This window comes from Paralichthys olivaceus, chromosome 11 (genome assembly GCF_024713975.1).
Source record: "Paralichthys olivaceus isolate ysfri-2021 chromosome 11, ASM2471397v2, whole genome shotgun sequence".
NCBI lineage: Eukaryota > Metazoa > Chordata > Actinopteri > Pleuronectiformes > Paralichthyidae > Paralichthys > Paralichthys olivaceus.
In genome coordinates, this window is record NC_091103.1 from 22732428 (window position 1) to 22989181 (window position 256754).

Genomic DNA, 256754 nt, shown 5'->3' on the forward strand with positions numbered 1-256754 from the left:
TGAGGAATAGTTCAGGCAAGACTTTTTAATCTCCCAAAGAAAAAATATGCATTTGTGCAAATATATTCTTTCCATATATGGAAGTAAAATAGTGAACTGCAAAAAGGAATAAGAACTAGAAAATGTAAAAAACTCAAACATTTTATTTTTTTTATTTTGAGACCAACTCAACTCAATCGAGTGAAAAAAATCATTAGTTGTACCAACAGATTTTTTGTCCGTTGTGATTGTTGTCTTCTATGCTTATGTTTGTATTGTAAGTTCTGTTTTTTTCTGTGTGAAGTAAATGAGTTGGCACAAACTTGAGACTTCTAACAATAGTGTCACTACTCCCCCGGGCAGGCTCCAGACATCTCTCACCATGAACAGTTTACTTTGCCACAGGAAAATGTAAATGTCAAACCATTGCAGGGCCAGAATTTATATCATGGATTTTCACGTTTTCCTTGAAGAGAGATGAGAGCATGTGGACACAAACACACACAACTTTGTGTTTTGTCAGCACATTGAGGGCGACAAATGAAACTTAAAAACTAAAATTAGTCGAAAAATACGATGCCAAGTTATGGGCTCACCTGTTTGTGCATGCACCTTCACATGGAGGCTGAGTCCCTCTGCGGCAGCCGCAGTTACAACATCGCTTTTTACTTGAAGGGTATTGCAGTGGTGCAGTGGTGTGGATGGTGGTCTCTGTGTTGATCTGGTGACCCGGTCCAGGGTGAACCCTGCCTCTCACCCATTGTAAGCTACGATTGGCCTCAGCCCTTAAAAAGCATAAGCGGTATAGATGATTGATGGATTTATTCATCCAAGAAGAAGAAACTGACTTTTGTCGGCAGCCATATCCTGACCTTTCTTTTACCCTCACATCAAACATTATCTACCTTACGCAACTATTTCATAATCTACACTTTAGAGCCGTCTGAAAGGAGTGAACTGAAGGTTTTTTCGGCCTCTTGGCCACGTTCTGCTCTCCGCTCAGTGCCTTCCTGTTCAACAACCATTTGTTTAGAGGCAAGACACAATGTCCTACTTCCTGAATGCCAGTAAAATGATGAACAATTCATTACAAGTACAAATGAGCAGTGAGAGCAGTCCTATTTGTGTGTGTGTGTGTTATATCGTCCCTCCGGTTGAAACAGGAATAATGTAATTCGTAGATGCACATTATTTAGGAAGAACAAAAACAAAGTATAGTTGCGTCCCTATCCAAGCTGCTCTCAGCCAATCAGGAGAACACATTGTCAACATGTACGCTGCTGATTGGTGGAGTAAGTCAGCTGGGATGAAGTCGAGGTTCTCAGGTCAGTTCTTATTTGTTTTTTAGGTTTCGTGTCGGGCCTGAGTGTGAGTTACCAAGGCGCTGAGACATCGTTCCTTGAACCACAAATAAAGTGAGAACTAAACCACCACCTGAACTCCTCCTTTATGCACCGACGCTACAGTTTTATCATGATATACAATGTAAATCTAATTGGGAAACTTCAGCCGGTCCAGTTTGACACCAACTCCACTGAAGCTAAGAATATCTGAGACATGTACTTTTAATCACAGAGGTCAGGGTGCTGAAGTAACGGGTGTGATACCCCCGGGGCAGTCTTTGTCAAGGGCAGTTTGAAAAGTTAGATAATATTCTTCTCCTGTGGTGGAACACGTTTATCCGTCCTTGTTGCGTCCTTGTGATTTCTGAAATTATATATATTTTACTGGAACACATTAAAAAAGAAGTCTCGTCTTCTCTGGCTTCCTCACTGAGACAATAATCCCCCTCAGTAGATGCAGGAACCTGCTGCCTCAGCAGCGCCGCTATAAATCTATGACTAATTACTTTAGTTTATCAAGACACACCAACTGCCCTCTAATTAGCCAAACAATGAATGGTAATGTCTTGCTTTTCCATTTGGGCTGTTTTACACTCACTCACTGCATCAAAACGAAGATGTGAGTATTCAACCAAAGTATTTCCTATTTTTCAGCGTATTTATGCAAACAAAGCCTGCTCCCATATGCTGTTACGTTAATTATGGAACAATTACGACTTCTCTGAACAATCCCTCAAAATTAAGGGGCTGTCTTTTCACGTCCGCAGAACAGAGGGGGTGTGAATTTTTGTGAAAATAATGGCAATACTTATTTTATGTATTTTTTGAAAAACATTATTTTTCTAACGGTAAAAGGCTCTCCTCCAGCTGCAGGTGATTTGTACATCAGATTTATTTATGCAGCCAATTCCCATTCAAGCTCCTTTTGTTGTTCAGCATAAGAGACACTGAAATAATAACATTTTTTTTATTGGACAAAACAAAACACCTGCAGTGTAACCTGGGAGTTGGCACAGTAGCTGCTTCTGAGAGATGTCATAATTTAAAAAAATGAAATAAAAAAACAGGGTCAGCAAACATTGTTTTCAGCTCAGAACAAATTGTGTATTTTAAACACCAACATTTTGTTTATCTGTTTATGTCACTGTATATTTCCCCCTTTTTCCTGTCAGATTGATAATACTCATTGTTAAGCGGGAAGTAAAAAGCTGGACCACTTGGTAGAAGCCTAGTTTTGAAAGTTGTCATCTTCCTTTGTGTTTTTTTTTATGCAGATTTGATTTTTTCCGACAGCCTCCCCCCCGTCCCAATAAAAACAGCTTTTACTCCACTGGGAAATGACTTCATCAGAAAATGAGAGCTATTCCTGATGTTCTGTTTCATGACTCGAATTGAGACAAAAACATCAGCATCACTGCACAAAAGGAACATGTCGGATAAATACATTTTTCATATTTCCAAGTGTAGAGCAGTAGCCACAGTGAGCGAGTGAAAGTGAAAGCTGAGGAGTGTAAACAGTAGAATTATAATTTAATTCTACTGCACGAACATGTTCTGGTCTGGGGTTTGTTGCCAATAAACAAAACATTTGCACATGTACGACGACAGAGTATGAAAACTCCTTGTAAGCCAGGAGGCATCAGGGAAATCTGAGTCACCCGATAAAATAATTTCCTTATGTGTGTGTGTGTTTGTCTTCCTGTTTTATATCTAAATGATATTCAGTGTGTCATACAACAGCAGAATTCAAGCTTTTATAAAATGGTCTTTCAAATAGAAAGTGACTATGAAAACCTGAGGTTAAAAACACTTTTCTTTCCCTGACAGCAATAAGAATTGTGTTTTCATGCTTTGCCTGCGGTGCTGTGTGTGTGTGTGTGTGAGGAAGAGGTGTTGGAGGAGGTGGGTCAGTGATTTTATCAGTTCTACATTTAAAGAAAATGTGGTTATAAAAAAAGAAAACAAGTCTGTTGGTGAAATGTGCTAAGAATAAATAAATAAAAAATCTGCAGAACTTTAAAGTGTTGGGACTGGCAGGCTGATTTGTGTGGGTAAATGAAATGAGAGGCCAGGCGTGTCACAATCCAAACGCACGACGTGGAAATAAATTCCCAGAGGCTGATCTACATAATAGTATTCATAATGGGCCCAAAGGTTCTGTAACCAAAATAATTCCATCAGACTGACTTCAGGCTCTGTGTCTCAAACTGAAAACACACGATTCGAAAAGAGGACAGGAGGAAATAAAAGTCTCGGCTGCACTTCTGTTGTCTTTAGAAGAGACCACTGAATCCCATTCTTCTGTCTAAGAGTAGAACAGAACCACATTTATACAAACACTGACTCCACTCCTGTTTGTTGAGCTTAGAAATCTCAGAAACACTAGTATGGATCCTCTTTTTCCTCACCATGTACTGCTAGTATCACCTGTCAGAAGAGAACGTGTCATAAATTGTACAATTTAATAGTTTTAAAGCCATAAAAACAGGGAATGTGACAGATTTATGAAGTCTGGGATCTCATCCTCAGTCTGGGCTGGAAACTTCTGTTTTTGTCTGAGCACTTCACTGACTGTCACACATTCAAAACTTCCACCGGTGCAACAGCAACACAAACCCGCTCTCAACTTTATTCCCTTCACCAAAAGTTTGTGACTAAAGCTGCAGTCAGATGTGCACTGAACTCGCCGAAATCATCCGGAGGAGCTGTGTGAGAACAGAAACGTCAGGAACTCATCCTGCCAGCCCTCTGGTATAATGTCCGGGAAGAGAGTCTATGTGAGGATACAGTAGGAAAACGTCCGGAACATTCATGGTGAGCGGGTGTATTGATCGATGTTAAAAATACAATTATGTCAAACTGAGAAAAAGACGGAGCCATACATGTAGATGCTGACAAATATGTCAGATTGGAAAGACAGCAAGATTTAAGAGTTTAAGACTAAGAACGAACGCTGGTGAACAAAAACACCTGATTTCTGCTGTGCCTTAAAGGCTAAAATCACTGGCAGCTCATTCTAACCATCTATACATGTGCCTTGTTTCAACACGGACAACAGAGAATCTCCACTGAGGACGACCTCGACCTTTATGACTCAACTTTGCCCTCATCTTCCATAAACGTCCGCTCTCTCTCAACACACTTTGCCATTATTGATTAAGCTGCTTCTGTAGATGATGATTTTAAAACTCTATTTTCCAAATCCTTGTTATTCATTATCACCGTCATTCTTTTTAAAGATGGCCCCAAAATCAATAATCCCTATTCTTTCATGGACACAAAGTGCTAAATGATAAGTTGTCAGACATTAAGCTTTTGTGAACACTTTCAGTGGACCAAACTGCTCCCACACGCTCGGCTTAAACAGGAACTGATACTTTGCGATGAACAGATTTGACCTTAGGTATAATTAGCCTAATAAAAGCATTGGATACGCTGTCAATATGATTTGCATAATGTGCAAAGGCAGCTTCATCACTGAATGCAAACAGTGTCCAAGTGACTTCAAAATGCTGCAGTGACATTTCTCTGGGTCCTTTGTTCACACCTGTCAGGGGAAATGTGATGGGAGATGGCAGCTGCAGCTGCGGCTTCTGCCTCCAGTAAGTCCACCAAGACCAGCAAGACCCCACTGGAGTCCTGCTCTCATCGACCGCACACACACACACATGCTCACAGTATGTATCCGTGGAAAATAGAAAAAAGAATTTCACCTTGTGCGGACGGGATTAATTTCTTACTGCGTCAATTCCAACATAATCCACATAGATCAGAGCAAGAATCAATGAATTGTCGTTTCTCAACTGCACAGGCTCAGGTTACCAAGGAGACAATAATGAAAAACACACAGCCGAGTGACATTAATTCACATTTCACAAATCGTCATGAAAAAAGGCTTTTCAACGACACGCAAATCAATTTCTTCTATTTTTGAAATATTTCTCATAAGAGGTGAGAAAAAAACCAAATAGAAAGTAAGCGTGCGGTTACAGTCGACAGCTTCTTGCTTCCAATGAGAAGCTACAGGCTGTGAATCTGTGAGGCCGCTCTGATATGGCTGCACTTCACAGATTATTGATTATCCCGGTGATGTGTATCTCAGTGAAAATGACTTCAACACTGAAAGCCATGTAATGAGTCACTCTCACACTGGCACCGAGCTCCAAACTGGTTGTGTTGCTCTCCGGTGGAGGCAGCCGACTCTCTCACAGGGCTCTTAAGTCTCATTTTTTGGAAAATAATGCCTCTCACATTTCCAACATGCAGCACTGAGCTGCTTAAGGTGCTGGTACTGCACATTTTCCATTTCCCTCCCTTCTGCAGGCCAGTTGTATGAGACGTTGGCCTTTGTGTGACCCGTGGAAATATGACACTATGAAAACCATCACCTCAGGTTTATGTCTGTCGCTGAGCGCTGCAGTCGCGGGTGCGTTTTGTCATCATAGCGTCCAAACGAGACCCAAGCCTTGAAGGAAAATTCGGCCTCGCTTCTTCTATGGCCAGTTGGTTTACCATTCCTCGCACCATTTGCTTTTTATGATTGGTCCACCATTTGCATAACCGGTGGATAGGGGCATGTGGACGTGGACGATTAAAGACGGAATCTGAGGCTGCACAGCAGATGTGGTCTTCTGTACCGACCATTTCTTTTACGGCTGTTGGGAAAATGTGAGTGTCGCCGGTGTGGAAACAGCATGAACATGCCTGCGCAGGGGAAACTAGAAAACACATTAATACAGTTTATGTTTTAATCTCATCTTCGTTAACGTGGGTCTGGGTAATTTTCTTATCAGAGTTTCCTCACGTCGTACGAGGAAGGTGAGGCCCAGAGGAAAACTGGAGACAGGTGTTTCATTTTAGTGGTTTATTTTTGGATTACACACAGGTTTCATTCAGGGAGCGGAGAGCTGGACCTCAGCGGGAATCAGCTGCGTTTTAACTGCAACAACCTTCGCCCGTGTTTATCCAACACTCAGGCCCAGAATGTTCAAATTATCAGTGAGAGGAAACAGATGGAGTGTGAAAGCAATGTGGAGATATCGCTTCTCATCAGGGCCCAGCACAGGTAATGGGAAACAGTTCATGCATGGTTCTTGGAAAAAAGCCCTCTGCCTCCCATCGGCTGCGGTCGTCGATGTGAAATCTGACAAAAGGCAGGATTTTCTTCTTTCCTCCAACACACACGTATCTGGAAGGAGTAAGTCAAATTTCAATGTAATGGTAGGTGTCAAGTGAGAGTCGGGCTGCATGCATCAGAAATGGTGTAGCTGTCAGAGAGTTGTCTCTGATTGAACTCCGAAACCAATTTCTGCAGAACAAGTTGTCTGAAAAACAAAAATTAAGAGCAGAGAAATCATTTCCCTTCAATTCTGTGTGATTCATGCAACCTGATAACAGACACAGGTCTGCTCTTTGTCTTATAGGATTAAAAGATAATTTGTTAGTTGTAGCCATCGTGATTCGTTGCTTCGATCGATTTAAAGCACAATTAGAGATGTTTTCACAAAAGACAAGAGCGAATATGTGAGGTTTCAATAAGGTCGTTCATCAGTCCAAGTGACTCTGCCATTACTTTGAACACTTTCTGGCACATAGTGTTTTCCTCACGCCTCTCCTCACAGTCCCAGTGATGAAGTGTGGTGCAACCACAGGACAGTTTGTTCTCAAGGCAGACAAAGAGAAACACTGCAGTAACTCACATTCAGATTGAACATTTACCAACAAAACACAGAGTTTGAATTTTGTGAATTAACCATCTTGTTTCTTGCAAACATTGCAACACTCTTCATGAACTTCTATGCTGTGGCTGCTCAGTTTCCCCAAATTGTCCTTAATTCGACTTCATTTTCAGTAACATACAAAGGTAAAATGCACTTTTTTGCCATCAGAGTGCACTGTGTGTGTTTCCTCTGCACCAGGGGTTTAGGTTTTTGTTATTAAGATTCTACCGTAAGACTTCAGACCTCAGGGCTAAAGGATATTGCCTCTCGGCTGCAGAACTCATCCTGCACAGCCTCGATCTGCTCGTAGGACTTTCTGTTCCCCTGTGAAGAAATCCTCTTTACCAGAGCCATGTGGTGCTTGAGGCTCAGGGAAGATGAGAGCCGCAGATTTAAAATTTACTCAGCAAAAGAAAAAAAAACAAAAACTTGTTTAGTCAAACTAGCCAAAGCAAACACTAGGGTGTGATTGTTTCCATCGACGCTCACGAATCACGCAGGGAGATCTGAGTTTTTCCCCTGCTCGCATTAATGCAAGGTGAAGAACAAAAGAGAGAGAGAACAGTCTGCTGAGGTAAAACAGGCCATCACGCTTCCTTCTGGGCACCGAGCTCAGCTCCGCCTGCAGTGAGTGGGAACGCTCCAGGCTCCCTCCTCGCCGCCGCACACTGGCAGCTAACTCCCGAGCCGCCCAGCCTGCTAACAGGATTAGCCCCTGAGCTCCACTTGTTTCAACAAAGTTATCAAGTTTAAAAACACAGTCTCTCTGTGGCGTTTGCAACATCTAAAGATCAGCCCTCAACTTTGACAAGTTAATTAATAGTCAGGTTTTGCACAGCGTTCCTCGAGGCTTGCTTATATTATTATGGCACTTAAATGCATTTACCACAGGGATGTTTTTTTATATTAATAGTCTGTGTTTTATGTGCTGGTGGTCGACCACATGTTCGCAGGTGGTAATGAATATTTATCTAAGTAACAGGATATGGTGTCATATCACATTATCATATAATTGAAGTCATGAAATGTAACGTGGTGCAACAAACTTACTAAATACAGTAAGTACGTAATTAAGAATGATTAAATATACATTGAAAATACAAAATCAGTGAATATGAAGGCATTTCCACACCTTGGCTTCACATTGTAAATTTAGAAACGTATAAGACTCTTGTATAACAAACCTAGATGTCCTGTCATCGTCACCTACCTGAGCTGCGTCTGCCTTGACATTGATTGGTTTGTAGATGGGCGTGCGTGTGATGTCGGCGTGTTGACAGTTCATCAGTTAGTCTTTCCATTTGAATGGAGAAAATGAATGAGCTGGGATATTTTGTAAATTTTGCTGCTACAGAAATAACATTATGGTTTTACTACCAGCATCAACAACTTCAGGCGCAACTCTACAAAAGCTCGAAATTCACCATATGAACGTCCTCATCCTTCAGCCATATTGTCAGAGGGGAAGACCGTCATGCGTACAGACACTTAGCAGTAGCGTGGCTTCATGAGGAGTTCAACTTGGTGAACTTCGACCAATGACATCGAGTGTGTGTACGTGCCCTCATCTTGGGATCTCTGCTTTCACATCGTTTTCTTCTTCTGTTGTGTAATTTTGGCTCAACTTCCTGCAAATGCCCAAAAGTTTGAAGCTATCCAGAAAAGGGTTTTCACGCTGAGAACAAATTATATTATAGTTTAACTAAATCTTGGTCAGTTAGTCTGGACCAGGTCTGCACCATTGTTCGACGCATCTTACACACCTGATGTTTTGGTTTGGGCTAAACCAAAAAATTCAGAAGCCCTGGATCAGACAAGATATGTTTGAATTAGCTCTAAGAGAAACTCATATGTCTCACGTCCATGTTATGTGGAATATACAGTAAATAAAAGAAAATACAAGAAATAAACACAAAATATTCCCTTTATTTTTTTTCTACCTTAAGACTACACAGGGTCACCGATGTAGCTCTAAGAGGTATCTACATTTGCATTTTATTTACAGCTTACTTTGATGCCTTCATATTTACATAGTCAAAGAGAAGCGCTAAAAACACAGTGTTGAGAACAAACCGAAACTCAAAATGAGTCCAAAACGTTAGAAAAAGATACAGTCTTATGACGCAACAGTTCTCAGTGCAATATTCCACAATGCAAATATCCTTCATTCATATAAGGTTGAGCATACATATTTTTTTTTTTTTTTGGAAACAAAACGTCACTTAATCAACCAACAGCAGAAAATGATAAAAAAAAAAAAAAACGTGTACTGTTTGCTTTAACGTTTGTACAGATTGAGACACTCAATCATGCTCCCACCACCTCTACACACACAAACAACTTTATATGTTTGATGGAACAAACGATGAGAAGAGTGTGCAGTGGCTTGGCATAGTTACAAAAAAAGTACCAGGAGTCAAATCCATTTCACAATTTCCAAAATGGTCTTTGACTCCTTCTCACTTTTTTCACATTAAGCGCATTTTTGAATGCGCAGATTTTTCAAATTGTCCTTTGCGGTCTCCACTGAGGGGGTGAACACACGTGTTTAAGAGCTAGATTGTGTCCACCTGGGCTATTTTCAAGGTTGCCGTGTATAAACGACCTTTAGTCTGTAAACGGGAGCAAGGAGACCTGCAGGTCTGATGCATTTCAGCCAGCGATGGGACCAAGTGGACCCGCATTCTGGGGAATGAAAGCACTTTCGGATGCTGACCTGTAGGCAGCTCTTAGGGCAAAGGCAATTTGTATCTTTCACCTCAACCACAACAGAATGCGGAGCCTATCCATCTCCGCAGCCAATGTGTTAATGTGGAATACATCCCTAATGAGACTGGTTTCTTTAGTCATCTTGTTAACTTCTTAAACATATTTTCAATCTGTATCCGACTGGTCATCGTGGCGAGGAATACTGACTCAAGCTCGATGATAAAACAAACACTGCATTTCATATGAGATCAGTAGAACGTAGCTGGTCTAATAAAAAAACACAGTAACTGATTTAACTAAACCACCTGTCATAGTTTATTCCATGTGTTGAAACACCCTTAAGTATTGTTCAAGTACAACAATTAACAATAAAAGGGACAATAGTTCACATTTTCTTTAAATTCACATTTGTTATACTGTTAATTCATATAGCTATTTATAAAACAAAACTAAAATGTAATTCAAAACCATTCCTGTAAAATACTTTTTGTCGTTTAATACACACATGAACGCCACAGTATTTTCGTTGGCTCCTCGCTATTTTCATAATTGAGTTGATTGACCACAGTCAAATAAAAAAGGACAATTTATTGTTTTCTTTTTCTCTTACTTGGATTAAAAAACGATTCCAGTCAGAAAAAAAAACCCACGCATGAAATAAAAAAAGTAACCTCATATCCCTTTGTTGGCTTCACCATACATTGTAAGCATGATTAAGCAGTTTTGTTAATTTTGTAGTTCATGGAGAAGGCGGTCGACAAGCACGATCAGGACAGAGCCTTCCACGCCAGGACCGCGGATGAGCATCAGGCCTCCTCTTCAAAAATGACAAGACATCACAGGAATGAAGGTGCCTTGACAAGTACAGCTCGTGGTGATGAAGGGCTCTACCACCAACAGAAATCTCTCTCATCATTTATGGATGACTGGGGCTATGAGGGTTTCAAGTATAAAAAAGAAGTGATTAAAAGAGAAGGAATCTCCTTGGCTGAGGCGCAGAAAAGGCAGAATGGAGCAAGCTTGTGAATAACAATCTGCAAGTCTGGCACCGGAGTGAGCCAGTGAACAAAATGCATTACCAGTACTCCTCTTGGATTCCTTTGAACAGAATCACCATCAGGGATGAGGAAATGGAGTCACAAAAATAAGTCACAGACATCGCAAATTTTCATCCTCTAGCAGCCGCACTTGAAGGGCAAAGACTGTTAAAGAATCTTCACAAGGAGAAGGGCACTCTTCTATTAATACAGTGCAACTGATTGCAACCATGTTTTTTCTTTTTTCTTTTTTTTTTTTTTTTTAGTTTTAACAGTATTTTAAAAACCAAGTTGAGCACAGTCAAAGAAAAAAAAAAGTGGTCATGTACACAACTGTCTTTGGCAAGAAGTCCCATGTCCTACATGTGAGTCCGTCCCTGCAGAGCCTCATGTTCATGTCACCTTCGGCCCATTTCGCTCTGTCTCATGAAATGAATGTTGTTGACACTGTCCGCCAGCTCCGGGTACTGGTCAACCGAAACCACGTAGTATCCGTCGTAGCCCTGCACCTTCCCTGAGCCCAGGAGTTGTTGTTTCTCTCCCTCGGTCCAGGTTCGCGAGCCCTCCTCTCCGTCCCTCAGTCTCTGGCGCTCCCGGGCCCACGCCTGGGTGACAGCTCTCTGCCGGGCCAACTCCAACACGCGAGCCTTCTCCTCGTCCACGCTGCTGCCGTATCGCGTATTCAGACACAGGGCGCCATACTGCAGCTGGATGTCAGTAATGCGCCTAGTCCTGCCATTGAGAACTGTGTTGACCTGAGACACCGTCACATTGACGCCGGTCTCTAGCGTGCGGCGGCCCACCGTCATGCCAATGAGGGCCAGGTCTCCCTCCACTGAGCCCAGTTTGACAAAGTAGTGTGTGTCTGTGCCTGTGATAGTGAAGTGCAGGTCTTGAAGGTAGAACGCGTCGTTCAGCACTGCAGCCATGCGGCGCCCATCTTCGTTGGCTAAGCTGATGATGTCAGTGCTGATGCGACCTTCTCGGATGGCGAATTTCACCCCCTTCCCGAAAATTGAGCCGCCAGAGGCAAAGATCTTCTTGCTCTCCGATTGAGGACATCCGGCACTTTTGGATCTGTAGATTTGGCCAAAACGCTCCAGCTTCACAAAAGCCTTCAGTTGCCTCTGAACTTCACACTGAACGCCCAGCAAAGACTGCAAGACAAAGACCACACACATTTATTCATTTAATATTTATAGACACACAGCCTTTACGTACACGGATTAAAATATAATTTCTGTCAGATTGACACAATATCCCGCCATAGCTTGTTTGGAGACGTTCTTCTTGACCAAATATTCACCTCTGATTGATTCACTCTGACCGTTCAGACTTAGACCAGAAAGGTCACAGTGCAGTTAGTTTCTTTTTTTAATCTTTCATTCAGGATATAGTTACAGTTCAGTCTTTCATTACTTTATATCATGGACTGTATTGATCGCCCCCTGGTGGCTGGCTGCTGTATAGATAATAAATCCTCAATGTTAGAGCGAATTTGGTTTTAATTAGCTCATTTGTTATTTGATGATATAAAACTTCCTACATAGTTAGTCTGCAGGATAAATAAATAGAAAACAGGTCAAAATAATCATCCACTTATATAAGGTTGACAGATGCGACCAATTGGTATAAGGTATAATAAAATCTTACAGGTGGTACGAAAAGACATCTCACATGTGGATGAAATATCTTAAATACACAATGTGCTGTATATAAATCATTCTGTAATTGTTTCACATTCATCATCAGGAGCAAACCACAAATCTGTGATGCTTTGAAGCCGTTAATGAATCACACACAGTGGAGGTATGGGCAGGGGTGTTGCTCAGCAAATGCAAATCTCTCTGATCATTCGTGACAGGCATGATATTTTCAAAAAGGGTGAAATTAAAGTCTGCTGACGGCCGTGCTGCACCAAATATGAAGCAGGGATCAGTTGGTAGCTCGTGTACGGTGTGGATCTCGTCCCCTGCAGATGGATGTCTGAGTTCACAGGCAAAAACATCATCAACATGAAAAGCTGTTGCTGTGGCGAAAAGTAAAACGCAAAAATGAGGAGTGGAAAATGCTAACTATCCCAATAGGGACACCTGCTTTTCTCTCTTCAGAGTGTGTTTACATGATCCGGTGCGGCCCATCGATACAAATCTAACTGTTTACACTGCAGTTATTTCCGATATTAGATTCTGCCTTGGTTTAACACAGCTGGAAGTTTCCAGTGCCTGGTGTATTCTGTGCAAAGAGCAGGACTCTGATATATGCTAATGCTTCAAATACAATAACCGCAGCGAGCACAGCAGAGCTCCTGACACGTGCAGCAGGTAAACAGCATGCTGACGTTTTTCAAAAATGCTAATGTCGTGCTTTTACAGGCCACGTCTCTCTTCCTGTGGAGTTAACTTTGTAGTTATAGTCTCATGTGGCATCACAGGAACTCGCTGTTGCTTCTCACTGGAATATGCAGCTGCCGCAGTTGACAGATGTGCATCAAAGGTGGCGTGTTTAAAAAAAACAGTTTGTAAAAGGGAAGCCCGTCTGTACTCCCAGACAACTACTGTTGACCAATATTTTACATAATATTATATTACCATGCAAATGAAAGACAAACACTCGGATCTAACACTGGAATTAAATTTTATTTTCCAGTCGAGTGGTTGACCACAACTTAGGGATCAGCGACCCCAGCGGTTTCGTCCCCTGAATTTTGACGCTCCCGGTAATGAGTGTAAACAAGAACGTTCCCTTCAACCAAACTTAATCCTCTGTCCTACTTATTCTCAACAAGAGACACTCTTCGGGAAAAGAGAGACATCTTAGCGATATGAAATGGAAGCTGGCCAACGGTGAGACGATCGCCTGAACACATCTGTGCGGCACAAAAAGGCTGCTTAAAGGCTGCCTTCTCGCCGGCGCCCGAGATGAGAGGCTGCGAGCGTACTGAGGAGTTTTTGTCAACCAGTCACATTCAAAGTCCTCCTGACAGTTTTCTTATTCTGTCTCACTGTGCCTCCGTTAGACGGAGACTGCAGGCCGGGGGACAGGGTGGGGCTGAGCTGTGTACAGTGACGAGCATATCTGCCCCCCCGCTCCTTGCCGTGACACCACATCAGATCCTGCATGAAGGGGAAACATATGACAGTGAGGGGGGCAGCTGTGCTCTCTGTCCCCTGACGAGCGACGGCCTGGGGGGACACTTCAGACCATGCCACTCCATGTTTGTTTACCGTGCCAACAGTGTGACCTGGTCAGACGTCCCGGAGGCATCAGGAGGAACGGGGGCAACGTCCTCCACTTTAGTCAAACAGCCTCCCGGGACACTCCCAGAGAGGCATCATTCACATAGCATGGGGCGCAATCAGCCTCCAGCACAAGCCAGAATGAGAGATCAAGCCTTGTGCAGCACAAACCTCATCTGTCTGGCCGCTCATGGCATTTTTCAATCTGGGTGTGGATTCAGCAGCGCGGCGGACTAGAGGCTTAAATGAAAAGCCACGGAACGGCAGGCGTACTTTTCTCCTGTTTAAAATAAAATAAAGTGCCAAGGATGCGCAGGATATACCATGTGTGGTTTTGAAGCTATTTACGCTTCAAAGAATCTATATTTGATTAGGCTGGTGTGGCCATCTGCAGTGAGAATCAACATGACATTAACCAGCACAGAGCACGAATGAATGAAGCAAGAACTCCACATAGGGAGAAATCAGGCCTGGGCACGTACGTGGGTTAAAGCCTCATTATCTCAATCTTTCCTAATATACCGTTTACAGTTCGTACTTCAGAGGCTGACGGACGAGCTCCCTCACAAACACAAGCAACATCTTAAAATCTGGGCTGACGCTGCTATTTAAAGCCTCCATTAGAGGATTTTTCAGAGATATCACAGTCGATCACAGATATTCTTGAACACATGCTTGAACGGCTGGGGCAGAAAAATTAGCTTTCAGGAAATATTATCATATCAACTTGTGCTTAGTGTTTCGGAGTGAGGCAAACTGAATATGTGACTAATTCAATTTAGCAGGACACAAGTCCTTATAAACCAGAACGGTAGGAATAAAATGTATGCAACCTGGTGTATCTTGGCTCGATGTGTGAAGTTAAATTATGGTTAAAAAAAACAGAAACTGACATGTTTTAAAAGAGTGATGTCTTTACTGATTAAGAAATGCAAAAAGCTAAATTTGCCTTCTTAATCATCACATATGATGAAATGATCAGCTCTGACTCAACCATTGATAAAGTCAGAATTGCAAATGCCTCAAAAAAATAAAGTTTTGCATTTATTCTTTCTAATCTACAATTCTATTCCATCACACAGTATCTACTCTCTCATATTTGAAATGGAAATTGCCGGGATGTCTTTGGATTGAATTCGATATTCACTCTGTTGCTGCTCCTTTGTAGATCGGAACCTTGGGTGAGTTCAGAGATTCTCTGTGGACTGTCAGGCACGAGCAAGTCCCAGGGGGCTTTAACAGTTACCCCCACTCCCAGAAGCTTCTACGCTAGATGAGGACATAACTGGACGTTTCTACAACTGTCTATTCTGTTTTATTCTTTATCGCTGCTGCTTCTTCTGTTCAATATGCCTGGTTGGATCTCCTGTTTATTATGGATGGCTGGTCAGATCAGAGGTCACAGATTGAGATAACCTTGTATTCTATCATAAGATTTTAGGCTCATAAATAGACAAGAACATATTTTTTTATAACAGCAAATCCCTGCTGTGTTAAGGTGGCAGCCAGAGTGTCGCTCGACATGACTCTGACCTCCTGATGGGTGGCATTCACCAGTCAAGCTGTAACCAAACCCCAGACAACAACATTGGCCTCTTTAATAATTCAGGGGAGTTGGGGGCAACTTAAAAGGGCTGATAAACGTGGGAATCAGAGCATGTCTACTACTCCTCAGACCTTGGCTAACGGTGTAAGACTGAGATGAAATCAATGGGCAGTGGTGGAGGGAATCGAGAGCGAATTTCCCTAATGGCAGGACAATTACAAGAGCTGTTTAGCCTGACCCCATTCCCCAGGATGAGGATGAGGGGCAGGGCTCACTGGGCTGTGTTTTGGCCTGATAGCTGGCAGCTCCTCCGGGAGTCTGGGTTACATGGAGCATGTCTATTCTCTAACCGTGCTGAAAAGGGGGAGCAGGGCAGAGGTGGAAGAGGGTGAATCTGTGGTAAGACACGGAGGAGGAAGAGGTGACAGTGACTTGATTTACCTTGGTGCTATCCCACTCCTGGGTCTTGATCTGGGTCTTGACTAACTCGTAGGACGGCTCCATGGCCTCTGTGTTTGGTTTTCGATAGCCGGGGATGACGTTGTACAGTTGGAAGCCGAAAGTTACCAGCCAGCTGTTAACATCTGCAGAGGAGGGATTGGAACAAAAGATCAAACAGTGATGTACAAACAGATGATCTGTATAATTAAAACCAGTTACTGAGTATATGCATGTATGGTTCGGTACATAAATATCACAATGGAGTATGTTTTTTGTTCTTCTATTTTTAAATGAAACACTAGTTTACTTTAAGTCTATAATACTACTGCAACTAGCTGCAAACTACCTTGACAAAAGTTAATTCAAAAACATTGAAAAGGGGCTTGAATTCTTTCAGCATGTCTTTAAAACCTGTGTTCTGCTGCTGCTATAGAAACACCTATGGTATTTGTTATTTGAGTGTGGACACTGAACATTTTGAAATTATATTTGGGTTTGGGTTGGATTCAGTCATGTTTGCTGGGCTATCTACTTGACTTTTTACGCTGCACGAATCTGTAATTAGGCAAAACATCGGGCTTGGATCTGACACTAAATACTGAATTTCTGTCGGACTGGGTCGGGATTGAACAGAAAATGACTTAAAAAATAGAAAATGAAATCAGATGTTTCATATCAAAGTTTAATTGTGTTAATATATCTTCTTCAGTTTAACTCCCTTGTTATCAATTAGAGCAATATTTTTTAAGTTGGTAAACAATTTCCTTTTTTCAGGGGTTTTCACTGCATTCGGAAAGTTTCAAATTGAGTTCTGCACATGTAGTATGCCTGTACCATCACACCCCTGTATATACAGTTATAGGGTTATACTGTGCATGTTGAACACTAAGGATTCATTTGACAGTGGAGATTTTGCAGTCAAGTGCTTGTGTCCTTAATAAACTCCTCAGTTGCTCGGAGCACTTGATTTGTTTGTGGAGGTGGACAAGCTATAATAAACACTTCACAGACTCATGTCCACTCCTGCAGGTGCCACACTAATGACACACAGCTGGGGCCCACAAATGCCAAAGTGATATCTGCGAGTGTTTGCTGTGCTGATGATTACATACTGTAATTTGATGTCATTTCAAAGCAGCCGAGACATCGACGCAGGATTTTCTAAGGACTCAGCAGGATCTTCTGCTTAAATATATATTTTTTTCCTCTAATGAGAAAGTGACATGTCTGAAATGTCAAATCCGTGCGATCCTTTTAACGCGGGTCATCTAATAGCAGCTGCGTTTGTAGGTGCAGCTGCCAATTCCTGGTGATAAGTTGTCATTAATTCTGAGAAACACAGAAAAGGCGACAGACATGACTGGAAGATAATAAAAGAAAAGCGTGTTACTTCAGAGCCATTTGTTTCGTGCCCCTTTCAATGTGTGTGTTATGGACAGCAGAATCATTGCCTTGACACTTTTGGGGGTTAAGTTTGTGACAGACTGGCAACGCCACACTGTCGCACCTGACAAAGCTTTTTTAATTAAGAATTTGTTTGAGGACAATGAAAGGGCCTCGGTAATTCAGTGAAAAGAATGGAAATGTCAGTGCCATCAATCACAATTGAGACGGAGCCACTACAGTATATCTAACAGTCTGCTTAGCATTCTAATGCCAGTCGGCCCCTAATGGTGGACTGTGAAGCCGAGCGCCTCTCTGTTTGGCAGAAGGCTAAATGGCTTTGTTGATCAGAGAGCAGGAGCGAGCTGGAGAGCAACCTGCACAAAGAAGTGACTGTTCTTCTAATCATTGTCTACAGGTTAATAAATGAAGGATGACAGGTTAAAAAATGTCATTATTTCACAGCCAGCATGAGCATTATTGAGAAAATATCAAGAATCAACGGAGAGAATTATATATCACAGTTGTGCACAAGATCTGGCTGAGGTTGTTCGGTTGAACCGCAGTCGTATTCAGTGAGTGTCCTTAACAATGCTGTTTAACTTGCAGCCAGAGAGGTTGATGCGACCGGCCCTGGCTGACGTTTCTATGGATCTATTGTGCTCTGCTTCTCCGCTGGGGTGCTTTCACTGCCATTTACCTCCTCCTTGCCACAAAGCAACACAGGACGATGTGATATTTCTAGGAAGGGACCTGAGTGTTCAGCAACAGAGGGGAGGTCGCTTTGCCGTACAGCATTGTTCCCTTTGAGCACTTTCAAAACCATAGCCACTGGGCACACGCATGCAAAGCAACACGCACATGCACGCAGACAAACAGCAGAGCAGAAAAACAAGCTCTGTGTCCCAGTGAGGAAGCTATTGGAAAAACCCTCTCTCCCACACTGCACTTCTATTTTCAAATTTAATTTTGGCAGGATTTGTTCTTCCATTTGTGGCTTGTTGTTTAGAATAAATAAAAATTCAGCTCCTGAAATGAGAAAAGTTTGCAGAACTGGGAGAAAAAGGAGTATCACACAGGTCTGAGGCTTAAAGTGTGATCCCACCATTACGTTTAATTTCATCTACAAAGATCCACTATATCCACCAAGGCCCAAGAGTCCCTTTATTAAGAAACCACATTTATATTTACTAGATCCAGATTTTATCTTTTATCCTTCCCCTAAATATGCCAGATCCATGAATTATTCTCTAAGAAATCAATGTTAAAGATGCAAAACGCCCTATTTGCAAGGTTAAAGAAAGCACATCCGAGAATCCTCCCCCTGAGCTGGGTTCTTTCCTGACCAATACCACATCCTTCCACCAAGTGTATTGTAATAATCCATCCAGTAGTTTTTGTGTAATCCTGCTAAATAACACATAAAACGAAAACATAACCTCCTTGGTGGAAGTAATGATATGATTCTAGTAAAGCTAACTTAAAAAACTGCCATTTACTGTATATACTCTGCTTCAAACTTATCTTCAGTTACAGCTGAATACTTTACAGAAAATCCTGCCTCTAAGTAGACTCTGCATGAAGAGTTAAGATTTTGGCCTTGACAAGTTTGCTGCTTGCTGCTTTGCAGAGGATGGCAGCTGTGGTATAAGAAATTTCAGTTTTGATACCTGTTAACACATTTATTTAAACTTCTCTGGGTTGCCAAGCTTCCATCCTCTGCGAAACAGGTTGGGTAGATATTTCTCTCTGTTGAACAGGATGTGAACTCACCAGTCATGTAGCACTTTATCTCCTCGTTGTTGCTCAGAGGATTGTTATTCTTGAACATGTACAAGTTGAATGGCACGATGTGGTTGCTGTTGAGCCGTTTCCAGATCTCGTGGTTGGGCGTCGTCCAGCGGCCAGCCAGGACATCGTAGTCCCGTCTACCCATGTGGACCAGTTTACTGAGAGGCTCATACAGGCCCCCCTGGTAGCCAATTATTAGCTGGAGGTTGGGGTTAGTGTCGAGGTAAACCTCCCCAAAAGCTGTGTGGAGAACCTGTTTAATCATCAGGCCTGAGCCACTGAACACAGCCAGGGGGGTGCCTATGTTATCACAGGCCACATAAAACTCATCCCCGCTGCTTAGCTCCATGGCGAACAGGTGTCCCTGCAGGTCATAGTACAGAGAAGTGATCTCGGAGCTGGAATGATTGTACATGTGTGTAACCCGAGTGGGGCTGGATAAGTCAGCATAGAAGAACTGCAGGTGATGGCCTGCGCTGCTCCTGCTCGAAACTCTCCTGCCCAAGCCGTCGTAGCGGTATTTGATGCTCCAGCTGCTCACTTTGTTGTACACTTTGATCAGCAGGCCGGCGGAGTTGTACTCAAAGTATTCATTTCCTCGCTGCTTGAGGAAACCGTCCTCATCCATCCTGTACTGGACGTCTCCCAAGCGAGTGATCCGGTCTCTGATATCATAGCGTAGTGGCGTGAGGCGTGCACTGTTTCCAGGGCTGAGGAGATGCAAGTTGCCATTGAGGTCGTAGCTGTATCTCCACAGAGGTTTGTCGTTGATGGAGACGACCTGCAGCTGACCGTCCGCGTCATACTCATACGTGTAGCGTGTGGTGTTGGCATAAGGCCCAACTTTCAGCTCCTTGGCCACCACTCGGCCCATGTTGTCATACTGCACCATCATCCAGTACATGAGCGAGCGAAAGATCTCATATTGTACCTCCTTCACCCGGCCGTAAGCATCAAAGTGCTTAGTGTGGGTCATCACGGCCGTGGTGATTATCTGATTGATGTCGTAGTAGATTACCCCAAATTTGCCAAACTGCTCAGTTTTGCCGGACACGTCGTCATAGCGATACAAGTCGATCGGCAGAGGGGTCTCATTGATGACAGCCTGCATGCTTGTGACTCGGAAGCTGTTGTCATAGACGTAGTCAAATCTAGCGTTCACCATGCCCTCCTCGCTGAATCTGAAAATCTGCCGGTCAATCAGTGGGCCGATCTGACGGTAGCGGATGGTGCAGGTGAAGCCCTCGCTCTGCAGGTTGACCGTCTTCAGCATGCCTGCCACCTCATCATAGGAGAAACCGATGCGAGTGGTGTCGTAGAGAATCTCCAGCAGCTTGGCCAGCTTGCCATATTTGTAGATGACCCTGCGGCCCGTGCCCAGGTAGGTCGTCTGCAGCAACTGATCGTTCTCACTGTAGTCCTGGAGCACTGAGGCGTTACCTTCAGGGGGACGGTAGGTGTTTCTGTAGTAGCCGATGGAGCGGGAGGTTTCCAGGGTCTGCCGTGCCACGTTGGGCATGGTCACAGAGGAGAGTCTGTCGTTTTTGTCAAATTCAAAGATGTACTGCCTCTGGCTGTAGAGCAGTAGTACCATGGACTGTAAAGAGGCAAGAAAAAAAATACTCTGAGTAATTTCATTTATAATTACATTTAACTAGAATGGCACACAGTAGAGCGAAAACCTCCGCCAAGGCCCAACAGTCCTGTTATGAAACCACAGTTAAATTCATTAGATCTTGGTTTTTCATTTGAATCTGCACCAAATTGCACAAAATAAAAAATAAAAAACAAAAAAACACTATCTTGCAATGTTAAATCCTGGATTCGCCCTCTTATCTGGATCTACAACACATTTTAAATGGGTTCCTTGTTGCACCATGCCCCATCCCTCAACAACATTTCATAATGTTATTTTTACATAAACAAGCAAATATAGAAATAAAGTATATTATATGATTTATATCACACAAAAAAATTACAGCATACTTAGGTTAAAGTAAAATTGAAACTTGAAACCTGTGAATGTTCCAGTCACTCAAGCTGACCAAGGATGAACAAAATGTAAAAAGAAACAACATATCACGTTTGCAAGTCTGACTCAGACCAAATTTAATTTCCATTTTGAAAGTAAGGGTTGTTGCTATTCCTCCAACATTAGGATTTTCCTTGAGAGATTATCTCTCAGACAAGCTGCTACTTGTTTCTTGGAGCTTTTGATTCAAACAGTATAAAAAGGAAAATCAAAGGTGTTTCTTGTCATTTTCAGACAAATAAATGAAGTCTTTAAATTTGTTCTGTGTTTGTCACAACATGTGACCGTCATCTCAGCAGTAAGAGGTTACTGAAAAACCGACGATAAACAGTGGACAAGGTGACGCTGTGCTATTTTCATATTCCTCGTCTACAGTGGAGAATCGCAGCGCTTCACCTTTTCCTCAACAATCTTGGCTTCAATTAGTAAGTAGAAAGTGACATTTCATTCTCACAGGTTGAACTCTGCTGTCAGACTAGAACAAAGTTGAACATCCGTGCTGCACCAGACAGGTTATAATTACAATTCTGCTGATATCTGTTCTCAAGGCTGATAATTCGGCACAAACAGTGCTGAAGTATTACAAGTTAACTTTTAACTCCAGTCTAAAGATTCCCGTCAAGGTTCTTGCCCCAACACATCTCCACATTTTAACGGTACAACTTGTCCCCATCATCTTTTATTACATTTTTTATCTTGAAACCATTTAATCAACGTTATAGTGCAAACAATTCGTACCTTCTCAAGGTATGTGTAGCTCCACGATTTACCATCAGCGAATATCTGGGAGGTGATTCTGCCGTTCTGGTCATACTCCATGCGAACAGACATGGTGCCTCTCTGGATACCGGCCACATGCCCCCCAGGGGAGTAGGTGACGTTGACTCCATTCAGACGACTGCTTGGCGCCCACAGAGTGGGCCGTCCAGCATGGTCGTAGTGGATTCGTAAGGTGAACTTCCTGTGGTCATCATAGACCTTTTCTGTTCTGGTGATTCGATCAAAGTCCAGTGACAGCAAGTTCCTGTTATGAACCTATAGAGGAGAGGAAGCAGATAATAAGAAAAATGTAATTAGACCACATCAGCTCCACCACGAGGGAATAAACATGTTTGGATGCTTGAAATGAGAGGAATTGGTGCCTGGCTCCTCCAAGGTGGGACCTTATGAGGAGAGCTTTAATCACAAAGTGATTATTTTATGTTCTTCTTTCTTTTCAGAGCTTTTAATTACAGCAGAGAAGCTGTATCTCAGGACTGCAGGAGCCACTGAACTGATGAAATTATAAGAATTACCATATTTCTTTGTTTGTATAAAAATTCAGCAGTATTAGGGGGAGTATGCCTATTCATGCACAAAACATTAGAGTCACATTGATCATTAAATTCATTTTCCCTGCTCACTGAAAGGAATTACCCGGCGCAGATGACTCTCATTTTATTTAGCCATTTCTGTAAATTGGGAGAAAAAAAATCAATTCTCCTGCCGTGTGACTCAGAAGATTGTTTAAATGACACTTTGCTTTTTTTCGCTCTTTTGACTGCGTGAGGCTGCACACAGTGACCCTTCGATCAGAGCCAAACAGTGCTCTCAACAGTGTCTGGGTCAGAACAGAGACAAATCCACTGTCTTCCACTGATTTCAGACACTGAGCTTTCTTCTGAAATTATGTGGAGGGTCTGACTGTGGGAACACTAACGTCCGAGTCAGTTGCTCCGGACATTTTCCTGTGTTGTTGTGAATGCGCCTGACTGAGCGTTATATGGAATAATTGGAAAAATTTGCTTTCGGGTCGGAACAAACTCAGAAAGTCTACATCATTTTACAAACAGCTCTAACTAGTAGCTTATGGTGAGAGCATGTTAAATGTTATACTTTTGCGATTTGCAAACTGTATATCAGTCACAGTTGATTCTTTTTCTTTGCTCTTCATTTAATTCAAATATTAGAAAGAGGTGTCAAGGTGTTGGTTGAATGTCTAAACATATAAATACAACAGATTTTGTTTACGGTGTTTTTTTTTTACCATATTCCAACAAAAAATCTAATCAAAAATACAAAGTTGGAACAACAACCCTACAACCGAGGATATAGGACCTTTAAAGGACTATGTGAATGCACAGTGACCCCGCTGCATAGTTCGTATGTGAAAGGCAAACTCTGGAAAATGTCTTGATCCAGTTGTCTGCAAAGTTTCTAGAGTTATTATCTGAAAATGGCTCATGTTTCCCAACAGCCTCTGTGAGCAGAAGCTAGTGAAGAAATACACAAAGAGAAGAAAAGAAAAGGACTTTAGGTTGTAGGTCAGAGTGAATCCTCAAACAATCACTTACTTCATGTGGTAGATTTTGGAAGATGTCTCTTAAAACTACTCGGATTCTGTACTCTAGTCATGTTTTTTTCCGGTGTGCTACCATTTGGCGAGCTGAAATACTTGGCAAGGCTTGAAACCATCTTAAGGCGGCTCAGAAAGCTGCTTCTGGCTGCCGCCCAGACACATGCCACGGCGCAGGCCGAGGTGGGTTTGCTGAGAAGCTGCACTTTTTCAATTTCATGTTGGGAAAAAGGATGCTTAGGTCTCTCATCTGTGAAGGGACAATTACACCAGAGGCAATTAAGGTCACTGATACCTAATTGAGAGGATTACGTTGCACTAAAAGCAACAGATTCATGAGGAAAACGATTGTGTGGTGTGTGAGTAGCACAAACAATCTGATCCCTGAGACTAGAGTGGGGGGTCTAGGAATAGAAAGGTGGCTCACATTTGTCATTATCCTCTATTTTACCTTCACATACAGACTTCACTGACAGAAAAGAAATTGCTACACTTGTTAGGACATTTCTTAAACTACTTAGATTCTTACAGATAAGTGAGTAAGGCAGTCATAGGCAGCACAGGCCCGCCACCTGTCTTACAAGATTGTGTTGAGATTGTTCACAAAATAAAATAAGGTGTAAGAGAGAGAAAGTTCCAAATGCCAGAATCGGGTTCGCCAAAGACTCAACAGGGTGAAAAAAAAAAAAAAAAAAAAAAACTCTTATAGCAGAGTTCCCACAATCCCTCGAGAATGAAAACCCACTCAAGAGGAATCATTTTAAATTGGACATCGACTCGAAAATGAGCTTCTAAAAGAAAGGAGACATGTAGGGAAAAAAAAGACTATTACATTACATTAGACCCAGAATATTACATCAGATCTACTCAAAATAAAACATTACAGACAACGTCTCATCTCTCAATCAATACAAGCAACGATGTTGTCGAGTGACATTCTCAATCTGTCGTTTTACCAGTGAAAGTGTCTTTGAACAGTTTCATGATTAATTCAACAATTACTCGTTCTTCAAAAACATCAGTTTTGTTTATTCTATCACTGCAATCAAAGAAAACTCATTCTAAATTCTCTAATTTCATTTGTTGCCATCTTGTACTTCTTTTGAACAAACAGCCCAACATTATAAGACGCTGTGATGAGACAGAGATATCAGCCAAGTATTCTTATGTTTTTATAACTTAAAATAGAAACAATGGCATGTTGGTTATTACCAAAGCGCCCGCTCGAACACTACGACCTGCTTTAAGGTATACGGCACACAACAAGGTGCCAAAGTTAGCAGCTATAGCTCTAAAAGATTAGTAGCTTGACATTCTCAGTACGGACATCATGGCAGAGCAGCCGAAAAACTGAAGAGGAGCTTGGTCAGAGGAAACAAAGACGAGAAACAAGAGAACAAGAAGAATATCTGAGCATTTTTATCAGAAACTAAATCATAACTTCTGCTTGTTTGCTGTGACCTGGTCTCCCTGCTTGATGATGGGCTGTGTGAGAAATGTAGAGGTTTAGCAAGTAAGTTTAGCAATTTGATTTCTGCAATAGATTTGCAAAGAATCACTGTCTGATCCCAAAAACCTTATCAGGTTCTTTGTCTTCTGAGGTGGCAGGTTTCTTAACACTAGCTCAGACTACAACTCTAATTTACTGGAGTTAAATTATTCCACCCAACTGTAGGGGTAGCCCTAGTATAACAGAGAGCAAATCTTGCCTTTTGTCCCTTTAAAGCGTTTGAAGATTCTTGCTAGATTAATGTACACACTACTTTAAGAGGAGGGCTTTCTTCTGAGGAGATAAACCATTATTGTGCCTTGGCGGCGTAAATCATGATCACTGTGGTGAGGCAGGGTGTCACTGTGGAGGGGGACAAACGGAGCACTGTCAGAAACCCACTTACCCTGAGGACACGAGGAGCAGAACACGAGCACACGCACGTGTAGTTCCACAATGTAACAAAGTTTACAGTCTGATAAACAAACAGCAACAACCTAAATGCTTTGCTCTTTGCGAGAAGAACAAGGATCTGTGCTTTGCTCCTTTTCCCATGCATCACTCTGCTCTGCACACGAGACAACCCCCTGCCTCACACAGTGCCTGCCACACACTCACCCAGCCACCCACATAATATCACTTGACATGCCACTCAAGGTCGCTCAATGATCCCAGCTCTGTTCATCCCCTCTGCTCTCGCCATTAGGCTGCTCCCATTTCCTATCTCGCCCCCTGGGCCATTGTCTGTAACATACATTAGAAGCTTTCACTTCCAAAGGGACAACAGGGCCATTAAATGAACAGCCAACGACAGACAAAGTGGCACCTCCCCATTAGCTGTGTCACCTCCCAGGGAATGTGGAAGACAACTTAAACCAAGTTGTTATTTGCCTGGGAAACCCAAGAAAAACATAACAGACAATCAACCGGGATCCTTTACTGCTTCTACAGATATCCAGATGTTGTATGATTAAACATTAATCGAACGTAACCTTGGGAAGATGAATGGAGAGAAAAATAGATATGTCAGCCAATATATGTGAATTTGAAAAAGAATTGGCAATGATTCCTAACTTGTCGTTATCAAACCCCTTCTAAAGGGGTTTTCATATTGACAAAAACATAAACACAGATACCAATCTGTCTGTGAAAGCCTCATATTGGCTGATTTTTATCGGCCAAGCTTGAGTCACTGGACACTTTCAGATGAAAGAAAAGAAGTCTGAGTTAAAAAAATGCAATTTGTGTAGTGTGAAAAGCTCTGATATGATTCAGGAAGTTAATTTTGTAAAACATCTGAGAGACCAATAAATCCCAAACACTGCACAGCACTTTATAGATATGATATATATATTTATGATATTTTAAATCTTGCAAACTTATCGCAGTGAAAATAATTTACTGGTTTGTGTCAATAATGATAAGATATAAACAATAGAATTACATTATGCATGTTAAAATTAACAATGTGTGTTTGTAAGTGATATAGATGCATTGCATTGTGGCCAGATTCAGTTTTCTTTCCTCAAATGATTTTGCATTTTAGACCCCTCATGACACATTGCAATGCAAAATGCTGAGTCATTTGTTCAAACCTAAGATAAAGGCTGCTTCAATCATATTAAGATTCATTTGGAGACACACAGCACAGTCAGTCTGAAAGTTGCCCTCTTACAAACTTCTCCAGTGAACAGGTTCTATATGTGTGAGCCCTCAACTCAGACTTATGCTGAAGAATGCAGAAGTTTTTCATTCAGGGATAAATTGCAGAGAGTGCGGTCACATCCTGGAATTCAATTCCATTTTGAACCAGATAGAAATTTTCCTCACCCTCATCCATTTTTAAACAGTCACCTTGTGATCCTTTTAAAGTGTGTGTGAGCACCAGTCACTTTTAGCGAAGCTGGCACGCTTACCCTTAATCTGCGTCCATAAACAGTGACCTGGCCGCGGGCCTGCTCCTTCCTCTGCCTCCACTCCACTAGGTTGAGGCCATTGTCGATGGCCAGGGTCACGTTCCTCTTGCTGACTGTGGGGTTGACGGTGCCAGCCAGCAGGTGGGGCTCGGTGTGCAGGGAGACCTCCATGCCATTGGCCAACACTAGCCGCAGCGAGCCATCCAGGCCAATGAAATAGCTGTTGCGTACTTGATCTGCAGAGGGAGCATGGGGGAAAATGATTATAATTAGGATGGGAAGGAGACACACAAACACACAGAGCCTCTTTGCAGCTGATGTAGGAGGACTAAATCTAATATTCATCCCGGTCAGACACAAACATAATGACCCAAAATGGCTGCTCAGCAAAAAGAAAGCCATTAACAGCAGTATTCAACTGAACCCCTGCAATAATATTGGGTCTGTGACAACAAAGATCAATAGTGAGAGGTTTCCCAGCGTCAGTAAAGTTTTACAGCTGTTGCAGCAGCCTCGAGGATATGGAAGAATGAAAACTATCAAAGATTCAAGCTTGCCTGTGGCCACAGAGAAAGCAGGGCGAAACAGCAAGAACACACACACACATGCACGCACGCACACACATGCACAGACACACACACACTCAGTCACACTCAGGGGATAAATCTGAGCCTGTCTGTTACTGTCCCCAGGTGACGACAGCCTGTGTTCCAGCTCCAGACCAGTGACTAATGTTTCCACTGAGCATCTCATGTACATTCATCAGAGATGTCTCCTTCTCGCCTCCTATCAGTCGACTGACAGGGACCAGGACGAATATTATTCTCATTAAGAGCAAAGCCAAATTAATGGCTTGTCAAACATTAAATTAATTAGTAGACTTCATTTAACAGAAGGAAAAAGAAAATCAAAACATTGCACTTTAATTTTCTCATGTTGACATGTCAGGGCAAAGTGGCTGTGACGATTTCTTTATTAATCACAGAGAATAACAATGAACTTCACAGGATCCGAGGCCGTTTCGTGTTTTGCTCTTATGCACCGAGCGCCACAGGACACATTGTGATACTGAGACAAGAGAAGTGGGCGGAGGAGGCAGGGATGACCTTGCACTGGCCCTCACCTCGCTCCATCATGCAGACACCTTGGACGGTTGACCGAAAGGCCTCTGGGACACACCCGGCCAAAAGGAGGCCTTTGAGACCAGATGAAGCTGGAAATACTGCTGAACTGGGATGTTCGTGCTAATGCATACACACAGAGCATCAGGGGAAGGATCTGACCTGTGCTGACATTTAAATGGGGCTGTAGTCTGCTTAAAGGAAAACAAATGATAGAACAGCACACCTGACCATCATTCTGAGGCTCAGTATTTTCAATTATCAAATACAAATCAGGACATTACAAAATAACTGTCAGAATAAAGAATTAAAAGTGTGATGGACTGAATGTTAAGATAATTATGACGTATTGAAGACTGAAATTAATTCTATCAAATTTGAGATTTTTTTTACGACCCTGCAAACCTTAGTTAGATGAGAAAATTAAATAATACAGTTGTAGTTCACTTAAATTATTATTACAGTAACTGTTCATGCTACTAACAGCTACTCAAGTGGAATATGATGATATTATTCCACACTTGGATCTCAGTTTGATTGATGATTTCAGTTTCATTTCATTTCAATATTATATTCAGCAGTATATTCACATTTGAAAAGTCATGTTTGGCTTTTATATACAATATATTTTATGATCTTGTGATGAGTCTTCACCTGGAAAAAAATTAATCTGCAATCTTTTGAATTTTATGGTTATCAGCTTCGCATAACGACACAATTAACCTTGCGGTGCGTTGAAGCTCGCACGGAGGAGGACAATCCCATTAATAGATGACCAGGAAGGAATCAAGGCAGTGCATGCATGTGTTATGTGATCACCACAGTTGCAAGCGTACAAAGCAGACAACAGTGAATTAATTAACAGCAGAGTTCCTGGCGCCGCTCCTCTCACAAGCAGATGTCTAAGACAAGGTCACAACGCGGAGGTGACCGCTCCTTTGTGCAACAGTGGAAACTGGAGAGTTTCATCTTCTGTCGCAGTGAGTCAGTGGGACAAGAGGGTGGAGGACACATTCAAACACAAATCAAACATTAGCAGGTATAAGGATGCGGGTGGAGCAGGTCCAGAAAATCACTAGGTAATCAGAACAGAATCTGTCCATCCTCTGTCTGCATCTCTCGCTAATTGTCCAAAACCTGGAGGGCCTGATATGGACAAGCAGGGCTGTGTTTTATGACAGAAAATCAATTCAATTTTCCATTTTGGTAAATGGAAGTTGCACAACGTATTTTTTATTAAAAACAGAGCCGCAATAAATTTGACTGTGGAAAAGCTCTGTGACTGATAAGCAATGAGTCATTACATCTTCATTTGAAGTCTGTTCACTCAAAACACACAGAAATAATTACCTCCGCTAAGGAGGTTGTGTTTCCATCAGTTTTTGTTTGTCTGTTATTTCGCAGGATTACGCAAAAACTATAGGACATATTACCACAAGAGGAAGGATGCAGAAAAATGGATCTTGATAAAGAAAAACTGTCTTTTTTAGGAAACTGGTATTTATGAGTGTGTGTAACTTGGTCCGGATCTGGATCTTAAATGTGATTTTATCGGGGGACTGTTGGGTCTCAGTGGAGATAAGTACTCTCTGAGTGCCTTTCTAGTTCCTAATCTAACTCCTGGTTTAACCATGCAGGAGGTTGACGTTCTATATACTCAGGGATCTGTATCCGAGGCCAGCCTCCACCACAAAACAGTAACAAAATTGACATATGTTTATGTACTTTTTATTAGTACAATTTACCATTTACCAGTTTAAACAATCTGCCACACCAGACTGTGTCAGAGGGCGCTTGTCAGGAATCCCTTACTTAAGGAGGCTCATCCCTTATCCTAAATTATTCGTCTTCGGGCGTCGTACAAAGAGCTATTGGCCCTTGCAACACACCTTAAAGGATCCGAAAAGCACATAAAACCCTGCTACAATGGCGACTGGGGACAATCCCTGACACTAAAGTCGTTTTCAGACACAGCGTGCACAGTGTGCTCCAGACCTTTTCTGATTTTTGCCTTTCACATATGAGGAACGCAGGAGGAGATTCTGGGGTCAGACTCGTTCACAACAACAGGAAAATGTTCGGGTTGTTCTGGCGAGAAGTGGAGCACCATGCAGGAGGTAGGACATGACAAATAAATTCTGCTGCTCAAATTAAATGTTTTTCTCTAGGCACATGGAGGGTGGCTTTGGCTCGTACTGCCACCAAGTTAGCCAGCGTATATTTACTGTATATAACATCATTGTCATCCTGAGGTATTCTTTTTGCATTTTTCAGTTTCCCTTGCTTTCTCACAATGGCTTATTTGGACTTCATCTGGAGTGGTATTGGGGAGCTGGCAAGGAAAACTCCACAGATTGTTTGGAGCCACTGACATTTCTGTTCTCATGTAAAGTAATTTCAGGAGATTACTGAAAGTTCATGTCTGAAAAATGCTTAAATCTTTTAAAATGAGGGTTGCTTTCACAAAATATATGTCAAGAGTACTTAAGTCTTTTATATAAACAAATAAAAGCGTGCAAATTGCAGTGCTGGAAGTTTATGATATTTACAGTCAGTAAGAATAACTTATAGATAAACAGCAACAAAAATGTTTTATAAAACACCCTAAACATCACCAGCTCCACCTACGAGCTACAGACACTTACCCTGCATGAGTGTGTAGAAGGTGCCAGAGGCTGACAGGTTGGTGGTGACGGTGATGTCCTCTTTGTTGGAGCCCTCCGCCTGGATGCGGACTGAGCTGTCGGCGTCCGTGCGGTAGCTGCTCACTCGGCCCGTCGGGTAAGTGATGTTTGTCAGACGCCCGTAAGTGTCATACCTACAAAGAAATACACTGGTGAGCCAAAGAAAACGGGCATGTCATCTGAAGCTGTGTGTAAACAGTAACGGTAGCAGGATAATCTATAGGGCTTTGCCAAGATAAGACATTTACCAGTCAGGGGTGAGATTTGTTAAAACATAAAGACGCCATCATCATCATCATAAATGCTGGTCAGGTTTGCATAAAATTCATGAAGGTGCATAAATGTGACTAATGAGTTGCTCTGTCATCTTAGATTTACTGTGATTATGAGTTCTGTAGGATAAACTGATCAAGCAGTAATTACTGTAGGAGGATTTTTTTTTTTTGCAGAGCCTGAGATTTCCCTCTCGGTGTCACAAATTGTGAAAATGCGTCAAACGCCGGCAGTAAACACGACAACAAATCCATCGATGTTGGCAGCGCCAGGTAATAAAACTCACAAACTATTGGCTTTAATCACCGGAGCACAATCAGCACAACTCGTACAAAATGTGCAACTTCGTGAATGAGTTGAACAAGTTTGAACTTTTCTAGCGCTTCCAATGGATGAGACATGAATATCAATGCTGCTCAGGAGTAACCTTTAAAGGACGGAAGCACTTATTGACAACGAAAAAAGAAAAGCACACACCTCGTCACATTCGGAAATCTGCTTATTAGTTTAAAGATTAGCGATATCTCCTCATCTCATGATACAGTCTATGAAACAGGCGCAGTGAGGTGCGACTCCTTCAAGAGATCTGTCAGTTCATCAAAAACAGGAACATGAGTGGCCAGATTGTTTCATTTCACTCAGAGCACATCAGCATGAAACAATTTGAAATCTCTCAGATTGCCAGTGTTCCAGAATAGGAGTGAGTGAACGGTGCGTTACTTAGAATGAAGACTTTTATCTGCACGCTGAATACAGATTGGAAAGCCCTCTTCGATGTTGCCGCCTGCCATAATAAAGCCTCTAATAAATGAGATGGTGGGTGCTGGTTTACGGATATTTCCTCAGCGCTGCCATCTCAAATATCCAATATGGAGAGGAAGAGTGAGAGAGGAATCATCTCCCAGAGATAAACGTTATCTGATTTCAACTGCAGGGACTGGGATTCATAGATGCATTTCAACCCCAGCCTCCCACTTCAGGAAATACTAAATAGCAGAGTCATTTATATCTAAAGCATTTGATTTCTTTTGATACCGCCTCTATTTTATCGGCGAGTCATTCTCCCTCTGTAACAATCAAAGTTTTTGCAGCGAAGGCAAGACGAGTTGCACGTTATATGCCCGGTACTTTTAACTGGTCCATTCATTTGACAAAAAGGGTGTCCCTCTTTTACTGTCAACTCCGCACAAAAGACTGAGGCCACAAGAAAGAAATCGCAGTCTTGAGCGATGCTGCACACCCCAGCTTGATCACTGACCCAAACTCTCTCCGTCTCAATTAGGGCCTTGAGCTGGAGCCATTCCTCGGGCTTCACCGCTGAGCCGTAATGGCCGTGCCTCGGCTCAGCTGCCTATTAGCTTACTTTCTCTGGACATGAGGGGCATGCGGGGGCAGCGTTCTCAGCAGAAGGAAGAGGACTGCTTTCCCCACGGATGGCCACACAAGTCCATTCAGATTGCATCACCCCTGTGTCACATGCTAACTCTATGACCTTTCACGCTGGCGCCCAACAATAGGCCGGACACTTCACATCAGTGTCCCCTGAAGCATACCTAAACTCTGCTTTACACACAGTTACTCTTATGTTTTCACTTCCAGTTGCTGCCTGTACATTTCAGAACACATGTGGCTAATGACTATAGAGACAAAAACATACAGGCAAGTTGATTTACATGATTTAGGTGTTACTGTTCCTGATCAACTGAAGAACATATTCTCGAACATATTCTCGAACCCAGCAGCTAATTCATATCTGCTGCTTAACAGAATCACTGCCCTGTTAATTGGAGGCAAAGAGAACAATTAGGCATCCTTCAGATGATTTAATAGATTTACAGTAACCCCTAAGTGTGAGCACTTATCATTACAACAGAAACATTAGGAGGTCAGCGGAGCATCTGCGTTTACAGTAAATGTCAGAGCAGATGAGAGTGTCAGGGAAAGTAAGACAATGTACCAGATGTCTTTTGTTCTCCAGTCAATCCTCTATGTTTCACTTCTGCAGTCATACAAATTGATCTAAATCTATTGGCGGCAGGACAAGAACAGTGCACTAATTAAAAAAAAATTAATATCGCTTAAAATATTTAGCTGTGCACTTTGTTGAGCGGAGATAAATCTGGATGATAGCAAATTATTGTTTTGACCCTCAGGTGGTGGCGTGACCTCCTAATCCAATTATTCTGAAAAAAAAAACTCTACGAGGTCCAAATTAAAACAGGGACTATCTGAAGTATGGAAGCATTTCACAATTTGAAAGAGAATAAAAATGGGAATTAATATAATTATAACAACATAATTATAATACTACAACTACTAGTAGTACTAATAATAATAGTGATAGTAATAGTAATAATTAGAATGGTGTTCAGGAGAGCAAATATATGTGCCAAGGCCCAATAGTGCAGTTAAACCACATTAAAAATAACTAAATCAAAATTTAAAAAAAATATTTTCATATGAATCTGCACCAAATTGCACAAAATTATTAATATCAGTCTCCTTAACTAAATATTCTCTGAGATATCAACAAAAATGTTGTTAAACGCTCTATCCCGCAATGTTAAAGAAATTGAAAAAGAAATATGAATCGAATCTTTACCAACATTTAATGAGCACTCTCTTGGCCAATACCGAACTGCTCTATGATAAGAACATAACCTTTAAGTGATAATAGGGCGATGGCTCTACAACCTAAATGAACCTTTGCTTTGTTTCCCTTACATTACCAGAGGCTTAAATTGACTCCTTTTAAACAAAGCATTTTGCATTTTGTATCTTGTTCACCCTTTCACTCACACACACACACACAGACACACACACACATACACACAGATGGCGGTGGGCTATTATGCACGGCCTATCAGGAGCAATTGGAGGTCCAGTGTCCTGCTCCACTCAAGGACACTTTGAGTGCCCTTGAGCATGTGAAGAGGAGGATCTGCAGATTGAACCACCAACCCCATGATTAGTGCATGACCTGCCATCCCCCCTGAGCCAAAGCCAAACAATGATGCAACTCTGGAATAATATGTGTACACATCACAGTATCCTCTTTTTCTTTCATGTTAACTCTGTGTTTGAATAATACATGTGTCTTTCAAACATCTTGAAAATGCTGCACTTGTTTTCTATTTCCTTAAAGTCAAGGTGACATTTTATTTTCAGAGAAATTTGAAACATCTCTATCATTGTTTGCGTTGCATCTTACAAAATCCCTTTGCCTTAACGGTGCTATGGCAACTCACTATTTTCATTACATAATGGGTAAGACTAAGCTCAAAGGTGATAATAGCAGCCATTTACAGAGAAATAATTCACAATTCCAACCACCCACTGGATTTGTTTAAGCCGTAGGCAATTCACTCTACCTTGAGAAATGCCTTTGCATGGCTGCATTTGTGCCATTTCCGCTGCGTCTTTTTTTTCAGTTCAAGCGTCTCGGATGACAACCACATCAAACACAGGTGATAAATGTCTACCCAGACTAAACAGAGCACCTGATTATGTGTCAGAGTGTTCTATTCCTCCAGCGAGGTGTAACAGATGTCTGACCAGCCAATCTGCTTAATCACACTTTTTTGGAGTGACAACCAGTTAGCAGAGGTTCCCTCGGTACAGCATATTAGGCTAAGGGACAGATTGCTCAGTGGAAGTCACAAGAACATGAAATCCAGGGTTTACAAGCTGCAGCATGTGGGAGCATCTGACTGTTCCCTCACAATGTGTGGTTTGCCTCGATCAATTACTACCTCTGTCCAATCTATTATTTTCCTGTACCCAACAACTCCAAACAAGCCATGGTCTGGATGCTGTCACTGCAAGCAAGGGTGCAAATAAGCAACATATCATGCAGTAATCCTATAAACAGCAAATAGGATTACACCCATACTAGAACAGGTCCTGTATTCTGAGTGGCATAGACATCCAGACATAAGAAGGTATGTCATGTGCCAAAAAACTCTGAACTCTTTAACTCTAAAAATGTCCTCACTAAAGCATCATAGCATTTAGTGCCACAAAAATACAGAGCCTGCAGAGATATTCTATAAATGACTTTGTATTCAAGAGATCTAACAGATCTATTTAGTTTCTCTCTGTGGCAAAGCACTAATCTATAATCAACTGAACTAGGATCCAGACTCAGATTATGTGGATTATAAAGGTGTGTTGCAAAAATCACTCACTCAAAGAAGGTTGTCCATCCATTTTCATTCGTCTTGGTTGCAAGAAGTCCTGAGCTTCCGTGGTAGGTCATCACAGCTAGTTCTTGACCCTGGGCGGCAACAGTTTTAAGGGCAGTGTTGGTGCCAATGGTGAACCAGAAAGTCTGTCCGTCAGGGACCATCAGCCACAGGGGCATTCCTGTCGTGTCTCGTCGGATGATCACTGTGTTCTTGTTCTTATCAGTGATGCTGCTCAGATCCCCTCCTCCTGTGTATGTCAAATTGTAGAGGTGGTCTCCTGTAGTCAAGCTTTGTGTGAAAATGTGGCTGCCGTTTGAGTCGAACAGATAGAGTTCGTCATTAATGGGAGAAGACACCTCATACATGGTGAGGGGATTCAGATAGGGCTTGTTTTTACGCACATAGCGGATACGAATGTTGCCCAGATCTGCGATGTACAGCTCTCCATCTGGACAAACTGCCAGCGAAGAGGGTGCATTCAGCTTGGCATCCTTTGCATAGCCCTCGTCTCCAGAGTAACAATCACAGTTGGCATCAGTCTTGCAGTCACAGCCACTTGGTGCCCCTGCAACCAGCGAGATCTCTCCGTTCGTGGACACCTGTCGGACTCTGTTTATTTTCTTCTCATCTGACTCAGCAATGTACAGAATGCCATTGTGGGACACAGCTAGGGCATTGGCGGACTCCAGGGTGGCGTGGATGGCCACTTTGCTCATTAGGAAATGATCAATCCCAGGCACTTGGCAGTGCATCGGCCGGCCTGCTACAATACGAACTTGATGGTTTGCTGAGATTTGGAGCACCACGTTGTTGTCCAGGACATACAGGGAGTTGTCCATGGGACTCACGGCCAGGTCTGTGGGCCACTCAAGACGCACCTAAGAGGAAAACAAACACACCAAAAACATCAGCTTCAGGTCACAAAAACAGACCATGCCCTCATCGATCCACACATTTTTCACTTTATCAGAGGGAAACAGTCCCTCAAGGGAAGAATCACGTCCTTCCAAAAAAGATAGGCTGCTGCGAAAAAGGTGGGCAAAGCGTAAACTGGACGCAGATACATTTTTTGAAATGATTTATTATCTGATGATAAAAGATGGAGAAGATGGAAAAAAAGAGGGGGACCACAAAAACATGAAACTTAAGATCAAACACGATAACAATAGTGGCGAGGAAGGGCAGACAAGGAGAGATCATTCAAAGGATCAGATTAACTGAAAGAAAAAGCACCACTTCAATTGATCATGAGAACTGTGGACACCTTAGGACCGGGCGTCTGCATCATTCACCTCCACAAAGTCACTGTTTTCCCTCGCTTTGGGTTATTAATTTTGTAATGACACGAGATTGCATGAGTCCTTGAAAGGAAACTGGAGCACACTTACCAAATGAAAGTCTAGCCTGCCTCTGGCATCCTAAATTATGACTTATTGTTCTGCTAACAATGTATCAGGCTTTTAACAAATTGGAATGATTAGATTCATCCAATTTACCGGTCTCCCTCTCACTTATGATCCAACAGGGATCTCTTAGGAGCATAATATGAAGTGCTATATTTCAATAGAAGCCTTGAGGGCAGCAACAATGGAGGCTGATTAAAATCTGGACCAAAATACAAAAACAGGTTCAGATCTTAGACACAAGAGCAGCGTTAGCAGTGTTTTTAATACTTTGTCCTACCACTGGGAAATGGGAAGGTGAATGAATTTATGTGGCTTGCTACTGCGGTTGACTAATTTGTCATAACGACCTGGAAAGGCAAATTGCATTGACCTTTATCACTAAAAATGAGGAAATCTCCTGAGCATCAGGTCATGAGCGCTTTAATATGAAATAAATTGCTACCTCGACCACCGTATCATGCTCCTTAATTATGTTTTTTGGAATAAAAAGAACATTTTAGATTAGCCAAGTGAGACAGATTTACGAAATAGAGCAACGTAAGTGCATTGTGTGAGCCAGTAAAACGTGAGCGGCTGCCTACTTACTGTGTGTGGTTAAAAATGCATGAAAAATGTGGATTTGAGAAATGTGAATGAAATATCTTAATAGATATGTGATAAGAGAGAGGAACCACACATATAGGTTTTGTAGAGAGCTATAAATATACTTATTTAGGGAAAAAGTACATGTTATGATTAAAGACACCCCTCTTTTATCTTATTCACCAGTTTTCTGTTGTTTCACAACATTTCACACTGGAATTAAGTTTTGCACTCTGCTTCAGTTTTATTCTCTTTTGTCAGGTTTTTTTTATGTAGAAAAAAAAACAAACCACAGAAAAACTAGGAATATGATGAGTTGCCACACTTTTTTATAATTATATTGCTTCTAACTAGACATGGGTTGTATTGCTTTATTTCATTCATTGTCTCATCAACTTGTTTTAATGTGTGATTGCACTGCATGTAATTTCTGTTTTACATAAACCTAATTATTGCTAAGACATTATTACCAACAAGCAAGTAGATGATAACAACAAATTAGTTTAAGATTGACCCCCTATATAGAGCTCTGCTTGGAAATGATGAGAGAAATTGATGATTTCTAATGTAGTTGAAAATTCATGTGGACTTAAGATAACTTAGATCAAGCTTGTATGTGCCCTTTGACAATGGACACCCAACATAGCAGATATATTTTCTGTCCTCTTTTGTTTGTTTGTTTGTTTTTATTGACTGGGAAAAAGTCAGAAGTCAACTTGCTCACTACTTCTGGTTGTGTGCTCAATAAATATGAACATTTAAAAAAAAGCTAGCAAAAGTTAAGGTTGATGAATAACATTTCAATAAACATTGCTATACTGCACCGCAGTCACAATATCACATTGAGCAAACAGTTGCTAACAGCCATTTATTGCCTTTTATTTATCTGCTATCTGCAAATAGTCCTTATTTTAGACATTAACGCAGTGGCAATCATTTTAAACTGATTGTGGATATGATTATTTGAATCACTGCTAATCTTTACATGTGGTCCACCCTTGATTGAAAAACAGATTTGAGCCTCCCACAGCTCACAGCTAATATAACCTCACAAAAAGGTTTTAAATAATACGACACATCTTTAACATCATACAACAAACAGGAGACACGCTGAGGATACATGTCGTCTTTCAATGAGCAGAAAATGCTTTTGTTCGGGAAAATGATGGAGAGACTTTCAATTTCTTAAAACCTATATCTTGTCAACAGTGGTGGTTAAATATTTCATGAACCGGAGTGTGGAGTGGCTCGGGGGAGCTGCATGTAAGGAGGTTTTCACGCCACTCTGACCGATGAGGGGATATTTCCCGAGCTGCTGTCCCATATGCTGTAACCCGATCATACCCTCCCCTTTTCTACAGCGGAGCAGTTGTCAGTAATGTCTGCCACTAGCAGAGGAACCCAAAATGTGCTCATCAGCTGAGAGAGCTGCCATGGAATCGCAACTACTCAACACACATGACTATTTTTAAATGTATTTGCACCGGCATTAGAACTATAATGACATTTTCCATTAGCAATCTCTCCACTCTTTGCTCATACCAGCATGATGCCTGTCTGAAGAAAAGTAATATGTCATTATTGGAAGCCCCTCTCATATTTTAATTGAATGTCACAGTCAGAGCTGTGATAAAGCTTTCTGAAGCTGCTTACACCCTTGAAATATGTTCAAGAGAACTTGTTTTAAGACACGGTTTTTCCTTCTATTTGAGTTTGAACTCAGCGGGGGGACGGGGTGCAGAGAAGATTTCCAAGACTTGAAGCCAAAAATGGAGCAGATTTCTGAAACAGTCAGGAACCTAAGGCCTTGGTGAAAACAACTGAAAAGATTCTTAAACAAGGTCAAACGCTTGTCCACTGATAATAAGACATTCGAAGAAAAGAAGGTTAAAGCGACAGACCTGGAATTATGAGTGAATTTTGCTGCAGTACACTTCCTGCACAGATGGCAAGATAACAATGACCTCATCAGGGGCGAGAGGGAAATCTGACATTATTTTTTTTTTGCCTTAAACAGGTGAAGTACAGGAGAAGTAATGACCACTATGATGAGTCTTCTCTGGAGAAACTCCGGTCCTAAGTGAGGGGTTGGGGAGTGTTTGAAGTAGGAAGCTACAGCGTGTGCCCTGGATGAATTTTTAATGGATGCTTTTTACCGTCTGAGTGTCTCTGCTAGTGCTGGTGCGATTTGTCATCGTTGTGGAGCTGCAGTCTCCCTGTGTCCTCTCTGCTTTGGCACTGGGATGGCGAGCATCTATAGGCGCTTGTGTGTGTGTGTGCGGTGGTGGTGGTGGTGGTGGTGGGGGGGGGGTGAGTTAAGAGAGCAGCGAGCAGGGGTCATGATGGGGATGGAGTTCCCTCGGGCTGGAAATGGCCAGCTGGAGGCTTTGCTCCCTCCGCTGAATACTTCATTTCAAACAAAAAGCCTCCAAAAGACGTCCTCATTGCCCCTCAGGACTTTTTTTGACAGCTATACTCAATAACATACACGATAGGGCAAGAAACAATCAAATCCCATCATTACAGCCAAGGAATGCTCCTTTCATGGGAGTGAAACAAAAACAATTACAGATACTGAAGACAACACATACAAACACACGCTGCACAAGTGTAGTTTTTAAATCACTGCAATGACAAATATGGCAAAACAACCTTCAACTACATTTTGAGGAGAAAACTGCTGCAAGTGTAAGAACAGTAAAAGGTCTGTCTCGTCACCGAGCGGAGACCGATGTGACCTCGGTGCAGCGTCCTTGCCTGGGGGTGTGTGTTCTGTCTGGTGTAGCAGTATGGTACATATGTGCATATGTGTGTGTCTGTATATGTGTTTGCATGCATGAGTGAATATGTGTGCGTGAATTGAGAACACGTGAGGTTATAGGTCATTGTTGTCCTCCCCCTACAGCTATAGGTCAATGGTCCTTTGTGTTGTGGGGATGTGCAGCCACCTGACACAGGCGTGGGAGCTCCTGGGACTTTCAGCTTATCTTCATACATTGAAGCTACGTTCAATTCCTGTGATTTCCTCCCGTCTGGACCGAGTCCAATTAACTGCTCATTTTCATTATTTATATGTATTTGTGTGTTAACCATAAGATGATTTAAATTTTTATAATGCACCAAAGCCTGCACAGCTGTGTTTGGGGCTGCCTTCCTGAATTCATTATCTCTTGAGCCAATTAAATCCATCGTTGTGAATCCAGACCGTCGTTAATGCAATGAATTTAACATCCTCCTCTCTAGTCAGAGATGCAGGTCTTTTAAAAAATATAGCAACATCAGAAATTGAATTTATACAATAAACACATATAAGTCAAATATACCACATGGTGCCTGTCTCTAGTCTGACTCAAAGATAAGAACTTTATTTTGTTCTTATTATTTATTTGACAAGGAGAAAAAAAAAAAGAAGGCATATTTAAGGGACTGATATCTATTTGTAAAATTTGGAGCAGATCTAGTAAATTTAAATGTACTATGTATTGTACTCCTAGTTTTGCATATTGTATATTCATATTTTCTTGTTCTTGTTCGTTTCATTTCTCGGACGTCAACATTCATGACATAGCAGAGACTTTACCCACATTGGTGTAGGTGAAAACAGGAAACAGTATTCAGTTTGAAATCTGGTAGTAGAATCCCAACAGAATGCTAAATGCCTGTAAGCTCTTACTTTCTTCCTCTGTATCTTTTGCAAGTGCTGTGAATCTGAAAACTGGCATCATGTAGCTGATAAACAAAAACTAAACGCAGGGCTATTGGATCCAGGCTCAGAGTTTCCAACACAAACAAAAGCTCTTGTGTCCCGGAGACCAGGGTCAGTCAAGGAGAGCGGTTTTGGCTGAGAGACAGGAAAACACATGCTGGCTGCGCAGGTCAGAGAGGTACCTGAGAGATGTCCATCACAGCGTCGCAGCTGAGGGGTCGGGCAGAGGTCAGGTCATTGAAGCCCAGTAGAGTGGAGATGATGCCATTCTGATCAATCCGGCGAATCATGGTCCCATCCACAAAGAAGATTACACCGAATTTATCCACCGTAATTCCTGCAGATAAAGTCCCACAGTGGACAGAGGAGTAAAAGACTCATCAGTTATTTTGTTTATCTGCGAGCTAATGTGAGGACTGAGCACCGCTAATTGCAATAAAGGGTTATTTGTTAGGGAAGAAATTAAAGACTAATCATGGCAATGAAACGAATCAATAGCAGGGAACAATTGAAACATCAAAATAGATGAATAGTACTGTAGGCATTGATTCAATTACAGCGAAAATTCCATCGATGCAGTTTCTTTTTTGCTCTCGGCCTCAAACAACAATGAAGCGGAGAATAGTAACTTAAGCTGTTTGCATTTCTGTATTTTTCCATTACAACAGGGTCTGACGATATTTAAACACCTAAGAACATGTTCAGCTTTTAGAGCCAAATGTTCTGTTTTCAACTCAAACCTGGACTATACATGTTGCCCATCTCAGAGGGACTAGAGTGTTATTTCAGTACATATGAATCACGACTTCATCCCAGTGGAGGACAAAGAGGGAGCATGTGATCTAATGACTAATGCATCATCCAAATATGGAAGCAACAAGAATAAAAAGACCCCAGGAAAACACATGGAGAGGCATGCTTTAAAAAAAAAAAAAATTATAATAAGGAGGGAAGAGAAGGGTCTATACTTGATGAATCGACTTGACACACTACATTGGTTATAATAACATCCATTCATTACCTCTGGGGTTAGTGAGTGTAGCCTCAACTGCCTTTCCTCCGTCCCCGCAGCGAGTGTCATCGTACGGGAGACACTGGTCGCCGGTGCCGGCCACCAGCTCCAGATTCTTGGCCACATCTTTCACGATGTTCAGGGATTTGACCTTGAACACCTTCCTGCTGCTGGTGTCTGAAAGGTACACGGCACCGTTCACCGGACTGGTGGCCAGATAGTACTTGTGAGCGGGGCTGTTGCTGAACGAAGGAGGGAAAAAGAGAGGAAGAGGAGGAGGTCAATAAAGCTGGAGGGGCTACAGTGCTTTCAATAAGAAACATTGTGTAATACAATTAAAATGGATTCAAAAGCCATTTAGAGAGTCAATTGGGCACAATTACAGTTTAAACCAATGACACGGAAAGAGAAAAAAATAGAATGAGATTAAACACGGCAAAATAGAATGAGATTAAACATGACATAATGATGGAGCTTATAACTCATCTTCAAGAGTCAGCTTAGTCAAAAATCCCTGTTGTCAGGAGTGAGTGTAGTCCTCTACTCATCTACGTACACTGCATGATATATGAACATACTTTTTATGTACAAATACACGTCTCTACTTTATTTCATATCATTGAAGAAGTAGTGATGTTGAAGGGAATGCAAGATGGCAAAGAGAAATGAGGGTTTAGTTGGACTCTAAAGACTCTATGACAGAAATCCTGATTAAAATTCCTCCCCTGACCCAAGAAATCTCTGCGATACCATCTGAGAACACGAAACACACACAGTCACACAGCAGCAGAGAACCGGTTAACGCTGGAAGGAATACACACATGTATGTTTTCTATTTCCCCTGAGACTTTTTTTTTTGTGAAACAGAAATGTACCGCTGAAGCAGCAATCCAAACATATTATGTATCCATCAGGCAGCAAAAAAAAAAAACATCCCTTTAAACTCTCAAACCAAGTCAACAAGGTAATCCTTCACACACACAGGAGGTTTCCCAACCTGACAGACAGACTGACAACAGAGCCAAATATAGCCAATCCCTGCTGTGGTGGGATGTATGCGATCTGCAGGAAAACTCTAGTCAGGATAGGTGTCAAACAAACAAAAGACGACTGCAGACACGTCCATAGAATTACAAATGAAGTGACCGGATTTCTTTCCGTTAAAAAATATTCCCCCAAACTCTGAACCCTCACACTAAACCCACTTTAGCCTCAACCTTGACCCGTCAAGGGAAAATTAAAGCATGACACAACACAGGATACTGCTACTGGTGGAGGTTTAACAAATCTTATTTTCAAAGATTCGACTAATAGATTATACGAGCTTGCCTGTGACTCATAAATACAGCACAAGGCCCAAACGAAGGCCTTTTGTCTGCAGGTGTCAGGACTGTAAAAAACATCTGACTGACGCAGTTACATTAGTTGCTTTGCTGATAACAGAAATACTGTGGCTATGTAAAAGATAGCCATGTCAAGGTCAGGCTCAGAAAATGTTCCAACAACTATTTGGCTACTCGATAAATGCATTAATTTAACTGTAAATGTACAGTATTGATTAGTTAATTTAATTTAATTGTTGTAAATTGAGCATCTTTGATTTGTTATTTTTTTATACTGGTGGTCAGCTTTAAAGATAAGCAGAGTTATCAGGTCAGGGTACGACACAGTTCTGCCAGACCTGATAAGCATTATGGAGAAACCTGTCAGCAGGGCATCATTCAAAGTGGATTAAGACAGAATTTCAACTATAACCTTGAGCTTATGGTCGACATGCCTGACAGTGCCAAAGCTTATATTTTTATAACACAACAAGATCACCAGACTGGTGGGTCTGTGGGATTGTCAGCTCCGGCACATAATTTTAAATGACAATTGACCTTCATTGAATCAGTGATGACAGTGAACCTCAGGCGCACATGTCAAAAACCTGCCCACTGACCAAACTGACTGATATGTTGGTTTATAGTTCCAGGTGCAAGTGCCGGGTTCAGAAAAACAACTGCTGTGCATTTTTTTTTTATGTTTCGCACATCTGTTATAAAAATGAAATGAAAACACCAAAGCAAGTGACAACATAACAGGAAGAATTCATTGGTAGTGATTCCTCATGACAAAGTAATGGAATTGATGCTTGATATTTTCCTGTTTAAACATAAACCTTATTATAGATAACTCTAAAAAATAAAACAAAAATACAACCAAATATAATAAACATAAAAAATCTATTAAATTAAATTTAAATGTTTATACGTACATAAAATGTAAATGCATATCTTTTCGGCATTGTTTATTCCGTAAAATAAAATATATAATGTCAGCAAAAATATATACGCTGATACATGTATGTCTGTGAAAGGCTCATATCAGTTCATCTTTATAGGCAAACCGATAAACATTTTATTAGCTGTTCTGGTGGACGGACATGACGAAACAAGCAGAAAACTCAACCTACAGTGTTTAGGAAAATCTTAACTGTGGATGGGGGTTCTGCAAAAGCCTGATATTTATTCACAGATTACATTCAAGAGGCCAAAACATATAGACTAATGCTTTGTTTTAAAACATGCATGTGTTGACAGGGGCCTCAGAGTAGGTCAGTAGCAAGCAATAACTGGATTCTACTTTGCATTCTATCTTCCATGTGCATTCACCTGATACCTTATCAGCTCCCAGTTGCATGTCGAACAGTTTCGGACCCCCGTGGTGTTGGAAACTATGAGGCACTATTGCCTGACCTTGAGCTACGGCCATATTTTCCATCTATATTCACTGACAACATCTAGTTTGTAGAAGATAATTGGATTTTGCTGCATGCTGGTGTGGCAATGGAGGAAGCGTGCTTGGAGTGGATGGGGACACCCTTAGTAGGGGGTCAATGAACATCACGGTGAGATCACCCACCAGCCAGTCCTACCGAGCTCACACATGAGCAGGAGGCAGCCACCCATTTTAAACAGACGCATGCTGTGTTTACCAGGATATAGCTCCTTTATAATTTGCAAATGTGTTTGGAGTGCTGAGGCCAAAGGAACAGAGCGCTGACATTTCTCTAGTCTCGCACTAGTGAACAGATCGTGTGTATGTATATGTGTGTGATATTTATAAGCTCCTGTACGTAAGATAACATTTTGTTCTGGACAAAGACATTCAGGAAGTGAAGAGATAAGGTAGGTGCAGAAAGAGAACTAGAATAACCCGCCTGCATTTGTATGCCTCTGTCAAACACTTTTTAGTTTCAGACTCATATGAGATCACTGTGACCTATGACCACTGAAATCTAATAAACTAATCTTTGAGTCCAACTGATCAAAATCAAAACAAATACTCTAAAGGCAGACATGTTCAAGATGGTCACCGTGACCTTGACATTTGACCACCCAAATCTAATCTATTAATCCCTGAGTCTAAGTGAATGTTGGTGCCAGTTTTGAAATAATTAGCTCAGGGTTTTGTTAAGATAACATGTTCAGAAGAGAATAAAGGATTGGTGAGGTCAGGGTGACCTTTGACCTCCAGATAAACCAGATGTAATGAAATTCCCTTTAGGTTCCAAGATCATGATATCACTGTGACCTTTGACTTCCAACAACCAAAATCTGATCAGTTCATCCTTGAGTCAAATTGAAAGTTTTGTGCCAATTTGAAGAAATTCCCTCAAGGGGCTCTTGAGATATTAGGTTCACAAGGCAGAAAATGTGCTTTGTGAGGTCACAGCAACTTTGACCCTTGAACTTTGATCACCACAAATTATTCACGTCATCAATGAGTGCAAATACATTTTTGAACCTAATCTGAATTAAATCCCTCCTTGAGATATTGTGTTCACAAGAACAGAACAGACATCCAGCCACTGTCCGCTGCTGCTCTAGAGACATTAACACCAATAAACTGCATCTGACTGTGTTATTAATCTGGTCATTTTTGAGGCCAGTGACCAGCATCACAAGGTTTTCATCTTCGGTTTGACAACATGTTCCCCTGCTGGAGTCGTGACCCTTTAATAGAAAGTCAATCAATAATCCTTTGCCGGAGACCTGATATCTAAAGACAGCAACCAGAGATTTCCCCTGCTGCCTCCTGCCATGGAAAATTAGGTTTCTGCATCTTAAGCCATTGATACAATCTACAGTGAGGCTTTGTACACAGAAACTTTATAAATCACGTCTTAATCAGATTTTATATCGACACCGTCAGCAAGACGATTTAATTCAGCGACAAATCATTATTTTTAGGGCGCTTTCAATACTTTTCAAATATTGTTCCTTCAATAGGAATTAATTCATCTTGAAACATTTCTCTGACACTGCCAGGAAAAAAGAATGATGCCTTTCATGAAGGTTGGATTTTTTGCCGTGAAGTTGTGTAGCTCTGGATGCACAATAAATGACATTATATCAGACAATACATGACTCTTGTTATTATCCCTGAGTGAAAGTACAGCCTCTATTGACTCAACAATTAACTGTATTTTCTCTCTGCAATCACATTTACAGACACAAACACACAGAAGTGAATAAGCCACTGAATCCAGAGATTAGCTCAAAAGACGTAGTTATTAAACCCCCAAAATCTACAGCTTTATGAAGATGGAAGTGATGCAGTCAGTGTTTTAATAAAGGATATTCCTCGCTGCCTGTCTGAAATTGACTCAAAAGGTCACTTCGATATCAAGTATGTGGACTGTACAATTTTTCATAATAATTTGGACAAATGCCGGGCAGCTTACCTATGCCTGAAGTCTTTATTTCTTTCAGTTTGACAAAAGCAGCAGAAAATGAGAGAGGAAGAGAAAGGAGAGGAAATGTTAGTTGTTAGTAAAATAATTAATTGAGAGAGAATCATGCAAGGCCTTCAGATTTCCACTCAAAAACATCTCTGCTGACAAAGACAAAGAAATTCATCTTATACTGGAACATTTTCCGTTAAGACCCCATTACATCCTCTTCATCCTCTATCAGGGCCAAGCTCCAGCTGATACAGGTGGACCAGAGAGGCGAGACCATCAATCCTGGGGCCTTTAGGGCATTTCTCTCTATCTCAATCGACCTCAGTGGTTTATGACCTGTACGCGAGCCCATCTGAGCCTTGGTTCTGAGTGAATGTTAGTAGACTACTCCTCCGTTACCTGAGCTCCAGGACACTGGTGACATTCCCTGTGGTGAAAATCCTCCTCACGTAGTTGAAGTCCCCCACATACAGACTTCCATCTGAGCCGCAGGCCAGAGCCACGGGGGCCAGCAGCTTGTTTCCATCAGCCAGGCCATTACAGCTGGGGCAGGAGATGCTGCGCCTGCGCCCGTTCCCCATCACGCTGCCGATTACAGGAGGCTGCTGGGAGATGAAGACGTTCTCCCCATTTCCCATGTGAAGAATGCCTAATGAGGACACAGGAAAGAAACAAGTAACACCTGCAACCTGTTTAAGTTGAGCAGTTTTAAGACTAGGGGCGAAAATTGGAGGCAAGATAAAACCAAACAAAGAGCAGTGTGTCTTGGTGGTTTTTAGGGCTGAACCCTGAAAGTCATCAAGTCACACAGCGTTCAGCCGACTGACAATCTTCACGTCCAGCCTTGTTTGTGTATTTTTTATGTTTGTTGCTACTTCCAGGGACATCTTGGTCCCTGGAAAAATCCGGGGCAGCTTCTCCTGAGAAAAATAACTTGTTAAAGAAGTACAATTACACAGAAGCTCAATAGTGAAACTAGAGCATCTAAAATATGTCACATAAGGAAGGTGTTGAAGTTGAATTTACATTTTCAGAGGTGCTAAAATGACTCTCCATATGTAATAATATGCAACATTTTTAAAATTAATAATGTAATAATAATAAATTATTAATGTTGTTATTTAATGTTATAAAACTAGCTGTGGCAAAAAGTACATTCAACAGTTTCAGTGTGAAATGCATAAACATTTTTATAACCTCTTCTTTTTACCACAGTGATAATAAAGGCTGCACCCAATTAGTTTTTATGCTTACATGCATATATTAATTCCAGCTCCACAACTTGTTTATGCAATTTATATTACTTCATTAGCTGTTGTCATTATTATCCTGTTTACATAAAATGAATTCTTATTCGATTATACGGAGGAAATACTGTCGGCAGTTTTACTTAAAAAAAATAAATATTTAAAGCAGTAAAGTTACATCCTGATTCTGGCAGCTACAGTTCCAGAAATATGCAAATCAACTTGGAATCTGCGGAGGACAGATTTCCAGTCTGGTGTGTAGAGACGCACAGAGGGCTTAGCAAATATGTTTGGAAATTTCGTGTCATTAGATTTAATAAATAAACAAAGATACTCGCACTGCTTCATGTGTGTAATAATGTGAGGTGCAATTAGCGAGTGGCGAACAACAAGATTAAAATGGGACGCTAACTGCATGTGGCCCTGTTCCTGCTGGATGGGCGCGAGAGTTTGAGAAGCAGAGGCTATTCCAATTACAAACTAATACTGCAGGTGTCTGGCACCTTATGTTTATGCACACGAGATGACAATTTTAAAAGAAACACACAGATTCAATGATTTTGAATAGGTGTGTGTGTGCAGCTCTGCCAACTCATGCCATGGAGATTGCTCTGAGTGACTCATGTTTGCATATAGAGGTGAAACACAGGCACAAACCAAAAAGCCCTCTCTGAGCTAGAAAATTACCACACAGGCTCAGAAAAATTGACTTTCCTCAAGAAAAAAATTGCATCGCGCCCACCTTTCTACCTCCACCAGATTTGTGCGGCAACAAAAATGAGCAGCATGTGTGCGGCTCGTGTGCAGGCAATCAAGCACACACCCACACACACACACGTGCACGCTATGCTTCCATTAGCGTTGCCAATCTTCTCTTGGAGAGATTTCAGATATGCAAATGCAAAGATGCTCCTGCTGCCCAATCAATGTAATCATATTTGAAATTCAGCATCTGCATGTGTGCGGCATTTTTTCTGCTCCTGATGGTTTTTGGTGACCTGAGTTCTTTGAGCAGCACAACATTTGGTCCATCGGAAAGGATCAGCCAAGCATCCCCTTCTCGGAACATGATTTAATCTTAGGGGCTGCTGCTGCTCCGACCGCCGCTGCTGCTGGGAGTAGCAGACTGGTGGCAATTAAATTAAGGATGATTCTAAAAATGCTGGGCATGTACACGACACTGAGGTGCTAAAGGGTGGATGGGCTGGAGGAAGCAGCGACGGAGTTGATGCGGGGGCAAGTCGCAGCTCTCTCCTTCCTTCTGGACAGCACAGTCAGACACAGCAGGTTTAGTGCGATGGATCAAAGTGCCACCTTCTTGAGCGCTTTCCATATAAGTATGCCTCATCTCCTCTGATGAGCCCTTTGCAGATACAAACACACCCGGCTCGTGACAGGCGATGCCCAAAGTTTTTTCGCATCGTCGTTCCCCTTCCTGCCTTTCAGGAGTAATTTGCTGGCAATAAGAAAATTGATCCCACCCTCACCTAAAAACGGACAGCGGTAATAAAAAAAGTGAGACCTATCTGAGGGCACATGGAGCTGCTGAATTGAAAAAGCCTCAGAATGCTATTGACAGGGAGGACAGTTCAATGTTACACTAAAAGCATCATCTAAAAGGCTCTGCGTGGACATGGTGGTATTTATGTGCACTCATGGCCACATTCTGAATGATATGTGTAAAACGTGACAGGGAGCAGATAAACTTGGGGCTTGCAGCACAAAAAATGTGGCCATCTTAAACTTAAGTTAAGTAAAAACGTCATAGTTATATTACATGTGTTTCAAATGTAGCTTAAATTAAATTATTGTCCTTATATGTGCAATTTTCCTCATATCTTATCATTCTATTTCAGAAACCTTTATCTTGCTTTGGCTCTCATATCTCGAGAACTGTTAATTCTATCGGCTTCACACTTGTCATGTGTATCGTTAAGGGCCCAAGGAAGTGTAGTGTTGAATCTGGAATGATTTGGACACATGATACGTTCACTATTAATACACTCTGAATGAAGTGGGGATGCAGCTTCCGGGTTCTGTGGTCTCAGTCCTGCAGTCGGGCTTAATTATATTTTCAGAAAGAAAACTGCAACCAGGTGATGCTGGCAAACAAACAGCTCATTCCTAACAGGCAGGTTTCGGACTACTGCATCAGTTTCTATAAAAGGAATCCGCATTGTGCTGAGACAAATTCTTAGAAGATTCCTACAATAACATGAACTGCACTGGAACACAGGTGTATTTACTTCTCTATGAAGCCTAAAAATTTAACAATGGAAGAAATAATGTGCTGATTTTAAGATTTCTTGCAGTTATTGTAAATTATCTCGGGAGTTGGTGTTTTGATGAATGAGAGGCTGAGAATGAGAATTTAAAAAAGAGGATAAGGTGCTGACTCACCACTCTGGATATTTAAAGCATGGTGCTTGTCTATGGTCCATCCTCCCAGTTTGGAGGCCGTGATTTCGTAGCCCTGTAGAACAGCTGTCCTCTTCTCCCACAGAATAAGATCTGGACATGACTCGTACTCAAAACCCACAGATACTGGAGAAAGAAGAAAAGATAAAACTGGCTTTAGTGAACTGCATTGTGTGTAAATTAAGCATTGTTGTATATTCAATTTATAATGTACTTACCAAAGGCTTCAGACAGGCCATAGACCTTCTGGCTGTAGACATCAGCCTTGTCCCACACAAAGTAATACGAGAGGTTGGGGGCAGCAGGAAACCACTTTCTGAACAGCCGGCCTTCCACGGCCACCATGAGGTGAACCTTCATCAAGTTGAAAGGGATCGTGGAGTGGGTGAGCGTCACTCTCAGTATTGACTTGTACCCTGGGGTCCTGCTGCTTAAATAGCCCAGTTTCATATCTGTTCCTGGAATAGGCACTTCCTCCTGCAGAGACTGTGAACAGACAAAAAAACAACAAATGCTTATCAATGACAAAAAAACCCCATAAAATCTAGCTGATGGGCACTGAAAATGCTAAACTGAAGAAACTATTGTCCTCGGGGTTCAAGTTTGGATTAAAAAGTGATAAGTCATCTTTTTTTCAGGCAGATTATCAATTTGTCATTTCTTTGGTCAGTGGCCACTTCCTCCTTGGTCAGATATTTTTCACAGCCTCATCTCCAAGTGAATATTTGGACCCGAGGGAAGATTAGAAATATCAATCGGAGGACAATTACACTGATGCGTTATGACGGATTTGTTCATTATGTACTCCAGTGAGTGTCTTTCATAATTGATTTAATAATAGCAGGTCCTTCATTAGGACAATAGCCTTCCCTGCAATCCATATGAAGAAGACATCACAAGAGCTCCCCTGAGCTCAGACATTTCATATTCCGATAATATTCAAGTTCATTTGGAAATTTCAGCCGAGGTCAGACCTTTAACCTCTCGATGATGCAGGAGTAGGTCAGCAGTCAGGCAGCGTACAGGGTTTGCATTCAGGATCAAGGGTCGACAGCACAGGTTTGGTTGACCGACTCTGCTCTGCTCTAATTAAGTCACCTTTGGTCACTCGTCTCCACGGAGCAGAACAGGATGACAATTAAAACAACTACGCACAGACTCACTGGGCATCACGTACGATCTGCTTCTCTTTATCAGAGTGTAGCTACGCCTGGTTAACCGATCAGAATCCCCCTTTTTTGTGGGAAATTTGGATGATGCCCCTGTAAAGTGCAGTTACAGCTCAAGGAAAGACAAGGCTGCTATAAATACACTGGACTGCATACTAAATTTACTGATATGCCATAAATCTTATGAAGCAAACTGGGAGACAAAGTAATTAGGGAAGGGCACAGAAATGCCTGCTAGACACAGTGCAGCCACACATTCAGCTGCACGCTCAGGCCCGTGCAGGTGTGTTCTTGTAGCAACAAGACAAATTACATGTAGTCACGAGGACAGATATCAAAATATATACAGTCAATATAAAAACACAAATCCTTTCAATTGGTACATGTGCGCTTAACCTGGGAGCCTATAACCCTGGAGAAATTAAAAACGTCCAGTCGGTTTTTCTCCGCAAGGTAATCATCATCACTCTGAGGCCAGACAGTACAATGTACACTGTAAATTGTCCAAGTTCCACAAGCCAATTACACCAGAGAGATAAAATCACAGGACCGCCCTGAGCCAGAGTTACTATCACACTTGTGCTTGATGAATAGTCTTCATAGTCTCTCCCAGATGTGTGGCATGAATCATTTGGAGGAGAAACCCATGTGGATCACAACCTGCGGGGCAGTGGCAGAAGTTAAAGCGGGCGGAGAATCACCTGGATTTCGGGCACGACGGTCCCCCGCTCGGAGCAGGAGCCCGCAAAGGCGGTGAGCGGGGCCGGGGACACCACAGGGCTGGGCCGGGTGAAGCTGCTGAGGTCACAGCTCGGGATGTCATTCTCCTCATGCCGCATAACGATGGTGTCCATGACAAAGAAGCGTCCCCATGGCAACCAGAGAGTGTGTTCCTGGGTGATGAATGGAGCGCGCTCAAAGTGCAGGGCTATGGCTATACCCCCATTGGTCACCAAGTCAAAACTGGAACACAGACATGAACAATGTCAGGAATGATGAATGTTAATTCACTCACAAGATGAAGTAAATATATTTCAAATACATACAGCATGCAATGCATGTAATATGCTAAAATGGAAAAAAGAAACAATTTGCAGGGAATATAATGAATAATTTTCTAATTAAGTGTTGTTAGAGCATATCAAAGAGTAATAAATTCATATTTTGATCAATGGAAGGCTGAAAAAGGATGGTGTTTTATTGTTCAGCATTATCTTTCAGGCACACACAGGCGGGAAATGCAAGAGGATGATTGATCACAATCTTAGAATCACATCTCTTAATTAGCGTTATAATCGGTTTTTTTTTTTTGAAGTACAGTAAATGCACGCTCTGAGTTCAGATATGACTGTTTCACTTCTGTGTGTGTGATGCACTGCTCCTGTGCTCACATTTATATGTGGGAGAGAGATTTGTGCTGCAGGATGGAGGCAGCCACCACTTCTCTATCGATCTCTGAGACGAAGGCTGTCCACTCTAACATCAGTCTAAAAGCCCTGCAATGCAATCCCATCTACTGTTGCATTAAAGGGCCTCTACCTCTGCACTGACCTGAGTGGGTCTCAGCAAACAGGCTGAGCTCTGGCGATTTCATCACCTCTAACTGCTGCACGGTGACAACGGCATGCACCTGCACAGGACTTCTGCAGCGCTTGTCACTTCTCTTTAAGAGCCAATTAGCACCGGGTCACCCAAAGGCTCAGGGGACGGGGCCTTATCCTCGCATGGAAAACATCCTTTACAGGTAAAGAAGCAGGTCCAAATAATGGCCTCTAAACGGGCAAGCTCCCTCTTGGTTTAAGCTCCCATATAAAGAATCTTCTCAATCTAACTTCCCTTGAGGGTGAACATCTGATTGGCTGTGGTGATAAACAATGGTTTGTTCCGCCCTTGGTGTTTTGCCCTTGGCTCGGTATGAGCGAGTTTGCCCGGCAGTGCGGAGGCTGCGGCGCTGATGGGGGCTGTGATAGTGCTGCCCTTGTGCTGCCGTGATCCGTCAGCGAGCCATGCAGCTGTAGCCGGTCAGTCCGCATGACACCTGGCTGGCTCTGGCAATGCACGCTTAAAACACTTCTGGACAGATACCCATGGGCGGCGCGGCCAGTCGATGGCGAGATTCACTGGTCGTTATCGATCATGACAACAGCCTTAAGCCATGTGACAAAACTTATTAAGCTACCTACAACAGCCTTGCTTGCTTGTGCCCTTGGGGAATGCATCAAGCTTTAAGAGTTCACCCTGCCAATGAACTTGGCATGCCTCATACAAATTATACATATTAATTTCTCAGCCAATGTATATTTATTATGAACTGGGTGGCATCAAGGACACAGAGTTTAATGAAAAAGAGCTGTGCAGTGTCAGTCCACAGGATAAAGGTGTGGTGGGCACTTTGGAGTATGTATGAACGAAATGGGCGAAATAACCAGAGTACAAGTACAAATTAAAAATATTGAATCTCCTTAAGAAACTAATATTTGGAACTGCACCTAATTATACACACAACCTAAACATGGCTCATTTATTTCAACAAGATCCATGAATTATTCTCAGAGAAATCAAAGAAACTATTGAAAAACACCCAATCTTGCAATGTTAAAGTAAAAAAAAAAAAAAATTCTGATCTGGATCCACACCAAAATGTAATGGGTGTTTTTCCTGATCTATACTTTATCCTATACACCAAGTTCCGTGGTAATCTGTTCAGTAGTTTTTGAGTAATCCTGCGAACTAACAGACAAATAAACAAACGCACCTTGGCAGAGTTAATCATTGTTGTTTTAGGATGGATCTTTTTAAATCAAGTCATCCAGGGTAAGCTGGTTTGCTCTTATACATCATGCCTCCTATAGAAGTCCACGCCTCACCTAATAGTGTAATAAGCTGGACTCCATGTCAGCATTTACTCATTATTGGAGAAAAGCATAAAAGGGAATGGGTCTGTCTTAATGCTCAGCCAGGCAGAAAATGGCTACACAGCTGTAGAGAAACTAAACTAACCTCTTTTGTTTAGGCCAGAAAACTTTTCTAGATAGTGGAAAAGGTAATTTAAAAAACTAAGCCCTTAGACAATAAAGAACACATCATAAAAATGAGTTGAGACAGCTTTCCTATTTCTAAGTGGCTGAACAGGTGCATTTCTGATTTCACGCTGCACTGAGCGTGTTTACAGTGATTGCAGGGGAGTTGCAGGAGACTGGGCATGTTTACAGGGGAACCTGGGAGATGGAGTAGTGTTTACACATATGCTGAAAGAGAAGAAAGAGTACTGAGCTCTGCAAAAGAAAAACGGACTAATGCATAAGAAAAATGGGACATACATAAATAGGAAAAGGATGGAGATGAGGAAAGCCAGTGCGGTGGAAAGGACATGAGACCTGGGCTCAGGGAAAGCTCAGGAAGTAAGTAAAGGAGAAAAGCCCGGAAAGGAAAGGCTTAAGGGCTGCAGGTGATTAGAGGAGGAAGGGCGTGAAGGGATGGAGAGCGAGAGAAATGAGTGAGGAAGGTCAAGCTGATGAGGTGAAGATGAGAGATTTCTTTGGTAAAACTAGAAAGAAGAGTGACAAGAAGACGGAAGCAAGAATGATCAAGATCAAACCAGCGGCAAAAATGTGGGCCTTTAGAGTGTCAGTGTCAGATAAAAGTGTCAGGAGGAAGTGGGGCTCGGAGAGCAAACACCAATTCATGCTGTGCTGTGATAGAGGGGCTTGGTTCGCCACAAAGCTTCTGTAACACCAACTACTATGAGAGATACGAGGGATTGGAGGTTGGGTGTGAACTGAATGTGTGTGCAATCTGATCCGGAGAAAAAAAACTGAAAATAACAGAAGCTATAGACACGATATTACTCAGCGTTTCTCTTTTTCAGTCCAAGAAATGCAGCAGAACCAATCTAAGGTGCTGGTCTGGTTTTTTAGTGAGGAACTTGTGAAGCTACAAGCGGAGTCGCTGAGAGAAAGCCACATGACGACTTTTTCCATGTGATATTTTTAGAACTCTTCGAAACAACAATTTATCTTTCTCCAAACGGCTTCTCGTGGTACTGCAATGAATCAACGAGAACCAAGACAATGAGTTTATTGACAAGGTCAGCGGCTTCTTGCAGAGGCAGAAGATGTATGGATTCGTCTGAAGAAGATAGTGGTAATGATCCACGTCAATCAGCGCAGTCAGTAAGTGTTATTTTATGGATGCAGGTCTAAGACAGCTACATCAGTGATTTAGGTTAGGGACGGAAATATTGGTTCATGCATGACATTGATGGCAAATCAAATATTAAGTGACAACAAAAGAGGAGGATGCACAGTAAATTAATCACATGTCTATGGCCTTAACTTAAATGTTCCACTTAACTCTGTAAATCCTCCATTGTCAAATAAATAATGTCCATCTGCACTGTTCTTCATAGCCCCAGTGAGCTGCTTTGAATCGGCATATTTTATTCTTTCCCCTCCCTTGTTGCTACTGAAGCATAACTTATGAGTGTACCAGAAGGGCTTTGTTTGATTTCTCTGGGAATTGAGCCGAGAACTCCAAAATTGGACCAAATGAAAGCGCAAAGCAGATCAATGGCTGCACAGTTTGCTGTGGCAACTGTGTGTTTTTTTCCTCTCCCTGCCGTCATTAGAATTCAGCGCAGCTAAACAACAATAATGTAAGCATCACTGTAACGTCTCTGCAGCGCATATTTAGGTGGCAGTTAGTGTATGTCTGTGTGTTACTCTTACCTTCCATCCTGCCGGGTGATTGTGTAACCATACGACGGGTTATTGATGAAACTGATGTTGACTCCGACCAGTGGCGTTCCGTCCGAGGTCACCACTTGTCCACGAATGACACAAGCATGACTGTTTGGGAGTAAGAAGGACCAACAAAGTTACAATGATGAAATAATTACAACACTTATTTACAGTAGAGTACAAATAAATACAATTCCTGCAAAAAATATCCGCCCACCTGACATATGGATAAAATATTTAAAAAAATAAAAACACATATCAATAATAGGTAGTTTAATGAAGCATAAACAGAAAGTCAAAAAATACCATAGAGATGAACTAACACCACAACAAAACTTTTCAGATTCAACAAAGTTTCATGTATTGAAGAGCAGGATCTTGGATGGCACTGCATTGTAAAGGCAAACAGTAAGTATATGATTGCTTCCTTGCACTAACAGAAATCAACCAGTGGGAAACGGTGGTTGTTATCAAAAGGAAATACTGAACACAATAAAAGCAAAAAGCTCGAACAGAATGAAAACATAATAACACCTCCTAGGTTTTCTCTGAGGGTTTTTCTATCCAGAATGGTAGGATAATGAGATAAGGAAGCTTTATTTTGCTTTTTGCTCTAATTAAAAAAAAAGGAGGATTTATCTTTTCCATTACAGAATGCAAGAGGGGGAAATAATAGGTCTGCAGATTGCACCACTTGCTTGGCTGCTTATCAAGAACCTCGACAGATTTCTAGACTGACATCGAGTCTCCAGAAGCTGCATAAATTAGATCTGATCATCGGTCCCCGCCAATCAATAGTGGGACGTCATCCAAACTCAACTCCTGATCTCAGTGAAGTGATGAGACCAGACCTCGCTGTATCACATCCCCCTCGCTGAGCTCTGCCCTCGCCATTAGCGAGACCCAACTTACGGTCAGCCATCGTTTCTGTAGTCGTTTGCAAAAAATCGGTCCCCTAACAAATGCCTCGCTGCCACTTCTTCATTAGACCGTGGCTATTTTTAATACGTTTGGGTCTTAAACACTGCCACATACTGGAAACAATTAACACTAGCGTGTTAGTAGCTGCCCTCAACATGTCCTTACCAGAGGCAAGATCATTCACCCCACACTATCCTGGTCCCCAGGAACCCAGTTATATGTTAATTAGGGCAGGTCTCCTTCAGAAGACCTTGGCCGTGCACCACTACACTGTTAACAAGCGAGGAGATATTCTTCTGAATCCTTGAGTTTATACCCAAAGATCTTTCTAGATTAATTTCCATAGAATTACTACTAAATTTAACCCAGCGTTAGCCTGGGTGTCTACGATTAATCATTCATGCCGGCAGTTTATTTTAGAGTCATGTTTGAAGAGGCAATCATCCACATTTTCTTCAGACAGAGCTGAGAAAGTGGAACTATCTCCTTGCTGCCTCTGTGAACCACATGGGGAGATGATTCCTCGCCGTCAAGACAAATGATTTAAATATTGACATCAAATACAGCAGAGGGGAAAAAGCAGCAAAGGAATCATGAAGCGTTCGTTGCAGAAACTTCTCCCCCCTCATGTGTGAGATTTCACTCGTCCAGGAGGCTTCACAAAGTCGAAAAGGACAATATCTCCAACCTCCAGTTTATCGTTCATCATCCACAGAGGGCAGAGTGAGGACATGCAGTGAAAAATAAACAGGTGAAGCCCCTGGACTCAGCAGGACATCATCTCTGCTTTGGCTTCTTTTAAGAAAAAGTATTATGGATGACAAGACTTAGTCCAGTCAATTCTTGAGAAGGATTTTGCCGCGCATGACGCTCGTCTCTGCTCCACTAACTTTCTGACATTAAGAACTTGCACCATTCGAAGAAACAGTTCTGAGCAAAATCTGCTTTTGATGTCGCAACAGGACAAAAACATCAGTGTTTCCTTTTTCTAAGTGGCGGTGTAAATCACATGCGATGCCCGGTCGCTGTTGGGCATCGTATGTTGAGAGGAGCCCGATTGATATTTACAGCAGTAACTCACTACTTCTTGTAATAATTTACCACAAAGCACAGAGGTATGGCGGCAATACAGTATACATTTGTCACAAAAATCAATTTTACCAGCATGGGGAAACTATAATGCTCTGTAGTATTTTAGACAAAATTAAAAAGGTATGTTCAACTTAAGTATAGAGATCTTTCAATGAGCAAGGCTAATAAATGATACCATCACTGCAGGACCACAAAAACATAATTACCAATGCAAATGACTTGATTATAGGGTAAACCCTGCTGCAAATATAAGCGTGTCACTGCGGCACACTGTTGGAGGCAACAGAGGAGACGCCAGGGTACATTTTCAGCTCTGCAAATACAAAATGCTGCTAAAAGCCACTGAGAAAAAAAACAAACAAGAGATTTCCTGGCACTAACAGTCTAATGCTAATAAAAGAGTTGTAAATAAAATAATAAAAGTGCAAGCCTTTAAATTAAAGGGATGGCTTCTGCCTTGCTATTATAAACCAGCTATCAATCTTTGGCCAAATTGTTCCACGGACAAAGTCCCTGTTTACTATTCTAGTCAGCATCAGTTGCAGGGCCTTGGCAGCGTCGAGTATTATGTGTCACGGTGGAGAGTCGAGACATTTCATGCAGTGGCAGATGCTTTATTTAGTGGCACCTTTGCAGCTTTTTGTGGTGCGAAACATCAGAAATAGCACTCCAACATGTCTACTAGCATGAGGAAGTGGTTAGTGGATCAATAAAGAGATGATCGGGTGACGAGGGCAGGCGTATCAGGAGGATGCTGAGACCGGGCCTGGAAGGCTCATCTGAAGCCCAGAGCCCCCTGTCACAACTGCTCATATCTGTCAGTGGGTGGGGAATGAATACCAGGCATGAATAATAGATCACCACTGATATTTTTAGGTGAGCCCAGGCCTCCAATCTTGCAGCTCATCTCTGGATTCTTGATCTTACTTATTTATGACTGCATCTTTTTGTGAGAGAGAAGAGAAAGAGTACTACTACATCCTGCAGCCTCTTCCTCTGTCCAGTGAAGATCTGCAAAATGTTGAGTGGTTCTTGAAAGCCGCGGAAAAAAATGTCAACGAGGGAAAATTTCACAATGTATGTTACGAGTGGTTCTCTGAAGCATCGGCCGACGCCGACCGCAGAAGGTTAAGAAGGAGGCAGAGTTTGAGTTGGATGACAGTCTGATCCCATAAGCTGGTTTCAGAAATGCACTGAAGTCTGGACATTATCCTGAAAGGGGCTGTTGGTGAAAACACATTTTCTGGATCTTTACCTTCCAGCCCCATAATAAAATGTCAAGAGCCCATGTGAGAGTGCAGCAGGAAAATGTAAATTCACAGCCAGCAAGTGGATTGTGTGGATTATGATTGCTAACAAGTGTCGCCTCTAACGTTATCATTTTTTATTTCTTAAGCTGCTTTCAGAAACACACCAAAATTTTCAGAAATTTTCGAGAAACACCATAAATGAGATTACAAATGTCCGAGTCAGTCGCTATGAACGTTCCCTGGATGTGATCCCCGACTTTTCCATGCACTTCTGGGGTTCATGTCTGAAATTAGCTTTAATTAAAATGATAACAAACTACGGCATTAAAGACCAACATGTACAAAGCAACAGCTCTGCTCGAGTAAAACGAGTGACATCTAGAACCTTCATCTTGAGAGAAATGCAGGTATGTATGCCTCGATCATCATCTGCTTAGTTTGTGTGATTTCTCTGCTGTTTTTGACGCCATTGTATGACATTTTATCAACGGAGAGAAAAACATTTTCTACATTCCCAACTTTCCACTATTTTGTTGTGATTGTTTGTTTCTCAGTATAATACACAGAGATGAGAGGGATCCATAACCAAGTGAGATGCAAATAAGGCGACACAGCCTCGCAAGCGATTAAAGATGAAAAGAGAAGGAGACAAAGGGAAAGGGAGGCAGGGCAATCTTATGGGACTCTGACAGCCATCCTGCCTGATATGAAAGCGTCTCAGATTCCATGGCTGGGGTGTCGTGAGCTCTGCCTCTGGGAGTGGGCCTCAGATGGATTACAGTAAGAGTAATCACAATACATGAATATGAGATGCCTCACTTGCCAGGGAATGCTCTTTGCTTTTTGCCACATTCTATGTTTGTCAATCATCATCTGTCCATCATCCTCGGAGCTGTGTGTGCCACCAGTCCCTGCCCATCTCAGCCTCCATCGCCCATGGCTGCCTCCCTCACGCAGACATTTTGTTTCAGGGTTGAAAAGAGCAAACATTTTACATTCACTGAGATGTCAGTGCAATAACCAAAGCTTTGTAATTGCACTGGCCGACATAAATAGTGAACGCCGCTGACTGATCGCACCTGAAAAGTCTCTACTCATGTGAGGTTAGCTCAGATGCAAATTCAAAGTGGATCGCTGTTTAATCTAATGGAAATGAGCATAGCTGCACAACTGTGTATACAATCAAAGTCAAGCATACAGAGCAGCAGAAATAAAATGTGAAACGTATTGAATCCAGCAACAGACGGTATGAGTGTGGTCTCAATAGAAACTGATGCATGAAAGACCATTTTGGACATGGAAAAAAAAAATTCAATTTAATATTGATGCTAAAAAAAACCTCCCCATGAAAATAATAGCTTTCGTCTGGCTGCAGAATCTCACACTGTGCGGGTGTCGAGAGGGAGGAATGCACAAGTCACTCACTTGCCATCGAAGGGGTTGGCTCCGGGGATGATGTGGGTGCTGTCCCTGCCCACAAGGAAGCGCACCCGCTCGTAGAAAGACTGCAGGTTGCTCTGTGCGGAGGACATCTGTGTCTCCTGGATGATGTCCAGGGGGTCCGGGGAGCCCACGCACAGGGAGGTGGTGTGACAGGTTGCCTGCAGACAGCAGTCTGGATCCATGCAGTCCACCAGGCCATCTGACAAGGTCAAACACACATTCTCTCATTTAAAAAAATTCCTGGACACACCTGGCAAAAGAAACCAAGCATATATATCTGAGTCACCGGGACGGCATTAAGTTTGACTGCTGTTTGACTACACGACTGCATGAGCTAATCCAGGAGAACATTCAAAAATCCAGCAGTGCTCGTTGTCATTTTAATCTGTAATTTAGATGAAATGAGCTGCTGTGCGACGCACTTTACTTTGCTGAAGTGGGTCATCGGACTCCCTACTCTTTGCTTTCAGGGTCTATCTGGCCAGATGGGTGATAAAAATAAACCCTGCTGTCAGGAGTCAGTCAAATCCCCAGCAGCACCCAATCTTCACCACTGAGAGCCCCGTGGTCCCTGCACAGTGTCACGGGGAGACAAACAGCCTCTGAATAAATAAGGGATGCTAGTGCATAGCTTAAGCCCAGAATAAGATCTGGAAGAAAGGAAGTCACGTCTGCCACTTGGCCTCGAGAGTGGTGCGGCCCCCTGGCTGGCTCTGTGAGTGTGTGTGTGCCTGGCTCTGCTCGGGGCGAGTTAGAGGGCAGAGCCGGGACTTCCTCCTGGGGCCAGCGAATGCTCTGTGCTTTAGGCCCGGCTAGTTTGCTTTTTAATAAAAACCTGGTGTCCAGGTGACTGACTGGGAGCCATTCCTCATCCTCACCTACAGAAGAGTACAAACGAGCCTGGAAAGCATAAAGCAGGTACAGCATGGTCCATTCTATTGTCTAACGGAGTCTAGAGTCCCTGTTGCTGCTCAGCCAGTGTCAGAAAAGGTAAAGCTACACCGATTGTGATTTTACCTCCATCGTTGTCCTTGACGTCACTGCAGGCCGTTTCCATAGAGGTGTCACAGCCAGTGCCCCTCCAGCCCAGCTGGCACACACAGTACCAGCCATTGTTACCCAGAGTGCACCTACCATTTCCATTGCATAAACCAGGACAGCCCTCTGTGTGACAAAAAAGGACAAAGACAGGAGTTGGCACAGAATATCAAGTAAAGCAGGTTTAATGGGACACAGATGAATACTGTTAATATAATTCCAACAATTAAACGATGACAACAAAGCAGCTTGTTGATGACAATGAATTGTTGCTAATATTTCTTCTGCTAGTGAAAAGCCATTTTAAGATTTTAAATGCACGAGGGTGGCTATAATGACCCTCAGCTGAAGTTGATTAATATCATGAACCTTTTGTGAAGCTTCTAATATCCCTTTGCAGTAAAAATCAGATAAGAGGGATCTTCTAAATCAATATTCACTTATTACTACAGTAGATTGGCCTTATGCTACTAAAGCTGGGTAATGAGGGTGCTGTTGTATATATGATGGCGTTCTTGTTCATAATTGGATCTGTTTTATGTGATTTTCCAATGTGACCATCATTGTGATCACAGAATTACCGCTGCTGTCGTCGGCAAAAAACTAAAAACAGAATGGGCTGCAACAAAACTGCATTAGTTATTGAAAAAAGATCTATATCAGTCCTTGCTCTCCTGTTTGATAAATCGTCTCCAGACTCTTGTTGGGAAATCAATAAGATTATCCTACAGGGAAAGTGGGTGTTTTGGTGTTAACAGGAGCAGAATGCAAAATAAAAAAAGTGGGAAGTGGATGAGCCTCAGACGCATTATGCAGGGGAGGGAGGGAGGGAGGGCTTGGCTTGCACTCGCTGTGTTCCTGGGCATGTGACTCCAGGGAGGCTAAAAGCAGGCTGGAGCAGAACGACAGGTGGAACATTCCTTTGTTTCTCTCCGGATAGGTCTTCACAAGGGCATAGATCAGAGGATTATCTCGCCCATTTTTTCTGGGGCTGTTTGGAATTTATCTGGTGCGTCTCGCGTCCCCCAGCTGGAGCAGAGGCCGAGGGTAACATCTCCCGATATCAAACACACGAGTCTGTCACAGTTTGTGTTGTTAACAAGCCGTCTTGATAGAGAGAATGCTAAGCTGACCCATTTTATCAACTAGAGAGAGCTGGGCGGCCGTCTTGATGCTCTTACATCACACAGGGAGAACGGGGGAGCAAGAGGAGGAGGAGAGATGGGTGTGGTGAATGAGAGACATTCATTTAAGTCAGAGAGATCAGTGAAAGGAAGAAACAGTGATGGGAATTAAGTATTTAAAAAGATACAGGTAGCAAATCAGCACCAAGAATAGATGTGAGGTGTTGTAGATCACATGGTTCATTTACATCAGCTGCATTTTGGTTGTTGTCGAGTCACAATACGATGACTCATTTGAACAACCCACATTTATAAATACTATTGTACATTTAATCCTCATAAAAAACCCAAAAGCAAAACTATTCTTGACTTTATTTGAACAACTCTGTAGTAACATTCCTAACGTGTGATTCCTTTTTCATCTGTTACAGAAAAAACACTTTAAATGTTCAATGTGTAACATTAAGCACTGGTGGTCTTTCATTTCAATCAATACAATAACAAAAGACCTGGTTTTATGATGTTGTGAAGCAGCAGGGAATCATGGGAGATGATTTCTTCACCTCAATTGCCAATAAAAATCTACCTGATGCAAAACAGACGCAAAGGTATTTAATTCATGTTACGAAGCAAACGGCAATGAATTACTGGATCCATTACGAGTGACCTAGGAAAAAAACAGCTAACTGGCTAATTGTCTGACAGCGTGTTTGTCCTTCGTCACACATCATTTCCCCCGGAAGTTACAACAGAGACGGGCAAAGCCAAGGGTAAAGCGGATGTGGCGCTATTAAAAGGCGATCAAAATGAAACGTCTTATTACCTGGAATTAAACTGGGGACATTTTAATGAAGAACTGTTACAATTTATAACTTTAAATTATTCAATTGTTATACAAGTTTAACATTAAATTATTAGGACACTTTTAGCCATGTTGAATGTCATCATGACAAAAAAATTGTAAAACACGGCAATAGCAATTTGTCACTGGGCAGCCATTCATTTACACTTTACACATTTACTAAAGAGGCAAAATAGGTTTTTTTGTGGAATTGTGAATAGCTCCTCAGAAACTGAATCAATACAGGTGAATAACAAAAGCAGCATGCACAGTTTCACGCTTTTCAACAACGGGGATGAATTGTGGAGCATTAAACATTTTTAAGAAAAATAAATAATTGCATCTCCATTTTCCTTTTGTTTCCCTGAAGAATAGGACTGGCTGTTGAAGGCTAATGCCGTTAGATAGCGTCTTGCCTCCTAGACACGTTCACGCATTAGCTGTCCTTTTATTGAGCAAATGGACAAAACAACTCTGGTTAGACCAGTGGAGACAGATGATTAGTGCGCTCTGAATGTTTATTACGAGGACAAATAAAGATCCGCTCTCTGCTGGCAACGGTTCAACTTAATTGGCAGCCCTGTCAGAGAGGAGCCCCTGCTGAGCCCGTCGTAAAACAGCTCCAAACGTGAGCGTGCAAGTGTTCGAAGGACTCCTCTGGCAGCCGCTCTAATGCCAGGTGGTCCATTACCAAGGACACAGTGAGAGTGAAAGAGGGTGCTGCAGGCGGAGAGGCAGGGTTGCAGCGCAGCCTCCACCCCCTGCTTGCCCTGCACCAACCAGACCATGAACTCTTTTAATTAGATAGGATGCGGCCTCAGCACCTATCAGGCCCCGCTCACAGCTGCACACTCATCCATAATGCATGGCACAGGTTATGAAGCCCCTTTCCCCAACATTTCCCGCTATTGACAAAGCGAGGCTGCACACAAACCAAAAGTATTGAAAGCGGCACAACTTGACTCACCAGGTGCGAAAGTGCTAAGTGAAGATAACGTGTGACGACATGGCAAAAAAGTTGATGGCAGGTGGAAGATCTTTAGAATGAGTCAGCAACCGGGGGTGCGTGAAGTTTGCATATGTCGATGTAGGGGGAGGGCATGGTGTGTGTGCATGATTTGTTAATGCCGGCTGGAGTTACAATGGGAGGAAGGCAAAATTGAAGGAAGGAGGTATGCCATACCTTTCACTACCTTATCCAGATAGTGAGCTTGGGAGATAAAAGACAGGACATATAAGGGAGGTTTGAACAGTGCCACTTCTATGACAAGACAGCAAGCCACGGTGTTAGTTTACATTACAAAATGTAAAGAAGAAAAAGAAAAGTGCAGTCATGAAGCAGAATCATGCACTACAAGCACAACAAATACGATCCAACACAGAGGGAGTGGGATGGAGACAGAAAAAAGACGACGGGGGAGAGTGTGTGGAACACAGAGAAAGGAGAGGGAAGAAGAGATGAAGAAAGAGAGAGAAAGAGAGAGGGTGAAAAAAGTGATATGTTCAGAAAGAACATTTCAATCTGTCCCCATTTATCAACTGTCAGGATCGGCAGAATATCTCAGGGGAGTATTTCAAAAGCAACGTGATTGATGCACATATTACCGCCCTTAAATCTCTCAAGCAATATCAGACAGGAGGTCAGGATGTTCGACAAAAAGCACTTTTAATCTCAAACACCTCTATAGACGATGAGGTCACCTGAGGCTATGCCGGGGCCATGCTGGACCTCCCGCGCCCCGCAGCTTGGGGCCCGGGGCCAACGCAGAGCTCTCAATAATGAAAATTGATTTAAATTGAGATCTTTGGCTTCTTAATGGATGACACTGAGGAATATTCTTGTCGAGGGAGTGGGGATCTCAATATGGCACTTATAAAAGGCCCATCAATTATGTAAGGCCAGCATATAAAACATTCACAGATTGAGTCGAGGCTCAGTACTCGGGCGGCTCTGCTCCAAGATATGCATGAGAATAAGGCGAGAGGAAATAGCTTCATCTTTTTGAATGTGTGACAAAGCTTTCACCTTTAAGACGAGCGCTCAGAACTTTTGTTCTGTGTATTAACTCAGATGTGTGAAAGTTGCAAATTTCATGTCCATTAAAATGCTGCGGCAGAAGAGGGAGGAGGTGGCCATTGTGATCACACTTCCTCTGTGATGCTTATGTTACCATGTTAGGCCACAGCTGTCAGCCGAGCCACAGTGGATCTATTACTTTAATGACAGGATGATTTTTTTAATCATATAGCATTTTACACATATTGTATATAAGATTTAATTGAGTTATTTTACCATTTTATTCATATGATGTAGCTTATTTTAAGTAATGATTGCTTGACATTTAAATTGCTTTTACAATTTACAATTATTCTTTTGCCCTTGGATATATAGTGGAATGAAAAAAACAAAAGTACTATAATGGAAATACTCAAGTGTACAAAATATCTCCAAATTGTACATATTTCATTGTTCATGTCGTATGTTCATGTTCACAGTCATCTTAACTAAATAAGTTATCTAAACAATAATCTGCTCTTTCATTGTTTTTAATGAAGGAAACCTGTACATATTATTTTTTATATTTATATGTTTATTTGTTAAATCTCCCTAAATGTCTGATTTGTGTGAATGCTTTGTGGTTGCTAATTAATCTTGTACTTTAATTAGATCTATTCTATTTTGTAAATGAACTTGGTTTCTTCCCACAAGAGAAGCAAAGAGGATAGAAGAGAAGAGATGAGAATAGAAGAAAAGAGAAGAGGAGAGAGGAGGAAACGCGGGATGGGAAAGTTGCAAACTTGCAAAGCAGGCATCTGTATGTCCTCCGGATGATCTCCGCTGATGTTCACAGGAGGTTTGAGAGTCCAGACTTTGAATATCATGAAGATAAATCACTCGTCGAAACTGTCAAACCTCAGAACATCCATCAACAGGACCCAAAAATATCTTCATGCTGACCTGGCAGTGGGCCCTTCAACATAGGTCAGAGTTCCAACTATTGCTAATCTATGAGCACAGCTTGGCTGCATCTGTTGTTGTTGTATTTACATATTAGCACTGATTCCTTAGGACAAACTAATAAGCTATAAAAAGCAATATCCCCTCTTCAGGAAAGTACTTTTTCAATGTATAGTAATTCAAACACTTTGAATATCGAGTTGGCTTCAAAAAATATAAAGAGCCAACATTGTCAACCATGAATCACTGCTGGTCTGCTTTGCTTAGCGGTTATGAAATCCTCTTCAAAACACACAATACTAGAACTTCCCTCTCTATAAACAGTGAAAACTCTCAAAACTTTGGATTTAAGTCAGTGTTTTCAAGAGAGCTCTTGACCTCCAGTCAAGGTATTGAAAACTTATCTTTGACAAGCCTTTGCAGACAACTATTGGTTTTAAAGCTGGAGCTGAAAGTGCTGGTCGGCCTGCTCACAATGACTCACACGTAAGCATTTGAAATTAATAGTAAATGGAAAAGGGGGGAGGAAAGAAAGAGATGACGAAAAGGATGAGTTAAAATGAAAGGACACCTTAGCACATTCCCACATTAAAATGCAAGAAGGCAAGCCTCAGATCCTTGAGTAAACCTGTTCATGCTTTACCGAGTTGCACAAATTCAATTAAGCATGCTTTTCCCTCTTCTCCGAATGGACCCTTCCCCTCACACCCAGCGCTTCACACACACTGGCAGACAGACAGCCCACGCCTTTGTTGGCCCCCCGGACCCCCTTTTCAAAACACACACATACATTCCCCCACCCAAACCCAAAACCTCTTCCTACCAATAGTGCAGTGTTCTCCGTTCCAGCCCGGACTGCATTCACATTTGCCGTCCTTGCAAGTGCCATGCTCGTTGCAGCGAGGGTGACACGCCCTCTGGTCACACCCAGTGCCCATCCAGCCGTCGTCACAGCGGCAGGTGCCCGACACACAAATGCCATGGCCACCACAGTCCGCTGCACAAATCTCTGTGGGAGACAGGGACATAGAAAAAGACAAAAAAAAAGAGGAGAGTGGGGGAAGACAGACACAGAGGAGGAGGGGGGAGTAGAAGGATGGAAGGGGAAGACAAGGCGGTGACAGGACAAGGCAACAAGGGTGAAGAAAAGACAAATCCAGGAGTTATTGTCAGGGAAAGGCGGCCACGCTTCACTACCTTGTCTGATGGCAGCTGAAAAGAAATTCCTGCACCTCATAAGGGGCAATCCTTTTTGACAATACAAATCTAATAAGTCCATTACAAAGTAAAGACATGGATTGTGGCGACCTTTGCAGACTTATTCTTCCCCCTTGCCTCTTCTCCTTTTTAAATTCACCTCTTTCTGTCACAAAGGAGGTAAAGAGTAAAAAAAAAACATGGCTGGAGCCTCTCGTAGGAACAACATCAGCGCTACCATTTTGATTAAACTGTACATTTTTATTTCCTGTGTGGTTCAGTGTTCACAGCTTTGCCATGGACTCAACTAAAGGATAGAGGTGAAGCTCTGCAGAATCACATCTATCTGCTGGTTTTATTCTACCTATAGGAGCAGTGTGCCAGAGGAGGGAGCACATGCACGGAGGGAAGGCGACTGAACGGCAGAGCCACAGTAAAGCTTGGCTGGTGCCATTGTGCAACAGCTGAAAGACCTCCCTGACAGGCTGAGATAGAGCCGGGGACATTACCCCCGTCTCATGAACTCGAGGGACAGTATGACAAGACCAAGACTCAAAGAAATTAAACACTGACAGATTACTTATTAATCTCATTGAAATGTTAACCTCTTTATTAACCATTCTGTTACAAAAGAGGCTTAGCCGTATGGACAGCGAGGAACAATAGCCGTGTATTCCTGGCTTATTAGCCAAGCCAATTCAAATATGACCACAGGGGACCAAACTGGAGGTAAAATCTTTTAATAAGTCAATTACTGCCTTTTCACTGCCTATTTTGTCATACAAATGAAATTTGAAGGGGTACTTTCACCCACAACCATAACATGACATTACCAGCTTAAAAGCCTTTTTAAAACTCATTCTCCCCCTGCTAATTACAGCCAAGCACTTTGTTAAACTATACAAATGCTAATTTTACATCTGACTTGTGATTTGGATGTACAGCGTACTAGCAGCATTAGAATATTGAAGTACACACACAAAAAAATGCTGCTAATTAATCTTTTTCCGATAACCATTAATTGAGGAATAATGCCTGAAGACAATACTCACACAATGAACGTCTTGAGTGGTTTCATTAGCACATATGTCGACCTAAAATGTAAAACCTGACTGTACTGCATCCTTCCTCTGAATTATCAGAGCAAAACATGCTGGTCAGGGAGAAAACAGACTCAAACTAACAATGAGACAACTGCTCACTTGGAAGAAAAGGGGGGAAACCTTTAACATGATAAAGTTGCAATTACAGCCTGCAGGCAAACCCTCATTATCCGCGGTGAGAGTCGTCCACGGTGAGAAATACCCCCATCCCCACGGTGGCCGTTACCATTTGCACTAAAGGAGCGTGTAAACAAACTTTCCTCTGGGTGGGAGAATGGCAAAAATGGCATAAAAACACACATATTAAAGGACATAAAACCTCAGGCATTGTTTTATGGGTAGTACCAGCAGCACTACCGACCGCGCACACCCAGGTTGTACTGTTCCGAAGCAGCACGAGAAAATGAGTTTGTGACTTAAAAGTATTGGGGAAGGGGAGGATTAAAGAATCTTGAACGATATATTAAAGGATTTCCGTCTTTTTCGTGACCTAGTCTCCAAGGTTATAGGCTGCTAGCTGTACTACACCAGCACCGAGCTTAGTGTTGTATTAGAGCACAGAACGCTCGACAATGAACAGGATAAAGGAGGATAAAGAGCCAACTCATCATCATTTACAGAGCTCTTTCTTTGCGAGGCAGACTCAGACTAACTGCCCATTTCCCTCAAAATCCCCAGGATTACCTAATAGGTCATTGTGTCTGCTTCCAATATAAAGGGATTCGTGGATCCGAATTCCCGCTGGACTGACATTTCACTCCAGCAAAAAACCTAATTTCAGAAATTTTCTGTGAGGATACAAATTGCGTTGTCCGCAGCTGGAGGCTGGAACTGTATCAAACAGAGTTGATGTGATATTTACACATCAGAGGTCTGTTCTACTGTAGCTATCTGAAGCTTTTTTATAACAGACAGAGAATAACAATACAAAGTAAGAACAGTCTGATAAATATTTTTATATGGTTGATATAGGTGTAAAATTATTTAATTGACCTTAAAGTCAAAGAAAAGAAAATACTTTTTGCAAAATGCCAGTTTTTACATATTAGGGAAAGTTTAATCGTTACGTGTTGGTCTGTGTCAATGACCACGAACAAATCACATTTGGGCAATGAAAAACATATGTTTGATTCATTGTGAAACTGTAGTGGGTTTGATGCTGATCACTCAGGATGGATGTTAATAAAAGGTCTGAACAGGCTCTTATATTTCCTCAACACCTCAACAATCTACCAACAGGTTCACTTGAGGTTCTTTAAGAAAAACATCCTTCTTTGGTTGATGTGAGCTGACAGGCTGCTGGCAGAGCCCAACCTAAATCTTGCGTGACTTCGCTTCATCCTTAGAGCCTAAGATGGTATATTCTGTGCGTAAAAAAGTGTTTCTTACGCTCAGCCGAGCCTCGACTACGTCCCTGTGGACAAAATAAAGACAACGGCCACAATCCTCCAGAGCAGAAGAACGTATCATAAGCTGTGAGATTTGTGTCTGTATAAAGAAATCCGCAGCGCAAGAAGGAGCATTAACTTGCATGACATCATTCCTCTGACAACATTTCCTTCGTCCCTGCCAACAAAGCATGTGGTGAAAGTGGCTGAAACCATTCATAAGAGAACTAAATTCAGGGCAAACTCAACCAGAGATTGATTGCTAGCTGTGGACCTCTGACTGATCAATGATGTAAATAATTGAGGCTTTTGTGTGACAATTTTGTTTGAATATAATCTGAAATATTTACTTCTGTGAGGAGTGATTGCCAACATCATAATCAATCAAACAGTGAACTAAATTTTGACAAAAAAACGGAGGGGGTTGTTATCGGAGATGAAATCACAAAAGAACATGTTGTTACAAATATGGAAGAGTAAGACATTGTACTGGATACAGTAAAATATTGACTGTTTGTTTGAGAAAACTATTTGTCTGGAGCTGAGGATCAATACAAAAGACAGATTACATAACTGAGAAATGTCTAAAACTACTAATAAAGCAACGGCTGATGTTTTTATCTCCACAGCTGTGACTATACTGTATTAGATCTCAGTCTTTTTTTATTTCTTTATTTACCCAATTTATAGGTAAATGTACAGTGTGTAGTATTTAGTGATATCTAGTGTCGAAGTTGCATGTTGCAGCTGAACACCCCTCACCTCAACCTCTCCTTCCAAACATGAAAAAGAAACTGTGGTAGCCTTTAACTGTCATAAAAACTCAAAAAGTGTTTAGTTTGTCCAGTCTGGACTAATGTAAAAAACATGGCGGCCTCTGTAGAGAAGGTCCCCTCGATGTAAATATAAAGTATTTAAATATAAAGGGCCTTTTCTGGGGTAAAGAAAACTACAATTCATACAATTTAGATGAAACAAACTAGTGAAAACATCATTCTACATTAAATTTCTGCCAATAGTTCCCTTTCACCTAAATCTTACACACTGGACCTTTAAAGTATATTTTCCTTTTTATCCGATGCTCCTTTAACATACATCATTAAACAGCAGCTGAATCTATAGGCACCTTACATGGTAGCACAAATGTTGTTTCCACTGCGCAGAAAAAAATGCAATGTTCTCTGTGAATGTATTTGTGTTTTACAACTTGTTTGGAGCTGAGTTAGCACCAGTCCTTGAAAGGAAAATGTTTGCTCTCAGTCGAGGGAAGCACTCACCTGTGGAGCAGTCATGGCCTGTCCAGTTGGGATCACAGCTGCAGGTTCCGGTGTCTGCCAGGAACGCTCCGTGTCCAGAGCACTGGTCCATGCAGGAGGCCCTGGGGCTCTCACATCCTGGCCCTCCCCACCCCACAAAGCAGTGGCACTCTCCCTGGACGCACACCCCTCGCCCTGAGCACGTCGGATCCAGGCAGTCCACTAGAAGGGGTCCAAAGACACAATGTTAGACACAACAGTCACCCGCCGCGACTCTCTTTCAGCAGCAACCTGTCGTCTCTGTTTGAGCTTGAGTTAAGTGACAAAAGCGGAGGGAGGACACAGAACAGAAGATGGTGCAAGGACGCTCACTTTCTTTAAAAAAAAAACAAAGAAAAGATTTAGAAACAAGCAAATTAAACAGCTGTTTTCACTCAAGTCTCGTGGCACAAGTCTACAGGTACTGCCCACACTGCTGCTGTGAGTTTCCCATCATTTCAGAGTGAAAACTCATCCCAAAAAGAAAAGGTACCTTCATATGAGTTTGTTTATCTAAAGATAAACTCCTGAAATGTGAGTTTTTCCTGCCAGCACACATGAAAAAACTCTAGATAATGTCTGAATGAACTTCAGGAGATTACCCTGAGGGCTCACTGCGAGCGAGTGGGAGCGTTGATGACGTTTCTAACACCTGATTGAAGCAAAACGAATAAATGAATGAAAAAGAGGAGCCACACACGTAGAGAACAAGAGGTCACAAATATGTCAGGTTGTAAAGATAACGAGATCCAAGGCGCAGTGTTCATGTGGTCTGAACAAAAATGTGTGATCCCTGCGGTGGAGTTGCTTGAACGCTCCAGAGATTGTCCTGTTGTCATGAACGTGTTTAACCGGATTAACTCCTGCTGCGTTCTTCATATGTGAAAGACAAAGACCCCACTGAATGGACATTTTCTGAAAATTGCCACACCGAAAACTCTTCCCAAAAGAGAAATTGCCTTAATAGGAGCTTGTTTATCTAAAATAAAAGCCAAAGCTGGAAGTAACCAAAACGCCCATAAACAGAAGAAAATAGGGTTAAGTGAGTAGGAGCCTGGGGCAACATGAGAGACCTTGAGAGTGTGCTCGCTTACAGAGGCCTCGCACTGGCTTCCCTTCACTGTATCACTTCAAGTTTAATTCGTATGCAAATACCAAATTAAGGTCCGTTTCTATAGCTTCTCTTCCCTTGACTTGTTGTTAACTGAGCGCTCTCATCCTAAGGTGCAGGGGTTGTGGGAGCGTACAATCACAATAAATAACATTCTTTCTACCAGACAATATCTGTACGGTACACACAGATGGCAAATGGGTGCTGAGCAGCAGCGATGTCTCGCCACTGAGAGCAGCGGGCCGCGCAGTGGCAGCTCCCCTTTACCATGACATAAATGGGTATAAAGGCCGTTATGGTGAGACAAACAGGATCTCTCGCCTCTTAGCAGATGGTTTGGGCACAAGGCACAAAGATCAGAGGCTAACTGACAAGCAACTCTCTCCTGGCAATTAATCATCGTGGCTGAAGGTCGCACGGAAGAAAGGTAAAAATGTTAAAGGGCCCTCGTCCGCTGTCCCCTCCACTCCTTATGGCTAGCACTTCACCCGAAATAGAATGGGGGCCTATGGATGTCACAAACCCCCATTTATCAAACTCCCAGGGTCCATTTTTCATCCTGAACTGAGAGCCTTCAAGAGCTGACAAACACAATGGCTCCTTCAATCTTATCTGGTCAAGCTTTATCCAGAATCATGAATGTGGAGTTCCTCAGGGATTCACATCAGACCGTGAGTCTGAATTTCAAACGACAAACATTTCTGATTAAAGCAATTCCTTACATCCATGATATATATAGGAAAAATCCCCTAATATGTTTAATGTGATGAGTAACAGGTGTGGTGTTTCTATTATGAGTAATATCATTACCTCTGCCATAAGGAGGTTGTGTTTTTATTTGCGTTTGTTTGTTAGTTATGCAAAAAGTGTCAGATGGATTTTCACAAGATTTGGTAGAAGGATGCGAAATAGGGTGGGAAAAGACGTCATTAAGTCATGGTGCAGATCTGGATCAGAGGGCAGATCTAGGATTTTCTTTTTCTCTTTCTTTAAAATTGTGAGATTGGATGCTTTTCTACATGTTCATTGATTTCTCAGGGAGAACAATTCATGGATCTTGATAATAAAAAAGCTGCTATGTTTAGGGAGCTGATTTTAATGAGTGTGTGCAATTTGGAATGAATTTAAAAGTGGATTTATAAGGGGACTGTTGGGCCGTGGCAGAGGTATATTTTTAAATGTCAAGCACCAATGAGCTATGATGGCATTAGTGCAGCCACCCACAACCCCCGAGTTGCCTTAAATTTAGGATACATTACCGTGACTTATTAAAACAATCACCTTCTTCGCAGTTTTCCCCTTTGTAGCCCGGGTTACAGATGCAGGTTCCCACGATGCAGGTCCCATGGCTGCTGCATGTGATGTCGATGCACTGGTTGGTGGGAACGTCACACTCTGGGCCCTTCCAGCCGCTGTGACACATGCAGCGACCTTTAAGGTATTGACCATTCCCGCTGCATAGCACCGGACAGGCGGCTTTGAAAAGAGCAGACGGCACACATCCATTTGAATGGACTCCTCCAAGCATGGCTTCAAAGAATAGTGAGATTGTGCTAAACGCCTCGATCTGACAATGAGCTTCAGAGCCAAACGACTTAGAATACAGATTCTAGAAATATCACTATTGTGTGGCTGTTAAAATAAAATAAAAAAACAGATGGATAAGAGATGTGTAATGATGCAACTAAAACAAACTACTTCCACAAGTACAGCCTTGATTTCAATAATTGAAAGAACGAGTCTTTACCAATCCTGCAATTTAAAGCTCTCTCTAAATTTATCAAGAGATCTTTTACATGTGACACAATACTGCTTTAGAAGTGACAGAGGTAAGAGTGAATCATGTGTAGCGGCATCGTCGGATTTCAGAGGAAAGATCTGAAGAACAATTAAAAGTAAATGACAAATTAAAATGTCTCTGTTCGTGTCGTGCGGTGAATATAATCCGATCAGCAACGCGAAGCGCTGTGTGTGTGTGAACGTTGATGAATTAAAAACTTTTACGACGGTGGGATGAACTCACCTCGCCCACAGTCAGGTCCTTTGAATCCCAAAAAGCAGTGGCATGCTCCAGAAACACAGTCGCCGTTCCCAAAGCAGTTACTGGGACAGTCGTCGATAGATTCTGCAAGAGGGCAATCAGCAGCTTTTCTGAGTAATGTGGCATGAAAAAATAAAAACTATTTTCCTCCAACACATTTTCTCTGGCTTGATTATTATTCTTTTTATTCTATTGACAGTGATAAACACCAGCCTCCGATCCTGTCAACATTTCTGTTTCCTTCGCAAAAGCATTTTGAGTGTTACTAATGTTAGAGGGAGAATTGACTAAGTGAATAAACAAGTGTTGTGATCATCTGGGCTTCAAGCGGGAGTCACGAAGCAGATAAATGCTCAGAAGTTGCAGAGAGTGGAATAAGATGCTCACGTCGTTTGACAAACCTAACTCTGCACTTTCGACACAAGTAGGTGATTCAAAGCTTCAGCTGCACTGGTACCTCCGTCTTCCCACTGCAATATGTCATGTAAATAATAGTAATTAGCATCTTTTATAGCATACAATGCTGCTTAAGGTGCTTTAGCGGTGGCTGAGACGTCTCACACAAGTGCAAAAGTGACAACAAAAGCCACACAAGAGGAACACGACCGCGACGGAATTGAGCAACAACTGATGTTGACAGTGAAAGGAGCAGCTGTACCGTAAAACCTCAAAAAGACAAGCATCACATTTTAAGCGGTGACTGGCTTTATCACAGTAGGTAACTCTGCTTGTATCAATGTCAACACATTTGTCACTCACTTCCGTTAAGGTTGTTTCCATTGTGTTTGTTGTCACTTTTGCTTTTTGTGTTGTAGTGTCTACATTTGTGTTTTCCTTTAATGTGCAACAGAAGGGACAAGACATAGGAAATTTAATGATGTAAAAAAATATTTTCAAAAATCAAGGTTAAGATAACGATCAAAGAAAAAGCTTTTTTTTTTAAATTGATTAAATGCAGGATCATATAAAAAATCTTATGTACTTGCAAAAGCAGATCCATCATATAAACACACAAACAAATATGTTATATCAGGCTATAGAGGAACCTTGTCTAGCTCCATTTTGGCTAAAATCAAATAGTGTGAGATTTAACTAGATTGAAAAATCACTGGTGTGATTGATTTTAGGAAAAATTAATTAAAGTAACAAGAGTGAGAAATACAAAAATACTTTATTCTGTTCTTCTTCATGGAACACTCAAATAAAACTTTGTTCAGGCTGTACTGATTTTGCAGTGATGAAAGCCTCTGATCAGAAATGTGGGTTTTTAACCGCTGTTCAGCACAACAGCTTATAAGACACTGCAATCAGTTTTTCTAATGCTTGAACCTCACCCTGCAGTCGTTCTTTTTACTATTCAAGTTCTAAGAATATCATTGTTTCTCTCCTTCCAAGAAAAAGCTGCATAGAAATACACATTTCCTATAAATAGAAACCAGTATTTTCAATGGGAGCGCTGCCTTATTTGACGTAACAGTTTTCACATCTTGTGCATCCATTGGTTGTGATTCATCTCCTCTCCAGTTGATTGTGTAGCTTTATTCTTTTTTCACAATCTAGGGCATTTTTATCTAATGCAAACAAGAGCATTCAGAGCCCTCTCCGCCATCTTGTCCACTGATTTAACTTAAACTCAAATTAACAATGAAACCTCATTTCTACCACCGTGTTCTGACACTTGCTTTTATTAGGAATAAAAGTGACCAGTGATCTCTGAGGAACTCGACAGAGGCATTTTTTTGAAACACGATGCTCGCTGAATTAAGCCTGAAATGGTGCTGAAAAATATTCAGTCTTGTCCATTGCCTTCAGGCAGCAGAGGCTCTGAGGCAAAACTTACTGAACAAAGGATCTCTTGTGCTCCACAAAGGGCTAGAAATGTGAGCCATGGATTCAGCTTCCCTTTACTCTAGAGAGTCAATCATCACTGAGGATGCAACTCAAGACAGAGAGAAAAGACAAAGAGAGAGGGGGGGAGAAGGAGACGGAGGCAGACCAGAGGTACAGTAAAAAAAGAGAGCTGGGAAATGCTGCTGATGTCTTCTGTGCTTCTGGCTTGCCTTTGCCATGTTGGGTTAGTGAGGGGGAGACTATCCTCCGGCGTGGTGCAGGCAAATCAGCATTTTACTGGCGTTTTGATGGCTTGCAACAAGAACATCTAACTACAGTGGGAGGTCTGGGCTTTTCTTTTTCGCTCAAAGCTCGGGAAACCAGCGGAGTGTGTGTGTGTGTGTGTGGGTGGGGTGGTGGGTGGCAGTTAGGAAAATGAGGTGTGGTGTGTGTGCATATTTGCCATTAGAAATTCCTCCCAGAAGTGCAATTATGCAGGAGAGATTCTTGGCGTGAATCTTGCAGCTCATGCACACAGGGACAAAAAAAACAAAAAAAAACCTAAGTGGGTTTGTAATTTATTGCTCACCTAGCGAGGCACGGAAAGATCTAACTTTCAAAACTGCATTTCACTGACATATTAAGCATCAAGGCAGTTATTCTGTTCCACGTTAATGTGCCTCTAATTAAGGTTATCTTATCTTTATCTATCATGGGTATTTCTTTGGTGAACAACAAGCCGAGCCAGTTTAATTGAGTAATCTGCTCCCATTCTGAATGCTGACGCAGTTTAGCAGACTTCACACTCCCCATGTCTAATGTCTGTTTCCTCCGAGAGCAGGATGGGGAGGCCATGAATATCTCTTAGCCACACACTCGACATAGGCCAACGCATAAATCATGGATTCAAGCAGAGCTTCATTGAAATTCATTACCCTTCATATCAGGGGAGCTAACTATTGTGTGAGTCTCTGCAGTCGGCGAGGACAGAGTAGTGCGCAGTAGGCAGGTTTAATCAGCGTCTTGCCACGCTCTCCGAGGATGCTCAGCACCTTTGAATGATGGGCTGTTGCGTACAGAGTGAGACAGGATGGGGTAAGACGTTGGTAGTAAGTCTTTCTTCCCTTTGCCTTGCTCCGCTGTATGGGAAGCCATGTTCGGGCTGAAGCATGTCTGGCACCAGGCAGCAGGGACAAATGGCTTCATGCTTCAGAGAGAGACAAAACATTCAGTACATCTCAGATTGCCACGGAGCCACTGCCAAATAATGAGGAGTAACCCAAATTAAAGACGGGGACACTCTATCCCCCAGATGCCTCATGGGCATGGCTATGTGCAACGTGTAAACCTTCCATTTAAAGTGCAACTTCAGCCTCAGCTCAGAAATGCACTCCAGCCTCTGCATCATTTTGAATAATGGTGAACGTAGCGTTAGTCAGAAGGCCAATGTTATAATATAATAATCTGTAAAGCTATGTAACTGCAATGACATAAAATGTCCATCAAATAAACAGACATTGTCATACCTACAAATGATGTCCTCTATTCCGGTGTGTTTTGGCACTGCAGTGACATGTCTCCCTTAGAGAATGTGTACTGTAGGGAGGTGCCAAAGCCAAGGCTACACTACTGGAATAAGACCAAACCACATTTTGTAAATAAAACCAATTTCCTGAGTCTGATAATGAACCCACCCACGTTTGATTAGGGCAATAAATTAAAAATCTAATGATGTGGAGATGTCCCAAACAGTCGACTCCATCCCCCCTTTTCCACTGGTCAAAAAAATCCAAAACATCTGCTGATTTGAAAGACAGCGGGGTGAGAGAGCGCCTCGGTTGTTGGTGCATGTGGCGCACCCGGACAAAAAGACCCACAAAAAAGCCTTTACTGGAAATTTATTTTGTAATCGTGTTTATCCACGTTTAAAAATCCTGCATATACCTGCTAATTTTGTTTTAAAGGAGTGTGTTGCAATCCACCCACATTTGGTTAGAAGGCGTTATAAATTTCATGACGCAGAGATATCCTAAATGGTTTTAAACATCGGCCAAGAAGGTCCAAGATGGTTTGAAATGCTGTTTGATCCATGATATACATATTTCTATCCATCTGGTAAGAAGACAGTTAATGGTCTTCATCACAGTACATTAATATTATTGAGTTTACAGCCAACACATTTTGTGCAGTATTAAAGCTCACGATGCCTCACTGACGGTCAAATAAGACATTTTCTCTCCCACCAACACTGCTGCAAACACACTAATATAATTTTACTGCTGGTGTCTTATAAACAATGCAGCTTGTGTCTCTCTGTGCGCCTGTTCTGGATATTGCTCACATATATTTCTATACCTGGGCTACTCCATTTGAAGGTCAACTCCATCCCTCCACGGCTCAATACAATTCAGGCAGTTGGTGAGATTCAATTTCTGCTGAAGGGCACTTAACCGGTGACCCATTTTAGAAAGGGCCCCTCTGCCTCCCTCTGAGCTCCTGTGGGCAGATCAGCTCCAATACAAATGAACAGACGCAGAATTCTAGCTCTGACTAAGTCGGCCCCACCCCATCCTGTCCCTGTCCGCTGCACAGAATACCTTATCTACTTGTGTTTACCGTGATGCAAACCACAGGAGGCCTTCGTGGACGCTCAGCCAAGATGACATATAACATGACTCCCCCTCCTTGTGTCATATCATATATTACGTATTGAATTACAGGCGTTGTTGGCACAGCGAGGGGGGGGGGGGCACGGTGAATCTCTTGCCTGTCTCCACTTGGTGTTACATTGATGTTGAGGACAGCTTCTCATCGATCTGCTGCCTGGCACAGCCCCTGTCACAGATGGACTCTGGCCCAGGAGCTTTTAATTAAAGAGCATGTGAGAACAGCTCCCAGCTGCCGTCCCTGTGAAAGTCGACACCTCGGGCCCTCTCACACCTTGCTTGATACAGCAGTGCTAATCAAAGGCGCTTTAGGGAGAACAAAGAGGAGCGCACAAACCGAGAATCACCTTCACAATAAAAAAAAAAGACGTATGTTTGAAACCCAGCTGTGTGCTGCGTGCAGTCAGTCAGTCAGAGGAGGGGAATATCTCCCAGACTTTGATATATGGAGAGTAGATGGAAATTGGAGCAAATCGTGATCAAAAATGGCACTAGCAGGAGGGTACAATCATACTTTGAATTGTATGCAAATGGTTCCCAGAAGCTGGACCCCTGATTCGCTTGGAAGACACTCAGGCTAATGAGGATATTATGATCTCTCAATGCTCTACTCTGGGGCATGGCAGGGTAGCACTGATGTCCTGATTTTTGTAATAGTCAACTTCACCTTGATTAACCTGCACTTTCCTTGACTATTGAAATCTGCTAAAAACGGTCTCTGACTCATGCCCTGAGTCGGGGCTGTTGTGCAGTGCTGCTGGTTGGTATTATAGGGATTATGTGGGTTGCTATTACAGGTTTCAGTGGCGGGTCATGCTCGGGGCGCTCACCTATGGCAGTGGTGAGGAAGGAGACGGTTTCGGTTTCTTTTCCGTCGTTGTAAATGGCCAGGTGCCAAATGCCTGAGTCCATGTACTGGATAAAGCCTGTGTCGTGCGTGGTGATGGGCACAAGGCTCCGCTGCATCGCCACGGGCCCCTCCAGACCATGGAAGTCCTGGGCGAGAAGCCGCCGTCCATCCAAAAGCTCCACAAAGTCAAACTGTGGACAGACACACAGAAAGTGAGACAGAACGACGGACGGACCGCAGACATGCCATTAGAGTGACATGTGAGACTTGAGTGCTTTCAGCCGTCTCTATAGCGGTGCATCATGTGGTCTGCATGAATAACTCATCATTCCAGAGGAGCTTGAGTAAGTCCTGGAACATCATGGCTGGATAGGCTGTGTGATCATTTTGTCTTCCACATATCTTATGTGAAAGCCTGTTAAAAACCATTACAGTAGAAAAAAAAGAAAGCTGGGGTAAAACATTTTTTACTTACTGTTTACCAAATAATGTCTGCAAAGATTTGCTTCATATCAACAGTGACTCAATGAATACCAATGAGGCAGCGTTTCATTTTCATCTGCATAAAGAAAGAAGTCTTGACTCCTCTGCCACTCCGTGTGCAATCAGTCACAAAGCGAAAACCAGATTATTTTCTTTGAAGTAAAAATAGAGGGAAGACACAAACATGATTTTGCTTTGACTAAGAAAATGAATCACACTGGACATTAGTGCAAACACACAAAAAGAAATAAAGCTATGAACAATATGTTGAATTACAGTTGCATTTACAGCACAAATGTAAACTCTGTGAACCGAGCAGCCAGACGTGATTAATAGTGTGATATATCTGATTCCGTGCAGCACATAGATGGAGAATTAGTGCAAAGAAAAATCTCCTGTTCTTGGCCCCTTCGCTCTGTGTTTTTTGTGTGATTCATTGATGATACTGAACCCTGAAAGAAATTTGCCATAAATCCTTTCTGCAACAAAGAAAGTGATTCATAACACAATAGAGAGATTTATGAATTGGTTCATAACGCGCACCAACACAGTGAGATGGATTTTTTTTTTAACAATATTCCAATTCATATTCTGCAGCAGATGAGGAAGAATAGGGAAAAGAGGCTGAATCCTTGTACGACACAAGCACAGTGATTGTAAGTTGTGTCACAAAGAATCATTTTGTACAACTTGCTGCGGTTTTTCACAAACAAAACATAATGATTTCCTCACTGAAAAACATTGAAATGTGCCAAGTTAGAGCAACAAAAACATTTAGATCTGAAACTCTCCTTAGATCGGAATCAACACAGGCTGCATCCATACTGATATGTTTTAAAACCCTAACCCTATCACGTGAAGATTCATGTACAACGGGCATATGTGTGCCGGTGTAAACAGGAAGCAGGCTGTCTAAGATATGATGAGAAGTAGGATGAGGAAATCATTTTCTTGAACTGATGATGAGGTCGAACTGTTACAGACGGTGAGTTAGATTTCACCGCTCGTCCAGATGACAACGCAGCTACAGAGTTTTCAAACTAAAACAGCAGCGTTTTGAAACGTCTCTGTTTTAGGCACTTGAAAACTCTGCAGTAGTTTGGACGACAGATGTGCACGTAGCAGCAGTGATGCCTTTGAAAACGTGGAAGTGTGGATGCAGCCAGAGTATAACACTAACACTAAATACTGCAGAAAGATTCCCACCTGTGTGTGTGACGGAGGTAGACCTCTCCTTCCGTAGATCCCAACTAAGGCATCTTTGCTCAGGGACACGTTAAACTTCAGGTACATGGGATGATCAATGAAGACCTGGGACCTCCAGAAGATACCGGGAGGAATCTGCTGCGCGACCTTGCGTCCCACGTCAATCTCCCCCATATCTATATAGCTGTCATCTGGGAACAAGCTGTCCAATTTGCCTGCATTGCACACAAAGTAAATCGGTCAAAGAGATCACGCCATTAATCCAGCGTGTGGAGGGCAGAGAGAGTCAGTCTGCTGGAGCATGATAGTCTGACCATATCACACATATTCAATCACATCTCTGACAAGCAGAGGAGGGAAATATAATGAATGGTCTGACTGCTGCTGCCAGAAAAGTTTGTCCGGATTTTCCGATGAAGAGAAATAATAATCTGAGATTGTAGTCATGTCCTCAAGTGTTTTTATGTCAATTCTTCGGAAATGGAAAAACATTGTGAAAAACAGGTCACACTAATTATATGAAAACACCAACATCCAACATTTTATTTTTGTTTCACAAATCTCGTTCATTGAGGTAAATATTAATGAAAAGTTCTAAATAAGGATTCAGAAGACCAAACATATGGTGTGGAGATTGCACTGAAATCACAGCTGCTTCAATACTGTAATAAAACACATTTATAATTTAAGTAAAAATAATAAAAGTGATTACAGTAGGGAGGGATCTCTAATGCTAGCGCCCGCTCAGGTAGTCGCACATTCGCTGCCAAAAATGTGCTCATACGCTCCATAATGCAACTTATATTGGACTCTGTGGAAATGGCAACATCTGTTGGGCTGTGTCGATGAGCTAATTCCAGCCGCGATGTCGACTAAAGCAGACGTCCTTACAAACTACCCCCAGGACTCGGTGGCAGACACGGCTTTAGGTTACACGTGGCACGGCAGATGGCGGGCTTCTCAAAAGTCCATCAGCAGCAGTGGGATTTATCCAAGCAGACATGACACACTCCCTTCTCTCAGATCTGGACTTTGCATAAGGCTGCAGCACACGGGCTCATTTCCCCCACGTTGGGTTGTGTGTGTATCGATGCAGCACATTAATAGTGCACTCATCAGCTTGTTTAAATAAATCATAAGCCGAGGCCTGGGATAATAAGACTCATGGTTAAATTAAATGATTATTGTTCTTGGATGAAAAGAGGACTCGGATAAAAAGAGCTACACTGAATATCAAAAACTGTGCACATCTGGATCACCTTGATTAAACATTTAATAGCTCCACATTGGTTCTGGTGGAAAACGGTGCAGAATGAGACTTATTTAGAAAACTACAGCTATTGATTTCATATCAGCAGCGGCTGCCATGCAGGGTCTAAGCTCAGCTGTTGTCATGCTTGCTGTTTGCTCAACACACTTTCTGCTGTCTGTTAAATGAGAGAGACAACTCCTGGATTCATCTATATGGTAATGACCCCATCTTCTACCTATTGTAGTCTGCCAGTAGCAAATCACTCGGTTAAATCTGGGGCCCATTTGCTCGAGAATGGAACAGAGCAAACTTTTCTCAAGTTGAGCAGTTGGTACCGTGGGGTGAGCACATGCTTTCTTTCGCTGCCAGGAAAGGCAGCCCAGGCAAAAGGACATGAAAGGATCACATCCGTTCTGAAGGGGGCCGAGTGGCTAATCCCCCTCCAGCCCCTGGATACTCAGTCCCTTAAGCTGTCCCATTTTTTCTCTCCAGGAACAAATAACACTTTCCCACTTACAACAACTTTCATAGGATTACAAAGCAGATCTCTTTGCATACCAGGGAGACGAGCAGACACAATGTGAGGCTGGACAAGAAAATCATAAGAAACTCACTGGAGCTGCAAAATGTCATCTGTAAACTTGAAGATTTGAAAAACTTTTTTCCCCCTTGTGCAGTGTTTTCTGATGTGTATGTAACAGCTTGAGATGCAATTGGTCCTGAAAACAAAAATCTGCTGCATTTAGGATAGTTTATTTATATGGTTATATCCATAAACAAAAAAATATTGCACTTACTTTCATCTTTTCCTTTACGGTCCGGTATTTCTACACCAGTGTTGCCGAGTGGTGGCAAGCTCAGGTCAGTAGGGAAAGGTAGGCCACTGGTATTGTCCTCAGACAGCTGGTACATCTGTCTCTGCATCGGCTGCAGGTGCCAGTTTAATCCGAAAAGGTGCATGGCTGAAATGTTCAACATGAGGCAACGTCAGAATTGATTTGCTTTTAAGTGGCTTTAAACATATTTCATCATTTTCCAGCTATCTGAGTGAAAAAATGCTCTCCATAAATTATAAAGAATATATGAGAAAGTATTAGGGCCACGTTGAAGGAAAAAAACCAACTCATTATATACAAGTATAAAGTTGTAAATGAAATATAACTTAATACGATGGTCTACATTCCACATTTAAACACAGGCGACAGGCTTCTAAGGGTGGGAATCTGTAGGCACCTCATGACTCAATTCAGATTCAAATCAACAATTTGATCATGAAACAATTATCGATGCATGTTGATGAATTTAATTTCCATAAATGAGTAATTGTGTGGCTACTGGAGTGTGCATCTTCACTAGCCTATAGATATTTCCCTTAAAAATTACAAGTATCCTAAAAAACGTTATTCTTGTAAAACTACAACTGTATTCCTATAATATGACTATTTTTGTAAAAGTTTCCCTTAAAACATTACAATTTTATTCTTCAACATGGTCCATCTTAAGACAGCAACACCCTAAACTCTTGAGTTACACTTGCAGTATTTTTTGGAGGGTGCAGGGAATGTAATTATCCAAAGGTGACAGCTGAGAGATGGAGGAACAGAGACTTTATTCCAAAAGAATAAAGAACAATGCATGGTTTAATGGTTAATGGCATCTTTTTCAAAAGTGCTGAGGAGTTAGGATCAGAAGACGAATGACCCCAAGGGACAACATCTGTCTCACCAGACCAGCATCGGCATGAACCATCCCCAGAGCCCTGTCATTTTTCCTCACCCCTTCTACCTTTCAATTCCCTCCACAAAACTAAGGGACAAAAGGGGAGAGAAAAAAAAAAAAACACATCAGCAGGAAGAGACGAGGGGTGCTTCAATGTGAACTCAGTGGATGAAGCATGCTGATATTTTACAAGGTCGACAAAAGAAATGTCCTCTGGAACAATGGTGGTGGAGAGCGGGACAGAGTGGGAGGGGCCGACCATGACAGATCACCAATAAGAGAATGGACAAGACGAGCTTAGCGAGGCAAAAGCCCCCTTGGAAGTCAACAGTCAGCAGAAAAGGCCCAGGAACTCAATACGGCTATTTTGTTGGTTTGTTGCTTCTCTTAAGCTCCTCAGGTACATAACCACACAATTCAATTATCAAGAGAGAAATTATATGACAGGTCTAGATTGAGGGTATGAGTAAGACCTCTCAATGTTGTTTTCTTTAGATGCATTATTTTTATTTCTCTCTCTGTTATAAGAGCATTGTTTCAGGCCCTTCATTCACTGATGAGACAACAGACAGGATCACTGTGTCAATCATTACTGGAATATTGGAATCAGAAATAGAAATACACAAACATTGATTTGTTGGTGGGACTCAAGGCTTTCACAGATATATTATAATCCCACTGATACAAATCCTTAAAAAAACTGTGACACCTTATACTTACTGAGGTTTTATGCATGGACAGATGAATAAGTATATTTTTAAGTAAAAAAGGCTGATTTATGCTGATTTTCATAAACAGTACACACACACACACACACACACACGTCTATATGCATGTATATGTGCACATCCCAATCAAGAAATCTCCATTAAATAATCACTGCTCATCAAGTCCTACCCCCATCATTAGTCACATCTACAGTTTGAGCATAGCTGTAGCATATTTTTATGAATCTATAAACAGAGCCAATGAACAAGTTAAATACAAAAGTCAGACAAACACGTCAATTCCCAAAGTGGTAAGAATGATGATTTTTAAAATCAAGTTTCTTCATCGACTTTATCACTCGATGAAACTGCATCATCTTATTTCACTCAAGACCTGTTCCATTTTCCTGGAGCTTTTTTAAGCACGTTTAAAGAGAGAGAGCCAGGAACAAGGTCGTAGAAATGACAAATTGGAGTCAAACCACAGACTCGCTGCAGAGTGCGGCTCGAGTCACAATTGTCGGTTTGACCTTGAAAGAAAAACTAAGCGAGCTGAACCTGACAGACATTCTGTGACAACCTGATGTTTCGCCCGGTTACAGGCATGTGCAGAGTAAAAAAAATAAAAATCCATTAATCAGCCAAAATGAGTGAATCAGAATATAATGTGTCCAAACCAGTCCTAACATTCTGCTGAAGGAGCAGCTCCCGTGAAATGCACACTAACCACTCCGCCATCAGGTCCTTCTTCCTCCTGCGCTTTCAAACACTTCCTATTTATGTCACTTTTAAGATTTAAATACAACCAAATGTATTATTCATTCATTCATCTTACGTATGACGTCATTATTCCTGTTGTGTTGCTCAGAATTGTCGAGCAGCTTCTTTATGGAAAAACCTTCCCTGCTGCATCTTACAGCAACATGCAGCTGAATCGTGTGCTTCTCAAACCAAGGACGACAAATCTCAAGAGGAAAGAAAAGAGCTGGAGTGCATTGATTGATCTTAAGACTTAAATAACAGCAACAGACCGATGTTCTAACATGACTGTGCCATCGTGAGAGCTGGAGAAAAAGTGCTATTAACTTCAAGTTGACCATATGAATGTAAAAAACAGCAAATCAGACCAAGCAAGGGGGTAATGGGTTCTTTCATTTAGATATCTATGAGCAATATTAAGATTCAGTATGTATGTTCGAAGATATTATATTTTTCTGATGCACTCTAGATAAATGAAATGTTTATCGAAATATTTAAATTGTTTTGGGATAAACCAAAGGTAGCAATAGCTTGGTTAGTGTGGGAAATGCAATATAAACACTTGAGTGAAGCCGCAGCATGAGCATCTGTGTCCGTCCAGTTCCTGTTGACGTGAATGTGTCAGCAGAGAGACGGATAGCTTTGTTTGTCATTGCGTTTGCTTGAGTTAAAAAAAAAACATTCCTTTAGATTTGTAGCGCTGCGTTGCCTGGTGAAATGGAAAAAGAGTTAGTGTGTGTCGCTGGCAGAACCGTCGCAAAGTCACCATGCAGGCTGCCGTTCCAAGTGTCCTAGTAATCATGTCTTTGTGAGCCTCGCTCTTCATCCCATCCGTCCCCGAGGCCTCTAATGGAAAATAGTTGCAGAGGCCTGCCTGCCTTCCCCCTCCCGTCCTTACAGATTTACTTCAGCGCCTTCTTGGTATCTGTGATATGCAGAGCACTGGACCTGAGCCAGGGAAAAGCCTCCTGATTTTGTTTTGCTTACTTTTCAAACTTTGCAAACACTGTGCAATGACACTCAGAGGGCTGCCGCAATTGGCTGCAAAATGAAGACAGGTTGTTGGAATAACAAGGTACTTCTAATGAGACGGCCACTGGCAGAGACAACACTGACCTGTCAGGACTAGTGCACTTCCTAGCATCACCCATTTTGTCCTGAGCACATGTTGTGCCCTCCTTTCGCTCATCATTTGGCAGGAAGTTGGGTCACGCTATGTGCCAATTAGGGAACAGAGGTACTGTAGTAGGGAGACTTCTCCGCCAATTTGAGGAAGTTGCTGCTTATTGCTGTGGGTCATCTGCCAGCATTCCTGAGCTTCTATCCTCTGATCTGAAGAGCGCTTTCCAGCTATGATGAATAGAACCTATATTTTTTTCATCTCACTGGTCAAGAATCATCAAATACAGCAAACATCATGAGGTACTTCAAAAAAGAAGACGGTATAGAGCACAGTCTCATATGGCTTGGTGTGAGAAAATATTTAACCATATGGGGACTTGATCTAGTTTAAAAAAAGATGAGAACTGGGAAAAAAATGTGAATATCTGAATTATGTTGCCGGCCTATGGTGTAATTTACCAATTTCTGCAATGTCCTATTGACACAATTTCACATTTCCAGGTAAAAAGTTGAGACGAATTAAATCAAAGCCTCACATCTTGAGCACCACATAATTTCACAACTGCCGTGTTGACTTTCTTCGAAATAGAAAAAAAAAGCAATATAGTGCAGACTGATTGGAATATCACAATGTCTGAGTTCTGGCTAAAGTGTTTTCTTTCCCCAAAATTAGGTCATGTCTTAAATTCTGAAACATCTAGGTTGGGAAGAAACAAATCAATGCAAAGACAGCATATTGAGGCTTGAGTCCTGCAGCTGCTGCACGTTTCTCCCAAATTCATTTTTACCTTCCAATAAGGTTGAAATACATGTATATATATTTGAAAAAAAAGATAGAATAGGTAAGCTGGTTATGCTTTATCTGAAGTGACATGATGCATCGGAGGAGTGGATGATTTCAGACAGGAAGCGATAAAAACACTGGGATGACTAGGTGAGCATGTAAAACCATGGCATGGTTTCAGTTTGCCTGTGCAACCGGAGAATTAGTTCAATGCAGCTTGAAGATCAGTGTCGTGAGAGAATCTCTAAATACACCAAAGTGTTTCAACCCTATCACTGTGTACAAAGACCAAAAACTATTTTTATACTCGAGCTGCTTCAGATTCATATGCTCTGACCTCTGATCACATCACAACAGCAGCAACCTCCCTCTGCCACAGCTCAATGTGAGACGCGGGGTTGTGTCAGTGCGTCGTGCTTGTTAATACACACATTTGATTGAGCACATGAACACACTAAGTGGCAGTGTTAGGTTAATTAACATATGAAAATGTTACACTAATGCTACATGCTTGCAACAATATAAAGCCGACAGTGGAGTGCTGCATGCTTGGCAGCGAAAACACACACTACCTTTCACTTGTTATACATAAAGTTGGCGCCGTAAATCGTTTTTAGGTTTTTATTAGGTTTGTATCAGTCTTTATAGAAACATGTATTACATATAACTTTGTTTGACCTCAGGAGGGTTTATTTGTCTAGTATTGTTACTGATGCTGCTACTGTGGTTTCAGGTTTCTTTTACTTTTTTGTTTTTGGCTGGGCACATCAATCAACCAATCAGATCAATATAACATGTATATATATATATATATATATATATATATATATATATCTACTCCATGATGTCTGTCTTATTTTAATCTTCCACTAGTGTATATTTTTTGTAAAACATATTTTTATCTCTCTATTATTGCAGTTATTTATTTTCATATTTCTTCTGTCTGTCTCTATTGCCTGTTCTTTATTACTTACTAAATGGAGCCCCCCCTGAAAAAGTTGTTTTCACTTCAGTATATTGTAGAAACATCTGGAATTTCTGTAAAAGGAACCATAACGAGGGTTTTCATTGTTTGAGCTGATGTTTGCCAGTAACAGAACATTGCAGCTGTGTTAGACAGAAACATGAGCCGGTTAAAAATATAAATTTGAAGTCATACTGCAGGACTTTTCTTGACCATTAAACAAAGTCATTGTATGGACAGATCCAAGTTTTTGGATTTAAATGACTTTTGGTCTTTAGATATCAGTAAGATTGATGTGACCTTCATAATAAAAGCGGTGGAGAATTCCCTTAATGCTCCAGTATTCCCTTAAATGTCCTTCACAATTTTTTCTTTCATTTAAATTACCGTCAGTATTGATAAATCTAGACTCGGCAAATATCACAGAGGGATCATGGAAAGTCAAATCAAACAAGGATGTAATGTTAAATCAATGAAAGCGACAAACAGGTACAATCTGTGATGCAGAGGAGATTTTTTTTTCTGGGTTAGATGTTCATGCTTCGAATTTTTTTTTTTTCTGGGGCCCAACCTCTTTGTCCTTGGCTGGATACCCAGAGTGAATGGAGGCGAACACAAGGGGATAGCGATGACCTTAAAATGACTAAAATATAACAAAATGTGCTAATGAGTGAGTGAGGAGCTGCAGTTGTACAACCCCCAACCTTTCTGGACTTCAAAACGTGTCCATCTAGAAAAGCTGTGACCAAATAAAACCATGCTGCAAGTCAAAACATCTGTCACGAGGCATAATTGGGTTCATTAGACATCTCACCCCGAGTTCCCAATTAGAGGCCTCAATAATTAATTGCACTTCAAATTAAATGTATTTTCTCATCAGCCTTTAATTAAATATGGCCCTCGTTCTTGATTGGAAATTCCGATCTTCGGGTGAGGTTTGGTCTCCAACATGTTTACTTGTGGTGCATCGGGAGACGGTCTGAGTTTAGCAGGGTATAATTACACAGGCTGATTAAGCACTATCAGGCGGATGGCGCTCGTTGGCTTTCGGCCAGGTCACAAGCCGTAAACAGTAGATTCATACTGTATCTCTTCTTCTACAGCCAAACCACACTGCTGCTGCCAAACACAAGCCAAAAACCAGAGCACGGACACACCCATTGTCATTTTAGTGGACACGTAGATTTATCACCATGAGAAGCAACCAGCTGATTCCTCTCATTTTTTTTTTCCTTTTTTGTACTCCAGCTCTTTCCTGAATTCCAAATGAAAGAATCTAAATGGCTCCGGTGCCAAAAAAATGAATAATCAGGTTTTAGTTCGTTTGGCCTCAAGCAGAAACGATAGCTTTTGCGATTGTTATGGCATAATACATATCTATAACAAATGTCCTCGATGAAGAATTCATTTATCTCAGTGATGAAGGCCACACAGAAGGATCTGTGCTGTTCTTTCATTGACTTCATGCAAATGAACTGCGACGCTCTAACCATCCCTCAGTGTGAAAAACTTTCTGTACCAGAGTGAATTCAACAGTGAAACCATTTATATGTTAAACAGGTACCCACCGCCAATCAGACATATATTATATGGTAAAATATATTAAATAGAAGTGTGTATCACCTCCTTATTTGAATTTGTAACAATGGACCAGGCGCAATTTTTTTCACTTGAACAAAAAAAAGGGGGACAGCTACTTTCATCGCGTAGATCCCCACATCTGTGGAGCCGTCTGCCACTTGAAGCAACAGAGAGGACTGTTCTCTGTGACGTTCATTCAACCACTCAAACCTGTTTGACTTCACGTTTTTAAGATCTCTACTTGGTTTCTCTTCACTCACTGCACTACAAAAACCTCCATGTGTCATCCCTCCTACTCTGGTCTTTCATTGCATCCTCATCTCCATACTTAGCCAATACCATAACAATAATTCAATCCGCATGAGGTCTACTCTTCTACGTTGCCCATATCCCCAAACCTGTTGCTATTAGACACCATTTTCTCTTCCTGATTCTAATTCCTAGACTTTCCAGAGAATGAATGTCATAGAAGTTTTTATATAATTGGGTTCGACACAAATAAATATATCTAGGAACCTGCAACAATTACTTCCTTTCCATAGCTTGAAACTGAAGTCTTGTATACACATCACCATTTTAGTAATAGGACTTTCCAGTTTGAAATATTAACAAGTTGCTCACTTGCTCTTAATAACACTACGTTAACAGAAGTCACTTCTTTTTCACTGCTTTTTTTAGAGTGAAACTAATACTTTAAACACGTGGTATTGGTCAGTGAATAAGATTCACATACCTGGCAAAGCCCAATCTGGCATTTTCGACAGTATAGGAAGCATTTCTGATGCTGGTTTAGGAACATCTGCAGTTGCTATGTGACTTTAAACACCCCTTAGGTCTTTGCACAGGCAGAAAGTAAACTCATATTTTCATAATCCTCCATTCCTTCTCTATATAACCGCACAGTAAACCTGTAAATCCCTTGTATTTCCTTCTTTTGTTCCTGCTCTCATTGATTGATTTAACAGCAGCGGTTCTCCCTCTAGCCAGGTAAATCCCTGGGAGTGCTGGTTTTTAAACCTCGGCATTTGGGAGGATTTTTTGTTTCTGACACAACTCATGAAGCCTTGAATTTGCTTGAACTAAAGACCCACTGCATTGCTAGCATGAGCAGTGATCGGCAACAATTTTGAACAGTCCAGAAAGAAAATCCATAGGAAATCCAAGTGAGAACAGATGAACTTGTTTAACCATCTGATCTTTGAAAAATATGGAGAAACAAAATTATAGCAATTACTTGCAGAATCCACTTCCATGTACTTTAAAATTCCCTTTTCAGTTTTAATTTATTTTGAAGTTAATCCACTTCTTTTTCGTGTCTCTTACTTGTAAATAAGAGATAAATAAGAGGCTGTGTTATCAGATATGAATATTATCCCCTTGAGGAATAACATTAGTCAAAAGAGCAGATGTATCAGTATCATTTTCATATCACAGCCAGCCGTCTGTACCCAGCTGAGACCTGGGTGCACTGGTCTGGCATCCTCAAATCAAATAGGATGAATATTCTGCGTGTGCCATCTTCTCTTGTGTGATGGCTGATGTCTTTTTAATTCATTCCCTATCTGACCTATTCACATGAGCAAGAAACTGGATTACTCATCTCAGATTCAGTCGACCAAGTCTATGAATGATAATGATATTTTGGACGAGGAGGGCTACGAGTCAATCTGCGAGACCCGATTATAACGCCGCTCGTACAAAGAGCGCAGCGAGCGCAGATTCAACAGCAGTGAAACGGATGATGGAGGAAACACAATGGATTCCACCTGTGTCTGCAGCTAAGTGAGGGGTGGGGCTTGGGGTGAATAGGTGGCCCTCCTGGTGTGTAGCAGCAGGAAAAGGTGACTCACCAATAAAGTAGGCCAACAGGAACAGCAGTGTTACTGAGATGAGAATGGCACTGAGAGCAGCACACTTCCAGTTGCAGTGCTTGTAGGGTTTCTTCAGGCTGAAGGCAGGTCGGGAGAAGGTGTTGCGAGGCAGAGGGCGCGGGGGAGGCGAGTACACCGTGCTGGAGGTCAAAGGGTATCCTGGTGATGTTGTGCAATACATTGGTGAGGTTCCACCTGGTTTGAACAGGAAGTGCCTGGAGGGGTAAGAAAAGGGATATTTTCTAAACAAAAACTCACATTTCTATTTCTGCAGGATTGCTATCATCATGATGTTGTAGGTTACAGTCTATCCAAGTGCAGTCCCATCCACTGGTAAGTAATTCTGCTTCCAAGCACTTTTAGTACTGTTGCCATAGTCACGCTTGTGCTAGATTAGTAAGAATACTAGAGCATATTGGGCTTTGCTCAGTCGAAGCTGTGAATCAATATTAAATCCAATTTATAGGACTAGTGACCGCAGCTGGCTCTTGTTTATGTATTCATGCCAGCCTGGTGAGGAGTAATTCCCCGTGACTATGTGTCAAGACTGTCCAGAGGAGAGATACGGTATATAAGGTTGCAGCGCGAAGTTGAGCAGATTCATTTGCCCTTGATGAACACGGCTGGCTATCTCTGAAAACATGTGTCGGGCTGCATGTCCAAGTGCATATGATCAGCCCATCAGAGAGTCAGTGGCAGCGGCGCTGTTGTCACGGCCGTTCTCCTGACAAGTTTACACGAAGCGCTCGAGCGACAGTGACATGTACGTGATGGAATGTCACATTACAATGTATGATGTGGAAAGTCACTGCGAGCATATTTTATTTATAAATATCAGGACAAATCTCTGACATATCCTGTTCTAGCAGTCGGAGATAACATGGGCAACTGTACTTCATAAAGCGGTCATGTTTCACATTAATCAAAAGAAATGGAACCTGACAATGTGACTCTTTTCTTTTTTGTATTTAACAGGGATGGGACGAGTACAGCAAAAGATTGCACCACTGCAGAACATATGACATTGACGACATTTCAAAACAGTGGATGTTTGATGGGAAAAAAAGCACAGGCACATTTGTTTTCATGGCAAAGCAGAATCTGACATTGGTGTGAGTCAGATAGCAAACATGCAACATACCCGTCGTTGTACGGGGCATCGTGGTGAGCTGATGCCAGAATGTCCATCTCAATGAGGTTGTCCTGTAAAGTCTCTAGGAATGTCTGCTTTGCTATGTTTCTACACACAGATGGAAAGATGGAATATGAAGCTAGTTTGAGATGAACATGCAAGAAAACACAGAAATACAGTGTGTGCAGGGGTGAAGTGCTATTTCTACCGGAGCGCACCTATGACGAACAAATGAATTTGGAAACATCAATTTGAAAGGTTACTTAACAGGTCAAGTTAAGGTAAAGGCCTTAGCAGAGGCTACATCCATACTACTACTCTGATATGGATACCCATAATATCCACACTATTCCAGAGTTTTAAAGCCACTAAGTTTGGAAATGCTGCTGGTCTCATTTAGTTTGAAAACGTTGAGGCTGTGTTTCAGACAGACAGAAACACACGTTTGGAAACGATGACATAGACACTCACAACCGCTTGCTGATTGGGTCTTTCTAGGTCGCGAGATAGTCTCTTGATTGATAATTCAAGCTTTTATCCCATTACCCTCTTCCGGAAGAAAACAACCGGCATTAGCCTTGGCTACTAGTGTAGAGCGCAACATGTATAATCAATTACAGACATTGCTGACCCTGTTGTCTCTAACAGATGTTGTGAAGTCAACAGGGCCAAACCCTTAAGTGGGGATGTAGCCTAAACTAGCAAAAAAATAGTGATCTATGTTTTCATCTTTACTAGTTAATGTTATCTAGGTAGGAAACAATTATTTAATTCACCTTGCCACTCAAAGGCCGCCAACAGCTAGCGGCAATAATTAAGGTGAAATGTTCTCTTGTAAGTGAATGAGTTGATGTTGTGAATCAATTAATATACCTTGGACGTCAATATGACCCTTTCATTTGTCTTAATCATCTCTTATTGAATTAGATCTTTAAGCACTTTAAAATATATATATATGGATATATATTTTATCATAGTTTCATCATAATGCAAATATAAAATGTCGTCATTTTGGTGCGCACCGGCAGCACTACACACCACCCCCCACTCCCACCCCACCCCCGAGTATGTGATCACCAAGCAACATCGACAACAACAGACAGATGGAGATCAAGACAGACAGTGTGTGGGGGGGTAAGAAACCAAGGCCCTTATGGAACTACTTCTACAAAAGTGTGAGACAAATAACATCTAGCTCTCTTGTTCCCTTCATTTGGGCACTGCCATACCTGGTTTTGTACGAGCCCTGCCCTTCTCTGCAAGCGTCCTGCTCTTCTCTGATAAACATTAGAGTATTCTGGCTCCTTTAAGGTTGTGATTGGGAGAAAACAATGAATCACTTACAAATAAGAACTTTATGATATGTCTCACTTATTTCAGACAAAACAATTCTAATACCTTACTTTGATTCTAAAATACAAATGAACTGGCTTTCACATTGGATGGTATCTATAAGTACAGTTGTTTCCTATTTAATGGTTGCAGCACAAAAAAAAAGAAAATTCTCCCATAATCCCGTCTGAGAGCTCCGTTCCATAAGGAAACACTGCAGCAATGCAATGGAGAAATGATCCATCCACATGCGGTGGGCAGGCTGAACATGTTCAGTGTTACAAGAGAAAAGCCTTGTTTTGTTTTTTCATCTCTGCCCCATCGAGGCCGGTCGTGAAGTCTGTTCATGGTCGCTCAAGCTTGTGTTCTCGGGAAGAATGCAACTTTTAATGAAGAGTAGAGAGAAAAAGAGATGCCTGGCAGAAACTGTTGAGACTGGAAAGGCCAGCCAACTGCTGGCATCTCTCCAGTGGCAGAGTGGGATAAGACCCACCAGCACAGAATTTATCAGGGACATTCAATTCCATAAAAGTGACGAGAGAGGGCCATTGCAATACGATTAACTAAGAAAAAGGGACATTTAATATTTTAGGGTCCGTGTGGATATTACTAATGGTTTAAATTTCATTATTAGAACTTTGGTAGTTGATCCTTTTTTCAAGGCAATAGATCATAAGAGACTATACATGTGGTTTAAGCAGCACTCTCTCCTGTTGCAGATCCACTCTCCTCACCATCTGTTTTCTGCTCCACAGGGAATACCTGTGTAGGATTAACTCGGAGCTGGATGACGCATAATCATTCATTATAGCACTAACTGTCCTTCTACCAGATGAAATTGATGCTCATTATCCTGTTGACTGAACCGTCCCACAAAAACTGTGGGAAGAGACAGTGAGTCTGTTCATTGCTGCTTGTTTACTCTGCCAACTTAAGTATCAGCTTGTTGCTGCCAATACCAGTTTGATTTACAATAAAGAGTTTAATACACTAACTTTTAATAGGGTTGAGCCCACTGGACCGAGGGTTGCGCGATATAATGATATGTATTGTGTGACATAATTTTTTTTCTATTTCGTTTTTTATTTTTTGTTCATTTTGACAATAATTTGTGTTTTCCATGCACCATGTTAGCAGGCAACACAAACAGTGATAGTGAATTTGACTCAGAACAGGGAAATACCAAATAGGTCATCTCCAAGAACTGGCTTCTTCTGTTGCATGGAGGACTTCTGGGCATTAAAGTCTGAAATGAACCTGGTAACCTCTGGCAAATTACGCCCCAGACCTTTTACAACCTACGTAAGGATCTCGTCAAACAGAACGGAGAAAGTGAAATTACCTTTGGTCACATTGCACTGCCTAATATGGATCAGTGTTTCCCCAAGAGGGGGCCACAGCATCACTGGGTGACTTGAGGAACACCCAAAGCTGCTACAAGATCATATCATTATAATTTATGATGATATGATACATTTTATCCATATTTTCTTTGTTTTTAATCTGTGTGCTGTGCCTTGGTATAGTATTGTATTCTTATTAATTATTTACTTCATTGCTGCCCATCTTCACCAAGACTTCCTGGCAGAAGAGATTTTATATCCCCATCGTCCCAAATAAAGGATAAATAATTTAAATAGAACATATCAACTGAAAAATGTAACAAATGTAAAAATCTGAACATTTAAATATGACATCTCAGTGTGTAGTTGTCATATCAACATATAACTCTTTTCCGGCTTTTTCAGGGGCTCAGCAGATGAAAAATATTACACGCGACATAGAGCTTATAGAAATGCACCTCAGACATTGTCATGGTCTGAGACACCTGAGTGTGAGCTGACCAGCAACACTAACATCAGACTGAGTGCTTGGCTAAGAGCCACATTTCGGCTGCTTGTGGATATCCATAATTCAGCATTGACTGAGGTATCCCCAACACCATATATGTCGAGAAACTGCTTGTCAGAGCTGTGCACTCTCTACCCTGATAGTGTGTGTGCAACAGCAGGATCAACAGTCCCTGTTTTTTTCACCAGGAAAACAATATTTAAAGCTGTTAAAACCGACTATGTGTGCTGTGGTGAGTGTTGGATTGCAAAGGGAGTTGGAGAAAAGAAAGAAAATTCCTAAGAACGGCTGCTGTGCTTTAAAAAGTTTGGTAAACACGTATAAATAATATAAATAATGATTTTTTATAGCAAGTTCCATCAAAGACAAGGTTTTACTGTCTTTTTATTCAAATTTGCTCAGCGGGCAACCTGTTCACGCTGAGAAGTTGGGTTTTGTTCAGGGAGTTTTTCTTCTGAAAGCAGAGTAACGTGATCATCAGGAGGGTTGGGATAATTCCACCTTGCTATTCTTGATTTCATACCACCTCGCAGTAAGACCAGCCAAAGAAATACCAACAGATATTCCCTTTGTTACAATAACACTTGACAGATCTACTTCACACAAGGGCCTCCTATTGAGAACTGTGCTAGAGCACTGAATACTGATTAATATGAAATAAATAAAACTTTAGGTTGACGTGCAGGAGCTCGGAAAGTAATTTTCCAAGAACTGTTTCATGTTGAACGTGATTAAAATTACACTGCTGTTTAAACTTGATTGCTAACATCAGACTAAAGACCCCAAAGCAGCACTTTTTCTCTTGTTTGCCACACAATCATGTTCATCACAAATGTAGGCCTTTGCCCCTAGCAGGGTATTTCCCATTTATTGCTTTGCTCCTTGTTAGCACAGTGGTAACTCAACATGGAGCAGACAGCATGAAAATGCTGCGTTCAATGGCACTGGGTCAAGCTCACAGACTTACAGATGCCGACATGTCTACACGTCAGGAGAAGAGCTACACGGTACCTTGTTTCCAGGGGGATGTTGCTGTTGAGCAGCCAGTTGTCCTGTGCACTGCCGGATTCTTGGCCACTGGCCGGACCCTCGGGAGGAACAGAGCCGTCTGTTGGCGCGGGGCTCGGGTTGCTCCGAGGCGTGTAGTTGCCCCTGTTCAAGGAGTTAATGGAGGCCGCATGGTGCTGATGATTGGGCGAGTGGGAGTGGGAGAGCGGTAGAGGAGGTGTCCGTAGCCGAGAGTGGTTTTGAAAGACTCCGTCTGAGAGAAAAAGAGGAAAACAATAAAACACGTTACAGGGAATAAACACAACTCGTTCACCAATGTTTTTCAGGCACTTTTGAGTCTTGGTTTTCTTTGGAGGCTCCAGCACATCGAGGGGGGCTCTGGATGTTGCATACGTGTGTCTGTGTGTGCAAGCAGGATTATTTACAAGTGCCTCCTGGTGTTTCTTTAACTCCAAGAGCATCAACTTTGGGACTGATAAATGATTAGTTGTGGTTTCACGAGCAGCACATTAATTCCCGCCTAAAGACTCTTTCGACTTGAGAGCCACAAATCCCTCTTAAAAAAAACAAGTCCTTCCTCCACTCATTATTTCTCCAAACTGTTCTCTATCAGAGTGTGGCCTCTGCCTCCCACAGAGACCTTTGAAAGTTTACTCAGACGAGATAGTGGCCCCTGTGTAAACAGACGAGCTGGAATCTTCTTGAAACTGACCAGTTCTTCACGTTTTTTTTTTTTTTTTGCATTTATTCAGCTAGGGGAGGTAATTTGAGTCTGTGAAGTCTTTTTATAGAAACAGTCTAGCCGCTTACAGACAGGGCCAGCAGGCTTTCTATTTTCTTGTCTTCCAACTCTGAGCCCGATGTTTTCTCCAATTAGAGGCACGTGCGGCATTACAAAACTCGGTAGATCGCCGAGCCAACGTGGTTGAACCCAACACCGAAAATATTTTAACATGTTTTTTGTTGTCTGAATTTGCCTCATGTCAGATATCCTCCATCCGATCAGACATGAACTGAAATCTGGACATTTCTATGAGGTGCTGTATGTGAGAATGTACGAGTCAGTTGCTTTTGATATAATCAGGAACATTTCCTGCAAGGCCCCTTGTAAAAGTACAGAAAATATCTGTGTAGAATACAGCGGGAAAATGTCACAGTGAGCGAGTGGGCATGTTGATGATGTGACGGATAAGGTAAGAATACAAATATCTCAGGATGAAGAAGAGGAGCCATACGCGTAGAAGACAGCAGCAAAGATTGCAACTTAGAAAGGTGAGATTCACTGGGTTTTGGTGATTAGTGTCGAGGCAGGTGTTGATGTGCAGTAAACAGAAACACATAATTCCTGCAGCAACACCTGAATGTTCTGGACACTTTCCGGAGTCGGTGTCAGAGAACAGCCTCTGTTTCATTCTGCACTGTGCAAATTCTCTGGTAAACTGCAGCACATTTAAGCTTTAAAACAAATACACAACAGCACGCAGCTATTTGCTAAAAATCAGCTGCGTGTTATTGTCACATTTGCAGTGTTCAGCCTGTGATCTCATCTTATGTCGTTTTATCAGCCCAAATTTACCCTTTTTATGTCTTTTACAAGCTCCGTTGTCACTTTTCACCGGAGGATTTAAAACTATTAGATATGAAGTGTAGGAGAACAGATTGTACCCAGAGGTCTTATATGCACTGTATCTGATACTCTCCGCACTTCACAAGATAGAAGACCAATGTCCTTGTGCACTCTGTATCCATTTATTTCCACATCTGCTAAGCCATTCATCAATCAATGAACTGGCTTTACACAGAGTTGAAAGAGTGGCTTTTCTTTAGAGCAGCACGCCTCCCTTTATTTCACAGATATCCACAACACTAAATTGCCAATTTACAGCAGAAAGAGTGAAATACAGACACACACAGTTAGGGCTTATTTTGTATAATCAGCTCCTTCATTAAAGCAACACCTAATCATGCCAGTGAAGAAGCTGAAGAGTCAGTTCAGGGGTCAGGAACTTGAAGCTGCCATATCAACAGGTGTCAATCAAGGCAAATAAATGCAACTGCTGGAGGTGGAAAGACGGTTTGAGGAGAACAAACTGGCACTAAGTTTGAGCGCCCAAGGCATTTTGGGGGAAATGGAAATCGAGCCCATTGTGTTTACAGGTAACGAGCCAACGAGCTACTCAGCAAAGAGAAACAAATGTTGCAGTTAATCCTCAAGCAGCGACTGAAGCCTCTTCCTTTAAAGTCACAAATTAACCAGTGTTTCATCTAATTCTGTACATTTCATTCGTCATCAATGGAATAAATAAAAGCAGAGAGTTTTATTTCTCACCTTCAGACTAGATTTTTTTAGTCTGGTTCACAAATTTTTCAGGATGGACCACTCATGGGAATTGTTTTATTTCTTTCCATTTTGGAGCGAGTGCTATATTCGGCATCTGTCGCACTGACAGATGGTTCCATACTGAGCACAATGCTGCCCTTGTAATTAGCTGAGACACTGAACGAGGGAGAGGCTGAGAGAGAGAGTGAGGTATGCCTCCGTCCTGTTGAACAATAGGCCGATGTACAGTAAAAGCAAACAGTTGTTGATGACCTCCCTCCTACGCGGTAATGTACCTGATCCCTAAAGCCATTAATAAGGTTATGCTAATTACATTCGGGGACAGTATAGTCATATGCTGAGAAATACATCACAGGGACAAATGCATCACTGGTCTGGAATGCTTTTACTGCCTGGGCAACAAATACTTTACCTCCTATGATGATCCAGCCCAAGTGCGGCAATAAGTAATTCAGATTTTAGCTGCACTATGGCCTCAATAATTACCACAGAAATTAATGAATATATATATATGATTTATATACCATAAACGTAACACAACAATAACACCTGTTAATGCAGGTCCACTATGAGCAGGCATAGAAAAGCATTTAACTTTAATGTAACTTAAAGTTTTTTTTTCATGACCAGGAGCAATTTTTGCAAAGAACATTTGACAACATCTGCACAAATAAAAGAAAATCTATAAAAATGTATTCTAAAGAAATGAGAGATTGTCACTGCACAATGACATTTTCAGTGGAGCAAGCTAACAGTTGCCTGATTGGAAACACACTTTCAGACTATTAGTTTTAAAAGTATGATAAAATATGATGAAAATAGTTGAACAGAACAATTTTAGACTAATTAAATACAGGGAAAATATATAAAATAAAATAAATATGAATCACAAATATAAAATGTAATAATTTTGATATGTAATAAAGGAAAAATATTGACACATGTATAAATATAGAAATGTTTATGTAAATAAAATATTTTTAAATTGTTCATATAAATAATATATAATTGTATTCATTCTTAATCAAAGCTAATCATAAAACTGGTCATATAAGCAGCATAAAGTTGTGTTGTATTTGTATGTTAAGTGCTATGAATGTTTACTCAACTGAAACGTAATAGCCATGAATATTTGATTACAATACAAAACATTTAAATTCAAAAGTTTCCTGGTGAAGACAAAACCTACATTAAGTTCAATCATAATATTTGTAGTTTTTAAAACTATGTTGTACATGTAGTTTCCTCCAGATGCTTTACAGTCTGCAAAACAAGTTGACTTCACTCGCTAAATTATTTGCATATAAGCCATCACCATTATAATACATAGTAGAAGATGTTCTACAGAGAAAGAACCAGATAAGCACTGAATCATAATTTGGACACATTAGCTGACTGTATGTTGCTTGTCCTCGTCCAAACAATAACCCTTCAACAGCCACATAAGTACTTGTGGTATATTTTTTTTTCTTACACAACGATGAGAAACACGACTGTTTATGAGACAAAGCTCGGAGCAGCACGACCCTCACAGATGTGGTGAGTCAGTAAGAATTTTTCACCAGCATTCAAAGGACAGAAGGAAAATAAATGGTTTTCTATTGACCTGCTTTGCACAACGAAGCGGCGGAAAAGGAGATTAATTTGTTATCAGAGACAGAGAAGGGGGCTTCGCTACAATGGCCAAACCTTCACATGGCATTCAGAGCAGAGACCTAAAGAATATCCATTCAGTCTGGGAATGTGCTTTTTCATTTTTCTTCCCAACAGATGCGTGCACCGGTTGAGACCTCCTGATGCTATTCCAGACAAGTAATTAAGGCAAATCCACTTCATTAGCTGCCACCCCCCACCCGGAGGGATAACAGGAATGTCTGACTAATGGTAAGATGTTATTATTTCAAACGTGTGAGGTATCAAGTAGCTTCATTATGAAATGAATCCTGGTAACTTTCCAGACTGTTCATGAGGAAAAAAACGACAAATCAAATAAAAAACACCAGGGTATTTTTAACCATATTATAACTGATGAAAACTAAGGGATTCATTTAAAGGTGAGGGATCAAGTTATTTGTTTGTTTGGCTGATTCTGTGTTTTCTGATAATGTCACTATTTACTCATGAACCACTAAAAACTGGCACATGTATCTCACGACTGTGAATTCCTTGTTTTGGTGCTCATCCAGACATACAACTAGAGACAGCACTCATTCCTGCCAGGGCTCAACATTCCCCTTGTTGAAAACTGTAAGTTCCAAATTTTCAATTGGATCTGCACCAAATCCCATGAACTCATAAACATCCGTCCCCGATTCACGTCATTAAGACCAAGGCATTATTTCCTGGTAAATTGTGAAAAATGCCAATAAACAACCCATCTTGCAGTGTGAAAAAAAGTGAACAAAAATCCCCAAATTGCATGGCTCCTTCTTGGACCATGTCCCACATCGCCATCTTCCATGAAAATCTGTTAAGCAGTGTCTGCGTATTCCTGCTGACAAACAAACTTACCAACGAATGGACAGTGGAAAAAAAATAACCTCCATAGCGGAGATAATAAAATAAAAAAAACTTCCTGCAGTTGCGGCTTTCTGAAATCTCTCTACCTTTAAAATTTGCAAGTTGAATGTATTAATTTAATACATCAAATACATAAATTATATCAAGATTAAAGACTGCATTGTTGGGATTTCTCCATTAAATCATATCCAAAGGTGATTCAAATAAACAACTCCCATGTATTAAATATTTCAAAATGTCATAAATATTATAATTAATCTGATTCACCTCAGGGACTGCCATACTTCTCTTACTGGCAAAATGTGCTTAGTACATCAAGTTGGCCAATAGCCAGTAGCCTGCAGCTAAACTGCTGTGGCGCAGTGAAAGCTAAAGTATGATAAAGCTTTTTTTATGAGAATAAGTTAGTGAAATCGCTGAGTTACAAAACCTGAAAATACGCTTTTTCTCAAGAGATGAGTTAGTAAGGAAAAAAGTGGGACTACATAAAATCACACTCTAAAACCGACTTGTCAGTAATGATGCTGCTCTGCAGCTGAGGAGCAGATCTCAGCCGTCACATCAGCAGCGTGTACTGTACGGTCCTGCATGGCTAAGAATCAGCAACAGTAGTCATGGAAACAGTTCAATATACTGTAACTGCAGCAGTTAAATGTGTGTGTACAAGATCAGCCTGTCTTTTACTGGATACACGTTTTCCTTGTATATTGAGCTACCAGATGGTAGCACTTGTAATTATGCAGCACTGTCTTTTTAACAGCAACAACGATTAGCTGCATGCAGGGTGTGCACGTGCTGCTCAAATAATGCTCAAACATGAAATATAAACTTGCACTGTTGGAATAGTTCTCCACCTAGAATGGCCAAATTTGGACTGAATTGCATTTTTTAACTTGAAGACTACACATGACAAATATTAAGTGGTGCAATTTTGGCCTCATGCATATTGAGGAACCCTTGATTGTGACTTAGTCTGCCTCTCTGTGCAGTATCCAGAGAAAAGGTCTATTTCTGAACAAGGACGGAGGATAAAATCACAGAGCCCTGATGGTCACACCTGATGAAATAAAGTGATATGACATGCCCCGGACACCCGATCAAAGCAATGAGGTGTGAGCCATTCGATGCAGAATTAATCAAAAGCTATCCAGCACCCAGATAAATCATTAAATCTTGCTTACTGTTATAGTGCCTATGGCTAATCATAGGAGCAAAATTTCCAGTTGAATACCGTTTGTCTATAAAAATACAAATAGAATTTATCATGAAGGCAGTGGAGCTGCACTCTCTGCTTGCTCCCTGTAGCTGGCTCTCTCTGCTGGCCTCCACGTTTCCTGCACTGTCAGAGGAGTCTGACAGGGAAGAGCCATGCGGGAATAGTAGCATGTTTCTCCTGGACTCATTTGAGAGGTAACAAACAACAAAAGGTGGGTTTAACAATCAGCTCTCCACTGGTTCTCGCTAAGAAAATAAAGGAGAAAAGGACCTTGTGTAATTTGACTTTAAGTTCACCTTCATTAGTACCTGGAGGAGGGAAAAAAATGGCTTTTGTATAACATCCTGTCACCGGCTTTCACAGAGGACACCAAATGAGGCATGAAACTAAAAAAGAATTCGTTTCATGCTATTTATTCTAAGCGCATGTAAAAGAGTCCTTGCAAGAGTGAATTCAAACACAAACAAAATAAAGTATTTTAAGGGATAAAACTCTCTGAATCAATTTTCTATATTCCCAGCTAAGGTCCACCACAGTTTGCAACCTAATCCATTAGGTCCCAGCATCTGTCTCTCTCCACCTTTGTGAGATCAAATGGATTTTCTGTCAATTTGTGAGCTGCCTTACCAAGAACAAGACAAGTGGTTACGTATGCTCTGCTGTGTGTGTCACTCTGCTGCATATCCATCAAGAGGTTGAAGATTTTGTTAGAGGGCACAGATGGTCCGCAATTATCATGGAATGAAAGTAATGCATCTCAATTTATGTCAATGAAAAGAAGATATGTAGGTATGCAAAATGCATTATCCACGGTCTCTGTGCGCTGACGAACTGCCAGTTGAATGGAACTGGACAAATTGTCTGTTGGTCTCAGTTTATTGATAACTTGACAACATCAAGGGAAACAGATTCCTTTTGATATGTCAAGTCAAAACTGAAATTGCACATATTGAGAGAACACAGGGACGTGCCATGCCAGTGCCATGTGCTACTCATTAAATTATTATTTAGCCTCAGATAGCTTCATCCCTCATGGTGTCTGTGGCTAAATTACTTTCTGGTGTGACCTCTTTTAACCAGATTTCCCCCCGTCCTTGCAGACACAGGGGGAAGATTAAGCAGTTCCAAATGAAGACTTATTTGAAATTCACACACAGCCGCGTCCCCGAGCCTCACACCCAGATCGGCTCAGCATTCCTGCTTGGTCAGCTGTGAGGTCGTGGTGCGTTTGGTTCTTTCACCAGGGAGCCCGGCCGCGCTGAAAGCCAACACTGGCCGACCCCATGCTGTTCTGCATTAAGAGATGCTAATGCTAGGAGGTTGCAGGGGCTCAGATCTTTGGGCTCAGCGTGGCAGCGGGCTCCCACTGGCAGCCTCCCCGGGAAGAAGCCCCTCAGAGAAAGCCGAGGGCCGCGGTGAAACACATGCTTCACAAAAGGACTGCAGGCTTCAGCGAGCAGCCTCGTCAGGCTTACAGAAACCCCCGGCTCAGTGTTCCTCCAAATGAAAACAGGGCCCCCACCCACCCACCACCTCAAAAAATAAAAAATAAACACTGCAGCCTCGGAGGCTACTAATGTGAATAAGGACATGCTGCTGAAAGCGTTTACTTATTCAAAATCCAGCAGAACATTTTAAGTCCTGTGTGTGGGCTCAAAGATGACCTTGAGCAAATGTAATCTGAAGTGATAAAAAGCCACCTGTTTTCCAGTGCAACAGATACACCGTTAGACAATTATTCCAGGTACATACATTTCATTCTTCGCGTTTGTTTACCGACAAAACAAAAGTACATATTTCTTGTAACGTGTCAACATTGAATTTGAATATTTCTTAAGAAACTGACCCGTGTGTCAAAGAGATCTGATTATATATTCCAGTCATCTTTTTTTCTTACCACAGTGGCTTTTAAATTACTTTTTTTTTTTGCTCATGTAATTCCAACTGAAACCTGACATGCATACTTAATTCAAGATTCAGCACACTTGGCACCATGCAGGGGTTTCATTTCCACAACCAGAATTCCAACGTCTGCATCAAACAGAAAACATTAGAATTCCTTTTACATATATTTGTGTTGATAATTCAAGAGAATTGGTTTAATCTTGTAGTTGTGAGTCCATAAGCCTGGTCTGTTCCGAATCTACACCACAACCCATGTTGCTCAAACTGGTTGTGTCACATTTTGACACAGATTAGTCTTTTGTAGCTGAAAGGAACAGAGTCACGACACATTGAACAACATCATTCCCTGAAATGGTGAAACCAGCCTGGGTTGATGGAAGTCTTCACTTCTATCAATTATTTGTCACAAAAGCTTTGGAGTCTGGAGGTAATTTTCACAGAGAGAAAATGATCACTAAGATTAAAAAAAAAAAAAGTTAAAAAGAAAATCCATGATGAGCTCTTTGTATAAGAATTAACAATCCATCTAAGAATTTCAGAAATCTCTCTCTGTGGCTCACATATTTCAAGAGCCGTCCATCTAATTGGCTTTAACCTTGGTATGTATATAGTTCAGTGTTGAATTCGGGGCAATTTGGATACAGCTGGTACAAGAGATGTTGTCGAGTACAATTACTGACTCTCCAGTTCTATGCTCTGCGTGCTACGTCAATCTTCCCTGAACTCTGAACAAACAGGTGAACAGCTCTTAGAGCCGCAGCGTGGTGCAGCTTCAGGGTTCTGTTGACTGAGTCCTGCAGTTGGTTTTCATCTACCACTCCTCAATTACTACAGGCCACTTTTACAGATTTAGAAAGAAAAATGCAACCAGCATCAACACAGGCAAGTACACAGCCCAATTCAAACAGGCAGGTTTAGAACGGGCACTGGGCTGGTTTCACGAAACTCAAAAACAGCCAAATGAAACAGCCAAACTTACATAAATTGAGTTGGCCCCCATGAGTGAGACAAATTTTAACCAAAAATATACTTTTGTTTGTTGAAAATCTGCTTGTGAAGCTTGTTAAGTATTTGAATGTGATGTGGAAATGCATGAGAAGACATGGTGCAAGTTTACGTCGCTCATTCGAAGTTTGTCTCTTTTTTCTTACTAACTGTAATTGGCTTCTTACTGTCAAAGTTATCATTACATTAAACAATGAATGATGCCAAAGAAAAGCTCATTTTGGATAATTTACCATCTATTTCATATAAAACAACCAGATGGGTGAAAAGTCCTCGATGTGAAGAAGAGCATCAATTTATTTTGAGTACTGCACTGGTTGGATATTTTTGAGACAGTGAGAGAAGTCTTTGCACCCACTCTCAAGAGCCACACAGTAACACGCTGTACTTTGCAAATTAAAGTCTTACAGAGCCCGAGGACGAGTGAGGAAATTCCTCCTTAGTCCTCTCCTGTTCCCCTCGCTGACAGCCCGAGGCCAACCTAAACGCTGCACCTATGCAAATCAGAGCCATTGTTATGAGACAAATCTGCTGCGGCAAAGACCAGTCCCCCGCCCATGTCCCCTTAAGTCATGTCACCGCTGGGTGACCGGCTTGTTGCTGATGTGGAATTAGAGGAGGGGGGATTTGTGACAGGATTTATAACTCATTCTCTGGGTTTTCTGAGCTTGTGGGTGGGAACTTAGATGTAATTCGACCGTTTGGGTTAAGCTTTAATCAATTATTTACATACTTTTATTTTGTTTGGGAAGTGGGTCGAAAGAGATCTAATATTTTTTTTTTAAATGTATTCAGCATGCAGATTGATGAGTTATGTGATATAAGAGATGAATATCTTAGTTTCAGTGACAGCATTTTATGTTTTCATGTTCCTGGATCAGAAACAAGAGTATATAACCTGCCACACTTCTAAATGTGACATTTTGAAGGAAAGACTTCTTCTTCATCTTATTGTTTGTGTATTGTTCAAATGTCATGCACGTGAGTGTCCGTGCCATAATTAACAAAGCAGATTGAGTTAAGCATGAAGGCCAACTCAGTAATAAATCCACTAAAGCCTATATCAATCCGTTAAATAGAGACACACAAATTATACTATAACAGAGCAACAACATGGTTACAGAGTTTCACCCCACAGACCACCCAAGCTCTATTATTATCTGACACACACAATTCATAAGTGCCGAGAGTGACGTGCCAAATAAAATGGTCTCAGTAAATATAAAAGCAAGTTAACAGCTGGAGCAGAGTGTAACATACACTCACTGCCACTTAGTAAATCTATTGTTTTACAGCGACTGAACTTTCCTCAACTGTCAACGCCATGTTTTCAATTTGACTGTGAATGTTACTGTGCCAGTCTGAATGAATGTTAGGCTGACAGCAGGAGTCACTGAAGAAATCAAGAGAAATTAATATTAAAAAGGAATGAGAGACAAACTGCAGGGGGTAACACATGGGGCTAACGCTGATTTCAGTTCAACTTCAGGTACTTTCAGTGCTCAACAGCAGGATAAAGCAGGGACAACTCTGAAGCACTTCTCCTTATTTCTTGCTTCCTGTCTGAGCTGCAGGGGAGGCGTGCAGGCTGGTTACTCCCACCAGTGCGCCCAGAAACTGAAGAGAAATATCTGTGACAAATATCTCCCGCTGAACCAAAAATTGTCCACCTCTTTGACTGCGGCTCTGAACTTTGCAGACCTTGCTTCAGAGAGTTCTGTGCATTCCCCGAGGCTAAATATTGACTCGGCGTCTCAACTCTCTCTCATGGTGCTCGGGAGGAGAAAAGCAGGGACATATTCTTGCCCGTAGCCATCTGCATGACCTATAACACAACATGTCCAGGAACAGGGGAAGGCTAACCTCTGGAAAGCAACAGTAGTTTGAAAACCAACTCACCATCAGCAGTTGCAGAGGCAGGAGCATACAGGTTCCCTGAGCCAGTTTTAACTAAGAATGAATTGGGGCCAAACTCATCCTCAGAGTCAGAGTCCTGGGCTGGCTGAGCCGCACAGTTACCTAGCAACCCTCCCTTGCACTCATTGGCTGCAATGGAAGGGGGAGGGTATGGGAGCTGCTCAACAGGGGAGGAGGAGGCGGATGAACAATGCAGCGGAGGACCTGTGGACCACAAACAGAGACAACACATGGGGGGGAAATGAAACACACCCAAACACAGGCAACATCACATTAGAGCAAAAACACACAAGCACACACACACACATGCAAGAGTTAATTCTGACACTTCAAAAAAAAAAGAGAAACAGCGACACATCTGCCTTTGTCTCCGCCACCTCACCCCAGCTGAGAAGAACAATACAAACAAGTGAAAAGACTGTGAGATAGAAAAGAAAAGGTAAATGTCTGGCACTGGTTTAGAGAAAAAAAACAACAAAACACCCTTTTCAGGACATTACAGCTCAAAGCTTACAAAAGAAGCTGCGTGGTTAATGCATGCAAACATCAGAGCAGAGCCACATAGGAATTCATAGGTGAAACAGAAATAAACACTTTGACCTCAGTTTTAAAAATGTTTCAGATATACTGCACTTCTCTAGAGTCCAAAACTGACGCTGACAGATTCAAACGTGTTTACAGCAGCCGGGCAAATATGTTCCTGAATATGGCGGAGTCGTTAACATCATCTCCTGTGGAAACACATAAAAACCGCTGCCAGCCAAGAAATGAATCCACCCTGAACCAATCCTTCCTCCTCCTTCTGTGTCCATCTCAGCTTTCCTGCATGTCAGTAACATAAAATACCACAGTCATCAGACCGGACACTCACCTTAACAGCACAGTATGAATAATTTACAGGTGTGATTATTTATAGCCTCTTGTTATATACCAATGTGCGACCCCAGTTTCTTTTTTTTTTCTCCGAGGCTTATTGACTCCAATCCCCGTGCTGTCATGGAATGTTAAACCTCCACAGAGCTCCTATTAATGTATGATTAACTTTTGATTCGGCTCTGTGCCGTACTGAAAATGGAGTACTTCAGAAACGCGACCGCGGCGAACAAAGCCATCAGTTTAGTGCTCTCCACGTCTTCCCATCAGCCCATTGGCCTTGATGCTGAAATTCCTGCTGACTGGACTGTCATCCATCAGGAGAGAAGATACATTTCTCCTCACTCTGTAATGATCCCTGAAGAGCATTAAAATACAACTCACTGACTCGCATCTAATTAGGAAACAATTAGCGATATTAACATATCAGCCGCAGCCCCCTACACAAGCAGCGAAACGTCCACTGCCCCAGAGAGTCACAGTTTGTGCTTTCTATAAACTCCACAACACACACTTCATTTCTCTCTCAACCCTCTGACGCTGATGCAGTAATGGGTGCAGAGGCACAGCCGCCATGCTGCGGGTTAATGACTGTGACACTGTTGTACTTGAATATACAACGACACACGACCGGGAGAGGAGCTGTTGGAAACAGCATCATTACAGTGATTCCCTCAGATACATCTGAGACGCTCACATTTAGCGTGCGTCAAAACAACAACAGCCTTGCTGCCGAACCAAGTGGCGCTCATTGGGCTGGTATCTGCCGCTTTAAAAGATCAAGTGCGAAAATGTCGACATGAAAAGAAAAAGACAAAAACTGAGCTCCTTCAGGTCTTCGACAGAATATTACAACTTTTACCTTAAAGCAAGAGTTGATAGATGAGACAAGAGGAGATTAAAGTCTGCTAAAATGGTCAAAGTCATAACCTAAATGAGGTCAAGGTAGTCATGCTCGGAGAACATTATTCTTTTGCACAAAGGTTTTACTGTCTCGCTGTGTTTAATTAACACAGTCGGTTCATGCATGAGCCGCACGCACCTTGAGTCACAGGCAGCAAGAGAAGCCACCACCTGAAGCGGCTGGTGAAGTTTCTGTGGCTGCAGAAGTTGATTCAGCTTCACTCAACATATAACGGCAGCAGAGAGGGAACCTTTAGTTAAAAGCCCCGGCTTTAGTTCCTGACAGCTGCAGGAAGCAGCAGTGACTTTGGCCCGACTGCAAACATTGACCACCACTCACTGCATTATAGGTGTTAATCAGCTCATTAGTAATCCAATTAAAATCACAGACAAACAAATTGGTGACTGTGATCTGCAGGTGATTATTACCGGTAATGATATTGGAGCATTTAGTGCTACACCCTCTCCCACAGGAGAAAATGCCACATACATGTCTTGTAATTAATGATGGAATACAAATTATGTCACATCAGGACGATATAATTACTTAATTCTATTGAAATCTTACACTCTGATCTTATTAAACTAGATCAACTTTGATAAGATTCATTAAAAACTGCTTGTATCATTATTACTGTATTTTATTTCCACTGTCTACATTGTAAGACTTAACAAAAATGGTTCACACAACAATAATTCAAAAGAAGTAAACTTTACATCAAAGCTCTTGTTCAAAGAATGACATTTATTTTCAAGGGAAAACAATAACAGTATGTGGTGCCAGTAAGAGAAGCCGAAAAACAGCAGAAACATGAATGTGGGCGGACGGCTGTGTGTCAATATTTTTTTATTTCTTACAAACCTACAACTTACAATACAGAAGAAAGAATGTGCAACTGTGTTGTACTCAGACACTCCGAGAGGACACTGTGTTATCAGTCATGCAGAGATGGAGAAGACCTGTTTGCAGGGAAATTTCTCCTGCAGATTAAATTGCAATTTTGTTTTTCATGGAAATCACGTCTTCTTTGCTGCTCCACAACTGCTGAACTGCCACTAGAGTGTACCGTTTCAGAGCAGCCGATAAGAAATGATTGTGATCTAGCATTAGCCAAAGCTACATTAAATGTGGTAATATTTCAATCAGGAAATTTCCACAATAGTAAATAATTACAAATATAAGCAATTGTATGAAGCATTTGTTTTTTTCTAGTCAAGAAGCTTTATACCGTTCATTCTCTTTATGCATTTCTTTTTCAAAGTATTCAACCTGAACTAAGCCAAACAATGATAGCGATCGTCACTTGGGGTAGTAGCATGCAGCTGTTCTTCTATATAAGCTTTGTTTTTAAATGCACTGGTCGGTATCGGCCAATACGCAGGAAGTTCTGGGATCACAATCAGCATCCGTAGGAGAAAAATGGCATCCGAACATCTGATTGATAACATTCCCCGCAAGTGTCTTACACAAGTGTAGATATTTAAGGGGACAGCTACCTCTGCAGCTTAAAAAATCCATATGGGTTCACAAATCTCTAAAGCCTCAGGGTATATTGTGATATCATCCAACACGAAGCTGTGTCACAGTCTCTTCAAAAACCACCAAGAATCAGTTTCTGGGAAAAGGCCACATAAATCATTAAAAAAGCCATTTTTGAAAATGTGAAATATTGACAAACTATCAGCTAATAGAAGCATCAATACTGCAAAGTTTTTTATCAACAGCATGACTTACAGCTGCTTAAGATATAGAATCTCCCATTTGTAACATCACTTAGATACTTATACACCTACATAGGAACATACGAGCAGCAACTATCAGCTATTTCTACTGCAAATTATTCAGTTGTTTAATTAATAAATTGATCATTTGTTAAAATAAATGCATTGCATATTTTGTCTAAAGCTCTTAACCCCAAAGATATTGAATTTACAATCACAGAACAACACAGAAAAGCTAATTCTCACATTGAAAAGGCCAGCACTAACATTATTAGCAATGCTGACAATAAATTCCACTTTCAAAATTGCTTTGTAATTCATTTTACATCAATCAACCAATCAATTAATCAGCTAATTACCCCAGCACAAAAATTACAAAAGGATTTGTGCTCCAAAGACATTTTAAAACCTCTGTATATTATGTTAATGGAATTAATCTGTGTATGCATTTGTGAGTGTGTGTGTGTGTGTGTGTGTGTGTGTGTGTGTGTGTGTGTGGTGGTGTATATATGGCGATGAGTGATGAAAACTTCAGCTCATGGCCACGGTCACTGCAAACATTAATGTAGGGACTGTGATGCAGAATCATGCACTGGAAACCATGTGCATGAGAGAGAGGCAGAATCAGTCATCACTACTGCAGGAAAATATACATTTAATTCATTTGTGTTTAAGTTCTTTTGAGGAAAGTAAACTTCAGAGCGAGGACGCCATGAAGAGAAAAGAAAATGGAGTGAGAAGAGACAATATCTCTCCACTGAAGAGTCCTTAGTTTTAATCCTCTCTCTCTAAACCAAGCTAATCGTTCTCATTTCGCCTTTAACTGCCATGATTTCTGAGGCTACACATTGAAATTCAGATGGATCAAAGGAGACGAAAGTCATCACTCTTCAATTCATCATAACCACCCTGGTTAAACGCTCTGCATGCTCACGGTACCGAGCGTGGTGAAGCAGACGTGTCACTCCACGGCGGCAGCAGGAACTATCAAGCAATACAGCTGTGGGGGAGCATTTGTAAAAAAATAAAAAGGAGAAATATCTCTACGGCCTTCCTGTAATGTTGACTGACGCCATGAGGCACACAGAGCATGCAGAGTGACTCAGAGTGGCATCATCACTCTGCTGCTCCTGTAAAATGAACATTCTGATGAAACTCCATTTTTATTCAGTGCAAACCCGACACTCACATCTTAGTTCGAGGGGTTAATTATTAACCGATTAACACATTAGACAACAAATAAGAATTTGGACAGATGTGCACCAGACTGACCCCACAACATGTTGATGTATCTGAATGACCAGAGCCGGCCTGTTAATGAGGGTTGATTGTACATGTCGGCAGTTTGCTCCCATGCACATTGTAGTGACTGCGTGGCCATCACGCCTGCAGGAATGCGCGTTGCTGCTGCAGAAAGGTTTGCTGACGTCAGCCTGCCCAAGATGCTAAAAACCTGAAGGTATCGACATTTTTACGGTCCACTGGATCTCTCTCCCAACTGAGACAAACTGTTTATGCTGCTGTTTGCGCTTGTTAAAATGAACCCCTTAAAAATGTTTGCATTAAAGGCGTCGGACACTCGTCCATTAAATAACCTTTTGATCCCGTCGGTTTATAAACAGTTAACATGCGTCTGTTATCTGTTTGAAAATGAATTCAAAATGCACAACACATATCTTTATATTTAGTAAATGACAGTGTTTTCAAACTGGATATTGATAGTAATCACAGAGGTTTGCAGTTTGGCTGGATTAGTAAAGTGTTGTATAATTTGTTTGTAAAATTTAATTATGGGAGAGGGATTCGCTACAACCTGTGGTAGAGTGTTCAAAGCTATCGTCATATGTTCAGCTGTTTTTACGCAGACTGCAGCATCCTCCTCTTCCCTGCTGTTCTTACTGTACACAGAATGCTTGTGTAGGTCACACTGAAATGCACAGATCTGTTCTTGTGTAGGGCACATGGCAGTAATCTGTATTTCCTGAGGTGCAGTGGGATTTATTTCTTGCCTGCACCTTCTTGGTGTTTTGCAGTGAACGTCAGTAGTGTGCTGCAGCGTTGACACAACCCTCAGTGTCACTGGCAACCATGGAGAGCAGGACATTGTTGATTTACGTGCCAACAACTCACCACATTTTCTCTTCTCACCCTGCCTGCTCACACTGGCTCCATGGCACACCACAGCTGCAAGCATGTTCTGTGAGATTCCCAGCACTAATTGGAGGAAGCACACCTTCTTTAAAAATGTCCATTTCAGCTGATTAATTCTCTTTGGAGTCGCATGAAGGCATCAGGTATTTATTCCTTCTGCAGTTTCTAATTTGAGTGGCACACATTGTGAAAGTGCAATTACGCATCACCACATCGTCTGATAACCTTGATTAAATCTCACAATGGGCTCTTGCAAAGTCGCCACACAAACGTCTGCGTTCTTGTGAACTGTCAGAGTTATATTTCGTTATTCTTCATAGTCTGACGCAGCTTTGAATCACTTGCAGCATTCGGGACACAGGCGTCCTGAGGACCTTGTTATAAATGTCTGCACACTGTTGATGTTAAACTAAATATTAAGGGTGGGTAATCATAATGAATCATGATCAGGGTGTGCTCTGGAGTTCCGGGTGAAAAAGAACCTTGAGTTTTCATGTTGTTTAGACCAGAACACTTAGTCATAGTAACTCCTTTACACAGTAGTGTGAGTGTTGCAATAAAACATCAGGGATCTATTGCAATTCTGTTCAAATGGGAAAAAGGAAACAGTTGGTTTAATAAATAAGCTTAATATGCCGAACCTAATGCAAATAATAGTCTATTAATTGGCTTACATTTGCCTACAAGGGACTTTGGCAGACAAGGTACCTTAATTGGACATTTAATAGCTTTTAAATGCCTTTGCAATTTCTCCTTTTCACATTTTACTTCCTCAGCCAATTACGTCCTGTTGCTCGTCTCAAGTGTCCCAGTGTTTACAGTGCGCAACACGAATGTTCACAAGGCTGGATCAAGTTGTCCTGGAAATGTCATGCAATACAAAGGTGTTAGAGCCACTAAACCCTTGAAAGGAGGCTCGATGCCCCTTTTGATTTTTGATTTTTTTTTCTCCAAACTCACTGGCAGTATTTGAGCTGCCATGACTGATTAAATGTCCCCTCTTGCCTGTGGTATCACTGCTCTTTGTTTGGATTGATCTTCAGAGTGTGTGCGTTAGTGCTGCCTTTGTGCCGCCGGCAGTCTTAGAAATCTGATGTGTGAGTGACGTCAGTGAGGAAATTAGGCTTTACATAGGTGTTTTTTCAATGTGACAGGAAAGATGGGGTAACTACTGGCTAACAGACGAACATACTGGTGAAGGTTGTGTGATGTGACTGTAGAGAGCATTATATCATAAACATCAGATGGTCTTTAATACTATTTGCTGTATAAGGACTGTGTGGACCGTTCTGCAAGCACCGGCATGGTGTTCTTTGGTTATGTTGGATTTACAAGATATTTATTTTCTTGATTTTCAGACATATTATTTCCAGTTATATTTTCCCATGAAAACCCTTTTATGTGTGTAATGTGTGTATGCATATAAACTGTTTAACCAATAGGTCAAGATTATTTTTGTTGGTTAATTAATTTGTTTCAGTGAATGTGAAAAAGTAATTGTGGAAAATAAGCTTGAAAAATAGAAATTAGACGATTTTAAATGTTGTGAAGATGGTAGTATTGTCAAAAGCTACTTGCTTTAACATTAGTTGACCATACTGAATTATTTAAATTTGAAAAAGTTCTGCAAACTTGTGTGCACATTGTGTCAATTAAATAACAGTGTGAAATATAAAATGTGTGAAACAAGTTAAATAAAGCTGTGAAACCAGTTGGGTTGCTTTAGATTTAACATCATGTTTCGTCCTGTGAGGTTGTAGCTCAACTTAAAAAAGGATGTTGCATATACTTTGCCCAATTTATCACTGATAATGTTAATTAGTCACTTTCCATTTTTTTTGTGCTTGATAACAATACTAACAATTGTAGCTGGTCAATGAAAATTACTAACTATGTATTATACATACATAGACTTATATTATATATTCATCTTCCATCTTAATGAGATGCCACTGGATTCACGTGAGTTTATCAGATGGACAAAGCAACGTTTGAAATTGCAAATAATCACAATGTAGCTTGAATAAATAAGATGATGCTAAATGAGCTAGATTCATTGTAGTGCCAAAAAGTAATGACATTTATTCAATCTCTAAAGGTTTTGAAACACGTGAAATGCCTACAAGTTATTGGTGTTTTTGCTCAGGTAATAATTACCAGACCTCTCCAGGCTGTACAAACATGATAGCTTGATTCTGGATTTTGCATTATTAGGATCCTGAAATTGACATAATTGTTTTCTATTGCACAGCTGCAAGCCATGACTAGCCTTTTATTAAATAATTACTTGATAGGTAATCTAATCTAAATTAAAAAAAACAAAAAACAATTGACCATGCAGCACAAAGGGACAGTTCAGATAAAGCCGTACACCCAAAGCATCAAATGTATGTGATAAGCTGCATTGTAATTTTTGTGTAAACATTATAGACGTGTGTTTTTAATGCATATTGTAAAATGACAGTTTTTTCACAAGAATTTACCCAGTTGATGTGGTGCAATTTCATGGATTAGTCACAAAAACTGCAGACGTCCGTAGTCTAACACTCAAACTGTCCAATGAGAAACACAAATAGACACATTTGAAAAAAAAGTGGAAAATGAAGTTTTATGGATCAACATCGGAGAAACGATAAAGATTTCTCTGACTCTGGCGTTTACCTGTAGAGGATCAATATCTATACAGTAAACATGATGTACAATAATGCAGAAAACTAATTGTAATCCTGCACCTGTAAATGTTTTTGTAGACATGCCTACCCATTACTGAGAAAATGGAAATTATAAATGAATGTAATAAAAAAGCATTACCACACAATGCACAATTCCATTTATGGCTGACCCACAACATTTTTATCAGCACTTTAAACCCAGCATCCATTAATTACAACTGCTGTTTGCTCTTTAAGAGATGCTGAAAGCCAAATTATAAATTCTTCGCTAATATGCAACCAAAAAACAAGCAAAGGAAATATCTCTGACTATAACTACAGCTGTCGTGTTGCCTGCCGGACACCTTGGACAACAGAATGAGAATCATCCATGTCATCTGCATCACTATTCTGCCTCAACAAGCATTTTGCAATACTATCATTACGTTAGATTACAAACAAGGAGGATTTACGTCTCACGTGTAAAGTCACCGTATCACGTGACATTAAAACCTCACAGGAGCAGAGCTGCTGCAGTTTTCTGAGTCAGGTGCTGCAGTTCTGCTCCAGCTGAATCACCCCTGTGACGACAGAACGCGGCCCGTTATTGGCTTAAGGCTTCTCTGACGTGTGGTGGGTTTGTATTTCAAGAACTTAGGATCTGTTATCTCTTCCAAGGCGAATGCAATATATTTGATCTCCACCTTCTGGAAGATCATGTTTTAGATATGGGCACCAACACGATAGTTTTAATTTCAAGGAGCAAAGTTGTTTTGTTCAGGAGTTTGTCACTGTATGTTAAGGTTATAAAATTGCAGCACATTCTGAATCAAACAACCTGGAGTTGTATCTTTCTTGTTTTATAGTCACAGTTTCAGGACTATTTTCAACTGGGTTTGACTTTGGCTTCAGAGTGATGCGTTCAGGAGTCATTCTGAGTAACTTTCTTTATAAAGGGTAAGAAAAAAAAACAACTTAATATGAAAAACAATTTTTCACCAAATATTCATAATTGCAGAGATCCAGCTGACTTAGCAGTACAGCATGTTTATTACAACTACCAACTAGGATGAATCAGATCACATGTACATTACGGAGCTGGTTAGACCTCCAAAGGTGCACCTGAACTAAACCTCATTTTCGTCCCTATTTTGGGACAATACATTTTTAACATTTTTAAAGTCAGTTTTTCCTTTTTTAAAGATGTGTTCTCATGAATTGTCTATTGAGCTAAATTAAGTAGAACCACATTTTGAGAGAAGAAACTTAAAATTGATGAAACATGATCATGTAAAGAACAAAAATAAATACAGTGCTATGAATCTAAAGGTACAGTGTGTAGAATTTAGTGATATCTAGTGTTGAAGCTGTCCAGTCTGGACTAATGTAAAAAACATGGCGGCCTCCATAGAGAGGGTCCCCTCGATAAATAAATAAATAAAAGTAAATATTACGTATTTAAATATAAAGGGCCTTTTCTGGGATAAATAAAACTACAATTTGGATGAAACGAACTAGTGAAAACATCATGAGGATTATTCTACATATATAATAAATATCTGCCAATAGTTCCCTTTCAGCTAAATCTTACACACTGGACCTTTAAGGTTACATACCCTGAGGTAGAAACGTGATTTAGATGAAATTAGCAGTTGTCTCGTTTTCCATATGTTCGCAAGCCACGGATCTCAGACACATCAAACATATGCCACTCACTCTTGTTTAAATGACACCACGTTAAGGATGTAATTACTCAGTGATAATCTATTCATCTGCATGATGGAGAAGGAGCAAAACAGTAACACACAAACCTCAGCACCCAGCACAATACATACCTAGGAATATAAATAATATAAACCTGGGAAGATGAAAAGAAGGCCAGAGTGGCTGGGTCTAGAAATGGCATTTCTTCTCTGGCTGATTATAAGCACAGACTTGCTACACAGTCATCCTCTGCCGTCATCTCTGCCTGGCTTCTGCCACTCTCATCCACCGAGTCCACTCTATTTCTCTTGTGCTGGAGAGACGGCGTGCCCCGCGCTCCAGCCGAAAGACACCATCTGTTTCTACTTCTCTGCGACGAACAGGATGAATCAGGCTGGAAATGTGAAATTGAAACCCTAAACGGAGCGAATGGAACTTTCTTGTGTTGGAGGAGAAACCTCGCTGGTGCTCCTGCACCGCGAGCTTCACAGAGAAGTCTAAGAGGAGCAATTTCACCTCCTACAAAATGTTTAGTGGACACATAACTGGAGAACAGAATGAGCAAACTCCTCTTGCAGAACTGAGGAATAACAATTTTCAAGACTCCTTACTCTTAAACTCCAAAGCTCAATTTTCTTTGCGCTTTACTTCACTAGTCTTTTGAATCAATGTTGGTTCTGACATGGTCTGACGTTGCTAAATCCCTCCATGCAGCCCCATTCAAGCATCCCTGGGGCTTTTCTTTGTTCAGGGATAAAAAGTAAAGGTTCCAATCTCCTCACCTCTGGGCTGTTAACAACATCCTGCAGGCATGCGATGGCTGATTTTGAGGATCTCCTGGTGACAGTTTGTGACTAAAAATGTGACAGAATTCTCATCCAACGGGCTTATAAATGCATCTGCACCCAATCCCGACTTCAAAGATGTGCACATGCTAATCAGCTTTAAATGGATGTTTCTAGGCCTCTATCTCAGATAGCTTGATCATCAACTGAGCCGACTTAAACTGCGGCTGAAAAAACAATGCTAATAGTGGATAATTATCAGCTTTTACTCCGTCTGCACTGGCTGCTCTATTCCCACTCCCATCACACACAGAGGCTGGTGAATAAACACAATGACATGAATAAATAATGACCCCACAATCCTCTTAAGGTCCCCGAATAGTGGGGGGAAAATAGACAAAAGTTTACTTTTGGTGTTTGAGAGCAAGCGGAGCCTGAAATTGTAAGCGACTCATTAGGGCTACATGTGGCTTGCCTGGGGCCTTGCTGAACAAAGATGGCAAGATCCCCATCCTGTCATTCCTCGGCACATTTTAGGCCTGGCCTAATAAAATTCTAAAATATACCCTTAAGTAAAAGCTACACTCCCAATAAAAGATAGTAAAGAGCTAAGGCACTGCCTCAAAACAGCTGCAAAACCATCAGTGCTTCCAAACTTCTGGAATCAAAATGTTATGAGACGGAGTGAGGGAATTCTGCGAGTGTTGAGACGGCCACGTTTCACTTCATTTGTACAGATTTGCCCTGTTGTGTATAAACATTGCAGTGATGTGTAGGCACACCTCTGTCAAAGCATTATTTCCCCCTCTCATCATGCTCTCCAGATAGCTTACATAAAAGCCCACTGTTTTTCATTTCAGACACTTTGTCAGTGTTAAAGAATTGATTTTTGAGTGCCTCCCAGCTCCCACTGAGTGCATGACAGTTCAAAAGGCTATCTAAAATACACGCTGTCAAAAAGCCAGTATTTCTAAGTACTTATATAATTCATGCCATGGTAAAACTTGAGCTGGTGAGAGTCTGCAACATGGCAAACAAGGATTGTTTATAATGGGAGTAGTTCGGAGAATTTAAGAGTGGCACGGCTCTGACGTTGAATTGATTACTTGAACAAAAATATGGATCCTGATCTCGTGTGTGAGCAAACATCTACGTGCATCTTTCGCCTTCCCAGAAAAAATACACAAGTATGTATTGAACGGAGTGGTAACGACAAGACAGCAATAATAAAAGAGAATGTATGCAGACCTCCATGTAATTGTTGAGGCTTTGGCCAAAAACGAGGTAAACCAATTTAAATGAATCTCTTCCACTGAGACGATGAATAGAAATATCATTGCCTTGGGTAGATGGGAGTCCGAGCAACTGGAGATGGGCAACGGCATGAACACGACAATTAATCCTTTAACATTCTGTCAAACCTCCAGTCAATCAGAATGCAAATTTCAAATATATTTTTCATTGCTGATTATTGAATATTACTCACCCACATGGATATTTTGATTAAAGGTAGTGGTAGTCAGGAGTACCAGTATCCTGCAGCGTACTGTTTTTATTGTAACGTCTTTATGAGGCCACATAACTTTCCAATGAACACGATAAAACAAACACAACTTTGTGTCGAGGCTGTGATAAACAAATAAACTAAATTGTCCTCAGCTGATCCACAGGAATGGGGTTAATTAATTAATTGATCCGTTACAGCAATTTGAAGCCTGCTCCACAGTCCTTTAATCACTGCACTACAACTTTTGTTTGTATTGTTCCTTGTTATTAACATTGCTGTTTTTCAGAATGAAATGCATCTTTGGTGAATATGTTATTTCCGAATGCTTCAAAATGGCAGAAGGCTGTAAAGTAAGTAAAAGGTATGTTGTGCTGAAACCTGTTTTCTCCACTTTCAATTTTAATGACTGATTTTCTTTATATTTAATGCCGGTGTTTTCTGTTTCTTTTCCCGCTCATAAATGCAGCATGTTATACTTCTGCTTTATTGTCCTGTGTATACGAAGTGCCCATTCAACAGTAAACAACAGTGACTGGACCACACCGTACAATTAACGGTCTGTTGAAATAATTAAAATAAAGAAATAAATAACTTCCCGCATTTTATGATGCCCTAATCAAATCACTTTTTACAGCTTTGCAGTTTTCAAGATTAAAGGGTCTATGTGTAACATTCAGAAAAGCTTTATTATTAATGACACTAGTGGCCATTAAGAGAACTGCAGTACGCATCTTGTTAGGTATCCATGGGTTGGTGTGTCAAAATAGTCAAAATCAAACATTCATTACTTATTGATTTCAAGTAACCAAGATGCATTCGCTGTATATTCTCAAACCATGGTGGAAGGATCGGCAGGTAGTTGGGGCTGTAAAAGGAAGAGAACTTCTGGCAATCTCTGGCCGTAGCTACCAAATGCTAACATCCGCTGTGGCCACATTGCACGCATTTAACAAACTCTGACAATTTGTCCCGACTCTGACATTTGGGGTCATTCAGCACTTAACGTGATAAGTTGTCGACCTTTAATAATTAATGAAAATACTATCATCATTTTTATTGGTAATTCATATTTTGTCAATGTAAAACTTGGTGAAATTACAATAGTTGGTGTAATGGTGGTTAGCACTGCACACTCTTGGCACTGTAGGGAAACAGACTCCCAATTAAATGTATCTGACTTGACGAGCGCAAACATCACAAACTTTGGATTTTCCCAGATAATTTGGCCCCGAGTCCTTCACATAGAAATAGGACCACAGATTGACTGGCAACCTCGAGTTGGGGAAGATTTCATTTCTTAATTTATGCTACAATCTGTTTGCTAATTGACGAAAGGAATGTAATTTAGCAACTCCATGTAAATAGCCATAAATTCTTACAAATACTCTATTCAAACTAAATAATTATGTAAGATCATAGTATGACTCCAAGGTTGCATGAGGTTATTAGACTGTTCCTCTTCAAATCCTCACTGTTGCCCCTTTACTGTCTTTGAAGCAAGACTGACACCAAAAAGATGATGAAACCTATTACAAGGGTGGAACATGAATACATTTAAAAACCACAAAAGTGAAAGTCTGACCCAGGATTGAGAAGCACAAGCGTCCATTTAGTGTTCGCTAACAAGCCGTATCCTGCAGACTGTTGCAAGGTGAAATACGCCGAGATCAATCCATCCACTTCAAAAAATACTCCCAGACATCAGGGAAATCAGGACATCGGGGTCATCTCCCAGAATGTAAAACAAATTATTGTAATGTAGCTTATCAACATAAACAAGGTTAGGAGAAAAAGACAATCTTTGATCCTCGCCTTCCTGTTCCTGCTTTTTTCTGTAGGGTTTTTAATGTCAGTGTTTATCAAGCAGCTGACTTAACATCCATTCCTTAACTCGGCTGGAGAAATGGTTCTGTCATTTCCCACTGGCCTCAAATGAAATGCAAAAACTAAATCATCCCTAAACCACTATGAGTGCTCAGTCTGCTTAAATTGTCTCGATAACCTTACGAGTCTCTTTGCCAAGCATTTGATTGTTCACACAGTGCAGGCCTCGAGGTTTGGAGACGGACAGGATGCAGCTCTGGTGTGACCCGCTGCAATTTATACAGCTGAGATAAGACTTATGTTTCTAGTGTGACAGCAGCACTTAAGGGGCAGAGAGGGGGGGAAATCTAGAGCTTATGTCCGCAGCTATTTTCTTCAACATGCACAGGATGTGAAATTTCACTGTGCCCTGCTACTTTCACCAGGAACAGAACAATCCAGGAAGAACCTGAGCTGTCCGGCACTACAAGGTTGCAAAATCGCAAAATCCTGCGTGGGCCCCCATATCTAAGCAGAATAATCTTATTTTGAAATGCACAAGACTGATAAGACCCTGAGAGGAAGAAGTGGGAGTGTTGCAAATAATTAATAACACAGATATATGATCATCAAAGTTATCACACACAGGATCCTGCATCCCAGGTGGTTCAAATCGAATGCTTTCAAGTTCAAAAATAAAAACTTGAGCTAATTGCTTTCACTAAAGATAGCATTTAAAACTGTCTGGAATTCTATGTCAAAAGTATATATAGTGTTACCAGCAAAAATATCAAATAACTGGGAAATGGCCTGTGTCTATATCGAGCTTTTCTCGTCTTGATGACCACTCAAAGTGCATTACGGTGGTTTTGCCATTAACCCGTTCACACACACTCAGCATCTGTGTGTGGCACTGTCTCCATTACACACTGCTGGTACGACAACTGAGGGCCAGTTTTGGTTTCAGTATCTTGCCTCTGGCACATGGAATAAATGAGCTGCGGATGGAACCAACCGGCTGGGTAGTGGACGACCCACTCTACCCCCTGACTCACAGCCGCCCACTAATAAGATAAGTTGCATTAAGATAATATCAATCATATTGTTGTAGAAGGTCTGTAAAATTATAGCATTTAATGTTATTTTTAAAAACAACTGAGAAATGACAGCTAATGAAGGTTGGTTCATACCTGATCAGGTCAGTATTATGTGCAGATCCAGAATATTAAATCTTTGCAAGGTTAAGCAGGGAAAGTATTCCCTAAACCGACCATGAATATAACATGAGCATAGATAAGTGACTGTATGTTAAAAATGAATATTGCTCGGCAGACAGACAGACGTTGTGAGGCTGTGTCGGGATGATCCTCCGCGGACGAGGGCTCATCCCGCTCCGTGTCTTGCGCTGAGCTGTAGCGAGGCCCCTGAGCCCTGGTTGTAAGATGGGCCCTGATGTGCTGTTGGTTTAGACTGTCAGAGGCACTGGCAGGGAGTGGGTATGCAACTCCACAGATAACAGCCCAAAACTGTCCACACGGGCCTCTAAAACCCAGCAAATTAGCCTGCAAATGAGCCAGAGAATATCTCTACTAATCCATGATCTGAGCAGAGACTCTGCCAAAAAAGTAAACAAATAAATAACTTCACAAGAAATAGTGGGGGTGGAAATAACCGCGGCTGGGAGCTGGGAAACCACTAGTGACTTCTTTGAAGCATCATTCTGCCTGATATTCTGCTTCCGCGACACCCGTGACCATTTCAAAACAAGCTTCCATGTCGCGCTCAATCTGGATGCAGGGAAATTACAGGACCCAGTATTACAGAAAACAATGTCCCCAACAGCAGATGATCACAGTCTCCGTGTCTGTCACAGATGCCAAAAGGCGACGATGCATCAGGATACCACTGTTTTACAAAAGAGATTAAACTCATCTCTGCAGGACGACTGCTCATTAGCAATCCCAACTGTGTTCAAGATATTTTATTTAATTGTTTCTGGGATTCTTTATCAGGCAACTTTAGGCAATTTGTTCATAACTCAGAAAATACAAATCATACTGTTTTACTTGATCTTGACTCTATAAATGAGTTTCTTTAACTATCGTTCTGTAATTCTGGTCATAAAAGTGTTTTCTTAGAGAATAATGCAAAATTTAGGAAAAACTACTTTAAGAGAAATAGGTTAATAAAAGCAATGTGCGGTCGTCATTTATGTTGTCAGATTAACCCGTGCAAGATTGTAGTTTTGTCCAATACACGAGCAGATTTAGGTTTATATTACTGGAGGTTCTGATCCTATGTGATCTTACAGAACATTCTACAACATTTAAGAGAATTACAATCAAGAGCTGTAATCAATAGCAAAGCTTCCTTATAGTCAGTTAAAACATTTGCTTTAGTCTATTAAAACATTTAATGTGAAGCATCTTACTCAAAATATGTCATTTATATGTATATATATAATATGAGAATAATGACATTTTAATGTGCACAAAGTAACCTGTCACATAAACATACTGATATGATAATGCTATACTATAAATATATATTCCCTTTGCTAAAAAAAACTTGATTTAACCAATAAATGCTACTGTATAAAACAATCAAAATAAATGACGCAAAGGCTTTAGTGACTATATTAAAATCCATTTAAAATCAAAAGAGCAATTTTTTGTCAATGTTATTTCAAATTAAAATTGTGAGACCCTGTAACAATGATACGCTCACATATGAGAATAGATTTTTCTGTATAATGGTGTAATTCATAATTTGATGTGGTCATGCAACTTGTTCTGTGTTGTTTATGTGCACATGTTTGGGCACAATCACAAGAAAGCCCATCTCTGTGGTCCAACCACACAGCTTTAAAACACACCCTCACCCTTATACAGGAAATGTTTAATTGGAAGTCTGATTTCACTTCACCCCAAAAGCTCCTCATGTTGTGGTCAAGCTCCAGGGAATACGTTCTCTTAAATGTGGAACATCAAAGAAATGTGCTTATTCTCCTCAGGATCACGAAGCATCGACAGCATCATTTAGATGTTGCAGCACTTTTCACTGGTTTTACATTCTCTTCGTCAATTTAGGGGAAAAAAATAGAACCAAGCATTTAACTGACGAAAAAAGCTAATTACCTATAATAATAATTATGTTGACCAATCACCCTCAAGCTCAGCAGGTGATTTTACTACACAACGGAAATGTGGCTTGGGCCAAGAATAACAGGAGCGAGTAGAACTGAAGACAGGTTCCTTCAATACTTCATTATCAAACACAGTCAGGGGACAGGCTGATGTATTCCCTCCTCAAATTCTAAATGATTTGCTTCTCACAGTCCTTCATCCTTTCAGAGCTGTGACATGTGTCGACATCCAACACCTGTCCCTCAAACAGGAGTCATGCTATGTTCAAAGATTTAGTAACTGAGCGCCACCCCGGAGCTCTTAACCTCAACCTTTCAGCAGTTCAAAGTTTCGGCAGCGAGGGAATAAATCATCGTCACTGTGGAATACACGGCGTACGACACGGATAGGTAAAGTACTTCTAATTATTGCTATAATGCTATATTTGTTGTATTATGAGAAGCTTTAAGTATGATTCGAAGAGACAGAAGGAATCAAGGATTAATTCATAGCTACTATTAGTAATTTTGTGTAATAATGTGCAAAGCAGATAAGCTTCATTAACATAACGCAATCTGACTAATAGAAGTTGGCATTTATATCTCTATATGGAAATCTAAGGTTATCAGCAGCAATGAAGGGAGGAAAGAAAACATCCCTATCTTGACAGCTGTAAACAAATCTGTGTAAAAACGCAGAAAAAAATAGGGCGTGCAGGGTAAATCCTGATGAAAAGGACCGGCCACTTTTCATCTGACAACTCAACGTCAATAACGGTTGCGCTCGCCCCGGCTAAAAGCATGATCACATCAGCAAATTAGCCACGATGTGCTTTGAAGAAAGGTAAAAATGCAGATTGATGACTTGTTCTTAATCATGAAGAAAAAAAAGCAGAACTGAGTTAAGAAACAAGGCGATCATTCTTCTTCAAGTCTTTTTTCTTCTTCTTGCTTGCCACTTGATATCATTAGTCAGTGTTGTAGATTGTTGTTCTCAGCGTGATAAAAATGTAAAATGGGAGAAAGACTATGAACAACAAGCCACTTAATATATAATATACTTTATATAACATTTTGTATGATAACGATCAAGCATATGCTTTCTAAAAACATCCTTATTTCAGTTTTTCACGATCCAACTGGTCCCTGCCTCGAAATAAAACATGAAATTGCCATTTGTATGTTCATTATGTCCAGTATGCTTTGATGCGATTCCCTTTGTGCTGTCATAAACCCTCTCCTCAGTGCAGCAGCCAGACATTCAGCTGGCACTGAATGGATGGATACATCACACCAATTCTTGCATCACCCCCTGGATACCTGTAAGGATTTCTGAATCAGGCTGGAGAATTTACTGAGGACTTTTTAAAAGCACAGGAGGAGCTGGCTCCATCACTCAACCTGCTTCCTGTATATACACTCGTTTTGTGATGGTTGTAAATGGGACATTTGCCATCGGGGCTGCTAATCATGTATTAGTGGCTGTTTCTGTAGCACATTCATTGTTATAGTCATCAATATAATTACTGCTACTGGTAGAACTCTGCTAAGAGAGCATATTGTGATTTCGTTGGTGCTGAAACCAACAGTCAAGGCTGTGCTCTGATGAAATTTGAATGAATTTGACAAATATCGGAGTCAATTTGGAGACTTCAGAAGGGTGTGAAGATCTCAACAGGGACACAGTTCCTTGAGTGTTGCAGTTACTCAAACTGAAAGGTTGTGAAAGGACTTTCACAATAAAAAATTCAGCGGAGCTCTTCGAGGCGTTGCCCTGAAGCGATGCCTATACAGCTGGCAGGATTTGAGTAGTGAGAAATAATTAAAAATAATTAGCTCCCAAAAATGTTACACAGTGGAGTCCCACATTGGTATTCATTGGCAAAATAAAGTACAACACCATACTGCCCCCATCCAGGTTAGGCTGGGGTCTCTCCGTGTGGAGTTTGCATGTTCTCCTCATATATCCAGATATTCTGGAGGTGTAGGTAAATTGGGGAATTTAAATTGACCATGGGTGTGGTAGGTGTGAGAAACTGACCCCCCCTCTTCTGAGGTACAGGCTTGTGAACTATTAGGGGTCTAAACCCTCGGAGCTAAATTTTACAGTAATTTTTAATGACTTGTCAATCCTCAAATCCGGTTTGCTGAAGGCATATATACACACATATATATATGCTACCTGTGTGTGTGTGTTTGTGTGTGTGTGTGTGTGTGTGTGTGTGTGTGTGTGTGTGTGTGTGTGTGTGTGTATTCCCAGGAGGAGAGTGAAGGAAAGAAAAGTCAGTACACAAACTAACCAGCCACTGGAACTAATGACATTTTGTCCGTAGAAAAACACCAGTGTCAGTCACACAAGCATTTTTCCTATCAAAAGGAACTGCGTAGGCCTTAGCCACATTATTTTTTCTCCACAGGTTATGGAACCCATGAATAACAAGAGTCTCTCAGCAGACTTTTGTGGCTGTATCTCCACTGCTGGTTCTCATGGTTACAGAAATGTAATAGTCTCGACAAGCAGTGGGGGAAGGCTGAGATTAGAGCACACATCTGGATAAGCTTTAATGGGCCAAAACTCAAAAACAGCAGCACTCTCCCAAACAAAGCAAGTCGGGCCGGCCTCCTTGCTGCTCAGCCTCGGTAGGATGTGCAGTGACTCAGCAGTCACTGGCTGCTGGAAGTGTTCTTAAGGGGCTCCCTATGGACCAGAGGCAGTATGGCTACAGGATACACACAAATACCTCCATATACTGCATTATTAATACTAACCGACCTGCATATACACATATGGCGAGCCATCCATACATGTTGACAGAACACACATGTTCAAACTCTAACAGTAGGTGTTGAACATTATTGCTTTTCCAGTGCTAAAAACTGCCAGTGATTGTCTTCTATCAGTCATGCAGCACTTTAATAAAGTCAATCAACGTAGCAGCTAATGTTCCATCATTTTATCACAGCTGGAATACATCTGGAGTTAAGAGAATGTCTTGTTCAGCAGGAGTTTTACCTCACAGCGTGTACAGTAACGGACGCCTCTGAGTCACATGAGCGTCAAAAAATATTCGCTATTGCTTATTTGCATGCATTAAAACCAGGGTCAAGTAAGTCACACGTGAAGAGGCCAGCAGCTTGAATAGATTAAAGCAGAGTAAATGGTTTGTTGATTCGCAGAGATTAAAGCACACACAAGCAGGTCTGCTCAATGGATTTTAATTAACTTGCCATATATAAATTGTATGTTATCAGGCATTACTGAATTAAACACTGAATACAAGTGCTCTTTCTGCTTGGGTGAGTGGAATAAAAAGCTACTTAGAATCTCGATTGGGTCTCACAGATGCAGCGTGATGCCGTAGCAACGGGTGCACGGAATACATTCCAGCGTATACACCAGCCCACACCCATCCGAGGAGATTCTCTTTAATTATGTACAATACAGCCAAAATCCAAGTCCCCTGGCATCTCAGATGATCAAGAAGGGGGATGCCATGTTCTCTCCCTGAGTCATTCGGGCAAATGGATTCCACTTCCAAGAGTCATTTCTGTCAGTTATAATAAGAAGCTAATACATAATGTGACACACTCTGAAATGCAAAACTATTCACAAGGTTCTTTGCAAGGCCGTGCAGGGGCAATTAGAATTTCGCTGCTAGGCCCTTGATGAGTTTGACTATCTCTGAAGTATAATGTATGCATAATGTGAGACAGAACTTAAATTTTACCGCGGAGCACCACTATAGCAGAAAATTAGGTAGGAAAAGAAAAAAAAATCCAAGCTGGCAGAAACTCAGGTAAACAAATGCAGAGAGGAGTTGGCATTTTAAACGCAAAAGGGCGACGTGAGTAAAGGAAACCTGTCTGCCAGGTACTGCCTCCAAAATGTACTGAATATACTCCGAGAGCCAAATAAGCAAGACAAATAAGCGCCTGGGGGACGGAGCTGAGAATCCAAATGGTATTTCTGCTTCTAAACAGAATTCTGTAATATCATTACTTCATCGTATGCTAATCTACAAACTGAATAAGAATACTGTATCTTCAGCAGAACCGCTCATATCTCCTGGCTCATTCTGGCACTTGACACGGCTCATATTTACATATTATCTGAGCTCATGTGACCTGAGTAAGCACACAGGCCACGTCAGGCCCTCAGGGCAAATTAGAGATACAGAGCTACGGAAAGATAAACTCACTACATGTGGCTGCACTTTTCCTGGCACTGATGTCAGAGGAACCTGTCGGACTAATTTCTATCAAAGTTAACGTACCCATCCACATAAGAAATATAGAGGGAACAAAGTGATCCAAGAATGATGAATATTGTGCTTGTACTGCAACAATAGTAGTAGTTGTCTTTTCATAAAGAATCTAAATCCTAAATATATTGGTCTGTAGCCAAATTTGGAGATGGTTTACAAACAGCTTAATAAATCTGTCAACTTTAATTTAGTCAAACAGAAATAACTCCAGAGAATGAAAAAATATCCAGAAATGTTCACAGACGGAAAAGATGCAGCTCATCTAGTGATTGTCAAACACTAAACCAATCCAAATCAACAATAACACATAGAGCAGTCTGGTCCGTGTTGTGTTCTTTTTGTCTGCCTCAATGAACAGAAACATGTTTGAAAATATGCATATATCCGTTCCATTTCAACTCCCAAATCAAATCCACATGGTGAAAGTATGCAGTGTAAAATCAGGCAGCCTGATAAGGGCTGGCAGAGAAAAGTGAGGGAGAAAAAAAGGTCCCTACCGTTTTCTGTGTTCTCGTGTTCAGTGTCAGTGAGAGTTAGGTTGGAGTTGGCCCTGCTGGAGAGGCACGAGCTGCGGCCTGACTTGGTGTTGCTGCGTCCCCATAATCTGACGGCGTGCTCCGGTGACATAATGCCGTCCGTCTCTGTGTCGGCGTCCGAGCCCACACTGACGGAGTAGTCGCGGTGCGGCAGCCCCAGGTCAGTCCTGTACGTGGCTACATGGGATGGGAGGGCCTCTCCAAAGCCAAGATCTCGGAGGGAAAAGTCTGCCCCTAAAGCGAGCCATAAACACAAAAAGCTCTGTTAATTAAACCTGCCACTAACTGCATCACTTAACATAATGAACTGTATTCATAGCAGAATGAAAGACAGCAATATCCCGGCCTTGAGACGTGGAGTAATCATTTAAAAGTTTCACAAAGCAAAAGCTGTGAAGTTATGTGAAGATGCAGGTGCATTTAGGTTTTTTAAGTCACTATGCATGAGACTGCTAAGTGATTATGTGTTAAATTTGAAAATTGAGATATCTGCCTCTTTAATTTTCTCTCTATCAAAGTAATAAGAATAATCACCACGAGGCAGGAGACACAAACCTTCATGATTTAAGACTCTCAGAAGATTTAGTTAAATTTAAATAAGAAGAGCTTTGCTCTTTTTGAGTTTATCCACCATAAAAGGTCAATGATGCACATAATTGAATATTAATTTGAACTTTATATTTATGTATATATATATATATCAGCCTAAGTCCCACATAGTTTTTTCTTTCCTTCAGTGCAAACCGCAACATCATGCTGTCGTAATCAAGAAGCATACTATATATTTTATATAAATGTATATCTGAACTCTGAGGATCAATAATATATTTAAATGAGCAGGTGAAGATATACATGAGTCCCATGCAGTTTTAACGCTGGCATGGAAAGTTCAGCCCCTGGGCACCTCTGTTAATAGTTTAACTATGCAGAGTGACCTCTACGGTGGCTGAATGTGAATTACCCAGAGACGCCTTAATGAAAATGCACCGATGCATACATTGAGAGGGGAGCAACGTGCCCTTAAAATAATAATTGGCCTTTTCATGCCACTGTGCCCTGCTAATTTACTTATCGATGAACAAAACCGGTATCAATGACAATCACTTCTATTTACGTGATAGCACAGTATATCAAATATTTGGAACAGCTAAGGCTGACCTTGCCGGCTGAACTCGTCCACTTCGTGATGAACCATCTCTTTAACGCGGCTCCCGTAGGCCATCCTTGAGTCATGGTCAAAGGCCTTGAGTGTTTCGCTGGAGCTGTAGGATTTGGGGTTGGGTTTTCCATCCTCGCTGTCGGCTGAGGAGCTGGTATAACGGCGCTCTGTGTCCTGCCGGGCAGTGAGCGAGCGGTAGGGTCTACGTTCCTTCACTTCCATGGCTTCCTCCACACTATTTTCAACATCAAATGAGGGTTACGATGGCGTTTCAGTTTGAGGGATTCTGAAGAAGAGAAACAGGAAAAAATAAAGCTGTAAGAAAAGAGGCTTTGACAAAAGTGTTTTTTAAATAGAATCTTGTAATGCATGTCAAAGGTAAACATTTAATCACTTGCAACCATGAGTAACTATTACTTTGAGAGGCCTAAAACTAGTTCACGTAACACACAACACAGATACACACACACACACGCACACACGAGGCAATCAGGGGAATAAATAAAATGCAAGTACATGTTCCAAACAAGCACTGCACGCAAGCCGCAGCACACAGACACGAGGAACCACCAGGATTAGATTTAATACAACATGGCACAACAAATCTTGCACCTATAAAGTTTACGGTACAAGTCTCCCACAAATATTCCATTTTATGTGGCACATAGAAATACTGGGCCTCCAGCATCGGTAAAAGTGGCAGGTGTCCTTCCATGAAATGTGTTGTTTATATGTTACAAATCATCACCAGTAGAAAACCGAGGAGCCAAACTAATCCAGGGCTAAACTCAACCAGCAGAGATGATTATAATCCAAAACATAAAACTAGAAATGTCAAAGAGCACATTGAGTATAAGATCAATAGAGAGAGGGGATTTCAGCACTTAGCACCGAGCTGCTTTTTATTTTTTTGTATTGAAGGACACAATATTGAGTAATCTAAAAAGGACGCGTGATTAAACACATTCAAATATAATTGTTCTTGGTTTTGCTCTCTCTATATACACACACATATATATACACTCTCAGTTAAAAACATCAAAAGCCTTTCATCTCAGTGCAAAATAACAAAAATCTGGTAATGAGTGGAATATTATTGTAGTTGACTGATGATGCCGAGGAAACAGCTCATTCTGAGCGACCACACGCTTTAAAGATATTGAGTTGGATTAACAAATGTCAATATGGATGTAAACTTGATTAAAGGCTTGGTCACTGTTTACTCTGAAGCTCATTTACTGACCATCAGGGATTAATGAGCCAGATATTGCAGCAATACTGTATATTTCCCTGCTGCTTCCAAATGCAATGACACGACGACATGTCCATAATTACATGTCATATGAAGCATATTATTCATGCAAGATTCTTCTCCGACACCACTTGCTTACCACCAGTGAAGAGTCAACAAAGACAACACAGCTCTTTGAAAAATAGGTGATAACTTTTTTCCTAGAATTTTTGTTCAGACAGGGATTTCTCCTCAAGATAAGCTCTTTATGAATTCTGTATGAGATTTGTGCCGGACAAAGCAGTAAACAATAATCCCCAGTGAACTATATTTGCCCCTGCTTCCAAAAAAAGACTTTGTATTTAAGACGGCATTGTTGGGTTTGTGGGTTTCTTTTTGTACGTATTGACAGCTGAAAAGATCCCAATGATTAATGACTTGGGGCCTCAATAGCAGGACCTCCGCCACATGGGGGGTTGTGGGGGAGGTGGGGGTGTGCCCACTCTGCAGCCGCAAGAGCACTTCAGCTGCTCTCAAGATTTCAGATGCGGCTTGTGTGGGTTGCTAATTTTTTACCTTTTGCTCAAGATCCTTGATGCCATGCAAATGTGAGAGAGCAGAGAGCAAGCAGCTTTCTAAAGTTTGAAGAATGTTCTGTAAAGTGCATTGATTTTGTTTCCAAAGAGCTGGGCTCAGTGCTCTGGTCATCTCTGTTCCGAGGCTGCCGTTCCTCCTCATTATTAATCGGCTGGTATGCAATGAGACGTACCTTTGAGGCCATGGGAAACCGAGAGAAGTGCTTCAATGAAGCAACAGGCCATGCACAATGACGGATGATATGGGATGCAAATGCAGGTCCTGGAAACGTATCCACCTCATATCCAGCTGTAAGAGTTTTCACACAAAGATACTGTGTAAAACTGAAAGTCCTAAATCGGCAACATCTGGCATTATTATTGCAATTCAGCGCCAGACAGCAAAGCTGTTGTTTTTGTTCATCTGTCTATGTCTAAATCCTGAGAGAAAGAGCCAAAACAAAGAAGATGTTTGTCGCCATTGTATTAACTGTATTGGTACGTGAGGATAATAAACTGAAGGTTTCATTGAAGCAAGTGACTCAACATTACATTAGTAAGATATAATAAGAGGGCTATTTTTTATAGTGTTATTCTCGTCTCATACTAACACATACGTTAACAGGAAAAAGACAACACCGAAAAAGAAGGTTAATGAGGGCACATTCACAAAGACCAGTGAAAAATGACTTCCATGAACCGAAATCTCTGAAATGAAGATAACAATCAAATGCTGTTATTTCAAAGACAATGTCTAACGTCGGAGCTGCAGAGCTTCAGCACTGCCGAAAAGGAGCCAACTGCCTATCTATGCAATGATCCAAAATCAATTGAAGTCTCTTTGGATACACAAAAGAAATGATGGATGGTCTGTTTTCCCCTTTAAAACAAATGCAGACTCTACATTTTTGAATTGCATTGTCTACAATTGGCCAGGGTAGAGTCAGTTTGTCTGTGCATGTAAAGCAAATGTATGGCAGCTGTAAGCAGACCAATAATGTGCTTCTGCAGAGCAAGTGTTGCCGGGAGCAATGAACAATGAATTGTGTCGATTGGAAGTCATCACAAACAGTGATGTTGCATTAGATCGTTGTGTGTTGATTAGCTGGTGTGAAGGTTGTAGCTGCAGACTCTTGTATTGATTTTACTAATAATGTGATCATCAAAAAGATCCTAAAAAGTCCGGCAGCTTTAGACACTGGCACAGTATACTAATACCAGAAAATCATAATTATCTGCAATTAAACAGTACAGTGACCAGTTCTACTAATAAAGTGTTTTAGCATGTGCCGTTTTTTCCACCAGTTGTATCGATGTGGGACAGCAGGGTCGTGAGTGTGTGTGTGTGCAGCGCTCTTCCTGTTCTCCCTGCAGGCACAGAGGGCATGCCAACTGATTTTGGCTGGACTGCAGCAGTGGGCCCAGCCCAGCAAACACGAATATCCGTGATTGACTGAGTGACAGAGTTGCACCACTGGTGGGCCGGCAAAAAATGTTGGACTGTTGATTTCTCAAAAATAAGTTGCTGCGAACAGTTACTGTTACGTCATCTGGGAGTTTGGCTTGTTACTGTTGGCTGCTCTGATGCCCCCAGCTCCGGCGTCAGGTGCTGCTCAGGTCTGCCCGTCTATTAAGAACTACAGGCCTGTCATGGGAGCGCGCACTGCTACAGCAGAAACAGGTGTTATGCCGAGTAAACACCAGCTGACAGCGGGAGAGGAGACTTAGGTACAACCGAGACCTTTCGATTGTCCATGGTTTGTTGACAAAGCAGAAATATATGATTATGGCATTATTTTGCACGCGCAGTTTGGCAAAGCATCTTGCTGACAGACAGACTGGTCAGAGAATGTGATTAATAACATAGGCAAACATTGCTCACCATTACAAGTTAAATAAGAGCAGTGATAACTACTTACAGCAAATGTATCATTTTAGCTAACTTACCAATGTTCACACCAGTTACCAGAGCATGCAAGCTGCTACAAATCATGTGGCCTATCAGCAACACCACTTATACAGTAGATCAGCAATTTATTCTCAATCAGTGACGGTAATTGGAGTTGACATGTACATGACCGAAAACAATCATTTATATTTCTAAAGAATGCACTCTGTGGTGTTCAGATTATTAAACACATTGCAATATCCAACAAGTATAGGAGGCACATCAAGCTATAAAATCATGATCTTAGTAATGTTGTAAACGTTGTTATCTGGGAAATTTTGGCAACATCAAAAGTGAATCTGATAAATTAAGTTAAAATCTGTTATCTGATAAGGTCTCCATGGTGCATCCACCAACCAAGAGCAAATCATAATCAGCCAATCTGCAGTATGTTGCAAACATATATGTGAGTAAATAAGTTAATGAGAATTTGAGTCGCTCATACAAAAACTCCATCAAAAATAATAGAATTGACAGTTCAGGGAAGCTAATAAACATTACACATGCTGTACCCTTAATGGAGCAGAAGTGTTACAGACAGCATTTCATCACTACCCTCTGCATGTCCTTTGACAGGTCTTGACAGTTCATTTTTCATTCTTTTTGTATGATTTCTCTGCTTGTGATCAAAGATTAAGACCAATTTAATACAGCACACCAGACAGAAAGCATAATTTAAAGTCTCTTACTGTAAAAAAAAAAAAATTGAAGCAGTGCCAGTGGCAAAAAGAGAGAAACCATTTTCAAGCAGGGCTTTTATTTCCTAGGTTTTACTGTCAGACCATTCAATTTTAAAAAGTCTTTAGTCATCTGTGTCACTGTGGATCTTTGCAAACCTCCAATTCAGTGATGGCACTGCTGTTAAACAGACACTCAATTTTCAAGAGTATTTTCAGTATCAATCAATACTTAAATACTTTCAATTATGTTTTTATGTGATTATTTGTACTTGCTGCACAAATGATGACCATGTACCTCTGACAAAACTGGCACTATGTTTAGATTTGAGTTTAGTTCTTTCTGAATTGGTTCAATTAATCTGAGATAATCGGCACATCTTGACTGGAAAAATCGAGGAAATGCCAAATGCAAAAATGCAAATAGGTTTCTAACTTTATAGCTGCAGACAAGTTCAACAATACAACTGCAGCTTCACAAAATCTGTCACACGGACCCATAAAACAAACCACCCACAGTGTGAACGGCGGGTTCCAGAGCCCCACTCTCTGGGGTTTATGCTGGGCAGACTGTTGTGACCATTGCCCCAGTGTCAGGAGTAAGTTAAATATGGGATCTAAATAGCTGGGAGGAGTTTGGGCTACAATATAAATGCAAATGGCTCCGTACTATCCATCAAACAATTAGCAGTGTGCTGAGAATTGCTATTCAGTGCTGCTGCATATAAATCTAACGTTCTCTCAGCGCACAGCACAGCCCTGTTTTCCATGATAATTAGCTGTTTTGCTTTTTACATGTTTTTTACAGAATCCGGGACTTACACAGAAAGCAGTGTTACACAGAGGGTGACACCAGTGTGACACACATGCACAGTGTTCAGCAAATCCCTTGGAGTATAATCTAAAATGATTACTTGTCTGTGAAATCACTTAATTACGATTGATCACTAACATTGAGACATAATGCGTTACTGATTAGTGATCATTTTAGACAGATGATTGCTGATATTCTGTGCACGAGTTTAATATTTTTTTTCTTTACATGATTGCAGCTTTACAGCCCACGGAGAACAATGCAACATTTCGCCAAATCATCACTGTTAATTAGCACCTAACACCATATTAAATGTATGTATATATATTTATGTTTGTAGTCAAAGCTTTACTGACAGTTAGCTCACACACTGCAGACAACACCCAAGCAGCCTTTAGAGTAGCATAGAGGGAATTTGGGCAGATATCAAGAACATTGTCTACAAGGTCCATTGAGAGCAAGAAAAACTCCATACAGGCACCACTTACTTCTTTTCTGCAGATCTTTCACATGCCGAGGCTCTATAGTAAAGCCTCCTTGGTGGACAGAAAGGTGTGTTTTCAATAGAGACTTTGGGAGATGGGGTGGGGGGCTGAATTGCTTGCCAAACAAAACTGAATTCGGCAGTGCTAATGCAGGCTGAGCAGGGAGGGGGAGAACAGTGGTGGGGTATTTCAGCAGCCACCTCCTTATGGGATCAAAAGCAAGCCCCGCAAGTGCATAGAACAGAATGAGTAAAAGCCTTAGCAAAAACAAAAGTAGCCCAGGACCACTGCTGCAGCATGCTCCCTGCTACTAATCACGCTAAAGCAATTCAAGGTTTAGTCTTGACAGAGGGAGCAGGTAATGGAATAATGCTTTTAAATCAGCCTGGTAAGTAACAGAGAAGAGAAGTAGACTATTTATTCACATTCTGCACCGATGTTTGCCCCTGACCTCTGATAAATACAACTAAATGTAGGCAGTGCCACGTCAGGCTGCGATTTCCACTCATCCAATATCAATATTGCTGCTAAATGATAATACAGTACATTTCTATGTTTTGCTGGATTGCCACTGCGGATCTAAAGTATCCAAAGTAAAAGAATTTAAAAAGATTTTAATGGAAAAGACACATCTGGACTCATGAGGTTAACATTGCTTTCTTCAGTAGGTTGACGTGTTTGTGTCTTCAAGCCTGGCCAGCGAGTGCAGAGGTTGTCCTGGTAGTGACCTGTCTTTCATTAGGATAGAATTAATACTCATTATACTGCAATACAAAAACTATAGATAGCCTGCAGTGAAACCAAACCGAATAATCAACTAACTGTGAATCTGCAACTGTCAGACTTGCTTTTACAAGTAATTGAGGTTTGCCGCTGTAGCCTCAGGAAGGTCTAGGACCAACATGCTGCAAAATAATTGCTGTGACAACAATATTTTAAGTGCTGTTCAAATGCCTCAGGGGTCGCTCACCGGATGAACACATTTTCTTTCTGCATGAAAATTACGTTTGTCTCTCGTATGCAAGGTTTTGAGGCATCTTCCCCCGGTGCAAAGGAGGTGAATAGATTATATATATGCTGCTCATACAGGATTGAAAAATTACTTTCACAAGGTAATGTCTCAATAAATCTGAGTAGTTGACAGATCCCGCTGTCAAGCTAGGTTAGCTGGAACCACGTTCGGACTTCAAATATAAGATCACTTGTTGAAAATTGTGGACATCAAGGGCGTTCACGAAAAAAGATCCAAAAACAAGTATAACAGACACAAAATTACAAGACGCACATCACATTCATCTCGGTCTTTAGCACATGAAAACAAAACTACCTGTAATGTGAGTTAGTGCAAGAGGTAAAAGAAGAATAAAATATTATGAGTCTTTATACATGCTTAATGGTGACCTCCGCTCCAGGAACAGAAAGCATGCCAAAGCAGCAGAGCATAAATGAATATTTATTTAACACTTATGTATATTTTATTACAGCACAGAAATATTGGAAATAAAAACATTGTCTCTGTCTGCTAATGTAGATCTGCACTCTGCACTCTATAATTTTGAATATTAAAATATCTACAAATAACTAAACACTAAACTACATTGAACAAAAAATATTACTTTAACATACAATATCTAACTTCGGCTGATAGGGATCTATCAATCAAAAAAATTGCGAAAAAACTATTTTGATGACATCATGAACCGTGTGAGCTTTACTTGACCTTAGTTTCAGAAATGATATTTTAATGTAAAATTGCTTTACTCCTTTAAGATATACCAGTGGCTTTATCAAATACTATTCAGCTTGGTCTCATTGTAAAAACTTGTTATGCGTTAGCCTCACAATTATGAATATGATATATGAATACTAATTGTAGTCATATTAGTATTCATACATTGAGGCTGCATCTGAGATTACTTCCCTCCACTTGACGTTGTATTTAAATAGTAAAATGAAACGTCTGCAGTTCCTTATAAAATCCAGTGTTTACCAAATGAGTCACCGATGTTATCACACCTTAATGCCAGTAATGATCCTGCAGCTACTGCATCTGAACAGAGAGCAGGAATCATATGTAGCAGTGTAACACAATGATGAGAGTGTAAATTACACTAATTATGTTGAATTACATGTATTCACTAATAAATGGGATTCTGTTCAAAGCGAGACAGAAATAAATCATGGTCCGATCCAAACACATATGGTGTCATTCACTGCCACGCATGATTACACAGAGACACAGTAAAGAAAAAATTAAAAATTAAAAACTTTTAGTTGACTCATGGCATCGCACTTTTGTTTCAAATGTGTCTCAAGTGACCACTTGGGTTTGGATTTCACTTCCCTGCCCACTCTGCAAAGAACCATGTTAATCATTTCCATTTCTGTCGGCCAGCAACAACTGACTAGAGCTGCATGTTGAGTATTCACAGTACAAAACATACGGCACGTCATCAGTTGCATCCCTAAATAGATAGATAGATAGATTACTTTATTCATCCCCTAAGGGAAATTAGGTAAAGGATACTGCGCCCAACATATATCCATCCCTTCAAAGTGGTGCTTGTATATTGAATAGTAATATGTTCTCAAAAAAACTGTCCCCACCACGTTAACCCTGAACATGGTATATACATCTGTTATTGTGTCATCTCTTGTATTTAGTTCTTCACTATATGTGCAATACCCTTGAAATGCAGTAGTAACACAATCAGCTAAAACACAATTATCTTCAAAAATCTGAGTTCCACGAATCCCACCGTCAAGCTGCCCAGTGGCAGTGGACCGGTGAAGAAAACAAGGTCATTAACACACCACTGAATTTCTCTTATGGAGCAGCACTGAGCAGAAGAACTCCCCCTCAAAGAGACTGAGATAGTACTGCAGGATACCACTTACAATCCACTCACAATGGGGGTCTGGAGACTTCCTCATGATAACTTGTGAGGAAGAGCACTGCAAAGATCACAGACTAAGTAAGGTCCTCCAATCACTGATCACCACTGACCTCAGCGGGAGCTTGTAGCTCGAGAGAGAACCAGGTCACTTCCTTTAAATTTGTCCTCTTTCTTATATATTCCTTGCTTTTCTGGTAATTATGTGTAAAATATTACGTCATAAGAAGCATCCTGGCTGTTGAGTTGCCCTGAAATAACTGTTCAACACTAACAACTAGTAATGGTAGTGACTTGTGCAGTCAATACACACAGTGTATACAAGCACAAATAAATGAATACAGCATCACCAACCCACCTTTAATCCAGGTAAACCAAAGAGAAGGAAAATATTGGTTTCAGATGAGAGAGTCAATCAATCAAATAAACTGTTGATATTAAAATAAAAACCTTAGACCGGGCTTTCCAGAATGAATGTGCTCACATGGCAGACTTCAGAAGAACACGAGAACCATATGATAACCTCGTGCACAACAAGCTGCAAGCACGACTGTTTTGTTCGAGACAATAAAACCAGCGGCTGTTCGATATAAACAATAAAAAAAAAAACAGCACACGCAGCAAAGCCAGACGGAGGGTTCCTGCATGGTAATGATCTTACTCTAAGTGCCTGACTGAGTCATCTCTGCAAGCTCGGCTTTGACAACCACACACCTCCCACCTCTCCCATCTCAGCAGCCTGGGTGGGGCTAATCACTCAGGAGCTTCATCAGCGACTGGATGATAACTCTGGCTGTTAAGATGCAACGTCTGGAGGGCGTGGCTGCTGCAGTGGCCGACTGTGCACACACACACACACACACACACACACACACACACACACACGCACAGAACTGAAAATAGAGCAGCACAAACATACATAACAGCCCGTGCTCTGTCACAGAGCAAGAAGAATGAAATGTATTTTGCCATCCTTTCATACAGCACAGACAGGGAGAATTTTCCCAGGGCACTGAGAGCTGGTGTATGCTGATTTCCCCCTAACTGATTATGACATGAAATGGCCAACGGGTAGCTTGGCGGTGCTGTGTTGACCTGAACAATCTCCTTCCTCTGCCTCCAAGGTACGAGAGGTTTGTACTCTCTGATCCCAGAGGCTGAACATTAGACAGTGCTGATGTTCGCAAAAACTCTTATGCACCAAGTCCCGTGCAGTTTCCTTTTTTCGGCTGATCTACCACCAGCCTTTAATGCAGCTTGTATTCCTCTGTGAAAGCCGCAGTGTTACACGTTATCAAAACACATGACAAAAAACTAATAAAAATGGAAGTACTGTCTCATTTTTTCCGTATCTTGATTGTTGATGCATATGAGGGAAATGCCCTTTCATCAACCGGGGCAGGGCACTGCATCCCCTTATATATAAATGTAATTCTCCAAGCAAATTAGGATTGATCACCACAGCTCCAGGCCACAATCAGCATCCGTGATCTAATCAGGGCCCGGCCCTAGACAGAAAAGGATACTCCCATAAATAAAAACCATATGAGAGCCAGCAAGCGCTCATAACACGGTGGTGGTGGTGGTGGGGGGGGGGATTTTATTACCATCTCCCTCTCTACAGGTGTGCTTTTAGCCACCTACCTTCAAAGACTGCCACTTTGCAATCACCATGTGCAGCCTCACTGTTGTTTGCCCGCTCTAAGGGTTTTACATCATACTTGCATCAGCGTATGGGAACACGCACGCTGGAGTCGCTGCTCGTTTGCAGACGATGCCAATGGAAGACTGGCTGAGGACGATCCCAGGGAGACGGGATCCGTCAGGAGCTCCTAGCCCGGCAACACCCAGGGTAATAAATTACACAGAATTAACACGTCATCCTGGGCTCCACACAGCAGCCGCACTCCACTCACACCATGCTGCTTAATGGATCTATTAACCAAATGGATACAGGGCGAAGCAGCTTTCAGGGCTGAAATTCTTGTTTGGTATTCGCTAACAACCGAGGCGGAGAGTAATGTGCTCGTCCATTTGAATTTAAACTCATGTAAAATTAGGTTTTGATGGAGGACTCAGATTAAGTTTTTAAGGTAAAAAGAAATCCAACTATATTTATAATAACAATATTTGATTATGGAGGTTTTGGCTCCCTTGACTTGTTATTTTTGAACATATCACCTGAGTAGTTGTGATGTTCCGCACTTCAAACTTAAAATCCGTGCTAACAGAAAGCACTATGAAACGTCAGCTTGCTCAGAACGCTGCAGCAATCCCTGTGTCACCTGTTTGGGAATTCCTCTGAGACGTGTCTCTGCAGCCATTAAGAGTATACTCCACTGTTGATGCCTGTCACTGATAGCAGGGGATATTTAGCAGAGGATTCAAAATGCCAGTCGTGCAGCCTGTATCTCCTCGGCATCTCTGGCTACCTGCCAGCACTGTGACATGCTGACGGCGAGGCAGCACGCAGCGGGAAGTTTCTGACCAGAGCTCGCTCATCACAAAAGGTAAACACAGATATGAGCGAGGCTCTCATTTCTCTTGGACCCCACTGTGTGTTGGTGAGTGAGTGACACAGTGTAGAATCGCATTCAATAGAGCTTAAATTCAATATATAGATATCTATATATCTATATATAATTCTAGATCTGCCCCTTAATCTAGATGGCGCATCCTCCTACCATTTTTATAATCTGATAATCCATTCAGGTTATTTTGTCTAATGTTGTTTTGAAGCAAACAAACTGATGGACAAACATAACTTCCTTGCTGAAGGCAACTAAGTAATTCTTCTGCCTGCATCAAGAAGAAACTAAACCTCTGAAGCAAGGATACAATTTTGATATGTGAGAAAAAACAATGAGAAAGAAAAAAACCTGAAAAGCATAGAAATATGAATGATATGACATTTTACTGAAAAGTCATGCATAACATGCAACGTAAAAAACATTTAATTGGTGATATCACTTAATGCACGAAGTGGAAGAAATCAATCATCTGCCAACCAAGGCTGCAGTAACATTCAGTGTCTTCTGCTAATTCGATTCCTGTTGATTCTTTCTGAATACAAGAAATTTTAAATACACCATGAAAGTGTTTTTATTCATTTCTGTATGAAAGTTTTTCTTTAAAGATAAATTCTTCTGATTGATTTCACAAAACACACAAAAGACCGAGCCATTGAAGACATTCAACATAGCGTCAGCGACCTTCTGGGTAACTATAGCCAACAATAGAGAAAATGCAGCACATATACAGCTCCATTAAACAGCCAGTTAACATTATATTTCCATTTGTCATCATTTAAAAAACTGCAACAATAAAACCAATAGATTTGAATAACAGTAGTGTGAATGCTGATAAATGATCTTATAGTAAAAAGACTCTTTCATATTGTGCCAGAAAGGTTTTATTCTGCAACTAAGATGGAAAAAGTTTTTAAGAATTAGTTTAAAGAATTGTGAGTAAACGAAGTGGGTCCTTTCCTTTTCATCAGAAAAAAAAAAGGATGTTGCTACGGTCCCCTTAAGTTAAAAATCGTATTTTATATCTTCTCTCCATAATCTAATTGACAGAAATTTGTCATAGCAAACTTCAGCCTAGCTTGTGAAGAATCTAACCATTGCAGGAAAAAGAAAACGAGTTCCACTCAGACCACATCCAATTTGTGAGGAGTTAAGTGGCAAGGAACTGCCATTAAAATTTACTTTTTTGTAAGTGTAATAACTGCAGACTTAATGTAGCCAGGGAGACCAATTTGAAAATGTGAATACACAGGACAGGAGCATTTTCAAATTCTCATCAGAGCAGTGCGGCAATGTCATATTTAAAAGTTCACAGAAAGAAGGGACCTATTTCACTTCAAATCTGTGATTCTAATCTCAAGTCATGATGAATGTAGAGAACAAAGCTAAATAAATAAACTCAGAATAAGTAACTAGAACCACCTAAATATTAAATGAGACAAAATGTTCCAATAGTGTTCAATGAAACATATCCAGTGTTTTCCATCTATGCATTTAGCAGTGGGGGTACGCAACACAACACACAGAGCCGGCCCCGCCCACATTTACTGACACAGAGCGACTCAGACAGTAAAACAGCCGGAGGTGAAGTGAAAACATTTCCCTGGAGGAGAGTGGATCTAGGTATGGGCGCCATGGACATCGAGGGAATCTATCAAACAGCGCAGCTCTAACTTTCATTAATAATACTATGAAATTGAACAGTTTCACAGACGGTGTTATATTTTTTGATGAAATCGTTAAGAATAATATAAAACCAGAGTCGAGCGGTGCGCTTCACCTCCGCTGCTACAACTCTATCCTAAGGGAAACACTGATATCACATTTAATCAGTCAGAAAATATCTCCAGTTCAGTTTAAGACGAAACTTATTTGACTTGTTTCATTCAAATCACATCTCAGGTAAATAATAGTGCAACCTCTGAGGTGGAAAAGATCACGCGAGCTGTGCCGATTGTCAGCGAAAGAAAAATCTAACTTTGTAGCAATAATAATTCCCACATCTATCAATGTGGCGATTATTTACCAGTGCTTTCGAGGATACCGACTTTCAGTGTGTTCTGAGCCTTTGCTTTCTCACAGCACACTGACAATGAGAAGCAAAGAAAAATTCGAGTTTACAAAGTCAGAAGCAATGAAGTTCAAAATAGGGAAGACCTGCTCAAGTGCGTTCATTGTCTCCTGTTTAAGTGGGGTCAAGACAGACCACATGAGCATGGAGCCTCAACGCAAAACACCCACTCTTAACCCGGCATACCATGCAGAGTCTCTCCTGACACAAAGACAAGCTTTATCCCCCCTGCACTCAAGATGTGCTCTCCTGAAACCCTCTCATGAGGTGGACTTGCTTAAAGTTCAATGGGAACGCTCGTATAGAGCAGAAGACCTGATGAGGAAACCTAAACTCTGGATCTGACACGGTGCGTTAAGGCATTCGTCTACTCCAGACAAAAAGATCTGGAGGCGAAGGAAGGAGTGAATAAAAATACTGCACAAATAACACTTAATTGAGGTCAGTGTGATTGAACGCTGCAAGGCTAGGATGGCTTTAGCATAGGTTCCAGATGGCAGGCTGTTATTTCACTGTGCCCTGCTAATGCTGCAGGATTCGATGCTGGTAACCTGAGTGTCCCTTGGGCCCCCTGGCTCCTCCACTGCTCTGAAATCAGGGCCAAGCCCCCTTCGCTGCGACTCTGCAGGTTTACTCAACTTTGAAAGAGGGGAGGGGGGGTTTGGATATGGTAGTGGAGGAGGGGTGTGTGTTTGTGGAGGTGGGGGTGGTGCAGCAGTGCTAGAACAAAGCATGTTAACACCATCTCTGTGTTTAACAAGTTTGGAAACAAGCAGGGGTTTCCTTCAGTCCCTCATCTGGGGTGGTTTTTACCGCTCCTCAACAGCAGGAGACAATCCTGGAGTTTACGTTTGTTTTCCTCCCCAGTGCTGCAGCAAGGTAAACAGACTGAAATCATTCTCAAGCTGCTTTCAGACACGCACTGAACTCCGGATATTGTCGTTGGGCTGTACATGAGAATGCAAATGTCCGAGTAAGAGGCTCCGGACAAGGGTTTTTCCTGCCACCCCCCCCTCCCTGAGTAAAAACTGTGGATTATGTGAGAATACAGCAGCAGAGAATCTGGAGGATTCACTGTCAGTAAATGAGCACATTGGGGATGTTGCTAACACACAACGAATGCAAAACTGAAAAAAAATAGTACAGATATCTAAGGATGAGTAGGAAATACCATATAAAAATACAGAAACAAAGATAACAACTTGTTCATTCCTCCAAGAATTAAAAAGAAACACACAGATCCATGATGCATATTTAAAGGTCTCAGGGCCAAGGCCACCACTGAGAATTCCAGTAACATTATTTTTGGGCCTTGCCCAAGTATTGGAGAATATCCTACATGATTCGCTCCAGTGGACTGCCTGTATTGTTTTTCCTTCTTATAAATTTGCCATCCAATTGAATTAGACTCTAATTTACATTTAAAATGTGAACCTTTTCCTCTTACTTCCGATGAAATCATGCATGCATAGGCTCCAGCCCCCTGTGGTCATACTTGTAGAAATGTAAAGGAGTGGAGATTAGATCAGAAAAAAAGACAATTACTGCAGGAGAGAAATTAGAGTCGGCACAGCCTTCATTTAAAAAGGGATAAAGAGAAGCAGAGCAGTAAAACACCTATAAATAAATTTCCTTATGCTATTTGTATGAATTTAATCCAGTCACCTTCACATCGGACTCGTGGACTCTCACTGGAGACACAATCGTCTCCGAATAATCTTTCTTACTCAGGACAGTTGACACATTGACGTCATAATTATGTTAAAATACTATATTTTAGTATTTAGTATATTTAAGTATCCTATATTTTACTGGGTCATTTGCTGTTTGACCTTCAACACAGGAAAACTGAGTGATTTAAGAGTCCAGGTGGATGCGTCGTTCGCCGGTGTGGAAAATTTCTCAGGTTGGTTCATCACTCTTACGCAAAACCGAACCGGAGGTTTTGTAGATCAATAGCCAGCTTGAATGGAACTGTGCTCCAACAAAGGACACACTCTGCAACTACCAAGGAAAAAAAAGGACAAATGGTCCCTGCAACTTCCAAACTCAGCATTCCTAACTTTCTTCTTTTTTTTCAAAAGTAAAGTGCGAGCTCGGTATGTTTCCGGGCACCATTCATATGAAATATAAAAATATGTTCTCTATGAATTACAGTCTCCCATTCATATTTAGATATGCAGGTTATCCTAGTCTCTAGAGATGTTGAAGTTTTTCTGAATGCCTCTGCCTCTTGCCAACTCTGAATATAACTGCGCTCATTCTTAAGACCCACAAGATTCAGGTGATCCAGATTTCTTTTCACTGTGGCATTTCCAGGACAATGTTGTGCAGAGAGAAACCGTACTTAATGTGATTTTTTTTTTTAAGGAGCTATTTCAATGATTGATTTATAGTGTAAGTATTTTACAATTCGCAAGCAGATGAGCCGCCTCTGTGAGATGATTTTATAAGCAGGGGATTTTATAGTCTCTTGCCTATTAAAGCTTCTACTTTTATAAGCAGGAGCAGGTCATGCTAGACGTGGTCTCCTGGCAGAAACAGGCCAGATCACTGTCTCAACTTGACTGTTATATTTTGTTCTTTAGTTTGTTCTTTACTTTGTCCTTCATTGTCCCCTTTTATCTTGTTATCTTTGTTACATACAGCCAGTTGTATAGCTGCTTTCAGACGTACGCTGAACTTCACAAATGTCATAGTCAGTTGCTCCAGACATTTTCGGAATTTTGTCTTGCCAGCCCCCTGGTAAAATGTGATTGGCATACAGCAGGAAAAGGTCTGGAGTGTTAACAGCGAGCGAGTAGGCATGTTGATGAAGTTTCAAATAGATTAAAAACTGAAAAGAAAGAATACAAATATCACAGGATGACAAAGGTGGAATCCATGTAATGGATGCCAACAAAGACAAGGGCTAGATCCATACAACTAAATTTTTATCCGAAAACATTATTTTCAAACTTTAAGATCTCTGTCCAAAGGAGCGTTTTGGCTTTGTATTCATTTTAATCCCCGTCTATACTAACATTTGCAGAAAGAGCTAGGCTACAAATGAGAAGCAGCAATGATGAGATGGCCGCTCCTACTCATGTAAGCAGCTGTATCATTGTTAAATGCAGGATTTTACTGCACACCAGCTGTTTGCAAAGACATTTGGGTCAGAAACACTTGTAATTGATTATCCATGCTGTGCTCTACTCTGGTATCCAACGCTAATGCCTCTTGTTTTCTCCTGGAAGAGGGTCACGTGATCGGAGCCTGACGAGTCAGCAAAGACTATGCCTTGACCAAAAAGACCCAGTCATCAAGCAGTTGTGAGTGTCTACGTCATCATTTCCAAACATCTCTGTATCTACAAGCATCGCCAAGTTTCTGTAACGGAGGTGATCATTTTTAAACGAATACAGAGTCGTGTGGTTTAAGCCTTGGAGGGACCACAACATTCAAGGGCTGTATCTGCCAGTGTCGATGTGCTGTGAACAAAAACATATCCAACAACAGTTTTTGTTAAAGTGAATTTCCTTTTATCAGCCCTCATCATTTATGACACATACATATTCAAAAATTAGTGGATTATGTTTCTTTATTTGAATTTTTTCTTAAGGGACAAACTCAGCTGTAACTTATATCAGATCTAAAAAAAAATTATGCAATGCACGTTGTTTTCAGGTTAGTTGAGGTACGGAAATTGTTTGTAGACGCAGACTGTCCTCAGCCCACAGTACTGCAGCAGTCCTTGAACTGATGTTAACAAATCAAAATAAATCACCAAAAAATGGAGTTATGAGCAGACAGCAATAAATAATCCCTGCTACGGGTCAAGTCTTGTACCATAGCGCAGCAGTTTCCTTTGCGATGATATTCTTCTAACTCAGCACAACAGCAGCCTTCCCAGTCATGATCCAAATCACATAAGCTCCTTCATTGTTTCTGCTTGTGTTCAGGCGCAGACGGAGAAAAAAACATTTCAGGCACAGACGGAGCTCCACTTACAGCTATGAAGGCACTGGCCTGGAATACTAAAGGCTTGGAAAGCAAATACAGGTAACTGATGGCTTTGAGTCAAACCAGCACAACTTCAGTCTGCGCAGGACTCAGGTTGGCTGACACTTTTCATGTCGTCTCCCGTTTCACCCTCATTTTCACATTACGCAGTTTAGAGGAAAATAAAAACGTCTTACCATCGGGTGTCTGGGTGTACGCCGTGGTTTTGAGTTTTCTTGTACTGCACTGACCTCAGATTATAATGAAGAAAGTCACACACACAAACAATCAATAACTGAACCATTAAAAAATAATGTTGTGGTCGGAACATGGTCACAGTCTCCCCCTCAATAAGGAAAAATATAACATCACAGTGATGCCGACATTTGACCTTTTGGATATAAAGCATTTTTGTATCCTATTAGACTCTAGATAAAATTTCTTATAGTTTGCATGAATGATGAATTGAAATTTGGCCAAATTAGATCACAGTGACCTTGACCCATGACCTTTGTGCACTTAAATCAAATCAGTTCATCCTTCAATATAAGTGGAACCTTTAACATAATTTGTAGTAATTCTCTCCACATGTTACTGAGATAGAGTTCATGAGAACGAAATGAACTGACAACCCAAAAACCACAACGCCTTCGGCCTGAGCTGTCGTTGGCATAGTCGCATGATTATACATTAGAATGCAGGACTACATGTCCCCTTATCTTGAGTCCTTGATAGAAAGTTGTCATACCTGCCAGAATCAGATCACAGTCTGACATGTAAATAAAACTATATGGAGATAATGAGCATTAAAAGCATCGTCGGCTGACCCGTGCAACATGATAATATTAGACACGTTTTACATTTAACGTGAAAAAAACCCACTGACAGGTCATGTAATTGGAATAATTCATAACATGCAAACATAAATGATTAGTCAGACACTTTTTTTGCATAGATGATCATGTCCATGCATCAGAGCCATCACTATTAATTACCATCATTACTCCGATAAGAAACTTTTTTTTGCAAGGATAGCAAATTTACCGGGCCCAGTTGGTCCCTGCACATTAACTAACACATTCCATGTTTGCTTCTTCATGTGCAGTGTACAAATGGAGAAAAATAACCCAGGGAGCATTAGAGAAATGCAAAATATCTGCTGTAAAAATGAGCCCAAAAAAGGAAGAAATTACTCCCAGCAAGTTATTCATTTTACACAACACCGCAATGAACAATGAGAAGCCAAGCAATAGAGACATGAGGCAGTGTGTGGGTGGCACTGTGGGCAAGAGGGACAGACTGAGATGTGCCAGAGCTTTTTTTCCTCCTGATTACAACAGTATTATTATTATTCACGTACTCGGAAAATCAGGGACAAAACTGTAGGATACGATAAACTATTTACTTTCCTCTTTTGCTAAACCTTATGAGCAGGTAGCAAGCAGTCATTGTGAAGAACCTAAATTCAGTGCTGGGTAATGTTAATGCTTCTGGCTGCAAAGTGACATTTTGACAACGGCTTCTCAACGCAGATTTCATTGGACACATCGTTCTGCTGGAAAACTCAGCAGCAGCTGAACACCAGGTGACTTGAACTATAGATTCAGTTTAGAAATTATGCAACACTGGAGTCAACTGAGAGCAAGAGGCTGCCTCACACCGCGTTCCACCTGTTATACTTGAGTATGTGATATCAGTAGTGAAGCATATAATCGGCGAGTGAGACCGAGCAATGAAACTAACAGATAGAAGCTGAGCTAATTGATTTTGTGCATTGGAAAATACAGCATTATGCAACTAAAATGATAGAGTGGCTTCAATAAACCAAACACAGCTCACTCATATTTAACAGTCTCCTGGTCTGCCATCCCTCTAGGGGCTGGGGGCTCGTCTATTTTGCAGTGCCGCTGATAGGCTGCATGTTTATTTACATAAAAATCCTTTGTGAAGCATTAAAGCAGGTGCCTCGAACTGGAAAAGGCGTAAGGGCACTTGGGGAAGTCAGTGGGTTTAAATTTCATTGAGCATCTCTGTTGATCGGCACCTTTAACGCATGCACGCTGTGCCAAAGCCATTCGTTATTCGACAGTGCACGTGTACTACATATCAAACGGCAAACAAATACTGCACCTAGGAAATCTGAAAATGCAAGCCAGCTGTGAAATAAAGAATATATTCTCTGATCCAAGGATGCACTGCATTAATGTGTAAAAGGTCACACGCCCATGCAGAGGACCATCAAATGGTTCCTATGCTCAGTAACGTCCTTCAGTGGCAATGTTCAGCTTATTAGTATTTTCTGTCCAAAGGTCATTCAATTTATCAAAGCATTCAAAAATACTGTTTACAAAAATGTTACTTATCGCTTAACAAAAAAAAAAGAGGGATTACCGCCTCACAGTTCTGTGCAAAATTATAAATATGTAGTGAGAACTTTTCAATTTCAGTTTCAAGGTGGAGCGTCAAGATTTTTGTCACCAACCTGGTATCTGACCAAATGTGAAAGATATTCACTTTCTCCTCCTGTTTCTGAGTTACGGCCAGAAAAGTGTTTCTGTAGAACATTATGACATCACACATTTTGACCTTTTAGACATAAAATGTCAGCACCTCATCATTACAACCTGTTAGAGGTTTGTATGGGACTTTCTCATAATTAGCGTATGAATTCTAAATGTCTTATGTGAGGCCGGAGTGACCTTGACCTTTAACCTCTGACCACCAAATTCTAATTCGGTCTTCCTTGAGTCCAAATGGGCGGTGGGGTCGGATGTAATGGAATCCCCTGCAGGTGTTCCTGATACTTTGCATTTGCATCAAGATGATCCATCTTGAGCTAATTACATTAGTCAAACTTTTACCATTACTGCAGGCACGGCCAGTCAATCACTACTGGACCAATACTTTAAAGTGATTTTAAATTTGATTTAACACTATTCACATGTAAGAGTTGTGTTACATCATGGCATCAGATCATGGACTTGTGATCTGAATCTTGGTTTCCGAATTGTTACAGCACCAAAGAACAGAGTTTTAAGATAATTTCAAATATGCAAAGAAAGAAACCAGTGTGGGAACAAGTGGTATTGGCTTCACCAGATGTCTCTTCATGCACCATAACAACTCTCATTGAGATACAACACACTGTAGAAAGAACCTCAGCCCTGATAAAAGATGCAAATGTTTCCACGTCCCTGAAAATGTCCCGTTCTTCAATTTTATTCTATTTCCTTTGATTCTAAAGCACTTTGCTTTATATTTACAAGTAGCTTGTCACTATCTATTGTGCAGTATTTTTCCACGAATACTTACGTAAAGGCTGTTAATGCTACAGAACCAAAATAATTATGTGTCCTCGATTAAAGAGTTGATAATACGCAAGACCTCAGGCTTTATCCAAAATTGACCATTTAGATGCATTCGCTTAAAAGAATTGTTGGGAAAAAGATTGTCAGTAACAGTGTTTTTAATAAATTTCACACACACACAACAGAATGCTTGTAAAGACCCAAAGGCCTGTTTGAAGTGTCTACTGCTCCGGCTCCAGACACAGAGGTAGAAATTAGACACAGGCGGTTTAAAAGATGCCTTTTCTTTGTGTGTCTTTCTCTTCATCGCTTTTTAACAAAAACTCAGTTGCACAAATATGCACACACAGACACACAAGCATTGCACTGTGACTCTTTGTGAGGAACTGGCTGTATTTCAAAATGTGCATCTGTGCTGTTACATTGAACAGAACAGACTCGGTTCATGAGATTGACTGTTTTTTAGATTAACAAAGACATTTAAAAAAAAAATCGACGTGAAAAACAGTGACAGAGTATTAGTTGCTAATAAAAGTATTTTAGTATTTGACAAGAAAACCATTCACAGATCAAATTTTTTAAAAGCAACAACAACACAAAAACATTAAATGAAATTCAGCCAATGTGAACATTTCTCAGACAAATCTTGCCATTTTTAAAACTTATTTTCTAATTTACAGAACATAAACAGATACATTTATATATATATATATATATATATATATATATATATATATATATATATATGTATTATTATATCATATATTTATATTTACATTTTACATACGTTTATTTTCTTTGTTCAAAATCTATATTGATGGGTTGTATTTGGGTTTTCTTTTTGATTTCAGTAATTATTTATAGTATTTTATATACATATACACACATATATTCACTTTATAATTTATTTGGTTAAACTGTAAAACATCACTACTCAGTAATTTTTGGTGTTTCAGCAGAGCAGTGAAGGAACTGATCCAGTGAGTCCTGCGTAAGAGGTGACTCACTCACTTTTTACCGACTCTGCTTTTGCTTCCTCTTTATTGCTCCCTCTGCATATATGTACAGCTCACATCAGAACTTGGCAGCCAGAGACTTATATCATATAAAACCATAATGTTGTTTTTCCACGGGCATGATATTCTACACTTCACCACCTACTTCCTCCTGCCTTCTTTTTTTGTGTGGAAACAAGTGCAGTGTTGTCTCTGCACTGAAATCACAGTTGCTCATTGCCTGACACAGTTCAGGACCTCAGTCTGATGAATATCCACCATTAGGGAATCCACTATAATTATAGAGGTGAGACAGGGTTCACTAGGTCCTCGTATTTAACACTGACACATTTTTGCTTGAAATTCTTTCTAAATACTATAACAACGATCTCCAACAGTGCAATACATCCAAGGACGGGACAATATATTACACACACCACTCCTGTTCCAGCATCTTTACACTGGCACCCTGTATGTTTTACAATTATATTTACTTGCAGTCACATACATTGAGATCCTGAGGGAATCAGGTCAGTGATCTCTTTGAAATCCTTTTTTAAAATATACTTTTATCGGAGATCCTTTCCTAATTCTAATGTGAATTATATTTTATTGAATATTTCATTTAAAATGTAGTGTCTTAATGTTTGTGATTTGTGATTATTTTTGCTCTATAAATTAAGTTATTATCATGTTGCTATATTTGACACACAAGCCTTTGTTTTCAATATAAAATCCAGTTTGATAACATTGAACACTTGGAATTATTCCTCTATTTTTGTGTGGTACACACTGTGTGTAATCCTGAATAGAACGTTTGCTTTTTTCAACAACTTGTCAACGTAAATATTCCCTGAGCCCTTTAATATCTCCGCTCGACCTGCTGTGTATTTAGCTGTCACGATTCACTGAGGCCCTTCACATCCATCCACAGACGGATCGCAAATAGATGCTGTGGTCAAGTTTCATCACTCACTGGGACATTTTTGGCAGTTGATGCAGAAATGAGTCATACCTACAGCGACCAACGAGCAATCTTTCTACTACATGCAAACACATCAGCACATGAGTTTCTGAAAAGTAATGGAGCACAATAAACATGTTTCTTTGATTCAAATCTATATTAATAGATACAAATGCATAGAGGTGCATTGCTTTACATCCTTCTTATCTTTTGCCTTTCAACCAAAATGTAGCAATCTAATCTCAGGCCACAGGGATTACAAGAAAAAAATTCAAGAACCCATAAGATTTTTGTCAACTAATTAACACCCTCAACCTCATCTTGAATCTCAAATAAAACGCTTCACATCAAAGCTGCTCAATTTTACACCTTACCACACAGGAATTATCTCCTCACTGGTGTGAAATGCCATTAATACAAAATACTTAAGAAACCAAAAGCAGGGAGAGAAAAAGGCTCCTGCACTAGGGCTGCTGTTCTGTAAACATGTCTGAATGCAACAGTTTATTCTTTGGATAAGACTGAATCATGTTTCCTCATCTAATGTATAGTGGTAACACTGGGGGACTAACTAACCAGGACGTCATACACCATTAAAGACAATTTCCTTTGGTGCATAAATATTTATGCAAAATGGGACTGTGGAAAGAAATGTAGAAAGAAAGTATAGATGCATGTGAAATGCAAAGAGATTATTGCATTTCATTGGTGTTAGGTGGTCATTAGCAATGGTAAAATGTTTCTTTAGGGGAAACTAACTGTTTTGGTTTATATATGGATTTAAGATTGGAGAATGTAGAGAATTAATCTGTTTGAAGCCCTAATGAGCAGACGATTGTATATCAAAAATAACTATTAATCATCAAAAAGTTTAATTCAAAACACTAATATATTCAGTTGATTTATTTTCACTAGTTTTCTTTGGCTCAAACATGTGAATACTGCAGATTCCAGAACAAAGCCAGTGTTGTACTACCTGGAAGCAACAAACAATAATAGATAACAAGTTAATTTAATCCTCTGTCAAGGATAATCCCACAATCCCTCACTACTCACAGCCAAACTACAGCAAACAAACTGAGTTTGTATTCTTCTGGACCAACAGCATTTCCATTTGAATACTAAAATAAATGTCTTCTCTAAAGATGTATAGGCATCAATCGACACTTAACATATTTTGAAGAAAATGCTAAAAAATCAGAAGCTTCATGGTGGTCAACCAGGTCTGATTACTGACAATTCAGTCAGTTAACTTCCTGCACTGGATGCATGTACTAATGCACATGGGTGGCTGTGACTGAGGGGTAGAGCGGTCATCCGCCAAACCAGAAGGTCGGCAGTTCGATCCCAGTCTCCCTATCTGCATGCCGAAGTATCCTTGGGCAAGAGACTGAACCCTGAATTGCCCCTCATAGGAAAAAAAAAGTGCTGCTAATAGATGCACAGTACGAATTTGTCATCAAGATAAGAAAAGCGCTATATAAATACAAACCACTAAACCATTTTACATGGGGAATATGTCAAACTGTTGCATCTAATGACAGCCATTGCCATGTACAACAATCTGAGAGGGCGTACAACTAAAATGAACAGTCTCCATTTCCAAGTCAAGACTACATCTCAACAGGCTGAAATTGTTCCATCAAAATAACAATATCCAAATTGTATATGGTATAACTTATTAATCTCAGTAAACAATATCTGCATGTAATATAGTATACAAAGCTAACCCTATTAAAATGTGAAAGCACTGTGCTGCTGCCTGAAAGAGTCTGGGTTGAATTTTATTGACTCTGATTCTCATTGCTGGTTTATATTGATCATCCATTTCAATCCCAACATGGTAAAACTAGGTCAGATACTTAGATAATAAATATACAAATACTTTTAAAGGCTAACCAATCACTTTCAAAGCAAAGTTACTGATAAAAATGATATGCAGACATGTATGTAAACATTATGATATTAATAAAGATCAATCTAGGGCAGTTAATTCAATTATTAAACTAACTACTATTATTTTGGTCGTTTGACAAACACATGTATCGCTATGTGTCCTAAATTTGATCATGCACTGCAGCCACAGTGGACGAGTGGACACACATTTGTGAGCCACAGCGGTTCAGAAAAGAACACATACTGGCTCTCAAACCCTACAGCCTAGTCTATGTTGCATTCAACAAGTGTATCACGGCAGAAAAACAAGCCTCTCTGCACCGTTGGATCCATTCCAGCTTAGCAGACCTTCACTGGTCGCTGTTACTATAGTGATTGCAAGACTCATTTAAAATGACAAAAAACATAAAAATTGAAAGCAGTAGCTGCAGCTCGCAGAGGTTGTACAACTGTTCTGTTAATTATCTTCTAAACTTAAAATGAAAGATACAATTTAATGATACAAAGTGTCCTTAACCTTGCTGCCAGGAAAGCAAAACAAATATACTACAGTACATAACAATTTTGCACATGTATAATTTTACATTTTTTCAGAGACGTCTCAAAATGCATACAAATCGATCAACGTTCGTTCTATCAACTTTATTCCGAGTGTTAATATAGAATTATTTCATTATGTGGTGTTAAAATTAAAATAAATAAATAAACCGAGCAGGGGTATTGTTTATTGTGTCACCATTTTGTAAGGAAGAGGTCAGCAGACTCAGCTTCCATTTTCACTGATGGCATTTCATATTTGAAAAACGAGGCCTGTCACTAAATGTCATCTTACCGCCTCTTTGTCATCTCATCATTCTTTTCACAACTTGTCACAGCGAAGCCCAGTTTGTGACACGGGCAAACTGTTAGCTTCCTCCCAGGCAGGCTAGTGGGCTTTATTAATATTTATAGAATAACAGCTTAAGGCCAGCCCCCTTGAGAGCTATCACTCCGCTTTGCTGCCAAACACTTGCAAAATATATTGACAACTGCTTTTCAGCACTCCTCTCCCCCTGAAAGCCTCCCTGTGCAGGTGTGCAGCAGGTTTCAAGAATGTGCCAGTTTTCTGCCTGAACAAGGGAGAAACTTTTACTCCCATTTGATTTAATGACTTGCACAGATGTGGAACCTGATGTCATTCACACAAAGACTTGAAAAGGAACGGGGACTGAAACGTCTTGTTGCTGAATGAGGAAAAATAGGCATAATCATGATGTCATGTCATGAATGTCGCTCTGGATGGATGAAAAAAAACAGTTTGCAGCGCTAGTTTTCAGTCAGAGGTTTGGCCCAAGACTTCTACTGCACAGACTAAAACTTCTCATGTCCCTCGTCCCTTTTCAAACCTAAACCGTCGTAAATCTGCCCACTGACGTAAAGTGACATGCACATGGACGTAATCAAAGAGGGGGAAATTTCCTTCCTGTGACAGGATCTGATTGCTTGGATTAGTGAGACAGAGACTACCGACCGCAAAATTATTTCATCACTCTTTCAGCAAAATAAATGTTTCCAGAAGCGCCCTGATGGCTACAGGCAGACTATACTCATCCAATAATGTCGTGGTTAGTGGAGCATGTCCACAAAGAATACTTTGGTTGTCAATTCAACTTGTTTGCCTCGTTGGCTTTAAAAGTTTGGGAGATATTTTTAAACTATTTTTTTGTCCAAGCTCTTAAACTTGTAAATGTTCTTCTCAAGCCCAATTTTTTTTTCCCTTTAGAGAGTAGCTGCTATTTCATCTTAGAGACATCCACTGAATTACGTTCAAAATGCAAATCCAAATCACACTGATAGCAATATCTTGTCCACCCCAAAAACATGCAATTCAGAAGCATATGAAATGACTTCTGTTCAATTTTGTGAGTATTAACAGATACCCACAGGAAGCTGATTCCAACCTTAAAAAACCCAACTCTGATCTGAATGTTTTAATGTCTTAAGTGGGACGGGCTTCTAAATGTCCTGCATCTTCCCTTTGATGTCGTCCTAATTTGTATGCTTTCAAAATACGCCTCTGTCATGGCGATCACAAACTCACAGCAACAAATTAGCGTGGGTTCTGACAGGAGCGCAGCACCGTGAAGTTTAACCTGTAATAGTGCAGAGTCAGATTCTAGAAGGCCTGAGGATGAATTTCATGATGCCTCCTTTGTCCTGCTGAAAGTCTCGTTCTCAAGTTCAAACAAGTTTCAATAGTAAGGCATAAAGCAATGTACATCAACTGTTATTAGTGTTTTATGATTTATATGGTTTTAAATAGACAAGATATAACACAATGATTATTATTGACATTTATGTGCTTTCTGTTGCACCAAACTAATGAGAAAAGCAAAAGATGTATATGAGTTATATAAATAAATTGACAGATATGAGCCTTTGAATTTGTGTTTACTGATATGAAAACATTTGTTTCACAGAATAAAAGATGCAGAAAAGATGTTTTGCACTATTGAAAAAAATCTTTACACTCTTATCTGAAGTTCTATATACTGGGCTGTATTTGTGTTTTCTTCCTATTTACCGTTACTTATAATAAAGTTTTGGATTAAACCGTAAAATATCAAGCCTCAATTGCATTTCTTCATCACATGGGTTTGATAACAGCATCTTAAAAATCATTGCCAAAATTATTTGTAATATATTTATACTGTTTCTATTTGAATACAAACCACTGATGTAACGCTAAATTGTAAAATGAGTGCATGTTCTTAAAACATCAAATTCCTTCTTTTTATAAACTGCAAGCCACCAAACTCCAACCACTCTTTGATGTTTCTACATCAGCAACAACTCCCTCAAAGATTCCACTGATAAAATCTAATATTCATGTTGTGAGCTTCCAGGATGTGCCGTAAACAAAGGCAGAGAGCTCTGTATCAAATCAGTAGTTTCATAAGCTCCCAACACTCCCCTATAAAAGTCTTCATGCTGCATGAGGCATAAATAAGGTCTGATAGCGCTGAAGCAATGTCATCATTCAAAACATTACAGTGCCATATTGACCACGACCGTACAGTAGATGCAGATTTTCCAACTGTAAACCACTGGGGTTTAATTACCTGCAAATTAACTGCCGTTTCACAATCTTGCATAAGATTATCCTGGCCATGATGAAATGCCACTAGGGAGGCTGTGCTGATGGGGGGGGGTTCGAAGAAGCAGAAAATATAAGATACCACATTGTTAGTGTGATCGCTGCACAGACTGTGATTCCTGTCACCATCATAATGTGACCTTCAAACACAGTCTGGACGTCTGATTATTCCTGACACTTTCTTCCAAGTTCAACATGAGTTGCAGTTCCATCATTGATTTACTGGCTTTTTTAAAAAAATCTGCTGTCCATAAGGGAAGCAGGCCGCAGCATAAACACACACTGACACACACACACACACACACACACACACACACACACACACACACACACAACAACAACAAATTGAGTGGGGCAATTTTCTGCAGTGCATTTAACTCTGGTGGTGTAAAACACATTGACCCGACAGTTGGACAGAGTGAGTCTGTGAACAGTAGTTTGCAGCAGTTTGAAATGGTCAGCCTCAATTTTGCTCCATCAGTGGAGAGTTTTTACTGTTTGATGGGCAATCAAACACCCAGATCTGTGAGGTCAACAAAGCCAAATCTGCTCTATCAGAGAAAACGCTTTGATGACACCTACGCTGACATTTATTGTTTTAAGCATTTTGGGGGTTAGGGCCTTTCTGCTTCAAATAAATTTGTTGCCACAGGTGACAGATTTTAGAAAAATCTTCAAACACCAAAAAGTGCTTTCATCAGCCACACTGGTGAGATTACAATCTAGCTACCCTTATTGACATTTGCAGTATTTCCTGTGAATCCTTTGAAGGGATGCGCAGAGACAACATTACGTAAACATGAGTGGGCGATACTATGCGCTCTGTGTAATGTAGGAGGGAGAGATCATACCATCAAAAACCCAAGCTAGCATTGCATATTGCAAATCTAAGGAACAACAGGAGGATTTCTAGAGTAAATAGACTGACCTGTGTCTTAATATCTGACATAACACAGGGTGGAGACTCTGATGATGACTCAGTAGCAGCTGAAAAACAGAATTCCGAGAAAGAGGTCTAGAAAAATGGCACAAAAACTAGACAACAAGAAAAGAAGTACACAAAGACACAACACTGTCACCATTTCATTTCTTTCAAGACTCACATTCTTCAGGACCTGATCAGACAGGTTCAGTTTATTCAGATGCGTGTCCAGTAGTTTTCTTTGCGAATCCATTTTTTAGTTCATCTCAGAGCAGAAACTGCCCCCCCCCCCCCCCCCGGGTTTCCTCCCCCCCATTGTCCAGTCTGATGAACCGAGAGGAAAGTCTTCATTGGACCCAACAGTCCTCCAGGAGAATCCAGTGCTGGCTGTTGCAGGACACCCAGAGTTTTATGACTGAACAGAAAACAGCAGGCCTGGAGGCAATTTAGTGCCGCACTTCAAATTTCGGGTAAGATGTTTTCATTCATTTAAACTGTAGTTAAGTGGTAGCATACAGGTTATGGTTTGTGTTAGGCTAACGCTAGACAAGTGGCAAAACTATCTGAACTAAATTATAACTATTAGGAGCAGATTGTCAACGTTTCACACACTCATCCTAAAGTATGCCTATAACCTACCATTATCCAGGTGGCTCTCCTGGACCAGGTACTCCCCCATTATGTTTCCTCTTACTGAGGGTCTCATGTCCCCACATAGATGTCAGCTTCCCTGCTGCCAATGTATAATGTATAAAATTGGAAACAGCCTTCCACAGCCTTCAGTGCCCTTCACCTGTAGCCTATATATTTAAAAAGCAATGTACAGATCTATTAGTCCACTTGTGGGCTTTAGCAAAACAGGCTACATGGTGCATGTTGCATTTTTCAACCTGCAAAGTACATTCTTGTCTGATCTGTCCGGGGCACAATCCAGACCTTCCTTCATGGAAAGCATCCGACCAGTTCCTGTTGTTCAGGAAACACTCCTGAATGTGCTCGTCTGAGAGCATCTGACAATATGTGCATATGCCAAGAGACAGCATTTGCACCACTAAGTGCACCTGGTCCTATAAAGTGGCCTCATATTATTACAACCATCCAAGGCAACCATCAGTTCTAATGACCCTCCCGAGATGGCTGCTTATCCTATTTCTAGTCCAGAACCATGTTTAAATGTAAGAAAGAGCTGCTGTCAGTCGAAGGCCTCCTCACGCTCCCTGCACATGTTAACCTCCTTTAATGTAAGAAAAAGAATCAAAGATAAGTGAGACAAACTTGTACTGGATGCTCAAATATAAAATGTCTTACTTGCTTCACACCAGGCAACACACTGTGCTTGTGTTTTGCAGCCGTATTGAAAGTGCCAGCTTTAGGAATTTCCTAAATTAAGTTTCTTTTCTTTTTTTAAGGCCGTGGGGGATTCTTTGGGAATTCTAAGGCTGTAGAGCATCTACTTTACAAAGTGCATCTACCGCTTCTTTAACTACTGTTCACTTTTCATTTCAACAACTGCCCCTCTCTCCGCGAACATCTGAAAGTCAGCCCCATGCGCTACAACTAATTTGCTTTCTTTGGAGCTTGGCTAGTTATCTCGTGTTAGCCAGAGACACCTCACATGCTGACATCCACCAGGATAAAAAATGAATTGATACAGGCTTTCACCCCATCGAAAAAGGTCTTGGGCTTGTCTAAGATTTTATATTCATACACCTGATGGAATATCTTTTTACTATTATTATTATAATTATTATTATTATTATTATTTTATTATCCCAGAGTAGGTGTTGTTTCATGAATTTCTGATCTTAGTGTGTCACCTGCAGAAGCAAGGAACAGACTGCCAGGGGCAGAGTTGCTAATGATGAAGTTATATTTCTTTTATAACATCAGATTTCCCCCCCCCCCCCTTCTCTATAAATGAAATCAAGATTTTTGAGAAAATAAAATCATTCATTGTTTCATTAGATGAAATAAAACTCAGGGTCTGGCAGGTCAGGAGCACTTTTACTTTTACACAAAACTGGCTCGTCTGTAACACACACGTGGGACAGTTTGCATTATTAATGTAAGAGATGCAGGATTAATGCATGAAGTGGGATTTTGAACAATGGCCTTCCCTGAGATGTGCTCTCAACTCAACTAGGCCCCACTCTACTCCGAAGATGGCGTTTCTGCTGGGTGAAACATTCTAAAGCTTTCTGGAATATAGTAAAATGTAAAGAAAAACTTCAACCGAACTGATGCCGCAGCACTGGGTCGACAAGAATATATCAAAGTAGACGATGTAAGGATAATGAGTACCACACCTGCAGATTGTCGTTAGCTTCCGTAGAAATGAGAGTCATCCTAAAAATTGCTACATGTGTACTCTGAAATGTGGTACACAAAGGGGAGTCTGTGTCGTGTTCCCTGGAGGAGAAATACTAGCCTGCGTCTGGGGGCTCAAGTGCATAATTTCAACCCCTACCTCGTTTCTCGAGTACTTTGTTTGAGTGATTCTGACGTACAGAGCACCAGACAGGTGTAAGATTCCAGTTCTTTGAAAAATGGATTTGATAGTTTTAGGGTAAATAGCAAAAACATGCAGTGCTCCAGGAATACAGAGAATGTGCGGACACATAACATTATGATTACGGCTGTTAATCAGGAAGTTATGCAAAAAGTTTCAGTGGAGATCAAATGTTTTTTTGTTCCTTTTATATCAGTAAGTGAATCTACAACAAACAACAAATGAATCACTTCCTTTTCCCAGAGAATTTGGCTTTCTCTTTGTTTACTTACTGATATGGGCCCAAATGCATAGAAGTCGGCCTGGCACTGTTATAGAGTTAATACAGCAAAGGCAGGTTTCTGCTTTTTGTTTTGTTTGGAGCTAAAAACATCAAGACAAAATTGACTGGGGACTGCACAGCAGCACGTCCATAGATTTTTTTAAAAGGTTTTCAAGATGCTTGTCACTTTAACTTTTTCACAAGAAACCAAGAAGCTTTGTGGAAACAGCAACACACACATACCATCTCAAAAACGAAAAATTCTATTTTCAACCCAGGTCAACATTGACAGCAAAAATAAGCTGTTTTCAGACATGCACTAAACTCCGCAGTCACTCCGTATTTTCGCCGGAGGAGGTGTATGTGTGAACGCAAATGTGAGTGTGAGTAGTATAAGGTCTGTAGGAATTCAGGAGAATTCAATGTGAGAACACAGCAGAGACTCTACAGCTAGATTCACCGTTAGCGAGTGGGGGGGCTGATGACACTTCTAATGCACAACAGATGCAAAAATGAAAGAAAGAAACAAAATGAAAACAAATATCTCACTGTGAAAAAGCAGAGACACATACGTCGGAGACACAAACGTCGGAGACACAAACGTCGGAGACACAAACGAAGATATCAAGAGAGTTAGAGCTGACATCAGTGTTTGTGTGTTGGCGAGGACATCACGTGATCTCCGCAGCTGACTTAAAACGCCACTTCCTGTCTCTGTCTGCTGCACCCGGCAAACCCACCTCGACGATTTGTTGCTGTGAATGCGTCTGTGCAGAGAACCACCTGCTGTGTGAAAGACAAACTGCAGATAAACTCAGGATCCAATTCTCCAGATTTTACCGGCAGCTGCAACTTTCACTAACATTCACTGCTTGTCCAATTAGAACAATCCAGCATGTGAAGCACTCATTTCTCCTCCGTCACCCTCTCACCCTCACGTCTCTTCTCTCAACCCAACCGGTCGAGGCAGACGTCGCTGCACTGTAGCCAATAACTCAAGAGAGTCAACCATTACAAATGAAGGAGACATTTAAACAAATAAATCACAGTGCACATGTCGCAATGTATTAAAAGGCCATTTACAACATAATCTTTTTGCCTTTTTCTTAAAAGCCACATAAACTCGACATCCCCTGTGCTGCCGTCTAGTGGATGCATTGATCCCCCATTTCAACATAAAGGATGCATGGTCGTATGTTGGCAGTTACAGCAATATGGTTTGAAACGGACATATCTTTTTTGTATGGCAGCAAATATGAGCCTTTGGTATTTCTGATTTATAAGCTATTCCTCTACATTGCTGCCTGCTCATTGCTGAAACTGTTTCTCTTTAAAAGGTTTCAGGGTCTTCACCTTAACTGAATGTTAAGCACCTTGAGATTATATATATTATGAATTAAGCATTGAAATCAAATACACAATTAAGTTGCAGATATAAATCTGAGGTTTGTGTACACATTTTCATCTACGGCAGCCGTCCACATCAACTGAGCTATATGAAGAAAAAACTGCTCCACAACTGTCCGTTGGTCACTTGGTAACACCACATGCTTCTGATTTCTGCAGTGTCCTCAACTCATCACACACAGTCTGGAGCTGTCCTGTCAACATTAGAAAAAAATGAGGGGGCTGCGAGTGTGAGTGAGAGAGCGAGGGGAGAGAGAGAGAGAGAGAGACAAAAGGACAGAGAGAGAGGAGGAATGTGGTGCCCAGCTTTCATGTCCAATAAAGTGGTGTAATTGTGACGGCTACCCATTAGTTCTGTGTGTGATAAATCACAAGATGACAGACTGCAGCTTCAACTAAACATAATGCTCCGGGCTAGAAAATCCACCTTTCGTTGCACTCAGTGCGGCTACGTTGGAAAAAGAAAGCGAGATACGTATGGGCCACAGATTAACAGGAAAACTGCGATGCATAATTCATGTGTCAATATTAACCTGACACAGCCATCAATAGGATTTCAAGGTTTTATGCTGCACAACTCATATTATTTTCAATAATCACGGCATCATTTCTATAGTCATGAAGAAAAACACTCTCCACCATCCACAGTATCCATTTCCCTCAAATGCAGTGTTCTCCCTCCCTAGATGACCGTACAGTCTCTCTCAACAATTATTACTTGAAATACACCATATCCCCGTGGACAACTCCTGGACGGAGGCATTTCATTGTTTCCTCTCTGTCATCGTTCTGCCCCCGTACACTGCCAACGTTGGTTCAAACACAACAATCGCTTATGGAATGTAACGAGGTCCAACTGCAACTTACATGTCATCTTTCTTCCTTCCCTTCGGAGAATAGCTGTGCAGTTCGGCTCACAATGAAACTGCGACAACAAAGGGCGAGAAGACGAGCAACAGATTTTTCATTTTGTGGCCAGGGAGGGAGGGTTGCCTGCCCCTCTTATCATGCAGAGAACTTGTGCCGGGGCTGCTTCTCAGAGCTCATCAGCACGACAAAGACGACCAGGAGAATACAGCCTTGTTCTACAAAGGTTAACCTCAACGGGACCTAACAACTCCAGACTTCTCATTTGATGCCTCAGCCAAACACTTGCCATGAGAGGACAGAGGGCCCCTGGATTCCCCTGGATTTAACCTCTAATATCTGGGGTCACGGATCCTACCACGGCCAATGGTGCAACCCCCCCCCCCCCCCCGACCTCTCAAACACATGCACACACACCCACACAGTTGTTTCTTGATGGTCTGGATGTCTGCAGCGTGTCCTGGGAAAAGTCTCACTGTACAGACTCAAAAATACATTTATTTTTTCTTATATTCATAATTGAGTACCAGAATAATTCCTGCTTAATTAACTCCCAGTTAATTAAGAGAAAAGTTGACTTTTTGAGAGACTTATATGAGATTTAGCTTTTTGCACAAAAGGTATAATGTTTCCCTCCACCTCACTCTGACTCTTGGTAGACTTTTGTTAATTACCGGATAAATTCTTGACTAATAATTTGAATTAGCGTGATTAAGCTTTAGCTAAAAATGTACTTCCACTATCTCAACCTTCAGAAGACTGTGTGTGTGTGTGTGTGTGTGTCTGAAATCTTTGCCCCAATGAGTGTGGAGCTGGTCTAAGCCGTGCGCAGGGGCCCCAACAATGACTCCCAGGGGTCCTACTCACGCTTTTTTACTCCTCAAGTCTCAAATATGTGTGAGCTGCCAAACAAAGTGGTTTCTTAATTTACTTCATTTACTTCCATTGGTTCGATTTTGGGGCCATGTGATGATGCAGTTTTTGAAAGCTTAGTCTCATAAATTTAACAGGACAGAGAAAAAAAAATCCAAATCCCATTGTGATAAATTTTACATTTCAAATGACTCAAAATAGAGCTTTAGGAAGTTAATCATTTATCATTTGTTTTTAATGTGGACATTTTTGGTATTTTCTGGTTGTTTTGCTTGGAATTTTTTCTTTTTCATTTCTAGGTAATTACATTGAAAATCTATGAGCTGCACACTTTTCCCTGAGCCTCAATCCATTTTAAACAAGACAAGCAGAAAAACCACAAACCACTGTGGTGCTGCAACCACACTACAACACACAGGGGCTATAGGACAAAGTTGAGTATGGACTCTCCTTTAAAAAAAGAGAAAGAAAGAAAACAAGGAGTGGGATGTCCTAAATCTCAACCATAACACATCTACACTTCCTCGCTGAGCCTTTTAAATTAAAACAACAGGGTTTGTAGTCGTGTAACTCGCAGCACATTGAGAAAACACAAGGTTTGTTTGCCTGCATTTGCAGCAGAATCACTTTAAGCCACCTATACATTCAGGAAGCAAGTCTTCATCCGTTATTAATGCACCTATCTCACATCACTGAGGACAAGCTGCAGACGTCCCTGCTCATGCTGAGGGGGGACAGCGGTCAGCAATATGACTTTTTCATACCCTCGGTGCGACGTGAGACAACAAACCCCCCTGAAAGCTGCAGGAAAACCGGGCTGCAGGTAGGCTCAGCCCCTCCGTGCACGAAGCAGCGTCCATCCCCACCGGAGGGATAACACGCTGCAGGTTTATAAAGACAGAAACCCGAGAAATGCAAACACAGAAATACACGTAACACGAGTTATGATCCTCGTGCTGCAGCTGCAAGATGATTCCTGCGTGCAAGGTCTTTTTTTTTTTTTTCGTCCTTCCATGCAAAACAGAATAATCGCAATAAAAAAATGAACCTCACCATTCTGCAGAAACATCCAATGTAACAGGGGCCTGTCCCGATGGAAATTCACCAATGTTAACGTGGCCTCCTCTTCCACAAAAAAATCCCTTACGCTTCTCCTGCGCCTCAGTCCTTCCTCTTCCTCCCTCCGCTCGGGTTTGATAGTACCGGAGTATCGTGCACGACACGGTGCGATAGGGGAGGAAGAAGATAAAATCCTCCTCCTCCTCCTGCTCCTCTTCCTCCTCTTCTTCTTCCAAGGTGCTGTTTCTGTCAGAGAGGCTCACATGGAGCAGACAGGGAGCCGTCCAAAGGTGCACACTAACACGCACACGTCTAATTGAGCGTCGTAGAAATCCTCCGGGAGAAGTGTGGAGGAGCGGTCCCGGGGAGGCGAGGTGACACGCCGGCCGATGTGGGCTGAATGACGGGCTGCTGCTGCTGCTGCTGCCGCCGCCGCTGCTGCTGCTTGTGGTGCGTCCCTCACGATTTACAGTGAGTTTGTGGAGCAGGGGACGTGCGGCTGTGCGTGGTCGCCCCCTTCGGTACCAGGGTATAGTCCCATGTTCATGAATATTCTACTGCTGACAGGGTTTTGCATGTGTATAGTGGAGGTTTGCAAATACATTTACAGCTATTATCAGGCTTATTTCACACGTTTATCCCCATAAATAAACAATTCGCATTCTGTAGTCGTGTCCTCTCATGAACCCCCATCTGTATAATCAATCAGTAATCTGTCTTTGACTTCATATATCATGTTTTGCATAATGTAACTAATAAATTAGTCAAAATCTATTAAAATTGAGAATGTTGCATATTGTAATTGTGTCCTATCACGAACCCACAATCAGTATAATCAATATAATCTATGATCTGTCTTTGGCTTCATATTTCATGTTGTGTTCAGTAATTGTTTTGCATAATATGACTATAAATAAGTCAAAATCAATTAAAATGAGGAGTGTTACACACTGTAATTGTGTCCTATCATTAAGCCACTATAACTCAATATAACAATATACCGTCATGCTGGTGAATCTGGGTAACATATTGTAATTGTGTCATATCATTCACTTATAATATGTCAATATAATATACCATCATGCTTGTAAATCTGCTGTTATGCTGTTGTTTTTGAAATTTTATTTAAAACAATTTCAATGTGGACTACATTGTGACATTTTTGTGATAACTGGACGTGATCATGTGAGAAAATGATTGAATCATTATCAAAATTAGGATTTATAGTTGAATATTGTAATTCTGTCCTTTCATTAATACATGATCAATTTTTGATTTCATATGATATTACTGTGTATAATTATAGGTCATAACCAGTCAGATTGGGGCTTGGTGTATGTACCTGTGTCCTACTATTAAATCATCATCAGTCAATATAACAATATACTCCCACTGGATCAGATATTAATGCCCATAAGAAAGAATTTCTGTAATGTTGTTATTCACTTTGTGTTGCATAATATCAGTAATTATTAGGTCATAATGAATCAGAATTTGGCTTAAATGTTGCAGTCGGATTGTTTCTTGTTTATATAGCACAGAGGCATATCAGAAGTTACCTCAGGGCAGTTTCCATGAGGAACACCAACAGTAAGACCTCATTACAACATACAAAGGTCATACAAAGTCCTTATCTAGCTTCAAATACATAAATCAATACCATTAAATTTGATTTATACAGTGTAGAAGTTAGTTGAAGGCACTTAACAGAGCTAGGTCAAGACCTTACAATATTACTGCGAGAAACAATTATGGCTCTATGTTACTGTGAGTCATAACTAATATTCTATTCAGTAAGTTAAAATCATAATATTTTCCTTCTGAATTTGTTTCTCAGAAACCGTTTTAAGCATTTTCACCAGTTCCTCTATTAATTCACCTGACAGGGATGTGCTTGTATTTATTTTTTGCTCAGTAGAATTCCCCCCTCTTCAATAATTAAACTGAAGATTAGAGGTAATCAGTTGTAAATGTTTGACTTGTTTGTGAATTAATTCTAAATATTTCATGAGCAGGAGAATTTTAACATTAATTGTTGCATCCAAATTATTTTCAATTTCAACTTTAAGGTTTCCAGTATAACAGTCTAGATAAACATGCTTTAGCATTTGATATTAAAGGTCTTCCCCATCTCCTGATAAATAAGTAAAATGTACCAGAGTACAGTACAACTAAATATTTCAGGACCAGACAATGCTCCAAAGTGTTTTCTTCTTCAAGCTATGCAGAAACCTCCGATGCTACAGTTTGGTCGGCTAGCAAGTAAAAAGACCATCTGTCCGGTTCCATCTGACTACACTTTTGTCTGGCCAGGTTCTGATCCTAAATCCATTACCATACACTTATCTCCAATTCCTAGTTTCTCCTTGTGGGTTAAAAAGACTGGTCAAGAGTTCCTGGCCCTGGAAGTGTGTTTGGTCACCCAGAGAACAAGAGAGGGGCCATGTGTGGCCTTTAATTCACTACATTGTCTGCCAAAAGCTAATCTTGGCCAGACTCAGAGTCTTACTGCTCACGGGCTGTGAATGGATGAGTGAAAAGTTAAATATGCTTTCAAATGTAAAACTCAAGACTGGCCTGGTATTGTGGTTGTGTCATTGGGGGAATGTGAGATTTGCCGTTGACCCGGGCAACAGGAGGGAAGGGGCCATTTTGTGTTTGCGAAGCCACATTCAGGCTCATGTTTGCAGGAGGTTCCCTTTAATCCATTGGTTATACGCTGATTTTCATGTGGCCCTGTGCGTGACAAACATATGCCGCAGGTTACTCCTTGGATCATAGTGGCAGTGTGTACTCAACTGTCAACAAGAATTAATGTTATACTTTACGAGGTGAATACACATTTTAAAACTGAGCTCTTTAAGATGACAAACATGAAACTCCAAGTTTCATCCAGCCACCGACAAATGCTCTTGTTTCATCAAAACCTTTGTGGAAAATTAAAAACATCGCTTGCCATCATCCATCCATGTAAATAAGTTTCTTGATCACCCGGCTCTGCAGGGCCCTTCAGTCCATGCAGTCTAAAAGCAGTAGCGTGCCGTCAGGGTACAGAAAGTGGAGAAGTGCTCGTGTCCCACTGACAAAGGCTGGTGCTCGTCAAGCAGAGGGGAGAGCGGCATGTTGTGGGTGTTTGCACATGTGCATTGAGGATAAAACCTGGAATCTCTGGTGGCAGACTGGATTTAGCTAGCTTAGCTAAACAGACAAGCTAGCCTTACAGACAAGTGTGTTCGACACGCTGCCCTTGACTCAGATTCCACCGTTCTGAGATCAGGTATCTTGCACACAGTGAAATTTAACGTGCAGTGTTAACTTTACTTGTGAAAATTACTTCAATAAATTATTCTTCATAGGCCTACTATGTGTTAGGCTGCAAAACATATTATTGATTCATAATTCCTGTCTAAGATCTGCAGTAAGGGTGAGAAATAAAGACATATTGTTACAAGTAGTACAGCTTATTTAAGGCGGCAGTGAAATGCACATGTAATTTATACTATTTAGCAGGAAAAATATGCTACAACTCCTGAAAAACTAAAAACTGTTTCCCTTACTCTCACTGCTGTCAGATGCCCGGGTCTTTCTCACAGTGTTCATATCCAGCTGATATGCACCCTCATGTTCTGGTTCACTATCGTTATACATGGTTCAAATATAGTTCTGACAACAGGCTCTTAAGTTTCGTTGGGATTCACTCATTTGCTCCACTGTTATATTTAACCCAGTGGATGAAATAAATACATTTCCCACCATAGTCACATACTGCTCTGCCTCGCTTCTGAGACGTCCCCGTCGGTAACACTGCTCTCAGATGCACTGGTCCACTTCACAATTATAAGATACCCTGGTGTGTGTAGACTAAATTACAATACAACACTTAATAAATATTTAGTGTGGTAAACAGCTGACCTCCCGTCTCTTTCCACAGATCTGTTCCTACCTTTAAAAGTCACCACACACCACTGCAGGTCATGGTTTAGCGGACCAACCAACAACGCTGCTGTTTTGGTTCACTCTCACTTTGTTTTGGCTGCAGCAAGCAGCTGCTTTCTGCATTAACAGCTCTAAAAAGTCACCACACACTCCCTGCCCACTGCCAGCCAGTCGACAGACACAGTTAGCTGATGAATATTGTGGTATTTTAGCTGCAGGATGGTGGATAACAAAAATAGAGCTAAGGATAAATGAAGAGTGAACTTCTAGCCACCAGGTCGTCACAAATGCGACTTCAAATGAACGATGGCTGATTAGTCTGGCTCCTGCTGCTGGATGACCAAATGCAGCTCTTGAAATAATTCAGTAATCACAGGTTTAATGCAAATAAACGATACAATTAAATGATTGTGTGCAGGTAACCTACAGAAACAACATTCAGATTTTAGTATATTTAGTTTTGGGTAAGAGGATGTGGTGGCAGAATCTCAAGAGCAAAGATGATTTAAATACAGTATGTGTTACTTGCAAATAATATAAATCTGGTGCTTTGTCGAATGAGCTTCAACAAGGAGCTGCCTATAAATCAACCAATGGATTCATATCACAGATGTTTAGCTGTTCTCATCGCAACTCCAGATGCAGATACAGTAAGTGAGCGGGGAAGTGAGGGTTATGTAATATGAATGTGTGCGGTTGACTGCTATCACAATCACTCTGAATAATAGAACACGCTGCATGTGGATGAAGAAAGTAGACAAAATACAATCGTTACTGCAGATCCACATCTCTTGACTTTGTCATTTATCATCAAACATCAGATCTGTGCCATTCAAAATATTGTCTGAATTATTTATTAGCATGTATTTAACATACAACACAGAGTTCAGTCTGTTGTGAACATCTCACTCAGTGAATCAATTTTTCCGTCGTTATGAACTTGTGAGGTTTCACTCTCCTCGTGTGCTTTTAATATCCAAAGGAAAAAAAGTGTGTTTGCTTTTGAATCAAAGCTTAGTGCTGTGCCTCAAATTATATGCCCCATAAAACTCCTAATTAGGGAATGCTTGGCAATGCTCTACTCCCACTCGCTGTCTTCTATTTTTTTCTCCCCTTTCATTTTCCTACTTCTTTGGTGATGAACAAAGGCAATAATTAGAAAACATAAGCATATTGTATGTGGCGCGAAGTTGTCTCTGCTTAATATTTGTAAAGCAGTAAAGCAATCGTGACATTTTGTTGTATTTCAGTACATGAGTGCTTTTATTACACATCTTTTACTGGACTTTTTACAACACCATGCTTTGTTTTGAAGTCCACTGATTCTATCTGTTTAGACTCAATATGTCCCTGCAACAGCTGCTAAGATACGATTTATTCAGACTTGTGACTGTGGCTTCAAAGTGTTACCCACACAAACTGTACCACTGCAGGCCTCGAATTCAAGTTCTTATGCCAAAAAAGCAAAACAAAAAACCTCAAGTTAAATCAAAATGTAGGCGTATAAAGAAAACTTACCTATCAACTATAATTTAGATGCTGTAAATTGAATTACTTTCTTATTTTATACACCGCCGCAAGTGACTAGACAAAACCTGCAGCAAAATTATACACTAAAAACAGCAGCTCTGTGCAAAGTTGAGGTTCTCTAACCAATTAAGCAACAATTTCACACACCAGCTGCAGAAATAACCTAAACATGAAATGTTAGTTATTCAGCTTAGCCAGTTTAGGCTTCTCCCGCCTGATGAATAAAACCAAAAGCACTTCTGAAGTTTTGTCTTTATGAGTCAACTCTGTCAAAACATCTGCGGTTGCTTTAACTGTTTGCGACCATGAATGTTAAATAAGCAATTACCAGTGTACAAATCCTGCTACAGATCTGCAATAACATCTTTTTTATTTACTCAGCAGTGATATTTCTTATTATAAATTTCAGATGGTGCTTCTACGGATCTCCAAAATGCTGTGTCAGTTTATACATAGCTGATCTTAACGGTTATAAGGTGGGAAGCTGGGAGCACATGTGATTATGCAACTGAAAAGTAACAGAGGAACACAGGTGCACAGAAGATCCAATATTAAAGAGGCTCCCTGGAGTAAGTAATATAGCAGAGAAGATGGTTCAAATAAATAAATTAACAGGCTCTTCCTTGTTGTTTCAGCTTTGAGACTGAAACTAACATTTTTCAGTTTACAGATTTATTTTATGGTTAGCTTGAAATGACCAAAAGAGCAAGTCAACACTTTTTCAGTCATTGGGATGTTAACGAGGGGGTGAGGCCTACACTTAAAATGCTGTGTTTGATTTCTTCAGGAGAATTAACGCCTCCTGGATGTTAATTTCCACCAACAGTTTTTAGCCATGTCTGTGCACATCTATTTAACAAACAGTGTGGTATGTAGTGAAGCCATGGAAGGAATTAAATCATATTAAAGGTACAGTGTGTAGAATTTTGAGATATCTAGTGTTGAAATTCCATGTTGCAGCTGAACACCCCTCACCTAACGCTCCCCTTCCAAATAAAGAACCTGTGATAGCTTCAGTTTTCATAGTAACTCGATTTAAATATTCAAGTATTTAAATATAAAGGGCCTTTTCTGGGACAATTCATACAATTTAGATGAAAAGAACTAGTGAAAACATCATGAGGATTATTCTACATCAAATTTCTGCCAATAGATCCCTTTCACCTAAATCTTACACACTGGACCTCTAACTGTTTTGCCTAATATTGAAATGAGTTCTTGAGTTTTAGAAAGATTGCTTTGTCATTTTACAACTTAATGAAAATGTTTATATAAATACATAGGGTGCCAACTTTAAAGAGACAAAGTTTGACTAAAATAGTGCAACAATGTTCTGTACACTTGTGTTTTGTTAGCCAGACTATATTTTTTTAATTCAGAGTCTGAAAGTCTTTAGGTTGTTGAATCTTACTTTTTATAATGAGTTATTTTCTGTGAAGACATTTTACACATTTTGAAACATGTACTACCTTGATTATGTTGTGTTTTTCCCACTGTCCATTAATAGGCAAAAAACTACAGAACAGAATTCCTGGAAAGGAAGTGGAGGGATGGGATATGGGCCAAGAGAAGACACAAAATATTCCACAAAAAAGGTCGAATCCAGGAATTTTTAATCAGACATTTTAGGGTATTTTTTCAGATTTCCTGATTCTGAAGACTGACTGGATTGATTGAAAGCAGTGTGTTGGGCCTTGGTGAGGGTATCTGCTCTCTCACGACCCCTTCAAGTGTCAAAAATGTTTAGTTTCTAATGAGAAATTTAGGCCATTTTCAGAGCTGGTCCAGGGTTGAGGGCTAATGGAAGTTAACACTAAAACCACCATTATCTCAATTACATTATCCTACACAGCTATAACCGAGGTAACATGTTTCTGATATAGTGTTCAGTAGTACAGCTACACCATTTCTTTAATAAGGACACCCTTATTTACTGTGAAGCACCTTTCCAGCTCAGTGGTCTTGATTTGGGAGCAAACTCGGACCTAAAACGTTTGTTACATTACTTTTAAAGAGACTTTGAGCTGTAATCAACTGTCCATTATCCATTGGCCTTATTGCAAAGTGTTCCACTTAAAAGCAACTTGGCTAAAGCAGACTTTGTAAATTCAAATGCAATTTAGCAGTGCTTTTTATTTGGCTCAGCTGCCTCTGTGATTGCCACTTTCAGTGCTGCTGAGGGAAACAATTTTTAGAAACTTTTTGTTGTTCTTTTCTCAAGAACCTTGCGAGTGAAAAACAATTTCTAGTTTGTTTGTTTGCTTTCAATTTTAGCAAACCAGCTTGAGGATTTTTTCTCGTCAAATTTCCAAGTCAAACCGAGCTTCCATCACAAGTTTGGTGCACGGCAAACTTTCTCTGCCGTTCTCATGCCTGTCAATTTGGAGCTGTTGCCCTCAAACTGTAATAGGATCACGGCTCCAAGCCACTTCCACATGATTGATGAAAGATTAAAAGGATTGTTGAGACTGAAGGCACATTTAGCTCCCGCTGAGGTCCAATTTCTTGTCCTTGTGCCGGCGAGTAGGTCTGCCACCATGCAGATGAGAGGATCACTGCAGCGAATGCTGATAATATGAAATGGTTGTGGGAAAGTCTTTGAGACGAGGCGATCGTTTGAAATCGGGACAATTCGGTTTCCACAGGAGAACTTGTGTCAGTTATGGTCAAGGAGGTGATCGGGGAATTTTTTTTAACTAAAAAAATAAGACTTTGAAAAGAAAAGTGTGAAGAGAGGAAAAAGGTTGTGTTTAAATGGCTGTGAGTCTATGTGATAATAGTGTTGATTTCTGCTGTTGGTGATCATGTACATGTTTAACCCCTCGGGGGAACACATGACAGCTTCTTAAGAGAAGACAAATGGCCTCACACAAACCCAGTTGTCATCTGTCTTTAACTGAGCTTTGTCCTTCATGCATAAGTACATTTGATTTAAATCAGGCAGCATGCAGGGATCTTACTTTAACATCAATCACGTTAGAATGTAGAACTTCAGGCCATTAAAACATAAAGCTATTATATGTATATAATAATTGTCCACACTATTTACTGTACTAGATCATTTATGCAGAGCTCATATAGTTAGCTCTGCTCTCACATGGTATCCATGTCACACTGCAGCTATAAGAGCCGTGTAATTAGTGGTCATACAGCTAAATATAGAACCCCTAGTTGTATGAAATGAGGTGCTTATTATTTTCATAGGAGGGTGTAGTTGTGTCATGCAATGATACAGGGGCCTGACATTTGCACCTTGAATCGTCATCCACTCATTACTGTTGGACAGTTTTATTTGATTGAAGCACTTTATTAATGCTTTTTATTGGCTTTATAAAGCTGCAGAATATTGCACCATGTGTCACTGTGGTCGCAGTGTGCAGAGCATAATGGCAAAACACACCAGCTGGCTTTTTTGTCTCAAACACAAACGCCGGGTGAGTTTTGCCCTTGAAAATCTGTCATGCCTGTGACCCGAGCCATTACTCTGTGGAGGCATATGATTAGTGGCGACCAACAGAGATAACGACTGCGTGTCCGTCAAAATCAAGTCGCAGCTCGGTGCCTTGGCCGTGTTGTCTTAATACGAGCTGAAGTGTGGTGTCAGGGTCTGGGGTCAATTCACAGATTCAGCAGTGCATTAAGTCAGCGCCTAAGCCAGCTCACCGCTCGTGACATTTATTAAAATGTGGCTCTAAGCAGAAAATAGCTGTAAGATGTCACCAGAGACACCCCTTAGAAGCAAGAGAGTTGAATAGTGCCACAGCTCATGCACTGATGCGTGCAAATATACAGGATACTGTGCAAACGAGACCAATTATAATGTAGGCTTAGCTTGCAGTATACACACACACACACACACACAGGGCTGGCCACTTGAAAATAATCATAAACTGTAAGTAGCACAAGAATAATCTCTTTTTTTTATCTCTCTTCCAGTTTCCTTCAATTTTTGAAGGAAGATTAGATCCTCGTTGAGTCATCTGCAATTGATCGAGACAACTTAAACAGACAATATCCTCGCAGAGAGAGAGCCCTTGATCAGTTCGCAGTGTTCGCTTTGAGTATGAATGTAATCAGGATTTTTTTTTGTTGTTGTTGCTTAGATCCCTCTCTAAAGAACACTCTGAGTCATCAGCTATTATCTGCCAGTGAGCGGCATCTGTGGTCTGACCTCATCCACTGCACTGTCCCTCACAAAATGGCTGAGTTATGACCGGCGTCGAGCGGAGCCGAGCTGCTCGCCTGTAAATGAGAGCAGCGCGTAACCGAGACTTCATGCGTGTCACGATCCGCCCATCATTGCTTTTACAGGGGTTGATTTGAGTCACAGTTCCAACATGTGAGTTATCATGCGTCAGACCGTGTACACAGTGTGCATTATAAAAGCAGATGTATCGTAAAAATACAAGACTGCATGAGGCAAGTGTGTGTGCGATGTAAGAGGAGAAATCTCTTTTGAAGGCCGAATGAAACTGTATTATTTGGAATTTATTTTGACAAAAATCTCATCATTCACAACTAAAAGTGTTAAAAAATACTACATGGTTCTTTGCTCAGGGCTCTCATTTCAATGATTGCATTATTCACTGTAGCCAAACAGTGTGCGACACGTCTCTTTGCACTTAACCGACAGAAAAGACACGATCTCCCTTTTATAAGTTAATGTTAACATTTGAATCAAAAATCGCCCTTGATGTAAAGTCAACGCTTGAAGTACTTTCATTAAACGGCCAGTTTGAAGCGACCGTCTTCAAACAACTTTGATTTTTTTATATCAGGATCCGTTATAAATATGCATGTCGTGTTTTCCCACATTAAAGTTGCATGACCTGAGGATCAGTTAATCCAGCGCTGACTGTTACCACCTACACTGCAACTCTCCACAGACACCAACAGCAAACTCCAGTTATTGATCGCCACAATGTCAGCATCATAAAACCATGTTTGAACATGTTTTTCCAACTCGACTGAGGTCCTGTACGGCCTTGCAGCTAATTTCATCAACAATCTTTCTCTCTTTCAACTCTTAAAAAGCAACACCGCAGGAGAAAGGCATTTACTTATCATACATTATTTAACAGTGTGTCAGAAAACCTCACACAACACACAACTCACCAAACTAGTCTATTTGCACTGCATTGCATCCAAAGTAGCTTAGATCTGTCTGAGTAAGTGGAGATGGGATGCTTTGCTCTAATCCAATCCTACCTTGCTGGCTTAGGGTTGCAAGACAAGGATGCATTTGCATCTAATTCTTGCATAAATCTTGAACATAGCCCAGCAGAGTCTGCCTAAGTCTTGCAGGCTCACTTATTCTCATGAGGTATTAGCTCAAGAAAACATTCGGAGCTTGGCAGCTTCAGCCAGTTCAATCAGCAGATGCTGAGTTTAGGTGCTTGATGTTAACAATTGTGAGCATTTCATTTTGAAAAGTAAGAAATAGCTCTTCATTTCCAAACTCTCCGAGCACACGAGTAACTGCTTTAGGTGCAGGAGGAACTATAGTCATTTTCTGTGGTCATTCTCCACAAACAATTTCATAGACAAGTTCCTACTTCATGTTTCATCAGTTTTCATTGCAGGGACCATGTGGTTTCCCGTTCAAAAACCAGACGTCAGACAAGCCTTTCACGTTTGAAGAAGACAGACACTTTCTGGGTCAGACGTGTTCACAACGGGAAATGTCCCGAACATTCAGGCAAGGGGTGGCGCCCGGGTAGCCCATGAGTCGATATCTTCGTCTGCGTCTTCCACATGTATGGCATCTCAGTTCCTCCTGAGACATTTGTATTCTTTTTGGGGTTTGTTTTTTTTCCTTTTTTTTTATTTTTGCGTCATCAGTAACTCCAACCACCCGCTCACTGTGAATTTTCTTGCTTTGTTCTCACATGGACATTTTACTAGAGGGCTGGCAGGAGACATTTCAGAAAATGGTAAATGGACTATATTTAACTATAGTGGTTTTCTAACCTTCTTGACCAACTCAAAGCACTTTTCAGTAGAAGTGACATTCACCCACTCACACACACTTTCATAAGTTTTCCTATCGCACACAGGCCTCAGGGTCATTTTGGAGTTGAGTATCTTGCCCAAGGACTGAAGGATGGAACCAACGGCCTTCTGGTTAGTGGAAGACATGTCTATCTCCTGAGCCACAGCCACCCCTAAATTTACATTCTGGCATACAGCCCCCATGGAAATTTCAGGAAACTGTCTGGACTTTAGTGCTTGTCTGACAGCAGCTAAAGTTATCCCAGTGAATTGCTTGAAAAGTCTGGTGCGAGAAGAGTTAATCTTCGAAATCATCTTTTATTATTTAGAAACAGTCACCTGCCTAGTGATTTTACTACTTTGAGAACGCCCTGAAATCAAGCACTGTCTATTATCTTCACCAAGCTTTAATGAGCTAGCTTCTCCATATTTTGGATCATTAATTTAGCACTAACCCAGTTTTTAGCATCAATATTGATACGAGTATTAAGCAACATGAGTGATGGGGTTTAGCAGAATTTGAGCTTTTCCTCATCATGTTCCCTTTTAGCATTCAGTGGAGAAATTAGGCTATTTCATAAATGGTTTGGTTAAGAGACTCTTTGCCCCACTCAAGACAAATTGCCTCGCAGAGTGTTTGATGGTGGTGTTCCATGTGTGTGAATCAGGTAATATACAGCATCACCAATATAAACCTGAACCTCACAACTCTGCAAGCATGAGCTCTCAAAATTAGTAGACCAGCCTGCACCAGATATAAATGCTCCTGAATATCATTTTCTTCATATGATTAAAAGCTCTCCTTGTATTTTAAATCTTGCCGCTTTCAAACTGCGAGGGGTCACGGCTAATTGCCATTCCTGTCAGTAATTTCCTAAATTACGGCCAAAAATACCCTTTAAGGAGCTCTGTCCTCTGTTTCGAAGCTGGTTCATTATCATTTGAGAATAATAAGAAGTTTGACATGAGTGGGTGATGTAAGAAATCTATTGATGTCTTTGTTAAAGATGATACAATGACGAGGAAATGCTTGAAACGCTTTTAACATCAGAGGTTTGAAGCATTTTGAAGGATAGTTCATTTAGATGTGAAAAGAAAACTTGAATCCATGACTAATCATTTTCGTCATATATCTAATTACATTTTACAGAAAGCGTTGTACTGTAGCTATTCAAGGATCTGAGGTTCTATTGTTGTGATACTGGTATCAATAGCTCTAAAGTGGTTTTCAGGCTTCCTTGTGCATTGATGTGAAATCGCAAATATTACATTTGTAACATAAGGAACACGCTCAATATCTCATTGACAGAAACCTCCATAAATACTATAGTTTAACCTTTTTATTCAGGAAAGGTTGACTTCCCCAGTTGAAGCTTGTTCCAGCATGCAGTGGGCAGATATAATACATGATCAATATTTATGTACAGATATCCAATGCTCAGCTATTCTCATTACTACAACCCAGAATAACAAATATTCTGTAATGCAGTTCAGTAGAATAAAAGAAACTGCTCAGTGAGGTTTACTGTTGTATATAAGTACAGAAATGTAAATCATATATTTTCCTAAATATGTTATTTGTGAGACAATATTATAACATATAAACATCCACTGGATATATAAGATATGAATCATTAATAGTAAGAATTGAATATGTACATTAAACATTTGAAGATTTACATAATAAATGTTCATGTTTTATGACCATATATATTAATAATATGTATTTTGTATTGGCTAAGTTATTAAAAACTTATACATAAAAATGATACATTCTGATATAAGTTCTTTTTAGTTTCATTTTAAACATACGTCTCATTTAGATTTGCTTATAATTTTGATATGTTGGTGGGATCTTGGATGGATGTACATGAATGTTAAATATATATATATATATGTTAGAACCATATATTATATATACATATGCATGTATAAATTTAAGGAAAACTTACATTGAGCAAAACCATACATATTATATGTATTTGCATTCTTTATGCAATATATCAATGCTAACATATATGGCACATGTGTTATAATATATGTACAACATATGTGCATATATAAAGAACGTTTCCGTATAAGCAGGTTATACTTTTATACATGTTAAAGTCAAACAAAACTGATTGAGTGACAAACTATTTGCCATTCACCAGATTTGGAATGACAGTAAGTTCCTTTGTGGTTTTATTAGGTATATTCTAAATTTGATTTGAAAACCAAAAAACAATGTCCTACTTCCAGAGTGGCTGGGAGACTGTCAGAAAAGTGACCTAACTTTTCACTTTTCAATCAGTTTCCCTCATCCTTGAACAAATTAAATTTCCTTGTATTGACAACCAGGCTGAGATTGGCAGAACCTGCTTTTTTCCACCGCCATATCACGCTTGTACCAAATTAGCACCGATGCAGAAGAGCTCTATTTTGTTCAGTATTGACCAGCACACACTGTGTTTCCGCCCACTTGCTTACAGCCTCCAGCGAAAGATTGTGTGAGATGACCCGTTGTGTCATGTGACCCCATTCAGGCAGCACCTGTGAGTCTCCTCACAGAGCGTCGGGTCTGATAAATGAGTCTGTGGTGATGAGCAGCTGATGGAGTGGATAGCAAAGGTCATGATGGTTGGGGAGGCTCCACTCCGCTCTCTCATTTCAATCTGGACCCTCACCACCTTTTGCAAAAGCTTGATAACCCTGGCCAAAGGTCAGCTCGGTGGAGCCAAAAATCCATCATTTGGTTCAGTTTCTATCTTCTCCATCAGCCTGAGTTCACACGCAACTTCCTCGGTTGAAGCAATATATAAAAAAAAGAAGAGGAATTTAATTTAGTGCAACTTTAGTGCAACTGTGTCTCTGCCAAATTAGGTTGCATGCTGCTTGCACTTAGGTGAAGCCACTAACTAACAAGTGCCCGCAGGGTGGTCGGTAGCGATAGATGCTGGAAGCATGCAGAGCATTTATGTGTTTTTTTTGGTTTCTCAAAGTAAATTACTTTTTCACATCCATGCACCCATTGAGTTTTATCACCACTTCATCCACAGGCATTAAGAATAATTCAAGAGTGCTTTCAGTATCTTAAGCTCTCTAATGTTTGAAGAAAATCGGATTTGCACACAAAGATCTTTGTGTTGGTGATTTCCTTGTTTATTTGATCGTTTTTTACATTTGTGTTTGTGGTCATGCACGAGAGAGCCCCAGTGAGTGAGAGAGAGATACAGGAAGTGATGAGGTGAAAAGGGGAGGGAGAGTGTAATTTGTATGGCAGTGCAGACACCTTCAAGCACATATGGACACAGGAGACAATTGACCCGAACACTGTCTGCACTCACCCGTACTCGCAACTGAAGATGGTCTTGATAAAATGTCATCTTTCAAATGGTCATGTGGCAACCTATGGCCTCACAGCCAGCCTGCAGCCCAGATTGGAAGAGGCAGGTATGAATACTTTGAAGATAATGCCCTTTGCAAACTCCTACAGTTTGAATTTGCATCACAGAGAACAACTGCAAAATGTCAGTGGCCGGTCAATTCAAATAATCGGAGCTGCGGAATATAAAGCACGGCACACACATAGTGTTGATAGAAAATGTAATGAAATGACCCCTTGTCCCCGAGAAAATAGTGAAAACTCATTTGCTTCGGTGAGTCAGTTTTAGGAAAGGAAAATGTGAAGGGTAACTCATCCATGGAAATTAAACACATCCCTGGGGTAACGTATCTAAATATGCAGGGGAAATTGTTTGGTTTTTTTCCTTTCAGTGTTTCCCAGCATTGCAAGTGGAACAACATGTAGTTAGGGGGGGGGGGCTGTTCTATTTTCATTTGTTTGCATTAATAAAAACTCAGAGCAGTTGAACATTTTTCACAGCATTAACAAAAGCACCATAAGCAAAACATGATAACAGTACAGAGCTGTTGAACAAAACCATGTTACAATGGCCTATTGAATTCTGCCCAAGTTCAGATCCTTGGGTCATTAGGGAGCCCTGCGTGTGGCTGGCTGCACATTCCAAAGCTACAGTACAATTGTTTGGCTCCGTTTTTTTACTTCATTAATGCACATGAACTGCTCCCAGGCACCCTCGTCAATGCTAATCAGCACATTGGTTTGCTCGCAGCCCCGGCCACTGTTTTTTGATCAAGTTAATATTGGTCGAAAATGTAGGGAACCTTGCACCCAAAGGACGGAGGGGAGAGGAAGATCAGGAATATTTGGCATCTGCTTTCACCACATCTGCCTAAAGCAGACCAGGTGATTAAATAAAACCAGCAGTCTCCTGTGGTTTTATTTTGTGCAGCGAAGTGAGGTTTTGAGTAATTCCTCTTGCAAGTGCATTAACAGAAAAAGCACTTTTCCTATTTGCCCTTTGGTGAGAAAGATGCGATCTGTTCTCTGTTTAATGGTGCCACAGTTCATTAGCCTGTGATTTTAAGCTGTGCTTTTGCAGCATGACTCCCCTGCCTCAGATGTGTAATATTTATGCCTTAAAGTGATACTCTAACCAAAATGTGTCTTTTGAGAATGAAACACTCACCAGCTGAAGTGTTGCCGACACACGCACCATCTTAGAAGCTCGACGGGGGCGTCACCTGAGAGAAACAATGAAAGGCGATAAAATAAATGACCGATTGGAACATATTGATCATGATGATAAATGGTTTGTGTTAATATAGTAGTTTTCTTGTCTCATTGACAACTCAAAGTACTTTACATACATATTTTCATTCAAATACATTGCAATGTTCTTTTCAACACACACATATACTATTGGTAGAAGATGTAGGGAACCTTGCACAACCATCAACAGCAATTTGAGGTTCAGCATCTTGCCCAAGGACACTTATGCATATGAACCAGAGGGGCAGGGGCTCGAACCACCGACATTTAATGGACGACCTGCTCTATCTCCAGCGCTCACTTCACGGGCGCACAACCTTTTTGACACCAATTTGAGCCCATAAACCTCAGGGTAAATGTTGGAACAGCTGAATTTACAGCAGCATTATCACTTTATTTCTCCCCACAAGAGGTCTCTATCAGCTCTTTATCCATTTATTTAAGTCTTGGCTAAAAATAATAATTCGTAAGGTATAATCCTGAATTTCTTTTGGAGCAAGGCTTTTATCTCTATTATTATTATCACCATTACTTCCAACTGCATTTTAACCATTTCTTTTCTTGTTGTGCGGCACTTTGAACTTTGTGTTGACAAGTGCTCTATAAATAGTTATTATTAAAGTAACTATGATACAACACAAGCAGATTTCTTTCTTTCAGTTTGGTGTTTAGTAATCACGTTTTATTTATTTCATGATTTAGACATTTATAACATTGACTTTACAGGAGGGTTTTCCAATTCATTTCTCTATCAAAAGTTCTCATTTCATAATCAACACTGTCTCCTCTTTGTCCACAAAACATCACAGGTAAAGAAACTATTCAACCATTTTTGCTTTCGTCATTTTTGCCGTTTGTTTCACAGACACAAAAAAAGCCATTGAGGATCCTACTCATGTACTTATTACTTTCAATATGATGTTTACTCACCTGGTTTCTGAATAAATTAATGCAATGTTCATGTCTGATGGAGTGAAATTTTCTTTTTGATATCCTGGCCACTATCTGCCTTTTCCCTGCTCCACACTGATGGTGATTATAATCAGCCTATGAAAACTCAGCCGACCTCTGTTTCTGTGTAATATTACTTGATGCAGATTTATTACAACCATGTTTGAGATGAAAAAGTCATTTTAGAGGGTGTGAAACGCTCAATGCTTTACAATCAGCCCACACAGTCAAAAGAGCAATATTGCCATAGGTGGGAGTGAAAACGCACCCTGAACAATGTGCAGAGAGCTTAGCCAGAAAATGACAGATCCATCTTAGCTACTTAAAAACACACATCATTAATAAAAGCAAAAACAACAGATTACTCACATTGCACTTGATTCATTTTACACCCACTCACGTTCACAGTTGCACACACACAAAATAAGCGTGTTAACAGTGATCAAAAAGTAAAACAGACTGTCGACATCATACCGGGGAGTTGAGAACACACTTGGCTTATATACGCTGTGGCAGTTCCCTGATATTCTGACAGACTCTCTCCCACACAGCTTCACTTGGAAATGAGTGGCACTCTGTGAAATATGGACTTATAACAGTTTGGAAGCTGTAATGTTAGAAACAGTAATTTCTTCTCAGTGTTACAAAGAATACCTCCTAGATATCAATTACCTAAATATGCCAGATTTTTATTCATGGAGATCCATGAATTATTCACAGGGAAATATGTGCAAATGTCAGAAATTGCCCCATTTTGCAAGATAAAAGAAAGATATATAATTAGTTATATATCACTTTAAAAATGAAATCTGACAAATATCAATGTTTGCGATAATTAAGGTGTGAGCAATATATTATAAAAGATCATTCATTGCAAATCTAATGTTTATACATCATTTCTAATTTTCTTTTTGCACACGGACAGTGACACAGAGGAAATCAATACATGTGTGCCTGTGTTCCAAAAAATTGTGAATTGTGGGCAAAATATCATCTGAAACAATGAGGTAAATTTGACCTTGAAAACAAATGCACAGGTTTGGAATATGTTTATGTCAAAAATTGTCAGCATATACAATTTAAAATGAAGGTTATTAGTTATTTAGTAATCCTGCTGACAAACAAACAAAAACAGAGAAGCAGGTTTAAATAATACTCTCTTAAGCAGAGGTAACGCTTGAGATGAACAGCATCTACGAACTTTAACATTCTCTCGTTCATCACTTCATGTGCCAAACCCAGTGGTGATCAAACGTCCAGAGAGTAAACAGCCCATAACAGAAGTGGAATAGTGCAAGAGGGAGTTGAAGACAAAAGGAGCCGTAGGCGCTGATAGATGGGGTTGAACAGTCATATGAATCTGGCCAGGATCACACACACATCCATCCCCACCTGTCAGAGAGTGACTAATTTCCAAGTGGGAGCTGGGCACTGGCAAGCCAAGTGCCTCGGGTCAAAAGAGCCACTTGGGTTGCAGCGAGGTCCTCTGCACTGGCTGGGAGATAATGGCTGAATGCTTACATGACACACCACCTTGTTACAGAGGCTGCCTCAGCTATGGAGCCACATATCTGATCAATCACACCACGACTTGTCACAGTTGGGTAATGCAGCATGGACGGTGCACGGCTCAAAACTTAAGGACCTCCTGTCGTCCTGGAGCTGATAAAAATAGGACGGGGGGGGGGGACTGTGAATTAATTTGGGGGACGGATTTGGGACAAGAAAAAAAAGAAACACATAACGTTGAAATGAGATCAAAATGAAACTGCAATGAAACATTACACACACAAACAGATACACAGACAAAAGACTGTATATAAAGATAGTCGACATCACAGCTGCCCAAAAGTGAAGCCAAACGATTTGGATCATCTCCTGGTGGCTGGCTGCAGTATATTTCACAAACTGTGCCTCCTCCATGTTATTGGATGGGTTGTTGTTATCTCAACTATACTGGCACCTAATTACATCAAAAGCACAAGATGACATGTCACACACAAATATCTCTGCCACAATTGACTGTCACTAATAAGGCCATGTTTTGATTTAAACATGGTTTTTAAATTCAGGACTCAATTAACACGTAACTCATTTTTTATCTGTTTTAAACTTAACATGAATTGTATTATTCGTTTATTTTATGCCAGTCAACATATTTAATCAATTTGACACTTAATGAAATTTTCTTCCACTTTGTTCATTTTCATACGTTGTTTAAATGATTGAACTGTTAGTGTGGCTGGTATCTTCTCAAGCAACCACAGCCACTGCTGCTGCTGTTTAGTGTAGTTGAGAGTGAATTCTGTCATTAGCAAGGAACTTGTACGTCACTTCAAGTACAAGGATAATACTCCAAGGACTCGTGGCACTTGTGTCAAGTGAAACATGGAAGTGAATGTTGAAAGTTTTTCTGAAAGACTTCTCTTTTATCTGCCATGGGCCCCGATTGTTCCTTATTTGGACAAACGCATCTGTCCACTGAAAAAAACTCAAATTCCCATCCACCGCTATCACTCTTCTACTACAAATAATGCTGGTTTAGCTTTAATCGCCGTATGAAATGTTCCACTGTCGCTCCCTACAAAATAAAGAACAGAAGACTTCCAAAAACGATGAAGAATAATTTAGTCTACACACACAAAATGACTTTAAGAGAGATATTAATTTGCCCGGTGAGATCTCCTCCAGCGGGCTGTGCATAAAACCACAGGGACCTTGTAAAAAAGGACCTGATTACATTTTGTTTGCAGTCTAGACGGTGGAAACATGAACGCAGAGGCCTAATAACAGCATAATGAAAATGCTTCCCGATCGTTCTACTATCTTAAGCGACACAAGCATCTATAAATGGAAACAAAAATAATATCAAGCGCTTCCAGAATAACACATGCAGGATAATGATCTCTTAGGGTCATGTGACCACCATAGCAATAAACCTGAGCACTGGATTAAAGGTTGCTCTCTGAACTCCACTGAAATTACATCCTCCCCTCCACCTTCCTCACTTCTTGCTATAATAAAAATAAAGAAACTCCTCTGACCTTTGCTCTCATTATGACAAATTGCTTGTAATGATAAGGATCTGGGAAGCAAAATTTGTATTGAATTGTGAACCTAGTGCTCCAAATATACAGTTATCTGCATGGTTGCACTGTAATCTGATTCTCTGTTGTATTTAGTTCATATATGCTCATAGCATTGATGTCTGAATAGATTTTACAGCTCCAGATGAGGCTGCTCATATTGAAGAGACTTGTAATAAAAGTCTAATAGAGAAGGTGGATGGCAACTCTCTTCCAGCTAAGACATTTGTTAAAGGGGAGGACATCACTTCAGGCACCAACAGCCACTGCCATCTGATTAAAATTCACATTTAAAAGTAGATAAGCTTGTATGTACGTGTTAAGGAGATTCTTGAGCAAATCACAATTTCAAAGTCTCACCTCTAAGTGTGTTCACAGCTATGGATAAACACAGGGAAAGGGAGCTGTGCGACTGTGAGTTTTAGTTAACAGGTGAATCATTCTGCTGCTAAAACAAATACAAATTTAGACTCATTCGTTATGCTCGCAGGATGATGAGAGAGTGTGGAAAGTGAGTGTGAAACTATAAAAAAAAAAACATAAGTGCATATTGCTGCTGTCAGATGAACAATAAGCTTGATGTCTTTTTTCAATCTCTAGATAGAAAATCATTTTTATAAAGTTGGCTTAAATAATGTTGAAATATATATACACACTGTGTGTACTTTAAGTCCTATGCAAGTACAGTGAGCATAGCTGCTTTTAGACATGTACTGGACTCCAGATATTCTCCTGAATTCATCCAGAGGGGCTGTGAGTGAGAACACAAATGTCCAAGACAGTTGCTCCAGACATTCTTAGGGAACGTTGTTCTGCCCCCTCGTAAAACGTTCGGAGAATGTCTAAAGGAGTCCAGGTGAGAATTCAGCAGGAAAAAAAATGACATTGATGACGCGAATGACAAAAAACTTGAAGGAAACGCAACATTTTTAAAAATGTCTTATCATGTTGAAACAGTCTTTATATATTGAATGCTTGTGACCATAAGTTAAAAACTGCCAAACTGAACATAGACATTAAAAAAAAGCACTATTACCAGACATGGAGTTTCCGTTTACAATAATCAAAACTATCTCTTTTATTGGCCACCTAATGAAAGTGTGTTCCTGGCACTAAGACAGTATTAACACAGGTAGGAAATCTTTAAACTACACGGCACAGAATAAGGACAAACCGCTAATAGAGTAAAATCCAACTGTGTTAAATACATTTCCAAAAACCCTCATAAGGGCAAAGCTCTTCCCAACAAACTGTGTCAGTCAGGTCGGCGAGCACATGAGTAGAGAACAGGACTATTTTGGACTCAGACAGAAAACACAACATCCTCTAAACCAGCCTAATAAGCCGCCTGAACTCAAGCGGTTCCCGCGGGTGGAAGCTGGGGGCTCGTCCTAACAAAAAGAGGGGGAGGGGGTACAGGTCCTGCTTCTTGTCTTCTGCCGGGGGAGGCGAGTGTAATGCAGCGAGGGCAGCTGAGAAAACATTTCACTGGAGACGGACAGTCTCAACCTGCCGTTCCCCAACAGCTGGAATAATAAATGTTCTGATTTAAGATGGTTTAAATGTACCTCTGTGCAACACAAATAATCTCAAGACTATGTAGAGTGACGCCTGTGTTATGTATTAGCTCCTTAAATCACGCGATATCAGAGGCAGTTTTATGTCAGATAATAAAACTTAAGAAAAAAGAAAAAAAAAACACCATGACCTGAAGAGGAAATAAGTAAAACTCTGCTTTTGTAGTTTTGGCAACATTTTTGGTGATTAATTGTCACTGCTGTTTGACATTTTGTCTTTTTTTCCTGAAATTTGAGCTTTTGTGGGTGGTGCCTTCTCTGTTTTCTTTTCAGCAACGGTTGCCATCACATCTCATGTTAACTACGCTGCTCTGTATTCACGCCTATATTTATTCAGGACAAGAAAAGCAAGCAGCTGTCAGAAAACACAAGCGGGGGATTTTTTTTACAGGGTGTACGATATTTAAATGTTTTATTTCTTAAAGTGGCAAACTGAATGTGAGACATCCCCCCCTCCCAAAAAAAACCTTCATCTGGTTCCAAGTAAACATGTCAGGAACTTTATCAATGTGTGAGCAGGCATCTCCCTTCAATGTTTTGTTATACCTACACTAGGTTAGGGGTGATTTTTTAAAATCTAAATGAAGTACATTTTTAATGTTAATCAGTATTTTTCCACCCTCCCACAACACATTCATTTAAAATCCAAATATATCAGATCAGAAGCCCAAGATGTTTCGAAACATTATCACAATAGAAATGTCAAACTATAAGAGCATACTTCCACCAAGGCCAAAGAGCGACCTTATGAAACCACATTTCAATTCACTAGATCCCCACCCCTCCTTAAAATTATATGGAAATCGCTTGAGTAATTCTTGCATAATAACCACAAAGTTCTGTAACATGAGTGATGGTCAAATTAGAATTGTTTGTAATGAGGTATAAAAGGTGTTTTATATTTAAGTGAGGCATTTAACATAAATAACCAAATTAGCCTCTGGTGTTAATACTTGGCTGATTAAACTCACTTCTATCTGGGAGGCATAATGCACAATTGACTTTTTCCACATCACCCACTCGCTGGATTTCTTTAAACGGAGCATGTTCTCCTGTAATCAGCTGCAAGTCGTCTATTTCTGTATCCACAATCTAAAAGCCCGCAATGAAATAAAAAACTGTCACTAGTTGTCCCTTGATACAGAAAATTATTCGCACATGGAATTCATCTTCATCAAGATGTTCATTGCGAGTGCGTCAAACCTTTTAACTCTCCTCTGATCAACGGAGATGACAAAAATACTACAGAATGTACTTGTCTGTGAAAATCATGGAATTAAGTGCTCTTTTTGCAAAGTGCATTACAGAACTCTTCAGAGAGTTAAAAGGCAAATTAAATGTGGAGAGAAAAGAGTAGAGAGCAGTGGTTTTAAATTATTTTTTATGCAAAATAGATAATTGGGAATATATTCAGCGCTTAGTGTTCTTGTGGGTCAGGAGGAGTCCATGGTTTATTAAACTGACCAAACAGACATGCACAGAGCAAAGAAGGAGGAATAAATACACGACAGCCGAGTCAAAATGTAATTAAGGGAAAAGAAAATGGATTTTTCAACCTTTGTCTTGATGATCTACTGTTTGCTGATATTTAAGCACTTTTATGCAGCATAAAGGGCCATTGGAAAATGGGTTGTCCATTAAAGGATGTGACTGGATGTCAAATCTGGATCACGAGGAGCAAGGCGACATCCATACTATTACTTTTTCATTTGAAAACGTTTTTATACTAAAACAATCTCTGTCCACACGAGCGTTTTGGCTCCTAATCAGTTTCAATCCCTTCAAGCTTCAAAACAAATATCACCGCTCATATTCACTAGACATGCTCATGCCAGTGTAAACAAAAACACGTGCATTCCGCTGGACAAGGGAATCGTCACAGATTTCTTGAATAATAGCTTATCTGCTGTACACAGGTGTATGATTGTAAAATGCAGAGTTTAACTGCAAAACAGCAGCGTCAGAAACACTTGTAATCAATTATCCATGTTGCCTTTGACATTATAGCCAGGGCTAAGGATGGCTGTTTTCTTCCAGAGCAAGGGGGTCATGTCATAGGAGCCTGACTTATCAGTAAAGGTTACATCATGACAGAAAATACCTAACCAGCAAGCAGTTGTGAGTGTCTACATCATCTCCATCCCTGCCCGTCCAGACTAAAACGGTGAACGTCCTGTCTTAGTTTGAAAACTGCAAGCTGTTTCATATTAGCAGCCTTAAAACTCTGGAGTAGTGTGGACACCAGCAATATCCGTAGCAGAGTTTATGCATCTTCAAATGAAAATGTGTAGCCAAATAGAGTGTGACGCTAGAGATCTGATTTCAGTGCATACCATGGCTTGGGCATGTCCTGAGTGGATCAGAGCCACATATCCAAGATGTACGATAGACACAAAGAGAGTCAGAGGTGGGTCGACTGTGAGGAGCAAGATGTAGCCAAGGACAGGTCAGATGGAGGCTGATCGATGATGCCTTATGTCCCTCGAGGGAAGAAGAGGACTAGCCATCACAGGAACGGCCTAAAAATGTGAAGAAAATGTTAAGGTGCATCACAACTACATTTCTACTTGAGTAAAACTACATTATAAACTGCCGTTTGTGTACCATCCTCTCCCTGCATGTTATGTTTTTATCCAAGCAGCACAAGAGGGAAGCATTTGCATATTATTATAGTTATGCTTTTATAATTGTGTGCATCTGAGGGACAGTTTGCTGAGATAGAACTACTGGCTATACCGAGTCAGATGTTCTCAGGCTCTAGTCCATTTCCACATCAATCTTATGTGAAACAGAAGTCCATCCTCTGCTTGCAGTGGTTTTTGCACAGATACAAAAAGGGAGGGAGGAGGCAGATGAGGAGAAAGAGGGGAGGGGGAATCTTCCTACTGATAATGTCAGAAGCCTGGAAATAGAATACAATCTTCCAGCCATCAGGAAAGAATGACGAGGCAAGTAAAAAGTCAACAGAGGCCTTGTTCAAAAAACAAGACCCCTCACCTCTGAAACTTCCACTGACAAGATAGAGCCTCAATATTATAATAGAAATACCTCAACAATTAATGCCTTACACTTTGTTTAAAGTTTAAAATGACTGCATCTATCTACGTACGTTTTAAAAACTCTGGTTGCTGAGATTTATCAGATAACTTTCAGTGCTCTTACTCATACTGAGCTACACAGCCCAGGCTGTCCTGCTTCTTAATTCAGACGACTTTGCCTTGAGCATAACTTGTTTTGCATGAATAGTCAGAGTCATTTAGCGTCTGTGCATGTGGCATATTGCAACTCCACAGGCAGGTGATCTCAGTGCTTTGTTTTGAGGCCAATCTCAATGAAAGAAAAGTCACCACAGTTCATTTTACATTTGAAATTTTTGCTACCGCTCTCCTTGAGATTAATCCGCAAGTAATTGCATGTTTTAATGTATGCACACATCACTGTCGGCTCAGACACTGTCTGTCTCTTGGAAACCGGAGCTGCGAAGGTTAAAACATTTTAGGCCACACCAACTGTCCCCATCGTTATGTGCACTGATCTGGCCAATGTGCTTCTTTTGTTTGCTGTATTAACATTAGCTTTCAGTAGTGAAAAGCTTTGTCACACCCATATATTTAGAAAATCACAGTTCATAATATAATGATTTATTTTTTCTCCTACAGTTTAGAGTCTAAACTTTAGACCAACTGTTTTGGATGAATACTTCTTTAATTTGTACAGAGTTTTCTTGATAAATCAAACAGACCCAGCATTAATGGATGCTGCTGCACAAATGCATCTGTTTGGTTACCATGATGACAACATCAGCCAAACACTGCACACAATGAAGTGGTGCAACGCTGGCATAAGCTTGAAGTACAGATCAGTGTGGTTGTATTACTGTGAGTCCCTCTGCCAGGCAACGTCATTGACCTTGGTCTTATCAGTGCGACCTCATGCATGATTGATAAATAAAAATGAAACTCAAGCTTTCTTCCAAAGCTGAGGTGTCTAATCTCATTACGAGCTGGTTCTCCTTGGCAAAAAAATGAGAACGCTCCTGGTTGGTCTTGACCGGTGTGGCGTTTAATTTTCCAGCGCCGTTTACGCAGTGTCAGACAGGGATTGGGGACAACAAAACAATATCTCCTCCACTCCTCTACACCTAAAAGACAATTGAAGTCGGCGATGAGTCAATAAATATTCCATCTCTGTGGTAATAAAAAAAACATGTATTGGCTGGCGGTCCTCTTTCATCCATGCACAATGCAAGTCACAGAATTGACTTCATGTGGGATTTTATACATGCATCACCACTTTGCCTGGAGAAATTTGTTTACCGTTAGCCTCATGAATTATTAAAGTAGAAAAAACAGTGTTTACCCTTGATATCACGAGGCCTCCCTGAAGCTACAGCTCAGCATTAAATGTTGTCACCAGAAGTAACACACGGTACATGTGTTCACCGAAGAAATCTGGTTCTCAGCAGCGTGAGCCAGTAGCATTAGTGTGGCACTTGCCCGGTGCTGCAGAATAAAAACAAGTTCAAATTGTAACTGACTGGTTTCTTCTATTATTGCTTTACATGTGCTGCAAATTCTCCCCCATTGCATACAGCCACCATAGTATTTAATGTTACAACAGCTGTATGATATAATTCTCTTTTTCATATCAAGGAATATTGTTTTGAACTGTTAATCAATAAGTGTTCCCAGCCAATGAGACTGTCAGGAAATGTTTATTCATAGATTCTCATATTCCTCTCCGAGATAACGCAGATCACTGATAACTTCAAGATGAATTACTCTGCAACAGTGTATGTGGCTATTAGCGGTCCATTCATATGACCTACAAAGAGGGTTTTACCGGGCAGCGAAACATAAAACCAGAGGAATTGTTTTCGCGTCTCTGCCTATGGTCTCTCCCCGTGAGTGATGATTACCGTGTAATTACTTCCATGAGCATATCCACTAACACAAAACCATGTGCGGTGTATTATTTCACAATGGTGCAACTTTTGACTATACAGCGAGTCTGTGAAAAACAGTTTTTCCTGGCACCTTCAAATGCAGATGCATTGGATGACATTAGAGGAGCCGGGCTGCCTGATGCTTTGCTTCAGTGACTAAACACAAAAGGTCAGTTTGTCGCGCTCGTGCTGCGTGTTCACACCAGACGTGTTTGAGGAACTGGAATCTGCCAAGAGCAAAATATCTCATTTCACAGGTTAGCATAAGTTCTATGAGATCATAGCCTATAATGCCATGTGTCGGACTGAATATCCTAGCAAACGTCTCTGTGCCTTTACTTACACAAACACACATCCAGATTTTAGGGAAAGAGCACATTTGATATGCCTGAGGTTTTTACAGTGCACAGATAAGTAAAGCACATTTTGTTTTCCCCACTGGACCAACACATGGAAAAGCAACAGTTATATGGTTGTGTCCTAATTTTCTCACCGTATTTATAAACACAATATCCCTTATAGTTTTTCATCTAGAAATATATATTTTGGGTTCTTTTTAATAATTGTGTTTGTGTTGTTTTGATTTTGATTTGCCTCTTATCCTTCTCAGGCAGCTTAATCTAAATAAAATAGTAAATCTATTGTAAAGTACTTTTACATTAGAGCAATGATGAGCAACCAAACTTGAACCTTTGAATCACTTGTTGAAATCGATATATTTCTATTATTAATAATGTATAACACTGGCCAGTTTGGATAAATATTAAATATTGTTTTCATATCTTCTAACAAATGCTGTTTAATTGTTTAGGCTGGAAACCCTCAGGGATGTGATGTGTGAAAGTCAGACTCTGCTAAAGAAGATATAACACATTTAGCTCAAATGTAATTATTGGGATGCATTTGACTTCGATCTGGATTTTTTATGCTAAGTTAAAAATGTCAAATTACCTGCATGTGTGAATTTATTTATGAATTTGAATTCAACTATGGACATATTCATCTAAGAATGATCAAACCATCTATATATCTAACTAGTAACACGGAGCTTAGAACGCAAAGATGCTCGTGGACTTTCCTGCAACGCCTCAGCCAGCATCATGTTGTTGCAGATACAGAATTCCAGCAGCCCTCTTTTGTTGGTTAACATGCTTGAAGAGGACAAGGCGTCTCGAAGCTGGACCTGGCAAGCACCCATTGGTATCCAGAACGACCCTGGCAGGTTATGGGATCAATAACAGTCACTGGATTTATCATTAAAAATCACACACATGCCTCGAGCGGACTAAAAGGCGCACTTCACAACTCACAGTGCTGCTGGGAAAATACTTCATGGACGGATGAAAATCAGACTGAATTGTTTAGAAAGAACATGCAGCAGCTACCTGTGGTGTAAAAAGGACACTATATACTATCATGTAAACATAACCCCTTAGCTGAAGTACAGTGGATGGAGCAGCTCAGCATCTATAGGGAGAAAATGTCGGCTGTCCACCAGTTGAAGTGATTTGTGCAGCAGGACACTGAATATAACACAGAATGACGTCAAACAAAGTAAGGATCCCAGTCAGACACCAGACCTTGAAACAATAGAAGTGCTGAGGACCTCATAAGAGCAGTCCACTGCAGACATAAGACTGAGCTGAAGTTTCTCTGCAGGAATAATCATCCAAACTTCCTCCTGAACACACAGAACTGATCCAGGTTATTTCTGCCAAAGAAGATTTGACAGGGGTTGACTTACTTTTTCCAACTGTGCTGTGCATGTTTACATAGGTGTGTTCAATAAAGATCAGATCAAAGATTGTATTTTTTTGAGTCCTTACACTGTTGTGACTTGAAGATCAGATCACATTTTATGAGCATTTAATGCAGAAAAAACCTGGTATTTCCGAAGGGTTCCCTTACTTTTTTCTTTCCACTCTACCTTGGAATGAGAACATGAAAGTAATAAATAAAAAAGAACGACAAGGGCAGGATCTTTATGTTTTTCTCTCCTCACTGCGTCTCCCTCCAACGCCTGTTAGGAGTGAGTGTGACAGCATTGCAGGAAATGGTCCAACAGCACTGATGTGTATATACTGTATGTGATGGATGATGAGAGAGGTGCCCTCTATACTTGTGGCTGTGACCTTGTTGGTGCTAATGTTACATGTAGTTTCATCCTGACCCGTAACCGATAAAGAGGCGGATCTCAACAGCACACCCTCCTCCATCAGCCAAGGAACAGCAGCCATGAAGGATCCAGGAAGCTGGAAAACATTCAAGGCCCAAACAATAAAAATGGATGTGCCCAAATGTGACAGTAGAATTTAAGGTATTCAAAACCACAATATTCTACCAGCAGGGGTGGGTGTGCATTCAGGTCACTATGTTGAACGTTGATAATAGAGACTATAAAGTCACATTTGCAATAATGGAATAATGGCTTCACAGCTGGGCAGCAGTAGTAAGTTAATCTGTGGCTTTATTCACCTCATAATCCAAAATTTCCCTGAAATGGTCAGTGAACTGTTAAAGTGAAGTTATGAGCTGCCAAATGCAAAGATTATCCATGGAGGTGCCAGCAGAGAGTGGCCATGTGACCCCGGCACAAAAATTATTTTTTGATATCCTGTACTGTCAGCAGGGTAATAACTCTGCCGACAGTACAGTGGAGTTATTACGCTCTTATAATGTACCCCATTATGGCAACTGTCACAGTCTTTAAAGAGTTACTAAAAATCATCATACAAATAAAAAAGTTATAGAGGTAAAAACTTTTTTATCTGATGGATCCATGAAAGTTAATATCCAGTATGGAACTATAATGGCAATCAATAGAGCACGTAGCTTCGCCGAGGCCCAACAGTCCCGCTATGAAACCACACAGCCACAAGACTCAAACCATACCAGTTCTCTTAATATGCCAGATTTAATTTAAACAAAATCCATAAATCATTCTGAGAAACACATTTTCAACAAATGCCTCTTCTCATGATATTAAAATAAGTGATAAAAACAATCCTGGATCTGCCCCTTTTTGCACATCCACAACAAAGTTTAATTGAGCTTTTGTGGGAATATATTGATTATTTTTTGTGAAATCGGACAAATTTGCAAACAGCGGTGAAAACATCCTCCTTGGCAGAGCTAAAACATTTATATTTTACACTTAAAATACTCCCTTATGAAACCACATTTAAATTCACAAGAACAAGATTTTTGGGGATGTGCACTAAATTGTCCACGCTCATACATATTGCCTCATCTTGCAATGTTGAAGAAAGTGAAAAACACATTCCTGGATCTGTCCCCTCATACGGAGCATCAAAACTAATATCCCAGACCCATCACATCTTTCCTCCAAGTTCCATGATAATCTGTCTTGCAGCTTTTGTGTGATCCTGCTAACCAACACAACTCATACCTTCAAATTTGCCTACTGCCATTTGCACAGAAATAATTCACAGTATATTTCTGCATTAACAGAGTGAGTTCATGGTACGAGAGAAGCGAGACCTCTCACATAGTTTGAAAGTGTCTGTAGGATTTATGCCAGGGAGATGCATTCAAATCATTCTACAATTCAATGTTCAGTCACTGAGTGCATTCAGGTACATCCTGACTATCTGGAGACCAAATGTAGTGACTGTGCTATACTGCGCTATATTAGCATATCATGTGGTAGTTACATGAAATAGAAAGTGACACATTCAATAAACTATGAGCATTGTAAAGCACATGCATAATTCCTGAGGCTGAAAAGTGACATTGTGTGGGGAGGAGTATAGTCTCACATGGGGATGTGCAGCTTCATCACTGAGGCTGATACACATCATGATCCATTGCCAACGATCCAATACATTTGCACTACTTCTGATGCAATACCATCCGATTCACCCCCATTCCAATGAAATGTGCTCCTACATAATTATATAAATATATAAATGATTAAATTCAATGTATTCCATTCTATGCAATTCAACAGGGTGCGGTTAGATTTCTTTGGTTCTCCTTAAGCAAAAAGTGACATTCTGACTTCACATATATTTGTTTCTCTAAATCAGCAAACATCTTATTTATGCCGTTCCTTTTCACCCTCTAATGAATAAATGGCTCTTTTACAAATAGACATTTTCACAATTCTGACAAGAGACAATAAATCCAACAAAGCTCGCAAAACCCAACTTTATCTAGGTCCTAACTTAACCTAAAGCTGTTGTCAGACATGAACTCCAGAAAATGACCAAAAATCCTCATTTTCTGGAATCCCCCTTTCACATATGAGGAACACTGCAATGAGATGGACAGACATCAAAATGTCCAGAGCATCCAGGAAAAAGTGTTTTTGTTTACAGCACATTGACAGCGATGTCAGCCCTCATCGCCAAAAGCTGTCGAATTTCATCATTTTTCCAAGTTGTTGGTGTCTTCTGCATCTATGTCTTTTTCCTCTTGAGATATTTTTATTCTTTCAGTTTTGCATCTCTGAATTCCTGCTGTATTCTCACTTGGACATTTTACTTTACAAGAAAAGTTCCAGAAACTGTACAGAGCAGCTGACTTAGACATTTGCATTCTCACATAAAGCCCCTCCATCAGTGCATGCTCAAGTAACAAATTGTCTTTTTCACACAACAACAAAAAATTCCATATCTTTATTTAATAATCTAGAAACATTTCTAGCAGCTTAACAGTGGTGTAGAAACCATCTTACAGTTGTGGGCAATAATGACCCTGCCAGTGGGGCAATCCTGTGTATGTGATATTCAAATTGGCTGCCCAATCCTCTATGCATTACCTCACAGTTTGCTAGGTTGTCCATTTACCAGTCAGCCAACCCTGATTAAATTTAATTAGTCTGGCATTTTCCTTTTCTTTCAGAGCCAGCTGTACAAATTTCACCGCTGTATGTCAATTGGCAAAGCCACCAAATGTGCTGCCCTCACCTTCGTAGTACCCTCATATCAGAGGCTCTGGTGCTTTCTCATCAGTGCAACAAAAACTACACTGTTATACATTTTTCATTACAGTATCCATAGGTGAAAATCAGATCAGATGCATATGACCTACATGCAGCTTGTGTTTGAGCTGGAAATGGAAACTTGTCAACATCACCATGTCAAAAAATTGAATCTCAGTCAGAGACGTTACAGTGAAGTTGGCGTGTATGCAGCGTGGCAGAGCCAGCAGGAGCTCTGCAGACAACAGCACCAAATGGAAAGAAACTCAAATACATTCCAAACTCAGCTGGAGGAAATGTGATTTTTCCTCACAGACATTCTCCACATGGAGTTTCTCACAGGTACTGTGTTATAGGCTTGAAAAGCTATAAACTTTATATTCTAAACAAAATCCAGAATTGAGAATTAAGGTCAACCATACAAAGACACATTTTTATCAAATTCTTCACATGTGTAGTTATATAACTTACAATCATTGGAATAAGATGACAAAAGTCTAAGATATGTTAAACATAAACTACAGTATAATTTGATCATGGTGCAACTTAGAGAAAAAAAGGACAACGTTTTACAATGTCTTCTAGAATGTCATGTTGCTCATTTTCAGATGCATTAAGCTGTGTAAACACAAACCCATTCACCATGCATGTGTTGGCAAACTGTTCATGGTTGAGTATCAGTAGTGGACATGGCTGAACAAGTTAAAAAACTTAATTCACAAAAGCTTCCAGGATTTCAGTCAACCAGGATAAACGGATAGAACTCTAAAAACCTTTAACTGCCTCTATACCTGCCATTGTGACCTGCGGTTCACTGCAGCTGAACATTTGTCACGTCCCTGCATGCACTAACCTGTAATCACCGTATGTGCCAGAGACTCTTCTCACAGCTTCCAGCTCTCGGATGACATTTCAGTCTCTGTCAACACTATGAGGTTGCACTCATCTTTCAGTTTACACTGAAAACACCTCTCCCTTTTCTCAGACCTCTTCTATTACCAACACACACTGATCTTCCAGTTGTTCACTGTTTTACAACCATTCAAATATTTCTGGACTACATTACATAAAGGAAAGAATTTGGTTTTGTTGGAATTGCATTTGAAAATCTGTATTTTATGAACATGGTCAAAGAAGACTTACAGCCTTGTGGTTGTTTGGCTCAAGTTACAGGAAATAGGGCCACATACCAGCATGTTTTTGCTCAGAGATAAGTTGACCCTTTGACCTTCTGGATATTATGTTATTATGTTTTCACCTCATTATTTTGATCCTATTAGACGTTCATCAGAAAATGTGTCATAATTAATGGAGTCATTATTCAGATATGGCAAACCTTGTATGCAACACTGGAGTGACCGTGACCTTTAACTATGAACAACTAATCACTTAAATCACTAATCATTCTTAAACCCAAATTAATGTTGGTGCAACATTTGAAGAAATTCTCTGTTGCAATGGTGCTGACATGAATGTAATAGTCAAACAGACAGAAAACCAGAAGCCTCCTGCATCAGCTGATGCTGACGTGAAGGTATAAATAACGTCCAGCATAGGTAGACAACTACTTCAAATGTACTGTAGGTAAAACAGTAACTGAGAAGCTTCTGGTCTGCAGTGTTTGCCCTTTGAATAAAAAGTTGGTTTTCAGTATGTCTGCTGTTCTTAGTCTGAGAACTTTCCTCATGATCTGATTGCTCATCGCTTATTTTTTCCAGTGCATGAACTTACTCTCCGCAAATACTTAATGTGACGTGTTCTACAAGCTGAAAATCTTTGTTAGTGTTTAGCATTACAACGCTGCCCTTTGCACTTATGAGTCAGTGTGAGGCGAGTCACATGTTTCAACACCTTCTAATTGCAGCTTTTATCCTTTGCTGTACTGCGTGTACGGTTTGCTATTTGCATCCGAGTCTTCCAGGAACCTGTCATGTCCATGCTCACACTAATTAGAGTTTCAGGTTATGCTTTCATCATCAGGAGTTTACATTGGAAGTGTACAGTGGATTGCTGTGACTTTATGTGCAGACACAGGCAACTGTAACATGTCTGATCAAAGCAAGGCTTCTTCCTGTAGGAAGCCCTGAACCATTGATGTCTTCTCAGTTTATTCAAGCCTGCTTTGACTTCAAGTAAAAGATCCAGGAGGTACAGAGTCACATGTCTGGTAATCTTCCTGGAAAATGAATAATATTCCCTCTCTTTTCACTCTGTTTTAGGTCTTCAAGGCCCGAACCAAGCTTCATGTCTTGGTTAGTTTTGTTTTCCAATGCCAATTCTCACATTCTGATATATGTTCGTCCTGTCATCATCACCTACGTGGGCTGCGTCTACCTATACTTGACATTATTTGGTTTGTAGGTGGGCTATTGGTATTGCTAAACTACCGAAATGTAATTTCCCAAAACGTACATTGTGACATGATTTTATGAGAAATTTCAATCAAATTGTTTAAGGTTTATTCTTCTACTCACTCAAAGCTCAAAGAGGAGGGTAAATAAGAAGTAATGTGATAGATGTAACCTATTATGTGGAGTTTGCAACCGTAGGAAATAGACGTTTTCAGTTGGTTCTTGATTGTCTGGCCTTTAAAACAGTGCAGTGTTGTATAGTCAGGCATTTGTCACTGTCAGTGTAACAGTGAAGGTCGTAGAGTATGTTCAACTGCATTCTTATTACAGGGGGAAAAATACTGTACGACCATATAACTTGTAAGCAGTTATATCAGTGTAAAGCCTCTGTGTTATCTGCATGAAGCACTTTACACTCATGCATAATTTTTCATTTAATACAAGGTTGGATTGCAAAATGTATGCGCAATAACGGAGGGGATCTTTGACTTAAATCAACGTTACTGACCTAGAGTCACATTAATAAATAAAACAGCAGAGGGAGATACCAGTGTTTTTTGATATGGTGGGACAATGATGGCCTCAAGAAATGCCTTCAAATAAGATCCTGCAAATAAACATAACAAATACCGGCTCTCTAAAATTGCTTTGGCATATTTAGTGTTGTGGTGTAGAGCCATTCGAGTGGTGGATAATAGCTAAGCTCTGTATAAGTGTGACTTTGAAAGGCGCTATAAATATGCAGTGCAATTTTGGCATTCACGAGGGCTGCTAACGGTGTTGCTAGATACATGCATTGTCAACAGCATGTCGGCAAAGCTTCTCGTTCTCACGTCAGATGAGAGGATGCATCAGTTTTAAAGGGCATTTCATAAAACATGGGCTGGAGAGCTGCGGCATGCGATTTGCTGTTGGATCTTGTAGTAAAGAGACGACTGGCCCATGCAAGGGAAAGCAATTTTATTTGTATAGCACATTTCAACAAAGTGCTTTACTCAAGTTGACTCACACGCATGCTACATCTGTCATTTTCGCTGAAGCAACGGAGGTAACAGAAAATGCACTGAGATCCAGAGCTGTGGATCTCAGTGTCCATCTGATTTATTGGAATCAGTTCTTCTCATTATCAGTTATTTTTATAGAACCATAAACTAAAACCATGATACATTTGCTAATTAACTGCAGAAAAATGACACCATCACAATGAATCGTCAAAATAAGAAAGAAACACGTTTTACATCTATGTGTTTACTTAGATACGACTAAAAAAAAGCAGATGTCTGACAGAGGACACAAAGAAAGGAAAAACATTGTTTGTTTTCAGAAACACTGTCGTGGTCACTCAGTAGAGTTCGCTGTGGACAGAAAAATGACAACTGTAGCACATTTACCTAATTGTCTCTTGCTTGCTAAGCAATGTTAGCTCATGACAATAATGTAACCTAAAAAAAAAAAATAAGACCTCTGCTTAAACAGGGTTTTGTAACTGCAGACCAGTGTAAACATGAACAGAATAGAATAGAGGAGTTGAAACCCAATATAACTGGGACCACAGCTCACTCCTGGACAAAGTATCCACTTCTGTATGAGGTCGAGAACAAAAATGAGATCCTAAATGTCTGAAACATATAAGCTCTGCTCCTGACTTCATTTGACATCACTCAGAGACGTGCTTCATCCCCCTCATTACATTCTGTATTAATTCCCAGCCTCATTTCATGCCTCAGGTAGAATGGCTTAGTTTCTTTCATACAGTGTTAACTTTAGCAACTGGGTTTTATTTAGATTTAGTCTTTATAGGTTTTAATCAAATCTAAGTCGTTTCATTGGTAGTTTTCATACTAGCTTCTCTTTGTCTCAGTTTCATTTCAACACATATATTCTTTTATATCATTAGTATATTTTAAGACTACAGCCATCACCATCCTTGTGTCAATGTGACCCTCCTCTTCAGTAGTATCGTAATCCACTCAGTATTTTCAAATTCTCATACGAAACAGTTGATCCTGCTCACTTAGCATTACTGCATAATAATAATGCTGCCCCCAAAAACCCAGAGCACTTGATCGGAACATTACTTTTTTATAAATGTCAGTGCACTGTCCGCAGGTTGTCATAGTTTCTCAGCTGTATCGGTTGCTGCTTCTGGTCCAATTATCAGAGGATTGAACTTGGTCCTTCAAACTTTGCTTTTCTTAAAACTTCTGCCAAGGGGGCTGTTCTCACCTTCATCAATGAGGTTATGTGATCACTCTTATTCATTTACTGGTTGGTGGAAACTTGGTGGAAAGATGAGGTTTAGATCAGGGAATAATTAATTATTGGGACGATCCAGATCAAGGGTGGATTCAGGAATATTTTCTTTGACATTGTGAGACAGGGCATTTTTCAAGATCTGTGCTAATTTCTCAGGGAATTCTTCAAGGATCTTGAAAAAATTAGCACATTGAGGGGATTGATGTCTATGAGTGTGTGCATTTTGGTGAAGCATTTGTTTACTGTATATATGAAGCATCAGTATTTCTGATAGAAGCCTTAATAAATCTCTTCTTCTATGTGAAACTCTGCTTGTCTGAGTGGGAGGTTTCTATTTGAGCAAGCGTGTGTCCTTTGTGTAGGTGTTCATGTGAGTGAGGGAGCACGTTCTCTCGTGCTGGCTGCTTGACTTCATATCTAATATCCAGAGTCTATGTGACAGTCAGGCTCTGACATGATTCTGCCATTATGTATGATTTAAAGTAATAACATTCACTCTCGCTGACTATATTGTAACTGCTGCTGGGGGTTAAATCACATCAGTGTCAAATGGAAATTATACAAATGCTGACGTGACAGAATAGTAATGGACCTGTGATGTATGAATAGTGTATAAATGTGATGATAAGCAATAAGGCAAATAAATCAGAAGTTTACCTTATACATCAAAATGTAGTTTTCTTAAACGGACAATGATTTATTCAAATGTAATTTTCAAATAACATAGTTGCTCTCCGTACAATGAAGACAGACAATTGATGGCCAAACTGTTAATTCACACGGTTCTGACAACGTCCTTCACCTGCAGGAGACATATTTTAAATGTAAGTGGACATCATTGGATGCATAGTCAAGGTCCTTTTCTCCTACCTATGGATGATACATTCTTGTTATGAGGAAAATGCCACGTTATACTCCTATGCGTCTAATCCATGATATATTATCAGGTTTAATTACCTCCCTGTTGTCTGTTTCCTCTTCCATCTGTTGCATGTGCCACAGACTGCAGTGAAGAGCCCAACAGGGAAACACTGCAACGATAATTATCACTCCCTTGTAGACAATCCACTGTTGGTTACTAGAGTTTATTACTTTCAGATCTATGCATCCAATTACACAGTCTAAAGACAATTGCCCAATTACATTTGCTTGGATTATTAAAAGAACACTCAAACTTTATGGGGTATTTATTTGTCTGAAATGTTACGCACTGTATAAAACCAGTTGTTAATTAAAACCTGATTCTCCAGGGTCTCCAATAAATCGAGGGGTGTGGTTGACATGAAAAAGGTCAACGGGAAAGGATCAAGCCTTCATACTAATATATGACCAATACACTTATCAAACAGGGGTAATTAGAGATGTATGCCTGCCTCAAATAAAGGCCCATTAGCTTCAGCAGTGGCGGTAAATAAAGAACTCAGCCACCACTTAAGGAAACACCAGAAATTGGCCTCAGCTAAATAGTTTTTTGGTGTTTTGCCGTTTTGAGTTCTGAAAGTAACGAAACAACTTAGATTACATCAGCATGAGTGTGGGAGCATTGCTTTAACAACAATTACTCTCCTACGATGGGAAGAATGGTGATTACACAGGTTATGTGGGATTGTCATGTTACTTTGGGAAAAACACACAAGATCAAGGGCCGCAGCAGGATTTGCAGTTATTGAGGTAACTTCTGATTTAACTTTTTTCCCTGTCGCGATACTGGTTAACTTCTTGGCAGGGTAAATCACCATGGTAACTGATCTTGACAAGCTAATCTGTTCTGGAGCAGTTCACGATAACATATTAAAAGCCTATCATCATTCTGCAGAATCCTGACAGGGACAAAAGGAGTTCACAAATAATTCCACATGAACACGCTTTTATCAAGATGGGGAAACCTAATGTTAACAGAGAACGTTCAAGCATCATAGAACAGGTTATCAAGGTTCAGTGAAGCCTGAGAATGAAAAGATATCCAGGGTAGTTGAACTTGCTTCTTAGTGCAGCAACAGTTTTGTAGCTTTGGGAGACAAACCAGGCAAACAGCATCAGTGAGAGGGCCTGAAAACATCTTCCTAGTTTGAAAGCCTGAATTTGATTATTCTTTTCAACTGCTCATGGCCAGGTGATGCAGCACTTATGACTTATCTGTCCTGCTTAAAGCAATATGAGGTTTTGTTCCCTTCTAAATGGTGTCACATTGCAAAAATATTCAATGTCAACAATTTGACCCTGCCTCTGCTATGATCCCAGCACTGAGAATCAGTAATGTGTCTGCAGTAATTTCTAGAATGGCAAACTACTGATCCTTTTAATGTTCATCCACAGAACACGATGACCGCCTTTACAGAGAGTGATCTATCTCAGCATCCTTGATTCAAGGTTGTTTTCAGCACACTTTGCTTGGGTGTTCTGATATCCATCTGCACGGCCCATAATGGATGCCATTTGATGATTTTTTTATCCTGCTTTATCCTCATCTACATAAAACCTGACACTTTAGCTTCCAAGGTTCTCGTCTGACAGCTGCTGATTTCCATTTGTTGTTGGAGCTCAGGCAGTTTTGGCAGATTTGTGACCTCTTAAACTGTCAGTCTAACAAGCATTGCTAATTAAGTTACAAATATCTGCCAGCACTGTTTCTTTCTGAAGAACATAAGGGTTCTTTTGATTTAAAATATATACATGTATGTGACTTAACAAGTAAAATGGAAATAAGCTATTTATGTATAACTGCATAACAGCAGTAAAAGAAAAAGGCTGTTTTGTCTAATCCATTTAAATGACCAACATTATTTTTTTTAAGTTGAAGCCTGTTTTCTTTTGGCAAAAACCGGAGCATTGATCTTCTCCTTCTTGATGACAACCAGGAGTCAGCTGCAATTGATCCAAATCAATTAGGGCACAAAGTTTCCTGATAGCCGTCAGGAAACTTCACAGTGTGAGAGGCAGCAGCATCTGAGGCGCACCCATTCACTTGACGTAACTCTTGCTGTCAGAGCACTTAAATTGACAAATAATCTATTTGGGGCCCACAAGTCTGAGCACACAGGAGGAAACATTCGTTTGCATTGTTTGACCTCAACATTAGACAGAGAGGAGCAGAGACTAGAGCAGCACTTCCTGCTATATTCTTTCTTTATTATCTTCAAGGTTGTTTTCACCTGTTTCTGTTTGTCAGCAGCAAAATCTACTGAACTGATTTCCATTACACTTTGTTGGGGGGGTTGGGGCATGACCAAGGAAGAGCGATCCAGATTAAATGGGCTGATCCAGGATTTTTTGGGTATAACCCATTAAATTTATGTGTGGATCAAGAGGCAGTTGCTGTAATTTTATAACAGAAAAAAAAAATTAAATAGGCTTATCAGACCGATTCTGTTTCTCTTTTATATTTCTATTACAAGAACTAGACACAGTAAAATGTCTATATTAAAACGTCATGTTTCATGAACAAGGTTAAAAAACATCTACAAACAGTGGATGGCTGTTGTTTAATAATCAAATAAAAGAAACATAGGTGGACCCAATGTTATTAATTTAATTGGACAGTTTTTGCTGGAAAGTTGCCTGATGTGGCTTTTACAATCAGAGGAGATGAGTGTGCTGCTGACTCTGAAGTTTTACCAAGCAGGCATCTCACATTTCCACTTTGAGAAAGAACAATATCACATTCAAAAACAGATCATTTCAATAAAGATCATCCATTCATTCATGGATCTGTGACTTGCCTTCCTTCGTGGGAGATATGGATTGTTTGACTCCACGTACAATACATTTTAAATATCTTGTATCCAGTTAAAGTTGCATCAGTAAATTATTAGACTCGGATTTAACTTGTGGAAACTGCAGATCTGGAGCAGTGCACTAATCAGGCTGCAACATTATAAAGAGAAACCATTTTCTCATTTCTGAAACAAAACCGAATCATTCACTGCCAGAACAGTGGCGCTGTGCTCATCATTGCCAAAGACTGTGCCCTGATTCCTCCCTTTCATATGTTAGTAAGGTCTGCTTATACAAACATTTAACACTTACTGAAACTATGACTCTAGTGCTGATATTACTGCGGGTTCACAAGGATTTGGCGTGTCTCAAACGTAAGAGTAGTGGTTATAATATCTCACTAAAACATGTCCTATTCCTGTAGGATCAGCTGAGAACAGTGTCTCCCCAACCACTGCCTGTGGCAGGGAGAGGCAACCCACCAAAATATTTTTTAAATAGATGCAATCTGGCGATAGTGGCAGGGATGCTAAGAGCTCTGCTGCTGATGGCAGGGAAGCTAGTCCAGGCCAGAGCGCTAGCAGCTCTCCAGCTGTTACAGCTACAGGCTTCGACCCATCTCTGAGGAAATACTGGCTCCTGGAATCCTCCCGGCTCTACGAGACAAGATACCGGTGTTGTACGACGTAAAAGAAAATAAAAACAAACATTTAATTCAACTACATAAAATCTTGCCGCACTCAGACCGTGTTCAACATGTCCAATTTTATCTTTACGCAACATCAAAATGGGGAAAAAAAAGAAAATAGATAACCACCACCCCCCAAGACGTGTTGTCATTGACAGCCCCCCCCCAATGCAATCAACCAAGGGGAAACACTGGATAACAAGCAATAACTGTGTGCAACCCCAGCACGGATCATTACAATGCAGCAGAAGCATCTCAGACACCGGCAGACGACTACAGGCTGTCCATTATCATTGTTTTTGGCTGGTGTCACACGTCTTCAAGCTCAAAATATGTTTACAGGGTCAATCACCTGCCACCTACTCAGTCTGAGTAATTGAAAATGACAACTGTTACATATTGCATTTCCAGCGGAGAGGCAATTTGGTTAGTGGTTCTGTGCTTCAGTAAATACTTATTGCATCAGCAGGGTCCTTTGCGCTTTACATAAGCAGCTGCTCAAACGACCTCAAGATGTTGTAGCAATGAGTTTGCCTTGCACACTGCGTCTGACAGTAGCCAATGAAAACGCTTGCAGGAAATCTCGACGACATGACATGCAGCAGGAACACTGTGTCTTTGTACAGTGAGTGAGCAATAGAAATTATAAAGAGAATAAACCCAATACAATACATAAAGATTGTCTCATGTTACATTAAGAGTCCCGTTAGCCTTTAAAATGTGTAGCTATGTAAAGAACCATCTATAAAATCAATATATTGTTCACATTTGACTGTCGCTGTGATTGTAATGAAGGAAAGGATAATAAATATTTGCAGGAGCCACAGTGGTTCATAAATAAAAAATGAGGAATTAACGGAATATTCAATCAGGGAGTTGTTTGCCAACATTACAAAAGTCACGTTGCTCTAAACAGCATTTACGTAGGCTTAGGAACACACTAGTTCAGCTTTTAGAGTAATGAAAGCTAATCACTGAGATTGTGTGTGTGTCCTTCACTCGCCTCCCTTCAAATAACATTAGTGGCCCCGCCCAAAAGAGAACAGCAGTCCTACTTGTTTCAATTAGCGCTGCAGTGCCATTAACAAAAGTAATGAGAAGCACTCTCTTCGATTGTGGTCCAGATGCACTGTAGGGTAAGACTGGAAAACATGACTTTATTAATAAGATAATGAAGTTGAATTTATTGCGCGGGTTATCTCTGTGGGATACATAAACCAAAAAAAGCACAGGGAGAAGAGAAGATGTTCACGCTCGTCATTCATATAAATTACAATGTCCAAATTCTGCTTTTATTACATATACATTTTCAAGATTTGCTTAGAAGCTGCTTCCAGCAGAAGTGGGCGTGTTTGAGATGGTTCAGCTTTCATGGATTAAAGCGTGTCAATCATTTGATGCACTTTAAGTAAACAAGCTTTGACAGTATAATAACACCAGTGTGGTACAAGGCTATCTTTATGCTGCAGGTTACTCCACATAATAGAACTAAACATGAAGAAAATCAACGACTGACTTTTATTAATAGATGTAACAGACATGGTTTAAACGTAGGAGTAAACAAGAGATTCAGCATTAGCAGAAGCTAATGTATCAGAAGATGTCACAGGCTATTTCTACACTGGCCTCTTTCCACTGAACTGCAGCAAGTGTCAGTAATCTGTCAGCAGAGTGGAGGGGATGATTCCACTGCTTCCTAAATCCTGTCAAATAATAATCACATAATATTCAGGGACCTTTTCTGCACGTCATCCTCTTTTTTTCCCTCTCTACGCACATGTCCTGTTTTAGTCCACTGCCATTTATCTAATTCATAAGACCAGAATAAAGTTTGAGGAAACGCAGTAAAAAGTTTTGTCTCACCTACATTTTTAAGGACAAGAGGAGCCATAACCGATAAGATGTCTATATGGACATGGGTCACTAAACTGGCCTTACAGATGCCTGCAGTTTAAATGACTCTTTTAAACCAGGGCCTCTGAGTGAATAAATAACACTGAATGCGTTGGAACTGCACAATAAGTGTAGACTGGTATATTCCTCTATTATCAAGTTTATTACTTGTATTTAGTCATTCCATAAAAGCGTGACAGTGCGGCCTGTTTCACCTTTCCCTTCACTTATGCCGGATGAAAATAAAGATCAAATTTATGACAACAAAAGTCCCTTTATGGGACAATAAAAAAAATAGTGGATTAACTACTCAGGATATTACAATAAGTAGAACATGAGTTAAACAACTCATTTGCATTTCTGATTTGTATGAATGTACCACTCAGATGAGTGTTTCTGCTGTAATTCAGCTTCTAGATTGGAATCGGGGTATTAAACTGAGCATATGGAGCAATGTATTATGGTTATTAGAGGATTAATATCTTATTTAATCTTAACATCAGCACAAGATTAATATGAACATCAGTATAATAGGATGAACCAGATCTGAGGGCGGGCAAGGTCACAGCAACCTTTTCAACCGAATCCATGCATATCAAGTTTTTACATCCGAGGGCTCAGAGCGAGCGCTTTTTTAACCAGCTGTGTCAAGAGTCAAGCTCTCCTGCTATGAGTCATGGTTTTGGAAATGATACAAGACATATGTTATCCGTTTGATACTTTGAACCACAGACTGTGTGCTTTGAACTCAGCGGCCGATTTCAAATGCGAACTTTATGTGTTGTTTTTCCAAACTGCTGCAAAACCCACCATCCACTATTTTGCAGAGAGAGTGGGCCTGGTATTCTTTGTCACACCGTGGTCAGACCATACATAAAGATGGACGATAAGAAAAATCTCCATCACCTCCCACTGTACAAGAATGAGTCCAAAAAATCCTGGTTCATAACCTGAACTTTGACTTGAGCTACACTGCAGCCAGTCACTGGGGCTGATCAAGATATTTTGGCTTCACTTTTTGCCTAGCCATCATATCATCCATAAATCCAACCCAAAAGTACTCAAGTAAAAATGTAGTAATAATTACTATGTATACTCATGGGTCAGAATGTCTAAACATTAGTGAGTATAGCTGCTGGTGATGCACCCAAAAGTCATAATGTTTGCATGTGGGACAGAACTTAACTAAAGTAACAAAACTGTCAGCATTCCTGCAATAGACTGAACAATAACTTCTTAAGTTACTGACATGTCTCAGCCAGTCAGCTTTTGATACACATTTTGTGAGCTGCATCCTGAAATGCAAAAGCAATTGTTTCCGTCAATTTTCTTTTGCATTCCAACAGGCAGCGCTGGTCAAATATAAATGAAAATAACTAATTTATGCAAATGTTCACGTTGTTAGCAGTCTAATGAATTTTAATGCAGGTTATCAGTTCTAGAGCAAGCAATTCACAAGAAAATAAGAGGCTTTGCTTTACTAAGCTGCTGTCTGCTGTGCAAGCTATCAGTCAAAGAGGATATTAACGGAGCAAAGGGAACCTCTTTAATCAAATCTTGTCCAAAGAAACAACTACAGTCATCTGTCGTCTTTCTTTCAAAACTTTCATACTATCCTTGAACCAGTTGAGTAATGTAAAGAGGATTTTGATGGCTGCTTATATAACAGAGTTATTGGATAGTCTTTATTATTGTAAGATTATAAATTAACCGGCAATTTAAATGATTGACTGACTAATGAAGTTTTTTTTTTAACTGCACTTGATTAAATCACAATACACTGATTTAACTGACATGAGGGGGAAAAAACAATACAAGAGCTTTACGCCCTGCTTTTAGTTTAGCTGTGATTTCTTTGCAGATAAAGAACCACATCCTTTTGGAGAGACAACTCCCTGAAGCATGTAAACATGGAAACAATAAATCATTTTTCTAAAACAGAAAGTGCTGATTACTTACTTTAATTAACTTCAGTTTTTCATCTCCTCGTAAAGGCCACGAGGGAAAGTCAAAGACCTTCTTGTTTACCCAGTAAAGACCAAAAGCATGTAAAGGAGGTAAATGTGCGTAATGGAGGCTGTGGTGCAGTCGTCCAGAACGTTAAATGTAAATAAAGCTGCCAACTACTTAATCCCAGAGGAAAATGAAAAGTGACTCAACTGCTGCAGGGGAGGAGGAAGACTGGCCCTCAAGTTGTGACTATGCATGACTATCTAGTGTGGATGAGGAAACGTATTAATGTCCTGGGGCTCACCTCTATTATTTGTGTGGATTAATTATCAGGGTTGTAATAGAAATGATTTCCTAATGTTATTGTAATAAATTGGAAAACGGCTTATTTAAATTATCGGCTCCGGAGTTTGTTTTATACAAATGCTATCTTATCAGGCGAGGTTCATGAACGTGCTGGTTCTTTGGGGGGGAGGCTTTGTAGATAAAATAAAACTGATTAAAACGTCCTCACATGCCGCTGCCGCTGAGAACACAGGTAGACTGTACATAAAAGGTCACAGCACAAACAAGAACAACCTTTTAAAAGCTTTAAATCTTATTAAAATGGCATTCAAGGTAAAGAAATTTTGTCCATTTATTAGTCTCAGTCCCAGCCTTTAATCTGTGCACTCTTCCAAATGAAAGACCAGAGGGATATGATGATGGAGAACATCGGGCTCAAAGAAATTGCAAGGCATGAAAGCATCAAGTGAGAACAAATCCTCATTTAGTTAAGCAACTTTAGTTCCAAGCTACAGTTGATTATTTACTATGATCTTAATGCAGCACAATATAGTTTTCTAACTCAAAAAATACAGCTGTCAATCATTTTGATGGTGCACAAAGAAATGCCACACCATGAAACTCTGGTGTACATGCAGGTACGTTTGCAACATGCTTTATGATAGACGTTAAACACCAACAACCAAAGCCAGAGTTTGCAGATGGCTGTAAGAAAAAGTTGGACTCAGTACTCTCAGTAGGTATATTTTATTTATACGTTTATTTAATTCGTCGACCAAAGCAAAACCATTTAAATGCAAACACAAAATCTGGAATTTTGAATTTATTCCCAAAACATTACCAAAGCAAATGATTCAATAAAATTGAAAATTGAAATAGCTGCAGGCCAACACAGTCCCTCACATCCCTCTATCAGTTCCGAAGTTACAATTCATTTTATACCATTCAAAGAAGCTCACAAAATGATTTACCCAAACAAAACTAATTAATTAACACATTTCATTGTATTTCCTTAACATACTGGAAGTGTTTTTTATATAATGTTTGTTTTAGATTCTTTGGTTTCTTTGTTCAGATTGTTCCATAAACTGATTTCTTTCTCTGTAGTGCAATGTTCTATCAATTTGAATCTGTTTTTTAAAGATCTCTGTTCCTTTTAAGTAACAATGGCTTTTTCAAACCTTTTCTGGATGTTAGGCAAAGATTTCTTATGAGTTTTGCGCATAGTTTGCAGAAAACAGTAATCTAACCTTTAACTAATTGAATAATCGATTTGTTCGATCTATATCCACTTCTCCTGAACTGGCTCTGTCTTGTAAAAGAGGTACATCCTGGCCGAGCCAGCAAGAACTAAAACAGACAAAAGAATGTAGGCGAGATGCCAACCTGGAGTCTATCCTGCTCGGATATAACAATGGGAATATAAAAATATGAAACTGTGGCAAGACATATAAGCAAATAAAGCGCAAATCTAGGACCATTCTTTTGCTTCAGATTACTTTTTGATTTGCTTGTGAACAAACACTTTGTGACAGTAAGAAAACTGAGTTTATAGGACTGTGTTTTAATGGTTTTATACCAGTCACTCTGAAATGACTTCCATGCATGTTTCACACCCTTGGATGAAACCATTTCTGTGGCCAGACACGTCTCATGCTGTGATCTAATGGCGGAGCTACTACACCAGTGGTCACATGTTCAGTCTGAGATTCATCACTCCTCTGTTAGGAGGTTTCATTGGTGCTGGGAAATAAAATGCGCGGTGTGACTAAGAAACAAAGCTTGTTGTCCTCTTCTCACTGTTTTGTTTGGTATCAACCTGCTCATCTTTGAAGCCATTGTTTCAGTTTTCCTGAACGAAGCGGTGGAAATGGAAGCAGCCTCTTATTTCACTGCTGATTGTGCTGAAATAATAAAACCGATAGCCCTGCGCTTCTCTTGAACAATACCGTATGCATTCCTCATCTTTGACAACTAAGCGTCGACAAAGATTCCGTCTTGTATTTGTTAACTTTGACTATGCAAATAATTGTATTTGCTCCTTTCTTGAAAGAGCAATTTTGGCTTGTGCTGTCCTATCCTTTCTCAGAGGAGATGACCTTTCGGTGTATGTAAAGCCATTCATCTGTAGCACGCTGCTCTCACACGAGCTGAATGATAATGATGCAGTCGAGCAGAACCTTTTATAATAAAGTTGAACCTCAGTGCAGTGATGATTGTGGGGGCTCCAAGATATTTTTACAACCAACCTGCATGCAACTATGTCAGTGCTTATGATCATCTTGATATGATTTCAGCAGTAGCTTGCAGGATAAAGGAGACATATGATGCTTTTAGATTTCTCTTTCCTGTCTTATAAAGGTTTTATGTGTGTGTTATAAGGTCTGTGGTAAAGGGAGCTCCTCTCCTCCTCTGCTCCAGAAGCTCCTGAAATGCCTCATCAGTAGTCTGGCCGATACTTCTGCATCATCTTGCCCCACATTTGCATAATCCACAACTAGCGGCTAGCCCGGCAACCGCCCCCCCCCACACACACACACACAAAGCCAGGTAAACAGGGGGCAGAGGCCAAGATTTTCCTACACGTGCTGGAAGCCATTTACAAATCACAACAGAGTCAATCAGCTGGCCAATCAGATTAAAGTGGGCTTTATCAGGAAGTGGGCCTTAAAGAGACAGAATGTGTTTCAGACAGAGGCTGAGAAGAGGGGCTGCAGCAATGTCCAGTCTGAGTTAGGTGATGTGTTTCAGAGCATAGAAACCCTTTCAAGAAAAGTACCAAATTAAAATTATGGGCCAGAATATGTTTCACATTTTTTCAAATTGCCCTAATTTGAAAAAGATTGTAAGGACAAAACACGTTATGCTGTGCTGAATCCTTTGATACATCGGCTCTGGTGTTGTTCACAAAGTCGAGTCCTCCTGTGTCTTTTGGAAACTGTTCTTAATAAGGACACAGAGGGTGCCATTATTGCTCAATCTGATGGATGAGCTGTTGGCTGGAATGTGAAACTGCCCCGGCCTCCACTTTGGTTCAAGAAAGAGCTATTCCTCGAGGGGGAGACACGCTGTGATTGAAGTATTTACGACAAGACAGAAATGTGATGGCACAGAGAATGTGGGTGACAGTGACGCATGACTGAACAGATTACTGTGTACAGACTGTAGAGCAGCCCCTTTGAGTTGTGATGGCCGACTTTATTGTGCTGAGGTTAAAAGGCTCACCTCTCAGGGAGCTGTATTACTCTACCCCCTGCTCTCTCTGATATAGCAGTCCGCAGAACAAAGGCCGTGTCCGCACAGCCGCGCGAGCCCCAACAGACGGTTTGGTAAACCTTAAAATGCAATGTGACAAGACCCTGAGGAAGACTGAAAGAATGAAAGATCCTCTCACATCCAAATGTATCTCAGTGCATGATGAAATATATCTTCCTTCAAAGCACTCGTGATTCCACATAACATCAAATTCTGTTTGTTTGATAAAGTCAGTGCAGAGAAGTGTTTTCTCTTGTACAAGAACCTGTTTTAAAAGCAGGAAACACTTCTTGATGCAGCGCGGCACTTACACCAATTACAGAAGACTACTTGAATTAATGCGGTTTCTCCGTCTCTATGGTTAATATTAATCGCAACAAGGAGCTTGGAATGGAAAAATGGAATTTCATTCTGCTTTAGTTCCTCCAACTCAAAATTATGCATATTCCTTTTCTGAATTCTTTGTGCTCTTACTCTTTTAAATCCCTTCTAAAAACTATTTTCTCTTTTAATACAAACTTTTACGAAGTGATTAACATTGGCTTTTATTTACACTTACTAATCCCATTTATCTGTTAATGTGTTTTCATTTGATTTTATTCTTCTATTTTCTCTGCTCGAGCTCCATAACTTTATTTCTATGTATCCATTTCTTGCTTTTAATGCATTTTGTAACATTTAAAAATGCTAAATAATTGTTCATATATTATGTCAATGATTTAAGAAGGTTTAAATTTAATAATATCACTGACATTAGAGAGCCTAGTCTGTATGTAAAGATGGACATAAGTCTCTACCTGCACATCGACAACCCCAACTCAGAAAGAGTTGGGACGGTATGTAAAATACAAATAAAAAAAGACAGCATAAATAAGATACATTTAAATTTGACTTGTATTTCATTGCAGACAGTTTGAACATAGATATTTTATGTTTTGTCAGCTCAACGTAAATATACATGGATGCCATTTCAAAAAATGTTGGGACGGGGGCAATTTAGGGCTCGTAATGAGGTAGAATGATTAAAAGATGAAGTGATTTGAAATAGGGGATGTCAACAGGTGATTGTAATCATGATTCTGGACAAAAGCAACATTCAGGAAAGGCCTAGTCCTTGAGGAGCAAAGATGGGCCGAGGATCGGCCAAAAGTGATTGATTCTCAAATAAAGATTTGGATATTTCATCCTCTGTGGTGCATGACATTATTAAAAGATTCACAGAATCTGGAGAAATTTCAGTGCATAAAGAGCAAGGGCGCAAGCTTAAGGTGACTAACCGTGCTCTCCAATCCCTCAGACTACACTGCATCAAGAACCGCCATTCATCCATAAGAGATCTAAACACATGGGCTGAGGATTACTTTGGCAAATGTTTGTCCATCACTACAATACGTAGTTACATCCACAAATGCCAGTTAAAACTTTACTGTGCCAAAAGGAAGCCTGTATTAACCGTGTCCAGAAGCATCCTCGACTTCTCTGGACTTGCAGGCATCTGGGATGAACCACACAGTGGAAACATGTATTGTTGTCAGACGAGTCAGTATTTCAGGTCATTTTTGGAAGAAATGGATGAAATGGATGCCATGTAGACAAAAGATGAAAAGGACTGTCCTGACTGTTATCAGCAACAAGTCCAAAAGCCAGGGTCTGTCATGGTATCGGGTTGTGTCAGTGCAAAGGTAACTTACACTTCTGTGATGGCACCATTAATGCCGAAAAGTACATGGAGACTTTGGAGCAGACAAATGCTGCCTTCAAGACGACATCTTTTCCACAGACATCTATGCATATTTCAACAAGACAATGCAAAACCACATTCTGCACACATTACAAAAGCATGGCTGTGGAAGAAGAGGATGGGGGTGCTGGACTGGCATGTGTGCAGTCCCAACCTGGCCACAATAGAGAATATTTTTGCGTTTCAAAATGCGACAACAGAGACCCCAACACTTGTTTGCTGGAAGAATGGGACAAAATTACACCTGAAACTTTCCATCACTTGTGATTGTGAAAAGGAATGGCAACATTACAAAGTGGTACAAGTGGTAAATGCTTTACCTTTTTTGAAATATGTTGCAAGAATCAAAATTGAAATAAGGGTTTATTTTGAAAAAAACAATAAAATGCAGGTCAAAGATCATTTATAAATCACTGTTCTCAGTTTTAATTTCAAATGTAACATAACGTCCCAACTTTTTCTGATTTGGGGTTGTACTATTGGGGTTAGCTCGACCTCTGAACAATGTTGTATAACTTGTTTGGAATGAATGGCTGCAGTAGGGGAAATACCAATTCCCACTCGTATCTTTATCTGGCCAAAGAACATGTCTAAACACAAACACAAACACACACACACACACACAAACACAAACACACCCACACACAGTACAAGGACGAGAGAGCACTCCACATACGTCTTCACTTCACATATAGTCTGTGATAGAATTAAGAAAAACAACTCATTAGCATTAACATTGCAGGAGCTGGTTGAGCGACACTGGTTTCGTATCTTAGCTCAACAATCGCAGATATGACTGTAGAGATAAGACATCCAGATGTGCGCCTCAGCTCTAAAATATTCTGCCAAGTATAAAAAGACAGTAAACCTATTGTGAAACTGATTGTGGTACCTTGGTATCACTTGCAGGAGGAAAACAACTGATAAGCCTTATCTTATGTCAGCTGTGTTGCAAGTTTCCCCAGCGCTAATCAGTGCTATTTTTTTTTTACAATTAAAATCCTACATCCCATTAACTGCTGCTGCTGCTGCTTCTTGTTGTTTTCTCGAAGTGCAGTCCAATAATCCAGTTTTTTACAGCATTGGGTTTTGAAAAAATGAAGCAAATAAGCTGTATAAGGAAACAAAAACCTGCTTACATTTAAATAGAGAAGAAGGATCCTTTTTACTGGAGCTAATTTTGCTTGTATTTCAAATTTAGAGCTATGTGCTAATTGGTTGTGTCAGAAAGCACAAGAATAAAGGCCGATCCACCCACTGCAACATCTGACCCTTCATATCCAGACAACTTGTCGAGACACAGTTTGTTATTAAGAGACACACAGTAACAATATGAGACAAGAGACTAAATACTTTCTGACGTTACATTAGCTTCATCATTGTAATGACACACTTACTTAGACAAGGGAGAGGGTCATTACTGACTGATTGGCTGTCCTGTCTCTGGGTGACATGACAAATGGACTCAGCATTTTTCTGCTCTATGTTTCTTCGGGTCCCCGGCAACCCCTATCTCTTCGCCTCCATATTTTTTTGCTTCATCTCATGTGTCATAAAGAGGTGAGCTATAAATTATACTCCCTTTGAAAAAAGAGTGCCATCATCTGCTGAAGAATACAAGTGTACCTCTTGTGGATTTTACACAGCTGCAGACACATATCCGTCTGATCCGTTTCGAGGAAAGCTGATACTGGATGATGTATCAGTGTCAGGATATAAATCCTGCTGTCAGTCTCAGCTGCTGCTATCAGTTTATGTCCTGTGAAAATGAAATGGTTACCTGAGCAGATCATCACTATTTACACTGATTGTACACTCTGTTATACAGCTGCGAAGTCCTCTCTCGTTCCCAGACTGCAAGGCACATTTTGAACACACCGACAGCAATAAAACGGGGGCCTGCGGGAGCAGCGAGCGAACCAAGGCCACGCAGACCCTTGACTTTATAGCTTTTACTCGCTGTATAGCATTAGCCATAAGTTTCTGACATCGGGACGCTTTCTGGGTTTTCACAGCCGTGACTGCAATCATATTTTTGCAAATATTTAAGTGTATTTTGTATAACTGGGTGTAAGTCAGACTCAGCAGGAAAGTGAATTAGTAAACTCCATGGCAACTGATTTATCAAAACAGACAACCATATCTTGCCAACCTGTTTTCGTTAACCGTCCCCGTTTAAAAACAATTCCATGTTCAGATCCTCTGACACTATTATACATCAACATTCTGTGATTTTCAGTGCATTTCAGAAGTTGTTTTGTGATAAAATGTTGTAATTTACTTTCTTTCCTAAACATATCTTATCTGCTTCAGTTAGTGATTTTGTACATTTCCCGGACTACTGACGACCTCCTGTGAACTTGTTGCCTTCAGCCGTAGGTGTTGTGTGTAGGTGGGTAGAGAGTGAGAGCGACAGTCAGAGCAAGAGATCAAATTCTTCATATCCCCTTCTCAAACTGTATCGTGTCTGAACAGCATCATGGTCTATTGAAGCTACTGTCAGCACAGAAATTGGTATTTCTGGCTTTTCTACTACAGATTTGCTTTCTGCCTAATGGCTGAACATCAGCTCAGAATACTGAAACTAGTGAGAAACTGATACAACCTAGAATGTTTGTTATTTTATTGAAATACTTTATTCAATGTTTTGTCAGTTATTCATAGTTTCATATTGACAATGGCTACTGGAACCACAAAATTACCACATGCCTCTACAGCCCCTCTCGGCCCAAAATAGAACCATTAAGCCAATTTTTTGTTTAACTGCTTTCATAGCATCTTCTCCTGCAGACGCAGATGTTTTCAGCAAGTAAGATCTAAATATAATAATAAAACCAACTTTACACAACTGTCTGTATCCTATCTGCACGGAAAGGCAAACCCACACAGCTGGCAACTGGCGGCTGAACATAGTTGGGGATTTAAGAGCTGAAGAGCCTTTCACATGAGTTAGTGGATACCCAAAGCAGAGCTGAAAGGAGATCTTATATTGGACTCAAACAGTGCACAGGTGGCAGGAAATATTCCACAATACTAATTTCAGATATGCATTTGCTGGATGTATAAATAAGCAACTACTAGGCACTCAATAGAGTGCATACCTCCACCAAGACCTAACCATTCAATTCAATAACGCTGCACCAAATTCCACACACTCATGGATGTGTCTCCTAAATATGATTGGTGTTCTTTGAACAGCACAAAAAAACAACCAACTACTACAAATAGTTTTACTGACAACTTAAAAACTGTTAATATGTTAGCGTTGTGTTTGCAGCATGTTTCTGTTGCCTGCAGGTAGCCAAAGAAAAAAATAATATAAGTTTAACAATAGAAATGTCCATCCTTCCATTCATCCATGATCTAAACTGCTTATGCTTTAAGCAGGACAGAAAATGATTTCCATCACAGAACTGACATATGAAGATGAACTACCACATTTAGGCCTACAGGCAATTTTGAGTCTCCAATTAAAGGTTCAGTGCGTAGAATTTAGTGACATCTAGTGGTGAAGTTGCACGTTACAACTTCCCAACATGAAAGAGAACCTGTGGAAACATTCAGTTGTCATAAAAACTTAAAAGCTGTTTAGTTTGCCCAGTTTGGGCTACTGTTAAAAACATGGCAGGCTCCATAAAGAGGACCCGCTTGTGACGTCAATATAAAGTATTTAAATATAAGGGGCCCATCCTAGGGTAGAGAAAACAATGATTAGTTTAGATGAAACACACTAATGGAAACTATGAAAAACGATTATTTTATATTCAATTTCTGCCAATAGGTCCCTTTCACCTAAATCTTACACACTGGACCTTTAACCCCAGTTTCATATCCTTGTACTGTGGGAAGTAGAGGAAAACTCAAGCAGAGACAGGTCCCCCTTTTCCACTTAATGTTTTGACAGCCATAGAACCGTCTCTTGGACAGAAAAACAGGTACAACTCTGGCACCACTTCGCTGGTCCAGAAGAAAAAAAAGCTTATGTCATGGACTGGGGGTGAGATTATCGTGACCTGACAAGACCAGTAAGACTATAAAAAATATTGTGACCACCATTTAAAATAGAAAACAGAGTTTGTGTCAAGCGTAATCGGCAAACAAAATGTAACAATTTTAATAATGGACCTTACGTGTTTAGATGCCAATATGGAGCAACAATGGAGGAGAGACGCTGTAGTCTACCATTGTGGATGCCCTGATTACAGTCGACAGGAGTATTGATGGGAAATCAGTGATGAATTGAGCGATGTATGCAGCTGTATATGAAATAATGATTGCTCTTTGGTTCTTTAAAGGTTTGCTAGTTGAACTGACTCTGAATCAGCCCTGGCACCTGGTTCATTTTGGTCAAAAGGGAAAGAGAGAACATGCAAACTAACACAGAAAGGCCCTGCTCGGCTCACAGGTTTGGCTACCATAGTAATACAATTAATATTATAATTATAAGAAAAAATAAATGTGTTGCGAAGGGGATGAAATCTCTTGGATTAGCATTAACTGTGCTGACACTGTCACGAGCATGAGGCTGCATCCTGAACAGCAAGTGCCACAGAATCATTGATCAACAGGCTCATAGTATGCTGCAGTACAGTGGCCCATGCACTGGCTCATGGGTCCTCCTGTCAGTTCCATCAGATCTGGGGAGTAAATTAAAAGATAACACAATCTGACATGTTACCTTGTGATCTGTCACCATTGTCTGACACCCCCTTCCCCACAATCCCCTTATTTCTCGCATTGTGACAAGCTGACAATAATATTCTTGGCCCCTGTGACATATCTCCGGGTAATTGGTTCCTCACCTCTGATCTCATCAAATGGGAGGTGTGAGCTGTCCGGCTGCAGGTCAGGAACACCTAATGTCCTGGGGGGGGGGCAGCTGCTTATTATCTGTTGACAAGACAACAAACAATGTGTGTGACTGACTATGATTGATATTTGTTTAATTTCATGACTGAAACATGTGATCTTGTCCTGTCTTTTGAATTAAAATTCCAATCTCAACTTAATATAACTTGAAAATGTGTAACTTTCTGTTACTTTTATTTCACACATATTTCAACAGTAGCTTGACTTTTGATTCGATTGTGAGTGCGGTCTTATCTAAAGCGATAGCTGGGACCTGTTTTGACTCAGACGAAGCGGAAATTCAACTAGTTTTGCCCTTTTTCCTTTTCCATAAGATTGCTTTTTCTCGCAAGAACAGAGACAGGCAGGGAGATGTTGCCGCTGCAAGAGCAGACAAGAGTCTTCAAAACTACATCCAATGAGGGTTTCCTGGGAAGGACACCTAGTCCCATTGGCTGCACAGAATTTAAAAATTCAGGGAAGGAAATACTATCTAATCAGCCCTTTAGTGAATCTGTGTGGATGCGTGTTCTAGTTTTATTCTCTTACTGGAGCGAGGCTCAGATTGAATAATGCATTAGCTCTGAACAGGGTGATGTAATAGAAACTACAGTCGGTCAAAGCCATGTCTGCTGAGCTTCAAGTCTGAGTCAACCTTAGTGAATGTCACATATTTATGAGAGTGATAGCTGGGTTTTCAATTCTTCAAACAGAGGCCAGGGCCTTCATTTACCTCAAAAAGGTAACTGTGGGTTTAATAAAATAAATATAATAAAGACAGGCTTACTCTTAGATTGCAGAGTTGTAGGCACAAAGAAATCCAAACTTAAAGCAAAACTCAGCAACGTGAACCAAACAGAAACTTTGGGAAACTCCAGGGAATGAAAACTGAGCCGAACAGATGCACTGACTGAGAGAACTGAGGCTGAATACACACGGGACGTTGGAAGAATTGAACACAGGTGAAGCACATGTGGGCAGAGCAGACATTTACAGGGGCAGGAAGCAGGAAAAAGACAGGAAGTAAATGAAGTAAGACACACACAAGGTACGTAACTTCAAAGTAAAACAGGAAATAACAGGAGACAAAAGTCTAAACAAACTCTCATACAAAAAGTACTGGAATACAAAAAACTAAGCATACTTTGAGCATACAGCTCCAAAAAGTGCAACAGCTAAAAACATTTACAATCCATTCATTTCAATACAAGAAAATTCAAAAGTGAATCAAAAGATCCTGACACTAACAGGCCTCATAAAATCAGTGACATCTTTTTAAATAACTCCTTTTCTTTTCTTTTATATAAATCATACAGTACAACATTTTATTAACAACACATGCATTTTATTTCTGTATTATTTAATATGATTTATACATTTCTGTGTTTGAATCCCATGTCAGCTCTGTAAATATGTAATTGAGTTTATCATTATAATTAATATTATTAGGGCTCTATTTCTTATTCCCTCTGTTTGATAAGTATATATGATTATATTCTAATAGGAGGACTTGTTTTTATCTGCTCCCATTTGCCCTTTGCTAAAACACAACTGTGTGTATCGCTGTGAATCATTTTTAGGGTCAGGTTTTAGTCGTGTTTTGGCAGAATTGAGCATCTCTAACCCAAACATTACCATTGAAAAGTCTATTAGATTATTTACACTTAAATACATTCTTGATCTAATTGTAAGGAAAAAAAATTATATACCTGCAAATGAACACACATTAAACAAAGTAAGTGTTGGTTGGTAAAGACAAGTCATTGGTGGACACTGTAGACTTTGAACTATATAAGAAAATCCCCATTTTTTACACACATCATAAAAAAAAACTGACAATGACCGTAGGCTGAAAATCCGATACAATACAATAGATAAATATTTGCTTGTGGTGTCCTTGACACAGAAGCGGCTGCCAACGAAATGATTACATTATCAGTGAATTCTGGAATTTTAACTAGCTGTTGTCCAGCTGTGATAACAGATAGAGAAAAAAACTCTGGCTGAAGGCATTTTGTCTTCCCCAGCATCCTGACAGTTTTGTTCCACTGCCCATTTGTCAACAGTGATGTCCAATCGCTCAGTGCCAGGCGGGCAAATCAGCACCTTGTCACTTTTGAAATGACAATTTGAGTCTCAGTCAAGTCTGCAACCAGTTTGTGCCTCACAGCCACTCGCTACCTCAGAGCCAGTGCTAAAAATAAAGGCAGCCAATCTGCAAAGACCGGCTTGCATGTCATCCACAACACTGACCGCATTAGAGCTCTGAGGTGACTTCCAGATTGACGACTTTTTCTTTTATCAAAAGGGAGTTAAGTAGAATTGAAAGGCTGAAAGCTCTGTGGAAGCCTATTGGACAGTGTGATAAAAAAAAAAAAAGTTTCATTCTTATTGCAAAATGATCTAAATCAAAACCAGAGGATACATCATGGACAATCAGCCATGTAATAAAAGCTATTTAAAATGACTCTGGAGCCCAAATTGAAGACATACATTATTTAACATGATGCGAAGCTTGTCACAGAGCAAATCTCATTGTGGCAATTAAGGGTGAAACACTCCTGTGATTATCATATCAGTCATCCCAGAATAAAAGCGTGTAGTCATTGTAACAATTCTATGCCCTGTGACTGTTATCACAACTTGTACATATTCCACGCACTGATGCAAGCACGTTCAATTTAGTCAAAACCAACGGACAGTTTGTCAGGGGAGAGATTCAAACACAGAAGCTAAAATCTGTTATCTTCAAGACTGTGTGTGCGATTGCCTGGTGGCAACGCTTTTGATCAGCTGACAGCTCACTCATTAAAAAGCCCCTGGATGTAAGTGCATGTTGCCAAGAGAAGCATTTCAGTGCTTCTTTTGTATCAAGTGAGTGTTAATGATGAGCTGTTGTTGCAACAATGTTGAGGATCCTATACGGCCGTTTGAAAACAAACTGCTAAGCTCACCATCTTTTTCTCCTCGTCAGCCACGAGCAAACAAAAACAGCATTTCTCTGCTTGAAGTCCTTCTTTCATTTCTTCGGTGTGAAATTGAGATCTATAGCTTTATCTCCCCTCCACCTTCCGTAAATGAACTTTGCATAACATTTCTAAAGCAGCCAGGGTCCATATTGCACACAGTGAAAATACAGTGGGTGTCACTTTTACCACCTACTACTACCCTGCGCTTGCTTTTATGAGGGGTCTAGTTTTTGTCCACAGAACCCACTTTAGCTCCCACTCCACATCGGGCCTCACTCTCCAGTCTCAACTGCTTCCTATTGTTTTGCATTTTCTGCTTTTCGCTGAAAGTCAGAAATGAGTTACTCACAGATTACTGCTGTCTGTAAATCACTGCTGAAGTCAAATATCATCAACATCAGAAGTTAAATTGCAGTAAAAGAAACAGCCACACACTGTATGGTAATTTAGTACAGAGAAAATCACCTTTATGGTATTCTGGAATAAGTGGAAATAGAAAATGTACTGAAAAGATTTGCAGTTATTCAGGGAAAAAAAGATACCTTCTTAATTTCACATGCATGACTTCCTTCCTTTAAACAACAACTACAATTTGACAAAATTCCATTTAACCAAAATTACCAAACCTGAATCTAAACCAAAACAAGTATAAAGGTGTTGATTGAACTTTGAAACACTGTCAGGTGTTTATTATTATGTCCATCCAACACCAAGATGGAGCTGCAGTATCTAGGGGCCAGATGTCAAATTTACTTTACATCCCATTTTTATAGCATCAAATAACTAATTAAAAACAAACTTCATGGAGAAATAATCCTGGGAAATAAATTGAAGATACATCAGTGTCATAAGAACAAACTAAAAGCACAGAAACCATCTTTAAAAACATTTAGCATGCAGGCGTCTAACTTTAGTTAACATGAAAGAGACAAGGTTTATGACCTTTACTGCAGCCAGCCACAAGGTGGCAATCCAGAGGGGTTGGCTTCACTTTTGTTTGTCATGTCCATCTTTCTAACTGTTGCAGTCTATGGGATATAACGGAAACAAATCTCTAATTATATAATGTAGTGCAGTTCAAAAGAATAAAAAATTATATTCTCGAAAATTATAATAAAGTGAAGTTTCACTGAAAACTATTTCAATTATAAACCTTAATATACTATATTGCAGGACTGTGTGTATGAATTAACTGATAACTGAGTGCACATGTTACAGTAACGTTGTTCCTCACTTCTTGTTGTCTAATGTAGAACCTCATAGCATTATCACAAATAATAAAAATTTGTGGAATCGTGTGTGTCAAAATCAGAAACTTCCCTCAGATCCTGTCATGAAATAAGCAATTAACTTAAATATGCACGGGACCAATTGAACAAAGCAGCCGGCCAACTCTCTCTAGTCCCGTCTGCTAAGCACTTAGTGGAGCCGGTTGTTCCAGTCACAACATAAGGATTGAAGCCTGTCTCGGGCTAAAGGTGAGCTTTGAATATTTCACCCGAAATTAGATTTATGTAAATGCAAGATATGTGCCATGCACTCTGCTGTGCTGTTTATTTTTCAAGTGAGTTGAGGGAAAATGAAAGATGGCGTGTTCTCAGGCAGGCAGCATGGGCCCTTGAAGGAGACCAGATGACTGATATGTTCAATCCCACTTTATTTGATTAACTTGTTTTCCTTGTTTCGTGAGAGAGACGTTCGAGATCTCCCCAAAGGAAAAAAAAAAGGAAAAGATGATACTGATTCTGTGATGCATTGAGATGGCCGCTGACATCTTGTAAAATTGCATGACCCATTGTTTGACACTGATTAGTTAAGATTGTTCTGGAGCATCCAAATCAGATGCCAACAAGTCGAGCTTTCTCAGTTCATCTGTTTGTCTAATTATAGGATTGAATATGTGTCTTTTTTTAATAAGTTGTCAAAATGTGGACTTTAAATAGAGATAATCGTGAAGTTCCTGATCATGTCAACATTTTGATCCAAACCAGTGCTTAAATTATTTCTTTTGTGGAATTATAAAGTAGCTGTGTGATAATCCAAGTGCAATAAACTCAACATCAGGTATTAATGTTCAAACTATCCATATTTTGCAGACTTTGACACAAAAATGTCAAACATATCAATCATAAAAGAGGAAATGTCAAATGTAAAGACATTTTTATAAAATGGATTTTAAATTGACATTTGGTGGTTTTCTTGTGTCTCTTGCATTAGCGTGTTTGGATTTGTAACTGCACTGCATGTATTTTGTGTTGTTATGTCTGTGAAGGTCTTTGTAAACCTGTTGCTGTATTCATAAAGTTTATTTTATCATGATTATTATTATTGTTACTTTGTGTGTGTTGAATCTTTAGGAACCTAAATAACATAAGATTTAATTCCCAGCGCAGGATGTGGTCTGACGTTCACATAACAGACAGAAAGGTGTGTGCTGTTTTATTGCAGGAGTTATTTTATCTAATTTATTATGTCATTTCATGTAGTTCTTACTACAAAAGTCAATTGGTTTTAATTAGTTAAATAAAAATAGGGTGAAACATCATGATTGAAAGCTGAGACTGACTCAGGATTGGTCAAGTGTACTGGCGAGATCTTGCTCCGGCTCCAAATATGTAAGATGGCGAGATTCATGCTGCCGTTATTTTGAAATCATTTCTGTATAGTGGGAGATGGTGGAAACACGTCATCCATCTTTATATATGCAGTCTATGGTCTTTACCTACATCTTTGTCAAAATTATTCACAAGAAGTACAGACTTAATGGCGACAGGCAGAAATGTGCATAATTGTGAAGTTGAGAGCATTTAGACATTATAAACAATGTGAAGTCTGGCTGAAAGGATTCAGCTCTCTGGCCCTCTGAAGCAATTCTGTTCAGTGATGTGATTTTAATGACAATTCAGGAAGAGGCTATTAAGGTTACAGTCTCCTTCCTCATTGCCATTCGCTTTATGCTGTCCCCAGTGTGCTGGGGAATTTCCATTTTATTAACCAAGCTACATGAGCTGGTTAAAATATCAGAGTCCTGTGTTTCCAATTATTCTCAATTTCTATTTCTACATTTAAGATGTGTGATTAGACCTTTGGTGCACCGAAAGATATCAAGGATGAACCAAAATTCGAAAATGAATAGTGTTGGCCCAGAGAGTCTCATCTTGTCTTTTCTCCTTTTCACTGTCAATGATTTGATCTTGTGCTTTATGATGGTACAGTGGGTCAGTGTCTTAATCACAGCGCAGAACATCTTCCAAAGTAACTTTGATGTTTTCAGTGTGACGCTTTGCCTCAGCAAACGTGATTCAGGGATGGATTCACGGACCCTTTGTGGCGTGGATAAAGTCCCCAGACTAGAACTTTTTGGCTCTAATGAGGCCAGTCTCACTGTGTATGAGTACATGAGCGTCCTTGATCTGCAAACACATCAAACTTCTGTGACATCAGAGTGGAGAGATACTTTAAGAGGAGTCAGCGCACTGGAGCCAAGTTGCCTGCTTGATATTCTTTTTATGGCCGGGGTGAAGAGGTAATCCTTATCACCCAGACTGCGAAGAGACGGTGGCTCAGTGTTTTCATTGCACAATCCAGAATGTCATTTCATCAATATTCAATTTGCATTTCGCATTTTGATTCCATGCTGAAATGCCACACTGTGTAAGTAATAGTTAGGCTCAACAGTGCAATAAATGTTTGACTTAGATGTGACAAACTGACAGGGATAACAAGATGATTTTCTGTGTCTGTGGGCTTAGGTTGTTGTAATACCAGTGCCATGCATTTATTCAGTACCAGGTGTTCTAGGTTTTTTTTTTTTTTCAGCAAGTAACTCAAATGAGAATAGCATTTCTGTCCCTCACATCCAGGCTCACTAAAACATCACTTTGTTAAATTGGAGAGCCACCAGGCAGGCCCACAGCCATGGTGAAGGCCTGTCATGAGTAGGCTGTTTTCCTCAATAAATAGCTTATTGAAGTGCCTTATTTCCTTTTAAAATTCAGCTCTAATTCTCATCTCCACAGCATAGTGATGCAGCCCAACGCCCACGGAAGGACTCCCTATAAAGGCTCCAAATCCCTTTAGGATGAATCTGTTATTGTGAGAATCTAAACCAATGGTGTTTATATAACAAAAAACCTGTAAGCACCTGCAACCTTCCTCTTATTCGCTGTTATAGAATGACATGAAAAATCACCCATTTTTCCTCTCAAAACCATGCAATAATTGTTCCATTCGACAATCTCAGGGAAATAAGGTTTGAAATGCCAATCAACATGTGCTGCATACTGTAATAAAGGCAAGCGTATAACTGCCTGCACAGATGGAATGACAGGGCAGAAAATAGACTTGTCAAGGTGAAGCTAGCACCTGAAGCTTTTACTAGGAATGAAGATGGAGTGGCTCAGTAGCAATCATTTGAAATCTATATTTTTCGTATGGGCCAAACGTGTCACAAAATGAAAATCCTAGTATGCGCCTCAATTATAACATTTTACAATTATTATTATTTTTTTATTTAGCCTTTCAATTTTGGTCATGCAACAACTAATGTCGCTCCACAGCTTTTCAGCAAATGCCCAGATTTGGATTGACACTGCAATCTGTGCTCTATGACTGGCACGTCGACATGCTGTCAGTCAGCCTGTCAGCAGAGCAACAGTGCCATCTACGGTGGAATTGCAAATGAGCCTGGTCACCCGTGACACAGTGATGACATGATTGGACTGCACAGTTCCCCAGTCATTACCAGACCAATAAAGACTGGTTTGTCCATATTAGTAAAAATGAGTGTTTTAATGCCTGACAAAATCTAATGGCAGAGAGAGGTGTATGTAATGTGCTGGAACCACATTATGTCTTGGCAACACGTCGTAATGATCTGTGGACGTTGCCCCGCTCTTTACAAAAAAAAAAAAAGAAGGACGTTCACCCTCACCACCCTTTGTTAAAACTTGCTATTAACCCCGGATCATGGTGAGCAGGCATTCTTCTTTATGCCAGGACATCGTATAGGAAATGTGAAACGCTGTGAGGAGATCGCAGGCAACTACAAGCAGTAATGGAGCATACAGTTCTGCAATTTGCATGCTGTGATAGGTAGAGAGACAAGGCCATCATAGTCTTTCGCTTCTCTTCAAGGTCACGGAGTACGTCCTGAGATGCGAGTTAGTGAACTTTCAAACAATCACGCATGTGCAGGGTGAGAAATTGCTTTTACACAGCGTGCACACAAAAGGCAGCGCTAACTATGCTCCCAGTGGGGAAAGGTATTTTTAATTAAAATAAAGTTATGTAATTAAAGTCATAATAATAATACATTCTTTAATTATGAAGTTCACTCAGTAACGTTTCCCTGATTAGATGCCCAAATATGGATGAGATTAACAAGATGTGACATAGAAAAAAAATGGGTTCCAGAGGTGCTGCAACTCTATCAGGACATATTCCTTCTGTGGGGTTTATAGGCTTACATGGATTTGTGGGGATATTGCTCATTCATTTTTAGAAGAGTGTGAAATCCCTCTTCATGTAAATGAAACAATCAATATTAAATTAATAAACCGTCTCACACCATACCGCCTAATGATTTCCTAAAATTCAGGCGGAAGAACAGAATTTAAAATCCATATTAAATTCATTGTATAACGCCCCTCCTCACACCTCAAATCCCAATTTCGAAATCCAATTTGAGGTTTTAATCAGAAATTGCTATGCCTCCATAACCCAGTCATCATCAGTGAAGAACAAAAACCAATTATCAGCCATTCACACACGCTTCCTTTTAAAAAAAATCATTCGTCATTGATTACATAAGAAAAATGGAAAATGCTTAGTTGATTCAACATCCTTCATTATCACATTCACGGAAATACAAACACCAAAAGGTCTTGTATGCAGTTAGATGAACAAGCAGGAGACAAGAGCAGGATTCATATGCCACTTGTCAATGCTCATTTATCTTGCTGACCCCACGTGTACCCTCAATTTATGATGGCAATGAAACCAAAAATATAATTGGAGTATTGCGCTTATAATGGAATTTCAGGGCCACCGGGGGCAGAGTGTTGCCCACCTCGTGACAGCATAAAACAAATCCTTGACCATAGAAAGGGTTTGCTTTAATTCTGGTCCCATAGCGCGCTGAAATTCAACCCAGATATCGTTTCCAGTGAGGGAGGGAAGTCCATTAGGTTGCAGCAGATGTATTTCAGGAGCTTGGAAACCACCAAAGACATCTTTATAAGCATACATTTTTGCAGTGCAGGCTTTCTACCAAATGACCTTCCGCTCAGACTGAGTCCATACTGAGCAGCAGTTTTTACAATCATATTCATGAGCCCTGCTTTATGGGACTCATAAGGCCACCTTCATCCAGGAGCATAATATGTTTGTGTGAGGGGTATAAAGCACATAATGTGCAGTAAAATGTGTCCTTTAATGAACTTTATAGAAAGATTGAAGCGTCCACAGAGCCATAAGTACAGAGCACATAAAAAATGGCTAATGGCAACTTCCTGTGCAACTACTAATAGGGCAAGTATTCTGTCTGGTCTTCACCTCTGCTCTGCTTTCTATTTTAAAGATTAGAAATCCAAACACAATCATGGTCAAGGATCATGCATCTTGACTTCCCATAATTCTTTTTTACAAAAGCAGGGACAATAAAAAGTACCAGGGTTCATTTTAGGGCTTTTGGATTTCTACTGCAGGCCAACCCTATAGATAGTATATAAAGATGGATGACATGAGTGTTATTCGAAGGCGAAGCCAAATGACTTGATCGCCACCTGTGAGTGGCTGCAGTACAAGTCATAAATCTCACCTCCTCAATGTTAATGGATGGGACATGGACCAAACTATCAGGTTTCTATCGGGTTTCTAATCTCCTTCGTTTGAGGTAGCTTTTATCACACTGATGTATGTTCAAGCATTCGTGTTTCTGGTAAGTTTGGTAATTTATTTATTTGATGCCATAAAAAATTGTGTGTTTCATCATGATTGACAGCTGAGATCTCGATACTGCAGCTCCCTTCCTGACTGCTACTGCACAGGCTCAAGCACTTAATGTGCGTTCATATCTAGCATACTTTGTGTCTGGATAGTGGGAATGCATCATCTATGGTCCACACTTAAGGCTTAGGATAATAAAAGGCCTGATACATTCCATTGCTGAACAAAACAGTTCTAAAGAAAGTAACATCACAACATATTCAATTTCCAACTGCATTTAGTGTTTGTCTTGAGTTTGATCTCAGAATTATCTCATCGTATCAAACCCTCTGAAATCTGTTGCGTGCCATGAATCAGGCGTGACACATGATGGATGATAGTGGTGTAGGAGTTGAGAGGACTGGTGGACAGGGCAGACCCTTACACCTGAGCAGCCAGGGATGGCCTGGCCACATGCTGTTCGCATCATTACACAGCCTCAGCCTAGACCTCTGGTGCAGCCCTGATTGATGGGCTCCACCGGGCCAAACGGCCCAATGGAGGCGTTCCATCCAGACTATAGCCTGGCCCATCCATCTTGAGTCCCTAGTAGATAGTCATGTTACAGTGTGTCTCATCTGGAGCTGGGCTGCTCAGCCTTAATCCCATTCCCTGATTAAATGGGCCACTGCATGCACAGAGGGCAGCATTCAATATTGTCTGCTAAATTGCCAGCAACACTCCAGGAAGTGGGAAGGAATGCAACCCAACATAAATACAACACAAAATATGTCACTTATTGTGATTATTACATGGATCGTGTAAGAGATGATGGTGTCCAGTCTGCTGGAGGTGATATTGATCCACAGTAAGTAATCACACGAATAAAATGAGGATTCATGACAATTCACAGACCTAAGATCTGCAGAGGATACGGGCGTAAGATGGATAAGGACCATTCAGATGAGCTTGTTGAGAGAGAAAGATATCAAGGAGGTTTTGTAAGAAAAACTGCTACAGCAACATAATAGATAATTATATAGATAGATATATTAATTTGGCAATTTGAATTAATTGTCTAAGTGTTTTCTTTTGCAGAAGTTGAGGTATGATGGGCTGATTTGAACCCAGATATTGTTTGTGATTATGTCCAGTATGAACATTAGATAAGAGTACATACAAACAATAAAACACTGCATTGCGCAGCATTCTATTGTGATTACTTACACAACAAACTTAAAAAGCATAAATACAACCAACAAACATAAACATAATAACCAACATAACAATGCCATTCCTATTGTGTCATATTTCTTAAAGTAAAATGCTGTGAGGTTGTTTTTCCTCTTCTTTGTATTTGTTCTTTGAACAGCATGTACTTCATCTGTGGTTGATGCTGGAAAGCTAATGAAGATAGCAATGGTAAGCCAGTTTATCAAATCATACCAAATCAAAATCAAGTTGGATAAGAACAATGTTTTTGAAGCAAAAGTTAGATTCCTGCATTAGTTTAAATGTAAAGTACTATGTCTGCTCTGGTTCGATGCAGTCTGGCTGCTCTCTGTGGCTGTTCTAGCCAAAATAAAAGATGTAGATTCGATACCTATCAATAAAATTGGTGCTCATCTCTCAACACAGGTGGGAGGGGTATGAATTACATTTCCCTCAATCTATCCTGAATGACTTCCTGAAATGTTTTTTTGACAGTGTGCTTTGTGTGCATCAACATGCAGCCTGTGAGATCATTTTCCAAACATGACAATTACCGATGTGTCATTTCTCCGTCCACAGGGAAGGAATGGCTATAACAAATGAACGCCTTCCTGCCTGCCCCTTCGGATGCTCTGCCACTGCAGCCAGATGCAGCAACCAGATGCACACAGCTTGTCTGCTACCTTGCCGCCTCAATAACTCTCATTACGGTAATTGTTGCTTAATGTTTTCATAATCTGCTGCTTACAAGAAACTGTTTTCCTTTCTCTAATACCACAGCTAACTCCCCACGGTCCTATTCGTGATGCTATTTTTTGAAAAATCATTATTATTTTTTTTCCATGCCAATAATGAATCAGGAACTGTCCCAGCTGGCTGCTGTCCCTGATCGAAGAAAGTCTTGTGTTGAAGCGCTGCCGGTTTGAAAGAGCGTCAGAGCTATCACAGAAAGGCCAATGGATTCCACTCTGGTTTAATGAGTCACTCACATGCCAAGCTGGCACCAGCTTCCAGCATCTGGCACTTGGGTGGCCGTGCACATTCACAGAGTTTACTTACATTTCACCTCTGCTGTTACTCAGAATGAGCGATTGCCTACTTAGCCCGGCTCTACAGGGCGTTTTCCTCCTGAAGACATACTCTGAAAGTGTTCAATTGGAATGATGATTTCAATACCACAAGGTAGAGTAAACTCTATTAAAGCCTGTGTGTATATATATATATATATATATGGCCAGAAATGTATTTATTTTCATGCAAAGATTTCTGTTCACCCCAGAGGGTTAATTAGTGGGCAATTATTGTTAAAACGTCTTTACAGTGTGCTGACAATTACCCACTCATCATCTTCATCATCTGTGATTCTGAACACAATTCTGAGATAACTTCAGGTGTATTAAAAGCCAGGAGCTGCTTATACACTGCAGGCAACTGAATAATAATTGGATTTCTTATTATAAACGTATAGCATATGTTCAAAGTTCAAAATAGGCACCATATATATATATATATATATATGGCCAGAAATGTATTTATTTTCATGCAAAGATTTCTGTTCACCCCAGAGGGTTAATTAGTGGGCAATTATTGTTAAAACGTCTTTACAGTGTGCTGACAATTACCCACTCATCATCTTCATCATCTGTGATTCTGAACACAATTCTGAGATAACTTCAGGTGTATTAAAAGCCAGGAGCTGCTTATACACTGCAGGCAACTGAATAATAATTGGATTTCTTATTATAAACGTATAGCATATGTTCAAAGTTCAAAATAGGCACCACACTCTGTTATAATGACCTCACTTACTGTTATTTCTAATTCCAATAGTATTATTATGATATTATGGTTTTTCAAGGTAGGTTTTCTGTGACTTAGGACTAAAGGATAATAGTTTATTAATTATTGTCACCAGGCAGCTCTTGTCTACAACTCTGCTTGCCTTAAAAAAAAACTTTACATCAATAATATAAAATACGTTAATATAAGATATCCTTTATTCATACCAGAAACATCAGTTTAAAAAAATGAGACAATAAATAAAATACAAGCACAAGGAAATATAACAAATAGTGATGCTATATACAAAGTAACACAATGTACACAGGATGGCAAATATTGAAATTACATGTGAAAATAAAGATAATGAATACAAACGTACATCCAGCAATGGAGAACTTTTTTATGCATTACATTTTGAATATATTTCGAGTTGCGTGGATGTGATGCATTTTCCTCAAGTAGTGAAGATAAAGTAATGGTAACACTGTTGAACCATTTCCCCTTTTATTAAAATATTAAATTCTCATCAACTAAACATTTTCTTTGCTCTGAAACAGATGATGTTTGAAATCTACGACAGTGTTTCCTTTACCAGTGCGTCTGCAGATCATTCTTTTGTCTTTAATTATCTCACATGTGCATTCTGGCAGCCCGTGACATTTACCAAGGGCTTTTTCACTAAGTCACAGGGTGGACCGAGATGCCATTAGGTGATAAGGTTCATTTATTGTGGGCCTCTCATCAGCACATTTTCCTGCCTTAAGGCATAAAATACAATCCACACTGATTAGCATCAGCCCCATATCAGGAGAAACATAATAGCCCCACTCTGAAGGTGAACCTTTTGAGGGCACAATCTTTACTCAACACACACAATTGCCACAGATTTTTTTTCTTCTCGCAGTTAGAGGATTATCTCTGCAGTTTGTGTCTTGATTGTCGATCGCACATGGGTGAGATGGAGTTATTTCGTATTCACGTAACGTCAATGTTGAATTCTGTAATTAGATTAAGGAGTAACGGCATGTCCTTCATACTTACAGCTTGATGTAATGTTGCTGTCAAGGTTTATTAATTGATATAAAGACAAATTAGAATCGAGCCAAAGTGTTTCTGCGGACTCAGTAATTGAAACGATGCAGTCCTGTTTGCCCTTGGGAACAAAAAAGGAAAACAGCCGCAAGTTTGTTTTCACCTGCTTCCTATATCTATGTCTGTGTTCCACTCATATGTGACAGTACAGAGAATTAAAAATATAAAAATAAAAATACATAAGAATATGCCTTTTCTCCCACTGTGCCGAGCTATCTAAAAATCTGACGTGATCCATTACAAGCTGGAGTGACACAATCTAATAAGGATTGTGTAAGAGAAACCACCTCCAGCGTTTGTTAGTGGATGTAATGGTTAGGACATCTAATTACTTGGGTTGGTTATCTTTGATTTATTCTAGTCATTCCTATCACTCCTTAATTGGCTGAAATCAACAGTCCACATGGAGACAACCCCCCGTGTAAAGCCATTGTGACAGAATTAACCGGGCGCCACAGAGGGGGGTTTAAAAACTTGCTGGAGATGGTCATATTTTCTATATTGATAAATCAGATAATAGAGTTGTAATTAGACACATCACGTTGTTTGGGAAGCATCCAGACAACTTGTGAGTGAATCATTCACTCGGAGCTCAAGGTCTGAAAGAGAGATGATAAATCTTATACGTAAGTGAGTGTCTGCTCCAGATGTGTGTATATTTACTGAGGGTGGGAAAAACATGAGTCAGCCAATGTATAATAAACTAATACGGTAGACTGCATACCTCCTCTAGCTTAAATGCAATCAGGCTGCACCAGATTTTACACATGGGTATCAGTTTCAGAAAAATGCCATCAAGATCCATGATTTATTGATGAAAATGTCAAAAAACTAAGTCAAGTTTAACTTAAGTTAAAGAATGTGAAAAATAAACCTTGGATCTTCCACTATGTTGGGATCCTGGTGGATATTTAATGTCATCCTTCTAGACCCATGTTCAGTCCTTCCACCAAGTTTTGTGGAAATACATTGTTAGTTTTTGCAAAATCTTGCTGACAAATAAACAAACCAACCAAAAGGAACAGTCTCCTTAATTTGAATCATGCTGCTGCAGATTATGATGAATTATTCCCTTGGAAAAGTGTTGAAAAATGCCCTCACAATGTTGAAGAAAGAGGGGAAAAAATCCTGGATCCGCCCCCTGGTCCAGCTCCAGACCAGAAATGTTTTACCTGATGTACACCACATCGTTCTGCCAAGTTTTGTCGAAATCCATACTCCAATTTTTGTATTATATATATCATATGGGAGAAAACACAAACGTCTTTGCGTAGGCATAGACTGTCAACAAAGATGGACAACACATCCCTACCTTCTGCCACCATCCAGAAGGGAAGCCAATACCCGGTAGGATGCTGCCATCTTGCGCTGATGATGTCATTTATAGCCAGAGACCAATCGCAGTCAGCCTCACCTTTCAATGTTTCCCCCTGTTTTCACAGCGTCAAATAACTCAATAAAAATAAATTTACCAGAAAAATGTTGACTTGAACAAACATCAGTGTGATAATAACTTCATAAAATAATAGAAACCATCTTTGAGAAAAATGTGTTTCATGTCATGGGTCATGTCCCAATCGTTAATATGGAGGTGAAATGTATGCCCTATACTGCATTAAGCCACCAGGGGGCGATCGAGACATTTTGGCTTCACTTCTGGGAAGTTGTGTCCAACTTTATATCAAATTAAAATATAAATAAATATATAAAAAACATCTCAAGTAAACCTATCGTAGATCGAATGTAAAATTTACACTGGCCTGTTCTTCTGTTGCCATTTGTCTGCAGGCATCATTACGCCAATGCAAAACAAACAGTGGGCCAGCTGACTGAGCAGGTCAGACAAAAAACAGCAGTTGTGGAGAATTCAGGGGGGACATCAGTTCGATCAGCAGCAGGGGAGGAGGAAAGAGACGGAACATGAAACTGAAGAGATATATGGAGAGAATCAATAAACACAGAGCTGCTATGAACAGGTTGTGACAGATGGACTCTCTCTCTTCCACTCTCTCTCTCTTTCACTCTCTCTCTCTCTCTCACTCAGACTGCAAATATCGTTTGGACTGTTGTGTTGCTGAGCCAAGTTTTGTTTGCAGTTATGCTTTTTGGAATTCACAAGCGTATGAGGACAATATGTTGAATTAAATATAAAGTTTGGCTTTTAGAATGTTGAGGAGGAGGAGAAATAGATGATTTCCTATTGAAGCAAGATCATTTGAAAACGACAGATTCAAATTTCTTAGCCCACAAATAAAGCACGAGACATTTCATCCATCTTGCTGAAAAAATATAAAAATAGGAACAAAAAATGTAAATACAAAAACTACTATGAGCACCAGGGGATGTTGTGCGTAAGCACTAGAGACTTGATTGTGCATAGTACATTTAGCCCGTTATATGCCACAGGAAGTTAAAGTGTCATGAATTCTTTAGTACGACCCCTAATTTACAATGTGAAATTAAAAATAACCAGATTAAATGTTAACAATGAACAAATAGGTGGACCTTGGTTTGGACTTTCAGGTGTGAAAACACCCTCAAACAGAAACTAACCGTCAAAAACACTGAGCTGAATTACAGTAAGCGTCAAAAGAGTAAGATAAGTTTGGAAGAATTAAGTAACATCTAGTCAGTGGCTGCTTTTTCAGATTCTTGTTGGTTCATGTTTCTGGTTTACTTCCTCCTCTGGTGAACTTTGGGGTCATATCTACTTCAGTAGGTTTTCTGCCCAGTGTAAGTCCATTGACTCCCTCCAAGACTCCCACTGTAAGCTCCTGCAGCTGCTGCAGTAAACGTCAGTACACCAGCTTTTGCTCATTGTGCAATATTCCACAGTCCTTGAACATTAAATTAGATTCTGCTGAGAGTATACCCCTGGGTTAATCCTCTGTGATAAAACTAGTTGGATAAAAATTAATAAAAAGGCATCACAACCTCTTCAAATGCATAATTATCTAATTTTTGGCTACAGGCTCTTTTTTGTTGGGGGAAGATGGTTAAACACAAAAACTTTTTCCTTCACAAGTAGGGATGCCTCAGACTTGTGGGAATAAACAGATTTGTTTTTCAAACAGATGAAAACCATGGTGACATCATCATGCCAAATCAGGAAGCAGCAGGTCCTGAAGACCAGCAGACCATGACTCCTCCCACCGTCTGTGCTGCACAGGGCAGCTCTGACCAGAGGACGGCCAGACTGTAAGAAAAGCACAAACCCAACAGAACACACGTTTACAGTCCCAGGACAGCTCAGGCACACGGTGCTGAGAACACGGTGTGATGTTACACTGGGAGTTGTGTGATTGATTTCGGGACAAAGGAATGTTTCACTCTGTTAAATGTAATGTAATGTAAACACCAGGCTTTGATGCCGCTGCCTCAGAATCAAAGCACATGAACTTTTCTGTGGTTTAAACATTACACTGCGCAGTCACACACTGACACATCCATACAAGAAGAGGCACAGATACTAATTATGCCACCAAAAGTAGCTTCAGCAGAACAAATTGCAATTCAGCAACATGACCTCATGTTTTGAGTGGAGGGTACATAGCTGCAGTCATAAACTGGCTAGCTCGCTATGATTAAACCACAGACTGTTATGAAGATAGTCGATGTGTCTCCACTCCCCTCCACTATCTAGAAATGAAACCAAGATATTGTATAAACACACCATCTTGTGTCAATGTGGTAATCTGGAGCCAGGGTCTGGGCAGTAGTGATCGAGGGATCCGCAGGAATTGTGGTCCAGCCTAAATATGTCCTTGACTAATCCCAAGTCAGTCTCCGCTGTCAAATGGGACATTTTTGTAGAATCAAATAACTAATTAAAATCAAAACTGAAAATAGAACAGATGAACGTACAGAAGTGTGTTGAGATCTATACCTAAGATGACAGAAACCAATTTTGAAAATACTTGACTTTTAAGTTTTGTCAATGTCCAATCTGCCAACATGGAGGAGGCAATGTTTCTGATCTGTACTGCAGCGATAGATAATGGCTGTTGCCGCCTTCCACTGTTTGTTTCGGTCACTCATTATGGATCACAACTGTTCATTTGAATAAAAATAAGACTCCCATGATCCCACGCTGCATCACGAGGACATCCAGCCAGGTTTTTTGTTATTGTTTGGATTGAGAATATACTTATTTAAAGTCGGACTCCTTGATGTCAGACTTCAGAGGATGTTCAAAGTTAATTCCGAGTTAATTAGCCTATTATCAATTTGCAAACTATCTATCACAAAAGAACAAACTCAACAATACAGACTGAAGAATTCTAATAATGTATCTGAAGGTGTTTTTCTCCCTCCTATTTAAACCAGCATTCAGAGACGGTTCCCTTGATCATTCATTTTCATCCTCAGAGTTGATGAAGCATTATTTGTTCGGGCTATTATTAGTTCACGCTTTCAGTTTCATCACTAACTCCAAAGCCATCTCATGATAATCTCTGGAATGACACTGAGATGATATTACACAGTGTGTTCCACGCCTGCAGATCACCAAAGCCTCTGCAGTGGAGCAGGGCCAATGCATTACGGTGCAGCTAATACAGCCTGCACAGCACAGGTATCATTGAGAGATTACATTCAGACACACGTGGCTCATTAAGTCCCAATGTCATATGTATTTTGAGAATCCACCCAAGTGAAACTGTGCACCTTTCATATTGTCTTCAGCTCCAGGAGCAGAGGTTTTTCAGAGAACACTAATGAGCCATTGCTTTGATTTAAATCTGTGTGACAAAAGCACCTTTCCTGTTATTACCTCGTCGAGGAATATGCAGCGTAATTGTCCTCTGTCGACTACAACTCTATAATTTATATCAATCATGATTGAGGGAGCGTCAAGTGAAGCAAAATGATATGAAGGAAAGGGATCAGGCCAAAACCTGGGAGGACAAAGTCATATTTGTTTGTTTTTTTATTTCTTTATCTCGTTTTATGTCAAACATCATATGCAGGGAAATATCTACCGACTAATTCCACAAACGTGTGTGTCTGTATGTGAAAAACAAAATCTCACAAACTGTTCCACTTATCAACTTCACAGTTGGCTTGTGTTTTGGAAATTGCCCAAGAAAGTGCAGCGCGGAGTTTGGTGCATTTTGAATGCACGCTCCGTTTCAGGATTAATAAAGATGGAATAAATCAGAAACCAGCGCTCTGTAGCAGTCAGTGGGGCCGAGGTTGAGCCTGTCTTCCTCTACATCCTTAGATATTTTAAGACTTTGCCACAGAAGGACTTAGAAAATGCTATGGTAAAAGCACAATGCTCGTTTTGTTGCTGCAACCCTTTATATCAAGATGAATAACAAAGCTTTTATTTTGAAAAGTTGTGGCGAAAATCATATAAACTTAGATATAAACCACACTTGAAGAGAAATAGAACAAGTATAATACATTTTATGAATAACATGGACCATAAAAATCTTCACTGCAGATAAACCAGGTAGAATTAATTTTTCTAACTTCACTCTTCCGCATAGACTGTTTATAAAAAGATCTGCACACTGTAACCACTCACTCCCTCATTCCCAACAGGCAGGTTTAGAATGAGCACTGCACAAGTATTGTAGAAATGAGCGAGTTTGTTCTTCAGACATCATTAAAGCACAATCTCTTGATTTTCATTAGAGGAGAGGCATGCTCATTAGCCCCGCCCCCTGCATTTATCAGCCATCGTGTGATTGTGGCGTGTCCCATTACAGTCTAAAACTCGCCCTTTAATTAAAATCTACACATTTCAATTAGCATGAGCTCAAGATTCATGTATGTTAATTACTCAATTAAACAGTGGGTATTAGCATTATGGGGCCAAAAGAAAAAAAGACGGGAAAAAACCCTTGAGTGGTTTCCTGTTGTCACCGCCTGTACGTTGATGGTTAGTGGTGACATTAAATGACACCTACACAATACAGGAAGAGGCACCGGGCTGACATCAAAGTGTCAGGTTTTGGAGCACACGACAAGTCACAGCAAAGGATTCACCCAGTTATGATTACAATTTCTCTGCAAATGATCTCGTAAACTGCTGTGATGAGAATGCTTAATTTTCGTCTCAACATAAAATGAAGAGCAGTAATGAAATATCTGCCTTTATCACCTGTCAGGACGGAGCATCACAGCATGGCTAAATAGCAACATGCATATCCATTAATGCATATCCATTAATCGGCGATATAAAAAGTAACTCGGCCGTGGTATAATAACAGCAATGTTTGGTTTCCTTCTTCAGTAATGTTAATGCTGTATAACAGCTGACTCAGTGTAAAATTCATTATTGTTTCACATGATTATACAAGATTTATGAAAATGTAATAAAGAGTCAAGCAAACCTTTGTGTTTAATTTATTTTTCAGTCAACGTGGTGGATGACAAATACGGAACAGTATGTGATTTACCATATAATCATCAGACACGGACATTTCATGCAATTGTTTTAGTAGTGATGCTCGAAATGCTATTAAAATAATATCTTATCCACAGAGGCTCCAAAATCAAGGAAACTGAAAAATTCCTTGTAGGATGGCAGCGCCCCTTATCCAGGCTTCATTTATTTACAGTGGGAGAAAGTGGGGATTTGTTGTCCATCTTTATTTACAGTCATTGTGTTGCAATAGATTCAGGTCTACCTTCATTGTGAAGAAAATGAACACAGGAGACTCATCACAAAAACTTTCTTTACCTTGGCTTTACATTTTACATCAGTTTCTTTTTGAGTCTGTCACTGACGGACAAGCACATTGAATTCATTCCAGCAGCCCAAGGCTTCTCTTTCCATATTTATAACATATTTGCAAAAATATGTGGCTCATCCGCTGTTTTACAATCAATAGAAAGTCCCAGAGAAATTAATTAATAAGGTCAGAGCTGAGGTTGTTGTGAGTTCAGCCTTACCTGACCAGAATTAAGTGGCTAAGGTAAGTGAGAGCTTTCAGTTTGTTCTTTCAAATGAGTTGCTGCAGGCAAACAAATAAAAGCTGCCAGTCTGAAGCGCTAGAGTCACAGTCAGAGTTTCCATTTTATAAGTTTTTAGCCTATTAAAGAAAGAAAGCAGCAAACTGTCAGTGTGATTATTTAGTTTATGCAGTCTTGTATCAAAATATTTACACTCAATTCAAGGAACTACCTGACGAGAATCAAAATTAATCAAAGAAAGAGTTCAGCACGCAGGAAAGATTATGCAGACTGTTCTTCCTTGAAGCCAAATATCTCTGATACGAATGCTGCCATCTTGTGTAGAATGAGAATGCAGAGTAGCGAACGGGGGTGGAGCCGGGATATCGCGGTCTCACGATATACAAGCTAGTCAGTCTCAGACTTTTCACCCCGTTTATAACATAATTTAACTAATTAAAATCAAAGTTAGAGTTGGACATTACACATAAAAGTGATAAGAAGTTCCTCAAACTGGGAGAGAACTCAGATACGCGTACCTCCGCCATGGCAGATCACCATATTGCATTTACATGTATCGCATCTGATACATGTACACAGAAACCGTTAAAAGGAATATTTGTTACCGTAGATCACCTTCCTAAAAATACTTATTGTGATTCACAAAATGTGGATCATGAGCTCAATCCGCAGCAAACTTCCCCTGGTCAGATATCAGAATTATACATATGCCATTTTTTTGATAATTAAGAAAGGACATGAGAAATTCAATAAAATTTGGAAAGACACAATGACAGTGAATAAAATTATCCTGCATGTGCCCTCAGATCAGCACACAAATGTAATGGATTACTCCATGACCCTGTTTTGTTCCTTGTTTTGTTGTGATTTGTCAAAAACAACTGGCAGAAAATTATATTTGACGTGTATTCCGTCTTTTTGAATTCCGTCAAGCAGTGAACATGGAGGAGATGGGTTTATTACCTATACAGCAGCCAGCCACAGGGGGGCATATAAGATAATTTGGCTTCAATCTTTATATACAGACGATGTTTTTACACTACAGGGTAAAGTTTGTCTTGACATCTATCATTCATGCCTATTTGTAGCTCTATCACGCTTCTGTCGAGTGTCAGCTGATCGTTCTTTGTTCGTCGTCTTATCAGCTCGTTCCTCAGTCGTTGCTGGAACGTCTGTATCCGAGCCGCTCACATCGTGCCATGTCTCCTCTTTGGTGCAGAGAGGGCATCCGCTGACCTTCTCACTGTTTTCACTATCATAATGCAATCTGAAAAGGTCACAGTGGACTGCACTCATACTAATGGTATTCGTCCTGATTGAAAGGATCGGACCTGTAGTTGCACATGGAGCTAAAATGCAACCCAGTGAATGTTTAATGATGTAAATCTCTTTACCCTCAAAATGGCAACTAAGCTTTTGTTTATTTCTTTGAATTGTGGTGTTTTGCATGTGAATATTTGGCTTAGATCCTGCAGAAAGGACTGAAGCAGCTTTAAATGGGCGTCATTTGTATGCAGATTTGCGCTTCTGTGTTAATGTCAATAGAACACATTAATGCGCCCTCATGTTGAGGATCAGATGCTATTGGTTTGAGATTTTATTTGACAGAGAGTTTGGCAGATTTACTGGTTCGGGACGCAGGTTTGTTGATGAGTCAATAATCTTGTAGCTGTGCATGTAAATAAATGGCTGCTCTTAACATCTGTTGTATTAAATAAAGCTGGAATATGGGACACGCAACATGTTTTTAAACAATAAATCAAATCTGAGGAATTTATCTGAGCAGCATCTTGTTACTCATTTTATTTTGTTTCCCCTTTAACATTTATCTGGAAAGTGTTGTCTGTTGTCTTGTTGCTATGATGATAAGATATATTTTATCACAGAAAACGATGTTAATATAATGATTATTATTTGGATATAGCTGTAAAATTGTGTTTTTGACAATGAAAGTGCCTATAACGACATCCAGTAGAGCTCATACCTCCGCCTAACAGTCCCCTTAAATTCTGCATCAAATCTGTCATGTTGGTTTGAACATAATTTTAAAATGATTGGAGTTAAACAGAAGATGTTGAGATTCTCTACTGAATCCACATTATCTCAGCTACACATTGATGCTAGCTACAGGACCCTCACCCAAATGAAACCAAATTTAAATCGGCTTGACCCATACTTTTATTTGAATTTGCAACAAATTGCACAAACTCCAAAATATCAGTCCCATAAATTATATTTTTTCATCAGGTTTTATTAATTATTCCATTAAAAATGTCAAAAACTGTCTTAGCCATGTTAAAGTAAGTAAAGTTCCCTGAATGTGTCTGATTGTTCTCATCGAGATCAGTTAACTATTGTCTGGCAAAACTATGAAAACATCAAAAAACGCCCAAACTTGGAATGTTAAAAAAAAAGAATCTTGGATCCTCCACCTGATCTGCACCAATCTGGTTTCTTCCCTGAACAACATCGTTCCACCAAGTATCATCTAAATCTGTCCAGTTGTTTTTGATGACAAACAAACAACAAACAAACATAGGGACAGTGATGGACACAACCTCTTTGGTGGACGCAACAATTTCAAAAAATCTGAATTAAAAATAGTGTTTTTTCTTCTGGTGAGTACATTAAATCTTATCTTTGTATTATTAAATCATCATTTTTAAAAACAATGATTTTATTTTGCGTGTGTGTGTGTGTGTTGCACCTTCTCAGGGCCTTACTGTCTCTTCCACGTTTATTTCCAGCTCCAGGTTCTGTCTGGAAATCCATAGCCATGATGACTCAGCATATAACGGCCCTATCTATAACACAGATAGACAGAAATATAAAACTGTGTCAGGTACCACCCTCATATCAGCAAACTGCCCCCAACAGATAAACAGCGTTTTTATCTGCTGACTTACTATTCCACTCTCCTGGATATTAATCAATACACTATTTTGCAACTTTGGATTTTAAAATGTTTAACTATTTACATTTTGTGAAGCCCAACAATGCAACAGAGGCTCGAGCGAGGTTCTTGAGCATGTTCGACTTCAGTTAAATAATAAATAATGTAAATGAAGACAACAGGTAATTCTAGAGATTGTACTGGTGCTGTAAGTGAGCTGGCTGCAGCAGAAGGAAACAGTAGAACAAAACAAACCTTGTGAGATAATGTGACGGCTGCTTGTAAAACAGCTGTTAGTCATTTGTCTATATGCTCAATGAAGCGGTATCGAATGCAGCTGCTCCAGAGGCTTTCACCTATTATGCACATCTGTTTCGGAGTTGGTCTGGCACTTTGTTCGCCGGCACTGCTCCTTTGAAAGAAAGTTTTGGGATAATGCCACTGTGCACTCATTTCTATTTTAGGTTACACTTGTTAAATTGCTGCCGGAAAGAGAAATAAAATTACTGGCACCTCACGGAAAAATGGATTCTCCTATAAACTGCACATCCACAGCACCGAGTACTTGTTAAGCACATCTTCCCAACATGTAATTGTGTTGTCGGGAACTAGTGATAATTATTGATACTCCTGGAAAATGGGCTGACTGGTTACATGGAAAGCCTGAAATTATTTTTTCGGATGAAGGCTAATAGAACAATTTAGCAGACAAGGTGGAAAAAGAAACTTGGCTGGTGTATATGAATTTTTTTGGCCTCAGAAATACAATCAGTCCACACAGACGGATCTCCTGGGACAAAGATGCTAATGGTTCCATAATCTGCATACATTAGCATATGACAAAATAAACAAGGCCATAGAGAGACGCCGTCTTTATAACGTCATTGCTGTAATACTATGGAAACAGTGATTGAGTGAATGTGAACGAGACACATTGTTCCCTTTGAGGACGTACATCGCCCTATTATATGCAATTGTTGTAATATCACTCTTATTACATATTGTTATTGCCAACATGGAGATTATGTTTTCATGCAGTTTGTATATTCACTCATTTTAAATTTAAATGAAAATGAAAATTTTAATGAAACTTGGTGGAAGGATGGAACATGGGAGACAGACCCCTTAATTTTGGTGCAGATCCAAACAAACAGATAGATACAAAACTTATGTTTTGTTAGACATTTTCCACCATTTTCCCAGGGGATCGTTCCTAAATGAAAACAATAATGCATATTTACAGGACAGATATATACGAATGTGTGTAATTCAGTGCAGAACCAAAGAAAAGTGTTGACCCAAATGTCTCAATTCAACTCATCTGAAAATCAACAGTGTTCTGTGTAACTGAAACATCTTCCATCATCAAAATTAGTCAAAATAATAAACAAATAAAATATTTTATTATGTGATAAAACAGTAAAATATATGTTCTTCTGAAAAGATGCTATCTCTGTGCTAATCTTCTGCTGCTGCAATGACCTGATTTCTCCTCAAGGATCAGTCAACTTTATTTTATCTCATTATCTCATCCTGAAGGAACTGTGCAGTATCACACTGAGAGATGACCTGACTTACACAAAAAAAACTCTGAAGACAAAAAACAAGAGGAACATTCCCTGAGAGTAGACAACTGCGAAAGTCACAGTCCTATAAATTATTTGTGATAATTTATTTTTATCCTTTATGGACCTTTTAAATTCTACAGAAATCTGTAAGTTTCCCATGAGACGCAACAAAACATCTCAAGTTCTTTCTCTTTCTATCAGACCCGAGATAAACTCTTGTGGGGGCACGCCATCATTCACGGAATCACAGCGTTCAACCTTCACTACGATGCAGGAGAAACGACGAGGCAAACAAACAAAGTGGTCGCGTCCAAGAAGACGTCTGGATGAAATCATTACTTGGACAAATCTTTTTAACAGATGCGAGGATCAAGTGATAGAAGCCAGAAATGACACTCCAGCAGACGACAAACTAAATAAATGGATAGGAATGATTTGAAACCTGAAATGTTGGATGAAAGACGAAATAAGTTAGATTTTTAGTCAGAGAGTTGGTTTTTATTTGAAATCTGTTTTACATGAGAAAAGAACTGAAGCTTGACATGTTGCAGTACATGTCTGCATTTGTAGTATATAGGTCTGATATAACCTGCAGGTGATTACATCCATTTTTCACAGACTCACCATTTCTTTTTCATTACACCGGAATTACAAGCACATTTGTTTTATTGTTTTGTCAGGGGGAAGAGGGAATAAACACTCAGAGCCATTTAGTGGACACAACTCCAGATATTCTGATTGTCTGTAATTGAGTTGATTTAGACACAGAGTTGAACAAATGGAGCCGAGGGAGCAGAACAAACAACTGTGTGGACCGTGAGATCTTAGGTAACAGAGTCTCTCATGTCCGTCCACTCATAGAAGTGCTGCCCCTGAGAAGAAAGTGTTTGTTGAACCAGTGTAATTAACTTCACCTTTTGGCTCGGTGTGGTTAACTGCATATTCTGCGATCCGTGAGGGTTTGCTCCTTGGGAAGTTTCCCTGTGTAGTTTGTTCGTAGCTGTAGAACTGAGGGTGGATTGTGTAACACGCATATTGTAAATAAAGATGGACGTCTCATCTCCCTCCCACTATCCAGAAATGGAGCCAAAACATCCCATACACGAATGCTACCATCTTGCACCAAAGACATCAATTGGAGCCAGAGTCTTGCGTGGTAGCAATCAGGGGGCGGAACCAGGATATCAAGGTCACAGAGACACACAGGCTGAACCAAAACATCAACCACATACAGTGTGAGAAGAATTACCTAATTAGAAAGCATCTGTGAAAAATGTATTTGATATTTTCTGTGTCTTTTTAGTTTGGTTAATGTCCCATCCACAAACACAGAGAAGGCAGGGTGTTGTATCTGTAGTACATTGATAGAGTAATTCATGTAATTATTCATGAAGTGAAAACACAAAGGTGAAATCATTTTTATGTGTTAGGCTATTCGTTGATAAGATTTTGTGAGGTGACTTCTATTGACCCCAACGTGGCAGTAATGTTTAGTTCAAAGGAAGAAACTGACGTTTTTTTGCATGATTCATATGTAAAATATTGCAATGCGTTTGTCAATGTAACAACATGCAGTTCAGTTAAAGCTTGAAAGCAGGAAAGAGATGTTCCACTTACCCCACACAGGGTTTATGACCTACACAGCAGTCAGCCACCAGGGGGCGATCGGAAATTTTGGCGTAACTTTTGGGCAGCAAATGATGTACATTCAAGTGTACAAGTGGTATTTTTCCAGTAAGTTTTGTTTCACTTAGTTATGTGATGCTATGAATGTCTTTATCTATATAAATAATTTGGTTTATTTTTGTTCAGTAGCAGGAAGTGGAGAGTTGTTGTTCCATCTGTATTTAGTGTCAATGGAGTGGACGGTACATGTCCTTTGTGGACTTGTAGATTATGGCTGAGTTTCTCCATGTGTTACATTGTGGTGCTGTAGGACTATTAAGATGCTATAACCTTCACCTCTCAGCAAAAGGTTTAACGGACTAAGATTGAGGAGACAAGGTTGTTGTTAAGTTTAGATTTTCTTTTCTTTGGACCCAAATGTAGGACTCAGGCTCTGAGGCAAAGTGAAATCGTAAAAAAATGTTGTAAAAGGTAGTGGATGCTTGTTGGCAGAGCAGAGCAAGCAGCGGCAAGGACAGCTGAGCCAGGAGTGAATAATGGCAGCTCTCCAGAGAGGTAGTGAATCTTCAGGTAACTCAGGATACAAACTGAGCCGAGCGCAGCAAGTAACCAGGAAGTCAGAGCGCCACAATCCAAGGCAGAGTTGATCTCGAACAAAAAGAAATAAACTAGAACAACAGTGAGGTACACTGTGCGATCTAGCAAAGAATGGAGTCAACACACACACACATACACAAAGAGACACAGATAAAGACACAGATAAAGTCAGACAGGGAAACAACCAAAAAGCACAAGGTATAGGAAAACTGAGCAATTTGGGAGAGATTCTGCAGAGATGACCATGACATAGATTAATGGATGAATCAGTGAATGACAGATCAATGAATGGTTGAATGGTTAGAGAACCAAAGCCACCATCTAAAGCTATAGCTTTGTTCTCAGTTTGCATCCTGCCTGTTGGTTTTCTGGACTTTGCCTTTTGCTCGTTCTCTTTTTGCCTCTATCTTCCTCCCTTACCTGCTGCGGCTGGAACCTAACTTTTAGATAATAATGAACTGTCTCAGTTGCACAGTTGACTCCAATGCTTTCTGAGACCAAACTATTTCACTATGAAAATCTACAATTATTAAATTTTGTAAAAACTCTCACCTGTCAAATTGTTGTAGTCATATGAAATGACCAACTATTGATTTTTGGATAACGAGTTACAGTAAAATTCATTACTGTTTTGTTTATAATTATTATAATTTATTATTATTAATTGCTTTTTTTAAACTCAGACCAGGTGAAAAGATACACATTTTGAGTGTCTAAGGGGCATATTTCAGACATGACAATATTTGGTCGTAGACAAAGCACCACCTAGTGGTAACAAGAGGTATGCCTCGTGTAACAATTATCATTTGAATCACTTGACAACATTGCAATGCTGCGTCAGCTGGTGTCCAGCCTGCACCCCAACAATCACTGGGGTGTAATCGCCCTTTCAACACTGCTCACACCGTTGATATATACCTGTGCGGTGTCCGTTCTGAACCTGCCGGTTTGGAAAAGGCTCTTTGTTTTGCCTGTGGCTGGTTGCAGCTTTCTTTCAGAAACTATAAATGTTACCTGCAGTTATCACACCAAATTCACATTGCACTTCCCTGGACCCTCAACAATACACATGCCAAGTGTGACGCCAATTATATTAACAATTCCTGACATATGCAAGCCACATACAGATTGAAAGAGATTATCTGATAGAAAATAAATGGATTGCTTGACATTGAGATGCACCATCACCCTTTCGTCTCTCTAACCAAGTTAAATGCTGCATCTTTCAATAATATGAAATCATTTTGAAAATAGATGACTCTGCACCAAGAAATTGGCCAACTGCCAAAGTTTCTGCCAAATTACCATCTTTCCGTTGTAATTTACCATCTGTCAACAATTAGCGATATCACACAGATGAACGACCAACTGATGCGATGTGAGTGTTGTCATTCCAGGGATGTTTTATGTCCAACCCCCTTTTTCAAGGATTGAGAAAAGCCCCTAGATATTTTTCTGAAGTTAAGTCTGATATCGGCATGTCTGGCATCCCCCCATAGACTGTATATAAAGCATCCCCCCCCAAAAAAGGGGAGGCTACAGCAATTATGAGGAAAGAAATCTGTAACAGGTAATGGGATTTTCTCTCCTCTTACAGATTATTATGCTTCTCGGGGGGATTGCAGACAGTGTAATGCAACTTTCTCTCCTGCAGATGATAGGCACATCATTTATATCTTTAGATCAAATCCTGCCCTTGGTACAATACAAAGACAAAGAGGCTTCACGGCACGCTCCCATCCTCCAACATCCTTGAACATTTTCACCTGACAGTAGCCACGGAGACATGTTCTTTTACAGTATGCTATGAGTCATAAGTCAAGACACAATAGAGAGATAATTGCAGCGCGCCAGTAAGACATAACTTCATAACTGAACAGCTCCTCAGGTCTCGTTGGCAGCCCATTTTGATGATTTCTCACAAAGTAACATCTATTTCGAGGTGAGAATGTTGCTCACGTTCCCACTTTGCATGAAGACAAGCAGAATACACCAGGAAAAAAAACTGTTATCATGCCGTGTGCAGTGGCAGACTGGGCTGTATTAAATTACCATAGACAGGCTATAGCCTACATATCAGGTCCTCAGCAGCGGTGTTATGCAACCGTCTTGTTTCTCAAGTCTGTCGTACAAACCAAAAGCAAGTAAGTGATAGTAATGTAAATGAAATGCAGTTTTTGTTTCGTTGTTTGCTGTAAGGTATCTGGACCCAAACCATAAATGAACATCATTTCAGACTAAAAACTGATAGTGGCTGCAGGGTGTTTGTCGGCGCCTGCTGAGTAAGTGTCATTGCTGATTAGTTCATTTATTTTTTGCCAATTATCACTTCACAGTTTTAATTGTGCTGAGGCTGGGAGGATTAATATCAAGGGTAGTGGAGTATTTTTATTAAAAGAACTTTAATGATGCGATCATCAGATACTCATCATCCAGTCTGCGCTATATTGTCTTGTTAATATAAATTAATAATCATGGTTTGTTCAGTTGACCTGAGAGGACTGCAACTTAAGAAATCACATGTAAATAGACAGACAAAGGGAGAAAAAGTAATTTGACAACACGTACCCTGTAAATAGAAAATGTCCTGCAAATACTGACAATCCGACAGAATATCAAAACAGAAGTTTTTTCAGGGGTTGTCATTGGCCTGGTTTGAAACTTGTGAGGTGAAGTTAGCTTTTCCTCAAGGTTGTTGGAAAATTACATAAAGGTTTGTATGGTTGTTTTCATGTGGTGACCAGATGATTCCCATATTTTTTGCAAATTTTGTTAACTTTAAGTGATACACTTAACTTTTTGAGAAACAAGCTAATATTACATTAGCCTGTTTCTCAACTAATCAAAGGACCAGTGTTTAAGATTTAGGTGAAAGGGATTCATTGGCAGAAATTGAATATAAATTATCCCAGTGATGTTTTCACTAGTGTTTAATCTAAATCGTACAAGTTTTTGTTTTCTTTACCCGAGAATGGAGTCTTTGGAGTTTTAATGACGACTGAAGGCTACCACAGGTTCATGGGAGGGTGAGGTGAAGGGTATTCAGCTGCGACATGCAGCTGAATTATAATAATATGATATCATGTAATGGTATTTTTTTCTTTATTTGTTGGCACAAGGTGTGTAACAGGACATTCAGAGATTTTTAAATGCAAAATGTTTGTATAGTCCATTCCACAACTCATGTTGTCATTGTAAGTATCTGCAGGGAAATTGCCTTTCTGAGCCACTGGACATCAACCACAGCCCAAATGCATTTTTATGCAGTTAACACCAGCCACTGCTGCACAGTGCTGGAGCTCAGCAGAGAAACAAAACAAGCAGACATGTAAATAAATAACCGGTCGTGATTCGTTTTATCTGGGAGCAGTCGTGCGAAGCGTCAGGCAGTGAAAAGTTGCTTTGGAACTGCATCACATTAAAAGAGACAAAGCTAATTCTTAATATGTTTTTAACTGTCGCTGTGCTGCCTGCTGATACCTGCTGCCCTGCTTTCTGCATGTCAAGTAACTCTGAGGAATCATAACAATGAAAACAAATGAATATTTCTCATGCATTAAATTAAAAGGTTTATGTATTTAGTTTTAGGAAATCTTGCACTTTTTATCCACTGAAGGTCAATTGGTACGTTCGTTTTCTGGACTTAAAGGGTCCGCGGGTAGGTGCAAACAGGATATATAAAGAAGGACTGGCTTACCTATGAAGAATTCTGGTGTCCAATCAGAAAAAACTCAGCAACAAGGACAAAAAACACAAGGGAACCAAGCATTAGCCAAACAGGAACAAAACAGATTATACGGGACTGGAGCACAGAGATGAAATACACAAGGGACACATATTGAACACAGGTGACACACATCAGGGTGGGGCAGATGATCACAGGAGCGGGAAACAGAACAAAGGCAGGAAGTAAAACCAGTCAGAGACACACAAGGTGTATAACATACGGGAACTGGCAGTCCAACCCAAAATCTTAAAAGTCATGATATCCAAACAAATCCCAAGTTGTAACAAACAGTTTCAAAAAGTCAAGGAGGAAAAATATACTAAATACAGAGTGTTATTAAACTTCTGCAAGGCTTATAGGATGTAGACACTATACTTTTCACACTGTTTGCCAGTTATATGGGGATAAAGACTGTAAATAAAGATGGATGATGCATGTTCACTTCCACCCACTTTCTAGAAATGAAGCTGAACCTTCCAGTGTAGAATACCAACATCTGGTACATATACAGCCAGAGTATATGTCCATCTTTAAATAGAGTCTATGAGGGAAACATGTATAAATCCAGTAGACATGTGTTTGCAGGAGTTGGAAAAGGTAATGTTCTCTGAGGCACCACAGGAGTATGACATGCTGAGAACACTGAGTCTCTGCTCTGGTTTGTAATATCCAAAGACAGGAAATTAAGAAAGTTTGGGAAATCAGTGTGTTCTGTGATAAAATAATCCTGTAGTGCTGTTTCAAACTTAATGTCATCCTTCTTATCGCTGCTATTTTCAATTCCAAGCTTTTGCAGCATGACGTGATGATCATTACCTCCAAATCCTGGGCAGCGGTTCTGTCCCAGATAAAGGTCAGCTGTCCCATCCGGGTAGGAGAACATGTAGCTACAGCAAGACGGCTGTAGATTTGTCTTCCACTTAGGATGATCAGCTTCACTAATGTGAACAATGTGTTGGAAGAATAATAAAGAAGCATGAAGCAGAGCTCGGACATTTATCTCTGATCTCCTCTCTGACCTTCACCTGTGGTTACATGCTTTGGATAGTGACCGAATGACAGAGACACATGGCCGAAATTGACAGGATGGGGGGTCATCAATAAGAAATGACCTCTGTAGGGACGCCAAAGTCACTTCTCTGTCGAGGTTTACAGAGCATATAGAGACACTATTTGATGTTAGGGAGACCCTGAATAATTCAGGGGCCCCAGAGCTGGAGCAGAGTGCTGGAACATTTCAGGGTTAATAGATATTCAGTGTGTTAAAGCTTCTGTTTAGCTGTTGTCAGGGGGGCACAACATTTCTAGTTGTGGCTCTGATGGAGCATGACCAACTATGAGGAGAGAAACCAGAGGAAGCTCCTTGGATAAAGCATGCCTTTTGTGCTCAATTCCCCCAAGCATGTCCTTCACTTGGGTAAGAAGCAAAAGATGGATGGAAAAAAATATTTGTCTTTTCCAATTATTTTCACATTTCTCAGTTGCCAAACCTCCGTAATCTGCTGGGGAAACAATTTAATGAATTACTTACAATTCAATTAAAATGTGTTCAAGTTCTAAGGTGAGAATAATACTCCTCCACCTCTTTGGCCATGAAGGACTCTATCATCAGGCCCAACCTACAGATTTAAGACATCCCATTCAATTTTCTATAGTGACATTTTCATTTGGATTTCTTGCGCCCAGGTTTGTCTATTCAACATTACTTTAGGTCATAACAGCAAGTGTTCCAATGAAAACCTGCCATCTGAGTAAAGAGTGGCTCTTAGACTGATATTTATCAATGTCATTTGCATGAGACAGTTGCGTCTGTCAATAGCATCTGCCGGACATGAAACATTTGAGGCGGTATTGTCTTTAATTTATCCGAGACTTTTGTCGTCCGCATAGCTCGCAACTGCACACTGACAAAAACACACAGACATAAGCAAGCATACCCACAACACCCTGCGGAGGAAAGCAGTGCATTGTAGCTGCTGAAAATGAATGCAAACTCAAATGGAAAGCGGTGAGACATGAAATGCATATTTCAAAGCAACATGCGGTGCTGTAAGCAAATTGTCTTTTAGGGTAATGTCACTTCCACAGAGAAGAAAAGGATCAGACAGGAATACATTGTTAATATAAAGCTACTATTTACTGATGCCTTCACTGGTTGAGGCTTTGCAATACAAAGATGTGAGAAAAGCAGGGTGTATTGTGAAGTCACATCTTTCTGCACTGACCTTGGATGCAGTCCTTAAAGAACTCACAGTGGGAGGACCTTGAAAAGTGAGAAACAGCTTACAAAACCCTCCAGGATGAAATAACATTTCTGAAGTCGAGGATTTGAAGTTTAGTTTGGTGTTGACAAAGGACCTAGCCCAAAGTTTGTGTATGTAGCCTCAGTTATTAATGAAACCGGTGGACGCTCAATGAACTGAAGTCGGTATCCTGTTGCTCATGCTCATTAGTTAGCATTCTGGGAATAAGCCAAAACAGCGGCACGATTTCTGGTCCGGGAAAGAAATTCAACACTATATTGAACTTGGATTTACGGAGTTACCAGAGGAAGGAGCAGCAGTCGAGCCATCTGTTGCTACCGGACTGTGTGAAGTTTCAAATGGGATTGTTTGGGACTGTAAGATGAGGGCAACAACAAGCGCATGGGAATTCTACCAGTGTCAGCATGATTCTCTGGACATTTCTATACATGTAGTACGTTGAATGACAGGTAAACAGAGAGGGCCAGTAAAAAGACTGACAGGGATGGTAAACACTTTACGGATTGTTTGACAGCCCAACAGCTTATGGGCCTCAGAGCCAGGCGTAACACTACCCAGCAGGATTCGTCCCAGTTGTCCCAATGTCCAGTCCGGCACCACAAGACGGAACATGATTGACTGGCACCATGTTGATGAGGAAAGTAGAGTTGCACTGTTATATTTTAGACTATATTTTCCTAGTATCTGACTATGCACATGCTATAGAATGTGGTTTAATAGGATTTATAAAGGATAATGTTGTTATCAGCTGATGTTGGTCCCCAATGCCCGTCTCATTCCCATTTGACCAGACTGGATTTATCAGATAAAACTTTTGTTTGTGATTATGTGGACCGTGTTGTGCTGGGAGCCGGTTGAATTCCTCCTATCACAGTATTTATTCACCATCCATAAAACAAACATGTAAGAATGATTCCTTTACTCAAGCTCAGAGAAAAAAAGTTGCATGTCACAATGAGAGGCTATAAAGGCTT

The 256754-nt window shown here is 40.4% G+C and overlaps 1 protein-coding gene and 1 long non-coding RNA gene across 13 annotated transcripts; both read right to left on the bottom strand.

Annotated features, from left to right (window-relative positions):
* Positions 1 to 8948: 8948 nt before the first annotated feature.
* Positions 8949 to 168086, bottom strand: tenm4 (teneurin transmembrane protein 4). Of its 12 annotated transcripts, XM_069534255.1 has the most exons (33): positions 167637 to 168086; positions 132240 to 132526; positions 131043 to 131315; positions 109040 to 109261; positions 98157 to 98406; positions 95192 to 95266; positions 93972 to 94070; positions 92810 to 93045; positions 84121 to 84285; positions 82072 to 82286; positions 80363 to 80573; positions 75019 to 75120; positions 74277 to 74471; positions 71867 to 72067; positions 67725 to 67910; positions 65126 to 65152; positions 61957 to 62103; positions 60922 to 61138; positions 56222 to 56341; positions 52196 to 52457; positions 50544 to 50811; positions 50308 to 50451; positions 47060 to 47309; positions 46661 to 46681; positions 41941 to 42173; positions 41102 to 41256; positions 35226 to 36103; positions 30727 to 30899; positions 26961 to 27196; positions 21959 to 22255; positions 19171 to 20785; positions 16015 to 16157; positions 8949 to 11945 (listed from the first exon to the last, which is right to left on the bottom strand). In XM_069534255.1, exons 2-33 carry the CDS (start codon positions 132460 to 132462, stop codon positions 11187 to 11189), a joined length of 8598 nt encoding a protein of 2865 aa, XP_069390356.1. In that variant the 5' UTR covers positions 132463 to 132526; positions 167637 to 168086; the 3' UTR covers positions 8949 to 11186. The 12 variants fall into 12 exon arrangements, with proteins under 12 accessions (XP_069390356.1, XP_069390363.1, XP_069390359.1 ...); XM_069534262.1 differs by lacking the exon at positions 109040 to 109261; XM_069534258.1 differs by lacking the exon at positions 95192 to 95266.
* A 51920-nt stretch (positions 168087 to 220006) lies between these two features.
* On the bottom strand, positions 220007 to 223191 carry LOC109630179 (uncharacterized). Its single transcript, XR_002202760.2, has 3 exons — positions 222987 to 223191; positions 222154 to 222241; positions 220007 to 221988 (listed from the first exon to the last, which is right to left on the bottom strand). It is a non-coding gene; the product is annotated as an uncharacterized lncRNA (long non-coding RNA).
* Positions 223192 to 256754: the final 33563 nt, after the last annotated feature.

Bases quoted from the DNA above. Each gene is read 5' to 3' on its own strand.
- tenm4 (XM_069534255.1), bottom strand. From the start codon at position 132,462: ATGGAAGTGAAGGAACGTAGACCCTACCGCTCGCTCACTGCCCGGCAG. The intron at 74,472-75,018 runs GTGAGTTCATCC...CTCTTTTCAAAG, and splicing joins AGGACCTGACTGTGGGCGAG to CCGCCTGTCCGGTGCTATGC. The intron at 72,068-74,276 runs GTGATTGTTTTA...GACCCCTTCTAG, and splicing joins AGGGGAAAACTGCGAAGAAG to TGGACTGCCTGGATCCGACG.